This window comes from Leptidea sinapis, chromosome 16 (genome assembly GCF_905404315.1).
Source record: "Leptidea sinapis chromosome 16, ilLepSina1.1, whole genome shotgun sequence".
In the NCBI taxonomy this organism is placed as follows: Eukaryota; Metazoa; Arthropoda; class Insecta; order Lepidoptera; family Pieridae; genus Leptidea; species Leptidea sinapis.
This window is the reverse complement of record NC_066280.1, coordinates 5,802,198-6,090,555: the sequence shown is the minus strand read 5'-3', so window position 1 is coordinate 6,090,555 and position 288,358 is coordinate 5,802,198. Positions and strand designations below refer to the sequence as shown.

The window sequence follows — 288,358 nt, the reverse complement described above, 5'->3', positions numbered from 1 at the left end:
CGAGTGCTCTCTCAACTGCGCTAACCGTTCGAGTGACGTATCGTCATAAAATCCTGTGTGCTTTGTTCAACTCTCAGGTTGTGGCTTCATCTACAGGATCTACTTTACAGTTGATAACCTGCTCAACCCCAATCTTTGCTCATTTATTATATTTTATTATTTTATATATAGTGTAGGACGCGACCTGTGCTGATACACTAGCCCCGTACCACCTACAAGCGACCTCTGCCAAGGCTGGTTTGGCTGCGGAGAGAGCGTAAATCGGCGCAATTACGCAGCCCTAGGCAAAGGATACATATTTGCGCCGTTCGGTGTCGAAACCAAGCAGCTAAGGAAGTATTTTTGGAAGTTTTACCTTTACGAGGGGGTAATGGGAAGTGCTCAACTCATAACATATACAATACATACTATAAAAATTCTTTTTTTAAGATTGGAACATGAAAATTAGGAAAAAGGGTGGATTTATTTATTAATTTTACAGTATAGGGATAAAGAGGTTTTATGTCTACGGAGCCGAAGCTGCGAAGGCAGAAAGCTAGTATAATATAAAAACCTACTTACCTCAGTGTAATGGCGATTCTTTGCTCAGCTAAAACGCTTTTCTGCATCTTGGGGACATACAGAGTCTTTCACAATAGCCGTTAGCTCATCAAAAGATGGAATTGACATTCAAATATAATTGAATAATTTTTGTTTGTTCAAAGACGACCGTTGACGGCCGCCGCAGATATTCGTCGCTGACAATTTGGCGACCGCAGATATTCGTCGCTGACAATTTGTAGCCTGTCTGGCGTCGACGCGTCGGCGGCTGCAATTGGCACTGTCGTTGGCAACGTGCCGCCCGTGTGTTAGCACACTAAGATGAGTGTGTTAGCTCATCAAAAGATGGAATTGACATTCAAATATAATTGAATAATTTTTGTTTGTTCAAAGACGACCGTTGACGGCCGCCGCAGATATTCGTCGCTGACAATTTGGCGACCGCAGATATTCGTCGCTGACAATTTGTAGCCTGTCTGGCGCCGACGCGTCGGCGGCTGCAATTGGCACTGTCGTTGGCAACGTGCCGCCCGTGTGTTAGCACACTAAGATGAGTGTGTGTGGCTTAATGAACGATACGACAAGGGTGCCTTACCCGCATCCTATTTACGGTGTGTGCGAGTTACTGCATCTATGTACTCTTGAAGTTTTTCATGGTTTACTTATTTTTTACATTTATTTTAAGTTATTAGGTACCTGAGTTTGAAAGTTTTAATATTTTGTTGCATCACTGCTAAATAATACATAATAGTACAAAACACAGATTGTATCTATTAAATATTGAATATTAGTGATAAAACTGATTTGAAGAAATTGTTTTGAGTGCATTTATAGATTTGAGGTTAATTATCGGTATGTATAATATATTTACATCGTTAATTAAAAATTATTACATTATTAACTAAAAAATACTTTTTTTTCGTTTTGCTTTATTTCTGGTATGCTAATAAATTTTATGTATAAATAAATAAAATCTTTACTTGTTTAAATAAATCTAAGTGTTTATACTATCTTTGATCTTAACTATTACTTAAAATTTGATTTATTTTTCCATACGCCAAAGAAGTATAAGTTCTAACGCGTGTACACACTCTTTTTTTTTCATTATATGTTTTTTATTGTTTAGTATATTAAAATGATAACGATTACTAAACTAACTCGCAGGTACTACACTGATAAATGAATTACTTAGAAGTAGAAGAAAGTACCTCACTTTATAAATAAATTTAGTATCAAATGAATGTAAACTGGTATTTATAATATATGTTTACTGAAAATGCTCGACTATCCAATATCACATAAAATGAGTAATACAATAATATAAAACTCAGTTTCTAGATATTAATTCTACCTTAAGTTATTCTTCATAAAACCTTGTTTCTTTAATTCCAAGAGTGATATGTCAAGACTGGGGTCCTTACTAATTGGTATAATATACAAAACACGCGTAAAGGCTCGAGTATTTTAATAAATCCACTCGCCTCATAGAGTAGTCAACGCGCAGAGCTTTTTGTATCAATAACTGAGTAAATTGTATGGTGTTGTTTTAATTCAACTAAAAATTCCTAAGTGGCGTCCATTTTGCATACAGGTTTATCTGGCTACTCCAACCAGCCCAGCTCCTTCTAGGAGTTACGAACGTTCCTAGGATATTCACAGTGGATTAAGCTGATATTTTCGGATACAATCTTGTATATTCCGGGATTACATGAGTAAACAGTTTATCTTCGACTTGATATCTGCATTTGAATTATGAATTACGCCGATTGTGGATATTTGTTTATTTAGTGGTATGTGCTCAATGTTACTCAATGTTACACATTTTACTTGATGTTGGTATTTATTATGATGAATAATTATCCTACTAATATTATAAATGCGAAAGTTTGTGAGTGTGTGTGTGTATGTTTGTTACGTCTTCACGCCGGTTATACTGAAACTTTACAATAATATAGCTTACACATCAGAATAATACATAGGCTATAATTTATAAAGATTTAGTGTAAATTATCCAAAATGTAATGATAACTGACAAGAAGTAGGAAAAAATCTGCAATCTGCACGCTATTCATGTTTGCTCTCCAAAGCCCGCAGGAGTTACAAAAATACATAAAATGTACATCGGCACAAATACAGGCACTCATGGTCGGGCTGTCGTACGGTACAGACCTATCTGGGATGTCTTACGCTGCCTGTGGAATATACGAAGGTAATCAAAATACTCGTGCAGTTTTCTTACGTTGATCCAATTATGAGTGATCGCCAGCAACTCTACAACTGTGATGCTTGACATCACAGTGGTGACGTCACATCTTTTAAAAACAATAGGGAGACTCTTTCTTCGTCATCTGAATTCAATTTCTCTAAATTTGGTAAAACTTAAATTTACCAGTTATATGATGATATTTTTGAAGTTAGCTTTAAAACCAAAAAGAGTTTCATAGCTACAGTTTGCAAAGCCGTGTGATAGCGAAAAACCATTTCCCGCCACACTTATTACGTAAAAATCGATTAAAGTGTTTGAATTTATAAGTAATTCATCTTTGTGAAAATAAGTTCACACTACCGTCAAAATTTAATACTTAACTTTTCTGTTAGTTATAAAAAAGAAACGTGTCCAATGATGACCAAGCTATGAGAATTAAATTGTGCAATAATTGCTATTTTGTGGTAGTATTTTCTGTAAGTCGTATAGTAGTAAATTTACTGATGCGTAAAGTTATGACGTCTGAGATGTTATCATTGCCTTTAACATGTCATAACTTGTGAGTTTTCCGAAAAGTGCCGAAATTAATAAGTAATAAGTCTCATTATGCAGAGCATGTGGAAAACTTAAATTTGTATTTGGTAATGAATTATGTTTACATACTGGAAAGAGTGTGCTGTAATGCGTAGTGCAGAATAGTGCGTGATGTCACGTGACGCCTTCCGCAGTTTTCGCATGATACAGCGAGAATCAAGCGATGAAAGACTACTAGTTATTGTTTTTTTAATCGTTTTTATATGTTCTTTCTTGAGATTGATTTTGCATGTTTTAAAATGTAACTACTATATTTGGACAAGATAACTACTGTTTTGTTTTTCAAATAAAGTTAAAATATTTCAACATATTCCAAAATAAATAAATAATAAAATCCAAACAAAGGAAATGACGCTTCAAAGTCCTTATTGAATTTGAATGGACCCTATTTGAAGTCGAATTTATATGAACAAAAAGTATATATCATCCCATTATAATTATTGTTATGTCTTGTAAATATAGTCTAGATGTATAATAAAATATCAACTTACCTAATATTGGGAAAAATTTCGAAAAAAAAATCAAATTTAATGTGCTTTTAATACCAGTTTATGACGCGATTTGCGTTCTTTTGCTATACGTAAAATATTAGGCATAGAAACACTTTAACACGCGTAAAATTCTCGCTCGAAAATCGCTCGGTAATCAACCGATATGAAGCTCGGAAGAGGGATCGATTCGCGAAGGGTTAAAGGATCTAACAGTGTACCATTGGCTCGGAGTGCTACAAAGTGGAAACTGCATTAGCTGCTTAGCCTGGTGTGATGGGTAGCGTCTAGGGAAGAGGTGTGGTGATTTTTTCATCGCAGCATCTGCTCTTGACGCTGCGGTGTGGTGCTGCAGCGTGACATCTGTACATGCTTATTTACGTGGTGTGCTGATAGACGCGCATACTTTGGTATGCTCGGGTTGGTCTCTTTGGAACGGCAAAGTGCACAGTGAGAGAGTTGATTTTGTTACGATAGAGGAGCAAAGTGCTCATATAAAATTTTATTACTTATAGGCGTGCCCGTGCACCGTGTTGTTTTCATTCCATCAAACCTATTCCAGTAACCTTACGGAAGGGTTTTCACGACAGACACACTATGCCTCACTGTGTGAGGATAATCAATCAGAATAAAGGGCAAGTACCTCTATTCAATAATTCAAAACTACCAGACGAAAATCTTTTATAAATCTACGAGAATAAGTGTCTGGAGCGTGGTACTTCTAAGATTACCACGTCAAAAATTTGTGATGATATGAATTCTAGCTAAAATTACATCGTATACCTACATAAATTGAGAAATGAGGTTACAGGCATTTGCTTCATATTTTTTTAATCTACGACCAGTCTTGAAGTTTGAGTGTGAGCTGCTTTCCATGCTCTTATACATCCGCAAATAACTTCTATTTGCACATTCCTCGCAATTTGACTTATCTACATATATAAAAGAGATTTCCACCGGTAATTGACTCATCACGAAATATCAGAAACTACAAAGCCTACAAACTTGGAATTTGGAAGGTAGGTTATTTCTAGGACGTAGGTGTCAACTAAGAAAATATTTTATGAAAACTCTCCTAAGGGAGTCAAATTGGGTTTGATTTGTTGGATGAAAGTCTTATGAGGTCCGGCTGTAGTTGTTATTTTTGTATAGGTACAAAGTTACTAAAGTACCTTTGACATTAACGCCTTTCGATAATAAAATTATTAAATAAAAAAATCTTATACTTTGTCATTTAGAAGAGAGATTGCTTCATGGAGTCAAGACGGCTCATTCTGCTTTCAAATTACACACCTTCGCACAAGTGCTTTGAGAAGCCAAAATTATTGTATGGGATGAGTGTACGAATGGCATTGAAGCTCTAAATAGGACTCTCCAAGATATAAGGAATTGTTACTGACTTATGGACGGAGTCACGGTACTATAGGCTGGTGACTTCAGACAGACGTTGCCTGTGGTCTCACGAGCGACACGTGCAGATGAAGCGAAGGCTTGCCTTAAGACATCAGTTCTATGGCCCAAAGTTAACATTTTGTCCTTAAAAGTAAATATGGGTGTCTTTCTTCAACATGATTCAAAGGCGGAGGAGTACACCAATTTGTTGCTAGACATTGGTGATGGAAACATTTTGAAGGAGGGATGTAAAATAAACATTCCCAGTTATCTTGGTCATGTTGTAAGAGATCTGACTGGCTTAGCAGACAGAATCTACCCCAATATTGGTATATCTGGAGTAAATTGCGCTGCATGGCTGTGAGAAAGAGCTATTCTTTCTCCAAGAAACCACTCCGCAAATAGTATTAAAAATTTTTTAGTTACTTCTAATAAAATATGAATCTTTTGACACTGTATTGGAGGTGGATGATGCTGTGCGTTCTCTTGTAGAATTTCTTCACAATCTTGAGCCACCAATACCTCCCATTCTATACGTCAAAGTTGGCGCTCCAATTATTTTAATGCCCAATCTAAACCTTCCAAAACTTTGCAATGGAACCAAATTTCAGGCCAAGAATTTGCATAAACATGTGATCGAAGCCACCATTTTTACTGACGTCAACAAAGGGGAAACAGTATTTATCCTTAATGTCTTCCTTGAAACGTCTGCAATTAAAACTATGCTACGCGAAGACAATTAATCAAGCACAGGGCCATACTTTGAAACTAACCTGTAAAGATCTCAGAAATGATTGCTTCTTGCATGGCCAGTTATATGTGGCGTGCTCTAGAGTTAGTTCACCTGATTTTTCTTCAACCCGAAAGAAGAACAAGAAATGTTGTTTACAGGGAAGTTTTAAATTCTTTTTTTCCATACCATCGGATTACCAATTGCAATTTAAACATAGCAACAATTTCTGGTAAAGAAATTATGCTACTCGATAATCTTATTATAATAATAAAGCCAGAATCAAACTTTGAAAACAGCCGTTGTACATCTCAGAAATTGTTTCTTTTACGACCAGTTGTACCTACGTGGAGGCTTATAAAAATATGTAAATTGAAATTTTGTTTACGGGGAAGTTCGGAAAAAATATAACTGTCAGGTGTTTATTCCAAAAAAATGTAAATTGCGACCTCTTTAGGTATAAACTATGAAGTGCGATTTTTTTGTAGTGGCTTCTGCGCAGGTTTGAAGGTCGGAGTAAACTCCACCTTCTCTGCTCTGCCTTGCGGCTGGCGGCGCCCTGGGTGACGCTTGTGTTTGGGTACCTTGGGACACCCGCGATAGCTCGCGGGGTGCCCCTTCTCCCCGCACAAGACGCAGGCCGGGGGCTCCGCGCATTGCGCTGGTCGAGGGCACTCCGGCGTGCCGTGTTTTCCGAGGCACTTCACACACCTCGGGGTGTGTTCGCAGTTGCGTGCCGAGTGCCCGTATAACTGGCATCTGTGACACTGACCGGGTCCCCCGTGGTTGCGAGGAGCTTCGGCCCGGATGCCCTGAAGGGAGCAAACCGATTTTATATTAAAAATTTCCTTTCCCTCTTGCGTGAGGTCGAGGACGACGAGAACCATGTTAAATGGTTGTTTGTTGGTGATTCCGCGCATACGGTGCACCTCGTGTGCAGGGTAACCCTGCTCTTTGAGGTTCGACTGAATGTCGGCCTCGTCTAACTCTCTGGGGACGTTCCTAATAACGACCCTCAGACGCTTCTCTTCAGGCAGGGCGTACGTGTGGAAACCCACACTCAGCTCTCTAAGAAGAGATGTCAGGGTGCGATGGTCCTCTACCTCTCTGGTCTCTAATTTGATGAGAGATTGGTACGCCCTCGCCTGGAAGGAGAGCGTCTTCGGGATCCTATTTTTGATAACTAACCAGCGGCCTCGGTCTCCTATAAAAGAAGAAGGTGGGCGCTTGGTCGGAGGCGGTACGCGGGCTTTAGCGGGCGCGGGCGCGGACGCGGGAGTGGAGCCAGTCGTGGCCGCGGCTTTCTTGGCGGGTGTGCCATCAAGAGAAGGCAATTCGTGACCGCGCTTCTTCTTGCGACTGACGGTGATGAAGCCGTCAGCATCCGACGCGACACTCTCCGCTCTCGACGGTAGAGCGGTTTCCGGCTGGGCCGGTGAAGGCTTCCGTGCGGTCAGGACTGACCGCGGGGACCTTAGGGGTAGCCTGCGCGTCAAAGTACGCCTGAAGGACAGGCGGGCGGGCTGATCGGGTGATCACCTTTCTCGGTTTGACCGAGGCCACGGAGCTTGCGTCGGAGTCATTTCCTAATTCCATTTCGGATTCCCCGTCGGTACCCGAAACGTCGGATGACAAGTTATATTTGTTAGATTTCGCTTTAATAGCGGCATCCACTGTCTCGTTGATTGATTCTTTCATTAGCGGAGCGATCTTCTCCGTGAATAACCTATCTAAGAGAGCGCTGAAGAAGCCCTCGTCGGGAACCATTGGTGAAGCCATGGTTGTTATTGATTAGGTTAAGCGGCTGACAACCCCCGCTGCCCGAGTCAGGCAGAGGGGGAACATAATAATAAAGTGGACAACTATAGTTTAGTTGTACACTTGCACATTAATAAAATACTATTAATAATATTTAAATATGCAAAATTAAAAGAAATTAATAATATTTTTTAAGCCTAAGACTTAGCTTTGCTGGATGTAGACTGGCTGGGCCGGAACCCCGATGCACGCTGTGCAGGCCCCCGCGGAGAAGACACGCACGGCACGAACTGCAACTCACAAACACACACGATTAGCGTGCAGAATCGAGAAACACAGCACAGGTGCTAACTAACACGATCGTAAAACCGGGTAATTAACACTGATAATAACTAAGCTACGTTCCGCGAAGGAACGTAACAGGTGCGAGACTCAAAGAGTCCCGAACAATAGCGCGCGATAACAATAGCTAGCCCAGGTGGCCTGAGCAGATAGTGCGATAACGCAGGTAATAAAAATATTCGAAGGAGGACAGATAACGCGGCACGTGTGCTCGCGTTGCCTGCCTGAATCGAACTGAATAATATTTAATGAATGTATAGATGAGGGTGTGTTCCCTGACCTCATGAAATACAGCAAAGTTATACCTTTGTTTAGATCGGGCAGTTCTTTTGACCCTGATAATTTCAGACCTATTTTTGTGCTGCCTGTTTTTAGTAAAATTTTTGAAAAACTTTTGCTTCAACAGCTAGAAATGCATTTTTGTACATAAATCAATTTGGTTTCACTAGGGGCTTAACAACAATTAATGCGGGTACTAGACTCATTGAGCACATCTTTGACGCCTGGGAACAGTCCCAGGATGCATTGGGCATTTTTTGTGAATTGTCCAAAGCATTTGACTGCATTTACCTTAAAACTTTACTCCTAAAACTAAAGCATTATGGAGTGAAAAATAGAGCCCTAAATCTGTTAAAATGATATTTAAGCGAAAGAGTTCAGATAGTCGATGTAAATGGCAAACGGTCTTCGGGTAAACCTGTGGGACAGGGGTTCTATTCTCGGTCCTTTCTTGTTTCTTATATATATTAACGATTTACCGTTTGTGGTAGATGATAGCCATGCGATTGTATTATTTGCTGATGATACTTCGCTTATTTTTAAAGTGAAGCAACGTGCAGATATTGATGACAAGGTAAACAATGCACTCTCAAAGATAGTGCGTTGGTTTGAGACGAATAATCTACACTTAAACAGTAAAAACCAAAGTGTTTACGGTTCGTTACACCAAACACAGCGGAGGTACAAACCAACGTACTTATAAATGACCAGAGATTGGAACTTGTGGACAATACGGTCTTCTTGGGTATCACGTTGGATAAAAAGCTTCAATGGGGTCCACATATTGCCCATCTAGCAGATAGACTCAGTTCTGCGGCATATGCAGTTAGAAAGATGAAAGAAGAAGAGAGTACACGAATGTTGCGACCGCTAGATTAGTGTACTTCATTTATTTTCACAGCATCATGACGTACGGTATTTTACTATGGGGTCATGCTGCTGACATTGATATAGTGTTTGCTCTGCAAAAGAGAGCTGTTCGTGCTATATGTCAGCTTGGTTATAGACAGTCTCTCAAAGAAAAATTTAAAATTCAAATTCAAATATTTTTATTCAAAATAGGATTTAAAATCACTTATTGAACGTCAAAATCTACCACCCATTCAAAAGAGACTGCCTCAGACCTGAGAAGAATGGGCGCAAGAAACTCAGCGGGTTTGTTTTTTAATATAAAATATGGATTACAATGTAATATCGTACAATAAACATTTATAATTAAAGAGCCTGAGGGTGTTCGCTTTATGCCCAGTCCGTGGTGACATTAAGAAAATTGTGAATTTTGAAAATTGTGGTGACGTTTATGCTATAATAATATTTCCCACACAAACGTTTTTTAACAATTCTTTTAAATTTCGTAACACATTTGTTTTATACATTTTCTGGGATCATATTGAAGAAGCATATACATCGCCCAACAAAAGACTTACTAACTCGACCCAACCGAGTAGTAGGCAAGAAATAAATATTATGACTGTTCCTTGTCAGTACATTTATGAAAATTTAATATACGTTCACAAAAATCGTCACCATTTTGCTCTTAATAGTGATTTTCATTATCATAACACTAGAAATAAGGGATTGCTTGTAACTAATTCTAGTAGGCTTCATAAGATACATTATAGCTTTAAGGGTAAATGTATATACTTCTATAATAAAGTCCCAGCCACTGTTCAGGCATTATCTATAAATAAATTTAAATGTTTTATAAAAAAATGGCTCTGTCGTAAATCCTATTACTCCACTGCTGAATATCTAAATGATCGGAGAGCCTGGGACTAGATTGTGATTATTTTATAGCGATAGAAATGACTGTACAATATTGTATATTTTTATTGAAAAGAGCGCAAAAAAAGAATGCTGGGAGAGTTTCTTGCGTCGCTTCTTCTCTCTCAGAGCGCTATTTGTTTCCGAAGCGGTAGTAGTATCTAGTAGTTATTAGAAATGACATGAAAAAGAATTCTAAAGGAATCAATTTTGAGAAAATAAATGCCTTTTATATAATATAAGTCAGCTATAATATATAAGGAGACATGTATAGCTCACATAATGTGTCACTTCTAGTACTTATTGAATTAGAATTCTACGCCACATACCAATCAATCTTCACTGAAATCCTTGAGGGTTTTGGGGAAGCGTGTTACATGTTACTTTATGTAATATTTTTTTTAGCTTGATTTAATTATATTTACAAATATTTTTTTTAATAATTATGACTACTTTATGCTAGTAGTAGCATACATTTTACTAGCAACTTATAAATGCTTTTTACTGTATTTATAATACTATGAAGAAGCTTACTTATAGATAGATACCTACATACATGCAATAGATAAGGACAAATGAATTTGTTGACTTCAATACTGCCAATAAATACTCTAGAAATAATAAATTATTTTTTACATTTGTCGTACCTTTTAGTTGATCGATAAAATTACATTTTTTTTTATTTTAATGTCGGGCATTTTGGCATTCAATTTGATAATTAGTTGTTTAGGTGTACTCGTACGTAAGCAGCCAAGCTTTAATAAAGAAATAAATAATAAATACAATGTTTCGAACTGGTTAATTGTGAAATATAGTAAAGGTTAACGTATGAAGTTACCGTTTTATTGTAAAAGGTACTTCGAATTGACATAGAACCTTCATGGTTTGAGATTTTTGAGTGAAACTTTTTTCACATGGTACCTATGTAGTACTTTTCAGTTCTGTTGTTATCTATGTTAAAATCATAAAAGTCTTAAATTTGCATTAAGTATGTAATAATTATTAGTACTTGAAGCATAGTTTGGGAACAAATAAATGATACTTAGCCGAATCTTTTATATGCTCTCCGGATATTTGAGTCACCTACCGTCACGTCGTTATGGTCAAGTAATTGTCGTAGTCGAATATGATGATCAATGGAACTCCTTACACTAAGGGTGCGATCTGTGGCAGGAACTATCTGGAATCAAATTGCAATGTGCTTACGATCATTGCTGCATTGCAAAAATTTGGAGGTGTATACATATTTAGACTTATTAGTTAGTGTACTTCAGATTGACTAACAAAAAGAAAATAACAACAAAATAACCGACACAAAAAAAAACTATACCAAAACAATAGCTATAATATGCACTAACAATGTTATTGAATCGAATTAACTATACTGAACTGCTGATCAGTAAAGTTAATGATAGTTCTGCTGACAGTTCGATTCAGGCAGGCAACGCGAGCACACGTGCCGCGCTATCTGTCCTCCTTCGAATATTTTTATTACCTGCGTTATCGCACTATCTGCTCAGGCCACCTGGGCTAGCTATTGTTATCGCGCGCTATTGTTCGGGACTCTTTGAGTCTCGCACCTGTTACGTTCCTTCGCGGAACGTAACTTAGTTATTATCAGTGTTAATTACCCGGTTTTACGATCGTGTTAGTTAGCACCTGTGCTGTAATTCGCGATTCTGCACGCTAATCGTGTGTGTTTGTGAGTTGCAGTTCGTGCCGTGTGTGTCTTCTCCGCGGGGGCCTGCACAGCGTGCATCGGGGTTCCGGCCCAGCCAGTCTACATCCAGCAAAGCTAAGTCTTAGGCTTAATTATTATTATTAATTTCTTTTAATTTTTGCATATTTTATTATTATTAATATTATTTATTAATGTGCAAGTGTACAACTTAACTATAGTTGTCCACTTAATTATTATATTCCCCCTCTGTCTGACTCGGGCAGCGGGGGTTGTTGCCCGCTCAACCTAGTTAATAAATATGACAACCATGGCTTCACCAATGGTTGCCCACGAGGGCCTTCTAAGCGCCCTACTAAATAGGTTATTCACGGAGAAGATCGCTCCGCTAATGAAAGAAACAATCAACGAGACAGTGGATGCCGCTATTAAAGCGAAATCCAAAAACTATAACTCGTCGTCTAACGTTTCTGGTTCCGACGGGGAATCCAAAATGGAATTAGGCAACATCTCCGATGTTAGTTCCGTGGCCTCGGTCAAACCGAGAAAAGTGATCACCCGATCAGCCCGCCCGCCTGTCCTTCAGGCTTACTTTGACGCGCAGGCGACCCCTAAGGTCCCCGCGGTCAGTCCTGACCGCACGGAAGCCCCTCAGGCTTCCAGCGCTTCACCGGCCCGGCCGTAAACCACTCTACCGTCGAGAGCGGAGAGTGTCGCGTCGGACACGGACGGCTTCACCATCGTGAGCCGTAAAAAAAAGCGCGGTCGCGAATCGCCTTCTGGCGATGGCACGTCCGCCAAGAAAGCCGCTGCCACGAATATCTCCACTCCCGCGCCCGCGCCCGCTAAAGCCCGCGTACCGCCTCCAACCAAGCGCCCGCCCCCTATTTTTATAAGAGACCGAGGCCGCTGGTTGGGATCCTATCCCAAAGACGTTCTCCTTCCAGGCGAGGGCGTACCAATCTCTTATCAAATTAGAGACCAAAGAGGTAGCGGACCACCGCGCCTTGACATCTCTTCTTAGAGAGCTGAGTGTGGGTTTCCACACGTACGCCCTGCCTGAGGAGAAGCGTCTGAGGGTCGTTATTAGGAACGTCCCGAGAGAGATAGACGAGGCCGAAATCATAGGTTTGCTCCCTTCAGGGCATCCGGGCCGAAGCTCCTCGCAACCACGGGGGGCCCGGTCAGTGTCACAGATGCCAGTTATACGGGCACTCGGCACGCAACTGTGAACACACCCCGAGGTGTGAGAAGTGCCTCGGTAAACATGGCACGCCGGAGTGCCCTCGACCAGCGCAATGCGCGGAGCCCCCGGCCTGCATCTTGTGCGGGGAGAAGGGGCACCCCGCGAGCTATCGCAGGTGTCCCAAGGCACCCAAACACAAGCGTCACCCAGGGCGCCGCCAGCCGCAAGGCAGAGCAGAGAAGGTGGAGTTCACTCCGACCTTCAAACCTGCGCCGCCTCCTAAGATAAACGCCTGGGCGAGGTCTCCTCCGGCTGCCAAAGCTGCTACAGAGGCCACTCTCGCGGCCCCCGCGCCCCTCCGGCCACCGCTAGCGTCCCGCCCGGCGGCGTCGGTCCCGCGACCGAGGCCACCGGCGCCCGCGTCCGCGTCAACAAGCAACCAAGGCGGCAGCGCCTTTGCCTTCATGTTTGAGCTTTCAGAGCTGTTCGACATTGACAAAATCACAGCCCTGGCCAGCAGACTCGAGGCTGTCCGGGACGACCCGCCGTCGCTCCTGCAAGTTATGGCAGACAACGCCAAAATATTCAGTGCCCTCACCGATATAGGGCGAAAGTATAAAAACATTCTCGATGCCTAATTACGCAAGCGGACGGGTTAAACCACATACGCTCCGTATAGCGTATTTTAACGCCCAAGGCCTTAAGCCACAACTAGACTTGGTGAAGGAGTTCGCTCACGAACATCAATAAGACCTATTCTTAGTGCAAGAGACATTTCTAAATCCACGTATACGCGATCCGCGTATCGCTAATTATAACTTAGTCAGGAATGATCGCACCACCCGTATGGGCGGCACCCTCATTTATTTTAAGAGGTCTCTACACTGCATACCTATAGATCCTCCGGTCCTCACTAACATCGAGGCCTCTGCCATCCGAGTCAGTATGGCGAATCACCAGCCGATCACTGTTATTTCAGCTTATCTTCCGCCTAACAAACAAGTATTAGACACAGATATAGAAGCATTACTCGGCCACGGGGTCGCAGTCATAGTGGGCGGCGATCTTAACGCCAAACACTCCAGCTGGAACAGTAGAGCCACAAATAGAAACAGAATCTTATTAGATTCGCTGACAAACACGCTGAACTTTTCAGTAATAGCACCCGACGAACCAACACGTTATCCGGATAACGTCGCGCACCGACCCGACATTCTAGACGTTGCGTTACTTAAAAACGTAACGTTCAATGTAAATTCAATCGAGGTTTTTCACGAATTAGAGTCAGACCACCGGCCCGTCGTCCTAAATCTAGGCCCACCGGTTAACTTTCAACCACCGACGAAAACAGTGATCGACTGGCAACGGCTGGAAAAGGATCTCGAGTCTATCAAGTCCGACGACCTTGACCTTATACCGGACGTCATCGACTCGGTCGACACGGCTCACAGTGCTATCGCTCATGTGACGTCACATATACAGAATAGGATCAAGGCCTGCTACAGGCAGGTTCCGACGATGCAACCGCATCGCCTAAACCTGCCTCCAGAGGTCAGGAAGCTACTCACACAGAAGCACAGAGCCACTAGACTTTACACCTCCGCTACCTACAGCGGGTGGTACGGGAACGTATCGCGGAACTCCGCGGCGAACGTTGGGACCGCTTGCTCGGCAACCTTAAGCCATCACATGTGGCTTTCTGGAAGCTGCCTCGCGCGTTCAAACAGGAGCCGCCCACTGTCATGCCTCCTTTGGACAGACCGGGACTGCAGCCGGCGCTCGATGACGATGAGAAGGCTGAATGCCTCGCCGATAGCCTCGAGAGTCAGTGCTCTCCAAATGCAGCAGCCGACCCGACCCACGTTGACGAAGTTGATCGTGAAGTTGAACGTCGCTCCGCTCTGAGCCCTTCAGGCGATGTAATAAAACCTACCTCTTACGAAGAGGTGAAGCTAATCATTAAGGAGCTTCACTCCAAGAAGGCCCCGGGGCCCGACACTATAAACAATTGCGTTCTTAAAATCCTACCCTCGACTCTTATTACTTTATTGGTTACCATTTTTAATATTCTATTGTCTAATAGCGCGTTCCCCGAACAATGGAAGGATTCCATTGTTATCGGTATCCCAAAACCCAATAAACCTAAAGCTAATCCGAGTAGCTATAGGCCTATTAGCTTAATTAACTCGATAGGGAAACTTTACGAAAGATTAATCCTCGCGCGTCTTAATCATTACATCGCGGAGCTTAACCTGATACCCGACATACAGTTCGGATTCAGAACCGCTCACTCGTGTCCCCAGCAGGCTCACCGACTCACCGAGTACATTCTCGTACGGCGTTAACGCTACCATGGCAGCCGTGTTTTTCGATGTCGCGAAGGCATTCGACAAGGTATGGCACAACGGCTTAGTATTCAAGCTGTATCAACTGGGAGTGCCAGACAGGCTCATCATACGAGCCTACCTTACTGATCGCTCCTTCCGATATCGAGTAGAGGGCACCCTATCCTCACCCAGACCCATCAGGTCTGGCGTGCCACAGGATTCAGTCCTCTCTCCCACTCTTTTCTCGCTCTTCACGAGCGACATTCCGAAGTTTCCGAGTGTCCAGCTCGCTCAGTACGCTGACGATACGGCACTCTACTTTGGCTCCGCTCTATTGAACCGCTCAACCTTGAGCAGGAACATTAAAGTGCTTCAAGCCGCCGTCAATGAACTAGGCAACTGGTTCAGAAAATGGCGGATTGAAGTGAACCCCACGAAGAGTGTAGCGGTACTCTTCGGTAACGCGAATAGCATCCGCGCTAAAAAACGACCGACCGACGTCATTAAATTGTATGAAACACCCATACCGTGGGTGAAGGATTACAAATACTTAGGAGTCACGTTCAACAGCAATATGAACTTCAAGAAACATATTGATACGGTATGCAATAGAGCCCGATTTGTCCTCAGTCGCCTTTATCCACTTGTGTGTGGGCGAAGCAAACTTCCGCTCAAACACAAAGTGACGCTGTACAAAACCATCGTACGGCCCATACTGTCATACGCAAGCGTCGTTTTCGCGCACACCCGACCGAGCTACTTACGTCGTTTGCAAGTAGTTCAAAATAAATTCACGCGCATGGCAACCGGAGCCCCGTGGTTCATCCGAAACGTTGACCTTCACCGCGACCTAGAGCTTCCAACGATAGCTCAACACTTTAAAGAGATCTCACGACGCTTCTTTGACAAGGCGCCTAACCATCCCAACATCTTGGTTAGGAAGGCATGCGGGTACACCCCCCTTCACCATAGTCTCAACCCAATAAGACGTCCCAGACACGTAACGGTAGACCCGGATGACGAGATCACCATCGCGAACGCGACACCCACACAAACACCGACACAGACACGCACACACCGCCTTCACAGGCGTAGGCGCGGTCAACCACCGCAAACCACTGGCACTCGTCGCTCTGACGATGGCCAGCGGCCCGCAACCTAGATACACCACACATTGTTTTGATACCCGACGAGACGTAAGTCCTCGTCCTGTAATCGCTTCACTACACTCGCTCACACACGGACTGACTGACGGACTGACATACACCACTTACACAATCACAAACGCACTCCACAAACAGACACAAACACAAACATACATGCAAACAAACATTTACACTACGAACATATATACAAACCCACATACATACAATCATAAACACATACATACACATTTACATACATTACACAAAACATCACCACACTCGCCGGCGAGTGTGTTCTTATCACCTTTTCATCTTTCATCTTCATTTTCATTCTCTCTCCTTCCCACAAGCACACAGCCGGTCTGAGGTTCGAGTCTCCTTAGGAGACGCCGCGCGAATGTTGTTGCGTAGTCTTTGCGGCCTCCACGGCCCACGTCCTACTTCGCTGTGAAAGCCAGGGCTACTAACAGCACAGAGGAGGTTTTAGCCGGTATGGGGTGTCCGCTTACGAGGAATTTCGATTCCGACATATTACGCCCCGTTCCGGGGCGTAAATACGTAACCGTATTTCCTCCTCTCAAAAAAAAAAAAAAATAGTTATGCTGAACACCCATCGTAATCATAAAAAATAAATATAAAATTGATTTAAATAATTGAATTGTTCATACAAACCAATTATTTATTTAAAAAAAAAATAACAAAAAAACAACCGACTTCAAAAACACTATTCCTAAACAATAGATATATATGCACTAAAAAGTATAAAAATAATTGCGTATTTTTATACAATCTTATGGAATAAGAAGTTACAATTATTGTTATTTTTGGAATCGGTGTCCTTCCGCCGCGACCCGCTCTCGACTCAAGCACATCTCACCTTTATCTATGTATGTAGTTACAAACCTATCTTGGATGACACCGGCTATATATATATATATATATATATATATATCTGTTGTTTTGGAATAGTGTTTTTGAAGTCTGTTGCTTTATGATATTTTTTTTTATTTTTTGATTTTTTGTGAATTTGAAGTACACTAACTAACAATTTGTCTAAATATGTGTAGATATACTAAATTTTTCAATGCAGCAATGGACGTAAGCGCTTTGCAATTTTATTACAGACAGTTCGAAATTTTGCCACAGATCGCACCCTTATTGTAAGTCGTTAAGGAGATCCCATTGATCATCATATTCGACTACGACAATTACTTGACCATAACTATGTTATGATAGATGACTTCAACATCCGGATAGCATAAAAAAGATTCGGCCAAGATCGTTAATTTGCTCCTAAGAATAGAAGAGTTCCATTACTTTGTCTTGGATTCCGTAATCAGACCATAACCAAACTCCCACCAATGTATCTTTGAAGATATACTTCCTTTCCAATTAAAAAGAAGCATCGAAATCGGTTGGCGCGATATTGAATTATTTGTAAATTTATCATCCACTTTGCTATACATACGTGTAGCAAATTTAAGACTTTTATGGTCTTAAATTTGCTACACGTATGTTTAAGTTTAGATCTGGACCAAATTACAATGGGACCACAAGGGAAGCGCCAGCTTTAAAAAACAAAATTTTATTTATCCTCACCCTACTCACCCTCAAGTTCTGACCGGCTACGTTAGCTAAGTTAGCTACGGTGGCTTCGGTAGCTACGGTAGCGCGTGTTAGATTATTAAGATTTTATTTTATTATTTAATAATCATAAAGTACTAAATAACACTGAATAAAGCCTAGTATGGGTGATTCAGGGTTAAAAGAGTTATGTTTTGATATCTTAAAACTTAATAGTAGCTCATTTGTATTTTAAAGTCAATACAGCCAGTAGGAGCCTGTTGAACAAAAAATCAGGATCAAGCAGCTAGAATTACCAACCTAAGTCTACTAAGTACGTAACTTGGTGTAGCGCAGTGGTGCTAACTCACATTTGGCTTGTGGCTGCTGCACCGAACGGACACATCAGAGTTAAGTATATATATTATTCATTATTTCCTGTTCTGATATTATTACCCTTTTAATACCTATAAATAATCTAATAATAAGCGTCACCCATTCGGAATAATAAATGAGGCTAGTAAGTGCTATTTTAGTATTTTAACTTGTTGGATGTATATTGTACAAAAATTATACTGTATATTTTGTAATATTTAAAAGATGAGCTGGGAGTTTCTTATCGGTTCTTCTTTGAATTATGTATTTTTTTAAATCAATGTTTTTACGACTGTTACCGCCTGTGATTCATATTTTATAGTTCACTCTACGAAATGATACGATCCATGTGTCGCGGAACCAGTTCTTCGGCTCTCGAAGTCCGAGCATTCGTTCATTCCGTATCAAACCTTCAAGCACGCCGCGCTTGTTATTACACCTAATATTGTATTTGATAATACATTTAAGTTCACAAATCTTTTATTTATGTTCAAGTACTGAACATAAAAGTGGCGACCGTGATATTTAATTACAACAAATAACTTGATTCTGTCAATTCATCGCGTCGGTCCAAAGGTCAACGGAACCTACTACGCAAGATTACCACGTGCACAGTAATTAAGTAATCCAGAAGTTTGGGAGTGTGTGGCAAATCAAAGCACTACTTGTCCGGCAGCGGAGCAGATCAAGCCATATTTATATTTTACAATCAAGAGAAATATTCAAGATTTTGGAAGCCTCGTTTTTGCAGCCACGTGCAAGCCAGCTGACGTCTAGATTCCTACCATCGCGTCACAGCATCGGTTATGCCAGCCAAAAAGTGAGCCCGTTCCTTTTCTTTATTCCTTTAATCAACTTTTACCAATTCTAATTATATTTGAGTACACTTAGATGTAAAACATTAAGTATAAACTATAACCCAATACAATAATCACTTTGCTAAAAAGCCTAATTTCTAAATTATATTATTAATCTACCAGCTCTGCAACTATTATTACTTATTGCTCGCATTAGACATAGCTATTCTAACTTCATTGATTCTATTTCATTCTACTTATAACAATTAAGCACTTTTAATTATCTAGTTGTTCATGATATCAATTGATCGTTTCAAATTCATTCTCATAATAAACTATAACTGCTCGTCGCTTTGCTTGCTTATTTCCTATTTATACAAGAATTTACAACAATCCTTTCCAGCTGTGAAATTGCATACGGGCTTGCAGCAGTCCAGCCATCCCTTCCGCGCCCGTGAGCGCTTTGCTACTGAGGTCGCGGCCAACTGGCGATTGCAGACCAGCTGGCAGCGAGTGCCGCGCAGCTGACTACCCCCGCCATTCTCAGCTGACGATCTCGGCTTATCAGCTAACAGTGCATCATACAACGAAGCGAGAAGCGTATCGTATTAACTTTATTTACGTTATAGTTTATCAGCTGTTTTGAAGTGTCGTACGTTAACCACATAGTATGGAGGCTAATTATAAACATTTAAATTTAAAACGTGCTTCAATTAAAGGACGATTAAAGAAATTTACCAATTATTTAGATGAATTTAAGGGGAAAAGGCCCACTCCATCCGAGGTTAGCATACTTACTCAAAAACTAGCAAAGATCGAAGCCTTATTTGTCGAGTTCGATGGCGTGCAGAATCAAGTAGAAGCGATAGATGAAAAGAATTTAAGTTACGAATTAGATACGAGAGAGGCCATCGAACAAGCCTTTCACACTTCGATTGCCGCGGCTCAGGAATTCATAGCCAGCTGCAGTGGCCCTAAAAAGTCACACGATCACGGAAGCAGTTTTACTACTACAGACGATGATGATCACGAAGTTATTGGGTTTCGTTTGCCGATAATAAAAATAACAAGTTTCGATGGTACTTATTACAAATGGTTGGAATTTCGTAACACTTTCAGTTCATTAATTCATAACAATGCAAAAATTAAAAATATTTACAAGTTTCACTATTTGAACTCTTATTTGGAAGGTGAGGCTGCCCGCGTTATAAGTAACCTCGAGGTAACTGATAATAATTACCCTGACGCGTGAAACTTACTTTGCGATCGTTATGTTATAACGATCGCAAAGTAAGTTACATAAGACAATTAATCAATAGTCATTTAAGATCACTTTTTAATATTGAAGCGTCACGCGAATTGGACAAATCCCTAAGATTTATTGTGGATCACGTTACAAAAAATTTACGTGCTCTTAAAACATTAAAACAGCCCACAGAGCATTGGGATACGTTGATCATATTTATGGTTTCAGCAAAATTAGACAGCAATACGCGAACAAAGTGGGAGGAATTCATATACACTAATGTGAGCGCTTTGGAGGTGCCAACGCTAGAAGATTTTGTCCTTTTTAAGATCTCGCGCGGATGTGCTTGAATCCGTTTTTCGTAAACAAGACACAAACAAGAGCGCCAGGCCATCACAAAATCAGACAAATAGCTCAAAACATCACCAAAATACGTATACGAAGTCATTTATTGTTGCAAAGCAATATCACAATAATAAGCAAAACAGGTGCATTGTTTGCAGTAACGAACACCGTATTTATGATTGTTCTCAATTTAAATCAAAATCAGTAGATGATAGGATTACTCTCGTAAATAAATTAAATTTATGTACTAATTGTTTACGTGAAGGACATAGTTCTCGTGTTTGTAGGTTGTCAGGCGCATGCAAGATTTGCACAAGGCGTCACAATACTCTGTTACACAAATCAAACGAACCTGACACCAATAATTTCAATTCAGATCCAATTTCGATGTCAGCCACTTCTTCTTCTGAGGTATTATTATGTACAGCTCTAGTAGACATCATCAATCCTACTACAAATAATAAAATCACTACTAGGGCACTGTTACACAGTGGAAGCCAGACATCTTTTATAACGGAATCTTTAAAAGAGCAATTAAATTTAATTCCAATACACTCTGACACACAAAACGTCATAGGTATAGGTAATGTGCCATTAAAACTTGTTGCTGAACGCTGTGCGATACGCATACAGTCAAAGATCAGTACATTCAATGTTTTGATATCTTGTTTAGTTATACCCCAAATTTCCGGAGGGTACCGAAATCGTTCATACACACTACACATTTAAATTTAAGTTCATTTGAATTAGCAGACCCCAGCTTTTATATACCTTCTGAAATAGGACTGCTTATAGGTGCTGACATACTTTGGGACCTGATTGGTGCCAAACAGCACTCCATGGGAGAAGGCAATCCTATTCTTCGCGAATCAAAATTAGGATGGTTAATTGCGGGTCCTATATACAATAATACTCCTACCAATTCTAGGTCAAAAAATCACATACAATGCAACTTCTCTAGCTTTGATCAAGAGGTTCCTACTAACAATCTCATAGATCTTCATAATGATTTAAAGAAGTTTTGGGAGCTTGAAAGCTTGCCACAAAAACCTTTACTCACAGACGAAGAAAGGGCTTGTGAACAACATTTTTTACAACACACAAAACGTACCAAAGAAGGGCGTTTTTGCCTAAAACTCCCATTTAAGCGATCACCGGAATGCTTAAATGATACTATATGGCAAAGAAACGATTTCATAATTTAGAACATCGATTTCGTAAACAGCCATTATTAAAGGCTGCATACGTAAACTTTATTAATGAATATGCTTATTTGGGTCACTTGTCAATTTCAGAAGTAGACCGCCCTGAAAATGGCCATTTTATCCCGCATCATCCTGTCATACGTGAAAACAGTGAGTCAACACGTCTTCGTGTCGTTTTTGACGCTTCAGCTCGCACAACGTCTGGTATATCTATCAACGACATACAAATGATAGGCCCTAAGATCCAAGACTCTCTTTTCAATATCCTTATCCGTTTTCGTCTGTATCGCTATGTGTTATCAGCCGATATTGAGAAAATGTATCGACAATTGTTAATTGACGAGTCCGATCAAAACTTCCAATTAATTTTATGGTGTGATGTGGTAGGCAAACCTATACAAACTCTCAGGCTAAACACGGTCACTTATGGATTTTCCAGTGCAAGTTTCCTTGCCACTCGATCTCTCTGGCAAATTGGAGAGGAGTGTGAGAACACTATCATTAAAAATATCATTCAATCTGATTTTTTTGTTGATGATATGTTGACAGGTGATGATGATGAGCACCAGCTCCATTCAATTCAAAATTCCATAAAAGAAAACCTCGCAAAGGGAGGACTCCACTTACGCAAGTACCGATCAAATTTACCATCTTTGTTGAAGTTAGACGAAAGGCAGGTTCCAGGTGATTTATTAATAAGTGAATCAACCCATACTTAAGGTCTATGCTGGAACCCTTCCTCAGACACATTACATTTTCCTAGTGATATAGTCGGCTATCTCAACCCCACAGTGACTAAGCGAAGCATACTTTCTTCGACTTTCAAACTTTTCGATCCTTTGGGGCTCCTATCTTTGTGTACCATTGTACCCAAAATATTAATACAGTGTTAATGGTCAAATAATTTAGATTGGGATGACCCAGCACCTAAAGAGATTGTAAAGGCTTGGAAAACCTTCAGTGAAGGCCTTGAATTAATGTCTTCCTTGAAAATACCTAGATTGGTTCTTATAAAAAATGTAGATTTAATTGAAATGCATTGTTTTTGCGATGCATCTCAACGAGCTTATGGTAGTTGCATATATCTTCGTATTATCAACAAGCAGGGGCATGTACGTGTTAGTCTACTTTGTGCTAAAGCTCGCGTTGCTCCCGCGTTGAAGCCATCTACAATACCTCGTTTAGAGCTTTGTGCTGCCGTACTAGCTGCGGAAATGGGTTCAAAGGTTTTGGAAGCTTCACGGCATAATATTTTGCGGTGTTTTTATTGGACTGATTCCAGCGTAGTTCTTGGTTGGATAAGAGTAGGCTCAAAAAATCTTAAGACTGAAGAACACATCATCAAGGCGACACGTTCCTACCAAGTTGAACCCAGCTGATCTCTTATCTCGGGGATTAGATCCAAGAGAAGTTATAAACTGTAATCTATGGTGGTTCGGTCCCGAATTTCTATCGTCAACAGAGAAGCAGTGGCCTTCCACGCGAATAAAGTCAAATCTTTAAGTTTTACCAGAGTTAAAATCATTTGCAACTGTAACGATCAAACTAAATACAGATCCTTTCATTAATTGGGAAAAATATTCTAAATTCAAAAGGTTGGTGCGTATATTCGCATACATAAATAGATTTTGTCAGAACTGTGAAGGCATTAATAAAGCAACCGGTTCATTAACGGTTTTTGAACTAGAAAGCGCTCAAACATCACTAATGTACGTCTCACAATTGGAATCTTTTCCGCATAAATATTATTTTTTACAAAAACAAATGGCCCTCAATCCAAAATCTAATATTACTGCACTTAATCCGTTTCTACACAATAAATTAATAAGAGTAGGCGGACGCATACAAGCATCCGAATACAGTTTTGACATGAAACATCCTATTTTATTAAAATCAAACCATCACGTCACTAAGCTTTTGTTCGAACAAGAACACATTAAACATTGTGGTCCACAGGCTCTACTAGCTTCTATTCGTACCAGATTTTGGCCTATAGGTGGTAGAAACCTGGCACGGCGTACTGTCCGAAGCTGTAGTACTTGTAGGCGTTTCCAAGGTAAATCTATGTCAAATATAATGGGTGACATCCCTGATGAAAGACTTATGCCGGATTTTCCATTTAATGTAATCGGTACGGATTTTGCTGGACCATTTATGATCACGGATCGCAAAGGCCGTGGTTGCAAAATTAGTAAGTGCTACTTATGTTTATTTATTTGTTTTAAATATAAATGTCTTCACTTGGAGGCTGTAAGCGAACTCTCAAAAGATGCTTTTATTCTAGCTCTAAGGCGATTTAATTCTCATACCGAAAAAACATTAAAATAAAGAAAATTGATTAAAATGTAATCGAATGAATATTTAATCGATTAAAATAACATTAAGATCCAGTTGTTTTATTTAAATAGTATTAGTTAGATGCATAGTTTATGTTCGAATGACCATATTATTATGAATACAATATATTATTTTCTTAGGAAAAAATGTGAGCCGTCACGGGACGCCTGGCAGATGTGAAACATCGACATTGTTTTGTAAAAGTAATATGCAGAAAATAACATATTGTGATAGGAACTAAATATGTCATAATGATAAAATAAAATATTACGATTTTATTCCAGATAACGATTACTATTTATATTATATTATAAACATTTATTTTCATTAACTATAAAAATTTACGAATTTATTTCAAATCGTGACTACTTAATTCGTTTAATCAGTGACTTCGGTACTAGTTATATTCCATGTTTCCTCTGAGGACGGTATTACTGTGACAAGGCGACGCGTCGCCACGGCATGCGTCGTCACGCCAGAAATCGGTTTTACGTGCGGCTATAGATGTTTCACATCAAAAACAGAACTGAGCGATTATTTTATTATCAATAAAACGATTGACATAAAAAATAGATACTTGTGAAATCCTTGTTCCTCAACGCTAACTACACTTTGACAATGACAGTCTGACAGATCATTTCGTTTCTTCGTCATTGTCACTTCGTTTCTAGTTGTATTCGTTGAGTTACCGACTTGTTACGAGTAACTACACTAGCGGCACGCTATGATGTCCATTTTGACATATTATAATTATAGTGATGTGAAATGTCAATTAATTGTACAATATTACTTTGTAAACATATTTTTTCGATGAAAAAAAAAGCCTGCTGAGTTTGTTGCGCCCGTTCTTATCAGGTCTGAGCCATTCATTTTGGAATGGGTGGTAGTTTTTGACTTTCAATAAGTGATGTCACATCCTATTTTGAATAAAAATATTTGAATTTGAATTTGAATTCATGCTCGGGCTGTCGCAAGCTACGAACCTCTCTGGGACGTCGTTACGCTGCCTGTGGAATATACGAAAGTAATCAAAAGACTCGTACAGTTGTCTTTTGTTGATCCAATTATGAGTGATCATCAGCAACTCTACAACTGTGACGTCACATCTTTTAAAAACAATACGGAGGCTCTTTCTTCGTAATCTGAATTCAATTTCACTTAATTTGGCAAGACTTAAATTTAGTGATTATTTGATGATATTTTTGAAGTTAGTTTTACAACCAAAAAGAGTTTCATAGCTACTAAACAGTAGTTTACAAAGCCTTGTGATAGCGAAAACCCATTTTCCGCCACCTTCATTACGTACAAATTGAATTAAGTGTTTGAATTTATAAGAAATAAATTTTTGTGAAAATAAGTTCATACTACCGTCAATATTTACTTAACTTTTGTGTTAGTAATAAAAAATTATGTAATACTGGCTATTTTGTGTTAGTATTTTCTGTGTGTTAGTATTTCTGATATTATTATTGCCTTAAAACATGTATATAGCTTGTGAGTTTTCCGAAAGGTGCCGAAAGTGACGAGTACTTAGTCTCACTATGCAGAGCATGATTGCAAACTTTAATTATGATGTTAAAATTTGTACTTTGTAATGAAATATGTTTACCCACTGGAACGAGTGTGCTGTAATGCTTAGTGCAGAATAGCGTGTGATGTCACGTGATGCCTTGCGCAGTATTCGTATGATACAGCAAGAATCAAGCGATGGAAGACTACTAGGGAATGTCGCTTGGCTATCAGTCTGTATGTCGGTGACATAGTTGGTGAGATCTTTACATTAGGGATGGGATATTTGGTCAGGTTCGACTGAACGAGAAGATAACTGAACATGACATGATGTTTACATTTTTATTGCATGTAGGCATCATGGGCTGCGTTCAAGTGGCATTTGATGACGTGCTTGCTCAGATCCCCTCCGCTGAAATCGTAGTCTTGGGTGATTTCAACGGGCACAATGCCGAATGGCTTGGCTCACGTACCACAGACTAAGCAGGGCGATCTGTGCATAATTTTGCATTGGCGTATGGTCGTCTATGCTGCCGTTGCACATGAGGAATGACACCCTGGCCCATACGGCAAAAGTGAAAGCCGATCTCCTGTGCACTCTTTTTGCGTCCAACTCGACTCTTGACGACAACGGAAAAACACCGCCGACCATCCCGCGGTGTCAGAGCTCCATGCCTGAAGTACAGTTCCGACAGAAAACTGTTAGGCGAGCTCTGTTTTCGTTGGACGTCAGGAAGTCGAGCGGGCCGGATGGCATTTCTCCAATCGTGCTTAGAACGTGTGCCCCTGAGTTGACGCCGGTGCTAACGCGTTTATTCCGGCACTCTTATTCAAAAGGCGTAGTCCCTGATTCATGAAAGTCAGCCCTTGTCCATCCGATCCCAAAAAAAGGAGACAGTTCGGATCCGGCAAACTACAGGCCTATTGCTATTACCTCCCTACTCTCCAAAATTATGGAGAGCATAATTAACCGCCAGCTCTTGGTATACCTTGAGGGTCACCAGTTGATCAACGACCGGCATTACGGCTTTCGCCATGGTCGGTCGACTGGCGATCTTCTTGTATACCTAACACATAGATGGGCTGCGGCTATTGAAAGCAAGGGGGAAGGCCTGGCAGTTGGTCTGGATATAGCGATGGCCTTTGATCGTGTATGGCACAAGGCGCTCCTCGCAAAACTTCCATCATTTGGGCTTCCCGAGAGCTTATGCAAGTGGACCTCCAGCTTCCTCACTGGGCGCAGCATACAGGTCGTTGTCGACGGTTATTGCTCGAATCCCAAGCCCGTGAACGCTGGAGTGCCCCAAGGCTGTGTGCTATCTCCCACGCTGTTTCTTCTGCATATCAATGATATGTTGGACACCGCCAACATGCATTGCTATGCAGACGACAGCACTGGTGATGCCGTATACACGAGCCATGCACGTCTCTCTCGGGAAAACGTCGACCAGTGCCGGGAGAAACTTGTGTCTTCTATCGAGTCCTCTCTCGAGAAGGTCACGGAATGGGGTAAGTTGAACCTTGTCCAATTTAACCCCCAGAAGACTCAAGTTTGCGCGTTTACCACTAAAAAAACCCCATTTGCCGTATCACCGCTCTTCGAGAACACTTCCCTTAAAGCGTCGCCTAGTATCGGAATACTGGGTCTCGAAATCTCGAGCAATTGCCAATTCCGTGGCCATCTGGAGGGCAAAGCCAAACTGGCGTCAAAGAAACTGGGCGTCATAAATAGAGCACGGCAATACTTCAAGCCGGCCCACATTCTAGCGCTCTTCAAAGCGCAGGTCCGGCCTCACATGGAGTATTGCTGTCACCTCTGGTCTGGCGCACCCTAGTATCAGCTTGATCCATTTGACCGCGTGCAACGCAGAGCAGCTCGGATTGTCGGGGACCCAGTACTCTGTGAACGGCTGGATTACTTGGCGTTGCGTAGAGACGTCGCTTCATTGTGTGTCTTCTACCGCATTTATCACGGGGTGTGTTCCGAAGAGCTGTTCAACCTGATTCCTGCCGCCGAATTTCACCTTCGCACGACACGCCACAAGTTACGATATCATCCCCACCATCTGGATGTGTGGCGGTCCTCCACAGTGCGGTTTTCAAGGAGCTTTCTTCCTCGTACCACGAAGCTGTGGAATGAGCTTCTACAACTATTCCATAAAAAAAATGTTATAAAATTATTTTTAATGTTTTTTTTATTTTTTCATGTACTTACCGCGGGGCCATATGGCGCAATCGTGAATAACGAAATCCACACGACCTCATTCGATTTCTCGCCTTATTTTGTTACTGGAAATTGCTTTTGTACTTTTAACTTATAATCACACCACCACCACAAATCCTTGATGTATCCACAAGAGATTCTGTTGGGATGCATTATGAAATCGTGAGTAAATACTTACACACCACAGATCCGTATGAGTGGTATTATAAGCAGATAAAATTTGTCTCTTACACTACATCATATGGTAATATATTTGTACAGTTATGACGATGACTATAAAGAACCGAGTGCGCGAAATCGTGGTGCGGTCCAGTCGTACAACTGCATGCGGGAGAGTTATTGATTTCAAACGTCTGCAGTTCCCTATAAAAATTGAATTTTCAATGACTATCAATAAAAATTCGGGAGGTACCAGGCATACTTGGCTTCCTCAAGCAATTATAAATCGCAAATACTGCATGTTAACGCTGACTAAAATAAATCGTTTGACATAGTTTATAGGTGTATATTGCAATAGCTGCTATAACTTTTGCATCATATACATTCGTACCTATCCTTACACACTATATAGTTAATAATACCTATTGGTGAAATTCAATTACATTATAGATCTTAAATTTATTGTAGTGTCTTCTATTCGGCTAATTTAAATTGTCATGCAAAAAAATTACTTAAAATTTAAAAAAACCTTAACACTATAAAAAAATTGTCGAGTAACCACTTAAACAGGAATCCAATAAATTGTTTCTGTGGTAAGTTTTTTTATTTCTAGAGGTAGACGATTGAATAATGTTATACACATTGCGTTGTTACTATTTATCTCTTTTATTTATTATACTATTCCTTAGTAAATTACCAGTTAGTTGGCCTTAAAAAGTAAGTCACAGAAAAAACGGTCGATTACTAAAAATAATTTATATGACAAAACAACGTTTGCCGGGCCAGTTAGCTATATTATAAATGTTTGCACCTACCAGGATTCGAACCAGTAGGCAAGATCACTAACCACTGGGTATCATAGACCGTCAATTATTACTTATCGAGTACTAAGCCCCAAAGCTGTAATGTAGTTTTAAAATAGAAAACTAGATCTTCCTGATAAGATAACGTGGTTTAAATAAAATGCATGTCTTGTTTCGGTCCACGTCCTCTCATGTTATCAATATGCGATTTACATAAAGCTCGCATCAGCAAAATCGTTTTCTAATATCATGGGATAGAGTTTATAAGGAGGAGCCACAGTATAGACACATCTAGTTATTAGCTACATCAATAATATGATGTCCTTTAAATTACATGAATATTTGACTGAAATTCTTTTCGCTGAAAAACTTTCCGGCGAATTTAAGAATTCAGACTTTGTATCGAAATCAGCTTCAACTAATTCTGAAATAATAATTTTTAATAATGACATTTTGTTGTCCTAGAATTAATTACCTTAGATTATTTAGTTCCTGTTATTTCTCCTCCTAGCATTAAAATGAAAAAAAACTGCAATCTGCAAGCAAACATCAAAAAAGTCTAAGCAACATGATATTACAAATTTACCATTTATATTAATTAATTTCTAAGTCTTTATTCTCTCAAAGTGCACAGGTATGTAAACTTTTTTGTTATTGATGACATACTGGCTGGTTGTAAAAAAAAATCGAGTATGTTTTTTTTTTCATGAAATTAAATGAAAGGGAATTCGTTTGAATTTAAGTGCGTTTTTATTGCTACGTTTAGTCTTGATTTTATTATTTTACCAACCATTTTCATAAAGTTAGCGACAAAATAAAAGGCTCAGGTAAATTCAGGAAGTTCATCCATACAGCGGCTCAACAGTTATGGTATGGGCGGGTATTATGAAGAACAGGCGAACTGAGCTCATTTTTGGAAATGGAAGAGTACTTAAGAGTTACATACAATAATTTCACGACATCTTAAGTGTTTGTGGTTGTTACTTATAAGGAGTTAGGATTTAAATTTTAATAACTTAGGTTGGTATTCGATTTTTATGGATATAACTACTTATAATAAGACCACGAAAGCGAAATTTGTTTGGGCTGAATAGTTAATTATAAGGGATTACTTTGTTTTTATTTTAATTACATAGGTGAGTACATAGTTTTTTTTTTTATATTTATATAATAAATTACGTAGATTATTATTTGGTTTTCTTTTTGATATTAATGTCATAAATTTCTTTGTGGTTTAATAGTTAAATAAGATTGCGAAAGTTTGTGAGGGTATGTGTATGTTTGTTACGTCTTCACGCACAAACAACTGAATGGGTTTTAATGAAAGTTTACAATAACATAGCTTAATAATTTTACTTTAAAATCCTACTAATATGATAAATAGGAATATTTTTCAGTGTGTGTGTGTGTGCTTATTACTTCTTCACGCAAAAACTATTGCAATCTGCGAGCAATTCATGTTTGCCATGTAAAGCCCGTAGGAGTTACAAAAATACTTATTGTAATGTATATCAGCGCAAATACTCTAACACACCTATTATAAAATCGAGAATAAGATATACTAATTAATTTAGTGTAAAATTAAATCATAAGTCATCATTTGATTAAATTGTGATGTAAAATTATTTTTAAAAATAATTAATCATTCAAATGGGTGGTCAAATACTCTTGCAGTTTTCTTTCGATGATTCAATTATGAGTGATCACCAGCAAGTTGACAATTGTGACGTCACACCTTTAGAAAACAATACGGAGGCTCTTTCTTAGTCATCGAAGGTGGAATAAAGGATTCAAGTTAACTTCATTTGGTAAGACTTGAATTTAGCGATTATTCGTTGTAGTATAGTTGTTCGTTGTTATTTTTGAAGGTAGTTTTAAAACAAAAAACGAGTTTCATAGCTATATGGCTTAAAGGTCTCGCTACCAGGCCATAAAATCCAAAAAAAAAAGTTTCATAGCTACTGTTTACAAAGCCGTGTGATAGCAGAAGAATATTTATCACCGCCCTCAATACGTACAAATAGAATTAAGTGTTTGAATTTATATGAAATTCATTTTTGTGAAAATAAGTTCACGTTACCGTCAATATTTAGGACTTAGCTTTTGCGTTAGTAATTAAAGGGAGTTGCTATTTTTCGATTTTATTTTCTGTAAATCATAGTAGTAAATTTACTAATGCGTTAAGCTAATGCTATTGTCTTAAGACATGTCATAACTTGTGAGTTTGACGAGTAATAAGTACCATGATGCTGAGTATGAGAGAAACTTTAATTATGATGCTTACAGTTGTACTTTGTTATGAATTTTGGTAATATCCAGTATATTATATATAACGAGTGTGCTGCAATGCGTAGTGCAGAACAGCGTGTGATGTCATGTGATGCATTGCATAGTATTTGCATGATACAGGCAGGCTCACGCGATGGAAGACCACTGGCGAACGTCCCTTGGCTATGAATCTGTGTATCGGTGACATAGTTGGTGAGATCTTATCACTAACGCGACAGGGATGGGACATTTGGTCAGTTTCGACCGTAAGCGAACATAACACAGCATGACAAGATGTTAAACTACATAGTGTTTACGTTTTAATTGCATTTTATGAAATAAATTTCAATGATTTTTTTTTTATTTTCATGTTTGATAGATCCAACGGTGGCTCGGAGCGCTACAAAGTGTAAACTGCATTTGCTGCTTAGCCTGGCATGATGCGTAACGTCTACGGAAGAGTGTGGAGTTCCAATTTACATACATTACACAGTTGTTCGAACACTTATATCTGGAGAACGGCTGGACTGATTTTCATGATTTTAGTTTGTTGGATTTGTCTCCGTTCTGAATAGCACACTAATATAAAAACATTGAAATGTTGACGAATGAATAAAATAGTTTCTAATAATGATAGTCTCTTGATCTACTGAAACAATTTTAAAAATTTTCTTACCAATAGAAAACCACATTTTTTGTGAGTGTTTTATGCTATATTTAATTAATCTGAAAAATGAAAAGACCTTTTCGTGGTCGTGGTTTTCGGCTTTAAAAAGTAAGTCTGAGAAAAAACGGTCAAACACTAAAATTAATTTATATGGCAAAACAACGTTTGTCAGGTCAGCTAGTATAAATTTTTTTAATAGACAAAAGACACTATAATAATAGAAAATAGACAAATCATTCAGAGGACAATGTGTCCGTTTTTATAATAAAATCCCTGAAGAAATTTGCAAACTACAATTAAAAAAGTTTAAAATATTTGTTAAACAGGAACTTTTAAAAAAAGCTTATTATACAATTAAAGATTATATAACAGATAAAAGTGCATGGGATTAAAGCAATGTAAATAATATTATAATAATTTAGCAGTAGGACTGTATTATTCTATTATTTGTATATTATCTTGACTTCAAAAAGTGATGCGGTTATCATATTTTGAGAAATAAACTATTTGAATTTGAATTTAAAATTTATCTATTTCGTGTGCCAACTGGTATTTTTTATCTCTACGCCTTATTTCAATCATATATAACACATACATGTGTGACTGCTTTTATTATCGTCCACTTTCTGCAACGGTCAGATATTGAGTACGGAATTTAGCAGTCCATCAAACTGCATACTGTATACTGTGGTATACTTTTATGCATGCACTCAATATAGTATTGGCTTTTGTTGTTTAAATTGTTACATCCGATGGTTTCAGAATACATTACAAATAATTACGTACTCAAAAACCTGTTTTGTAGATACAGCATCGTTGGAATCACTTGTTGGCCGCAAATGTTTCTTTGGTCGTTTATTATGATTTATATGAGTCCTCGTTTGTAACAGACTTTTGAACGGGATTTTCACTTGAGAATCATTTCTTTAGAGTTCTAACATCGCAATACAATCTAAAGCGAAAAAAAGTTAGCATAGAATAGTTATTGGTGGTAACATAAAATATAAAACTATTTGGTGGTCACTTCATGGTGAATTACACACTATAGGACGTATCTAATACAGCTTCCTCAAATCCGGGAAACAATATTGGAGTTCCATAAAAAACAGTATTGTATAAATTTATAAATAATGTACACTCGCACTGATTCTTAAGATAAGTAAACAATAAACACTCTTTTAGCTTAATTAATAGATATTAAAAGATACAATAAAAGACACTTTACAAGATCGACCGACGATCTTGGTCAAGATAGCCGGAACACGTTGGATGAGGAGAGCCCAGGACCGATCGTCTTTGTGTTACAATTAAAACTTATTGTGATTTGATCAATCGACTCAATTTTGAAATAAATATAAATAGCGCGTGCTAATATAGAATAATTTGTAAATCATGTTTGATTTTAATTATAATAATTGAATCAAGAGGAAATTCAAAATTCTGTCTCGACAATAACATAGAAAATTTTGAAAGCTTTCTATGAGATCAATTTTTTTTTAAATCGATCCAAAAATGCCCGAGAAACAATTTAACTCAGAAATCAATTGGAGTCACCCGGTGGGAGCTCCGCTCAGTTTCGCTTCGCTTCGCTCAATAAAAAAGTAAATTTATAACTAGTTGGTGGTTTTTGGTAGACTAAGTAACGGACATACTTCCATTTATTATACAATTAGTGTGGGGTAAGGGGCAGCCGTTACAGCTAATGAACTACGAGCCCTTATCTTAACTCAAGCTCTCGTAATTAGAAGGTGAAAATGTTTCGCCAAATTAAATATAAAGGTCGTTCCCGGGGTCTCAGGTCGAGCTTGACGTAAATCACTTTCTTTATTACACTTGTTTGTAGTTTTTCGTAAAAGTTTATATAATACATAACAATATTCAAATAAATTATGAGCTAAAAGATTATAAAAGTAACGTCAGATGTACCGGTTTGCGATATTTGTAATAGTAATGAAACTTTTACAACAATGACAAATAAAAAATTGTTCAGACACGAGACAATTGCAGTCTGGTCTTTATGCACATATCATTTGTATGTACATAATACATAATGTATGGTTTTATGTAAATGTCATACGAGTAGAAACGTATAAAGTAAGTAGGTATCCGCGAAGATAACGTAAACATTACTTTTGTGAACTCAGACTCTCAATAGTGAAACGTATTTTTTCACTGTCTTCGTAATTGTGTATTAGACAAAATATCTTTGAGTATTGATTGTGTATTAAGACGCTTCAATTTTTGCAAGTCGAGTGATGGCAAATGTATACAAATTTTACTGTTGGAGTATACTGAGAATGTCATCTAACGGCTTTCGAGAACGACTACAATCTTAGATTACACGTCCCAATAATAGCAACAACTTCGGATTGTCAGGACCCAATTGACTGTTCAGCCACGTTAATTGGCAAGGATAGTATTGGTCACGGCTGACCTTGAGACCTCCTCATCGTCACACATTGAGACACACTCGAGCTGTTACCGTACGTGTAATAGATTAATATAACAAGGCTCTATTAATCACATTATATTAATAGGTACAACGTGACGTATGGTGGTACTAAATAAACGCACGGGTAGAGATACTTCGGTAGATAGAATATAGATAAAAAAATAAATCAAATTTCAATAATATCATTTCGGAACAATCTGTATGTACGAGTAATGTTGTAGCGTCCGGTAGGTTCTGACACCTTCTTCGTAGTCGTAAGGGTGATTAAACTTTTGTTTCCTGAATATATAATTTGTTTGTTTGAAAATGTCAAATATTTTCTTAAATTTTTTGATTTTGTGTTATAACACATAATTCCTCTGATGCAACAAGATAGTTTAAACGGCGGTGATAATTCACATCATACTAATGAAAGTAAATACAAATCTGGGTAAAAATTCTCCAATCGAGCGTGGCAAGAGAATATAATGAGTACCTAAATAAAATACCAGACTTGGACATTGGTGCAGCTGGGTTTACAACATTTATAAATAAATGTACTAAAATTTATAAGAAGTAAATGCTGTCGTTTTCTGTTGGACTTAATTTTAACAAAATATTTAGATACACTGTAATTTTACTAAAATAATATCTAACTATTGTAATCCAAGTTGTATAGTATGGTGGGGAAGGTAACAGATAATGAAAGATGTAACCCTGTAAGTTATCTGTACACTTAGATATATATATTTAATTTTGTATTTAATTTATGTATTAGTGTGGGACTGTTGGGTTTCCGAATAAATAAGGGGACCCAGTGCTCTGTAAACGGCTGGATCACTTGGCGTTGCGTAGAGACATCGCTTCATTGTGTGTCTTCTACCGCATTTATCACGGGGAGTGTTCCGAAGAGCTGTTCAACCTGATTCCTGCCGCCGAATTCCACCTTCGCACGACACGCCACAAATTAGGATATCATCCCCACCATCTGGATGTGTGGCGGTCCTCCACAGCGCGGTTTTCAAGGAGCTTTCTTCCACGTACTACAAAGCAGTGGAACGAGCTGCCTTGTGCGGCGTTTCCGGGACGATACGACATGAAGGTACCCTTCAAAAAAAGCGCGTACACCTTCCTTAAAGGCCGGCAACGCTCTTGTGATTCCTCTAGTGTTGCAAGAGAATGTGGGCGACGGTGATCACTTAACACCAGGTGACCCGTACGCTCGTTTGTCCTCCTATTCCATAAAAAAAAAAGTAAATAAATCATCAGGTCTCCTGAGAGCTTATTTAGAGTTTACTTTACTTTGAGAGATTATTTATAAAAAGTCGTTAAATATTGTCCCTTCACGGACTTATCATCCTCTTTAGCCTCTATGTCAATGATCTGATTGTGAAACTTAGAAATGCCGGAGTTGGCTGTCACATGCGTGAATAACTTCAGCTACGCTGACGATATGGTGCTTCTAAGTCCCTTAATCAGAGGCCTCAGGAAACTGTTGGCTATCTCTGAAAAATATGCAGGGCAGCATGGCCTCAAATTTAATGTAAAAAATCAAAAATTATGGTGTTTCCGGCTAAGAAAGGTCCGGAGAGAATTCCAATGGTCTACTTAGATGGTGTATCCATAGATAGAGTGGACGAAGATATAGAACGCGAGCGTAGGACTCTGGCTGTTCATTGCAATATGCTCGCACGCCGGTTTGCACTGTGCAGTCCTGAGACGAAGCTGACACTGTTTAGAGCATATTGTCAATGCTTCTGCACGTGTCAGTTTTGGGTCAATTGCACGAAGCAGCATCAGAGTGCAGTATAATAATGCATACCGCATTCTGATGAGACTGCCCAAATATTGCAGTGCGTCTGGCATGTTTGCCGACGCCAGAGTCGCTGATTATTTCGCAGTGATAAGATGACGAGATGCTGCTTTTTGGTCTCGCATTCGCGAATCCAAAAACGAAATTCTTAGTGTATGCTCTGAGCACCCAGAAAATCCATTACTGGGTTTCGGTGCATCGTGACATTAAGCGGAAATAGTATTATCAGTACACTACCTTTTGTACGAACCCCCCTTTCGGGCAATTTTAGTTTTAAGTTAATTTATTAAGTACTATCAAGTATAAAAATTTTATTGTTAAGTACATCTTATTCTATTTTATTCAATTTACTATAATGGGTTTAAAATGCCAGAAATAAATGACATCTTATTATTATTATCAAATAGCACCCTGTTAGACTATTACTTGTGTTCAATGTAGTAGGTGATGTAATTATAATCTTAAAATACTCCGCGTCACTTAGAAGGTTGAAAGGCTTATATACTACATCGCTGTAATCAAAATTTCAAGATTTCTCGTTAAGTTTATATGTGCAGATAAGTGCTGCGTCTTGAAACTGCCGCTTTTTAATCCCACAAAGAGCTTTTGTGTGTGTATGATGTGTAGAGATGTAGGGACAGCAACGAGTTATCGATAAAATTATATTCTTATTCTCAAATTCATTATTATTATTTCCATACTAGTAGCGTTTGTTTATTTCCTTAATGCATTATTAATTATTCATAGCTAATAATATTACCTACTTACCTGCCTTAGAACACCTTTTTCTGCCGCCAAAGAGAAGATAATGTTTATACACTAATCTGAATGTTTTGAGTTTTCTTTAGTGTTAGTTAGTTCCGTCAATATTTGTCTTTAAACAATTCGGCCCGTGTTTCGCCTTTATACGAGGCATCCTCAGAAGATGTTGACTAGCCAAACTTTGGCACGAGACTGATAAATATAGTGCTTATGCACTCATCATCCATCATACCGAAACAAAAAGATATAATGACAACTTATATGAAATAAAAAATTTAACACTACAAAACTATTACAATTATCTTACATTTAAAAGTATATCTCACAGAAAAATCAACTTTCATCCATAACTTCAGTGATTTTCTTAAGAATTTTGGATCTGGTCACGTGTCCTGACGCGAGTTTAACAATTTATACCCATCCCAAAATAAGTGCTCAACGTCGCTAAAGAAGTTTTCACTTCAAAAATACCACCAAATAGCCATTATATTTTTTATGTGCTTTATTTTTATCTATCCTTAAATATGGTTTATGAAGACAGAAGATAAAATAAGAGGTATTTTTATGGAAGAGGACGACGAACGAGATACAGGAGCGTTGCCGGTATCTTACGAATGTCCACTGAGACTAAGGTCCGTATTACAGAAAGTTTCTCAATACGTAATCCGTGATGTGTTTTTTGTCACTGTCTTCATACCTGTGCACAAAAGAGACAAAATACACTTAATTACAGACAGACCACCACAAATATAAGGTGGATAAATTATATCTCAATTATCAGATTATCGATACGAGGTCAAACCACACTATTTAACGGAATTGAATCAGCTACTTTCAAATTTATAATAATAAATATAGGATTGTATACTAAAAAGTTAAATATATTCTTATCGATTAAAATAATGTTTTTATCGACAGCAAAACTACATCACTGGGTTTCGTTTTAGGCAGCAATACTTAGAGTTCGCGAATGGAGCAAGCACAAAGGGGGTCGGAAGCGTGATTTAGTTGCATCTCTTGATACTTTGCCATCTAACAATTACTATGAGAAAGAGATGAGGTATTCGAGGAAGGTACATTTTAGAAATTATAGTTGGTTTTTACTTTTGGCTTTTGTTAAAGAAAGTATTTTCTTTAATAAGTTACGTTTACAAAAATGGTAGAATATGTAATTTCTTCTAGGACCTACCACGTCTTCACATTCATATTTAGGCTTACTATAGTAAAGTATAAAGCCAGGCTCCTGGGGAAAAGAAAATGTGGAAGATCTAAAAGCAGATGGGCTGACGACATTAAAGAAACGACTGGCAAAATGTGGAACGAAAATGCCAGAAATAGAGGCAACTGGTTATCTTTGTAGGAGGCCTGTTAATCAATTCAAAGTAATTAATAAAAAATAGTAATAATAATGTATAAATAATATACCAAGTCTTGCCATAAAAACTGAAACAAAGAAAAAAAAAATTTCTATTGCAAATAACATTTATTACTCTTACAGTGTGTGAGTTTAATACATATATATAAAACAATTTAAAATATAAAAGCTTATTCTAAGTAGTCTTGCAATACAGTTGCAGCCAATGAAGACCACTATATAAGGACTGTTCCTTTAAACGTTGAGGCCAGTTATCAATAGCACGCACTCTATCCACGGCATAATTCTTCACTGCCTATCGTACACATTGTCATAGGGACTCCAAATTATCATGGCGTTTAGAACAAGCCGCTCTCTAAAACTGATCATAAATCATTATCTAGCGGATCAAGATCGGGACAAGACGACAGCCAGTCTTCAGCTGTGATGAAGTCTGAAACTTTCATTTCCAACCAATACTGCATAGACCGAGCTTTATGACCCGGCGCCCAGTCTTGCTGGAAGGACTATTATTGGTTATTCAACATGGTGTTGTTAAGCGGCTTCACTACCTCCTCAAGAACGGTATCTTTATACACTTGTGCCGATGTTTTGATACCTTTTTCACAAAAGTATGGCTCAGTCCTTCATAGATAATATCCCACCAAACCAAGACGGAAGTCGGATAGTGCCAACGTTGCACTTTGTTGACTGATTGGGAAGCTTCCCTAGAGCTTTGAGCATAAGTACGGTCATTTTGTTTGGTAAATTTTTTTGTAAATGTTCAATTGTAAAAAACGTAAACAAAATTTTTCTGTGACCTCCCTTTGCGTACCGCTTCAGTAGTTGTTTCGATTTTACGGTTCTCGGTGCTATCTTCATCTCCCGAGATAAAATCTTTTGCTTTTGGAAAGGATTTCTTCGAATTATTTTCCTTACTGCTTTGACCACCTTTTTTGTACGAACACTACGTGGACGGCCAAATCTTTTTCTGTCACAAACAGAGGAGATCTCATTGTAACTATTAATAGCCCGGTACACAAACATTTTACTAATACCAAGCGTATGGAGAGTTTTAAAAATTGCATTTGGCTCCATACCTACTATGTGTAATGCAATCACAGCGATTCGGTTCTCTCTATCACCCCACTCCATTTTAATATCGCAAAATATTGTACAAGGTATTGGCGCCAAAATGAGAAAACTCAATGAACAATCATATTAAAATGACAGATTCCAAATTCAATTGTAATATTTTGTTTATTTTTAATTGTAACAGTATTTATGGCCAGACTAAATAATGCATAATGTTTTTTCATTACCACATTTAAATATTTGTATGCTTTTATACAACTAACTACATTAAAAAACTGAATTATAATGTATAAACTGCATTACTTCATTATTAGGTGTGAAACAAAAGGCTTTTTATTTATTTATTTTATTTACGTTTGTTGTCTGGCATAGTTCTTGTCTGGTTCTGTACAGGCCTTCTAAAATTGTATAAAATAATATAATAATAAGTTATATGATTAATTATACGCTTTTTATTAGCTTCACCTGTATGTTTGTATGTTTGTAACCGACTTCTTTGGGCGCGATTTTGACCCACTTTAAACGGCTAGATTTCGTTCAAACTTTGTAGATTTATCGACGACCGATGACATTACACTAATTTGATAAAAAAATAATAGTTAAAAAAAACTAAAAAACACGCTTTTTATAGAAAACCGGACTAAAAAATAGAAAATAAATAATAGTTAAAAAAAACTAAAAAACACGCTTTTTATAGAAAACCGAACTAAAAATTGAAAATAAACTTTAATAAATTTAAATTAAGAGTATTGTATAAAATTTCAAAAAATTATTTAAAGAAAAGCGTGGGGTGCTTTTTGAGATATTATCAAGATGATAATCTGTCCTACAACAGTTCTTCCTCCTTGACATCTGACACTTTACCGGTTGTAGAAGGAGTACTGCAAGGTTCTATTTTGTGCCCCATATTATTTATTTTATACACAGCAGACATCAAAAGCCATATCAGACATTGCAAATACCACTTTTATGCTGATGACACCCAAATATATATATCTTGTAAGCCAAGTGAAATAGATAATGCGGTCCAGTTGCTTAGTGATGACCTTAATAGTATTATGTTGTGGGCCCAGAAAAACAGTCTATGTCTTAATCCGGTGAAATCAAAATACATAATTTGTGGCACCAACAAACAGCTGATCCGCTTAAAGTCTTCACATGACATTATCTTAATGGGTGAACCCATTGAACGTACATATGTAGCACGTAATCTTGGTCTTCTTCTCGACAGCAAACTGAGATTCCATGATCACATCACTAGCCTAGTCAGTAACTCTTTTTACAGGCTGAAAGTATTATACAGGATGAGACCTTATCTGTCAAAGGAGATGCGTATCCGTCTTGTTGAAAGTCTAGTTCTCTCAAAGCTGAATTATACAGATGTTGTCTTTGGCCCACGTTTAGTTTCTGTAACTAAAAAACTGATTCAGAGAGTCCAGAATGCATGTGCCCGTTTTTGTTTCAATATAAAACATAGAGACCATGTCACCCCTTTCTTGAATGAGCATTCAGTGTTAAAAATGAAACATCGGCGAAAACTTCATTTAGCTTGTCTCCTTTTTGGTGTATTGAAGTTCGAGAAGCCAAAATACCTTTATGACAAACTATCAAGAACGGCTAGTCTTAGGTCGTGTGGGTCACGGCAGTGTTCTGTTCAGATGGTTATTGAGAAGCATTGATCGGCGTCATTTTGAGGGAGCTTTTGTTCGGCATCCAAATGTTGGATTTATATCCCACCGCCTATTAGAAATTCAAAAAGTCTATCCTTATTTAAAACGAAATTAAGACAATTTCTTTTACAGGAGCAAAGAGCACAAGAGAACTTGGCTCAAGATATGAGTGTAATATAGGTTAGATTCAGATTGCTCTTGTCTCTTTAGTACTATACTATCTTCCCTCTTAAATTAATAAGTGAATCGATTGGCAACCGAACTAATTATCTATTTTCGTCTATCTCTAATCATAGCTCATTTTAATAATATATTATATATAAATGAAATGTAATCCGGACGATCCGTTTCCATTAACACCAGGTCATTTTTTGGTCGGAGAACCCTTAGTGCTACTCCCTGACGGTAACTATGAAAATTCTAATATTGGTAGTTTAAAAAGATGGCATCTTTCTCAGCGGTTAGCACAAGAATTTTGGCGTAGATGGTCACATGAGTATTTGACGCTGTTTCACCATAGATATAAATGGTCTTCAACAACACCAGAGCCAAACGTGGGTGATATAGTCTTAGTCAAGGAAAATGATCCCACCAGCCAGATGGCTGTACGGTATTATCACCGGGAAACATCCTGGCTCGGACAGTTTCACAAGAGTAGTTTCGTTACGATGTAAAAATTCTGTTTTAAAACGACCAGTATCTAAACTTATAGTGCTGCCTGTAGAAAAATCTTAAAGATTTAAAATATTTTTGTTAAGTATGTTGTGTTACATCAAAGTAAGGTTACAGTGTATAATTTTTAACTCATGTATTATTATAATATTTGTTCTAAGTTGTGTTTGCAACTTAGAACAAATATTAATTAATATTAACGCAACAACAGTCGCGGGGCGTCTCCTAAGGAGACTCGAACCTCAGGCCGGCTGTGTGCTTGTGGGAAGGAGAGAGAATGAAAATGAAGATGAAAAGGTGATAAGAACACACTCGCCGGCGAGTGTGGTGATGTTTTGTGTAATGTATGTAAGTGTGTATGTATGTGTTTATGATTGTGTGTATGTGTGTTTGTATGTATGTACGTAGTGTAAATGTTTGTGGAGTGTGTTTGTGATTGTGTAAGTGGTGTATGTCAGTCAAACAGTCAGTCCGTGTGTGAGCGAGTGTAGTGAAGCGATTACAGGACGAGGACTAACGTCTCGTCGGGTATCAAAACAATGTGTGGTGTATCTAGGGTGCGGGCCGCTGGCTATCGTCAGAGTGACGAGTGCCAGTGGTTTGCGGTGGTTGACCGCGCCTACGCCTGCGAAGGCGGTGTGTGCGTGTCTGTGTCGGTGTTTGTGTGGGTGTCGCGTTCGCGATGGTGATGTCGTCATCCGGGTCTACCGTTTCGTGTCTGGGACGTCTTATTGGGTTGAGACTATGGTGAAGGGGGGTGTACCCGCATGCCTTCCTAACCAAGATGTTGGGATGGTTAGGCGCCTTGTCAAAGAAGCGTCGCGAGATCTCTTTAAAGTGTTGAGCTATCGTCGGAAGCTCTAGGTCGCGGTGAAGGTCAACGTTTCGGATGAACCACGGGGCTCCGGTTGCCATGCGCGTGAATTTATTTTGAACTACTTGCAAACGACTTAAGTAGCTCGGTCGGGTGTGCGCGAAAACGACGCTTGCGTATGATAGTATGGGCCGTACGATGGTTTTGTACAGCGTCACTTTGTGTTTGAGCGGAAGTTTGCTTCGCCCACACACAAGTGGATAAAGGCGACTGAGGACAAATCGGGCTCTATTGCATACCGTATCAATATGTTTCTTGAAGTTCATATTGCTGTTGAACGTGACTCCTAAGTATTTGTAATCCTTCACCCACGGTATGGGTGTTTCATACAATTTAATGACGTCGGTCGGTCGTTTTTTAGCGCGGATGCTATTCGCGTTACCGAAGAGTACCGCTGCACTCTTGCTGGGGTTCACTTCAATCCGCCATTTTCTGAACCAGTTGCCTAGTTCATCGACGGCGGCTTGAAGCACTTTAATGTTCCTGCTCAAGGTTGAGCGGTTCAATAGAGTGGAGCCAAAGTAGAGTGCCGTATCGTCAGCGTACTGAGCGAGCTGGACACTCGGAAACTTGGGAATGTCGCTCGTGAAGAGCGAGAAAAGAGTGGGAGAGAGGACTGAACCCTGTGGCACGCCAGACCTGATGGGTCTGGGTGAGGATAGGGTGCCCTCTACTCGATATCGGAAGGGGCGATCAGTAAGGTAGGCTCGTATGATGCGCACGAGCCAGTCTGGCACTCCCAGTTGATACAGCTTGAATACTAAGCCGTTGTGCATACCTTGTCGAATGCCTTCGCGACATCGAAAAACACGGCTGCCGTGGTAGCGTGAAGTTGACGCCGTACGAGAATGTACTCGGTGAGTCGGTGAGCCTGCTGGGGACACGAGTGAGCGGTTCTGAATCCGAACTGTATGTCGGGTATCAGGTTGAGCTCCGCGATGTAATGATTAAGACGCGCGAGGATTAATCTCTCGTAAAGTTTCCCGAGTTAATTAAGCTAATAAGCCTATAGCTACTCGGATTAGCTTTAGGTTTATTGGGTTTTGAGATACCGATTACAATGGAATCCTTCCATTGTTCGGGGAACGCGATATTAGACAATAGAATATTAAAAATGGTAACCAATAAAGTAATAAGAGTCGAGGGTAGGATTTTAAGAACCCTATTGTTTATAGTGTCGGGCCCCGGGGCCTTCTTGGAGTGAAGCTCCTTAATGATTAGCTTCACCTCTTCGTAAGAGGTGGGTTTTATTACATCGCCTGAAGGGAGCGACGTTCAACTTCACGATCAACTTCGTCAACGTGTGTTGGGTCGGCTGCTGCATTTGGAGAGCACTGACTCTCGAGGCTATCGGCGAGGCATTCAGCCTTCTCATCGTCATCGAGCGCCGGCTGCAGTCCCGGTCTGTCCAAAGGAGGCATGACAGTGGGCGGCTCCTGTTTGAACGCGCGAGACAGCTTCCAGAAAGCCACATGTGATGGCTTAAGGTTGCCGAGCAAGCGGTCCCAACGTTCGCCGCGGAGTTCCGCGATACGTTCCCGTACCACCCGCTGTAGGTAGCGGAGGTGGCGCCTATTCTCGACCGACGGATACCTATCGTAAAGTCTAGTGGCTCTGTGCTTCTGTGTGAGTAGGTTCCTGACCTCTGAAGGCAGGCTTAGGCGATGCGGTTGCATCGTCGGAACCTGCCTGTAGCAGGCCTTGATCCTATTCTGTATATGTGACGTCACATGAGAGATAGCACTGTGAGCCGTGTCGACCGAGTCGATGACGTCCGGTATAAGGTCAAGGTCGTCGGACTTGATAGACTCGAGATCCTTTTCCAGCCGTTGCCAGTCGATCACTGTTTTCGTCGGTGGTTGAAAGTTAACCGGTGGGCCTAGATTTAGGACGACGGGCCGGTGGTCTGACTCTAAATCATGAAAAACCTCGATTGAATTTACATTGAGCGTTACGTTCTTAAGTAACGCAACGTCTAGAATGTCGGGTCGGTGCGCGACGTTATCCGGATAACGTGTTGGTTCGTCGGGTGCTATTACTGAAAAGTTCAGCGTGTCTGTCAGCGAATCTAATAAGATTCCGTTTGTATTTGTGGCTCTACTGTTCCAGCTGGAGTGTTTGGCGTTAAGATCGCCACCCACTATGACTGCGGCCCCGTGGCCGAGTAATGCTTCTATATCTGCGTATAATACTTGTTTGTTAGGCGGAAGATAAGCTGAAATAACAGTGATCGGCTGGTGATTCGCCATACTGACTCGGACGGCAGAGGCCTCGATGTTAGTGAGGACCGGAGGATCTATAGGTATGCAGACCTTTTAATATAAATAAGGGTACCGCCCATACGGGTGGCGCGATCATTCCTGACTAAGTTATAATTAGCGATACGCGGATCGCGTATACGTGGTTTTAGAAATGTCTCTTGCACTAAGAATAGGTCTAATTGATGTTCGTGAGCGAACTCCTTCACCAAGTCTAGTTGTGGCTTAAGCAGTGATACTTATGTATTATGGACATAGTTAGATGTCCATGGTGGGTAGAATGTTAAGTATTATGTAAACTTCACTGCGTGAACTACACAGTGAGTTACCATGAGTGTGAAACTAGATGGCGCTGTATTATTAAGATGGTATTTTCTAAACACGCTTTAAATATTGTTAGCCGTTACATAGGTTAGTTGTATGTTTTGGAATAAATGTCTTCGCTTAGTGAACAGTTGGTTTTTATATGTGAGTGCATTAGTTGGGAATTGTACACTTTATTTATTCCGAATAGTGAACAAGTGTGTTACATTTTACTTTTGTATACTTAAATAAGATTTTAAACTTAAATTAAAACAGTAAATTCAAAAGTAAACTAAGTTAGTAAAATTAATTAAATTTATGCTACCAATAAGGTTGAATTCGGACCCCTTTCGGGTAAAAGCCTCTTCCAAGTTTTTCCATTGTTCTCTATTCTGTCCTGTTTTCATCCATTCCTTTCCCACTATCTCTTTTATCTCGTCGACCCACCGTCTCTTGGGTCTTCCGACTTGTCTTCTTCCTATCGGCCCTTGCCATTTTGTTATCTTCAGTGTCCATCTTTTGGCTTTTACTCTACAGATATGTCCAGCCCACTGCCATTTTTGCTTTAAAGCATATTCAAGAGCATCTGAAAGCTTGGTTTTCTTTCTTATATTTGACTTCCGTATGTTAGGCTTGGCAGAAGGCATCCATCACAATCTTTTTTTGTGCCAAGCTGTAATCTCCTTTGAGAATTTCTTTTTGTGCCCAAAATTTTTTCCAAGTTATGTTCACTCTTCGCTCTACCTCTTCTTCATTGCTATTTTTGCTGAAACGACCTGTTAACCGAGATACACATATTCGTTTACGTAGTCTATTTGTTTTCCATCTACATATATTGGTATCCTGTATATATTAGTCATAATTTTAGTTTTGGACGAGTTCATATCCAGGCCGACTTTTTTGCTCTCTCTATTTAATGTTTGTATCATGCACTCCAATAAATCGGTTGCTGTTTTCGCGAAAAGCACGATATCAACCGCAAACCTCAAGTGTGTCAAGTATTGATTCATGATCTCGAGACCTCTATTTTTCCAATCAATTTTTTGGAAAACATTTTCTAGCACGGCTATGAACAGTTTAGGAGATATCGGGTCACCCTTCCTTACGCCTCTACCGATTCTAATTTCTTCTCCTCTTGTTTCTAGTTTTACATAGCTCGTACTGTTGTTGTATATGTATTTCAAAATCTTTATGTATGTGTTGTTTGTATTGCATGTCTTAAGTGCCTTCCAAATAGAATTGTGAGTTATTGTATCGAACGCTTTTGAGTAGTCTACAAAAGCAACATACAATGCGCAATTATTTTCTTTGTATTTGTCTAAAAGTTGTTCCACTACATGTATATGGTCATGTGTTGAAAAGCCAGCACGGAATCCAGCCTGTTCGACCGTTCGCCTCTTATCTATATGTTCATTTATGCGCTTCTGCAGAATAGACGCAAACAGCTTGTATATATTTGATAATAGGCTGATCGGTCTATAATTTCCGATGTCCAGTGGGCTACCCCTTTTGTAAAGCAATATTATGTCGGATTTGCACCATTGCGTAGGTACTGTTTCAGTTTCAAGCACCATATTAAAAAGTCGTGTTAAGTGTGACACAAGATGAAGTGCTCCTATCTTCAACGCTTCATTGCCAATACTATCTGGCCCGGGGCATTTGTCGTATTTTAGTTTCTTTAAGTATAATAGTATGTCTTTTTCAGTTATATATTCAATTATTTGGTTTGATTCTCTTGAAATAATATCTTCGTCACTAATATATTCGTATGCAAATTCTGATGGTCTGCTGTATAATTCTCTATAGAATTGTGTGGCATATCTCAGCACTTCTTGTCTGTTCGTAGTCTCATCATTACTTTTGAATTTTTGTATCCAATTTTTGTGTATATTTAGTTCTTTGTAAGCTCGTTTTGAGTTTCCGTATGTATTTAGATTTTTTCTATAATTCGTTTTCTGTGATTATTGTAGTCATTCTTTACAGCTTTACCTGTCTTTTTAAACAAGTTTTTGAGCTCCTCTTTTATATCTTTTGTCTTATTTTTTGTTGCTATCAGATTTGTTCTTTCATTGATTAGATCTATAGTTCTTTTAGATAGTATTTTGTTGTGTTTGTTTTTACTATTTTCTTCCGTTAGTTTTGTTTTTAAACTATCTCTTATAATATTCTCGATTTTGTTGTAGTAATTTTGTAGATCTTCTGTTTGATAAGAGGTGCCGAGTTGTTCGATATTATGTTTCAAATTTTCTATATATCTTTTTGATTCATATTCGTTTTTAAGTGACTTAAAGGATGAATGGAATGTCCTTCTGCTTCTTTTTGGTGAATTTAATTTGAAAGTTGCTCTCAGTAGTCTGTGATCTGAGGGAAATTTTATTTGATTTAGTATTTCTACATTTGATATTCTGCTTGGTGCGTTCCTCATTATGAAATCGATTCCATTTTAGGTTTGTGGTCTGGTGAGAGCCAAGTCCACTTGCGATGTTCTTTCTTTCTAAAGTATGTGTTCATTATAGATAGTTTGTTTTCGTAAGCATATTTTATCATTCTCTTTCCTCTTTCATTTCTATTGCCATATCCATATATTCCCATTATTAATGACTCTGACCTTTCACATTTTCCAATCTTTGCATTAAAATCTCCAATAACGAGGACTATTTTGTCGGCTAAATCATGAGCCTTACTAATGTCTTTATAAAATGTACACAATTGCTCTTCACTTGAACTCTCTGTAGGTGCATAGGCTTGGATAATAGATACATTAACTTCATCGAATTTTAATCGTAGTAAGGCTACTCGTTCTGATATGCCATCAAAACTTGTTATATATTTTGTTTTTAAATATTTCTTGATTATAAATTCTACTCCATATCCAAATGTTTCCCCTTTATAGCATAATATGTGGTCTTCGTGTTCTTGTATTTCGTATTAAAGACTTGACTATCGTGTTGTAATCATTGAATGGCTCTCCTTATTTAATGGTGACTGCTGAACTTAATAAACGAATAATAATTTCCACCCACACAAAACAAACATCAATTTGCATTCAATACGGTCTACAACAATAGTAAAAACTATAAACATAATTAGCGCCATTTAGCGACGGTACGCTAAGAGCGTAAAAATTACGCAGCGCCATCTCTTGGCCTGGGTACACTGATTTTACAAAATAAAAACATGAGTTGCACATCTCTCTAGTATATAGTGTATTATCTATGCGCGTCACGCAGTCACAAAATAATATAAAGAAATATACGTGCACATCGTTACCTACTGTTTTACGCTATACTTGCACAAAAATAATGACAAGAATGTAAGTAACAATGAAAAGTATCGTACAAATTATAATATCTTCTATCGTGATTTCGAAACAGAAACAAAATGTTTCTCTCTCCCTCAGCCTTATATTTTTCAAAAAATATTTTTTTTAATACGCATTGTACAAATATAAACGAGGCAAAAAAAATTTGTGCACTGACAAACGGGTTAACCGATATAAATGCGATTTTGACCCATGAAAATGAAAACGCGGAGAATTCCAAGCGAAGTCATGGCGTTTATTAGGAGTACTAACAAACTAGAAAGTAATGAAATAACAATATAACCCATAACATAAATAAATGCATGTTCTTAGCGGGGATCGAACCCGCAACGCAACCCGTTGCCGCTCGACCAACCCGACCTTATAGAGCTCCTTATCAAGCTCCTTATCCTGAATTTATATAAACAATCGGGCACAGCTTAAGTTCAGAATAGAATAGATTCTTGTAGAAGTTAATTTTTGTATGGAGAATGTAAAGTTTTCAATTTGAGGTCTAATCTAAGTCATAATATTAGTAAAAGAACGAAAGAAATTTTATATGCGAGCGAAATACGTTGTCTCCTGCTAAATTCCAGATATGTACTAACCTAACGGGGCGGGCCTGATTGCCCGCATAGTTTTATGGCCACAAATTACACAAATATAAGTGTGAATTTCGCGTGGCATCGCATAAATGTCTTTCGATATTTTTGCTCCGAACTAAACAGCGAAGTCCCACAATTTATTCAATTAATTATGGCAATACCAAAGAACCTACGTAAAATTTGCCTTTAATACAAGATTACTAACCGTTTTTTCTATGTACTAGTATTTTTTTCGCTTTTATGGAAGATGTAATTCTCAAGCAAATGACCAAATTCTTAAAAATAAGCATCGTTTTCGATTTAAAAAAGTATCGAACAAACATCTTCCAATCGTGTTTTCAGTTAAGGCGACGGAAAGAAAAAGGTTTGAAAATACATATATTAAAATTTATGTAGCCTATTTATGAGCCAACCCTTAAACTAAGCGCCTTTGAATCGTTACAATCAATTTTTCCTTTTGAATTACTGAATCTAGCAAATGTTCCGAAAAAGTAGAGCTCGTAAGAAGAACACACGATAAAGTCAACGGCCAGTATTTTCAATCAATAGAGTATTTTACAATGGCTGTAATACACAAAAAATTTAGTTTGTAAGGTGCTGCATATATGAATCCTTTTCAAAGTTGAAAGCGTTTTAAATATCAAATAGTTCATAAACAGTAATAAAGAATAAACGGTGTAAATACAAATTATCCTAAATCCTATATCCAGGACGATACGACCCATGTACCCACCTTCACAAAAGCGTATACCTACACTTTACATAAAAACCGGCGACGCTCCTGTGCTTCCTCTGGTGGTCTTCTCTAATTTGTTTGGCGGTGATCACTTAACATCAGATGACCAGTACACTCGTTAGTCCTCTTCCTCCATGAAAAAATATAGATTGTTCTCGTTCTTTGGCACTTTAACAATTTACATTGTTAATGTTTCGTGAAGCAATATACTTAAAATAAACCACGAGTAAAGTGGAGAGTTTTGTAGAACCGTTCCTAGCTTTACTAAATACTGACTTAATTCTTTTAAGAACCGGACTTAACTCGTGGCTCTGGGTTTTACTGCTCTATAATATAATGATACTAATGCTTTTATACGTTCTCTCGTTATTGGTTCAAAGCTTTTGCACAAATATCAAACATTGGTTTCTTAAAATTGGCTTTCAACTTCGGTATTTCTTTCTGTAATAAGTCAAAGACTACCTAACTACTAGTTGTAACTAAGTAACTAGTAACTAAGCTACGAACAAAAAAGAATAATCGTAGATGCAATGTCGACAACCCTAGAAGCGTGTGTCGCCTCTTTTTGTTGTCACTTCTCAGGGCCGCACGCACCATATACTTTGGTACTCGTATGTATATGGTGCGTTCAGCTACGGGTCATAGTCCGGTAAATTTAGCGAAGGTGCATAAAATCCCAACAAGCTGAAAATCAGTAAAATTGTTTAAAACATAATCATAAGCAATATTTAAAAGTTCCCCATCATTCCCGTGTATGGAAAAATAATTATTCAAGGTCAAAGGTCACGAAAATGAGTTTTCGCGATTTTCAGCAAAACGGTAAGTTTTATCATAAAAGTATCTCTGACAAAAATTGTAGATCATAAAATTATCTATAAAAATATCGCAATACTTTTTTTACTATGAGTCACCGTTTCTGAGATATAACGATTCAAAAGTTATAAAGTTGTTATCGTCTTAATATGCACGCGTTTCCACGACACCTATGAGGTAGTGTACTAAGCGCGCTGAACGACGTCGTTATAACTTTTTGAATCGCTATATCTTAGAAACGGTGGCTAGTAGGAAAAAAGTATTGATACATTTTTATAGATAATTTTATGATCTACATCTATTTTTGTCTGAGATACTTTTATGATAAAACTTACCTTTTTGTTGGAAATCACGAAAAACTTATTTTTTTACCTTTGACCTGGAATTTTTGTTTCCATACACGGGAATATTTTTTTTAAATATTATTTATACTTATTTCTTAAACAATTTAACTGATTTTCAATTCTTTGGGATTTTATGTACCTTCTCACTCTCATTTGTTGGTCTAGATTGACCGGACTATCATGTTATTTACTAGATATTATGTTAACACACACACACACACATATAAAACATATACGTGTTGTTTTGTTTTATTTGTTCTGCTACTCGGGTATTTACGATTCAGAAATACTGTAAGGTTTCAAGATCTACTATTTCAAAGTGATAAGTATCTTGGTATTTTTTATAACGCCTACCGAACCGTAAGCGCGCGATACGACTGGCTCTTCGCGTTCGGCAAATGTGACGAGCGTACTAGGGTTAGCTCGATAGTGATTCAAATTCAAATCCAAATATTTTTATTTGAAATAGGATTCAAATCACTTACTGAACGTCAAAAACTACCACCCATTCACAAAAGACTGCCTCAGACCTGAGAAGAATGGGCGCAAGAAACTCAGCGGGCTTTTTTTATATAAAAATATGGATTACAATGTGATATCGTACAATAAACATTAATAATTAAAGAGCCTGACGGTGTTTGCTCCATTCCCAGTCTGTGGTGTCATTAAGAAAATCGTTTATGCTATAATAACCTTTCCCACACAAACGTTTTTTAACAATTCTATTAAATTTCGTAACACATTTGTTTTGTACATTTTCTGGGATAATATTATAGAAGCATATACATCGCCCAACAAAAGACTTACTAACTCGACCCAACCGAGTAGTCGGCATAACAAGTTTATGTTTGTTCCTCGTGTTAACATTATGAATGTCACAGTTTCTAGAAAATTCCTTAATGTGCTTATGAACATACAGAACATTATCATAGATATATTGAGAAGCAACAGTAAATTTTTGTCTTAATGATTCTTTAGGACCTAGGTTATAATCGCGCGAATATCCCTATTCTGCAGCACAAAGATGGTATTAATATCGGTCGCACTGCCCCATAACAATATACCATAGGACATAATATAAATATGAAAATAACTAAAGTATACTAGTCGCGCCGTATCTATGTCAGTTAACCGTCTAATTTTTTTAACAGCATATGCTGCAGAACTAAGCCTATTCGCCAATCCTTCAATATGTGGGCCCCATTGCAATTTGGAATCAAGAGTAATGCCAAGAAATACAGCAGATTCCACTGTTTTAACCACCTCTCCGTGTAATAAAACATTCGCATCTACATTTATGACATTTGGCGCGGTAAATTTAATATATTTGGTTTAAATGAATATTTTACAATAACCTATAGGTGCTAAGCCAGTACACGATGTCAGATAGCATTGTTTACTTCGTCATATAAAACTTGGCTTCGTTTTACCTTGTGTTTTTTTCTACAAGGTTAAGTAGATCATTTATATAAATCAGGAAGAGGAAGGGTCCAAGAATAGACCCTTGTGGTACCCCCATACCAAGAGGAGTCCCAGGATATCTCCTGCCATTCACATCGACCCTCTGAATCTTTTTATTTAAATATGAGATCAAAGGATCGAGCGCAGATCCTCTTATACCATAGTGACATAGCTTCCTGACCAGCGTTGAATGTTGAACACAACAAAAGCCTTAGATAAATTACAGAAGATACCAAGTGCATTCTGCGATTTCTCCCAGGCCTCAAAAATATTCCTGATGAGTTCAACACCTGCATCCGAAGTCGAGCGCCCCATAGTAAAGCCTAATTGTTTTATGTGAAGTAACTTATAAGTGTTATAGTGAGTAAGCATTTGGCTTAAAAAAATTTTTTCAAAAATTTTACAAAGGTTAAGGTTTTACTAAGATTACATAATATTATAAAGCTAGAAAAATCATTTATTTTATTATTGTGAATTGAGTAGTTTATAAACAAAGTGGACATTCTAGAAATATTGAACACTGTAAAATTTGCAGGAACAAATTTAGCAACATTGATTTAACGTCAAACTTATTTCATTGATGTTAGAATATCGGTGTTAGTCAGAAGAAGAGTAACAAGAGAAGAAAGATATTATAAGATGCGCTTAAATTATCGCTTAAATCCCTTCAAAGTGTTTTTCGCTGGGAGATCCAGATGCCGCTGCTGACGCTGTGGCTGATGTGGTACTGCAAGGTATGGAACTCTTCTTTCCATTCTCCTCTGTGTCTATCGGTGGCAGGTCCCAACCACGGTTTGACCGCTCCTGCAAAATGGCCTGTCGCCGAAAGCAGGAGTGCTATCAGGCTTGGGTCAATGCGGTGGTATCTAAGTATGTGAATTCCAGCGAACTTAAAAAACACTTCAATCATGCCTCCAGGTCCTTCAAAAGAGTTATTGCTGACGCGAAGTCGAAGCACATTGGCAGAATTGGCGAGAGACTTACACGCCTTCCCTTAGGAACTCGTGCGTTCTGGTCGCTCGCCAAGGCTGTCCAAGGAAACTTTTCCAAACAAAAACAGCCATTCCGCCACTGCACAGCGATGATGACTCGCTGGCCCATGACGCGAAAGAGATAGCTGATCTCCTGGGCTCCCTCTTCGCGTCCAACTCGACTCTGGATGACCAAGGTGCACCACCACCACATATTCCGCGGTGCGAGTCATACATGCCGGAGGTAAAATCCGGCATGGCGCCGTGCTTAAGGCGCTTCTCACCTTGGACATTCACAAATCGAGCGGGCCCGATGGCATTCCCCCGATAGTGCTGCGGACATGTGCTCCGGAACTGGCGCCGGTCCTTACCCGTCTTTTCCGGCTCTCCTACTCATCAGGCGTAGTCCCGAAATTATGGAAGGCGGCTTTAGTGCACCCGATCCCTAAGAAAGGTGTACGCTCAGATCCGTCCAACCACCGCCCCATTGCCATTACCTCCATTTTCTCTAAAGTAATGGAGTCGATCATCAACCGCCAGCTCTTGGGATATCTAGAGGGGTACCAGCTGATCAGCGATTGCCAGTACGGTTTCCATCAAGGTCGCCCAGCTGGTGATCTTCTTGCATACCTCACCCATATATGGGCGAAAGCGGTTGAGTCGAAGGGAGAGGCGTTGGCGGTAACTTTGGACATAGCGAAGGTCTTCGATCGGGTGTGGCATAAAGCGCTTATAGCAAAACTGCCATCCTATGGGCTTCCCGAGAAGTTGTGCAAATGGGTCATTAGCTTTTTGGCTGATCGGAGCATCAAGGTTGTTTTCAACGGTGCATGCTCCGACTTAAAACTCATAAACGCTGGTGTCCCGCAAGGCTGCGTGCTTTCCCCTACATTGTTTCTTCTGCATATCAATGATATGCTGCAAATCAGCAATATTCATTGCTATGCAGACGACAGCACAGGGTATGCTTCCTACACCGGCCGTGCCAACATGTCCCGGGATAGCGCCGACGACAACCGGAACAAACTTGTGTCTCAAATAGAGACTATGCTTTGCAAAGTCTCGGAATGGGGCCGACAAAAATTTAGTCCAATTCAACCCCAAGAAGACATAAGTTTGTGCTTTCACCACTAAAAAGTCTCCCTTTGTCGTATCCCCTCGATTAGAGAAATTACCAACTTATACTAATTTATAAACCGCACTTTTTGGGGTTTTTCAAGAATCCTGAGCGGCACTGCATTGTAATGGGCAGGGCGTATCAATTACCATCAGCTGAACGTCATGCTCGTTTCGTCCCTTATTTTCATTAAAAAGAAGTTAAAAAAAAAGGACCGATAGCAAAAAACCGAAAATTATCATTATAATAACCAAGTAAATTGAAGTTATTCGATCTATATTATTGCTGCATCGAGATAACATGTATGAATTCTCTATGAAACGCCTTTTGATGGGCTTAAATTTTCCGAACATTTACCATTGTAATTTATATTTTTTTAAGCTATCGGAAAGTAGATATTTTGACGAACAGAAAACAGTCAAATTTTTTGAAAAAAGCTAATATTTTGATTGGTGAATTTTCGATTGAAAATAAGGATTCTTTTCCGAAATTTGAGTCAAATTAAGGTGAAAAAATAAATATTTCAATTCTAATAAATTACGGTGTATTTGGGGTAAAAAGGTAAATTTTCACCGAATTTCGTGACAAATAAATTGATTTTGGAAAAGATAAAAATAAAAAACCAAATACGTGGTTTTTGAACTTTTTAAATAATATAATTTGTTTCTAATATTTTGTTAACAATTTAATTATTAAAAAATAATATTATATTAATAATAATATGACTTAATAATAAATAAGGCTTACGATTAATAACGAGTTACGTTACTAACGCTGTAATGAGTAGACGTGTACAACTAATTACTTATTAATAAAAAAAAAATTAAAAATTATAAATTTTAAAAATCAAGTGCTTCCTTAAAAATCAATCCTAAGTGATAGTGCAAAACGTTAATATTGGACTGTGCTATGCGTTCCACATCCGATTAATCAGAACAACTCGGCCATGGCTGTTCGCTCTCTTCACCCTCTCGGGTAAAAGAGACAACCTCTTATTTTTGATCTCACTCTGAGTCGTTTCGCCCGACACTATCTAATAATGGGTTCTCATTCCATGAGCGGCAGCGATTCTGGTCTTGAGACTGTCAGAGACCAAGATAACATAACCCAAAAAAGAAAAAAAGAACATCAAACGATTCTGTTGCGTTTTTTGTAGAAGAATTAAATAAATTACGAAATGAAATACAATCATTTTTCCAAGACTTAAGTGCGCAACATAATCAAAATAATAACAAAATCTGTCAAGAAATGCCGGAAATTAAACAAGAAATTCAAGAAATGAAAAACGCGACGGAAAGTTTAATTACTGAACATCATACAATAAGAAATGAATTGGAAAATATAAGACTACAAAACTAAACAATGAAGGTTAAAAATTACTCAACTCGAGAGTGATATTAATTCATACAAAAATGCATCTTCGTCAGTAAACCCGCTGCCGCTTAGTCTTGAAAACATCACCGTAGAACTACATGATCGCTGCATTCGACAAAAAAATATTATACTTGCGGGTATACGTGAATTAAATGATAAAAATTCGCAAAACAGACGCAATCATGATATGCAGGAGGTTACCAAAATAATTACGAGTATCTGCGACAACTGCCCGAAACCGAAAATAATTTTCCGTTTAGGTAAACATATTCCAGGTAAAAATCGAAACCTTAAGTTAATATTGGACTTGTTTACAGGCCGCCCTCAACTAACATTGAAAACTTTTTTGAAATTTACTCAATGCAGCTGGAACAAAAGAAATGATCAATAGTTTTTGGGGACTTCAACATAAATATTTGAAATAAATACCGATGCAGTAAGAAATATAAATATATATTACAAGAGTCAGGATATAAAATACTTAATAAAATACATAGCCAATATTGTACTAGAGAAACAACAACATTAAATCAATCCTGGACCATGTCTGTACAAATACTAACAATGATTTTCATATAGCCATAATAGATTCACCTTTATCTGATCATAAACAAATTTATTGTGAATTTAAAAATTTCAAAAAGGAACCCAAAAAGAAAATAAAATATGAAGCAATAAATTATGATAGCCTCTACAAGGATATGGCTGAAAATAATCTTCAGATGATAGATCACGACTACAATCAATTAGACTGTTTCATTAAAAGAAATATAGAGAATCATAAAACTATTAAGTTCAAAGTACAAAATTTACCTCAAGACGACTGGATAAATAAGCAAATATTGGATGAAATTAAATATTTTGTGGAAAAATTTAAAACAAGATACTAATAATATGGAACTAAGGAATGAATTTAATAATCTCTGGTACTACTGGTCCGATTTGAATGATTCTTTCAGTGTTGGGTAGTCCATTTATCGAGGAAGGCTATAGGCTTTTTTTTTCAAAATTAGGGATCCGTAATAAAATTGCTATTTTGTAACACAAGATGTAAAATCGAAAACCTATTTTTGCGTGCGCTGCAAAAACTATTGACAATAGAACAAAATGATGTACAGGCAATATTTATGTAGGCAATATTTTATTACTTATAAAACTATTACATGAATTATACTTTATATGGCAAAACAACGTTTGCCGGGTCAGCTATATAAGAAATAAAATTGGAAGTACTATTAGGGACACTAAAGATAAATATTATTACACAACTTTTGTTAAGTGCTTTAACGAACCGAAAAGAATGTGGGACCTAATTCACACTTTTGCAGGCAATAAAACTAATACTGGTAGTGCTCCCCTAAACTTATAGTAAAAGATAAAACCATTAACGATGGTACGGAAATATGTGACAACTTTAATTACTAATTTTCTTCAGTAGGTAAAATTTTAGCGGTTGACATACCACAAAAATATCATAATAATACTACATATAATGCTCACACATACTTAAACTCACCCACGCAGGTTAAAGCCCTCACAGAATTCGAAATATGTACAAAAGATGAAATACAAACAATCATTAAAAACTTAAACATAAATGCAAGTTCAGGGATCGATGGTATTACGGTCAAAGCAATTAAGTGTATTAATGATACAATAAGTGAAAATCTAAGTTTATGTATCAACAAATGTATGAAAGATGGTAAATTTCCAAATAGCCTTAAAATAGCTCAAGTTAGCCCTATTCACAAAGCTGGCTCTAAATCTGACCCCGGGTACTATCGTCCCATATCGGTTTTGCCCGTAGTATCAAAAATATTTGAGAGAATTTTATATATACGCCAAAATCTTACAGAAACAAATTTTCTTTTTAAAGGCCAGTATGGCTTTCGTGCCAAATCAAATACTCTTTCGGCAGCAATTGATCTTATTACCAAAATAAAAACTACTATTGACCAGAAAAAGATAGCTGTAAGTATATTTATTGATTTAAAAAAGGCTTTTGACACTGTTTCACACAGTATCTTGCTAAATAAGTTAAAAAGTATCGGTATATCTGGATTAGCTTTTAAAATTCTTGAGTGTTACCTAACAAATAGACAACAAATAGTATAAAATTGAAAATTTTAAAAGCAAACCATGTGACATTGTTTGTGGTATACCACATCTGAGGTATACCTCAAGGGTCCATCCTAGGCCCTTTATTATGTTTGATCTACATAAATGATATTGGAAACCTGGGATTGACCGGAGAGGTATCCTTATATGCTGATGACACATGCTTATTTTATTTTGGAGATTCAATCCATGAAATCATGTCGAACGCACAAGCGGATTTAGATACACTAAATGAATGGCTACAGTACAATTTACTGACTATAAATGTTGCTAAAACCTCTTATATGCTTTTTACTGCAAATAACAAAAAAGCTCCAAAATTTTTTCCCTTAATTATGAATAACCAAGAATTGAAACAGTCAGAAGCAGAAAAATATCTCGGTCTTGTACTGGATTCTAAATTAACATGGCGAGCTCATTTAGATTATCTGCACTCAAAAATTACATCATAAACTGGAGCTTTGCGTAAATCTGCACGATGTATACCACATAAAGTCCGTAATATAATTTATAACTCATTAGCCAAACCTTTGCTGGAATACTTAATAGAGATTTGGGGATGTGCATATAGGCTAATTTAAAAGAACTTCAAATATCTCAAAACAAACTGTTAAAAGTTTTGTTCCAACTCGATTATCACTTCCAGACAAGAGAACTATATAAGAAAACTGATCAACTAACAATAAGTCAGTTATACAAGTACAAAGTATGCATACTAGTTAGGAAAATACTCTTAAATTCTGTACATACCCAAATCACTTTTAAGACAAAATCACATAAATATGGTACCCGAAACAAACATAAACTACAACTAACTAAAGCTAGGACAAAATATGGTATGAAAACTATACAGTTTGAGGGAGCCTTACTATATAATGTCTTGCCGAAAGATATATTTGAGGAAAAATCTTTTCCTAAATTTAAAGATAAATTAAAAAAGCACTGTCAATCACAATAGATAGATTGTTACGTTAGAACATAGCGTGTTTTTAATTTATTATTGTTTAACTTTAAAGTCACCGTAACTATAAAACTATAAAATTTATGTTTTCTTTTATATTTATATAGAATCATTGTTCTCATGTAAGTGAACTTTTATTCTTTTTGAGAAAATAAACTCTTTAAACCTAACGCTATTTATATAAAAAATAATAAAATAAAACTTAAATAATCTAATAAAATTAATTAAATACAAATAGAAAATATCATTACGATCGCTATCGGCAGGTAAGGTGCCCATGAAGCTGGCATCGTTACCTCTTTGTATAGCCAAACTTATGCTTTGACAGAGGTAGGTACCAGGTCTTGGGTAACCTGTTAAATCGGTTAGACACCTGGATAGCTCTTTTATGTGTTTTTGTGCCGATGTACCCCAAGGACCCATCGTCTCCACCCCAAAGGGAACAAATATGTATCCATCACCGAGTGATGCATATTTCCTTCGCTTTAGGTTTTCGGAAGTTTCCGCCGCTGCACCTCCCGCTCTAGATGAATGTTCAATATGAGAGGGGGCTAGCGTGTCCACACAAGTCGCATCCCACACCAATGGCTTTCCACAACTCCAAGGAATTAACGTCATGCCATAAGGCCTCTTACCATCATCACGTGAAATTCCATTCGGCTCTAGGATAGCCGGCACGTTGACGGTAGTAAAGGCCCGACGCAAGACGTCGTTTAAGGCGGCATGGCGTGAGAGACGGTCCGCACTGCGGCGGCAAGATAAGCCATGGTGATCAAGGCTGTCTACATTGCCTCCGCAGCGGCACATATGGGGAACTGTACTAGGGATACCCAGGCGTAAACCAACTGCGATTGAGAAGCTGGAATTATCGAGAAGTATTCCTATGTTACTCGAAGGAGTGGCCTGAAGCCAGTACCCTGAATCTCGTTCGCTAACAGCAATAAAACGAGCTTGATCCAAAATATTGTGACTTGATAATAATACCCTTTTGTGAATGATTTTACACTGTGGCTCATCCCAAAGCTTTTGTGATCGCATGTTTAAAGGGTAATTTTCATTTGGACAGGCAACTTTCCAAGCATTTTTAGCAGTTTCCGCATACACCAGTGGCAGGGACCCTAATGATGGGGAGATAATTTTATCATATAAAGTGCTGACACTGTGAACAGAAGATAAGAATGCTGGTAAGGATATAATAGATATTTTTCTGATGCCAATTCCACCAAAACGAATGGGTGCCACCAAGAAATATCAGACAATGAACAATTTAATATTTTTGATAGTAAATTTCGTAGAGAATCGTCCAAACTTGACAAAAGTATCTCATGATTCCAAAGAGGGCAACATTGGAGAACATAGGTTAGCTTGGGGACAAAAAGACAAAACCGAATTATATGATAGGCCATGTGGAAATGTATGCATAGTAAGCGGTCTGAATATTGTTCAAATTTTGAATTTTTCGCATAAATTTTGAGGTCATGTGAAAATACTGTAAAAACAAAAGTTGTAGATCTTTTTATTACCTACAACTTTGTCATTTGACTTATTTCCATAGGACTTGCAGTTTTGCCGGAAATCGAGATAAACCGTGTTTTACCCTTAATCACCTCCCCCCCCCCACCTTTTCCACTTCCCGACCTTAGGTCGCCCGAATTTATTTTTCCTTTTATTTTTGTTATATTCTCTTCTATTTCCAATGGGTTTCATGCTACTATTATTTTTTTCACATTATATCATTTTCCAAAGCTTCGGCTCTGGTCTATTAAACGTTCACAGAGCACTGAATCTTCGACAATTCGAGCAGCTCTTCGATGCATGCGTCAAACTGTTCGAGCTGATACTGGTCGTCCCAGGGCGACCAAAGTATTTCGTAATTTTTCAAATCCTTTATTTGTAGTCCCACGGGTCATGGGGATTTCTCAACACAGACAAAGGACAATCCTTTGTACGTGTTGAGAAATATAAAAACAATATATTAAATAACATCTATGTGGTAAACGTCAATTAGTAAAATTATTTTAGTTAGAATTGTTTGACGAGTATCTACCACTTCATAGCGTGTCTTTAAATGAGCTTTAGTTGGTGTTAAACAAAGGCATTGTGAATATGTGTACCAAAATATCTAAATAAATAGACATACATACTGTTTATTCAATAGTCACAAATACATTACTAATCTTCATAAATATTCTTGTCACAGCCAAGTGCAGTGCGTTGAAACGTTCCTACTGCATACCTATGAAATAGTCCAAGAGCTGCTTGCCTGTATATTATTATAATAAGTTTATATTATAGTCCGTCATCATCCGTTTGGATTATGATTACATAATTCTGAAACATTAGGTTATTAGGAAATTGGATGTTTCAATGTTGGCAAGAAGCTAACTGTTTCAGAATCTTTAAAAGAGGATTTAAAGCATGGGTGTAGATAAATAAATGTTAAGTATCGTTTTTCCAGTTCGTAATACATAAAATTATGTAAATACTAACGTAACGTATCATTAAAATAAGTAAACGTTAATATATAATAATCTTTACAGTAAACTTTGTAGTGGTTTAGTTAAATAGCATAACTCATAAAATTTGCTTTTCAACCATAAATATCGTTAACATGAATGTGATATATTATTTTTTTTGTGTAAATTATTTATAAATGGATAGAAATAAAGGAGCTGGGCCAGATGGAATTCCTTAAATTTTTGTGGTTGAATGGGCTAAGCAGTTTGCAGTACCCCTGTCATTTATCTATAATAAATATCTCAGTATCTTTCCTCAGGATCCTTTCCGTTGTATTGGAAAACAGCCAAGGTGGTCCCCATATATGTATTGACTGATATATTGTCCACATTTGCCAAAATTTTAGAATCCTTAATTTGTCATTTCCTACAAAATCACTTCAAATTGTTCTTACATGAAGTCCAACATGGCTTTGTGCCTTCAAGATCAACAACAACCAATCTCGTAGATTTTTGTGAAACTATAATCGAATTACTGGATGCACAGAAACAGGTTGACGTTGTATATACAGACTTCAGAAAGGCTATTGACCGAGTGTGTCATAGTGTCTTGATCGCCAAATTATCAGCTTATGGTATATCCAACATATTTTTGGAATGGTTATGATGATATTTGTCTAGTCGTTACTTTATTGTGGTGGTGAATGACATCAATTCCTCTCCTCAATTTATAACATCTAGTGTACCGGAGGGCTCTCATTTAGGGCCCCTTCTTTACGATTTTTTTAATAACGATATCGTCACTTCCGTAAAATCATCGAAACCTTATCTCTATGCCGATGATTTGAAAATATTAAAAGAAATTAATTCAATCAAAGACTGTACCTGACTTCAATCAGATCTCGAAAGCATTACTTAAATTTAATTTTTTATAAAGGTGACTATGTTTCTATTATCAATGATCTGAAAACTATTGATTGGAATCGAAGGCTATGCGTCCATGATAACGTAAATAATATGGTATCTGAGTTCTATAAAATAATTAACAATACCATTAAAAAATTTGTTCATAAAACAACCAACACGAGATCTAAATATCCGGTATGTTTCAGCTCTTCCTTAATAAAATTGCTTGCTGAAAAAGAAAAATTACGTAAGAGGTTCCGAATATATAAGAATCCTAGAGATGAATTAGATTATCACATGATTAGAAAGCGTTGTCATAAACTTTACGATGATTGCTATACAAAATACAAGCGAAACATTGAAGCAAACATTCCAAATAATCCAAAATGTTTTTGGAGTTTTGTTAAAAATAAAAAAGGCGGCCATTAAACACTTCCCTCTTGTATGAAAATGGATAATGTTACAGCACATACAGCAGCGGATATTGGTAATGTTCATTCTCTGATGTCCCCGAGCTTCAGTGAAGCTGAATTATCTCAGGGCAAATAAAAGGGCTTGAAATTAATAAAGGAGCTGGGCCAGATTCGATTCCTCCTCTCTTTGTTAAACGATGTAGGTTTGTAATATCATTACCCTTAATTACTATTATCTTCAATAGATCACTTAAAGAAGGTGTATTTCCTGAATAATGGAAAAAGTCTCGTGTTGTACCTGTATCTCAAAAGGGAGATGTTACCGAGGTAAAAAATTACCGTCCTATATGCAGTTTGTCTTGTTTTTCCAAGCTTTTTGAATTCGTGCTCCATCCTGTTATCTCCAATATTGACAGTTTGATCTCCGATGAGCAACATGGTTTCAGAAAGGGCCGTTCAATTCAAACGAACCTCATCTCTTTTGTCACCGAAGTATGTCAAGAATTGAACAATGGGCATATCGATGCCAGATTGATGCGATATATACAGACTTTAGTAATGCCTTCGATAATGTCAGTCACCCTTTATTGATTTAAAAGCTAAGTAATTATGGAATTGGAGGAAACTTATTGAAATGGTTCGAGTCATATCTTCATAATAGACTTCAGTCAGTAGTTGTTGGAGGCACTGAATCTACTTCATACATTGCGCGATCTGGTGTTCCCCAGGGATCCCACCTAGGACCATTGCTGTTTTTGATATTTGTGAATAACGTTAGGAATCATATCAAATATTTTAAAGCATCTCTCTTCGCCGATGATTTAAAAATTTACAAAGTTATCAACTCTGCCTCTGAGGCTGCTTTTCTTCAAAGTGATCTCAATGGTATAAAAGATTGGTGCCTATTAAATGGTATGATCCTAAATGCAAATGTTTTCATACTAAGTACACTAGAAAAAAAACGCTTGTTACAGTGTATGAGCTCGATGGCGCACCATTAAAAGAAGAACAGGAGGTTCGTGACTTGAGGGTAACTATTGATTGCTATCAATAGTTACCCTAGCTAACGTTTATTGCACAAGTTAATAAAGTAGTTACCACATCCGCACGAATGTTAGGATTTCTAAAGCGAAACTCGAATTGTTTCGGCTTCAAAACGAACACAATTCTGTATAACGCTCTGGTGCGCAGTCATATCGAATATGGTAGCATTATATGGAATCCCCTATATACGATCCATTCGCAACGCATCGAGAGTATCCAAAGAGCATTCACACGACACCTTGCATACATTAGTACTGGATTCTCTCATAGACACCCGTACCATCAGCGCCTCAGTAAATTTAATATGATTTCATTGCTCGATCGGAGATCTCTTGCCGGAGTAATATTTTTGTACAAACTCTTAAACGGTCAAATACAATGTAGTAACCTCTTATAGAATATTAACCTTGCTGTCCCATATTCATTCCCAAGGTTCAAAATCAAAAGAATCTTCCAAGTTCCTTCTGTAAAAACCAACCTGGGAGTTCAGGCACCTCTCGCTCGAATTCTTCGCGAGTACAATAAGTTAAACGATACCAATTCGGAACTTGATATATTCGGTAGTGGGCTAGTCAGGTTTAAAGAAAGTGTTGTTAAACACTTAGCTGGTACTCAATCTGCATTTGTCAAATAAGTAGTTTTTCTTTTTTTTTCGTCTTCATTATTTTAATAAGTTAAAGCTATAATTTGTACTTTTATTTTTTATTTTGTTGGAACGAAGTTCTTTATCGCGCGTTGTGAAAGGGGGCTAGACGGAAAAAAATCTTACGAAAAGTTGTCACGACACTTTTTGCTATAGTAGTATTGTAAGCTGTGCGGCGTGCGCATGTTCCTCTGTCTGTCTGTTATAAATGGATATTAAATAATAATAATATTTTTTATTATTATATTAATAATAATATTATTAATTTATTTAATATTAAATTAATAATTTAATTATATAATATATATATTAATTATTATAAGAACTGTTATAAAATAATATTATAAATATTATATAATATAATATTAATAATATTATTAATTTTCTTATAATAATTAATATATATATTATAAATAATTATAATTTAATAGTTTAAAATTATAATTTCATTTAATTTATTAATAATTAATTATATTATTAAAAAATACAATTTAAAATTAATATATATAAAATTTTATTACAATTCCTTCACTAATTAATCGAAAGGAACTTCGTTCCATCCGGGTGTCCCTTGACACCTTTCAACTTTTTTTTTATTATAGCTTAGATAGTATTAGTTCTTTTTTTCGAAAGTAGTTAGGGAGTATTTTTTTTTTGTAATTTTTATGTTCACCATAATTGTCGTATACTTTAGAACTACTAATTGTAACATTAGATTAAGAAAATTGTATTGTATATGATGTGGTGTGCTTTAATAAATAAATAAAAATTACTTTATAGTGCCATTATAATGGTATGGTATTAAATTCAGATAAGTGCCACTTTATTATTAAGATATATATACGTAAAAGCAGTAACGTAGCGTACAATTATAGCATTAATGGCACTTCTATTCATAAGTTAAAGATCTGGGCATTGTTTTTGATGCTAAGTTTACTTTCGTTCCCCAGTAGAGTAAGAAACATAAAAGTATTCGTAACAACTATTTAAAAATTTCACTTAACAACTCATTGGTACGGAGCATATTGGAATATGGATCGGTAGTTTGGAGACCTCAGTATCGACACATGTTAAGAATAGAGCGAATTCAAAAAAGATTTATTTGGCATTCAATTAATTCGAACGTATTGTCAAGAAAATGTCTGTCTTCTTATGCTAATAGACTCGTATTTTTCAAAATGACTTCCTTAAAAGGCTGGCGAACTCTGTTCGATCTTATCTTTGTATTAAAACTTTTAAATTACAAGGTTAACTGTCCTCAACCGCTGAATAAAATTAATTTTCGTGTCCCTAGTGTCCCTGGTATCCCCGGAAGCATATTGTTCCGCTAGTTCCACCGGTTCGAAGATGTATTTTTGGAGCGAACTCTCCTATTCCTAGGCTGTGCAAGATTGTAAACACATATAGTGATTACATCGATATTAATTTCACGTCTTCTGTCCATACAGTTCGTAAATTATTTGTATGTAAGTTTAGTGAATAAAATGTAGTCATAATAATTACTTATATTTCTTAGTTATATAAATATTAATAATTTAATACCAAATCATTTAACCATTATTACTTGTTAGCATAATATATGTTTTTTTTCTCTTAACTGATATTTACTTTGTGAAAATTATTAAAGCATGTGGTAGATGGTAGACCTATAACTGTTTTTTTACATTAAGTACATTATATTTAGTCTGTATTATAAATATTTAATGCATCAATATAAACAAATGTTGGTATTTCTTAATAGTTAAATAAATATATGGAGGTATATGGTAATAAAGGCACAATTTTAATCGATAAATATCATATAGACGTTTATTAATTGGTATATTGGTAAAATGAAAATACCAATTATTATTTTTAATTAGAAATTTAATATAAATTTTGTCTTTTCTATCTCAAAAGGCTTTTCCGTTCCGAATATGGAATTCGCTTGATACAAAATATGTTACTGGAACTCAGACCGGTATACAATGTTGTCATAGTCGAGATAACAAAAGATTTCCCAGAACACAATCGTATAGTATACAATACTGACAAAGTATGACAATGGAGTAATTTTAAGATTTCATTGTGGCTTTTTATGAAACACGATAAAGTTGGATATAAAATACGTTTCAAACTTTAATACAATGTATTTATGACATTTTACATTGTTAATAATACTTACTGTTAAGTATGAATACGTCGAATGTAAAATTATAAACTAAAATGGTAAAATTAATAAATTGTGGTTAATTGTATTGTGGGTGGCAATAATTTATTACGTAGACCTACACCTAACATAACACAACATAACACAACATGTTAAATTAAAAATACAATAATGGATCTACATCCTACATGATTTAAATGATACTGTGCGAAATAGGCGTGATGACATATTTTGATTTCCTCTTAAAAACTTCATTTTTATAATAACATGTTCCAGTTAACATGAACTATTGACATAAGCCATATTTTATTTTATTGAATATCTTTTTAATCTCAATATTTATATCAAAACTCAACATAAGATATTTTTTTTAAACCCTTTCATTATACAATTGTACTTAAGGCCAATAACTGTTCTTTGGTTTTTGAAGTCAAACTTCCTTAGAATCGTTGTGATTTAAAACTCGATGAAACGAAAAAGCGAGAAGATAGAGATACAGAAACTGGAAAATGTATAGGATTTTTACAGAGTTTTTCTACCAGGCGATCCTAGTTGAAGAAGAGATTGCGTTATGTATGACGCGATTAAGGTATACTTATATTCTGACGTCATGCGCTCGACGTATTACTACATAGACACCGGGAGAACATAAATATGGTAGCGGTTATAGTAATGTCTTTTATTTTCAGTTATTGGACTCCAAATTAAATTTGAAAATATGCAGCAGTTGCACTGTATCAACAGCAAGATCAATAACAGTAATTGACGCAGTAATCCAAAGATAAATGGACCATATTACAACCAAAGTATTTATTTCATACTTTAGTTACCATAACCTCTTGCATCATTTATCGCAAATGTCCTCCGAGTCTGAATAAGTCTATGTAATCTAAATGAATAAAATGTAAAATAATTATAAAACTTTGTATCACTATGACAATTACTAAAATCTACAATTATCCTCTTCCCGAAATATTATAATCGTCTTATTACCTTGAAGCCAATATTTTTGAGGGTTTCACTTCTACCACGTTTGTTTTTTCTACCATGATTTTAATATTTGTACATATGATTTTTTAATATTGCCATCATGCCGATTATCAAGGAAACTTATGCTATTATACTTACTTGACAATTAAATATCATAATTTACAAAATATAAATGCAAGTATTACAGACACATATTTGTCAACAGTATTTTTTGTAAAGTCCTGAATGAAATATGAATGCTTCAAATACATTATTGTTTTGTGTTATAATACTGTAACCTATTGATGCAATGTAAGAAAACATATTGCATTTTAAGATTATTACAATATATTATCTAATAATGAATAAAAATATTATGTTGAAGGTTTATAATTTCATTGAGGACAGTATTAAATTAAATTAAAGTATTAAATAAATCAAGATAGACGGGTTATACTTACACTTTTGCCTATATTTCTCGCGTGTCTCTCATCCAAAATAATACGCCCTTGGCGGCGGGTTATTGCTTCACACAAACGATTTTAAACTATATTAAAAAAAATAGTGTGGTATTCAGTGCGTGATTCTTTACGATAAACTCTTATTAAAGTTAAATGAAAGTTAAGTAATTCATGAGGTGAGCCAATGCTACCGCTTGGACGTGGGTTCTGCCCTATCCACACTTGTTATTTACATTAACTTATTATGATAGAGCTAATATTTACCTAGGACTAGACGGGTTAGCAGGCTACTTTTGACGAAGAAGTATAATCCGTTACGACTTCATACTTTGATCCGAGATTAGCTTCGTCCGTAAATAATATGTTTGTGTCGGTGTTTTGAAAAAAGACACGGACAAAAATTGATCGCTGTCACCTAAAGATGATACTGGTCCCTACTTCTGTGATGATGTGGTTGATGAAACACATTTCATTAAGATTAATTAAATCTTCATGCAGCATTTCAAATATTTTGTGATTCTACTCGAGGTACTTGAGAATGTCATTGTGCAAAGTATATTTTTGTTGCATCACTTCACATACATTGTAATTTTTTGTAAAACGAGAAACTGCAAATGTTGATTTAAAAGAGTAATGGCAATGAGTTTTTTGTCACTTCTATTCATTAATGATGAACCTTTTTCAAAGTGGTGGTAAATTTAAAAATAATAAGAAAATTTTTGTCATTCATAATTGCAATTTCTTTGACATACATGAATAAAGTGGTTTTGATTTGATTTGTACTCTTCGTACTTGAGCATGTGATGGGACAGTCATTTATTCGATGCCTCGTAATCTTTGATTGACATTTAAGAATGTGTTTGGAGTAGGTTATTCGCGGTTGGGAATCATTAGTGTGGGAAACATAGTTAGTGCTAATGGTAGTAAACTATCATTAGCACTAACATCCGCATGAAATATATTTTATCTACATCCATTCTTTAAATCCTCTATTAAAGATTCTGAAACAGTTAGCTTATTGCCAACATTAAAATTGTATGAATTTCAAAAAAAGAACATTTTGGTTTACGCACGTTCCATACTACCAGAACGTCGCGCGCCGTAAAAAAAAAGTAGGTTATTCGAATCCCCGCCATTTTTCTTCGATATTTTTATTGTTTTGTTTACAAAAAATGAGCGATTAATTTCCAAAAGAACATAATATTCAAGTGAATTTTAATTATTGCACTATAGTTGTAGTTATAGATGTAGTTTTTTTTTGACTTTCAATAAGTGATTTCACATCCTATTTTGAATAAAAATATTTGAATTTGAATTTAAATACAAAATGTAACTTACTACTAAAATAAATAATTCTTTCATTAATACTTACTTTATTTGTATATAATCTTGGATAATATTAGGTTACTACTAGGACTAGCTGTTTTAATGTTAGCAGTAAGCTAACTGTTTCAGAATCTTTTAGAGCATTTATATTTTGGGTGTAGATAAAGTGTTGTATGCAACTGTTGATAATTAGGTATTAAAACACTCATGTGATACTATTATCAACCCACATTCGTGTTTTAATACCCCTTATAACACAACGGTTGCATAAATAACTATAAGTACTCTGTGTTTGTGTATTGGTAAGACATAATTACTTAACACGCACTTGTCGGCGCTTTAGAAATCAATATTCATAATCCACGCAACCTAATGACCGCTGATACCACTGTCAGCAGGTTTAAGCCAGAGGTCACGGCAGTGTTGTTTTTATGTCGCGCGGGTAGACACAATATGCCTGAATCAACTTTATCGGTGTCACATTAATTATATTAGGATTTTTGTTCAAAAATTAAGTACCTAATTTAATAACATATTAAGAACGAGAATGGAGTACCAAGTACCCTTATCATTAATTTGTTCACAAAATATGTTGTATGTAGTTTATAATGTGGCCTTAACGTAAAGTTCAATTGACAAGCAGCAAGCAAGCAGGGAAGGTGTTCATTAAATGAAACATAAAAAGTTTCACTGAATTCGCATTCTTAATTACAAAATAATACAATATAGTGATAAAAATTATCATTTTATACCAAAGAGAATATTACTACGAACTTTTTGTATTCTTGAAATGTGATTTTTTCCATATTTAAAACAGCGCCAACGCATGACAAAATGCGGTGTCTGTGAGCTGTGAAACCACAGTAAGCACCAACATGTCCATACATTTACTTGTAACCATAGTTCTCTTGTTGTTTTTAAAAGCTGTTACTCTGTGATTTATTTTTGTGTAATGAAACTTATAAACGTATAATAGTTGCCATGTGCAGCTTCTTAAGTAATTTTAAGTGTACAACGCTGTGTAAGTGATTTATTAAAAACAAATATTATTATTTCGTTAAAATCAATCATAAACTTTATTTTTATACATAATGTCAGCAGCTCTGGGGCTATACGAAAAACGAAGACGGAGGTAAACAAGAAATATTATTAGTAGATTAAAAAAGTTATAGCGTTACATAAGGCTGAACATAGTTGATCTAAATGATCACTAGTATTTAAGTAATTATACCAGAATTATAACTTTTAATAGAATACTAATTAAATTTCAATATAATTGTGTTAAAGGAATGTTCAAACTTGTCCAATTGTTTATATTTTAACGTTTTAGAAATTTTTAGGCATCTCCAAAGGTCTTTAAATGTGATACTTTGTTAAATTATTGAAACTTTCGTGAGACCCTATCAACTTATTGGTATCGTAGTGCTAGACGGGGCGCGACCGCGAACTCTAAACACCCGATTGGTCCACAACTAGTGGGTTCCAACACCGATTAATTGTGAGTAAAGCCGATAAAAATAAATAATCTTTAGCTTTTTTTATATAAAAGGCAACTTTTAAAACAATTTATTAGGATATAATATTATGTTATTTAAGTAAATTAATTACCCTGTCAAATGTAATGCAACACAATGGAATAAAGAAAAAAATTGTGGGTTAGATCCTCTAAATAAACTTAATGAAGTTAGTTATTGCCAAGGTATAAATATTAAATACTATAAAGGATTATTTTTTACCTCGGCTTAAGTCTAAAGTATCTAATAAACAGCTAAATAACTACGTTTCTTTCAAGTCTATATCAGTTTTGTGCTTTTTGCGAGATAGTTCTTCTGCCTCTTCAATAGTGTCTGGTAGTCTGATGTTCCTGGTCTCCGGTAGAAGGAACACGAGAAGACTGCAGATGAAGCACATTCCACCGAATATCACAGTAGGCATTGATTTGTGATAATAGGACTGAAACAAAACATTTTAGTTTAGCTTGGCTCAATAATAATATTGACACACTATTACACAAATTATCTTGGCGTACGCTAGCGCTATAATGTGTCTAATATCCTATGCATATTGGACACATTATATTATATACTTACACAAACAAAAAAAAATTTTAACAAAAAAACAACCGACTTAACAATTTAAGACTTTTATGGTTTTCCCATGGATGCCATTGTCAGATCTGACCAAATTACAATGGAAGCACACGGGAAGCACCAGATTTCAAATAAAAAAAGAATTATCAAAATCGGTTCACCCAGTTAAAAGTTTTGAGGTAACAAACATAAAAAAAAACATACCGACGAATTGAGAACCTCCTCCTTTTTTGAAGTCGTTTAAAAAATACATTAAATACCATACCTCGGAATAAATGTTTGCATCTACCGGGATTGGAACCCGGGAACTCTAGCTCAGTCACTAGCCTATGGGTGGTCGTAATGTAATAATTACTATGTATGTCTTACAAGAAATGGCTATATATAGTTAGCTTATATTATACCCTTGAAGTTAGTTCTATGTACATGCTAGATGAGTGTTACAATGGTAGCAGTAGTGGTGCAAGCAATTACTGGGAATCTGAGACTTAACATCTTATATCTGAAAGAGACGAGCGTAAGCCCGCTAGCAGTGATGTGTTATTTTAAATTAATAATTGTTGATTATACCAACAGATCAAAATCCACACTTTTTTTTAATTACATATACTTTTTGTGGCATAAAAGTAAGATTTCAAATGCTGACGATGACTATGGTGTAGCCCCTTATAAGAGGAACAATTCCACGACACATTATCTTTTATATCTCAATGGTACAGGCAGCATGTTCCAAGAAAGCTCCAGAAAGCTTGTTTTTTTTTTCAGAAATATTGAACAATATTATCGTCATAATATTTCAAGTATTTTACTAAAAACCTTAAAAATATTAAAAAACTTATAAACCTTCTCATCAATCTCTTTGCTAGTGAAAAACGTTTTGAAATCAATCAAGTTATTTTGAATTTATTGCGATCGAGATAAAAGGGGAGTCCTTTTATAATATGTATTATGTAAGTACCTGGTGACCGAATTCTGCTCGGTGTGTATATTATGAAGGTGATGCCACAAAACAGGTGAACATAAATAAGACAGACAGACAAACAAAAAGAGAAGAGATGAAATTATTTGAGAAAATTAATTAAAAATTTTGTGTGCGCCTTTTCTTTCAAATATATAGACATTCCGATTTGAATGACCAACCTTCATGATTATTTTACTGAGACTGCTGAGGACAATTACTAACTTACGTAGTTAACAAATATTTTTGGCCAATTTTCATGTTTGTCATTTCGGCTCAAACGATAGATCGGTCATCATATTTGTACTACAAAACATTCGAAGATTGTATTTTTCTCAAAATAAGTTAAACTACTTGAGATAAAGTATACAAAAGAGCGTATTTATTTTATTTATTTTTAACTTTGAAATTCCATTCCACCTAATATACCACAAGTTAGGACATATTGTTTATAACCTTTTTTGTTTGGTAATAAAAAGTATTCTTAATTGAAATACAGACACAGACAGGTGGACACCGTAACACGATCAGATCAGAGTTCAAATATTAATGTTATCTCTCCAACCGGATATCAATGTTCAAAACAAACTTTAACACTGCGATACTTTGTACCCATTGAAGAGCCATGCCTCGTTTTATATTTAAATTGCTAATACAATAGATATGCGGGACGCCTAATTACTTAGTCAAGTTAATAAGTATTTTGTTAGGTTTTAAGATATTTGTTTTTCTCTGTCCTGTCTGACGTGACAGTTAGTGTTGGTGGTGAAATATTAATACACCAGTGGTCGCCCTGACCTCAAAATTTGACCATAATACATGTCGGGTCGCGGTCACTACATATTATCATAAAACAAAGTCCTTCGTCGGACAGACAGACAGACAGACATGTCTGTCTGTCTGTTCGCGATAAACTCAAAAACTACTTGACCGATTTTCTTGCTGCTTTCACCAATGGATAGCATGGTTCTCGAGGAAGGTTTTAGAATATAATTTGTTAAGTTTTTTATACAAATTTGTATACATTAACGATGTTTGTTGGAGCTGTCGGAAAAAATATGCTTTCAACGAAAACCCTTTGAAATATAACAAAATAGATGTATGATGGAATTGTGTATCTTATATACGTCTAGAGAAAAGTCCACAATGGTAGACATACCTTATCCATTTAAGTACTTTAAAAATAGGCAATTATAAAGCGGTAATGTAAAAGCTGCTTACACAAAAACGATATTAATCCTTAGCATTTCATTACTATATAATATTAAGCAGTCATTTAGAAATACGTTTTCGTTTCATTTTTAACTCATTTCCGATGGCTTTAGAACACATTATTACCGAATCGTCGTGTGAGTCTTACCAGTAAGGGAGTGAGAGGCGCTATAAGAGATCCAATTCTTCCGGATGTGGAGCACACGCTGAGCAGCATCTGGCGCATGTTGGTGGGGAACACCTCGGAGACGTAGATATAGACGGAGCTGTAGGTCAATGTCACGCTCCATTTGCCGATCAGGTACAGCACGAGAGACCACCAGTCAGCTGAAACATACACGTTGTCTGAGGGAGTCATAACTCTATCTGTCACTACACAGATTTTAAAAGAGGCCGTTACTCTTTTAAAATCTGATCACTGAGGTTATTTTGAAGCCAGATGTTATTTCATCCGTCAATCGAACCTGAATCTTGTTGGTAAAGAAAACGCTGTCACATTCCTGTTATAATTACAAAAATATTAAATATACCAACATATCATCTTCAAACGATAAACATGGGACCCCTAAAACATTCTCTGGAATTGCCAATAGTAGGCAATGATTCCTGATCCATCCCAAATTTCTGAGCGGCATCACAATTGCCCTCACCACTTTGGGACGCAAGATGTTAAGTCTCACTAGTCCTGGAATTTCACGAATGAATCACGAAACACAATAACCCTCGGACGGTTCTCCTTCACGGCAGAACAGCCTCCGCCGGCCGGCATCCTGTGCTTCTTGAGAACCCTTCCAGTATTTGTTCGTTTTAAAAAATAATAGAAAGCAAGGTATTTGCAGCGTATTCCACACGTGAGAGAATGCCGCATTTGCAAATTGCCACACATCCAGATAGCAGCAATGATTTTTAGGCTTTTTTATGGAGGACAAAAGGGCGTACGGTTCACATGATGTTAGGTGATCACCGCCGCCGACATTCTTTTTCCATTTTCTAGGAATAACAGGAGCGTTGCCGACCTTTTAGAAAGGCAACCTGGGAACAGCGCACAAGGAAGATCACTCCACACACATGTTTTATGTTTAATACCGTTCAGAGTATAATATATGTTACCGAACACTTGGTAATGGTATGTTGTAATTTACATTTAAAATGAACTGTAAATAACAATTTAGATAACATAGATGCCTTTTAGTCGTTACGTAAGTTTTTATTACTATGCGTTACTTCAAAGATATTTTCAGTATTGTGGGCAATTGATGCCGATGACAGCCCGATGACGCGTGATATATTTTAATTTGTTAATGTGTGTGTTAGTTAGTGGTTTAATATTCAAAATATAAAACGCCTGTTCTATATATATATATAGCTGTATCTCCGTTAGAGGTGTTCTTCTCTCTCGTACGCTAGTTTATTGTAAGTAAAAGATACCTACGAGTGAGTCTGTTACGTATTAACTACACACACACGTAACACTCTGTGTTTCAGTAGACGATGACCGAAATACAACGAGACTCAGTTCACACGTGTACTTTAATTGATTACGAAGTGAAGCCGTGATGAATTCTGCTGTATTCACTGTTCATGACATTCTTGTGTAAATAATATTGGTTTTATGTGGTTCAAGGACGTTTATATAAAAGTGGTAACTCTATGTATTCACATGTCCATAAGGAAATGTCTTTTTTCATTTATGGTTTTTATGTTTTTGTTCTTTTTTTATTTAAAAAATACATCTACTAATATTTAATACGTCCTCCTGCACCTCATCCTACGCCTGCAGCCTGTGGACGGACTATAATCAAAGATCGTCCAGCGCTCTTAATGTCCAGTACAACAATACTTTCAGTATGTAATTGTTGACTGTTTCTATGTAATAATGTGAAAGAGAGGCACGTCACTGGTGCAGCGAGTGCGATTGAGGGACAACAGTATTGTGGTTGAACTGGCGGAGAGTCGACCGCTGTTGTGAACTGCACGACGCATGTTGAACACAGGGACTGAGGAATATGGGGCTCATAATAATAATTTTATGAAAAAAAAGCCCGCTGGATTTCTTGCGTCAGTGGGAGTTATTGACATGCAATAAGTCACAAGTCACAAGACATGTAATAAGAATCTCAGGATTCAAATAGCAATATTTTTTTTTGTTTTTTGGCTTTTTAAGTGTGCATAATAATAATTATATTATACTTACGGTACGCTTCGCCCTACTTTTGAGTCCAAGCGATTAAAGAACACCAGTAAAAACAACACAACCACAGTAACAAAATTTTATACTTAGTAATATAATATAATAAGTGAGATGAATATTTCCATGGAAAAATCCTCCTCTGAACCTGAACTGTCCGTGACTCCGACAAATTATGTTATTACGCGTACAAAAAGGAGAAAGGAAAATGATTTTATTGCTATGGGTGATTTTACTTCTTTCAAAGACGAAATGATGAAATCGATGGCATCGCTATTTGCTAAATCTGATAAAAAAATTAGCCAAATGGTATCGAGTCTAAAAGAGCTACAAGAGTCTCATCGTGACGTCATTGATTCCATCTGTCTTCTCACTGAGCAAAATAAGCAGTTGAAGGAGAAAATTGATTCTTTGGAATTAAAGCATGTCGAGGATAGGGAGTATATAACCCTGCTCGAAAATAAACTTGAAGACTTGCAAATATCAAATCGCAAACAAAACTTTGAGCTGAAAAACGTGCCAAAATATAACAATGAATCAAAAGAGAATTTAATTGAAATGATTGTGCGCCTTTCCGATACTGTGGGATACGAAATAAATAAAAAAGATATAAAAGACATATATAGAGTACGCGGAAAGCCAACTGGCCCAAAAAATTCTCCAATTATTGTTGAAATGACATCCACTGTAGTAAAAAGTGATCTGATGAAAATGTGTAAAGCATTCAATATTAGACATAAATCCAAACTCACAGGTAAACATTTAGGCTTCTGAAAGGATGAAGATGTACCTATTTTTATCTCTGAAAACTTAACCGCTAAAGGAGCTCGCTTGTATTTCTTGGCCCGAGATCTTGTGAAGAATGAACAGTTCAAGTTTTGCTGGACTGCTTATGGAAAAATTTATGTCAGGAGAGATGAAACCTCTCCAGTCATTACTATAAAGTCAGAAGCTCAATGCAATAAACTTATGAACGCCCAATGACTAGATATTTTTGTCAAATGTTTCTTACTCTATTCTTTCCAATTGTTAATTTTTGTAACTGTAATATTCCTAAAATTTGTATTTTTTGATTTAACTATAAGATATTTAAATGTAAGAAATTTACACATTTACTTACGAATACACAAACATACTCACAATACACTTAATCAGTATACACTCGCACTTCCGGTATTACACACTTATTCTTCCCATGCAATCATGCTACACTTATTCTCGATTATCTACTATTTACAACAGCATAACTTCGTTAAAAGCAAAATTCAAAAGTTGTCTTTGTTTTCAACTGCAGTATATCAAGCATATTATAATGATTGATCTCACCACCATAACTGAATTGGATAAGATGGAAATTGCATCTGTGGTTAAATGTGACATAGAAAAACTAACGAATCACTTTCAGATCGAATACAATAATATAATGATTGTTGTCCAAAACATCGTCAGTATCTACAGTAAAATTGATGACTTGAAATTGAATCTAGTCTCAGGTAACGTTAAACCAGACTTGATTATTCTAACAGAATGTAAAATTCAAATCAATAAGCCAATCCCATACATTGACGACTACTCCTCGTTTCACACCAATCATCTTCTTAACCAGAATGATGGGGTGGTAGCTTACATTAAAAATTCACTCAAGGCAAAGGCTAAAGAAATCAAGCTACGTGATGCATCATGTATTCAGATTGAAATAGGAGAACTTGTTGTCCTCGGTATTTACAGGTCACCGTCAAACAACGACGCTACTTCATTTATAAATTCATTATGTACACATTTAGAAACCTTAGAAAACTACAAAACGATAACTGTAACTGGATAAAAGGAGATATAAACATTAACCTTATAGTCAAAGATAATGAACCAGCTTTTAACGAAATAATAGACACTTTTATCTTAATATGTTGGCAACTTTTGGTATCATGCCTGGACATAATTTACCAACTAGGATTGATAGCTGTTTGGACCACATTATGATGAAATTAAATAAAAATACCTGTCGTGCTCAAATAGCCATTTTAAATACCACAATAACGGACCATACCATGATTGCTTTACTCTTATCAAATATAAAAAGTACTAATAACGCTCCTAAGCAAGTAATTAAAATTGATTTTAATAAAGCTCTCTCAAGTCTTAATGAAAAGAATCTGCCACAATTGTTATTATGTGATGATCCAAACCTGTTGATTGATCTCCTCACCAAAGTGGTTACAGAAGCTTTGCATGAAAACTCCAAATCTTTACCGATCCCTAAAACAAAACGAACCATCAAACCATGGATGACACCGGGCTTATTACGCTGTATCCGAAATAGAAACAAACTGCAAATAAGATTACGGTCTGATCCTGATGATGTGTTAAAAATCACATACAGACGGTACCGTAACTATTGTAATAACCTAATAAAAAGAATTAAAAGAATACATGAGAGATACTTATTACAAACATCTGCTAAGAACTCAAAAAAATTATGGAATTCTATTAACAACATTACCTATTCGAAAAACCTGAGATCTGACAATTCGCAACTACTTAACGTTAAAAAAACACCTATTGAATCAATAAATTATTTAAACGATTATTTTGCTACTATTGGAAGTGACTTAGCCAATCGAATTACTATACCATGTGCCCCCATGTCGTTAAGGAAACAATATACAAACATTGATGCTAGTCCAACAAACTCTTTTGTCTTAATTGACACAGATGTCGTGGAGGTTGAGTCCACCCTCATCAACTTAAAGGTTTCTAGTGCTTATGGCTGTGACGGAATTCCCACCAGCTTTATCAAACTGGCGAAAAACGAACTAGTGCCTATAATTACTCATTTTATAAACCTCTGCTTCAGCAAAGGTGTTTTTCCCAATGCCTTGAAAGAAGCTATTGTTACTCCGGTGCACAAAAGTGGGGATAGATATGATATTGCTAATTATGACTAATATCAGTTCTAACGCCATTTACAAAAATCTTAGAGAAGATAATTAATAAAAGACTTATCCTTTATCTTAATAAATACAATATTTTATCAGATTATCAATTCGGTTTTAGACAAAATAAATCTACTGAAGATGCAATAACAGCCTTGAGTACATTATTAGTTGAGCAGCTAGATAAAGGGAATAAATGCCTCACCGTATTCCTTGATCTAAAAAAGGCTTTTGACACAGTCTCTGTCGCTATCCTTGAACATATAGGTATAAGAGGTTCACCTCTTGCACTTTTTAAAGACTACCTATCAAACAGAAAACAGCGTACTAAAGTGGGTCAGTATACAAGTAAGTACTCTAACATTAGTTTTGGAGTTCCCCAAGGAAGTGTTCTGGGCCCAACACTTTTCCTTATTTATATTAACGACTTACTTAAAATAAAAATCGGAAATGCTAAATTATTTGCGTATGCTGATGATACCGCCATTGTGTTTTCGGGGAAAACATGGGAATCAATTCGTAGTGCCACTCACAAGGGACTTACACTGGTTGATCTCTGGTTAACCCACAACTTACTCACCTTAAATACACAAAAAACGAACCTACAGACTCTAAAATATACATACATAAGTACTATTGTACCCTTGACGAATTTTGCTCCTGCCCCACTATTGATAAAACTTTTTCCATAAAATATCTTGGCATATATGTAGACCAACATCTATCTTGGCACCTTCATTTAGAATCAATTAGTCATCCATTACTCATACATTACTAGAATTAGGAATCTTACCTGGATATTTAAAAAACTAAGGCATGTTGCTTCTAAGCCTTTGCTTAGTTTAAAATATACTTCTCTGGCACAGTCAATTTTAATTTACTGCATTCCTGTCTGGGGTGGTGCCACAAAAACTAAATTCTTAACTGTGGAAAGATCTCAGAGAGCCCTTTTAAAAGTGACATTTCTTAAGCCAAGACTCTATTGGACTGAACAATTATATAAAGACTGCGACGTACTATCCGTTAGAAAACTTTATGTCCTTCATTTTACTCTTAAAAGACACAAAAATTTAATCCCTGATCCTTCTTACCTTTTGAAAAGAACAAAACATGTTATTATTAAGCCAACTAGTGTAAAGACCACTTTTGCAATGCGACAGTTTATGAAACAATCAGAACATGTTTATAACCTTATTAATGAAAAACTCAAGATCTATACGCGTAACAAAATGGAATGTAGACGAAGTTTAACTACTTGGTTGAAATCCATGAATTATGAGGAAATGGAAGAGCTATTTAACTACACGGAGTAAATTTTAGTTATACCTTCTTGATAGTATAATAAGTCGTGTTTTACGAAAAGTAACAATGAAATACACCACACACATGCACACATGCTCATACACACACATACTCACATACATACACATATACACACACACACACACACACACACACACACACACTCAGACATCCTGTTTGTATAACATTTTTTTTATATTTTTAGACCTAATTTGTGATCCCTAGTTTTTGGTACTGTTAATTTTAATTGATATGGAAGAGCGTGGCCTTCTGGTACAGGTATTTCTCACTAAATAGAAGGTCACATCCACTATTATGTTTGTACCATTTTTGTTACAGAAATAAATATTTATTCATTTTTCATTTTCATTTTTCAATAAGTGATATCATATCCTATTTTGAATATAAATATTTGAATTTGAATCAACTACATCCGAAAGCAAATTGGTGTTGCTAGGGGAAAGTCAACCATGAATGCTGGAATGGCACTTGTTAAACATGTTTGACTCTTGGGAGGATTCCCTTATAAAAGCAATTTTTTTGTGTTCTATTCGAAGCCTTTTCATTGCCGGAATTTTAGTAAAGTTATTGTTTATAAAGCGGCTTTAGAACAGTTCAGTACAGCTCTGTTTAACTGCGACCAATGTGATCTATTGTGATAGCTACTGTTAACTAAAACCACAGAACAGGGATGGATACTTACGTATTAACTATAGTTCACTGCTAACATTGATTCTTTTAATGAATCTTATTATAGCTCTTGCTGTGAGCTGACGTATCACAAGTGGTTGAAGAATTGGACTTCCCAAAGATATGCTACGTTTACGCATTAAACGACCACATTGAGAGAAGATGTGTAAGTGGGTTTCATCTGTCCTATTACAGAAATTACACGCTCTGCAATTTCTAGGGCTAGGCCTTTGGATTGAGTGAGGTTTGTTTAATCTAATCAGTGGGAGGCACAGGATGTCGGCTAGATAATGGGTACCACAACGGCGCCTATTTCTGCTGTGAAGCAGTAATGTGTAAACATTACTGTGTTTCGGTCTGTAAGGAGCCGTTAACATCTTACGTCTCAAGGCGACGAGCGCAATTGTACCTAGTGCCACTCAGAATTTTTGGGTTTTTCAAGAATCCTGAGCGGCACTGCATTGTAATTGGCAGGGCGTATTAATTACCAGCTGAACGTGCTGCTCGTTTCGTCCCTTATTTTCATAAAAAAATTGCATTGCTCCATTTCGTCTACTTATTCCTAGTGCCGCATGCACAGCGTGTTTGTTTAAAATCCAATACGGATTAGAGTTTTGGAATGGGTTTTAGTATCCTGAGTGTTACGTTGTGTTTGTGACAGTTGTTTAAAATGAATGACTTCTTATATTTAATAGACATTTGCGTAATCCATATAAATACAATCTCTCTTGAGGATCAATCACAAGAGAGAGCATTGCGCCCTTTAAAGTGTGAGCAAATTTTTAGATAGATTTTAAAGGAAAACTTTTGAGCCGCGTTAAGCACTTACTATCTTGTTATTGATTGACACTGACCTGTCACGCTCGGATGCATAATGCTCATGCGCGTTCTGTCAGAGCAAAAATAACCAGAGTTAATATCAATGTATATATACATTATTATATAATACATTGTAAATTTATGAATCAATAACAAAAACCTGTATTTTTTATAAGACATGCAATGTTCTCATGGTTATCTTTTTTAAAGTGAAACTTTTATTACATCATCTCAAACTTTTTGTCTGTGTGTTGCATGTCGCGTGACGGTCGAGCGGCGCCTATAGCTCGCAGCAGCTGACCGTACAGTGTATAGAATGTTACTCATTTGTGCCAGTGTTCCACGCTATTTTTAGTTAAATGTCTATAATATGAAAAAAGTTTCACTATTACCGTGGTTTCATAAAACCACACAATCCTTTTATTTGTTTTGTTTGTTCTTAGGAAGTATGTTATCTACATCACATGGGTATTTTAATACCTTACATATTATTAAATCGAGTGTGTAGTCCAACAAAGCCAATTAATAACAATTATGTGGCTAATAAATCCTTCCATACATCCATTATTTATACTTTGTTTACAAGCAGGCATACTCATTATATTATGCTAAACATGATTAGTTAGTTTAACCCGTTATAATAGAATATTGTGTTATGAATAAATATTAGTTTATTATGTTACATGTCCACAGGGAGGGAAGTGAGATGGAATGGCACTTAGGTATTAATATCATACATCTTACATACGTACATATGATACATAGGTATAGGTGATACTGAGTTAAATAAAACTATTTAACTGTGCGAGGAGAGAAGTTTATCTTGAAACATGCGATTGTGGATACCAATATACACCTCAAGAAGTAGTACAAGTTTTTTTTAACATCCTGTATTATGTTACAGGTGGGTCAGAAAGACGTAAGATCTTAGAAACATTGAAACCAAATGAGGAATCGATGCGCGGGAAGCGGGGCTACGAAGGAGTTTAGAGGTCATAAAGAGATTCACGTGAGCGCAACTTACACTCCTTGCAAACAATTATTAGAAAAATGGCGATTTGTGCACTGTTGGTCGTTTATTACATTGTGAGTTCAGATTGTGTAACTCAAATCCAATGAAAGTGTGATTAGGTCGTGGGTAAGACAATTAGAGTCTACTGGTTCGATTCGCGACCAGAACCGCCCAAGTCCAGCAATATCAGAGAGAACAATTGACGAAGTTACAACTTCCATACAAGGTGACCCTGGTCTACCAACTGGCAAGCTATCAGTCGAGCTCCTGTATCAAGAACATCTTTGCGTCGAATTTTGACTAAATAACTAAAATTGCACATCTATTACATTCAACTAGTGCAGGAACTTAAGCCAAATGCTCTCATCGGCATCAAACTGTATATCGTGAGTATACCCGTCATAATAATTACTATTACAAATGCTTTCAATTCACGCCATGTTTTTGTCGGAATAATAGTAGTGCAAAAAACAGGCGTATCGAACTTGGTTTGCGGCGCTGGGCTCAAAGGATCCAAACTGCAAAGTTCGAAAGAGGAAATACAACCGTGCGTCCAGATTTTTAAGCGGCAAATCGCCCGTGCAAAATCGAAGCACGTCATCAAAATCGACGAGCAGCTTTCCAGTTACCCGACCGGAACACGCAAGATCTGGTCGTTGTCGAAAGCTGCTTTTGGTAAATTCAACTAGCCGTCCCACCGTTGCACATGAGGAATGACACCCTGGCCCGTACGGCAGAAGAGAAAGCCGATCTCCTGTGCACTCTTTTTGCCTCCAACTCGACTCTTGACGACAACGGAAAAGCACCGCTGACCATCTCGTGTCAGAGCTCTATGCCTGAAGTACAGTTCAGACAGAAAATTGTTAGGTGAGGTCTGTTTTCGTTAGACGTCAGGAAGACGAGCGGGCCGGATGGCATTTCTCCAATCTTAGAACGTGTGCCCCTGACTTGTGGTCAAGTCTTCAACTTCAACTCAGGGACTAACGTGTTTATGCACTCATATACAAAAGGCGTAGTCCCTGACTCATTAAATACGCTTGTCTATCCGATCCAAAAAAAGGAGACAGTTCGGATCCGGCACACTACAGGCCTATAGCTATTACCTCCCTGCTCCCCAAAATAATGGAGAGCATATTTAACCGATAGCCAGCTCTTGGTATACCTTGAGGGTCACCAGTTGATCATCGGCTTTCGCCATGGTCGATCGGCAGGTGATCCTCTGGTATATTCAAATTCAAATATTTTTATTCAAAATAGGATTTAAAATCACTTATTAAACGTCAAAAACTACCACCCATTCAAAAGAGACTGCCTCAGACCTGAGAAGAATGGGCGCAAGAAACTCAGCGGGCTTTTATTTTTTTATATAAAATATGGATTACAATATGATATCGTACAATAAACATTTATAATTAAAGATCCTGAGGGTGTTCGCTTCATTCCCAGTCCGTGGTGTCATTAAGAAAATCGTTTATGTATTTATAATAACCTTTCCCACACAAACGTTTTCTAACAATTCTTTTAAATTTCGTAACACATTTGTTTTGTACATTTTCTGGGATCATATTGTAGAAGCATATACATCGCCCAACAAAAGACTAACTAACTCGACCCAACCGAGTAGTAGGCATATACCTAACACATAGATGGGCGGCGGCTATCGAAAGCAAGGGGGAAGGCCTGGCAGTTAGCCTGGATATAGCGAAGGCCTTTGATCGTGTATGGCACAAGGTGCTTCTCTCAAAACTTCCATCATTTGGGTTTCCCGAGAGCTTATGCAAGTGGACCTCCAGCTTCCTCACTGGGTGCAGCATAAAGGTCGTTATCGACGGTTATTGAGCAATCTCAAGCCCGTGAACGCATTCAATGATTCTGCATATCAATGATATGTTGGACACCTACAACATACATTGCCATGCAGACGACAGCACGGGCGATGCCGTATAAAAAACACAGGTCCGGCCACATATGGAGTATTGCTGTCATCTCTGGTCTGGCGCACCCCAGTATCAGCTCGATCCATTTGACCGCGAGCAACGTAGAGCAGCTCGAATTGTCGGGGACCAAGTGCTCTGTGAACGGCTGAATTACTTGGCGTTGCGTTGAGACATAGCTTCATTGTGTGTCTTCTACCGCATTTATCACGTATTTATGTATTCCGAAGAGCAGTTTCACCTGATTCCTGCCGCCGAATTCCACCTTCGCACGACACGCCACAAGTTAGGATATCATCCCCACCATGTGGATATGTGGCGTTCCTCCACAGGGCGGCTTTTAAGGAGCTTTCTTCCACGTACTACAAAGCTGTGGAATGAACATCCTTGTGCGGTGTTTCCGGGACGATACGACACAGGTACTTCAAAAAAAGAGCGTAAACCTTCCCTTAAAGCTGGAAGCGCTCCTATGATTTATTTGGTGTTGCAAGAGAATGTGGGCGGCGGTGTACACTTAACACCAAGTGACCGGTACTCTCGTTTGTTCTCCTTTTCCATTAAAAATAAACATCTTTGAGATGACGATTTAATATTTTTACCCGGGTTTTTGTAAACATAATGTGATATTAAATAATAAATCTATGGATTTGAAAATTAATATTGACATTTTAAATTAAGATTCAGGATCGATTGATTGATGACATTAAATCTAGATGGTCAGCTTAAATTATCATGATAAATATTCCGTGAGACACTATCAACTACATATTTTATATTTGAAATGACTAAGCTCACGTTAGATCGTTTTACGTACCGACTATCTGCTCAGGACATCTTGATGAAAGACCTATCACGAGGTCTTTCATCAAGATGTCCTGATATGAGTGAGATGAGACCTCAAATTGGACTCAAGGTATCTATCGGTACCTATACCGATAGAAAAATTAACAGGTGTGTGATAGAAGTTAATAGGAATATCAAAAAACCAGACGAAAACTTACCCTTTGGTAGAAATGCGAAGAGCAGACTAGTTATTGCGCACGTTATATAAGTAGTAATCATAGTTCTTTTTCTTCCAAACTTATCTAACACTATCACTACCACTATGTACGCGGGAATCTCCACCAAAGTCACTAACATAAAACTTACATACTTGTTCCCACTCAACGACACTGAGTTAATCGACATCCCATAGTACACCAGGGAGCAAGTCAACCACAGAAACGAACATATCACCAAACGTCTCCAGATAATGCTCGAACGAATTGCCTTCGAGAACTGCGACTTCTTATCCGTAGTTTGATTATCGTTCCTTAGTAAGGGATCGGATATCGCATCTAAATCTAACTTCGATGGATCTAGTTTGTTGAGTTTAGCTGCACGTTTTAGAGTCTTGATTGCATCTTCCTTCCTGCCTTTGCTCAGCAGCCACCTGGCGCTCTCGTTCATGAGCCAGACGTACATACCGACGATGATAGCCGGGCTGTATAAGATGAGGATGTACGTGCGCCAGTTGTTGACGAACCAGGCGAGGAGTGCCAACAGGAACACACCGACCACGAAGGTCATGTTGCACATGGCTGAGACGATCACTCGCTGCTTCAGTCCAACGAGCTCGACAGCTGCGGAGCACAGTCTTATTACAATCATAAATTTCTAACTGTACATGTCATCGTCGACCTTAATGTGTTCTCATAATGTTCACTAATAGTATTATCATCAAAAGTAGTATTTGTTTTATAAACGCGAGTGTCACACTTTTAAATAAAATATTTTTTAAAGGATTACTAATAAAATAGTTTTAATCTTTTACAATGTATTTTATTTAAATTATGAAACTAGTGAGTGATATAGTTATTGTCTTTACACACGTGGTGGCATCAAGCGAACGAGCCACAAGCACGCACAAGGGAGCCGAGAGTGTCATGATCGATGCAAGACGCGTTATCCAAGAACATATTACCCCCTGTCGGATTTATTACGTTTATGTTAAGATTAATTCCAATGGGCGGCTTCTTTGCTCAGGAAGCCGGCTATATTATGGGTATCACAACGGCGCCGATTTCTGCCGTGATGCAATAATGCGGAAGCATTATTGTGTTTCGGTCTGAAGGGCTCCGTAACTAGTGAAAATACTAGGCAAATGTCTTAAGTGTGTACTTATGTCTCAAGGTGACGAGCGCAATTGTAGTGAAGAATTTTTGGGTTCTTCATGAAACCTGAGCGGCACTGCATTGTAATGGAGGATGCATTGTAAGGACGTATCAATTACCATCAGCGGAGCAGAACGCTCGCCTCGTCCCTTATTCTCAAACGAAAAAGCTAAATAGCCGTATTAAGTACTGAAGTAATCAACAAGAATATTAAAAACATACAAACAAATATACAGATGAAACTAATAAAAGTTGTGTAAAAAAACAGAAAAATAAAGCAACACAAAAAATGGTATAATTCAATTTATTTGAAAATACTTGATCCAAGAAAAAATCTTTGGTGAAAATCCAAGGACAAAACCAAAACAGTTGAGAATATTTGTATGGAAGTATTTAAGTCGATAATAATAGTTAGATTAAATACATAATATTATTTAAACCCAGTGTGACACTGTTAACGACACGCATCTTAGAAAATTAAATTAGGAAATTTCTTTATTAGTTATAAATGTTATGTGTCATACAATAATTGCAATAAAATTAATTTATTAAGGCACACCACTACTTTAAAATTTATTGAAAATTACATTATTTGCTTTAGTCATAATGTCTGTAAATTATTTAAATACTGACTTATTACAGAACAGCGGGCCTAGCATGTACTCTTATTGCGATTCAATTGACAACCTAAAATGGACTGCTTTGCTATTTCGTATCACGGCGTCATTAGATTTGACAGTACATCCTGTCAAACCAGACATGAACTGAGGTGCATTCATAAATCGTTTTAATCAGTTTATTTTTACGAAAACACGCAATTGAAAGAACTTTATATAAATATATATTACTATTACGTAATAAGTACTAAAAAGGGCTAAATGGCTTATAATTTGAGCCTATAAAGCGCAAATTTTAAATGTATTTGAAGTAATTTCTATGAAAAAAATCCGCTAAAATCATATCATTATAGGTTTCGAAACGCAACGCATATGGTTCGAGTAAGAGAGAAATACCTATGCAACGACTGTATAGCGTCATAAGCTATCCAGTTAAGGTTGATTCAATTTCCTACTTGAATTGACGTCAACCTAAATTCTATCGCTTAAATGATGTCGTGGCAAAGTAGTTCTTTTTAGGTTTTTTTTTATGAAAATAAGGGACGAGACGAGCCGGACGTTCAGCTGCTGGTAATTGATACGTCCTGTCTATCACAATTCACTGTCGCTCAGGATTCTTGAAATACCCAAAAATTATGTGCCGCACTACAACTCGTCACCTTGAGACATAAGATGTTAAGTCATTTACAGAATACTGCTTCACAGCAGAAATCGGCGCCGTTGTGGTACCCACAATCTACCCGGCATCCTGTGCAAAGGAGCCTCCCACTGGTTCCCACCTTTTAGGTCGTCAAATGAATCGCAATAAGAGTTCGTGGTAGGCCCGCAGGAGAGAGATGATGGGGAGCGAACAAAGATGTCTTATATCGGGTCCACATATAACGAATTCGGCGAAAGAAAGCTTTGGAACGAAACTATGTGTCGCGAGGCGAGTCAATGAGATGAAATACCTTTCACTGGTCGATGTTCTATGTACAGAATTATGGAAATGTCTTAAAGTTTATATTCGTTTAACACTTCCTCAGAAACGTCATATTAAGCGTTGCAAAGAAAGATAAACCTTAGTATTATCAATTGTCATCAAAGGCGGTACGCGAATCATATTCCTTGCCTATATGTAGACAAGGTCTTAAACGAAATCTCCAAAATGTATCAGAAATACTTCAAAGAAATATATACATAATTATAAACGCCGTGTTTAAAAAAATAATAATATATTTATCAGGTTACACCAAACTAAAACTATATTACATTCTTAGTGTAAGTAGGTGAGTGTATGTAGTTAAGCTAGGTAACCTACAGGTTGATCAAAGACATCTACTCCGAGAGTAGTGTCGGATTAGCGAAGTGAATAATTCTTTACTTCTTGTTTATTTGAATTTTATTATCAATGACATAATACATGAAGTAAACTTACATATTTTGTTCAAGTTAAATTTTATATTTATAATGAAAGTGGACGAAGCGAAACAAGTATATAAGGATCGTAGCAAGTGGAAAGAAATGGTCTCTGCCTACCCCTACGGGAAAGAGGTGTGATTATATGTATGTATGTAGGTATGTAAGTTTATATTTATGGGTGCATAATATGTATGACGCTTTTTATATTATTTTTGAGTGAATAATTTGTTTTGTAATAATTTAATATTCCATACATTTAAGAGTAGATGCTAGTACCATAAACTTCTCGTCATAGGATATCTGTATACTGATGGTTAACATTGACAGACATGAAGAATGGACAAAAAATACATTACATACCTTATCGAATAAATATTTAAAATATCGTGAGGAAACCTACCCATGACAACTACCTACTACCACTAACAGCATTGTCGACTAAGTAACTAAATGTGTTCCATAAAAACGCGAAGTAATGTTATGTCAAGTTTCATTTTTTTGTCCTTATCTTACCTTTGTCACTACAGAATTACATGACAGTGAGAAGTTATTTTAATACTTGGAATTACTTTACACTGCGTTTATAAGTGAGGCTTTAAATGGTAAGAAAGCCATAAACCAATGATAAGGACTATTTTCAAGATAGTAACTATCTTTTAGTCTATAGTCAAACAACGATTACTTATATAAATAAAGAAATAAAACAATTACCCAAAACATAAGCCGAAGGATACAATCCTCCTCCAAACGCTGCTTCGAGGAAATGCATCACCATATATGTGGTAAAATTTGGGGCGAACGCCCGGATAAGTCCGAAGACGCAGCTACTGGTGGCTGCCAGGCCCACGGCGGCCTTCCTCCCGTACCGGTCAGACAGGACGCCTGTGAAGAGCATGGCCACGAACATACCGCTGTTGTGAACGGTCCCCACCAGCGCGCGGCGCCATTCCTGACAGCCGAGGTTGAACTGGAACGAGGGAACTTGTACATGTTGTGGCATATTATAGTGGGAGGCATTAACATGTCGGAAGGGCGCCGTAGCTAGTGACATTACTGGGCAAATGAGACTTAACATGCGGCACTGCATTGTAATGGACAGGGCGTATCAATCAACTTCAGCTGAATGTCCTGCTCGCCTCGTCCCTTATTGTCATTAAAAAAAAAACACAGTATATACTTGTAATATTCTGGAGGTGCAGTATGCCATGCAGATCTCTCCCAGAGATCCCCGGAAATCGTCGACCAGTACCGGAAGGTCGCGGAATAGATTAAATGAAGGTATTTTATCTAACATCAGATGTACGTTATATACTTATATAATACCGTTTCAAATACATATATTTTTATTGTCCTCATATAAAAAATACAAAATTTCATCTTTTGTTTGACCATGCTCTGTCGTATATCAATACCGTTGAAAGAGAATTCACCGTATTGGAATAGCGAGTGTAGATAGAACAAAACAAACATGTTTATATCACTTGTTAATTTCAATCAAAGAGGTGGCTTTTTATATAATAGAAGGGCTAACGAACGTAACGTAAGTGATCACCGCCGCTCTCATTCATGCAACACCAGAGGAATCACCGAAGCGTTGTCAGCCTTTTAGAAAAGTACACCTTTTACACGATACGAGTAGAGTCCCTATATGTCACTCTTCGAACAGATGGCCGGTGGCGCAGTAATAAAAGTAATGGCGACCCAGTGTTATCCCCATACAAGGTGGACCGACGATCTATAGATGATAATGAGTAGTGTCAAGTGCACTTACTTCTTCCACTAATGATCCCTCTAATTCGTACACAAATTCCTCACAAGGAATCGTTTTGTTCGTTGAGAACTCCTCGGGCACGCACTGCTCCACAGGCTTGAGGGGGGCGAACCGTTCACATGATTCCGAATTATTTTTCTCCAAGTTTGTGGGAATGGCGTACTGGATCCAGGAGGTATCATTGACTCGCAGCTCACAACCGTCTACCTTGCATCTGAAATATTGTTAGACGTTAAAGAAAAAGTTCACATTAAATAATTATATTTTTAGACGGAGTGCCATGCCTCTCAAGATTCTTGAAAACCCACAAGTCTAAGGAACCAGACTTGATCTTGTAGACTAATGATATAAGATATTGCCTTGTGCTTCGGCGGGCATAAAAATAATAAGGAAGTCCCGTGTCCGTGCCGTGCGGGTGCCGTAAGAGGCCATTTAGGGCATTTACCAGTCTTTGCACAGATGCCGGATAGATTATGGGTACCACAACGGCGCCTTTTTTGCCGTGAAGCAGTAATGTGTAAGCACGATTGTGTTTCAATCTGTAGGCCACCTAGCTAGTGAAATTACTAGGCAAATTAGACTTATGTCTTAAGATGACGAGCGCAATTGTAGTGCCACTTTGAAATTTTTAAGTTTTTCAATAATCCTGAGAGGCACTGAATTGTAATGGGCAGGGCGTATCAATTATTATCAGCTGAACGTCATGCTCGTCTCGTCCCTTATTGTCATAAAAAAAGATGTTAAATGTGAGTAGGCCAGTAATTTTACTAGCTATTATAGTTAACAGTGCTTTTAGTAGACACTACTACATAATATGTACATCTTAAACAATGTAAACTACGGTCATATGTTTAATAAACACATTTAGTATTTAAACTCGTTTGTTCTGCCGCGGCCGCTAATAACGTAAAACGTTGTCTCGACGTCTAGTCGCTATATCACGCTAGGGACGACCAACGACGATAAGATATTAACAAACAGGCATGTACAGCACAGAAGGTAAGAATATTTTACCTCATAAAGTATACATTGTGTGTGAGCTGTACTCTTTTTTAAGCAATTTAGATATTTTATTATTTGTAACGTTTATAATATCATTGATAAAAAAAAAATAGAATAAGCCCCAGGACCACACCCTTGAGGTACACCACACTGGTTAAATACATATTCAGATTTAAAATATGTTTCTTTGTCATTAATAATTATTAGTCCGAGTGTATTCCTTTCAAATTCAATACGAGTATTATCGTAAAGTTACAACAATAGAACTAAAATCAAAACTTTAAGTTCTAACTTAACTACATACTCGAACGACTGTATGTAAACTTCTGTTATAATGGTGAGGCTACCTAAGTTAACCTAAAACCCTTTTTACGGTAGTACAAAGTAGTACAAACTGTACATTGAATATTTTTTTTTATCTACACCCATGCTGAGGATATACTTCTATTAAAGATTCTGAAACAGTTAGCTTATTACCAACATTAAAACACCCAATGTCGTAAAAAGCATTACATCAGTGTTGTAATGTTGTACTGAATTTCATAACAACACTCCATTGTTTTTTTCGAACCCTTCATGCGCTAAGAGTTTCAACAGACAGCCACATTCTTAATGCTCGATGCGTGGTAGGTATCTCTATGAATTTCAAAAAAAGAACAAATGTTCTGTACGCGAAAATTTCGTTTACGCGCGTTCCACACTACCAGAACGTCGCACGCCGTAAAAAAAGTAGATTATTCGAATCCCGGCCATTTTTCTTCGATATTTTTATTGTTTTGTTTACAAAAAATGAGCGATTCAAGTTTTGACAGCACACCGCCCAGAGGGCCTACCATCAACTTTTAATAAGCGATGCGATGCAGTTTAGTTTAGGTACCTAAACTGAATCACTAAAATTCGTACCATGAAGTGCCTTTTCCTGAATGGCGCTTGGATTGCTTATGAAGAATTAACGAAATAAATTTGTCTGTGGTCCGCGGTGTGAGAAAGAGATGACGCTCTACAGTCCTTGCATAAGTTTCTCTCTCTTACTCGAACCATATGCGTTGCGATTCGAAACCTAAAATGATATGATTTTAGCGTGGATTTGAGCGGTTTCTTGCGTAGAAAATACTAAAAATATATTTTAAAATTGCGCTTTATAGCGTCAAATTATAAAACATTAAGCCCTTTTTTGTACTTATTAAATAATAGTAATATAAATAAATATAGTTCTTTGAATTACAAATTAAATGTTTGCTTAGGTGTATTCGTAACAATAACGAGTTATGAACGCACCTCCATTGATGTTTGATTTGACAGCACCACAGAGTACATTTTTATTAATTCGTTCTTGCGAACAGGCTATAGTCCGGGCCCTTACTGCCATCGTCTTTAGTATTTTCATTTTTGATATTTATTTTCAGTATTTTGTTTTACAAAAAAGTCCGATAAAATATTCTCATCTCATTTTTCATCAATAAAAATTTCCTTTTCTGTATGTTTTCACTATTTTTTAAAAGTTATTAACAACACGATTTTTTGCGTAGGGACGTCGCTTCATTGTGTGTCTTCTACCGCATTTATCACGGGGAGTGTTCCGAAGAGCTGTTTAACCTAATTCCTGTCGCCGAATTCCACCTTCGCACGACTCGCCACAAGGTAAAATATCATCCCCACCATCTGGATGTGTGGAGGTCCTCCACAGTGCGGTTTTCAAGGAGCTTTCTTCCGCGTACTACAACGCTGTGGAATGAGCTTCCTTGTGCGGTGTTTCCGGGACGATACGACATGAAGGTACCCTTCAAAAAAAGCGCGTACACCTTCCTTAAAGGCCGGCAACGCTCTTGTGATTCCTCTGGTGTTGCAAGAGAATGTGGGCGACGGTGATCACCTAACACCAGGTGACCCGTACGCTCGTTTGTCCTCCTATTCCATAAAAAAAAAGTTGCATAAATAACTAGAAAATAATACTTGCTGCTTGTGCTGCAAACAATACCGAATCAAAAAAAGTGATACGAGATACGACGCTGTTAGGGCTTATTAATTAAATTACTTATGAATATAATTTATAATGTATCTGTCATTCGGTAGTTGGAGCAATAGTTCGCAGCGGAGCAAATAGCAGGACTTTGACTGTATCTGTTTCTGCCTCTAGATCGTCGGCACTTGCATTTTGATTTAGGGCACTTATTACACACCTCCATAATTTGCTTTTTATCAACACAGCCTCGGCCTGAATTGCCCAACTATCATAACTGTCCTTATCTAGGAGACCAATGTGAAATATCTTCATGGCAAGAGAGAGCAGTAGGTACCTATTTGCTTTTACCTACACAGATATTCACTACGCTCATCTATCATGTTAACTTTTATAATGTGTTATCGCTTTTACATAGCCAAGGCAATAAATAAGAACCTGATAAAAGCAATAAATATAAAAGTTAACAATAAAATAAATTATGAAGTATACATAAAACATCCGATAATCAATTATTATGGGATTATTAAATCACAGATCAACATTAAAACATTACTATGTAATTAAGTACTAATCAATACATCTTTGATAATACCATGAACATAATAAGATGATATGTGATAAACATAATATTACGGTCTACAATTTATTATTGTAAGCTTATCTCTTTGCCACTCATTCGAAAATAAATAATGAATACTACTTTAAGGACGCGTTTACGAATCTGACAAAAATACGATATTTTTCGGTGGAGTTTGTGATGAAATGAAACTAAATCTAACAAAACTAAAAATTGCCACAAATAGATTACTTCTTTATCTCCAATTAGCGGAAAATATTTGCTTTAAAATTTTGATATTTTATGTCGTCAAAACGATTATCCGTTACCTCTTCACACAAAATTGACGAAATGGGGCTTCATTCAGGATCAGTTTTCTGCTACTACTTACATAATTTTGTCTCTTAAAAATTACGTAACGAAAGCAGATTTAATATTTTCAAAAAAAACGGGAAATAAATTAATGAATATTTTATAAATAATCTCAGAAAAAAATAAAAATTAATCGTCTAAAATTCATAAATTTTGCTGATAAGCATGAGCTTTAAAGGGTATTAAGGGTTATTTTATTTTGTCCCTCCGTACGCATTACACAGAGAGATCTATCGAAACAACGTCAGTCCGCGCTTGGCCGCCGTCGTAAGTAGACACGGTGTCGGTTGTAAGTAGCAGCTCGTACTCGGAAAGATCGCTGTACGAACATGAATATTTTTATAAGCTCTACAATACTGTCTTTGATACTTTACATATTTTGTACGCAGTCTTATTTTCAAAAAAATATGTTTCTTTATTTTTTTGAAGAATTAGTGATTTATTTTCATCTCTAAATATAAGGTCTATATTAAATCGAAATCCAAGATGGCGTCTATGAAATTTACCAAGTTCTCTTCATGGGTATCATTTTCATGGTTTGCGGGGTCAACAATAACGAATTTCGGGTCAAAATCGATATCCAAGATGGCGTCTATGAATTTTACCAACTTCTCTTCATGGGTGTTATTTTCAAGGTTTTCGGGGTCAACAATAACGAATAGCGGGTCAAAATCGAAATGCAAGATGGCGCCTATGAAATTTACCAACTTCTCTTCATGGGTGTCATTTTCATAGATTTCGGGGTCAACAATAACGAATATCGGGTCAAAATCGATATCCAAGATGGCGTCTATGAATTTTACCAACTTCTCTTCATGGGTGTTATTTTCAAGGTTTTCGGGGTCAACAATAACGAATAGCGGGTCAAAATCGAAATGCAAGATGGCGCCTATGAAATTTACCAACTTCTCTTCATGGGTGTCATTTTCATAGTTTTCGGGGTCAACAATAACGAATATCGGGTCAAAATCGAAATCCAAGATGGCGCCTATGAAATTCACCAACTTCTCATCATGGGTGTCATTTTCATGGTTTTCGGGGTCCACGATAACGAATAGCGGGTCAAAATCGAATTTCAAGATGGCGCCTATGAAATTCACCAACTTCTCATCAAGGGTGTCATTTTCATGGTTTTTGGGGTCAACAATAACGAAATCGGGTCAAAATCGAAATCCATGATGGCGCCTGTGAAATCTACTAAATTTTTTTCATGGGTGTCATTTACATCGCCAAAGTTTGAATTCATTCATAAACTTAAATTATATTATAAAAGGCCTGTCTAACAATATCCCACATGCTAAATTAATTCTTTATTCCCTAAAAATATAGAAATATTTACGTTTCGTATTTCACCCACAATATTTACAAAACACATTCCGTTACCAATCTAATTAAAAATCTCAAAATTTGATTTTAAAAGACCTATCTAATGATATATATTACATAAATGTAACGAATACCTTCCTTAATCCCGCATTATTTTCCAAAGACCAAAGGAAATGTCATGTATCAAACCTGAATCTTACTTTCAAAGACCTATCCAACGATACCCCACAAGGTATGTCTCCAGTATTTTTTTCAACTCCACTTTTAGGGGAGGTGTCCTCAGGGGGGAAGCTACGTCCAAAGCACCAGACAATACAAAAAATGGCGTGCGTACAAAGTACACATGTGAGAAGTGAAACGTATTTGTGAAAACCAATTTTTAAATCTCGTTTATATTAATAATTATCCTAATCTGTTCTCTAAACCAATTGATTTTTATCAATATTAGAACCTCTCCCTCCCCTCTTCTTGGTTAAAAACGTCCTTCATTTTCATGACACTTTATTCCGTTTCATCCGTAAAAATTTTACCCTCATGCGGGCAAAGAAGTTTCACTTCATAAATGATCCCAAATTCGTTCTCTGCGCCCTCGAGAACCTCGGATACGATACCCATATTGTTGAAATCATCAATTTGTGCGGCGGCCATCTTGGATTTCAAAAATGATCCCAAAATAGTTCTCTGCACCCTCGATGACCTCGGATACGATACCATATTCCTGAAATCATAATTTTTCGCGGCGGCCATCTTGGATTTAAAAAAAACTGCGGTTACTGCACACGACGTTATGCGACAGAATTGCCATCTAAAGTTTTAATGTTTAACTACTAAACGAATACATCAAACAATTATCAAAAGTACATAGGTATTAAAAAAACAAAATTCAAACTTGCTAAAGTATCATATTCATTTAATTCCCGCAATTGATTTTAAGTTTGTGTATGGGTTTGAGCGGTGTCAGTGTAGTGGTGCGATTCGATACCTCTCCGTTTTGAGAACGCGTCCTTAATTAAAGAAATAAAAGATACAAAAGGGATTTAACCATTAATAACCAACCATTAATTTAAAAACCGGTTCCAGGCCTTGGATGAAACACGAAAGGTACTATTTATCAGAACAACAACCGGACGTCGGGTGATATTGTCATCAACATTGAAGTTAGATTATTTTAAGAGAGAGATTAAAACGCAATAATACTAATACAGTTGTGTTCAACTGTATTACGTTAAGTAACACACTAGAGCTATATAATTGACATAATGTCTATTGTTTGTATGTTAATAGTAGCTGTCACACAATCAGCGGAAAAACTACTGCCTTCACACGGATTTACAATATCTTATAAAACATCATACAAAATATTTGTTTGAGGTCAATTTGAGATAATAATTATATAGACTACTAGACTCGTATTGTATTAGCTCAGGCAGTAAGCAGTCAGAAAATATTAGTTCCAGTCAATAAAGTGTTAAAATAAACTTTATAATACACTTGATAGTTTTCATAATTTATTTACTTTTATTAATTGATATTACCTACGACACAACGTCAGCTAAATTGTGAACAAAGATCTGTCAACAGTGAAGCTTCTGTTGCTTTTGTATTTTTAACTTTCCGCTAAGAAAATATAAAATTTTCAAAAATTCGGGAAGTTCTTGGTTTTACCCCGTTTTTCGAAAATCGAGTTTTCATAAGATATTGACGTTTTAAAGTCCTAGGAAGCTAGGTCCGAAGAAGGTGCCTCGTAACTTTGTTGACTCTCCACTCTTACTTAGTCATATTTGCTTCAAATGTCCTATAATGGGTCATCGCTCCACCGATCAAATATTGTTAGTGTCATTCTTTAGGACTAATTATTGTAAGAATAGATTTCTTGCAGAACACACAATGACTGTTATAACTTATTACCACATAGACATATTTCGATGTAATAAGTACGATTTTGCATCTTTTGTTAAAAAAATTGGTACCTAAAGGTTATATTTGTATCAGTGAATTTATTGGCTCTTTAAACTTTTGTATTTTTTTTTTAAATTATTTTTAATAAGTCTTAAAACTTCACTATGTAATAAGCATTGTTAGGAACTATTTTGGCTAGTGTAATATTTATCGATTATCATACCTTTATGTAATATAAATAGGTGTAAGTTTCTTTATACAAATAAATAAATAAATAATATATGTTTTTTTTTAATTTTTAAATGGCTTTACCTTATTTCGAGTCAAAAAATTTGCATCGAATGCCACCAACCGCGTGAATATCGGTTCATTCATTCAAAAGTTGTTGTAATTTAAAAATTCAAAAAATAGTTTATTAAACTTTTATCAAATTTGATTTGAAGTTGCAAGGATGGCCTTTAGAGTCAACTGTTTTCCTAAGTTTCATTTTAATATTCACGTAAATTAATGATTAAATTTGTTTATTCATTTAGGATATATGTACACTTATGAAAGTAAATTTTGAAGCCGTCAGTTCAAGACACTACAGACAAGTATTATCATACCTTCACAGATTTTTTTTTCACAGTCTATATTATATCGTCTATATACAATGTAGAGATTCCGAGTGGCACTGTAATTGCGTTCGTCACTTTGAGACGTGAGATGTTAGGTCAAGCTCAGAAATTAGTTAATGTACCTACCACAATAATGCTTGCAAACTACTACTTCACGGCAGAAGTAGCTGTCTTACCCATACCTTTGTAGTCCCTAATTGGTATACCTTGGCATCACTTCACAGAAATAGAAATCGTACGATCCTAATTGAGTAATAGCAAATAAATGCGAAATTCCACCAGCATCACATTCGAATGCCAGACATTCGACAACCGCGACGAAATTTCTTGCTCACACAGCCATTTGGTGAAATTAATTACCGCCTGCAGATTTCCCGAAGCGATACAACTTATGGCCCTCCAAGCATAGAGCATACTCTCAACTTATAGGCAGCACAACGCATATCTTGACCCCTGGTGCTGTGGACATCCATGGGCTTGCCTCAAAGCATTGCCACACCACTTACCAAACATATATAATATATTGTAGTCAAGAACGTCGCGCCACGAGCGAGTACGAAGATGTTTCGGTACTCGTCTTGGCTCGGGTGTAATCGACGTACAGTGCGAGTGCGGTCGAGATCGGGCGCCGGGCGAGCGCCGAACAGGTAGTCAGGGACGCACTATCGAGCGAGGCGACTGTGTCGCACGCGCGTGCCGGCTACACCACGTCCATTTACTAATTATCAAGCTAAGCGTATGCTGAGGGGCAGGTAACGGAGCACAGCAAGGTACAGTTTTGCAGGGCAGGCCAGGAAAGGCAGACATAGACCACGAGCGTATGCTGCGATTAGAACATACATATATTACTAAATCTGCCATAAGCTGCGCTGCGTGGACTTCCGTCGCGTCGTCTGTGTCTCAACTGTCAGCATACGCTTAGCATAAGGCTTTGTGAAGTGTACCTACCATTACACTTGTTACGTTTGTTGTTAATAATGAATAATGATACCGAGTGTTTATAAGACAAGAAAAGTTAGAGCACGTGAGAAAAACATACATGAAACCCAACGGCCACTCTTTTCAATATCAACGAGTATTTTACAAGGGCTATATATAATATAATAGTTTGTAAGGTGCTGCATACAATTTATGAAGTACGTTCAAAGTAAAAAATCGTTTCGTTCAAATATTATATAAATAGTAATAAAAAACATTATAAATATAAATTATATAATATCGGATATATCGATTTTTATAGCTTGTATTCATTGTTTGTTTAAGGATGTTTCCTGAACATGATGGTCGAGATTTATTTACATCATGGTCCAATGTAAACCATCAAATAATATGTTATGCTAGATATGGAGACCACAAAATGTAATAAAGAGTTGTAATACAAGTTGTATCTTATGTTACTTACCGATACATTTGTGCCTGCGCTTCGAAAATGAAACCGCATTCGTAGAAACTGCTCAGCAGAACGGGAAACAGCAACAGAACGAAGTTCAATAGATTATAACGTCCATACGGTCCGAGACTCTCGAGTACGGAGTCTAAATTGATTTCTTTCTTCTCAACCATTCTTTGTGATACTAGATACCTCGACTCTGCAAATGGATTGAATACTTTACTTGATGCACTAACTTTAAGTGTTTTGAATCGTTTTTGAAATTAAATATATCTAGTACTTTTTTTTAGATAATTAACACGTCTGAGATCTTAGAGCTTAGAACTTAGACTTAGCTCCTTTACTCTCGTAAAAGTTAACTGGTTGTGTTAACACGCTTACTTGACTTTTGTATTCGGCTGTTCTTAACTTTAGCTCAGTATGATTTCAGCTATCAAATGTGTATATCACAGTTATATTGTCACAACCGTGATATCTAATTTCACTAGTGATATCAATGACGTTCTATACATATGGACATATCATTTGGAGTCTGATAACGGAACGGCAAAAGTGTACTTAAAGCCAATGTAAGCACACTTTTCTCCTTAGTCGTGTGTCAACTGTGTGTCAATCAACAAGTATAAGTGTGCTATAAAAAGTGCTTAAATAATACATTAACGACTCAAAAACTACTTGTTGTGACTTATCATCGGTAAGGTTATTTTATTTATATAAGATTGATACACAAAAATCGTTAGTAATTTAATAAAAATAAATATTTTTGGGACTTGTCAATAATTGTACCATACAATTATTGACAAGTCCCCAGGCATGACCCGCTTGTCAGAATGGGACAGATGAAAGGACACAATCTGAAATGAAAACAATAGAGTCGCTCTTTTTAACCGACTTCAAAAAAGGAGGAGGCTCTCAATTCGTCGGTATGTTTTATTTATTTTTGTTACATCAAAATTTTCAACTGGGTGTACCGATTTTGATAATTCTTTTTTTGGCAGCCATGAGAAAACCATAAAAGTCTTAAATTTGCTATAAGTATGTTAATGATTAACTTTACAAATAACTCAATATCGCTTTTTTTATGTTTGTTACCTCAGAATTTACAACTGGGTAAACCAATTTCGATAATCCTATTTTTAATTGGAAAGGAAAGTAGTTAAACTTCAAAGGTAGTTTGGTGATAGTTTGGTTAGTTTCTGCTTATGGAATTCATAACAAAGTAACGGCACTTTTCAATTCTTAGGATCAACGATACTAGGCCGAATCTATTTTATGCTATGCGGATATTTGAGTCACCTACCGTAACGTCGTTATGGTCAAGTAATTGTCGTAGTAAAATATGATGATCACTGGAACACCTTAACGGCTTACAGTAAGGGAAGAATTTCTAACAGTCTGTAATAATATTGTAATGCTCTCTCGTTCATATCTGCATTGCAAAATTAAGTAGATCTACACAAATTTATACAAATTATTAGTTAGTGTAGTTCAAATTCATTCAAATACTAAAAATAAAAAATAAATTAACAAAAAAACACTATTCCAAAACAATAGATATTATTTGCACTAAAAAGCATAAAAATAATTGCGTATTTTTATTCCATCGAATTAATAAATATAATTCTAGTAACGATTTTTGTTATTTTTTAATCGGTGTTCTACCGCCACAGCCCCGCTGTCGCCTCTCGCCTCCACACGTCGCGTGTGTGAAATAAGCACATCTCACTTATAACTATGTATGTAACTTTGGTTTAGGAATAGAGTTTTTGAAGTCGGTTGTTTTTTTGTTAATTTTTTTCAAAGGCCTAGTTAACAATGATTAGCAATTTTGTATTTTGTGTAATGTGAACGGCTAACAAGAACGTAAGTATCGTCACCTAGTGATAATCGATACGTATTTACATCGCAAATATGTAAAAGATAATATTTTGCAGCTTTCTCGTACACGAGATAATGAAAGAGAATTGGCGCCAGTTGCTAGCAAGTGTGATATGTGAAGAAATTTACAAACCAAATAAGCATATTTATATTTCACCACTAAAGTGTTTTGTTTTTTTGGATTTAACCACACTTAAAATTTGACCAAACCTGCCATAAAAGTATATTATATTACACTAACATATACCAAAAGGATACCCTGGAAAAGATATCTAAGTCTAAGAGACAAATTTCATTTAATTCAATGAACTTAACATTTAACTAATTATTTTATGTGAAAAAAAAATATATGTGAATATTAGTTTTTCTCATTAAAGGTTACCTTAACATATTAAATCAAAATCCCTTTAGAACGTAAAGAAGTAACAAATATAAACACAAGCCAATAAATAAACATACAAATTTTCCCCTTTATAATATGAAAATGATTTTTGATTAAAAACGTGAAAAACCTCCGACTGAACAGATCTAAATCGGTAAATAGGGACAGACTGGCGAACGTAAAACTTAAAGCAACACTCGTTTTCGTCTGGGTTTAAGAAAATACCTAACTGCTACTCCACTGATGTCACTGTCCAAATCGGTTTCTAAATTCAATATATGCGGCTGAAACTGAAATGGTTACATGAAATAGTTTGTCATTTGTGGCATATGCCATATTTCGGCTTTGATTTTCTATGAGGTGCATTGTCTATATATATAGAACGTCATTGAGTGATATTATAATAAAAAAGAAGATTATCAATCGACTTCATTTCTTACAATTTAACGGCCTAGTGCTAGTGTTTTAATCTACGACAACTATAAAAAGGAATATATCGCAGCGTTAGCCTCTTGCTGATTAAGGCAACAGATGAAAACAGGCCAGGTTCATTACTTCAGTGTGCGTGACAAGCTACGTCTTACACTCGCAAACCGTATGTCTTTATTTTTGTGTACGTGCGTTGCAAAGGAGGTTAACAATTCACCGCTATTTTTTAAACGTGTTCACATCTGTAATAATCAGTACTTATTTACACCTATTATTACATACCTATTATATACCACCGCATTATATTACGCAAATCTTTAAAAGCTAATGTTTTTCAGCTTTCCCGTACACGAGACAATGAAAGAGAATTTGCACCAGTTGGTAACAAGAGATAGATGTGAAGAATTTTACAAACCAAATAAGTCTAGCATCATTTAATAGAATCATTTCCTTCAAGCTAATTTATATTTAACAACTAACGGATTATGGTGTTTAAAATTCATGCTCTAAAAGTATTTTAAAACTATCTTAAGTTTAACTTAGTGAAACCTCTTTCGAATATTTAGTCAAATTGTATTACACACAAAAGTCCAATGTAGCCACATTTATAATTTACAAAAGCTGTCATACAAAGATATGTTGATGTCCGCTTACTCTACATATTATATCATAATATTAAAACGTAGTGAGTGTATTCTCTTTGCATGAAAGATGTCTAACAAATTTTACCAAATGTTATTTAATTCAGGGATTTTCATTTTAATTTCATTCTAATATCTAGTTTACCAATTTAAAAATATTATATTTGAGTATTTGTATCACTCATAGGTTACTTTAACTTATTAGATCCAAATCCATTTGAGCGTTAAGGAGTTGTTACTAATAAAGTTAATATTATACACACAAACCAATAAATAAACATATAAACTTTCACCTTTATAATATGAGTGTGATTTTTTATTTAAAACGTAAAAAACCTCTGACTGAACAGATCTTGGTCAGAAAATAGGGACAAACTGACAAACGTAAAACCCTCTTATTCGTCACTGTTAAAAAATACCTAACTACTACTCCACTGAATTCAACAATGTTCTAAATTAAACATACGCAGATTAAACTGAAAATGTTTACATTCCTGCCTGATGACCAATAATATTTATAACAACTGGACTCTGGAGTAAACGCAGAAATATTATATTATAGCAGTATAAATATAAGATAAATGTGCTTAAGCTTATAACGGTGTCATTTGTGGCATGTGCCATATTTCGGCTTTGATTTTGTATGACGTGAATTGTCTATACGTACAGAACGTCATTGAAAACAGGGCCGGTTTATTAGTTAAGTGTGCATGACAACCTACGTCTTACACTCCTGATCTGTATGTCACTTTGTGTTCGTGTGGGTGCTTCGCTCAAAATAGAGGTTAAGTGTCAATTCAATTCTTTTGGACGTTTTCACAGATGTCATAGTCTATCTAGAAATATAGGTAGATGATCTAAGGTATAGCAATTATTTCGATTTTCAAAAATTAAGATACCAAAATAATTCTGAATTACTTTATCTAATAGGCGAGGGAAAAAGTTATTTAATATTATTAATATTTAATATCTTCAAAACTTCTTCAAACTTCAAATGGTTTTATCACAATTTCTTACCTAATATTTGAAAATAAGGATCGAGACGAGCAGGACGTTCAGCTGATGGTAATTGATACGTCCTGCCCATAACAATACAGTGCCGCTCAGGATTCTAATAACCCAAAAATTCTGAGCAGCACTACAACTGCACTGCACAGTAATTTCACTAGCTACGGCACCCCTCACACCGAAACACGATAAAACTTACACATTACTGCTTCACGACAGAAAAAGTCGCCGTTGTGGTATCCATAATCTAGCCGGCATCCTGTGCAAAGGAGCCTCCCATTGGCAAGTATTATATGCGAAAAGACTTTGCCCCGTAATAAGTCACTTTATTGTGTGTCTTCTACCGCATTTATGACGGGGAGTGTTCCGAAGAGCTGTTTCACTTGATTTCTTCCACTCAATTCCACCTTCGCACGACACGCCATAAATTGAGATATCATCCCCACCATCCGGATGTGTGGCGTTCCTCTACAGTGCGGTTTTCAAGGAACTTTCATTCATATACCACATAGCAGTGAAATGAGCTTCAAGCTTCACGACATGGCCACCTTTGAAAAAAGCGCGTACAAAAGCCTTCCTCAAAGGCCGGCAACGCTCCTGTGATTCCTCTGGTGTTGCAAGACAATTTGGGCGGCGGTGATCACTTAACACCAGGTTTCCATATTTTTTTTATATATACTACACCTTATATTAATAAAGGCATATCATTAAATAAAAAAAAAATTAAACAGACTTACAGATAGACAGTCATGTAAGTGAAAAGAATAGGTCTCAAATACATTTCTAGAGGTAAGCATATTATCAAGTTCCAGTTTTTTTTTGTATAATATCTAATGATATAATTATAAAGACATAATATTCAAAAATTTGTCAAAATCTGGCACGAGACAGATGTCGACATGTCCTGAGGATGCCTCGTGTAGAGTCGAAATAGTGTCGAAATGTTTAAAGACAAATATTGGCGGAATTAACACTAATAAAAACTCAAATCATTTGGATGATAATTATCCAAAGGGTTTCAAGTGTAGTCAGGTCAGCTGATGGACATTGATACGCCTTGCCCATTAAAATGCAGTGCCACTCAGGATTCTTGAAAAACCCAAAAATTCTGAGCGGCACTACAATTGCGCTCGTCACCTTGAGACATAAGATGTTAAGTCTCATTTGCCCAGTAATTTCACTAGCTACGGCGCCCTTCACACTGAAACACTAATGTTTTCACATTACTGCTTCAAGGTAGAAATAGGCGCCGTTGTGGTACCCATAAACTAGCCGGCATTCTGTGGTAATATAAGAAATACACTGACACTGAGGGCAAACGAGCAGACATACGGGTCTTCTGATGGTATGTCATCACCGCCGCCTATTCCATGTAACACCAGAGGAATACCAAGAGCTTTGTCACAATACATGTAATAGAACAGTAGCGTTACTCAGCGGTCTCCTTGTAAATTGACCTAAGTCTGATCGGAGCGTTAGGGTTGGTACATACAAAAAGATTAAATGAACAAGGCAGCTAATTTAACTCGGTCAGCGACCAGTCTCGGTGACGTAGGCGTGGCACACAACAATTACATTTTCACCTCTCCAGCACGAACAGGGCGCTGTTGCTACGTACTCCATACATCCGGGAATTACTCCGCGTTAAAAAATAAATAAACAATGCGAACCGGTGCGTTCCGAAACTCATTTTAGCCTAGCGTATTATCTCATTGTCACAAAAATTACATGTTACTTATCGAAATTTAGATTTATAAAGTTTACTATTGCCTTTTTAAAGACTTAATATTTAAAATAATTACTATTAATTATATTTATAATAAACATTGTTAAATATTATCTTAATTGTTTCTGTTACAACTATAACCTATAGCACTTTTCTCGCTAGTCGAGATGAAAAGTTGTGTGTTTCATACGAGAGATTTTTTTTTGTCTCGTGCCTTTAAATCAATCGCTATCTCAGTAGTCTATATTAGAATCACCTGTCCGTCAGGTATCAAGTAACGCCTACTGCAATAAATTTTCTTAAATTATCTATATCTATCTATCTATATATATCTGTGTCAACCATGTCACCGGTCTACCTCGTATTTGATTTGGTCATCATTATTGCATGTGATTTTCAGAAAAATAAAACTATCGTTAAGCTTAAAGCTTGAATAAATCTTTTTTAAGGAGATATCCTCATATTTATATTTAAATAATTCATTTGGTGAAAGTCCCAGCGGTCGAGATAAGGTTGCGTTCGAAGCGATTGCAAACCAGAATATTAACGCACATAAACATACCTTTGTGGAAAGCACAGAATTACTATATAGCAATAAGACCGGTACCTACACTTATGTAAACCCTCAGGTGTTGCAAGTCAATGAGCTGAGGTGAACACTTACCATCGGGTAATCCGTACGTTCATTGCTCCTTACTCCGTTAAATTTTTTTTAGTGGATCTGTTTAATGTAACGTGTGAGCCCTTCCTTCCCACGTGGGATGGTTGTACAATAAAATGTCTTCTTCTCTTTAAGCTTTATATTTTGCTTTTAATTTAATTAAGGCTGAACACCGGCCGCTCTCCCTTTATGATCTAATCTGTCTCTCTAGCTCGATTGTTTTCTCACTCGCGTCATTTAAGGTTTGTTAAATTCTTATTCCCCTGACATGGTCAACCGCATAACAATCAGTTCTTATGGGCGAATAATAACTCCTTGTAACAGTACTGTGCAATATGTCAGTGGTGAGAAATAAATGACGTGATAAACAGCAAGCTCAACTATCATTTACATCAGCACCAAGAGTCCGCTGCTAACAAGTATATATAAATATTACGGTATATTTTAAAAGTTCCCAAGGGAGCGCAATTCTAATTTAATGGGAATGAAAATGCAGGCAAGAACTAGGAGATCATAACATGTATACAGTATTTAGTTGTTTTAATAAAATGAAACATAAACTATCAACTTTTAACAAGTTTAGGTTTCTAGAACAATCCAAACTGTCATTCTAGCAATTTGTTTGCTTCTTAAGGCGTTAATTCAAGCTATAGTGGAATAGTTACTTTCCGTTCTGTATTTTTGGAAATAAAAACGTTAATTGGAGTAATATTCACCGACCGTTTAGGATTAAACACAATATTCCAGGGTTAATTTCTGAATTTTTAGTTAAAACATATGATTTGAAAGAATAAAAAGTACATCAACCATCCGACGTATTTACATATGATACACTATATTTTTTATAACTGCTAGTTATATATATTTAGAGAACAACTGTTATAACTATAGTGTATTTCGTCATTCAAAGTTAATTCAGGCCTTAAAAGTTTCCAGCCGTGCGATGTGGTCATCAACAAAATTGATCTATAAATTTAATATCAAAGTGAACGATATTAATAAATTGAATCTATTTTAGTTCGAGAAAACACCTTAGTCCGCCTTAAAGCTAATAATTATTGAACGCAGATTTGTTTTTCCACTGAAAATCGATTTCTCCCGCCCACATGAAGCTTAATATATTACTAACAATAACAATTAGGGAAAACATTAATATTATTCCGAAGGGAATATAAGCGATCAAAGGAATTGAAAACATTGTTATTTGCTTATCTTATTATCAACGGCGATGGTACTAATGGAAGAAACAAGGCCTGCGGCACATAGTCCCGGGAGGCCGGACGTAACATATATAAAGAAAATTAAAGTTTCTGTTAGTACTATTAAATTGAGTCTCGTGCCAGAGTTTGGCAAGTCAACTTGTCCTGAAGATGCCCCGTGTAGAGGTGAAACACGTGTCGAATTCTTTAAAGACTGTTGTGTTAAATCCGCCAATATATATATAAATATTGGCGGATTTAACACTTAAGAAAAAAGCTTAAAACATTTGGAGTACTATTAAAATAAAAGTTTTTTACTAAATGGATTTGCATCCGGGACTAATAGCAGAGTGACAATGTGTATTTTCTTTAATTAACGCGAATGATACATATTTAAATAAAACACTTTTTAAAATATTAAAACGCGTGTAATTATAACTGTGTTTTTATATTACATTTGAATAAAAGTTTAATATTTTATATTACTTTAGTTTCCCTACTTTTCATGGCCTTTCCAGAGCACGTTTTCAGGGGGACTGCGGTTGAAATTAGTCAAGATAGTATTTGTCATAGGTGGTATTTTCTGTAGACGGTTTTTGGCAAAATTTACTGAGTGTCCCTTTCTTTTCTAGTATGTGTTTGGTTAACACTTTGGGTTTTAACAAAGGCAATTTTTTAAATGTCTGCCTGTCTTACTGGATGGCTAGTGCTGGGCAAATTAGGATAGGATTTTCACTGGTACATGTTCTAAGGAGTAACTTTTTTTTTTATATGAGAGGGGGGCAAACGGGCAAGAGGCTCACGGGATGGGGAGAGGTGAGGCAACCGCCCATGGACATCCGCAACAACAGGTGTGTCAAGAAATGCGTTGCCGGCCTTTAAGGTGGGAGTATGCTTCTTTCTTGAAGGTCCCTAAGTCGTATCTGTTCGGGAAGACCGCTGCCGGTAGTTGATTCCACAAAGTGGCTGTGCAAGGCAAGAAATTTCGAAGAAAACGCGCGGTTGTGGAATACCAGACGTCTACGTGATGCGGATGGTACTTTGCACGTAATGTCCGATGGTGGAATTCGGCCGCTGGAATCAACCCGAACAGCTCCTCTGAGCACTCCCCGTGATAAATGCGGTAGAAGATGCAGAGAAAACCCACATATCTACGCAATGCTTGAGAATCAAGCCGATCGGAGATGACTTGATAGTCGATGATTCGAGCCGCTCTTCGTTGTATGCGGTCAAATGGAAGAAGCTGGTACTGGGGAGCACCCGCCCAGAGGTGAGAACAGTACTCCATGTGAGGCCGAATTTGCGCCTTATAAAGTTGCAGGCGGTGGCTTTTAGTGAAGTACTGTCTCGCCTTACTGAGTACACCAACTTAGACTTAGTAGCGGGAAGTCTCTGTTGGTCGGGAGTTTATAATATTTCTCGTTGGGTTAATATATTGAGGGTGAGTATATTACGTAGGTAATATAAAGCAGATGTTTGAGATGCATACACAAATCTAGTCGTATCTCTCTGTTGGAGCTTATCCAGATTTACTGGGAGACTCCACCTCCCGTATGGTTTAGCCTATCACTTTGTCCTAAAGAACAATGATTCTCTCAATGGATTCTTTCAAAGCCAGCGAGTATGGAAAACTACGTTAGCTTAAGTATTCTGCAAATTCTATCACAATATCAACTTGAACCAGTTGACACTCAGTAAATCCTTTAATGTGTCACGCTCTTCAACCATACCTTAGTGTCTTATCAAGTATCGGAATTTTATTTATTAATTATTTTATTTAGATTTTTATTTCCTTACATGTACACATTTAGGGTATTTCATTATAAATTGTACTACTACTAAATACTTTTAATAAGTATTAAAAGTATTTTGTAAGTATTGTTAGTCATTATTTTCGCGGTAAGCCTCCTCCATTAATTTCCACTCGTTTCTATCTCTTGCAATTTTTGTCCACAACTTTCCTGCTATTTCAATTGTCATCGCTCCACCTCTTCTTAAGCCTGTATCGATTTCGTTTCCTGTTTATAGGGTACCAGTTAATAACTACTCTTTCACCATCTTTGGTCCTTCGTTCCTTGTATATATGTCCAGCCCATTTCCAGCTACATTTCTCGCTTTAGTTTTCATTCTAATTGTATCGGAATACAGGCTCTAAAACTTTAAACTGATTGCCCTTAATGAAGTAAACTTGGATGCAACTGTATCGTCGATATAAGGATATTATAGAACAGTTCATTAAATTTGGGCAACATAGTGCTCTATAAAGCACAGGTCCGGTAGAAATTGCAGAGACCTGCTCAAATAGAAAATCTGGAACATTCTGAACCGATTAAACCCTTGGCATTACGTAGAGACGTTGCACCTTTGTGCGTCAACTACCAGTATTATCACGCGAAGTGACCTGAAAACTTCCGAAAGAACTGTTGGCACTTAGCGTGTAACGTACAACGTATTACACGAGTTAGGAATACCGAGCAAGGGCCTTTAGAAACATGATAAAAAAAAACTGTACCAACAGAAATATAAAGATCCAAATCGCAAGGGAAATCAACATAAATTACATTTAGCCTGTACGCCGTACACATTACTGCTCATTTATAAACAAACATAACGTAACATTGCTACCGTTGGTTATTAAATAACATTCTTCCAAACAATTGAACATGTCTCACAAGTATTTAAAACGTACGTGAATAAACTTTCCTTTCGGATGCGAGATGTTTGCCGCAGCCCTTGTGAGCTCCTGTGATTTATATTGCATGAATCATTATTCCGTAGCCTGAGGCATCGCGAATATTAGGCTGTTGATACATGTAGCGTACTGACGTAACAAGCAAATTGAAGTAGGTAGCGTCGTATCAACATATAAAACCAGCGAGAGAGTAGTGAATATCATCAATAAGTCTTTTTAAACTACTGTTTTAAAAAAAAATATACATATAGCGATAATTTTTCACTCTGATATTTCTTCATTTATTCGTATTGGCGTCATTTTGTATTCCATTTCTATCGTCGTATTTATAATAAATAGTGTTTAAAAAACCTGTTTGAAACATTCCTGCATTGATTTCCAGAACGATTGCGTATTGTAAGGTTTCTATCACGCCTTCATACTGCATTTAAGCCAGTATCTAACAGCTAACATTATCCCCTTGGTTAATAGTGCACTATTACATTAACAGACAGGTATACAGTTTTAATCTTTTCGGCTATAAAGTAGTGGCAACAAGTACTCTTTAGCGAATATTATAAACACACGTGAAACCTCCCATACTACGAATGAAACTACCGTGAAGCGCAAGAGAAAAGGGCAGTGGTGAGCTGCAGGACCTAACGCAAGCAACTTTTACTTAGGTCCTGCTCCTACTTAGTGAAACACAAATAGCAATACATACATTCATAATAACATAATAAGTATTTTAGTTCAAATTAACATTCGTTTATATTTTTTGACAAGTACAAGTGTATGTAAATATCAAAGTGCTAAAGAAATATTATTGTTTCGTTGATTTTGCTGTAGTTGTCTCATGTTACTGACACCAGACATTCACCAATACCGAATATGTTTATTACGGACCTTACTCATAAATATGTCTGATAGTCGCAAGTGTGCGCGACACTCAAACTGCAAAAATGAACTAACCTAAGGGCCTTGGACTACGAACGTCTAGAAAAACTTTTATAAGTCCAAGAACACCTTGTTTATAATTCACTTAGAATTCAGTGACTGGGGCTTCAATTAGTGCCTAATTGCGAAACTCGAGTTAGTGGGTTAAATCGTTAGTTGACCCTTTAATCCTGTGTCATTAGCAGTCACGTGATGTCCTCGTGTTCGTCGGTAATAACGGGACGACTGACCAACGGCCACGTTGTTTTATCTATACCGATTGGCTGCCAATTGAGCACGCATAGTCGGTAGGTAGGTAAACGTCATTTCAGCCAAGTCAATGCTTTGTTTATTTCCGATTTGTGATAATATGATTTCAGAGAGGGAAATAAGGTATTAGTTTTTTTTCGGATTTCATTTTGCAAACTAACGGTGTGCATTAGATGTCAATTATAATGTAATAAAGTTTTAATCTTTTTAAGCACAATAATATCTAATCTAAAAAGGGTAGATTTTAAATAAGAAATATATATTGAACAGTAGTAGTAACTACAGGTCGTCGTGAGTATATAATGATGTAGATACTTTCAGTTTTGTTGACAGAGGTCATAAGGGCATGCATTCGTTTTTACTTGGGTTTACCCTAGAATTTAATAGATTGTTCCTCCTTCTACAGTACGTAAAAGTAAAAGTTTCCGTGTAAATCTGAAAATCTAGCGAACTAAAGTAAAAGCTTTACAAAAAATGTTTTTATTTGTTTTTTTTTCTGACAAGAAATTTATTTTCATCGTGTCTCAGCCCTTACGTTTTCAAACTTAAGTTTTTGTAGCAGTTGTTATTTAATCTCTTTTTTCATTTAATACGAAACACACCTAGCTAATCGTTACTTATAAAACTTGGTTTAGTTAAAATTCAATGTTGAAATGTTTGCCTAGATCACAATTAATCAACATATTTTTTTATATCTTACCTTATTATATTTGTATTTTTGTTTCGAAGTGAAAACTTTTTAACGCGCTCCTAGTGTGGGTACTGAATAAGCCGTATAATATACACCTTATTCAGTTATTTATATATTAACAATTATATTATAACCTACGAATTGAACCTTGAGCAAAGAATATATAATAGTGCAAGTACAGAAGGCGCACTCCGCAAAATCAATTAAAGTAATTGAGACTCTTTAGGCCATACAATAAGGTACAATTCTACATTTTTAATACCCAGAAGTTGCCTCTCTTTCCATCGCGTGACTCTTACCTCTTCTGACGACCATACGGCTGTTTTCTGTAACTACATACCTAGTATAAGGACATCTTGTAGAAATAGGTCAGCTTTTTCTATAGGTAATATAAATAGGTATGTGATCGTTATTTTAAATAATATTCTTTCGATATCAAACCTACATTAGTTACGGATAGTAATGTATGCGTTAGAAGACCACGACATAGTCAACATTGTTCATTTTTCCCCCAAAAAGAGGAACTATTTAAATAGGTACATATACTTCGAAATATAGTAGACATACGTGCTTCAACAGAACCATGTATAATATTTAAATTAACAAACAACTTTTTTTGGTCTAAGTATGAAAAATGCAAAAATAATTATTGAACCTATATGGTATAGACGATAAATAGCTATCATGAATAATAATTACTATTATAATCACTTTAGATTGTTTCAGCGTCTGCATCTGGAAGCTTAAAATTTTTAAGTTACATCGCAATTACCTTTAATATGATTTGCTTTTTTTATGCTTCTCTATTTTTAAACGATCGGTCGGATCGTTGATTTCGGTGGCAAACAAAGCTCGTGCGTGCGTCATTGCTCGCTCGTGAGTCCCTACTGGATAGCCCCGTTGATTTGGCCACCGAGCGATCTTACGGTTACGATACCTACACGGGGAGTGAGACAGGTCTGCCTTAAGTGATTAATTGTTCACAATGAAGGCAGTTTTTTCACTACATAATAAGTAATAACTGTTTAGACATCCTTACTGTTTATAATCCCATAAGTGAAGAAAATTACTAAAAGAAAATATTATGAAAAATTGTTTAAAAAAGTTACTTATCTAATAAAATGAGGTCAGTGACTGTATTCAAATGAGGAGATCACGAGAGACGTTTGTGTTCGTCGAGTCACTAATATATTACACGCAGTGTATTGTTACAAGGATATTAATATCTATATTGTGCAACGTAGGTATGTTACGACACCTATTATGATGGTGTACATTTGGTATTTATTATAATTACTTATTGCTCAATGATTTCACCAAATATAATAATTAAATTATTTCTTACCTAATTTTATTAATTATTAATCATATATTAATCGGAAACTTAAATATACTGTCTATATAGGTATTTGATATGATTTATGAAATCGAAATCTATGTTACATACAAGAGCAAGTCAGAATTTTTGTCTGGACTTTTCAAATTACTAAATGGTAACACAGGTGAATATAGGCCACCAGCAAGTTATTAATGATTTTGTATTCAAAGAAACGACAGACTTGTAATAACGCGTAATTACTAGGTAATTATAATGTATGTAATATATCTACTGCGGAAACAATCCACAACCGTCAACTAAACATTTCAAAACATTACATTTCATTCGTTAACATTTTTTTAAACTGTTGTTTTATTAAAAAAATATGCGGAGACCGTTTGTCAATATGATGATTCTTAATCTCACATTTCCGTCATTTCGCACAACAATCTCTGTACAAGTATCTCTATGACCCGGAGTGTTTCAATCGTATATAATTATTACGAGAATGATTTAAGTCCACGCCGATGATGTAGCGGACAGCTAGGTAATAATTTTCTTCATCAAATAATACCCAAGAAAATAGTCACACCTGCATATATACGCCTCAGTTGATGAACTACAGCTAGGGTTACCATCAGTCCGGATTAATCAGGACATGTCCTCTAGTCCAGACTTTGTCCGGCTCTTGTAACTTGTCCGAATTTTATTTTTAATTAGATGGAACATAGACATAACCCTACACGTTAATAAATATGAAATAAGTCTTTAATATTTGCGAGAAACGAAATCTTAACGAGACCAACTATAAAGTCCCGACTTTTATCGAAATGTTAGTCTTTTTGTGAGGCCTTTTCAAATGACTAATTGGTAACCCTAATGTAGCTAACATCAAATTACTGTTACAAGGAAGATAATGGTTATTATCTTCAGGAGAGCTGCTCAAATGGTTACTTGTATAATTATACAAAGTGGCTTATGTAGATCGGTCAGTATCGGTAAGGCTGAAACTATATATGTATAACACATACAAAGATACTAGTGGGAGGCTCCTTCTCACAGGAAGCCGGCTAGATTATGTGTATCACAACGGCGCCTATTTCTGTCGGAACTTACTGCGCAAATGAGACTTAACATCGTATGTCTCAAGGTGACGAGCGCAGTTGTAGTGCCGCTCAGAATTTGGGTTTCTCAAGAAGCCTGAGCAGCACTGCATTGTAATGGACAGGTCGTATTAATTACCATCAGCTGAACGTCTTGCTCGTCTCGTCCCTTACTGTCATAAAAAAAACATACAAAGATTTATTGTTAGGAACCATGTCATCGATTTTAGTTACAGCAAAACCTGCATTCATAGATTTAAAAAAAACAAGTAGTCAATTCGGTAATCAAAATTTTTAAAAAATAAACATTATTTCTACTTATATATGGATTGCGTAGGTCTAAAGGTCTAAGCAGAAAATGTTACTATGAAACTAGATATTTGAAGTGAATTAAATATACTGTTTTTATTGTTCTTTATCTTAATTTAGCATGTGTCCGAGATAACAATATTTTTTTCAATACAACATTGAATTCATTAAGGTACGTAAAATTGTGAATTGTAACGCTGTTTTCATATTTTGAATGCCATTCCAGAAGTTTCGTTATCTGCAATAATATTATCTGTCAATGATTGTTACAACTACATATCTATTAACCCCTGAGGGGGCATATCAAAACTACCGGGTTCTATTCCCAGCTGTTTTCCTCTCGCAAAAATCGATGACACGGTTCCTAAGAACAGATACTTGTATGTCTTATAGTGTCAGACTTGTTTAATATATTGTAATAATTGTTCAACTGAGTTGTAAATTATCCTTGCAGTACAGTAAATGAATCATTCATAACTTAAATAGATTATACCTACTGTGTTACGTTACCAGTAATCACTCATTACAAAATATGTCGCGGCATGTAGAAATAAAACTTTAGGAGAACTATTTCTCCACTATTCATCGACGAAAATACCTCATATAGGGGGTCAATTCTAAATACCTACCAGACTGCAGATACTTTTATTTTTATTTTAGCAAAATTCACCTTAATTTGTAAAACAACGGCGGTTTAAGTTTTACGTCCTATAGGGGCTCAATGTTGGTTTTCTTTTAAAGGCCAAGGTGTAGTAAATAATATTATAAAAATAACTGGAAAATAATTGGTTTTATTTTGTGATTTCCGAAGGGAGAAAGTTTATTTTTTACAGTATTAGAGCACATCTGGGGGCTTTATTTTAAAATTGTTCGAAGCACGAATTGTACGAATAGTACACGTTAGTGTTAAGTCGTGCTCTTCAAATAAGTGTAGACTGAGTGAGTGAGTGTTAACTCAAATCTCCGTCAGCAATGAAAAAGTTTGTCCTTGTGCCTTTCATGGTTAATGCGTAACATAAGTTCATGGAAAACTGTACACGTTTTAAATTAAATGGGGAATTATTAGGAATTATACGTCATATATACGCGGTACTCTCATTCCAGCGATTTGCGAGTCAACAGCTTCTGAAGATGCCTCGTGCAAGGCAAAACACGAATAGGTGTAATATAGGTGACCATTAAATATAGGGTAACCATGTGTCCGGATTAATCCGGACTTTTAGACTCTAGTCCGGATGTTGTCCGGATTTTATTTTTAATTAGATGGAATAAAGTTATAAAATATCTATATTTTAACTAATATCAAATAAATCTACGAGAAACGAAATCTAAACGAGATCAACTAAAAAGTCCGGACTTTTAGTAGTATACAGTGTCAGGTATTTTGTCAGGACTTTTCAAATTACTAAATGGTAACCCTAATGACTAAATAGCGTCATTTATAAATTATAACCACTTTTTTACATTTTGGAGAATGGGACTTTTGGGCCTGATGGTTAACAAGTTAAAATATACTTTTCTTTAAAAAGGGAATATTTTTCTGATGTAAATTACAAAAAACTAGCTCATTTTGCAATCTACAAACCGAAAAAACATTAAAATAAAGAAAATCGATTAAAATGTAATCGAATGAATATTTAATCGATTAAAAAAAACAAAGATCCAGTTGTTTTATTTTAATAATATTAGTAAGGTGCATAGTTTATGTTCCAATGACCATATTATTGTGAATAAAATATATTATTTTCTCAGGAAAAAACAGAACTGAGTAATTATTTTATTATCAATAAATCGATTTACATAAAAAATCGATACTAGAGAAATCCTTGTTCCTCAACGCTAAGTTCACTTTGACAATGACAGTCTGACAGATCATTTCGTTTCTTCGTCATTGTCATTTCGTTTCTTGTTGTATTCGTTGAGTTACCGACTTGATAACTACCTACCCAATTGAATTCCAAGGAAAGTTGTTTCTAGCAGTCTGTTTTACAGTTCATGTATGAGCTAATGAGTATATTATATTATTCTTATCTGAGCAAATAAAACTATCTTTTAAATTAGGTATACTAAATTATATCTAATTACTAATTGTCTTATATTATAATGCAAAAAAAACTGTCGTTACAGTAGTAGATAGGTATACGCACATAGGTAGGTATTTTTTATCTAAAACAAAAAACAAGGTACCCATCTAATATAAGTATGTGAGCCTAGCAGCTACACATTTAATAAACCTACTATTAAGATAAGCTGCCAACATATAGTTTAAAACATAACCTCATTTTTATATCTTCGATTACTCAGCTTCTAGCTTCACAATTAATCTTGCAAAATTTTCAATTATGGATTATTTAAATGTTATCTTTTAAATGGTGCTACTTTCATCTTGTTATCACCTGGGCCCAGGAATGTATGGACGCGTTTCAATCTCCTTTACGGGGCCCGCTTCGTAGCGCATAATTCTATTTCTTTTTTAAACCAGCATCAGCTGTGCCAAAGTAACAAATGGCAACCCTATTCGGTCCTGTGTTCTAATATTTCTTGCGCACAAGATGCACATATTGAATCAAAATTACGTTAGGAATGACAAAAACGACAATATTCTTTTGACGAGCCGCGCTGCTCCTATCCGGTTATTGAACCCGCGCTAAAAATAACTTTTGTGAGAATATCGTTTATGCAGTCGACAATGGCTTCTGGACAATCGGTCCCAACCATTGTAACCAATTTTACAATAACGGTTTTGGTATGCATTGTAAATTATTAACTGGTGGGGCTGTACACCCGAAAATATGTAATAGATACATTCTTTTTGTCACATTATAAAGATACTAATAGGGTCTAGTCTAATTGGCAAAAATGGTACAAATAAATAAAAATTAAATTAACCATTTCTCCACACTTCCTACACAAAATGTGTTCATTATCTTTTAGACTAAAACGCGTGGTATTTAAAGCTGGTTTTTAACATTGAATATTTAGTAACATTGAAATTTATGTTTATGCCGACATTTTATTAATATTTATATAAACGTGTAGATAAAAATTTAAATAAGTACACAGAAACCTTTGGACGAAACAATGTCTGGCAATGTGGAATAGTAAAATTAATTGTAAAGACAAATGTATTAGATAGTAACAGAATTATTATAATTAATTCTGAAATTTTTAATTGAAATAAATTTGAGATGAATTAATATAATATGTATAATATATAACAATTTATTATGTTTACTTCAAACAACGAGTAAATGAACAAACCAAAAACATGTGTTTCGTAATTCAAAGGAATTGTTAACCGTTTGTATGGTAACGGTTACTAGGTATAACATAAATTATTTTCTTAATGATACCACAGACTCAGGCTAAATTGTACGAAATTTTATAGTGACGATTTTTTTTAAAGAATCCCGCACACATTTTCGTGGTGGTTTTGACGTTCAATAAGTTATTTTGAATTTGAATCAAATATTAAATTTGAATGTTTCATTGTGGTCAGTGGCCGAGACAGTGAATGACCCAACTGTTTCGATTCGATTTCAATTTGACATTTGACACGAAAAAACTCGCCTACTTCTGTTATGAGTGAATGATCTCAAAGACAGTGAGTCACACATCATTCACAATCACTGCTTCATTGATTTATAGTCATTACAATAATGTAGTACAAAACCTTGAAATTATTATAATAAATAAATAATCTGTTTTAATTAATTTAAATTAGAAACAGTATTGTGGTATTCTGTCGCTCTGCTCATGTCGGGTCCACATGTAACGAACGGCGACTGGACAAAACTAACAAACGAACATTCACGTATACGTACGCCAGTGACAAGTAAAAGAGAGCGGAGATCGTTCGCTGACTTTCATTCGGCGTTGTTCTTTGAACATTCGAATGGACAATGGCTTCATACCGAACAATTAACTCAATTTCTTTAAAATAAATAACGATTTAATTTATCGTTCATTAAAATATAAAATAGACACCCACTTGTTAAGTACATTTATACCCTTGCAAATAGTCATTCATTTTTAATAACGTAAGTAACGTACTTAATTCCGATAAAACTTTAACGGTATTATTACAAAAATTAAATAATTTAATAATAAATCATTTATTTTCAGGCATTACCCATATATATACAAACAATCTTAACTTAAATTAAATTACATAATACTGTTGAGTTTAATTTGATATTAATTAAATTACAGATAAAATAACAGTTTAAAATTTAAGATATGCCGCATAAATGCCTTTATAATTGGCGCATCATAATGACTAGCAATGGTTTGCAGAATGATGTTAGGGCTACCCCTCTTCAGCAATGACGCGGTTCTTTTGCGTTGGATGGCATGGAAGCCGTCCACCCTCGCCTCCGCGAACATTGCCGAAGCACTACTGCAAACTAAAACATGTCTTGGAAATAATAATAATAAAACGTGTTTTATTAACCAATGTCTTAATATTTAAGCAACGTATAAAGATTCACGTTATACAACAGAAACACGCGGATTTGTAATAGAACTTTTTTAAATCAAGTGTTCAACACGTGTTTAACTTTTTTGTAATAACACTCTATAATACGTTAATTTTTAAATGTAATTCAGCAATAATAGTTTCATCAATACAAAGCATATTTCTGTACTTTTCACCTTCCATGTATCGAGACATCGGGCATTTTTATTGAGCCATCCTCCTTAATTGTAGGGATTGATTTAGAGCATATCCTGTACATCGACAAGCACCAAGCTTCAAGTCTACTTTTTTTATGGTGTTAAGTTGAATGTTGTTAAGTGATCACCGCCGCCCACAATCTCTTACAACACCAGAGGAATCACAGGAGCGTTGCCGGCCTTTAAGGAAGGTGTACGCGCTTTTTTTGAAGGTACCCATGTCGTATCGTCCCTGAAACACCGCACAAGGAAGCTCATTCCACAGCTTTGTAGTACGTGGAAGAAAGCTCCTTGAAAACCGCACTGTGGAGGACCGCCACACATCCAGATGGTGAGGATGATATCCTAACTTGTGGCGTGTCGTGCGAAGGTGGAATTCGGCGGCAGGAATCAGATTAAACAGCTCTTCGGAACACTCCCCGTGATAAATGCGGTAGAATACACACAATGAAGCGACGTCTCTACGCAACGCCAAGTGATCCAGCCGTTCACAGAGCACTGGGTCCCCGACAATTCGAGCTGCTCTGCGTTGCACGCGGTCAAATGGATCGAGCTGATACTGGGGTGCGCCAGACCAGAGATGACAGCAATACTCCATGTGTGGCCGGACCTGCGCTTTGTAGCGCTTTGTTTTATATCGCAAAGTAGTCCTAGAGGCAATCCTCATTTCTTTTTATAAAAATTAATCCTATGACTAGGATTTTGGTGAATTTTGACTTTAACAATTTTAGCACTAAACTACTATTACTTCTAACAGCACACGATGTTTTTATGGTTTTCGACATTTCTTAGAATTTGTGTGTTTTTCAAGAATACTGAGGAGCAGTGCATTATACATACATTACTATCAGCTGAACAGGGCTGCTCGTCTAAAATTAAGGGATGAAGAAATGTAGCTTGCTATTATTGTATGAAAGTGACCGATAAGCGTATTCTATATGTAATTGAATTAGTAATTTAGATTTCAGACAAATTAAAATTCAGATTCAGCACGACGCGGCCGCGTATATCAGAATCTTTCAACATAATTTTCACCACTTTAGGACAAAGGATTATATGTTTAGAAAATTTGCACACGTTTCAACCGAATATTTATTATCGTTACCAAGATGACAAGGATGGTAAAATAATATCGTCTGTTACCTAACAAGTAGATATTTTTTTTAATATGTAGAGTTCGCTCTACGAAGATTTAAAGTGATAGAGTCCACAATCCTCTGGTTATTATTATTTAAAAGAATTAACGTTTGTGACTCTCAAGACAATGCTAATCTAACTTGTTATTGTTAAGTTGAGTACAGTGAGAGTGTTATTACGAGTATATTTAAAACAAAAATCTCCGCGACAACATAATCCTGACCTTCCGCAACACATATCAAAATGGCAATAACAGATAATATTATCATTAGCCGCAATATTACAACTATGTTTACTATACAATGTATAATAGTTATAACTTATGGAGGACAAACGAGCATGGGTCACTTTCAGTGGTAAACGCGCTAAATTGACTATTAAGGGGGATAAATTGGACACGGTTCATTTTACCACATTCCGCGAACTTCTCAAGAGAGGACTCTTTCTAATCTTTCTCTTAGAAAGTAAACGAAACAGTGGTTATTTCTTAGAAACTTTTAACTTAAATAATCATTTTTGAATTAACCAACCTTAACTACATGCATAACTACTAGGTACTACTACGGGAACTAAGGGCAAAACTATGTACCAATCATTCTACCTAAAGTAATCTTACTTATTTAACCAAAATAAAAATAGCTTTATCCATTTTGGTCTAAAAACTACTCTCATGAAGGTTAAATTACAAAAGTTAAAATAACATTTTTATCATTTACCATCGTTTCGGAAAAGGTTGAGCTATGAGAAGAAGTGGTAAGAAACTCATATAAATCAATAATGATGGCTTCGTCATTTTACAAATTATTGTATTTATAATCTACCTAGATGTAGTTATACCTATTACATAATAATTATGTTCTTTTTTAAAAACATAATGAAAATATCTATCGCTTTCTAGGTAAATTGCATTTCAGCCATTCTTTTTGAAGGAATTAATACGGAATAATTTATATTCAGACTTCGGTGAATTTTCACGACAGAAAATGTGACGTTATATAATAATACTTATTTTATTTTCAAAATTCTTGTCTTGTATGAATGAAAGTGTTCGTGAAAGACTATTTCATAAAAAATAATCTCAATTTATGCAGTACTTATGTTTTTAACAATTAAATACAATTTTAAACATGTTATTTGCTTAAAATTGTATTGTTCTGTATTATTGTATTGTACTGTACAACTCTAAAATATATCATAACATACCTCAAGAGTCAACACTCGATAGAAAAATATATTTTGTAATATAAGTATATTATTTTTTCAAATATAGAAAGGCAATAAACAAAATAAATTCCCGTAATAAAAGATATAAGAATCAATTTAGAAAGCGGTCATCGTAAAATCAAGTTAAACATGAGTGTAGTTTAATCAGATTGTAGGGTGCAAAAATCGATAGCCACTTCATACTTACCATGAAAAGTTCTAGAATCACAGACTATTTTAAAAGAACACCATACTTAATAACCTCAAAACAACACGTGCACTAGAGTACAGGTAACAAGTGAATGTAAGTTGATAATATTGTTATAGAGTTATTTTATATTTAAAGACCGGCGCGCGTATTTATTAACGATGTTCACTCATTGGTTGACAGAGTGCTCACTGGCGACTGATCGGCGATCGTTCGACGTTCTATATTTTCATCGTACGAGCGCGTACGCCGATGTTTCAACGAAGCGAGGTTAACGTTTTCGTGTCCTACATTGCTGATTACTCAAGCGTCAAATACGATAATCTCTCTAGGTACACTGCATTGGTTGACGTTTTATAGATTGAGTCGTTTTTATAACAGCGAATGCAGTCAGCGATAGTGGAATGCACCATATGGTTGACGGATGCGTTTCGTGGGTTCTGCAGCGGTTTATTCAAATTATTGTAGTGTAGGTAGTCAACTTGTGCGTATGAACAATAATTATTGTAACTAATTTATAACGACATTAAATTTGGATTAAATGTTCGGAAATATTACACACAATATGATTAATAGACGTAATAACAGATATAAGTAATTATTTTATTTAAAGGGTGTAAAATATATCGTATAAAATGAAATAGGTATAAGTAGGTATGCCATAATTGCCATTAATTTGCAAGGGGTTTTACAATACTAGTAGGCTAACTCCTGTAGGTAGTATTGCACTTATCATTGGTGTGAAGCATCCAAGGTTCAGTAGATATCAGCTCGAGCTATTTGATCGCGAGGACGGCTGAGTTGCTAGAAGAGACGGTGGTGAATTAGGTACAATCGTTGAGTCAACCACCACCACCCCATAAATTCTGCACATTATCACATACCTTCCGATTACGTATATTTTTTGAGACATTTTCTGAATTCGGCCACGTACAAAAAAACTGTGGAATTAGCTTAACTGCGAGGTAGTTCCATGACGATACGACATTGGTACCTTCACAAAAAGTAAATTTTCTAACGCGCCTATAAGGCTGGTAACGCTGTTGTGAATCCTCTGGTATAGGATGACCACTTATCAACAGGTTACCCGAACGCTTGTTTGTCCTCCTATTTCATAAAAAGAAAATCTCGTTCCGACTAGGTACGCAAGGCTAGCAGAGGATGTTCGGATTAGGATAACGTATTTAATATTAATCAAAAAAATTATTTATTTAAAAAATATTTCAAATTGCATTAATGAATGTATATCAACATTGTGTGCAATGCAATGAATACTAAATGTGTAAGATTTGTTATGCCTAATGTGAAAGAAGCAAAAAACATTTGTAAGAATTAAAGATGAGAATAAAGAGGTGGCGCGAAATCCTGTCTTTCAGGGCATAACAACAGATTATAAGAAAAGTAGTCGTCATCTAACAGACGTGAAAACCGCACGTCTCATTTACTTTAGTTACTTTCACAGCATCAAGTTATATGGCTTGGTAGGATAATGAGCAGATATGTGCTGCAGAAGAGGCCTCTGCACCATATTATATGAAATGGGCCTACGTGAGTCGCTCAGATATAATTTCGAGGAGATAAAAATAATGACTGTTTACTATCATATATATTATGAAAATATTTTGTATAGCACCTATACTCCTTCCTTAAAGGCCGGCAACGCTCCTGTGATTCCTCTGGCATTGCAAGAGAATGTGGGCGGCGGTGATCACTTAACACCAGGTGACCCGTACGCTCGTTTGTCCTCCTTTTCCATAACAAAATGTACATAAAACAATGAGTATCAAAGTATAGGGACCGCCACAAATTAAATTTAAGAAATATGGATAATCTCGTGGTGCCGAAAACTAGGCTTCATAATATAAGTCAATCTTTTGTAGGTTGTAAGTATACGTTTTTTGATTACTCTACCGAATAGAATGATAAAAAAGTTTGTCAATTAATAGATTTACACCATAAGTTAAGATTAAATTGAGGTGAAGGCCTATTATAGTTTAAAAGAGTTCATTAATGATAAGACTGCTTGGCATAGAAATAGATTGCTCATAATTTAAAATAAGTCTGTGTTATTATTTCTTACAGTTTTTTTATTTTTTATTTTGATTAAAATATATATTATAATAGGTATATTTGATATTATTTTATGTTTTGTTCAACTTTTATTGTGAGAGGTTCTCTCTCAACTCATGAACTCACGTTCACTTTCAAATATATCACAGATCTGTTACATTATTGTAGATTAGTTCCTGGGGAAGGGCATGTCATGCGTGCTCAAATGGCACTGCTTGTGGCGGCATCGTGGGGTACCTTACCTAAGATATATGTGAGGGTAGCGATGGCTGGTCCATGCTTCATGCTCGTGAACGGGGGCTGCTTGTGTTGCCTAGTCAGCGGTGTCTACGGGAATTTTTATATTTATAATTATAACATACCATACCAAGCTATTGCCTTAAATAAATAATTAAGCGTAATAACTTTAATTTTTAACATAATATAATATTATATATTATAATTACTGGGGCGAATCAACATCAGACCCGGCTCGAATGTCGTTTGTGCAATGTACAGTGTGCACAAAAGTTTTTGTTTCCATTTCACTGTCTACGTACGAAAATGAATAATATTTTTTAATTTTTAAGTCTTTTGCAATTATATTATTATATTAATTAGTATATAAATAAATAAATTACATATGTACATGTACATGTATCGGTTTTAAACAGTAAGTAGTAGTTGTCATTCGATCTATATGGAAATAAAACAAAAATAAGTAAATAGTTATTCGTATTTTTATAATAGATTTATTTATTTAGTATAGTTAAAAGGTTATATTTTTACTATCACGCTGAACCGTCACTTTCAATTATTATATATATTATAATTTATACTAATCCAGATATTATATTCTTATGACTGTCATCTATTAAAGAGAGCTGTTTCAACAAAAAACGTCCAAACGTAACAATAAAAATTTTAAAAGTACAATTACACGCATTGTAATACTTTATAAAATATTTTATTTAAACATTATTAATAATTATTATATTATTACAATAAGACACAACAGCAAGAAAATAACTCGTATATTTTAAAGTGCAAAGACACGTGCAACGTTAACTGCCATTCTATAGCTTAGTGTGTTAAAAGTTATAACAGTTAATAATTAATAAACAGAACAGAACCATGTAAATATTAAATGCTCTAAAGGAATAAATTTAACTTCAAAGTTAATTATAATTTTTAAGTGGGATCTGCGATCAGTGACATCTTTTAAAAACCGATAAACAAGAAAATCATTTTAAGATAGTTTCTCTATACAACAGACGAAAGTTTCTGGACCTTTGCGGCCTTTTTAAAACTAAACACAGATCCGTAGAACCTAACTTAATATCTTACTTAAATTTTTCCATTCCGAGATGTTTACCATGACAACCGATTTGATAAAATATTTTCAAATAGTTATTCTAGAACAAATGTGAAATAATACGGTCCTTTTATGTACAACATTGGTCCTTTCATCTCCAACATGACTTTGCAATTTTTCACGACACGCTTAGGACATATATAAAAAAAGTTTAAGAAAAAATTACGACTACGATAGACAATAGATTGTTAACTAGGTAACTACATATTAATTCTTACTTTTATTTTTGTAATTAAATACTTATAATATACTCACATTTTATAATTTCAGACAAGAATTAAGATTAAAGTTATTTATTTTTCTTTTTTAAATGTTGAATATAATAATACCTAATTAGAATAACCAACCTCGAACTAATATGTAGATGCAAATTAATTGTTAATGTTAATATCTAATTACATAAATAAATAAATAAAAAACCTTTGTAGATTGTAGTTTGTACTTGCATAAATAAAATGTTGTGCTAAAATGTAACGCTGTAGTTACTTTTAATTGTTAACAGTGTTATAATAATTAACGTTTAGTTTAACAATTATAACGACTAATCCAAATCTGCTGTCGCTACTCTGCCCTCGCAAGACGACTGAGCCAGGTGTCATGTTGATTCGCCCGAGTAGTACTCATTACTCTTTTCAGTTTTTTGTTAAGATTAATCGTTTCTCTTTTTTTTCATGAGTATGAGAGTTCATGAGTAATTTTTATGCATCACTTTATTTACATTGTTTAAAATATAATGAATAAACCTGAAACTGCAAATATAGACTAAAGGAGTGGCAATGAGTTTCTTGCCAATTCTTCTAAATAAAGCTCATCTTTTCCGTATTGGTGTTAAAATCTTTGACATTTATAAGTATCACTTTGACCTGAGTGAATAAGTTATTTTTCTTTCCTTCTCTCTCTTTCCTCTATCATTTATGTTCTTACTACACCCCAATTTCTAATTTTATGACTTTTCAACATGTTGGAATTTATTAGTAGTCACAAGTAGGTACATCTTACCGAATACTTTCAGATTTCCAATTTTTAAATATAATCCATAAGGTAGTCGGTGCTAATGACACAAAAAATTTACATCAAGATCGAGCACGCTGTTCTTAAGTTGTAAAATAACAGATAGAAAAATCAAAAGTTAAAAAATCGTAGGATTGATGTAAGTGAGTCTTAAAAATGTATACAGACAGAGGATTTAGATAAACGATAATAGATAAGATAAATAGAAAATAATTTTCAAAAAAAAAACATTTATTACTGCAAAAATAAAAAAAAAACATTAAAAATTAAGGAATATATATATACCAGATCTGCAACATTTTGAAGTTGGTCTAAGTTAAAATTGGACTTATTATTGATATTTAATAATTAAATAAAAGGTGGCAGCTACCTCGGACAAAGATAAGTCTAGCTAATCAAAGGGGCACCGCTTCCAGTGTCTTCGAACCTTGCCTAAAGGGACTCATTTTAATCCTATATTTTTGTTATATTATATTTTGTAACGTTTGTAGTTTTAGGTTAATTGTTCTAGTGTATATTTTTTCTGTATAAATAAATAAATATTTACTTTATTATAAAATTAAACTAGGTCAACTTAGCATCAAAAAACTACATAGATTACAATTAATGCTAAAAATTTGTTAATTATACATGACAACTTTTTTGCTACGTAAAATAATACTATACATAATATTATGATGTTTTGCGATTATTGCATATGCGAAACAACCTGTATTAATTTTAATGTACAGTTACCGCGCGATTTGAATGCAGTCGGGGCCTCGGGTAAATAGCGGGTAAAGAGGGGTTTTAGAAGTATGTGTAGAAGTAAGGCACAACAAAAAATTTAGATTAAATAATTAGCTTAAAATGATCATTAAATTAATAAATTAATTTTTCATCATTTTAACCTAATGTTAAATGGTAAACTTGAAGTATTGTTAAAATTTATCGACACACTCCTGATTATGGTCATCAATTATAATAAGGTCACAACACTATTGCATTCCTGAACTCTGCATTCAACTCGCGCGTTATCTGTATATTCACTTAGTAGGGTAACTCAAACAAATATTGTATTATCTTTTTGTGTGTGTTATAGTGTTCGAGTTTATTAAAATTGTAATTTACGGCTAGGGTTGCCAAACCTACTGTATTATATTTAATATAGTATACTACTACTTAGGGTACTCCCTACTTTTATTTAAAAATATTAAATAGTAGGCAAAACTAATAGTTACGAAATCTAAAAAAATATCAAATTCAAATAAACTTTATTCAATTAGGCTTATACTAAGCGCTTTTCAATCGTTACTACAAATATTTCTTTTATCTTATGGCGGCTGTACACACTCGACGAGAGCCTCTCGCCGAGAGTCTCGGGCCAGTAGGCTCTCGTCGAAAGCATTCCTGTACACACTCGTTCTGTTAATTGCACTGAAGTCTCCCGAGACAATGAACCTAAAATTAGCTGCTGCTGCTTGTCTTTGAGCTGTTATAATTTTTTACATGTTTACCATAAAAAGAAAATTCGTAAGCCATGGCGAAGAAGGAGATGGTGGATGGTTACCATTCACCGCAATAGAAACAGGTAAACTTAAATAGACCATAGTCTTTTAATAGTCGTATACGTGTTAGTTAAATAGTTTTGGAACCTACCTAATTCTTTATTCTTATTTTAGGACCACCATGGGAAATCAATTGGCTGAGCTATTGGCAGAACCCTCTGGCCAATTTTATGGCGATAACTTTACAAGAATGTCTGTTACAGACTTTGAATATTTACTGCATAAAGTTGCACCGATGATAACCAAGATGGATACACCGAAAAGAGAAGCAATACCTGCGAAAATTCGACTAGCTTTTTGGCCAGCGGAGATAGCTTTGAAAGTCTACATTTTCTGTTCAAAGTTTCAAGTTCCATAATTTCAAGAATTGTGCCTGAAGTATGCATTGCTCTTAACCGAGTATTGAAGGATCAAATTAGGGTAAGGGAAACAAAAAAAATACATAATTACTCTTAAGCATTGTTTATTATAGAAAATAGAATTTGCTGGTGTGTACTTAGTAATACAAAATTAGGCTTTACGAAAAGCCTGACCTAACACATCATTGGCTGTTTTGTACTATGGGTATGGTGACCTCAAGATCTCATCAGATATAATTTGTTTTGTATTAGTATCAGAAAAAGCCACGGAAGAAGTTTGAACTCCTGGATCCGAATAGGAAGTAGATGACGATTCAGGCCGTACGTAGTATGTGGGTGATGCGGCTGGATGTTGTATTTGTTGGCGTTGGGTTGGCTCTGAATATACAGTATACGTTGGTGAAGGACGTGTGAAGTGTGGAGGTGTGTTATTCATTCGCTTGATGAATAATCCATCTATTTCGTACATCATTTTTACACTGTCTGATTCAGATAGTTTACGCAACTTATTAGCCAGAATCTTGCCGTAACGATCAAAATCATCTTCCACCGCTTGTGGTTTATTCAAAACTTTATTCAGTGAAGTCATTGCATCTTTCATCGTCTTCCCAGATTCTTGCAGTTCTATTGGATTCTTACGGCGTCGCGGTATTGATGGCAACTGAGAAGAAGTCGTAGGATCTGAGTGATTGCTATCCACATCTTCATTGGAAATAACACTTTCTGGTGTAGCTGGAGACTGTAATAAAAAAAAATTATAATGTATTTTTTTTTTACAGATGCCAGAGTCTCCACAGACATGGTTACAACTGGAAAAGGGGTTCAAAAACTTTCCAAGGTGTTTAGGTGCCATGGATGGAAAACACATTGTAATGCAATTGCCTATAAATAGTGGTTCCGAATACTACAATTACAAAAGGAGTTTTAGTATTGTACTTCTTGCTTTAGACAACAGCAATTACAATTTTATTTTTGTTGAAATTGGAAGTCAGGGAAGAATAAGTGACGGCGGTGTGTTTCGTAATAGTCAGCTTTGGAGAAGAATTTGCTCAAATAATCTAAATTTTCCTACGCCACGACCTCTACCGGGGAGTACAAGAGAAGTTCCATATGTTTTTCTGGGAGATGGAGCATTTGCATTGTCATCACATGTGATGAAACCGTACCCAGGAAGTCATAATGAAGGATCGCCGAAACGTATATTTAATAAGAAAATTTCATCCTCACGCGTAGTCGTTGAAAATGTATTTGGGATATTAGCTTCAAAATTTAGAATATTTCGGAAACCAATACTACTGAACCCAGAAAAAAACCACAGTTATTACAATGACATGTGTACTGCTGCATAATTTCTTAAGAAAAAGTAGTACATCATCGGCAATATATACACCTCCAGGAACAACAGATATTTACAACAGTAACGATGAACTGGTAGTGCCAGGTTCATGGAGGAATGACATTGAAGACACGTGTGCCATTAGACCTTTGCAACCAATACCACGAAGACCAACACTAGACGCAAGTCAGATTCGAGAAGAATTTACAACATATTTCTTTAACAATTACAATATGTAAAATTTAGCTATTTAACTATAATTTCTACGTAGGTTATAGTTACAATACTTGCCACACTATTGTTACTATTTTCTACGCTAATTAATAAATTCATAAATGAAAAATAATTAATGTTTTACTTACTGGTGCATCCGTGTTCATAGTTTTTCTACACTGAACAATATCATTTAAGAACGAATCCATTAAATCAAAAGCAAACCATATTGTTTTATAGACTGTTTCAGCTCCAGCTCCAGATAGTGTAAATGCAACAATCTTTCTTTTGTGGCTACGGTACGTGGCCATAAGTGAATCTCGCTTTCTTTTTAACTCTACCACTGGTATTCCCATATGCTCGCTTACGCGCATCCAAGCATCGTGCACATATTGCTTGTCCTTGTGTTAGGTATCTTTTGAGTTCCATAGTACCGGCTCCCTTTGAAAACACTCCAAAAATTCCAATTCACGTTCGTTACCACCAGACCACATTTTAACGCGTCTTCACCTAAACACAGTCAGCCGGCAACTGCGTGAAACGAGTGTGTACACGTTCGCTCTCGTTTTTCTCGCGAGGGCCAACGAGACCCTTTGACTCGAGCGCAAAAACCGACAAGCGACCGAGACCGAACGAGGCGAGGCGAGGGAGACCGAGACGAGAGAAGAGCTCCATGTACACACTCGCTCTCGGCCTGCCTCGTGGTGTCTCCCCGAGTGTGTACAACCGGCATTACTAAATCTACAAAATGTTCGGAAAAAGTAGAAATCGTGACAAGAACAAAAAAGAAACTGAACGGTTACTCTATTTAAGTAAAAACAATGGATGAACAAAGAACACTTCGTCAGCCATTAAACGTAAAGACCAATCAGTGATTCCTCAAAACAGTAAAAAATATTCTTAGAAATGATTTAAGAATATATATTACATATTACGTCGTAGTCAAGAACGTCGAGTCACGAGCGAGGACGAAGATGTTTCGGTACTCGTCTTGGCTCGGGTGTATGTAATAGGTGTGCAGTGCGAGTGCAGTCAAGCTCGGGCACAGAGCGAATTACGTTGGTTGCAGCCAGGAGATGCAAAAAAATGCAAATTTACTTCCACTTATTTATTAAAAGAAATTTATAACTAATTACAATTAATTATCCTAATGTCTACTCATCGATGCTAGATCAAGTAATGAGTACAATTATATTTTCCATGATCGGGTAAACGCCGTCAATGATGTCACCTAAGTCACGTTTCTGCTGCCTCGAGTGCCGTGTGCAGCGTTTATGGGACTATGCTTATGCAGCGGTTAGCTATGCGTAACACCTCCCCGCGTAGAACAGTGACTATTGCAGGACTTCTCCGAGATGGTCGCTGGTAGGGATCCATGGTCAACTTTTATTTGGTTAGGGTTGATTTTCCTAGGTGCTGAAACAGCATATGTTGCATCAGGGGTGCAGCTGCAGGTCTTCGTGATTCCGTTGGTTTCGTTTCTTCTATGTAATTGGAGATATATTAAAGTTCCAATGAGTGCACATGTACCCAATAGTATAAGGTACATGGGTATTGTCGTGTGATAGATTACTGGATCGGTGAAGCTTTCTTGATGTATCAATGATTGAGTTGCTATATCATTTTTAAAAGTATGGAGCTTGTGCAGACTTGGTGAATTGAGAATAAATTTTGGTGAAGGTTTGGGCTCTGGTTCGATGTACTAAGGCATTTAAATTATTCTTACGACATGTCCTTTGATATGATCGTTTGAATTGGAGATCGTGAAGGTAGGTGCTTTCAAGTTGCAATTCAGTGGGATAATTTCTAAGTAGCTGCCATGTAAAGTTCGATACTGTTCTTGACCGCAGGATATCTTTACTTTTGTTGGAATAGGAAATCTCATGGTGTAATGTTTGTCGTCAAGGGCTTCGTTGTTCAGAGTAACTGACGTTAATTCACAGGATGGCGGGAGTTCTTGATTAGTAATGAGCTGTTGGACACAATCGGGCTTTTCCTGTATCTGTAGGTTGGATTTCGATTCGCAGAGAAATAGTGAGTTTAACTTTGGACATTCTGTTTCTATGTACCGAGAATCTTTGCTAGAGATTGCTAAGAATGGTAAAGGTGGGATCAAGGTCTTATGGTTTCTGTTAGGAACAAGGGAAAGCTTATAGAAGTCGTATAGTGAAGGATCCACAATCGGTACCTTAATAACTATTACTATTTTTTTATCCAGATAAAAATAACCTAACTTAATAACTTCATAAAAATTTCTAATTTCAAAGTCAAGGACTTCCTTATTAGAGTATAAAATCCTTAGCTTACTTAACATATCCTTAACGTCACTAACACTAAATATAGAGTATGGAGTGCTCGATGCACGAATAAATGTTAACGTATTTTCTAAGTTCTGTAACTCTTCACACAGATCTTCTACATTATCTCCTAAGATCAGTGCAGTCACTGTTGTGCCATATATTCGTACTTTATTAAGTCAGTGTCCTTTCTGGCGTCGCTTTGTAATATTAAATTTAATGCTTTATTCATTTTATCTTGATTTGATACAATATTACTTATTATTTGAGTGCTCTCGGAAACAAATTTCTTATTTAAGCTGACATGATTATTTAATTCTACTTCTAATTTCTGTTTATTATTGTGCAAGATCTTAATAGCGCGATCGTACTTTAACGCGTCTGTGTAATCCAAATTACCAGAAATGCTTTTTATGACGGAACCGAGACCGTCGTTGAGACCTCTTTTATTTCGTGATGATTGAAATATATTGAGTTTGTTTGTAATTGATGCAATTTTACTATTGAGATGTTCTATCTGTGGATCAAAAAAGAATACAGTTTTATTATTTAATAAGGGTTTTAATTCGGATATCTGGCTTTTCGCTAATTCTATCTGTCTATGAATATTTTCTAAGTCTATATGGCTAAGGAAGGCGTGGTAATGTGAGACAATTCTTGCTACTCCTAGTTTGAAAGGAAGTAATCATGGTCTATTGTCAAGTGAGTCAATCGTTACTTCTTGTCCTAGGGTCATGCGTAGTACTATCAGCCATAGAAATATCCTGCAACAAGGTGAGGTTTTTAGGGCTTCGCTTAAGGCGAGATTTGGCAACTGGACCGCTTTTTTCTTTGTGTAAATGTGGATTGGAAGGTCTGCAAGTACAGTATCCTGCGTAAAGCGAGGGGCAAATTTTTGTCGGGATGCCAAAGGATTTTTTATAAAGACTTGCTGGTCAGGGGTATAGTCTATCTCCGGTTCCCTATCCTTGTTACGATTTTCAGTCAGTTGGGTGCGTTTGTGTAAGGAAGTCTCATTGATCATATCATAAACTTGACGCATTCGTTTCCTATGGTCTTGCGAATACTGCTGAAGTAGATATTCAGTTAAGTCAATGTCAATTGGGTCACGCGGGTCAAAATGTCCTGTTATCAAGTCCAAAGGCCTACACCTCGTGAAACTATGGATGGAGCTATTGTATGCTAAGATAGCATAAGGCATGAGATTAACAGCTGGTTCATTCTGTTTCTCAAGTTTCAGTATCTTGAGATGTTCAAGGATAGTGGAATGAAATCTTTCTACTATACCATTGTCGTTTGGTGAATGTGCTAGTATTTTATGATGTTGCATCTTATGGATTCGGATGAATTCTGCAAATAACTGATTTGTAAACTTAGGTCCTCCACCTGTCACTACTGTTAATTACCGTGATGTGTGCAAAATATTAATAATGCTTGTACGACACTCAGAGCAGTACTATCTCTTAAGTGGTAGGCTTGCGCGTATTTAGAAAATGCATCTACAATTTTAAAAAAAAATTCGTTTTGAGCTGTAAAAAGATCAAGATGAATTATCCGAAACGGTTTTGAAGGAGGGGGAACTATTAAAAATCTCTGTTTAATTGGATTTCGGTCATATTTAGCCTGTCCACAAATGCTACATTTATTTATATATTTACTTATACATTCTTTCATCCTAGGCAAATAGTATTTGGATGATAAGTCCAAGTAACATTCAGTGATACCACGATGGTTTGTTTTACCCTCGTGATATTTTTTATGATGTCCTGTTGTCGCAAATATTCCTTAACGTTTTCTAATTCGTTTTTTGTCAAAATGACATTCATCGAAGAGCTTTTAAAGTTATCTTGTGTAATGGGAATAATCTTATACATAGCAAGAGGAGGATGGATTATTATACCTGTTCTTACTTTTGGATTAATATATTCTTTAACTGCGTTAACAACGTCATTAGTCAAGTTAGATTCGGAAAGTTGTATAGTTGTCCGGGTGTGAGTTTCAAAAGGTCTAGTCACTACTGGTCTTTTCGTAATATCGCCTACTAAAATGAAACAAATCTGTCTACTGAATTTTCGTAACTAGTGTGAACAGTCACTGTGTTAATCGGTAATCTAAAGGGAGCCGATAGAATTTCAGAACCCGCAACTGATTGAGGCTTTTCATATACATTAACTACTATAGATCTAGTGTCTTCATTATTTAATTCAACACGAGACAAAGCGTCTGCATTGGTGTTATGTTTGCCTTACTTATAAATTGCGGTGAAATTATATTCTCAACTTAAGTCTCCAACGGGTGAGTCAGGGTCTTTAAGGCTCATAACCCATTGTAAAGGTCTATGGTCTGTGACTATTTTGAATTTTCTACCGAATAAATATGGGCGGAAGTATTTTGTTGCCCAAACGATGGCTAGCAGTACCTTTTCGATTGTACTCTAGTTAGTCTCACTCAAGTTTAAAGTCCTGGATGCGTAAGCTATTGGTTTGTCGTTACCTATTGGTCCTTGAGAAAGAACAGCACCTATCGCGAAGTTAGAAGCGTCAGTTGTTAGTACAAAGTCTTTAGTGAAGTCCGGATATTGTAGTATAGGGTCGTTAGTCAATAGTATCTTACATTTCTCAAAACAGTCAATGTATTTGGTACCGTTGTAGGTGATTTTTAAACCTTTTTTAGACATTGCGTCATGGGTTTAGTTATACGAGCAAAGTCTGGAATAAACTTCCTATAATAACCAAGAAAGCCGAGGAAACGCTTAATCTCGGAAGCAGTTTTTGGAATGGGGAATCTCTGGATGGCAGTGATTTTATCGGGATTAGGCTTTATACCATCTTTACTTATTACGTGTCCTAAATATGAGGTTTCTAACTTTAAGAATTCTGACTTATCCATCTGAATTTTGAAGTTAGATTCCCTTAATCTTTTAAAAACTTTTTCTAAATTAACTATGTGTTCCTGTAATGAGACGCTAAACACTATTATATCATCCAAATATACTAAACAGATAACATTCTAGAGGTCCCTTAGGACATTATCCATCACACGTTGAAATGTGGATGGTGAATTTTTCAGACCCATTGGCATTCGTAAAAATTCGAAATGCCCATGTTTTATGTTGAATGCCGTCTTGTGGATGTCGGAGGGGTCCATTTCTACTTGATAGAATCCACTGGCAAGGTCTAAAGTGGTTAAACAATGACAGTTACTAAGCTTATCCAAAAATCGTTAATGTTAGGGATGGGGTATTTGTCATCTATAGTTTTTTCATTAATTTTTCGAAAATCAACAACAATACGCCATTTAATTTTTCCAGAGGCATCACTTTTCTTTGGAACTTCCCATATGGGAGAGCTACATGCTGATTGTGAAGGACGGATTATCGCTTGATCAAGCATTTTTGAAATTTGTTCCCGTACTTCCTGCCTGTGAACGTAAGGGTATCTATAGGTTTTAGTATAAACGGGTAATTCATCTGTGGTACGGATTTTATGTTTAATTTTATTGGTAAATGTCAAGGGTTCACCATCAAGATAAAAAACGTCAGCATATTGTGCACAGAGAGATTCTAAGTTAGCACGTTCTTCTGGATTCAAATGATTAGTTCGTAATCGCGAAAGAACTTCCGAAGCACGATCACTAGGTTGTTGAGTGTGCGTGCATTGCTCATTAATTAGCTCTGCACTAAACGGTTTATCCATTGAGAACATTATATCATGCTTAGTGGGGTTTACGATCTCTATTATACCGCGATTATTCTTGACTGTGGTAATACAATCGCGAATAGTACAGTTGGATATTATTTGTTCTGTCACTTAAACGTCACCATCATGAAAATTAATATGTATGCGGATCAATTTGGATATGTTAGCCGGTATTATATCTTTGTAAAGATTACAATTTCGAATCATACATGCATAACTGGTTGGTCGACTTACGTGTAACTAAGACTTTATTTTTTAAATCTATGATAGACTCTAATTTTTCTATTATATCTAAGCCAATTAAACCATCAAAATAGTTATGAAATTTATATATAAAAAGAGTAATTTCACTATCTTCGTTAAACTCAGAAAAACACGGTATGGTAATATTATGAATATGAATAATTATTCCTAGTGGTCGCATGAATATTAGTTACCTCAAAGGGTTCATAATTACACGGAACATTTGAAAAAAAATTTTTGACAGCTTCAGGGCTAATAAAGGACTGATTCGCGCCTGTATCAATTAATAGTTTTAAGGGTGGATCTGCTATTTGAATAAATGGAAGTTGTCTCTGAATTTGTAGATTAATTTCTATTTTGGTTTTTCTGATTTTTGAGTTTCCTAGAAATCCTGACTATCAGAAGGATGTTCGTCATGGTGCTCTTCAACGTAAGCGGGAGTATGAGCACTATACGCTTGCTAACGCATTGGCTCATAATATAAAGGTTCTGAGTACGTCTGTTCGTAATAGTCATAGTCATATTCAGGGTATTCGTAATAATTGTAGTAGTCAACGTCGTTTAAGTTTATTTCACGTGTCTTGAAATAATTAAATGGGGGTGGATTCCCATGTTGTCTCCAGTCAAGTCCTGTCAAGGGTCTAGGCAACGGCTTAGTAACGTAGTGGCTTACGCCACTCATGGAGTGGATGTGGGTCCGTTATTATAAGGTGTGTGTCCTAACCTTTGCTGAGGAACTCTAAACACGTTGCTCTGCGGTCTGTAATTAAGTGGAGGTGCACTGAAAATTTGTTGTGTGCGTACACACGCGTGTAGGGCCCCTGTTAGGCGGTGCTTGGGGTTGCCAGACTTGCAATGGCCCCGGTGGCTGAAAATTATGCTTTGGAGTTCCTGGTGCGACATTGAATGAATTAAAAGTAAAAGGCCGCGAGGGTGGTAAATTGAAAAGCTTTATATTATACTTATTTGTTGGGTCATATGAAGATGTAGACTGCACTCTGCGTTCACCTGGTAATTGGTCATTGCGCTGCTGTAAATATAAGATGTTGATTTCTTCTTGAACGAACTCTAATGCCTTCTCTATTGTATCCGGTCGCATGCACCGAATACGTGAACCTAATGGGTCTTTCAGACCTCGTACAAACGCTTGTAGGGTTAACTTTTTATATTATGTACGCTTTGCTTCTACGGTAGTGGTTATCGTTTCATGAAGTGTAACATAGGTCATTATTGTACTAAACAGACTCTGACATTTTTCATAAATTCTTGAGGTGATGAATTTTTCTGGGTTAAAAGAGCTAAATCATTATACAAAGCGGTCTCATCTCGCTGGTCAGCAAAATTATTAATTAAGGCATTTATAATACCCTGACAATTTTCGGGGATGCCATTTGAATTTATTGTGCGCGCGGCATGTCCGGTAATTTTATTAAGGATACCATTTAATAACGAAAGGTTACTGAGTTCATATCCTGGCTCCGCTCTAATAAATTGGGCTACTAGTTAATCACACAAATGCACGAACCGCGTAAGTACGTTCGGATTTCCATCGAACTCGGGTAACAACGTAAGGCCTTGTAAACTTGGTCTACTAAATCTACACTCATTTTTGAATTAATATAATGCAATCAAAAACTAGAAAATTTAATGCTATCGCTACTTTCTAATATATTCTCTCAATTCCTACTTGCATCAATTTGCGAGATTCTACTAATAGTAATTGACCTAGTGGTCCTCGATTTCCGTGGATGGATTTTTTTTTTAATTAAATAGGTACACGGAGGAAATTACACTGGAAAACAAAAGGAAAGAAAAAAAAATCACAGGAAAATTACAATTAAAAAGTGTGAGCAACTCTAGTAAGATCTAGGTTCTTACCAAATCATCTGCATTTCTCTGCTGTATCGATTTTCGGATACACTGCCTCGCCGCAACTCAAGTAGGTTCTAATAGGCCGTATCGGTGATCGATTCACTGACTCTATTATTTTAGACTATCCTACCGACTGCGCCAATTACGTTGGTTGCAGCCAGGAGATGCAAAAAAATGCAAATTTACTTCAACTTATTTATTAAAATAAAGCTATAACTAATTACAATTTATTATCCCAATGTCTACTGATCGATGCTAGATCAAGTAATGAGTACAATTATATTTTCCACGATCGGGTAAACGCTGATGATCATCAATGATGTCACCTAAGTCACGTTTCTGCTGCCTCGAGTGCCGTGTGCAACGTTTATGGGACTATGCTTATGCGGCGGTTAGCTAGGGTTAGCTATGCGTAACAAGCGGCGAGTGGCAGTCGAGGAAGAACTGTCGAGCGAGGTGGTTGTGTCGCACGCGCCTGCCGGAAACGCCACGTTCTTATTGTGTAATCTATAGCTGTTAACTGGTCATCCTGTGCCTAGAAGCCTCCCATTTGCATCAACTTGAAAATTACTTTTGAGTTTATATAATTTTAATAACTAGTTAGTTACCTTTCTTTGAAATATATGTTTGAAGTTCGTTTGTTGTGCTGGCACTTATGTTGACAAATGTTATTTGAATTACAAGATCCACCGCTTGATTCTGCAGGTACGTGTTTTTTTGATAAAACTTATTTTAAATCAATTTTTAGGAAGTATGCAATGTATTAGTGTTAGGTTGCCTGTAAAAATTTACCGCAATTACCTGTAATTTATTTTAATATAATATATAAATTATAATTGCTCACACTTGCCTGGAGTAAGAATCGTTTATTGAAATCATAGCAACCTCTGCTTGCGGCCATTCTTTAACTGGCAACCATGGTTTATCGTAACAAGTAAATACAAAATTTCAATTTTATATTAAAATTAAAAAAAGAAAGATGACTTTAAATTATAAATAAAAATATACCTGTATGTTTACACCTGGCTACACAAATGTTGAGGCTGACTGAGAGCTGGCAATCATATTTTTTCAAATCTTTACATAATTTTGTATAAAAGAACGTATCGTTTCAATTTACGTCATAAAAGTTACAGGTAATTGCGGCCATTTTTTATAGGAAGCCTATGACTAATACATTCTATACATTGTATATAAGATCCCAATATGGGTGAAGTGAAAATGAATATAATTGTTATAGATATACGGTAATAATAACTATGTGGGATGGACAATCCGATACCAGACCGCGTCCGATGGTTCGACCGTACCAAGACCGAAAGTCGGAGAACGCAGCCAAGCGAGAACGGTAAGCAGTGAAACGGCACATACTTATAGTTTCGCGGGCTGGCACGCTTCGAGCCGCCACAACCCGGCTCTAGATACATTGGGAGACAGCTTGCGGATCACGTCGCTCACTAACTATGTGGGATGAAAATATCTGCGGGCCCAGTCAGGGTGTATAGATATGTGGCCCAAGGAGGGTATTGCAATTAGTTTAACGCACTTAACTATTTGAGATTGTAACACGAAAGAAAAAGTGTTCGTTGAGGAATTACCATGAGGAGTTAACTGGGTCATTTGTCTTCTTCTTTCATACCTTTTTGATTTATTTTAGTACGAAGTTGTAGTTGATGCTCAGTTCAATAATATTGACACACTTTTATAGAAATTATCTTGCCCCGAACTAGCCTGTATTAGGGGCACAAGACAACATCAACAAGTCATTTTTGAATCAGTCAGTTTGGCTTCAGCTTAGCAAATTTTGTAATCATATACATTGCCTCACGTCATTTGTAGGCTCTCGTTTTTTTTTCAAATTCAAATCTATTTTAATTCAGCATTTTAATTAATACAATTTGAAGTACTTTTTAAGGGAACTGCTCTTTCCAACGGATAAGTGTACTAACAAAATATATTTATCAAAACATACTTACATCAGCAATAGAAATTGATATTATAAGTATAACTTATTTCAATTTCTTATCTATTTATACAAAGCACAAAGTCGGCGTTGTAAATTTTATTCCTCAGCAACTACAAAAGGTACAACAGACCACGATAATATATTATTGGAAAGGTCTCGATGAGTCAAGTTTAAAATAGTTTGGGATTTTAGCCTCCTTAGAGGCTAATAAGGTGGTCAAGGTCAAAAGCTGTTCAGTTTCAAACATTTCCCATAGAGTTAGTTTTAACAACCATTACATAATATACTTTACCAGTAGTGCATACCTGGGCATAAGATTTGATGAGAGGTTTCACTTTTACCAATTCCGAAGAGGCGGTGATATCGTTCAATCAGCTAGTAGAAAACATGCCTTCTGATCTGTGGTCCTCCTGTTTTAAAAATAGTTCAATCGCATGAAAAAATGCTTAAAATATAAAGGAGAGTATTTTGAAAAGCAATAAACCTAATATTTTGGTTATAACATGTTGATTTTTTAAGATACGCCTAACTTTTAGTGTTAACGTACGTCATACGTAATGATGAGCAGATCACGAACTAGCGGTTCATTGTTAAGAGAATTAATTAATAAGCTCCAGGCTCAATACAATGTCGTGACTCTCAGGGGTTTTGAAAATGTAAAATCAAAGTGGTAGTGTGGTGACCTGGGCCTAGTCCTTGCTGGCACTGAACTGTTCTATATAATAATAAAATATAACTATCCAATTGTTGTGACTTGTCTTGAGTGTAAGTTCCGCTAAGAGCTGTCTTTAATCATTCAGAAGATGTTGACTCGCCTACCACAGGCACGTGACCACAGACTAATATGATGCTTACGCATCAGACAGGGCACTCTCATAGAGCAATATTAGCCTTCATAAAACCTCACATATCATAAGTGACAGCTTAGTTTTTTTTTTAATTTAAACACGGGGTTATTGACTAAGGCGTGGTAGTTATACAGCCTGCAATATTTCTTCCTGCTTGGGTACTTAGGTACTCCTAGCCATTTTAGAATAATTTAATTCTTTTGCAAATTTGAAATGACCTCAAAAGTAATTCTAAAGAAATCAATTTTGAGGATTTTAATTCCAATTAATAATACTAAATAGAAGGGAAAGGTTTAGAAAAAAACATATCATGTTATCTTATTTTTTTTTTCATTTTCGTTTTAAACTTATTGTAAGCCTATTTAATCTGCATCCACAAAAATGTCTTTGCAATAGGGTTCATTTTCTCTGTAAGCTTTATAAATGATTTTCTGTGAAAATGCACTTTTAGCTCTTAAATCAAAGTTAAGCTGCTTTCGTGATTTGGTAAATTCACAATAAAGACTTGCACAATGAGGTGAAAGTTTCATTTTCTTTAAAATGACATGTGGTCTTCTCTTCCTTGATGGAGTGTGATGCACAGCGTCATCTGAAGAATAAAATATGTTTTTAATTTCATATTCATGTAGATCATCAACACTTACTTATGAGGTGCCTCTAAGAGATGAGAACAATTCAGGTCTTAATTTCAAAAGACAAAATTTTAAGTTTCATAATTAAAGATATGTTCTGTAAATAAATGTTAATACGAACAATAGATATTCATTCAATACACATTTACCAACCTATAGGCATTTCTCTAGCATCATTTCTATAATCTGATGTAGATGGTATGTTTTCTGGTTGCAATGTTGATATTACATATGTAATGAAAGCATATTGCAGTACTAACAAGGAAACATTAAATCTAAATTAACTTTACAGACTGTACAGTGACTCTCTAACTCTTTCTCACACCGTGGACCACAGATGAATTTCTTTTGTTCATTCTTTCATAAGCTATTCAAACACCATTCAGTTATAGACACTTCATGGTACAAATCTTAGCAATTCAGTTTTGGTACCTAAATTAAAATACATTAGAAATGAATCACTAATTAAAAATTGAAGGTAGACTTCATGTCACAATACACACATATCTGACAGATTGCTGTCAGGCAAATTAAAATGACAGACAATGGCTTCATATGTTGTACTTTATAGAAAATGTCATATGAAACTATCACGTTGTTTATTACAAGAAATATTAAATACATGAATAAAAAATATTTTGAATTTCTAAAGTGATTGCCTAACTTTCAACTTCTTACCATGTCAGGTCAACTCAGTTGCAAATTTCCACCTTTTTACTATTATAACATTTTTCTTATATAATTTTTATTATAATTCTTTTGACAATTACTATTATAATATTCAAAGTGGAAACATACCAATGTCACCATGATATTTTGTGTAGTTCTGCAGCGATGGCAGGAACTGAAAACAAAGCGTTATTTACTTAAAAAATTGTAATAGTAAAAATCACACATATATATATATTTATTTATTTATTAAATTGCTTTTAGTAAGACTTGCTTTGTAATAAATTTTCCAAAATTCATATGAGTAAGTATTCAAATCTGACTAAGTACATATTTTATTTAAAAACAACATTCGTGAAACATACTAAGTGAGTACAGTACAACAGTGAAAACATTATTTTATAAATATTTAATACATACCAGTTGTATTGAGGGTTGTAACCGTGGTTTGAGGAATACCACTGGTTATCTTGCGATCGCTTAGGCCGCGTTGACACAATCAAAGTATCTTCGGACCGAGCACACTTGGATACCCACTCGGACGTTACTCGTATTGTGGCAGCCCATAATCCGAGCGCACTCGGACTACGCCGTCCGATCTGGGTTGACTCGGACCGCGTTCTATTGTTCCGAGCTAGCTCTGGCCGCAATTGTAAAACAAAATGGCGGCGAATAACAATTCACAAGCGTCTCGTGCAATAAAAAAATGGTCTGAGTGTGATACTACTAGATTTATTGAACTTTACGAAGCAGAAGAAGTTCTCTGGAACCTAAAATTACGCGAATATAAAAATAAAGACGCGAGGAATGCGGCAATCCAGCGATTGTGGAAACTTTTATTTTCGACAGCACTCTCGAGGATGTAAACAAAAAAATCAACAACATCAGAAGTACCTACAGCCAAGAGAAGGCGAAAATCAAGAAGTCTTTGAGTACGGGATCACGCTCAGATGATGTTTATGTACGTAGGTACATGAGATGATGTTTATACATACATACATAAAATCACGCCTCTTTCCCGTAGGGGTAGGCGGAGACCACTTCTTTCCACTTGCTACGATCTTTACATACTTCTTTCGCTTCGTCCACTTTCATTATTCCTTTCATACATGCTCTCCGGTTTAGGGTACTCTTGACCTGGCCTTTTTTCAAGACGTCCCTGATTTGATCTTGAAACGTCCGCCTAGGTCTACCCCTTCCAACACTTTCATTCACACTGGCCTTATACACTTTCTTCGTCAATCGTTCTTCATTCATTCTCTCGACATGTCCAAACCATCTCAGCATACCTTTCTCAATTTTTGTCACAGCATCTTCTTTCAGACCGCAACGTTTTCTTATCTCACTATTTCTTATCCTGTCACTCGGTGTAACTCCTATCATACTTCTCAACACTCTCATCTCAACTGCATTTATTCTGCTTTCATGTTTCTTCTGCCATACTCAACTTTCACTTCCGTACATGAGTGTTGGAACCAACACCCCCTCATGCACAGCCAAGCGAGCCTTATTAGACACCTTCTGACTGTTCATAAAGGAGTGCAAAGCTCCATTCACCATGTTTCCTGCATTTACTCTTCTTTCAATATCACTCTCATACTTTCCATCTCTTGTAAATTTAGAACCCAGATACACAAACTCATTCACCTGTTAAATTTTTTCATCTCCAATCACGATATTGCAGTCTGCCACTACCTCATCTCTTTCAAGCACTTTCGTCTTCTTTACATTCATCTTCATTCCCTTTCTACCAAAAGCTCCATTCATAGCAGTTACCATCTCTTGTAACTCCTCGGCTGAAGATGCAAGTAATATGATGAAGATGATGTTTATGTAAGTAGGTAATAATAACTACCATGGTTTGAAATAGCTGACCGATTTTTGACTAATGTAGTGAAATGCAGAAAAACATTTACAAATGTAGTAAGTACCCTTAATTTTATAACATTATGTTGTAGCCAAAGGTAATAAAATGTGTTTTATTTAATTAAAACGCTAGATGTACACAATTAAGTATTTTTATTACGAATTTTTAAATAGGTAATATTAACAAAGTTATGTACTTATTCCTTATTCTAAAATATGCGACTGTTTTGCCAAGGGACTGCGCCTTCTCTAACAAAATAATTTTTATATTTTTGCCTTCGTTGCTCTGCCATCTGAGAGTAATGATTGCTGCCATGATTTCCAAGATCAGTAACATAACTGGATCTGGGTTCTAATCTCCATGAACCATCTATATCATCGGAATCCATTACTCCCGTAGGAGCGTAATAACGTGTTGATGTCTTTACTAACCAGTTGTGTAGAGCACAGGTTGCTTTTACAATCTTGTCAACTTTAACGGGACAAACATATATTGGTGTACGATAAATACGAAACTTCATTACCATTATTCCAAAGGCATTCTCAACAGTTCTCCTGGCATGGGACAGACGATAGTTAAAAATCTTTTCTTCTGTAGTTAGTGGCAACCGACGGGAATAAGGTTTCATGAGATATTTTTTTAAAGGAAAAGCTTCATCACCTAATATAACTCCCCAAGTAGGAAAGTTTAGTGTTTCGCTCTCTAGTTTTCTTTTCAATATTGAGTTATTAAATATTGAGTTATCATTAACTCTTCCTTGGCTGCCTACTTCAATGAACGTAAAGCAGTAGTTACTGTCAACGAGGGCTAGAAGAACAGTACTAAAGTAACCTTTATAATTATAGAAATCACTTCCAGTGTGTTCTGGTTGCTGTATATTAATGTGTTTTCCTTCCAACGCACCGCAACAACCAGGAAAATTCCAGCGATTGTTATATCCCCTTTCAATTGAAATCCACTCTTCAGTTGTTTTTGGGATCTGATAATGAAAAATAAATTATTATTTTTTTTACAGTCGGACTCAGATGCTGTTTCGCCTAATCCTTCACCAGACATACCATCATGTTCGTCTCCAGACACACCATTGCAGCCTTCATTAGATATACCATTACATCCTTCTCCAGATATAACAAGAGAGCTATCACCAGAATCAGATATTCAAGCAGTGTCGAATCCGAATAATGAAACATTTGCTAAACCTCAACCTCAACGTAAAAGATTTAAACGAACATCGCTACCTCCACACATTGAAAAATCTATCGAGACACTGCAGTTCATAAAAAACCAAACACTAAATAGCAGAGAGATTAAAGACGAGTTTTCACACTTTGCTAAAAATGTGGCCAGTCAGCTAAGACAACTGCCTCTCTCAGATGCTCTTGATGTTCAAGCAGATATATTACAGGTAATAAAACAAAAAAGAATTCATCGTATGTACATGGAAAATAATTTCTCTTCATCAAGCAGTGCAGCAGAATATACTATTGAAATACCAGAACATATATTCAACAATCTTGGTTCTCAGGTTCAGGTACATGATTCAGAAACCCAAGACATTTCAACGTCATTCAATGAGGCACAACATTCTGCATTAGAAGCAGCAATTAGAAGCATCGGAGGGATCAATAATAACGAGACAGCCGAAGAATGATTTTTTAAATGTTTTAAGTTTGAGAATTGTAATTTTAGATTGCCTTTCAATAAAAAATCGATTAGTACTAGTTATTGTTACTAACCTGTATGTACTCCTCCAACCCTTCATAGATTGCATCTAATACTTCTGGCAGAAACTTGGACATGGAGCTCTTTGGAACCCGATAACTGCTTTCTAAAGAACTAAAAGAATCACCAGTTGCTAAATATCGCAAACTTATTTGTAGCTTGGTTCGTGCAGGTATAGCAGGTCTCATAAGAGTGTCCTCTTTCTGTATCTTTGGTGTTACTTTTTGCAATAGATAGTCAAATTGTTCACTACTGAGCCTTAAATGGTTTTTATATGTATCCTTATCTTCTTTTTCAACTTCACGTAGAAAATTATCAGATGTACCTTTCTCTTTGCGCCTTAAAATCCATTTGCGTGTCCAAATTTTTCTCTTGCGTGACTTTTGCTGTTTCTTGTAATGATTTGCCAACTCTTAGATTAATATGTCTGCAACAGCTCCGATACCCTGTAGCAACAAATCCGTCTGTGCCATATTGAATTGTGATCTTGAGTACTAATTGAAAACGAGTGAACTCTGTGTGTGTAAACCAGTATCCGTGTACAATCGTATGAAGCAGACTCGTACGAGGGCACTCGGTCCGAGGATACTTTGATCGTGTCAACGCGGCTTTAACAAAGTAGGATAGGCGTCGGGGCAAAGGCGGGTTCTATCGCATGTAGAGGCAAGAAATATTTTTTCAAAATGATTTTGGCACACAAACTGCCTACAAACTTCTTGGAAGCTCAAGCTGCACTGTAACCATTTCTTGAGTCCTATCTCACTTTTTGGAAACATATGAAAACAGACGTCTTTTCGTCTACTAGCAGGTTACAACACAGCACTTATTGAACATGTTGCAGGGCTATTAAAGCTTAGAAAATTGAGAGGATAAAGTTACGGAAGTAATTAATAAAAACTTCACTCGATCAAGTTTGAAACTAATAATAACGTCGAAAACTTGAAACGACGATTGAAGGTTGTCAGATTAGTTTTTGACGTTTGATAGATAAATCAAAATGTCGTCACAACAACTGTCATATGAGATATGTGAACCATAGACTTAAGGTCGAAATAATTTGTATGAAGATTACCTGCCGTGCTGAGACTGAATAAATCATTCAATCTAAAGACATTTCTAAGCGGAATTTACACTCAATATTGTGATTATTATTAATTATGGAGTCCCGTAAAGTACCGCCTGATTCAATAAATATAAGACATCATTATTATTGTGCTTACAAAACGTACCCCACTAGATATTTACATATTGATGTTGAGCGGTGTTTTATAAGAAGTACCTTCTAGCACAAACACAAAGTTGGCCGTTTTCACAACGTCCGCTATATGTTGCATAAAAAAATCTGTATTGGCAGTACATATAAATGTCAATAATAGAAATACCGTTTGTGTATAAGCTACTAAAGAGAGATTTTTATTTGCCATGTTTGTTTTTAAGAGGACACACAAGCGTACGGGTCGTCTGATATTAAGTAATCACCGCCGCATTCTCTTGCAACACCATCATCCAGATGGTGAGGATGATATCTTATTTGTGGCGTGTCGTGCGGAGGTGGAATTGGAAGGTGTAATAGCTCTTTGGAACACTCCCCGTGATCAATGCGTTAAAATATTCACAATGAGTGCCATTTCACATGTACACGGTTGCGGTCGGCCGGCGGTGAGTGGTGGTCGCAGTATTATTATCAACGTATTAGACTGAAGACGTCACCGTGTTGAGCCCGGATTCATATGAACGAGGCTATACAACTGAATACATTATTACAAAGAAGCATGCCGCTACGACACAGTCACGGCACGGTCACCGTGCCGTGTGATATATTCTTGTAGCTCATACATTTCTACTTCACGGCACGGCCACTATACCGTGACTGTATGTATGTGAAAAGGCACTATAGCTTCAATATCCATGCCGTGGCTACTAATAATGAATTATAAATAACAATACGTTAAAATGTGAAAAGTATATTTCGCAATAATGTTATGAAAATTAAAAATATTTGATCCATAGTAAATATCTAAATAATTTCTACATACAACCTTCATTGTGATATAAATTGTATATTTTGAACACTGTTAGTATTTTTTATTTATTTTAAAATTCGTTCTTGAAGGGACAAAAATGATATATATTAAAGGTATATGTGTAGTAAACAGTACAATAGGTATTAGTTGAAGCAGTACAATGTCATGCCGGGGTTGACAGTAGTAGCATGGCGGGGCAAGAAAGACCCCACGCCATGACATTAATATCAATACTTTCGTCACAACTCCCACAAGTGTCACCGGCAGCAAGCCTGTGTGTGATGCGAGCTCCACAGGGTAATAATTGAGTACCCCCGGCCGAAAGAAGAAGCTGCCAGGGTGATCCACCAGTCTATCCCTACCACCGAATACAGTACTCGTTCCAGGCATTGGGTGTAGTAATTAGGGTAGCGCGAAGAGAAATGCTCACTTACACAATATATATATCCCTCGGAACAAGCTAAGAAAATTGCAAATAAGATCCCTATTTGGCGGACGACATGCATGAGGAAAGCGGTGTCATGAAAGCCCTTATTTAAAGGACTTGGCGCCTCAGTTCCAGAATTGAGTGTATTGCATGATGGCGATTATAACCACAAGCCGGTACTACTTACTCTGGAAACTCCTTCCCAGTAGGGTTTCTTTTTAACTTGTACGGCAGGAGAGTGTTCCGAAATGAAATGGAGAAAAGAAGCGCAACAGAGCTGACAGCGGCAATTGACAAAGAAACAGGAATTCTTCCAAACGCCATACAGCTCTCTCTCAAGACAGCAAAACGCACCTCTAAGCCGGAGTAAGAGAAAAACAGCTCCCGGCGAAGACACGGTTGCTAATTAGCGAAAGTTACAATTAATAAATTTCAGTTTTAAAAGTAAAGATAGTGCATACATTTTCTATATGATGAGGCTGTATGGTAGATACGTCCTCAACTAAAGTGAGAAGAAGGCTTCCATCGCTATCGAAAGGATTTTTCACTTCGCAAATTATAATATTATGTGCAGCCTGAATATAGTTATAAACAAATAGGTAAAGCTTTCTTTTTAAAACGCAAAGGAGTTTTATCATACCTACATGTTCAACAAAACTAGCTCCCTGTGGTCTGTGGAGGTACCTACAGAAGAAGGTCCACCTCCTGTTGTAAATAGGCTGCCACGTTCATTTGCTCGAGCTTTACAAGTATTTATCTTTTGTAATGAATTTCATGCAAATTATTATCATATAACTATTAACTATTCCGAAAACACAAAATCACAACATGACTGAATGAACTTCGGGTGCTTCGGATATCACAGTAAAAAATAACAGGTCAGTTTATTTTATTCGTTGTTTTCAGACGATTAGGGAGTTTCCTACTATTCAATATAACTGGAAATCAAAATAAAAAATAACAATTAAAAATAAGTGTTTATGAATAAATTTATGTGCTAAGAAATAAATTTGTTTTATTATTTCTTTTACTGGTATCACAAATAATTTATCGATAATGAAAGTTCAGCTATATGCTTACTTAAATGTTTTCTTAGCTAAGGAAACCAATAGTGACGTCTCTGGGATAGAACTCTCCTTAGTAGAAGTATTCCTTAGCATTAAGATAAGGAACGACTGTGAGGAGCGGCGGTAAGTTAACAATGTAACTCAAATTAATAATTAAATAAATAAATGTGTATCAAAGAGATTAAAGTTATAGAGCGCACAGTACGAACAGAATCGATATACATTATACAATTTGTAAACATCTTTTATATGACTCGAGTGTCATTCAACTGGAGGTCTTTGAATCTGAAATACTTTCTGTTTTAATACGTGCTCTATACTAGCTACTGGAATATAGGTTGTGCTGTAATTAGTTTCCATGTAAGTACTTAAATCTCTTTCATTTAAAAATAATATAATATTACGCGAAACACTGCCCAAGAAAACAAGCCCAGCTATATCCCATTTATTTATCAGCGAAAAAAGCTTTTCAACATTAATCGTAATATCATTAATAATCGACGATAATAATGAAAATCTAAATGCAATGGATCTTCCAATATTTAAAATTTTTTTGTTGCGCGATGCAACGAAGGTCAAACGGCTAAGCGCTATCCTTATTCACTTTTCTCTGCGACAGTCTCTCAGCGTCCTCGATGGTGTCGGGCAAACGCACGTTAATAGTTTCCGGCAACGAGAACACCAGAACACTAGCTGCCAGCGCCATACTTCCGAAGAATATTGATGGCAAGTTGTCGTAATATTGCGCCTGAAAGAAAATTTTAATGTTTGACATAGTTTTTGCAGTGAGTAAGCTTAAGGGTTGTATTTCTTGCGCCTGTTCTTTATATTTATTTCATAAATATCACAAGTAGTATTTTTTTCCAGTGGTAAGGCTGTCATTTTGAAATAACAAGCAGACACTTCAATTTTATACTAAGGCCTGATGCAGAATTGGTTGTTATAAGTGTAAAAAGTGTATCTGTCTGTGTTTTGTTATGGAAAAGGAAGACAAACGAGGTGTACAGTGATCACCGCCACCACCAGAGGAATCACAGGAGCGTTGCCGGCCTTTAAGGAAGTGTCTGTCTAAGGCATCGTAAATCAATTTTGATTCGGTTGTTTCCGTTTGCAAGCTGATATGATTGGAATGGTTTCTTGTAATAACTATTGAAGATTTATAGTTAAGATACCAATGCAATAATGTACCAGCTTTGGGTTGGGTATAGATTAAAAAATTCAAACGATAGTCATATAATATGTCTATGTATGCCGGTAGACTTGTAGACTTAGGCTTAATATATGAATTAAAAAACAATTTCAGTTTTTTAAATTTGGTCTTTTCTATGATTAACGCGAGTGTTACACACCCGACGTTTCGTTAGCTTTCCAGAGCACGTTATGAGGTGGACGTTAACGGGTTAACTAATAATAAAAATTTAACTTTTACGCAAAAATCTAATGTAAAATAACGGATACACACGCGTTTTTATCCTTTAAAAAGTGTTTTATGTAAATTTTTTAATTTGGTATCTCTTGCAGTGGACAAACTTACCAGCAGTGGCGTAAGTGGCGCTAGTGTACTGCCCACCCTGCCCAGAGAGGAACAGACAGCCAGCAAGGATTGGCGCACACTGGTCGGGAATACTTCGGACACGTAGATGTATACCGAGCTGTAGGCCACCGTTATGGAGAACTTGCCGGACAGGTACAAAGTTAACGACCACCACTTTTGACCTAATGGAAATACAAATTAGAATTTAGTACAATCATAAACGATAGTAAGGCACACTTTTCTCAATTTTTGTTCCTTTAAAATTATTATTGATGTTGATTAAAAAACTGTCACCCAAAGAGTTTTATCTCTCTAGAAGACATAACATAGAGTGGATAGCACAAACAACATCAAACTGTAAATTCAGTATTTAAAAGATTTAAAAACTTTGAGTCACTCGTGTGACATACAACTGTGGCAAAGCTGCACCTCGCTTTAGTGGCTCTGTTACGTTTAAAATGGACTCCATTTTTGGGAAAGTAGAACAAGATCGGCGTATCAGTAGATGTGACGTAGCTGATGAACTGGGAGTTCACCATAAAACTAAATTTTGTGTGTGGTGTATTTAAAATTTACTGTAATTCTGTCAGCGGGACAATATTATTACAGAAGATATATTTCGAAGGCTGCTCAAAATCTGCGAAGAGTACGGAGGTGCATGGACTCAGCTACAACTCTAACAAGAGAGAATTTATGGTTTTTGGAAGAAATAATCGATCAGTGAATGTTAAACCATATATTGAAATGTGTGGAATCTCCTTGAAACAGGTTCAAGTACCTCGGACATATTATTATAGTTAATGAACACCAGGGCGATAATAGTGATATTGAACGTGAGCGTCGGGCCCTGTCGGTTAGAGGCAACATGTTGGTCCGCAGGTTTACACGTTGTACGACGCAAGTAAAGTTAACCTTGTTTTTTTTTATGGAATAGGAGGACAAACGAGCGTACGGGTCACCTGTTGTTAAGTGATCACCGCCGCCCACACTCTCTTGCAACCCTAGAGGAATCACAGGAGCGTTGCCGGCCTTTAAGGAAGGTGTACGCGCTTTTTTTGAAGGTACCCATGTCGTATCGTCCCGGAAACACCGCAAAAGGAAGTTCATTCCACAGCTTTGTAGTACGTGGAAGAAAGCTCCTTGTAAACCGCACTGTGGAGGACCGCCACACATCCAGATGGTGAGGATGATATCCTAACTTGTGGCATGTCATGCGAAGGTGGAATTCGGCGGCAGGAATTAGGTTAAACAGGAACTTCTTCGGAACACTCCCCGTGATAAATGCGGTAGAAGACACACAATGAAGCGACGTCTCTACGCAACGCCAAGTGATCCAGCCGTTCACAGAGCACTGGGTCCCCGACAATTCGAGCTGCTCTGCGTTGCACGCGGTCAAATGGATTGAGCTGATACTGGGGTGCGCCAGACCAGAGATGACAGCAATACTCCATGTGTGGCCGGACCTGCGCTTTGTAGAGCGCTAGTATGTGGGCCGGCTTGAAGTATTGCCGTGCTCTATTAATTATTAATGACGACACCCTTATTATTTTAAATGACGCCCAGTTTATTTGAAGCCAAGTTGGCTTTGCCCTCCAGATGGCCACGGAATTGGCAATCCCTCGAGATTTCGAGACCCAGTATTCCGATACTAGGCGAGGCATTTAGGGAAGTGTTGTCAAAGAGCGGTGATACGACAAATGGGGTTTTTTTAGTGGTAAAACTTGAGTCTTCTGGGGGTTAAATTGGACAAGGTTCAATTTACCCCATTCCGCAACCTTCTCAAGAGAGGACTCGATAGAAGACACAAGTTTCTCCCGGCACTGGTCGACGATTTCCCGAGAGAGACCTGCATGGCCTGTGTATACGGCTTCACCAGTGCTGTCGTCCGCATAGCAATGAATGTTGGAGGTGTCCAACATATCATTGATATGCAGAAGAAACAGCGTAGGAGATAGCACACAGCCTTGGGGCACTCCAGCATTCACGGGCTTCGGGTTCGAGCAATGTCCGTCGACAACGACCTGTATGCTGCGCCCAGTGAGGAAGCTGGAGATCCACTTGCACAAGCTCTCGGGAAGCCCAAATGATGGAAGTTTAGAGAGGAGCGCCTTGTGCCATACACGATCAAAGGCCTTCGCTATATCCAGGCTAACTGCCAGGCCTTCCCCCTTGCTTTCAATAGCCGCAACCCATCTATGTGTTAGGTATACCAGAAGATCACCTGCCGACCGACCATGGCGAAAGCCGTATTGTCGGTCGTTGATCAACTGGTGACCCTCTAGGTATACCAAGAGCTGACGGCTAATTATGCTCTACATGATTTTGGAGAGCAGGGAGGTAATAGCAATAGGTCTGTAGTTTGCCGGATCCGAACTGTCTCCTTTTTTTTTGGATCGGATGGACAAGGGCTGACTTCCATGAGTCAGGGACTACGCCTTTGGAATAAGAGTGCCGGAATAAACGCGTTAGCACCGGCGTCAACTCAGGGGCACACGTTCTAAGCACGATAAGAGCTTACTGCCGATCTTCGTATGCGTGTCTGTGAACGGACTGTACACAGCGGGCCTATGAGCCTCCACGTGTATGAGGCCTGTGCTGAGAAAACCTCAATACTGCAGTTCGTCAGCAAAGTGTGCGGATGCTAGTGTGGATGATTTGTACGCGATCACACGCAAACGTGCGCATCTATGATGTGCAGGTTGGTGGCAGCACGTGGACCAACAAGCTAGATAGCCCTCTCTAGGGGTACTGGAATTGGCTAAAGAAGAGTCACGTCAAGGCCCCCCTTTTGTAGGCCGTAGTATAAGGTTTAGTCACAGTACTTACTAATTTATTATTTGTAACCTATTTTAGTTTTGATTTTAATTTTAATGTTAATGTTAATTTAACTGTTGATGATAATTTAAATTATACGTATGATTTTAATTTTAATGTTAAATTAATTGTAGATTTTAATTTAAATTATACATTTTGATTTTAATTTTGAAATTGATTTAAGTTTAAGTTTATATTTATTGTTGATTTTAATTTTGCATTTCGATTTAAATTTAAAGTAAGAATTTGATTTTAGTTTTAAATTAATGTTCAATGTTAATTTTAAGTTTACATTTTGATTTTAATGTAATTTAAATTGGGATGTTGCTTTTAATTAGGTATTGTGATTGGTGATTTATATGGGCTAATGCCTGAAATAAAATTTTATTATTATTATATTTCACAAATATAAGTTAAGCATTCAAAAACTTCAAGAGTGAACTCTTGAATTAAATGACTGACATTGACAACAGTTTTCATAGTTTTGCTGCAGAATTTCAATAACTAGGTTAGTGCAAAGGTCACATAGTTGGATGATGTTATAGATCCAGTATGTTTCATAAAAAAGCTTTCCATAGACATAACTTCAGACTTCTAAGTTTAAATTTTAAAGATTAAATACAACCGAATCACTTTGCAATGAATTTCAAGAGGCCACATGCCAAATATTTTGGATTTTGTTAAGGAGCACGGTAACCACCTTTAGAAAATGATAAACAAAATAATAGACTGTGGTCTTACATTCGTCGTTGACATTACGAATTGTGCATTTTTTGGAATTTAAATTATGGAATGGTTAGGGAATAATTTCGCACGGATTGCTTTTGGATTTATTTGGCTACATACAACATTCACACAGTACACAAATATGACAATTTATAATAAATAAAAATTTGATTTTTCAAAACTTACAATTATTTTACATTAAAAAGTTTATCTCTCAGAAAAATCAACTTTTATCCATAATTTCAACGACTGTCACGTGTCCTGACGCGAGTTGAACATTTTATACCCATCCCAAGAAAAGTGCTCAACGCTGCTAAAGAAGTTTTCACTTCAAATATCTATGATATCATCCCGACGTGTGTTACCTCTTTGAGAAACGTAATTAGGTGCTTAAAACGATATTTCATCATCATTCCATACAGTATTTATAGCAGATTCTGAGATAGATTTATTTAACGGCGAAGTCATAACTCTTATTAATAATAATATAATAGACAACGAGAACAAAGAAATACAAGTATAACTATCGCCTTAGGTAGAGTCTTCTCTAATGACAAGGCTTAAAAACCAAGTAATTAAGCTGTGAAAATATTTCACGGCTGAGATTAGATCCCTCGACCTCGCGGTGTTTCGGCTTCGCAATAACAATGATTCAAATTCAAATTAAAATATTATTATTCAAAATAGGATGTGACATCACTTATCGAAAGTCAAAAACAACCACCCATTCCAAATCGAATGCCTTAGACCTGGAAGAATGAGCGCAATGAACTAAGCGCCCTTTTTTATCAAAAAAATATGTTTACAAAGTAATATTATACTATTAAACTTATTATTTAATAGCCTGAGGGCGGTCGCTCCATTCCCAATCTGTGGTATCATTAAAAAAGTCATTTATGTTATAGTAACCTTTAACATACCTTTTACAATTCTTTTGAATAACGAAATTCTTTTTTTTTTGAACATTTTCTGGGATCTTGTTGTAAAAGCATATAGTTACATCGCCCCACAAAAGACTTAGTAACTCGACTTAGCAAAGTAGTAGGCATTATAAGTTTATGTCTGTTCCTGGTGTTAATATTATGGTTATGACAGTTTCTAGAAAATTCACTTATGTGCCTATGAACATACATTATCATGAATATATTGAGAAGCAACAGTTAAGATGTGAATTTCTTTAAATTTTGCTCTCATTGATTGACAAATGACCGTATGATCATCAAGTTCAAATATCTGAACTGTAATTAGGTACTTAAAAGTATAAATCTTTCATACATAATTCCAACGACTGTCTTATGAATTTTCGATCAGGTCACGTGTCTTGACGTGAGTTTAACATTTTATACCCATCCCAAGAAAAGTGCTCAACGCCGTGAAAGAAGTTTTCACTTTAAAAGCCAAAGATTCACAGAATTTCAAAATCGCCGATACACTAATTTAAAATAATGCTCCTTTTTAACAAAAAATATTTGAAGAGTTATAGTAGATAGTGTTATATCTTTGGCTGTTAAAGTAACAGTCCCAATTATTATTGGTCCAAAATATAATTTCCTTAAAAATATACAAACCTTGAGGCAGGAACGAGAGACCGATACACAGACACGCACTTAACACATACGCAATTATCAACACTCGTTTTCGTCCAAATTTTTCCAAAACAATCAAACACACAAAGTTCGCTGGAATCTCTACAAATGCAACTAAGATGAAGTTGACATATTTACTCCCAGCTAAAGATACCGAGTTTATCGACAACCCATAATACACAAACGTACACGTCATCCACAAAAACGAACACACAGCCACTCTTTTTCTAATAATACTGGACTTCATAACTTTTAGGAATACAGATTCTTCTTTAACTGGAATCTCATTATTAGCATCTTCTTTAAATTTATCTGTATCTGGATCGGAAACAGCTAATTTATCTAATTCATGTAATGGCATAAGAAGTTCTTCGGGTAAGTTAACTTTATTCATTTTGGCTGCTTTTTTCAATACAGCTACTGCCTCATTGTGCCGTCCTTTACTCAGTAGCCACCTGGCACTATCATTAAGAATCCAGAGGTATGACAGAACCAAGATAGCTGGTGAGTAAATGACACGAAGAAGATTTCTCCAGCTTTGTAGTCTCCAAGAAAGAGCTGCTAGTGACATGAGACCCATGACGAAAACTGCATTTATAAGGGTATTCCCGAAAACCCTTCCTTTAGGCCCAACTAACTCCATCGCTGTAACAAAATAAAACCGTTTAATTTGAATATTTAGATGGAATACTTTCTAAATGTTTTTGTATCGAAATAACATGTAAACTTAACCATATACCTTGATATGTGGAACATAATTAAAAGTTTTAAGTTAAAGTTGACAAATGAATAAAGACAAAAAGATGATAAATAAGAAGTGTTTTGCAAAGGATTTTCACGACCGATGATTACATCATAATGCGATTCCACTCGCATCACGTTAGTGTCATTCTGCCTCGGAAAGTTCAATGTGAATCTACCGGCTTCTGTATGCCTGATCAGAAACGACAAAGGGACCTTCAAGACTACATCATATTCTCCTATCTCAAAGGTTGGCAACATATTATTGTCTCGTGTCCTCTGGTATTGCTGATATCCATAGGCAGCTGTTTTTAATTTCCGTTATCTCAGCCTGCTGCCGGTTTGTCTCCCTTCATATAAAAATAATCTAGTTATCTTCTCTATAATCTCTTATCTAGCGTAAAATATCTAGTAAAATCAAAAGACGGATGGAACATTGTAAGTATTATATCCTATATAAATACTGGCTACGCCTTGAATAGTTTTTACAGGAACGTTTACTTCTTTTTTATATATTTATTAATAAAAAAACAAATTTTACATTGCGGTTTCAAAGCAATAAAAACCACTGAGGTTTGTACAATTTCTAAATTAAGTTTACACCAACAGAGTTAAATTAATAAAAGAAAAAATAGTTCACAATCGTTTGAAACTTAGCTATACATTATAATTATACAAATAAAAGTAAAACTACTTGAATGAATTAAAAGTTAAGCACGATAAGTTGATCGGTGGTCATTCAAGTCTTAAAAAGTATTTTTTAAAATTCTGTTTTAAATTAGTCTCAGTCAATATTAACTCTAGAATTATTGGCAATATATGTATCTGCTTTCTAAAAGTATTTTTTTTAAGAAAAGATAGTTTCATTAACAAAAAGGTTCTTATTATAATAGATAATGAAGTTGATATTAATACCAATAACAAAAGCAGTACTGTACGCCCCTGCTCCCAACCCAGCTTCCAAGAACTCAAACACTAGCAACATCGTGTAACTTGTGGAGAAAGACCTGATGAATCCGAATATTCCGTTCATTGTAGATGCAATTGAGAGAGCAAGCCTCCTCCCATACTTGTCCGATATAATTCCAGTGAGGGGCAGAGATACGAATAGACCTGCATTGTGAACAGTGCCTATTAATGTCCTTTTCCAATTTATGCATCCAAGATTGAACTGAAATTAAAGTAAAATGCTTTTAATCACTTTATTGATTAATGCAACAAACAAACTTGCATACAAGGTTTTTCATGAAATAATATTTGATATATAACATATAAGCGTCGATTCTTCCATTTTGATACTGACTCTCTTTGTGAACTGAATTGGGGACGTCTTACAGGTTGAGAAAACTAATAAGGTTCCATACCATTATTTGTTTGACCAATTTTTTTGAAATTTTTTTGTAGTTACGCAAATGATGCAACTTGGTAATGCGCCTTGCTTTTTATAAACCCAAAACCTGAGCGGCACTGCGGTGTCGATTTTTTGAGACAAGATGTTAACCGTTGTAGCCCAGTATTTCCACTCGTTACGGCGCCCTACAAACCGAAACACATTGTGGCATCCATCTAGCCCGCATCTCCACTGGCATCATAATGTATATTTTAAATATATTTAAGGTTGTAGTCATTATTCCCTAGATTAATTTGTCCCTATCGATGTAATTGAACAAACGTCCTTTGATTTCCTCTCATTTGGAGGGATAATATCATAGCTAATATAAGGATTAAGATCAGATTAGAATTTCAATGAGTGAAATAAAAACACATATGAATTTTATTGTTGATTGCGATTGTTGGTCAAAAAATAGCATGATAAATACTTCATAATACGTTGACATCGTTTGAAACATCGATTCATAAGATTTATTTAACCATTCAATTGAGGACGCGGCGAAAAACCGCAGTGAAATTATAAATGAGTGCAACAAATACAGTCTGTATCGGTTAACCCACGGGCCACGGCTAACCAAACGTTCATTACCGTAGTACATACTGCTATTAAATGAACTGCCATTTGTTATAAATCATGAACAATGAACAATAATCAACATAAACATTGTGGTAACAGACTAATGGTCCGTTGCAGATCATAGCAATTATTAGTTCAGTCTTTAACTGACTTCAAAAAGGCGGAAGTTCTCAATTCAATTGGTATATTTTTTATGTATGTACACCGATTACATTGAAATTTATGATCCGATTTACGTGATTCTTCTTTAGTTTGATACGGAATAGTTGCCATTTAGTCTCGTAAAAATTTGATATAGTTTAGGCCAGTAGTTTTCATTTTATGAACATTTTTAACCGACTTCAAAAAAGGAGGAGGTTCTCAATTCGTCGGTATTTTTTTATATTTGTTACCTCAAAACTTTCGACTAGGTGAACCGATTTTGATAATTCTTTATTTGAAAGCTGGTGCTTTCCGTGTGGTCCCATTGTAATTTGGTCTATTTGATCTGACACTGACATCCATGAGAAAACCATAAAAGTCTTAAAATACATACGTATAGCAAAGTGGATGATAAATTTACGAGTAACTCAATATCGCGCCAATCGATTTCGATTATTCTTTTTTTATAGGAAAGAATACTTCAAAGATAGTTTGGTAAGAGTTTTGGTTAAGTTCTGATTACGGTATCCATGGATGAAACAAAGTCATGGAACTCTTCAACTCTTTGGAGCAAATTAACGATACTCTGCCAAATCTTTTTTATGCTATCCGGATATTGAAGTCATCTACCATAACATAGTTATGGTCAAGAATTGTCGTAGTCGAATATGATGATCAATGGGACTCCTTAACGACTTACAAGTGCGATCTGTGGCAGAATTTCTAACTGTCTGTAATCAAATTGCAAAGCGCTTACGTTCATTGCTGCATTGAAAAATTTCAAATTCAAATTTACTAAAAATCATAATATAATTTATTTTAACAAAAAAACAAACGCCTTCAAAAATACTATTCCAAAACAATAGATGTAATATGCACTAAAAAGTATAAAAATAATAGCGTATTTTTATACAATCTAATTAATTAATCTAATTCTAGTTACGATTATTGTAATTTTTGGATTACTATTGTTTTGGAATAGTGTTTTTGAAGTCGGTTGTTTTTTTGTTAAATTGTTTTTTTTTGGGTGAACGATGTAATTTTAGTACGGCTTTAGGAGTTTCATTTAGGTTGATTATATATTATTATAAGCCCGTGTTCCGATATAGTCTTGTATATATATATAGTCTTGTATATTACTTAATTAGTCACTTACTTAATATAAAATAGTCTCATCGATACAAGCTGACATTAATACATATGGAAAGGTGAGAAGAAGCGGATAGATGCTCTCGAGATGTGGCGTTGGAAAAGAATGCTTGGAATATGGTAGAATACGGGTCAGTACAAATCTGACATGCTCACTCCAATAACTCATATAAGGCACCGTCTATCGTCCACTGTACAATGTACTTGAAGCTTTCGATTGTTTTATATTTCATCAAATCATTACTACAAAGACCTCCCGCAAAGATCTCCACGACGATCGGTCCTCGCCCTCATTCAACCTATTCCAGATCATCGGTTTGTGTTTATGAAACTTAAATTGTGTTGTTTGTGTCTGCGCGGTGGACACAAACATCTGAATATTGATGTTTGTTTCCGAGTCATCGATGTATATATGTATATATATTTATGTATGTTTAAGTAAGTATATTGTATTAAATATTTACATGTCACGCACCCTATAGCACAGGCTTTGCCTAGTTTGGGGCGAGATAATTTGTGTATAAGTGTGTCAAAAAAATTATAGAAAAATAAAAAAAGCAAACAAATGATAACATGTTTAAATCCACGAAATACGATGAACTTGTAACATGATTGTCAATATTAGATGGATTTCAATTGTGTAACGTAGTTAAGAATGTGGGTCGCCGCATGGTGCGATACGTTTCAAACTGGTTTATTTTAGACGTCGACTCATTTTATCTATCGTGTGAATACTAAGACCACTACATAGATATCATATCAGCACGCGTCTTCCACGACTCTACCGGCTATCATCTAATCATTGTTCAATTAAATTACGAGTCACTACAGAGTGTTATGGGCACGTTGTTTGTGGTGGATCTTAATTCTCACGTACTGTCATTATAGGAGATCATAATCATTTTAGGATAATATCTTCTCTGTTTGAGTTTATTTGTTTTCAATTAGCTTATCAATTTTACATTATAATTCGAATTTTTTTATAAGGGACGAGACGAACAGGACGTTCAGGTGATGGTAATATCAATTATGGCAGGGCGTATCATCGCCCTGTCCATTATAATGCAGTGCCGTCCAGTATTCTTGAAAAACCCAAAAATTCTTAGCAGCACTACAACTGTACTCATCACCTTGAAACATAAGACGTTAAGTATCATTTGCCCAGTAATTTCACTAGCTACGGCGCCCGTCATACAGAAACACAATCCTGCTTCACGGCAGTCTTCTAATCTTATTAACTCTTTCGACTGTTTTATATTTCATCAAATCATTACTTCATCAGTAATACGTCCAATGCTGGACAAAGACCTCCCCCAAAAGATCTCCACGACGATCGGTCGTCGCCCTCATTCAACCTATTCCAGATCATCGGTTTGTGTTTATGAAACTTAGATGGTATTGTTTCAGTCTGCGCCGTGGACACAAACATTTATATGATGAATATTGATGTTTGTGTCCGAGTCATGGATGTTTATATGTATTTAAATGTATGTTTAAGTAAATATATTGTATTAAATATTTCGTTGTCTCGCAACCCATAGCACAGTCTTTGCCTAGTTTGGGGCGAAATAATTTTAATTAATTGTGTAAGTGTGTCAATATGATATTATATCTACTGCGTGAACCAGAAAGGGTATAACAATAGTATGGTGATGCTTAAGTTTTAATAAATAAGTAAAAAAAAAAAGAAAGCTTCCCTACGAAATAAAAATATTATTTTTCAATTTCTTTTCTTAGACAACCCTAACTTTTAAAGAGACCGCCATTTTTAGGTGGGGCCGTTGTTTGTAAACTGAATGAGGTTACCTACCTACGGACTTAAACATAAACAAAGCGTAGTTAAGTACCATTCTTTTTATTTGTATCTTGAGCAGCTTTTAAATACACCTGGAGTTACACAATAAATACACAGAAAATACTACATCACGTCATGTTGATTATGTTTTACCCGGTTATTTTATCACTAGTATCTTCAAAACAGCCCAGGTACTTCATGCATACACATGACCAAGCGAAGGATTACTCCTCTGTCTTCCACCACGGTCAGAACTACAAAACGATCCAGTTGAGTGGAGCCTATGCACCAACCTCATCGCACGCACCCATACATACGCCATAATACCATGTCGTAATATTCATTGTTCCCATAATCTGCCATAATTATCACACGAAATCACTGCAATCAAACGTCCACGCTACGAACTGACAAACACGACTGCAGGAAGATAACTAAAATCCAAATTATAAAATTATTTCTTTTGGTAAATATCCATTGAATTTGGATCTATGATAAAGGAGTACAGCACATACTTAGCACACTACATGAAACGTGGCTTGTGTCTATGTATTTATTCATTCATTTTTTACTTCCTGTTATTGGGAAACAAATAAACAAAATAAGAAATCACATAACATTACACAGTTTCACGTCTGTATTCGGGTAGGGTTAGAATTGTATTTTTTTTCCACCCACGTTTCACTATGTTTAATTCCCATGTAATAGGGGGCGACCCTCTACATTTCTGAACTATAGGCTGCTAGTGAGAAATTTCTTAAGAAAAACTCAATAACTGCACCATTTCATCGCGGGTTTTTTACCCGGCCTGGGAATGGAATACCTACGTACCTATTATTAATACGAGGATGGTCAAAGTTATCCATATTTGATAAAAAAATCCGTGAAGAACAATTTCTTAATAGGAGCCTATTAGAATTATTTTTATTGGATAAAACATTTTTGAATTAAGATGTTAAATCTCATTTGCCCAGTAATAACACCAGCTACAGTGCCAGTCAGACCAAACCACAATAATGCTTACACATTTTTGCTTCAGGGCAGAAAAAGGTGCCGTTGTGGTACCCATAATCTACAATTTCATAATTGGAATTATTATCAATGTCACTTGAAGAAAACTTCAAATAATCCTACATTGAAGTACTTACGTTATAAGTTATCAAAAATGTGAACTCATTTAATTTCGAACATAATAAAATAAATTTGAATTAAAAATTGTGTAGTGTGTAGGGTGCCTTTAGAAGCGGTTTCCTTTAGTGCATGCCGACAGAATTTGCGTGATTGTGATTGGATAATGTCTTTCTCACATTTACATACACACAAAGCAGTAAATATCGTGATTCAAAGCAAATTTCAAAGAGTATTAACGCAGACAGGCCGATCTTTTTAACCTATGTTAGGTTGAAAAGATCGGTTAGGTTTAAAAGATAAATAAATACAAAATGTAAAATCACAGTTACAATTACACGCCTTTTTATCTTTTAAACGTGTTTTATTTAAATGTGTAACACTGGCGGAAATCAAAGAAAATACTAACATAACATAGTTATAATTAGATTAGAATTAACTATCTTCATTGGGTAATACAGTAAACACAAATTTAGAAGTATTTTCAATGTCAGCTAAAGCAAATGCACACACAAAATAACTTTGTCTTCATGGCAAAATGAGAACAGAAATTGCTTCACAGCTGCAATGAATAGTAGGCATTTTACTATTATCTGATATTATGTCACATCTACGTTTTTCATCTGTTTTAGGTCAAAGAGAGTTCAAAAAAGCAGCTGATAAGGGTTGCGGGAATCATAGTTTTTGCGAAAACTTAGCACTTTAAATATTGTAATAAAAATAATGCTAATTCATTTCTGACTTCACATAGTCATTAGAGATGACCTAAGGAATGTCTGGTTAAAAGAATAGTAAACCCATTAAGTTTCACCGTGTATATAAATATATGTATCTATATATATCTGTTCGTTAGTCTCGCTAAAACTCGGGAACGGCTGGACCGATTTGGCTAATTTTGGTCTTAAATTAATTGTGGAAGTTCAGGGAAGGTTTAAAAGGTGAATAAATAGGAAAATGCTGCTAAATTAAATAAAAGCAAGAAATTTGTTTTTCCTTTGATGTGTCCATACATAATTTCTATAAGAGAATTTATTGACGCACGGTTTGACAGTTCTGCTATGAAACAATTTCATTACGACAACAGGGTGCATATTTTACGAAGTAATTTTTGATGTTATGATATATTATTGACAAATTCATATAAAAACATTATTTTATTTATTATAAACAGAACAACGTCTGACGGGTCAGCTAGTTATATATATAAATGAATTGCTGTTCGTTAGTCTCGCTAAAACTTGAGAACGGCTGGACAGATTTGATTCATTTAGGTCTTGAATTATTTGTGGAAGTCCAGAGAAGGCTTAAAAGATTTATATTAAATTATTTAAGTTTATTTTAATTTATTTAAGTTTATTTTATTAATATTTATATAAATAGCGTTATTAATTATTAAGTCCTATGTAAATAATTTGAAATAAAAATATTTATATGATACTGTAAAAAAAAGAAATGCTAAAGATGATTAAAATATATGAAAATGCTCGGAATTAAATAAAATCAACAATTTTACTTTTCCTTTGATGTGTCCCCCGTCGTTCAGAAATAAAATTGAAAGAATAGTTTAATATCTTTATATAGATTTAACCGACTTAAAAAAAGGAGAAGGTTCTCAATTCGTCGGTATGTTTTTTATGGAGTTGGTGTCATCCATGATAGGTTTGTTACACATACATAGTTATAGGTGAGATGTGCTTGAGTCGTGAGGAGGCGAGAGGCGAGAGCGGGTCGCGGCGGAAGGACACCGATTCCAAAAATAACAATAATCGTAACTAGAATTAGATTTATTAATTAGATTGTATAAAAATACGCAATTATTTTAATACTTTTTTGTGCATATTATATCTATTGTTTTGGAATAGTGTTTTTGAAGTCGGTTGTTTTTTTGTTAATTTTTTTTTATATCTTTTTAACTTTCTCAGGAGGTAAAAATAAACATAATTCTAGCTAACTATTGTTGGTAGATTAGCTACAGTTGTTAACTATATATCATATTATTTTTATATAGATTGATAAATCTTAAGTTTTGTCACAAATTAAATTTCCGAACCTAACCATTATATGTCGATCCATCCTCTATCACGATCGATAACTTAGACAAAGAGTACATCCTTCTATCTTTGTGAGTGAGAGTGCTTTCGCACTACGTTCGATCCGAATCCGATCCGTAATTCCGTACCCGTAAAAGCACGGTCCGAAAGCAATCTGACGAATACCGCTACGTACGTTAAGGGTATTTTATTATGACCCACCCCTAAATATATATAGTTTTTTATTTTTTTTGACATTTTATTTTTATTTTATTATGATTCAGCATTGAAAGATACATACCCCTTCAAATTTTCACCCACCTACGATCAACACCTAGTTTTGTATCGCGATTATTGTATTATTCGTCACATTTCGTTAAATTATGTCATGTTGAACTTTCTGCACCCCTTTCTATTATTTTTAATAAATCCCTAGCATCTGGAGCTTTTCCTAAAAAGTGGAAAATTGCTCATGTAATTCCTGTTCACAAATCTGGTGAAAAGACAGATGCTCGTAACTACAGACCTATTTTTATACTTAATTGCTTTGCGAAAATATTTGAACGCGTTATATATAGACATATTTACAACTTTATTAAACCTATGCTGATTCCTGAACAACACGGATTTGTATCATGTAAATCAACAACATCTAACATAACTGAATATATTGACTATCTATTTGAGACCATCGATGACAAGGGACAAGTAGATGTCATATATACAGACTTTCAAAAAGCGTTTGATAAGGTCAACCACGAGCTCTTACTTATAAAGCTAATGGAATGTGGTATACATGGTGATTTAATGCGTTGGATCACGTCATATATTAAAAATCGCACACAAATTGTAGCTATCAACGGATTTTTTTCTGACGCCATTTTGGTTCCATCTGGAGTACCTCAAGGGTCTCATCTCGGTCCTTTATTGTTTGCTTTGTTCATTAATGATGTCTCATCATGTTTTACTTGCAATAGTAGATATCTGTTTTATGCAGATGATCTTAAACTATACAGAAAAATTGAAAACATTGATGACTGTTTCAATCTACAGCGTGACCTTTCTGCTCTCAGTACTTGGTGCCATAATAATTTAATGAAACTAAATGTTGACAAATGTCATGTTGCCACATTCACTAATAAGATAAATAGCGTAAATTTTTCCTATCACATTTCGAATTCACTTTTAAGTCATAAAGAATTTACTAGAGATTTAGGTGTCATTGTTGATAAAAAACTATCATTCATTGAACACATTGATAGTACTGCTGAAAGAGCAAATCGGATGCTAGGTTTTATCTTACGCATTTCAAAACCTTTCAAATGCCAACATAGTGTTGTAATATTATATAAATCTCTGGTTCGTAGTATTTTAGAATATGGTTCAGTAGCATGGTCACCTTTTTATAAAAACCACATTGATACCGTGGAAAATGTTCAGAAACGTTTTTTGAGAATTTTGTGTAACCGTTTCAAACTTAGAAAATCACTGCATAGTTATGAAGCTAGATTAAAATATTTTAATCTAGACTCACTTGAAATGCGCCGTAAATTAATTGATCTAATATACATGTATAAAGTTGTAAATCATCATATTCATACTAAACTGTTGTCCAGGTTTTCACTATACTGTAATCCTTGTAGGACTAGAAATGTAAGGACTTTCTTTGTTCCAACTTCTCGCTTGTGGACATCACATAATGCACCAGTTAATAGATTATCTCGTTCATATAATGACTTAGCAAATATCAATAACTGTATTGATATTTTTTCTAATAGTCTCTGCAGTTTTCGACGCCTAGTTTTAGACACTCTGCGCCTGTTAGAGCCTTAGCTTATCTTTATGTGCTTCATATTTATGTTTTTTGAAATATGTATCAGTTTCGCTTTATTGTATGTTATACTTATAGTATGTAGGATATAATTTTAGTTTGTGTGTTTTAAATTTATGTTTATTTTATCTCAGTTAACAAGTTACATGCATTTTCCTAAGTCATGATAGTAACATAAAATTATTTATTGTTTTATATAACTCTTCATTTATTTAAGTTAAATATCACGTGTTACTATCATAAGTGTTTCCATTTAATTGACGTATATGTTAATAATGATTTACTTATACTAGCGTTATTTTGTAATTATTAATACATGTATGTTGTATGGGAACCAATAAATAAATAAATAAATAAATTATTCTTTTCAATTTCAATTCATAATAATATAATATGCAATATGTCAATGGAATATTATAATTATTGTAGTAAGATACATTTTATGTACGATATGAGAATCGGTCGTCATCTATCTTATATACCCCAGTAATTTTAATTATTGAATTTTTCTTATTACTTTATATGGCTATACGTTAGCTGGGTCAGCTAGTATAGTTATTATAAATTGTAACCCTAAGGCATAGTTCGAAATTGAACTTCTCCCAATTAATTTTAATAAATTTAATTGTTAAAGTATTTAATCTATCATAAATTTTTGTTCAATTTAAATAAAATAAATTATTAAAACTCAGTGTATATATAAACAAGTGTTATTGTGTGTTACTTTAAATAACTTTAGTTTTTGTGCGTCTCCCGTGATCCGTCAGCTGTTATAAAAATGATGACCCGTGGAATCAAAGCCCGCCAAACTGAGGAACAGCTCCAACTAACCCTCTTGGAGCTAAGAAAGTACAAGGGACAATACGAACAGCTGCTTAAAGAAAGGGACGACAGTGAAATTGAGATTATAGACATTATAAATAAAAATAAAAATTTAAAATCAGATTTATGTCAATTGCACATTGAAAACTCAAAGTTATGAGAAGAAAATAAACACCTGCGTGCAATGGTCAATGGGTTTGAGCAGTATAGAGTAGAATACGAGGAAACCTTAGATCTGGTAGTAAAATTAAAATCCCAGCTATATGAAGCTGAGGAAGTTATAAACTCTCTTAAAACATCAGATGAAGGTTCCAAGGCTTCTCAAACCCAGTGCCTATTTAATGAGTTGGTTGGAAGAGCCTCAGATTTGGTCTCCCAAGACCAAATATCCAATTATAAATCAACTAATGTTAGTGTAGGCACTGTGGCTTTCCACCCAGCTCATTTAAGTAAAATTAAATTTAAGAAGTATGTTAGATTACAAAAATTCATTGGAAAAAACAATAACATTGTAAACAAAAACAAAGTCTCATGTGCAAAATTTTCTAAACTATACTGGGAAAGAAATCAGCTGAAATAACAAACTGAAGAACTCTGTATAGAATTGGAAAATATTAGAAGAGATTATAAGGAAAGTGTGAGCTCTCTTCAGTCTGAGCTATTAACATTACAAAAAATCTAGATCATGTGTCTCAACAATATGAGATTTCTCAAATGAATTGATTGAGTTAAGCACCTATAACACAGAGTGTTTTAATTCAATAACTAAAATGTATAATTGCAACTGTCAGTTTTCTCCGGGCCCTTCGGGCAAAAAAAAGTGACATAAATTCAATTTCTCAGTCTGTCGGGGCTCCCACTTCTCCTGGTATTGAAAATCAACATGCACAAATACTTTCTTCCCATAAGAAACATATAAAGATCTACAGCGATGATCTGGGAAGAAATATGGGGTTGATTTTTCATAAAATAAGTAACGGGCAGTCAGTAACAAATATTTGCATGCCAGGGGCAACTTGTTATCAAATTATTAAACGAATTATTAGTAATACTCACTGCTCTAATACTTCTGTTATTGTAATGATTGGGAGAAGAGGTAATTTAGATAAAAAAAAATTACAAAAACTGTACAGTGACTTAAATACCTTAAAAATAGAAAATCTTATATTATTCACATTTCCATACATGCCTGATTTGCCTCAGGAAAACAAAATTAGATATAATTTGAACAATATGTTAACCCTACTGTCTCATTCTAATTATTTGACATGTAATGATAATAAATTATCTAGTAAAATACAGATAATAGACATAAATAATATAATTAATTATAAAAAATGTAATATTAGACATACACCTTCCTTAAAGGCCGGCAACGCTCCTGTGATTCCTCTGGTGTTGCAAGAGATTGTGGGCGGCGGTGATCACTAAACAACAGGTACGGTCGTTTGTCCTCCTATTCCATAAAAAAAAATATTGACATCTGATAGGTTACACCTATCTAATTATTATAAAAGACAGATAGAAAAATCACTATCATATTATTTATTTTATAACACAGCCAACTATTTGGCAATCCCGTCTCCTGCTTCTTTTGAGCAGGTTAGTTGTAAGTTGATAAGCACTGCTTCTATTGAGCAGTGTGATAACTTTTTGGACTCCGCTTCTATTGAGCGGAGTAATAATTTAATAACCACTGCTTTTATTGAGCAGAGTATTAATTTAATAACCACTGCTTCTATTGAGCAGTGTACTAATTTAAGTAAAGATTTGGAATATTTTCCAAAAATTTAACAATAAGACAATAGGGGACTCCTCTAGCAGTGTAAAAACAAGTAATTTATCATGTACTAGAATAAGTAATAATTGTAAAATTGCAAACCTGATGCACCAAAACATGCAAAGATTATTTGGTAAAGAACTTGCACTGGAGTTATTTATGGATCATAAAGATATACATATTTTATGTTTAACAGAGCACTGGCTCAGAAAATATGAGCTCATCTTTAACTTCAGTGGTTATCAGGTGGCAAGTGAGTTTTGCAGAGAAAAGGCTACACATGGCGGTTCTCTTATACTTGTAAGTAAATTATTTAAATTCAAAGAACGTGAAGATATTGTAGGCCTCTCTGTTGAACGTACCATTGAAATAGCCTGTGCAGAGCTTGATCACGCCATTGTTGTCAGTATATACAGACCCCCAGATGCAGTATATGAATTATTTGAAAGTGTATTGGAGGAGGTTTTACTAAAATTATGTAAGTCGAAGAAGTATATCATGATATGTGGTGATTTTAATATTAATTTATTAGAAAAATCCACCACCAGTATTAGATTCAGATCTTTGTTCAAATCATATGATTTAACCAATATTTTCTTAGAACCTAGAGTAACCGGCACCTCCAAAAGCTGTATTGATAACATATTCTCAAATTATAAACCCATTTCTCAGGCAATAATAAACAAACTGAGTTCAGACCACTTTGGCCAGTTAGCCTCTTTTAATGTTGAGGTCAATAAATGTAATAAAATTAAAAAGTTTACGTTTGTTCCTGTGAATAATAGGCGAATGGAGAAATATACAGGTAATGTGTCAGTTAAACTCTCAAATTTGGATTCATTGAAATATAATATAAATCCTAATGAAATGTATGATATGCAATTTAAAAATAATTAAAACAGAGTTTACTTCTATATTTACTTCAAAGACAGTCAATCAGGTGGTCTCTTGTCATTTAATGATTGGGCAACAGCTGGCATTCATAGGAGCAGACAAAGGCTATATGAACTATATAGTGAGAGATTTTTATATAATTATGGTACATTTTTTATCGAGTATGTTAAAAAATACTCTAAATTATTTAAAAGTGTTTGTTCTATTGCAAAGTCTATGCATATCAGACAGATAATTAAAAATGCACCGAATAAAATAAAGATGACTCGGAATGTGATTAACTGGGAGTCTGGAAGAGTGAAAGACCGCAACATTGAATAGAATTTATCAATAAACAATACTATAATTCAATCTCAGCAGGAAGTTGCTTCTACTGTTGAGAATTTTTTTTCTGACATTCCAGTTTCTATCACAAACACTCTTGTCTCCTCCACCAGTGTTGCTGAGTCACTTCTTCTGGAAAATGTTAAAGAATGCCAACAAACTTTCAATTTTAGTTTTGTTAGCCCTGGAGAAATAATTAAAACTTTTAAGTCTCTCGACATGAAAAAAACTGCTGATATATGGGGCATTTCTGTTAAAATAATAAGTTCAATAATTGATGTCATAGCACCATATCTTGCAATAGTCTTTAATAATTGTATTAGTCGTGGCGTCCTGACCTTCTGAAACATAGTAAAATTACACCAATATTTAAGTCGGGTTGCTCTTCTGACCCGAATAACTATCGTCCTGTGTCGGTTTTGCCGACCCTTAGTAAAATTTTTGAAAAAATAATTTTAAGCCAAATGCTTACTTTAACTCTCATAAGTTACTTCATTTGAAACAATTTGGCTTTACTAGGGGACGTTCAACAACGGATGCAGGTGTTGAGCTAATCAAGAATATTTTCGATGCCTGGGAGGAATCGCAGAATGCACTTGGCATCTTCTGTGATTTATCTAAGGCTTTTGATTGTGTTCAGCATTCAACGCTGGTCAGGAAGCTATACCACTATGGCATAAAAGGAACTGCGCTCGATCTTCTGACTTCATATCTAAACAATAGACTTCAGAGGGTCGACGTGAATGGCAAGAGATCTCCTGGGACTCTTCTCATTATGGGGGTACCACAAGGCTCTATTCTTGGACCATTGCTCTTCCTTATCTATATAAATGGTCTTCCTAATCTTATAGAGAAAAAACATAAGGTAGTATTGTTTGCGGACGACACTTCACTGATTTTCAAAGTGAAAAGAAACCAAGCTATGTATGACGAAGTGAACGATATTTTATCTGACATCGTGTACTGGTTTAGCGCTAATAACCTATTGTTAAATAGCAAGAAAACTAAATGCATTAAATTTACCGTACCAAATGTCAAAAATGCAAATGCAAATGTTTTGTTAAACGGAGAGGTGATAGAACCGGTGGAATCTGCTATATTTCTTGGCATAACTCTAGATTCCAAATTACAATGGGGCCCCCATATTGAAAGATTGGCGAATAGACTTACTTCTGCAGCATACGCGGTTAAAAAGATTAGACAATTAACTGACATAGATACGGCGCGACTAGTGTACTTTAGTTATTTCCATAGTATTATGTCCTATGGTATATTGCTATGGGGCAACGCTGCCGATATTAATACAATATTTGTGCTGCAGAAGAGGGCTATTCGCGCTATTTATAACCTAGGTCCTAAAGAATCATTGAGAGCAAAATTTAAAGAAATTAACATCTTTACTGTTGCTTCTCAATATATTCTTGATAATTTAATGTATGTTCATAGGCGCATAAGTGAATTTGCCAGAAACTGTCATAACCATAATGTTAACACCAGGAACAGACATAAACTTATGATGCCTACTACTCGGCTAAGTCGAGTTAGTAAGTCTTTTGTGGGGCGATGTATATGCTTTTACAACAAGATCCCAGAAAATGTTCAAAACAAAAGTATAACGTTATTCAAAAGAATTGTTAAAAAACGTTTGTGTGGTAACGGTTACTATAACATAAATGACTTTCTTAATGATACCACAGATTGGGAATAGAGTGACCGCGGAGGCTATTAAATAATAAGTTTAATTGTACAATATTACTTTGTAAACATATTTATTCGATGAAAAAAAAGCCCGCTGAGTTTGTTGCGCCCATTCTTCTCAGGTCTGAGGCATTAATTTTGGAATGGGTGGTAGTTTTTGACTTTCAATAAGTGATGTCACATCCGATTTTGAAAGCGAGGAAAGGAGTATCTCGTGAGCGACGCTATTTATGATGCCTTCACTAGTCTGTCGTCGTGAACTATTCTTTCCTATTAATTTACTTTAATAAAATCAAATACCTTAATAAACCTTCCGCATTATTAGATACTTTATTTATTGAGCAAAGCTGAGCGGAGCTCCCACCGGGTGACTCCAATTGATTTCTGTGTTAAATTGTTTCTCAGCTATTTCTGAACCGATTTCAAAATTTTCTAGGTTATTGTCGAGACAGAATTTTGAATTTCGCCTTGATTCAATTATTAAATTTTTGACAGATTTCTCATGTGCAATGTTAGATACAAAACGTCTCGCGTTTGCCTGATTTGCTTAAAATGTTGATCAAACTGCCAGGTTCTTAGTTATTAAATTTGCAAATCAGCACAAGTTTCTCATGTGACCAAATAAGGCGCTAATTCCTTATGTTTAAATATGGCGCCAAATACCAAAAGATTCTTTTTATTGTTTTTGTTTGGATTAACTTTGCTTTGTCTTTGTACACAGACTTAGTTTACCTCGCTTCGCTCAAATATACGTCGCAGCGAAACGGTACGACGAGCGACTGCGGCATGCTAGTTTAAAGTGTTTTACAATGTTACTTTTCTAACATACTCAATTCCAAACGTCTATTATGAAATATAACTTTGTGTAAATTATTTAACTATTTTGGTAAAATCGTCGAGCTATAGGTAAATATAGAGTTTCTGTATTTATTTCCACAACATCTAAGGGACTTACAAGAGAAAGCAAGAAACGTGGGCGGACCGCACATAATGAAATAATAGAGATTGACGAAAAATAGGAAGCTATGGAAACGAATGGAGAAGGCTTTTACCAGCTACGGCCCATTTGAAAATTATTAATATGACTACCATAATAAGTACGTACTAACTAACATAAACTAATAAACCATATTATGATTGTACACTAATCTTACTAACATTTTTACACAACATTGTAAAAACAAATAGAAAATAATTAAAGGCTTTATTATTGTTATAGAAGATGATGCAAGCAGTAATTATCAGTCACACCAGAAGGGTTAATCAAATAACTTAGTATAGATAATAACTCAACTAATAACAACATGTCTACGATGAGTTGCCCATAATAATATAAATTATCTTTAAATAGTATGAAACGAAGTCGCTTCAGCTATCTGTTCGTTTAGAATTTAGATCTTGTAAGTTCTAGTGAATGTTTAAAGAAAATTACATGAGTGCTACCATACTGAACATGTATGATGTTTGTCTTTGCTTTAGTATTAATGACTTTTAAAAGTAATTTATAGATATTATAGATTTAATTGTAGTTGCTGTTTTTGCAAGCTTTATAATGTGGTTGGTTCTACGAGGGAATGTTTCTATAAGCTAGTTATTTTAATATTTATTATAAGTGCTTTTATTTATAGCTATACAATGTTGTGGTGTATGTTTTTAAACGTGTTTTGTAGGAAACTGCTTTTACAAATTTTGGATCGAATTATTACTCATGATTACTATTTCTTAATGCTTCTTCTAACTTAGTATGGCTCTAAATATATTTTACCAAAACGTTAGGGGATTACGCACCATAACAAAACAATTTTATTTGAATCTTTTGAATATGAATTATGATATAGTTTGTTTGAGCGAAACATGGTTGTCAGAAGGATTTTTCAATGAAGAATTTTTTGACTCGCGATATAGTGTATACCGAAATGATCGTGATTACAAGCGTCTAGGAGTAACTATGGGTGGGGGTACACTGATTGCTGTACGTCGTGTCATTATGACAAAACATACAGATATAGACAAAACCTGTCATCATGACATTTCAACCAGTGTTTTTTTGTGATTTTGGTTTACCTTAGTTTCAACAGTGGCATCGGGTAACCTAATAGAATCGTGTCAATAATTATTAGTGTTATGAGTCCACGGTTTAATTGAAATTATAGTATTATAATAATGTTAAATGAAAAGCTTTTAAGCACTTAGGATTTTTTTAACGACCTAGATGGTATGTTTTATATTTTCTTCAAAATCATCTACGCGTGAAAAGATCAAACTTCACAATACATGTATAGTCTGTTGTGTATGTAGTGGTAGTGAAAATACTCTGTTGTTCGGCGAAGCATACTTTGCTTTTACGCAGCTACGAAAATAAGTTGAAGAAACACGTAGTGTAGATCTAATTGACATACCAAACCTACCAGTAAAAATGATATCGCTACCTATCCATATTATATTATGTTTCTATGATTACTGATGTTATTTTTAATTATAGTGCAGTTTTTTAATATTCGGCAAATGGAAAATATTAATATGATTTGATAAAATCATATTAATATTATACTATATATATAATATAATATTTAACCAGTGGTGTGGAAAAAGTTAGGGTTGTTTCGGTTTTATTTCCTATAATATGTAGTTATCCTTGCTTTTCCCTTTTAAAAGGGAGTTCATAATATACTGGTTAGTGTTTAAGTGACAGTGACGTTTCCGTCCTAATATGGCAGTTCCGCTTGTTTCGAAACGATAAATTACATTCTATTCATATAGCTTTTAAACACCTGTTCGCATCTGACTTAAATTAATATATGAATATTATAATTTAAAAGAAAATTTTGTTTGCATACTTGGTTCAGACATATGATAGTGAGCAATATAGCCCATTTTCCGGCATTCTCCTTTCAATTCGTTTAGATATACTCTTTAGGAAATCTTTACAATCAGGTTGTTTACCATCAATATGGTTAATATCTTTAATTGTCCCCATTTTTAAAAGTGGTGACAGACATAATATTAAAAGCTATAGTGGGATTTCAAAGATATCGGTCATCCCAAAATTATTCGAAAACTAATCTATCACACTTTATTTCATCTATTATGACCACTAATTATTCCACAGAAACATGGATTTGTAAATAAACGCTAGACGGATGATGAAGATGAAGTATTGTATGCCTTAAACAATGAAATCCAGGTAGACACAATTTATACTATTCAAAGGCGTTCCATAAAATTTAAGATACATTAACATCAGGCTGTATCTTAAAAGAAGCGCCAAATATAACATCACCCTAATTCTTTAAAGTTATAATATTTACTACATTATTTTTCCGCCATTGTGGAAGCTTTTTGAACTTTTATTTACAGCATAAGCTGGACACTTTTTCAACTTATCTCCCATATGAGATGATTCTCCTTGACTCTACCCTCCATAGTATCTAGACACCTTCTGGAATACGGACTGTCAAAAATACTGTTAAGACAAGTTTCCCTTATGAATCAATAGATGGCGCTACACTATGGCACCAATTATGTCGGAGTGATTTATATGAAACAGATAAATATTTTATAACATATAGAAATAGAATAATAATTAACAAGTAGTTATATATAAATATAAATTGTCTTGTAAAACGTGTTGAAATACGAGATACGTATTAGTGCAAGTATGGTACATAAGTAGTGAGAGTACGATACATTTGCTGATGGGTCCAAAAGCCGTGAAGTAAAGTTCAAAAATAGTGTTCAGTCTTTTAGTGTTGTGTCGAGGCAAATTAGACCTAAGTAAAACATATTACATAGACTTACAAAATTAGAAATGAGAATCATGGAGATTTATAAAATAGTTTTAGATAAACAAAACAAATGTTCCAACACCTAATTATATAAAAGAATTAGGTAATTGTTTGTTCTGACACCGCACTAGTTGCCACATTATTTTGTCCTAGTCAGATTGTCTTCAGCATTTATAGAGCCACCAGTAAATAGCTAAGCGGGGTGTAGATGGCGCCGCTGTCTTATTCGCGCTCTCGGCCCTGAGTAGATGCCCAATAAGTAAGTACGAGTAGATCGTAGTGTGCGTACACTGATCGATCAATGTGTTATTAATCCGACGCAGTTACTTCCTATGTCCGTCCGTTTGTTTTCCCCGTACACTGCAGACAGGCTACTTGCAAACATAGCGATTCCTCCTTATTTTTATTCTATTCGGAAAAATTATAGGTTGGTTATTAACAAGTAGGTAAGTATATAATTAAGTACAGAAGGCTATTCAAGGAGACCTTCTAAGATGGTTGGAGTCGTATCTCCGTAACAGAACACAAGCGGTAGCTGTAAAGTATTTATTTCTAGTTTTGTCCCTGTTAGATCTGGCTTTCCTCAGGGCTCTCACCTTGGACCATTGTTATTTAACATATTTATTAATGATGTTTTGCAATCTTTTCAAAATTCTAATATTTAACTTTATGCGGATGACACACAAAGTATTTAAAAAAATAAAAGAAAAACAGGACTGTTTTGAACTACAAAGCGATTTAATTGAGTTAGGAAACTATTGTTCCGTTAATGACTTGATTTGACCTCAATGTTGACAATTGTTGTACGATAACATTTTCGAGGAAAAAAATGCCAATTTTATTCAAATATAAAATAAACAATAAACCCCTTAAAAGGGTGTCAGAAATAAAAGACCTTGGGATAACGCTAGATTCGGCTCTCTTATTTAAAAAACATATAGACAATTTGACAGCAAAAGCTTATAAAATGCTTGTTTTATATTCAGACAGGGAAATGACTTCAAAAATATTCATACTTTTAATCTATTATATAATGCTTATGTCAGACCATATTTAGAATATGTTTCGACTGCTTGGAACCCACGTTATACAAAATATATAGATGCTATAGAAAGTGTTCAAGAAAATTTATTAAAGTAGGCGTTACTTTGCGGAAATCCATAATTATACAAATGATTCGAGTTTTCTTTAGTGTTAATACCGCCAATATTTGTCTTTAAACAATTTGACACGTGTTTCGACTCTACACGAGGCATCCTCAGGACGTGTTGTCTCGCCAAAATCTGCCACGAGACAGAACCGCGTGTTTAAAGATAAATTATTGGCGGAATTAACACTAAAGAAAACTCAAATCATTTGTATGAAAGTGTTCAATATAAATTTATTAAAAGATTAAATTGTAAGTTTCAAAGCTGTAATACTCCTCAATTAAACTACCTATTTACAACAGCGTAGAGAATACAGAGATCAAGTTTTCCTTTTCAAAGTATTACATGAATTAATTGATTCCAATCGTATTTTAAGTAACATTAAACTTAACTGTCCAAAACATTATACACGTTCTATAGATACATTCTTTATCCCTGTTCGTAGAACTAATTTTACTAGCAATTGTTTTATTATAAGAGCATGCAACACTTATAATAATAATTATAGTCACTTAGACATTTTTCATAGCAGCTATCGAACTAATATTATCGAGCTAATAAAATTAAAGAATATCTTAAACATCCTTAAAATATGTCCAACCGATCAATTTTGTTTCATTTGTATTTTTGTGTACTTTTTTCGCCTTATGTTTAATTGTATATCAAATCATTATGTTTTGTATTATATTCACTCCTACTTTGTTTATATTTAAGTGGAAACTTTATTGGCTTGTGTAATATAAATTATGTGTTTCAATGTGTAACATAACTTAAGCTGTTTGTTTTCCAATAAATAAATAAAATAAACTATTCAACGTATTTTAATGCAATTTTCAGCAACAGATAGAGTCATTCAAGAGGAAGGTTCATATGTATAAATTATTCGAATCGTGGTTTTTGGTTTTCGTTTAAAGTAATGGTGGGTATAAAAATTCTCTAATTAAGACAAATGTCACGTTTTGAACAAACTGTCCTTTTTTTCATGGAAAAGGAGGACAAAGGTGTTAAGTGATCACCGCCGCCCACATTCTCTTGCAACACCAGAGGAATCACAACAGCGTTGCCGGCCTTTAAGGAAGGTGTACGCGCTTTTTATGAAGGTACTCATGTCGTATCATCCCAGAAACACCGCACAAGAAAGTTCATTCCATAGCTTTGTAGTACGTGGAAGAAAGCTCCTTGGAAACCGTACAGTGGAGGACCGCCACACATCCATATGGTGGGGGAAGTGGAGGTAGGAATCAGGTGAAACAGCTCTTCGGAACACTCCCCGTGATAAATGAAGACATACAATGAAGCGATGTCTCTACGCAACGCCAAGTGTTCCAGCCGTTCACAGAGCACTGGGTCCCCGACAATTCGAGATGCTCTGCGTTGTACGCGGTCAAATGGATCGAGCTGATACTGGGGTGCGCCAGACCAGAGATGACAGCAATACTCCATGTGTGGCCGGACCTGCGCTTTGTAGAGTCCTCCGTTTAGTCTATTAACAAATACTAATTTTCGGATTTACGTTACATAATACTTTAAAATTTGACACTTTAAATATTAAGAATATTTTCTTATATCTTAGAACTATTTTTGCTGCTATGTAGCGTCCACGCGGACGACGTCGCGGGCAACAGCTAGTAAGGTATAGTTGTTCACTTGGCTCATATCCGTTTTCAACTTGTAATCTTATGCTAATGTTATCTATAAATAGTTCACGGCTAACCCTAGATTAGATGTGTTTATATTATGTATGTAGTATGTTTTGAGTTGAATATATTATTCTGTTATAATTTACTTATCGTGACGAGCTCCAAGTAGGCTCATCGTCTGTCCTAACATCGGTTACGGCTATCTTTGTTATACATTATACGAGTAATTCATCGCCCTGATAAGTTCTAAAATAAGATTTAAACTTCGATTCAATATCCGTGAGCTTTTTACTTTTTTAGCATCGTTATTCAGTCTTCCGCTTTTCCTTGATTTGCCGGGTTTTTACATTTTCCAGTGCCATACCGAAACTTTATTAATAAGACATTACTGTCCGTCTGTCAGCGTCTGTCTGAGATACATCTTATAAACTGAAACAGTAATTCACCTGAAATTTTGATAGAAAGTGTAGCGCTGTTTGCCTTGAAAAAAGGAATAAAAAAAACCATGTTGCTGAATTATAAAATGGCTGCTGTGCGTATAAGAAATTGTGTATTATTCCCAAAGTATTATGCTGTAGTATGTTAATAATAAAAGTTATCTTAATTTTGACAAGATGTGTATTACCAAATATTACCACTGAAGGTATAATAAAACCATGGGGCAATTTCCAAAATTACCGTTATACAAGTACATAATGTTGGACGTACTGTTCTGTAGGTGTGGTAGCGGATCATATTCGATGGTAGTCGCAAATCGGTGTTAGACAAGGTAGGTTTGTAACTACACAGATAGTTACAGGTGAGATGTGCTTATGTCGCACGCGCGACGTCACAAAGCGAGAGGCGAGAGCGGGGCCGCAGCGGGAGGAAACCAATTCCAAAAATAACAATAAATGTTGTAACTACATTATATTGTCGTAGTAATTCGATTGACTTTTAGGTAGCCTTATAATTTTCATTTCAGTATATTCAGGAGAACTGTTTTGCTCACTGTTTGTTATTCGTATGTGATACGCAATACTTACTTTTACCTTTTAGTACATAAAAAAAATTTTGGAATAGTTTTTTTTTCAGAGAATGGGGATGCCAAAGGCCTCAATATTAGAGCCATATCTGTTTCTTATCTAAACTAACGATCTACCTTACCTAAAAATGATGAAATAGTACTATTTGCAGATGACTCTTCTTTGATCTTTAAAGTTAAACGTAAACAAGTATTTGTTCACAATGTAAACTGTGGTCTTTTTACCATTGGTTTAATAATAAAACAAAAAAAAAAATGAAAGGTTTGTTATATCTTATCTAAAGATGAGGTGAAGTGAGATGAGATGAGATAGAGGTGGCCCGAGATATTGTTATTCTGGGTATAGCACTAGATTATAAACTTCAATGGGGACCTCATATAAGCAAGTTATCGGACAGTTAGTTTTCAAGTCAGCCAATAACCGGGGTGTTGCAACAGTCGTCCCACAATTAATTAGCACTTACATCATTTGTATTCCCTTCTTATTTAGTTTATATGATCCCTGCTATATTACTTACGTCTTTAACAACTGAGTCCTCATCAGAATAAACAATCGAATCACACTCTCTGATGATCTCTCTATTGAACGAGTCTTTGCTACAAATATCACTATGATTGTGTTCCTTGTATTCAAACTTCTTACATCTCGATAGTTCAGTCTTCTCTTTTGGTAAGGCATACTGGAGCCATGACGTATCGTTTAATCCTTCACACTGCGATACGTTACATCTGTAAAAATGAAAAGTATTAATATAGAAATATTGCCAGTCAACATATTAAAATATACTATAAAGGAGATTTTATCCAAATGTTATGAGTTTACGAGACTCAAAGTAAAACAAAGCTCGTTCAGGAATTGGGCGAGACAACATCTCATAAGGATTCCTCGTGTACTGGCAAAACAGTGTCGAATTGGTTAAAGACAAATTTTAGTGACAATTAACACACAAGAAAACTCATAAAATTTAGATTTCTGCAAAATAACGCCTAACTTAGTAACTTTTTTTAGGAGATTTTATTCACTAGTTTGTAAAGTACCAACGAGAACTTGCTGCATAGAAAGCGAAGGTCTTTTATAAGCCAACTACTTTCTGGACAATGGATGGAATAAATGGACAGATACGGGAATGAAGAAAAGCGAGATTTTTTTGAGGGCATCGTTCTTTCCTATAATATGCCATAGAAGATCGGTATAATGTCGAATTACCCGTCCGATATGTTAAATTGGATTATGATTCCTACATACTGAAAGCATTTGGGCTTCTAATTCAAAGGATCTGTGTATGAGTATTATGAATCTGGAAACTAACTTGTGCCTTAAAATTTAACAGTATTTATCAGAAATATATAGGGGCAGTATATAAGGTAGTTGCACCAACCTGCACAAAATATAAATAAGAAAGGGATTATGGGATATAAATTTTAAGGAATACGTCATGTTAAGTTCTATTTCCTACCAACAAAGACAGAGTTCGTGATTACATCATCGACAACTACAAACAACGGCCGTTCACGATCATGACGAATGGACTACATCCAATGTATGTTTGTTCAAATTTGCAAATCTGCTAAAGTCCTTTACCAATCTACAAATTTGTATTGTACCAAAATATTATATGTACGATGCAGGACTCGAATCCGCCCCTCTCAGGTTCCGTCCGAAAGAAGAGCGATCTTACCAACTGAGCCGAGCATCCGAGTTACACATCGAAATTTTAGTATGTCCTGTTCAAAAAGCGAGTTTTGCTATGTACCTATAGCACTTTAAAGCTACGAGTATGGCTAGGTTTTTATTATTGTTTTATTATTAACTATGCTCAGGAATTCTACATGATTGTACCATTTTCAATAAAACCCTTCATATTTGGTTTGCATTGTCTTGCTTGTCCTGAAATATTTATCAGTTTGATGTTCCGGAGGCCATTTGTTGTGTTCTTCATTACCTCTTCACCAAATGACACATTTTTTTATACATATTATGCTTACTTTGTTGATGAAATACCAAAATATATAATATAATATATATACTATGTATCTACTTATAAAAAACTGTTATTGATTCATATCAAGGGACTAATAATAGTAGTAGTAATTCGATTCTACTAAAAATATAATTCTCAATTTGTTTATTAGTAAGTCGTTTTATGGTTTTAGACAAACTTAGAAACTTGTAAACCTTGTGCAATTATATGTGTACAGGATGACTTTAGAGAGGGTTGGTCCAGACCAGAGACATCTAATATATTATTAGCGTATAGTAAGACAAAGTGTGAAAGACAGAAGAACATCTCTAACTTAGATACAGAAAGATATAAAAGTAAAGTGAATCTATCGAAACTGTAACTGATTTTGATTGATAAGTTGTTAGTCAGTTACTAGTCACGTCAGCCACGTTTGACTAGATTTAAGCTCAACCTATATGTTAGTATATTTTAAGTCTACCAAGTGAATTTAACCACTACGTTCAAGTCTATGCTTACAACTGCCTTCTAACGTCTCGTAAAAGTTAATAAGACAAGGTTCTATCCCGGTAGCAACGCGTGACAGTTATACGAAAACCTATAAAATATAACAATAAAACGTGATGATCTCGACATGATGTAGGATGTCATTCGTATTGTACTACGTCAGTTGTTTTCGTATCAAGCACATTGGTTACAATAGAATAGATATCGATTGTAGCTCCACTCCACGAGACATTTGAAATTGAAAATCGTATTGCACGGAACTCAGACCAAATGTAATACGGGACAATACGATAGTGTACGATATTCGTGACAAATATTCAAATAAAACCTTATCCTCGTGACCTATTTGTATGTGTACACTTTACTTTTAGCCCGTTTCTTTAAGCAAATAAATATGAATCTTCAAGTGTCCAATTCTTATACAAAGTTATTTTTGTGTATTTTGCCTATATCAGAATTTGTATAACATACATAAATTGGATGAAATCTACTGCACGAATTTTGGGGCGACTATTTGTATTCAAATTTAAGAAAAAGCGCTTTTACAAGTTTTTAGGCACTTTTACATTATATTTAAATGAGCGATTCTTTACATTTTTTAATAGAAAAGAACCCAAAGACGATTTTGGGCCTTGAGTCTTTCTACAAGTAAAAATACAAAAATCGAGCCTTTTATGTAACTTTAGAATTAGATTAACAATAATCAACAAACTTGCGTAGAAATTCTATTGACAATCTGAAAGTTGTCAATTGAATTTCCAATCTTACCCTACATTAGGCTTGCTAACTTTTTATGGAAGAAATAGAGTATGTCTCATTTCAGGGAGGGTGAATCAAGAGTACAGATTAATAATAAAACAGTACCTATATCTAAATCCTAATTTGTTTTTCCTCCAAACTTGTCACATTAACATTATATTTAATACCTGACTGACTGTAATGCGATCAATAACTACTGACTTTCATGCCAAGGGAATCAGCACGTATATATGTTTCTCTGAGAAAGTAATATTGCGCTGGCATGTGCCAAAAAGGTAGTTTATATAAAAAGAGTATTTTGCCTCTTTTTCCTTGCCATTTCTCACTTATTTCGTTACGCAGTTTTTTTATATTTTATTTGCATAATATAAAGAACAAGTAACAGTACCTCTGTGGTCAAGATATTCATCAACTTTACTATCGCAGTAAAGAGAAATTATGATCTTCCCGGTCGAACGACTCGCCTTTAGTTTCTTAGATTGAGATGGAGGTCTTCTCCAAATTTTATCTATATTTTGTTGTATTAGTTACAAAGAAGCTCGATAGATCAGGTTCAGTCTCGTTTGTTTCTGTGCATCGGTAAGCAATCTGGGAACACAGTACACTTTTTTCATCCCTAAGCGTGCATGTAAATTGATATGCTCAGTATCAGTCGAAATCTATGATGTAAAAGTATTTATTGTACTAATAATACCATAACATGACGATATTCTACTAAAACAATAATTATTTCAACTTTTTTTGGGCACTACCATTGTTGGGCGATGAGAGTTATGGTTATCGATGGAGGATGTTCTTTGACGTTTAAATTCAACGTGCAACTGTTTAGTACGGTGTAGCATTTGCCCCTTAAATATAATCTTGTAAATTCAGATTAACTTGTTCTGTACTTAAATTTTTCAAGCGGAGATACTTATTATGCAACTTTGTCCACTTTAAACAACACGATCCAATAAACTTTATCTCTGCAACAACAAAAGATACTCCAATTATCTTCACTATAAATTATATCCATATTCAGCATTTCCAGCTAATTTTATTAGGTACCAAAGAATTTGCAGGTCGTTCTCCATATTTATTAAAAGCCTCTCGTATTAGTAGAATAGATTATACATAGTAAACATATAAAAAAGGAGCAGAATACAGTACTCTACTTTAGAGTACGGTTGGCAGCCCTGTCCTATATAAGTAGTCACATAGCTGCGGTTGCGGTGATGACGTCATCAATACGAGCCGAACTCTTGATGTTGAGTGATAGTGCGGTGAGCGGTCCAACAGCAGCTGTAAGTGATAGCCGTCTCTACAGTAGGCTTGTTCAATAACATTTATCACAATAAATACATCGCATTTAGTTTGTTAACATTATCTGTACGTATCCATTTATGTAACGTGATTTTCAACCACTGCAGGACGTACTATTTACTTGAATATTTGCAAACTATATAAAGGACCGGTGACACTATCGCCTTGTAGCACCAGGATCACTAGGATAGTTAAAAAAAGTTGACACTCGTTCATACGTGTGTCAATAATTAATTTGATATAAAGATGTCGGAGCCATTTAAAAATAATTTTGATGTTATAATTTATTCTAGTTTTAGCACAACAAAATGCAAAGTATTTTGATACAAAATATACCTTATAATAGAGCTATTCTTTTAAACTGAGAACGTTTGAGTAAAATGACTATGATTGGTTCAGTGCCTAACTCCGGCGTAAAAGCTGCACTTAAATAGAAATTGTTATCTTGATTTTAAAAACTTAATAAGTTAGAAGTTGATACCGAATATTTGCCTTGCAGCCGCTTGAATATTTTAAAGCAACTAGGTTTGACCACGGCTATATTGGGCGTACCGTTAATACCAGGAGTTCAGATATAATCCCTCAACAGGCTGCACTTGACACAGGCGGACGTGATGAAACTGATTGAATTAATAATTCCTCATCACTTATTGATCAAGCACAACACGGAACCATCACAGAATATGATATGAGGCAGGTAATCAAATGTCCTACTGAATTAGTGAACAAGCTGTTAGTTATTAAAGAGACAAATTAATGTAGAATTGTTAGCTTGTAGGTTCTGATGTGTTGGCACTGTTGCGTAGGCATACATGTCTGCGTAGTACTGTCATTTATAATTACTTAATATTATTATTAACTGTGTAATAATTAACTAAGCGGCTTTCACTGCAACATATAGCGATTAGGTGTATAATAAATTAAGGTTTTGTGTATAATAATTGGAGTGTAAAACAAAAGAAAAAGTCTTTTTTGCATAATATTTATAGAATACATAAACTTCTTATAAACCTTCTTTGGTTGTACTTCTTATATCTGTCTGGTTTTGATTACATTAAAAATGCTAAATTACTAAAAAGTAACAAATTAGTAATATTATGTTGTTAGGTACCAGTTGTTAATATTTCTTTGTATTTTTCTGTGAGATTGAGTAATGCATAAATAAATTTTAATTAAACAAATTTTTTAAGAAGACAGACTTTTTTAAAACATAGTTTTGTTTTAGTAAAAATATGCTAAACTAAAGTTCAACAAAGCTCTTATCATTCAAATTTAAATATTTTTATTCATAATAGTATTTTAAATCAATTATTGAACGTCATATACCACTAATTAAAGATTTATTTTTTTAATAAAATTGCATTTCAATATTGATATTGTACAATCAAATTTATCAATAGCCCGAGGGCGGTCGCTCCATTCTCAATCCGTAGATAATATCATAAAAAAAATAATTTTCTCAGATTCCTGTGATTTTACAAATGAGCTTCAAAGCGGTGGTTTCTACCATCAGGTCTCTCGTATAAGTTGCACAATTCATCTCATTTTTGGTTTGCATTGGTCGTAAGTGAATGTCTTAGTAATAACCAATATCACATATTTTTTTAATGTTTTATGAGTTTTCCCTATTTTTAATCACCCCGGTATTAAAGGTAACTGAATAAACAAGGTATTCAAACTATATAGCCGTTTTTGAGTTTTAGCGAGACTAACGAACAGCAAATGATTTTTTTATAATAATAGAGATTAGTTACTAGATGGTGAACTTCACAAGTGCACACAATATCCAAATTTAAAATCTTTTTTATTAATTACGAAATTTGTGGAAATTCATTGATAACAATATATATTTCGTTTTTCCCTGTTTTTAATGAAATAATGTCAATCTGTAAGTTAAAAATCGCGAATTGAAATCAAAAGTCTCCTATCTTTCAAGTTGGTTCAAACTGGACAATGTGTGTAAAATTTGATTAAAATCGATTCAGTAGCTGAGGAGCTCATCGCGGACAAACAACGTGACACGCTATTTTAATATATGAAGACGTAGATACATTCCATCCACGCCAGTTGGAATGAAATATAATCACATATTTCCGGTCGTACGAGTCACGAGTGAACTAATCTCATGAGCATCGTACGATAAGGAGACAGCTTGAGGCGCCCGGCCCATTCAATACTATTTACATTCATCTGCATACCGGCCCGCCCCCGGCCCCGGCCCTCCAGCTCGCCATCGCCATTGTGAATATAAACTGATTGTGTACATTGTACATATTGTTTGACGTGTTCCGAACTAGGCGTCTTGTATTGTACTTCTGGTCAAATCAAACATTACAAATACCTGTCGACCGACTTCAAAAAAGTAGGAGATTCTTAATTAATGCGATATTTTTTTATAGAAAAGGAGGTGGAGGACAAACGAGCGTACAAGTTACCTGGTGTTAAGTGATCACTGCCGCCCACATTCTCTTGACACACCAGAGGAATCATAGAAGTGTTGCCGGCCTTTAAGGAAGGTGTACGCCCTTTTTGGAAGGTACGCATATCGTATCGTCAAGCCATCACCGCACAAGGTAGCTACATCTTGGTTGTACGTCGAAGAAAGTTCCTTGAAAACCACACTGTGGAGGAACGCCACAAACCGCGAAAAGCGACATCTCTACGCAACGCCCAATGATCGAGCAGTTCACAGAGCGATGGATCCCCGACAATTCGAGCAGCTCTTCTTATGTTTACTGTGTTTTTATGAACGTCCTTTTGTAACAAATATGTCAATTGCGAGTTGCAGTCGGACGCTAAGTTTTCCGTACAAGTAATACATAGTTTATATATTTTTTTTTCTCATCGGTGAAGATTTGTTCATTATTCATTTGAGAATATAATGAAAAAGATTTTGGCATTTGGAAGGAGAGCAACTTAAATGAGTAATAACATTTTGTCTTTAAGACGATCTTAAAAATTATAAAACATGAATGTAACCTTGTAATGACTGGATATACTTCAACGTATCTCTGTCTCTATCCGGTATTATTTTAATCGAAGAAAAAGGGAAAATATCGTTGACTACCTACGTCACTTCTACTTCTTCTTACCTAATTATTTCTTTTTTTAACTTTAGGTTCAATCCTCGCAACGACATACTAATATGTATTCGGTTTTTGAATTCAATGTACGTTTATTCAACCGGTTATTAGGTCAGCAACGCTCCTGTGATTCCTCTGGTGTTACTAGGCAGTATGTAGCTGCAGTGATCATATACCACCAGGTAACCCCTTTATAAGTTGCCCGGTGCTCCTCTTCAATATAAAATCAGTTTGTTTATCGTTTCTGATTAAGGAAACCGTTTGCCGAAAATGTTTGAAATATGTGCATTTGGTTGCCTGAAGCTAAATTACATTTGTTCTTACTACCTACTTATTTAGCTTTCAATGTTCGTGTCTTACGATTGGCTACCTAGTCCGATTTAAATTCAAATTCAAATATTTTTATTCAAAAAGGCATATAATAAGCACGCGCCCAACAAACTCAGTGGGCTTCTTTACAATAAATATCGTACAATAAAATTTATTGAAGTTACTTCTTTAGGCGCGTTATGAAAAAATGAAGAGAGTGAAATTTTAAGATGCGCGCGCATCACTGTAACACAAAGTAACAGGGTGAAGTTGGTTCCTAAAACTTTCTGAAGTTTGCAACATTCGTTATTTTTTTTTTGGTTTCTTCTTTCCATTATTAGGATAGGCAAAGGATTCAAGTCCATACAGCCGTATTCGTTATTTAATAATTATTTGTCAAAGTAAGGATTTTTGCTTTGTTAGGCCAAAGAAGTATCGCTTCTTGCGGGGATACATAAGTACGCACACACTTTTTTTATAGGCCTGAGGGCGGTCGCTCCATTCCTAATCCGCGGAATCATTAAGAAAGTCATTGATGTTATAGTAAGGGCTTTACCACACAATCGTTTTGATCTTTTGAATTTCGCTATACATTTGTTTTGAACATTATCCGGTTTTTTGTTGTAAAAGCATATACATCGCTCCATAAAAGACTTACTAAGTTGACTTAGCCGAGTAGTAGGCATTATAAGTTTATGTCTGTTCCTGGTGTTAACATTATGGTTATGACAGTTTCTAGCAAATTCACTTATGTGCCTATATACATTACATTATTAAGAATATTTATATATTAGATTATAAGTCTAATATATACTCGTAAGTACACAGAAACTAGTTAAATATGTATATTATTAAAGACCCGTCTAGACAATGTAAGACGTAAAGTAGACTTAAAAGTAAACAATCAGTTTTTCCAGTGGAAGACTTCATTGCCGAGGATGCCAGCAGATGGATAACACGGCAGCGCTTTTCCTACCGTCAAGCAGAAATGTGCAAGCATTATTGTGTTACCGTTAGAAGGGAACCTACTGGAATAAATGACATGTTATGTCTTATAGTGACGAGCGCAATTGGGATGCAACTCAGAATTGTACGGAGCGGCGCTGGCTTGTTACGGGCGGGGCGTGTCACTATAACCAACATTAATGTTTGGCTCATTTTTTCAGAAAGTAAGTATTACAATGAATTATAATCTTATCAATAAATTACTTCAGTGTATATTTTAATATAGATGAGTATTTAACACATTTGATTAAAATTTAAATAAATTGTCGCTCTTTAAATTTACGTCAGAATGTAATTTCCTTTTAATCTATTTTATCAATTGTTTATAAAAATGTGAATAAAACAGTGTAATCAAAGACCGCATAAATAATTTGACGTCGCTTGTCTGAGTGGAAATTTTTAGTTTGGTTAGTTACTAATACTCGACATTGTCGAATGAAATAAAATAATTTCTTTACTCATGTCAAAAACAAATCGTTCCATTCTGAAAGTTATATTTACTTATAACTACAACCAAAAAAAGGTTTAGCTTTAATGAGAAGAAAATTAACAGCTTTTACACAAATAAAATGCGGAATCGAACCCACGACCTCTGGCGCTCCGTGCCAGTGCTCTGCCAACTGATCTAACAATTGATAACCAGCATACAAAATTTTATGACGATACGTCACTAGAACGGTTAGCTCAGTTGGCAGAGCACTGACTTCTTAACAAAAACTGTACAAAATTCTTGTAGGATCTGTGGAAATAATGCTTAACCCTTAGATAATTATTTATTTATTAGGGCAACTTACAAATTACACTCTTGTCATGTTCACAGCTCACAATTAAAGTATTAAGGAACCCTTATAATAAGTGTAAATTGGTTTCGTTTTCTATCTAAAAATTGGTTTAATTGCGTTTGCTCTTATACTATCCTAAACTCACTACGTCCGTCCTCTATGTAGGATTTGCTCTTTAGATATATTAGTAAGTAATTAAGTACGTAACTTAATTTCTTTTTACTATAAATTTATGTGAAGTGTCATTCGCATACAATAATCCTTCATATTTTTGTTCCAAAAGATCTATCTAAGATTATGAATGTAAATATGAAAGAGAACTAAACTGGATCCTTGTGGCACATCTAAATTGAGAGGAGTCCCAGATTATCTCTTGTCATTCACATCGACTTTTTGAATTCTATTGTTTTAATATTACCGGATTCCTTTTTTGTTCATTCTGGCATAGCTTCCCAACCAGCGTTGAATGTTGAACACAATGAAAAGCCTTAGATAAGTTACAGACGATACCAATCCAAAGATATTTTGGAATAGCTAACACACCGTGGTTGACTATTCCTTAGTAAATCCATATTGTTTCATATGAAACAGTACTCGATCAGGTCAGAGATTCGTTGAAAAGGGGCCCGATCAATAGTAGTAGTAGTATCAGGATTGAGAGAATATGTGTGAGAGATAGAGCTTATCACTCTGGACGACAACCGTGATAGTATACCTATTAGTTGTAAAATGTAAATTGTCAAACCCATACAAAACTTTGAATGTTTTACTGATTTTGGGATGGAGGTACGGGCCTAATACAGCCATTATGAGGAATATTTAAAAAGCACCAAGTGTTGTTTACATTTTTTGTTGACTGCGTAAATTGCATTCAACAGAAAGGTTGGGTTTTAAGAGGGAACCCGGGTCGAACGGAATTTGAAAAATAGGTATTTGAAGAAACTCGTGCTGTCGCGCTGCTCCCGAAAAACATCTGTCTGTTTTGTGTGGGTAATGTGGATATATACATACCAAGCGTAAAATTTTGGAAAAGTCTGTAAGCTACGAAAAAAAAAAACCTCAATTATTGCGGAATTATTAAAGTCCTTGTTAAACTCCCAAATCTGTACTACTGTACTATGTACGGTACTACTGCATGTTCGAAGTAAACTGGACAGGACAATGTCAAAAGCGGGTTATTCGAGGATAACCACGAATGTTTTTATTTTCGGTTTTACTCCTGAATGCATTTTAAATGATGATTCCATTGTGGAAGTAATAAGCAATATAAAATTTATGAAATTAATACGAAAGATGGAATAGATAATTAAAATACCGATTTTTGTACACTTCACAAAAACTTGTTAAAATTGAAAAGGAATCACAATGTTTCTTTATCATGTTTCATCATCATCATCAGCTGGAAGACGTCCACTGCTGGACAAAGGCCTAATTTTTTATCATTTCATTTATCATGTTTACACAGTCAACTTCTATTATATTATTTTATGGAGCCTAGAGGATATAACTTTATGAAACAATTGTTGTTTGTTGAGTTGACGGATCTATGCGAAACGTGGAAGCAAATCTAGAAAAAAATTCTACAAATGCCTGCTACTCGAATTGATTGACAGTCGTATTCCAAGCAATTTACCTGTACGGGGAAGAGTAGATGTAACGATATAATAAATTACTTAATTATTTGGAAAATAACTATATTATATATTGTGTGTAATAATAAGCACCCCCTTTTACATATTTTATTTTAGTATGTTTACAGTACCGAAATAAATATATACACTATCGGTTCATGAGCTGAACAATCAAAGTCTACCTACTCAAAATCTCTACTCCATGTCGCTGATGGAAGCAGCTGTGATTGATCAATTAAAGTTCAGTTTCGCCCAGCTCCGTGCCAGTGGAAACGCGCCCTTATACTTGTGATTGCGTGTATAATTTATACATGCTTGTCTATCCGTAGGTAACTTATATCGATTTATTCTACATAAATTAATATAATCATCAGTCACGCACTACATTCAATACATCTCACATTCACGAAAATTATCCATAAATAAATTCTACTAAATCGACAAGCAAACCCATAGTATCTGGGCGATGCACCATATATCACCGCTCTTCGAGAACACTTCCCTTAAAGCCTCGCCTAGTATCGGAATACTGGGTCTCGAAATCTCGAGCAATTGCCAATTCCGTGGCCATCTGGAGGGCAAAGCCAAACTGGCTTGAAAGAAACTGGGCGTCATAAATAGAGCACGGCAATACTTCAAGCCGGCCCACATTCTAGCGCTCTACAAAGCGCAGGTCCGGCCTCACATGGAGCATTGCTGTCATCTCTGGTCTGGCGCACCCCAGTATCAGCTCGATCCATTTGACCGCGTGCAACGCAGAGCAGCTCGAATTGTCGGGGACCCAGTACTCTGTGAACGACTGGATCACTTGGCGTTGCGTAGAGACGTCGCTTCATTGTGTGTCTTCTACCGCATTTATCACGGGGAGTGTTCCGAAGAGGTGTTCAACCTGATTCCTGCCGCCGAATTCCACCTTCGCACGACACGCCACAAGTTACGATATCATCCCCACCATCTGGATTTGTGGTGGTCCTCCACAGTGCGGTTTTCAAGGAGCTTTCTTCCTCGTACCACGAAGCTGTGGAATGAGCTTCCTTGTGCGGTGTTTCCGGGACGATACGACATGGGTACCTTCAAGAAAAGCGCGTACACCTTCCTTAAAGGCCGGCAACGCTCTTGTGATTCCTCTGGTGTTGCAGGAGAGTGTGGGCGGCGGTGATCACTTAACACCAGGTGACCCGTACGCTCGTTTGTCCTCCTATTCCATAAAAAAAAAATATTATGTGCATAACTTTTAAATTATACTTCGGACTGGCCAACCGCCCCTCACCTCCAGCCTTCCCCGTAGAGACAATATTTGACCAATTAGAGGTTTCGTATTCCCCTGTTTAACCTACCAAAAAATTTTTGGAACAATATTTTCAGGAAGAATGAGTCTATGTCGGTACGTTTTCTTTTTTTATTGAAAACCTTTCAAAATTCTGTTTCTTCAAAAGTCTGTAGAGGGCGGTAAAAGATTGGCATTTTCTACGATGTTTGAAGAGTCATATTTTCTTATGTCGATAGTTGATTGAAAAAAACAAAACGTAGCTATATATATATATAGCTTTAGCCTATCTAGATTTTTTGACAAAAAATCTCCTCTCTAGAAGCATTATCCAGGGAGAAAAAAGGGGAATACGTTTGTATGGAATAACGCTGCTAGCGTCCCCTCTTAAGGTCTCATATCGCGGCGACATAGGACCTCTTCCAGACCATAGACGTAACATATACTAGCGAATAGACAACCGGACGGCCCGATAATGTGTGACCAGTAATGATTTATTAATGCATGCGTTAGGCTTACTATTCAATATACTAAGGAGCTAATGCCAAACGCGGCTGACTTTTTACGACTTGTCAATTAAAATTGGCTACAGTAACAATAGATTCGTTTTCCTTTTCTATCTTTATGTATCTCCGTTAGAGGTGTTTTTCTCGCTCTAACACTTTGTTCGTCTATTCTATTTAACGCTACTATTTTCCAAATCTATGACCGGACCAACCGTGCAATAAGCGCTCGTTTTAATATCGATGTACGCGACTGTTCGGCGAATATACTAACTTCATTACAAGATTAACGGACACAACCGTATATTATAAACACATTGTTAGCTGTTTCAGTAAAGTCACTAGAATTGTTTTAAAATTCTAAAATGCTATTTCTCGTGGGAACAAGGCACTTTACCGACGAACCCTTCTTTAAGCTTTAAGTTCTCACATTCTGGGAGCGCATGCGTGATGTAACTTATACAGCCATAACAATGAAAATATGTATCATATAACCTAAAACGAAAAAAGCTTTTATCAACCTAGCTTTTATTTGTAAACATAAAAATAATATATTAATAAAATAATATAGTACCTACGACAGTTGTTATGTACATTGTCGCGGAACAAAAAAATACGTGACCATTAGCAGAACTCTTTGGAATTTACACTTAAAACCTTAGTAGGAGATAAGTTACTGAATTATTAATTTAAGTTTTATTTAATTGGCATTATTATCTCAGTCAACATACCTGTAATATATATCTGAAGCTTCAAACACAAAAACAGATCCAAACATTCCCGCCAAATATATAGGAAACAGGAGTAGCGCATAATTAATCACGTTATATTTCCCAAAGGGCCCTATCTCCTCTAAGATGCCGTCCAAACCGATGTCCCTAGCCATTTAGAAAGTCTATAAAAATATTTTAAACTCTAAACAATAATAATTTGAGCTCTGAACACGATCAACTTGACCTCCGGGGGCACCTCACACTACGCATGCGCGGGACTATGTCACTAATTCACTAATATTTTTAATTTTGGCAGTCGCGACGAGCTCTCAGCCAATCACGTTCGGAGCACGACGTCTCTAAACCACAGATAAAGAACGAATGATTGTTGACATTTGATGCATTATCATTTATTGTAGACGAAAATAAACATAGGAAGCTATAAGAGCGCGTGCATAGTGACGAGCTCGTGAACCGGTTCCTAATCCGTATGGGCTATGAGTGAAAAGGATGGAATGTTGGAATGAAAGAAGGTGTGACCGCGACATTAACAAAATGGGGTAACTTTACATTTTAAAAGAATAAGCATGAAGTTTTATTGGCGACACCAAAGACTTAGGCCAAAATCTATAGAGCGGTCTTTCCTCAGGCTTTACTTAGGTACTTAAAACATAACTGAGTGTTAGCTTAGAATAATCTTTGATTTCGTTTGTATAGTCCTTTGACAGCTGAAATTATTCTGAGCTTAAACTTTGACAGCCCAATGCAAAAGTCAAGTTCGCGTTGTATCACACTCAACTAAGTTTTACGTAAGCAAAGTCTGAGCAAATTCGAAGTACGCTCTATAGATCTCACCCTTCGAATATACTAACGTATAAATGAATTGACAGCGCGGTAATGCGTGATCAATTTTGATTTGTTAATGTGTGCGACAGTTAGTGGTTTAATAACTATTCAATATGTTATAAAGGAGCTAATTTCCAGCGTGGCTGACTGTTAACGACTTGTCAATCAGAGCAGGTTACAGTAACAATGGATTCGCTTTCCTTTTCTATCTTGCTCTATCTCCATTAGATATATTATTCTCTCTCACACGCAATGGTAAGTAAATATTTGTAAGATAAAACATCAAATAAAGGTTTTGTTTTTCTTTTCAGATCTCGTTACTCAACAAATCTTATGATTTTTAGTTAATATAATATTATGTCTCCTTTCCTATAAGGAAACTCTTATTTTATAATTACCTGAAAAACTTGTTTATTACTGAATATTACCATCACCATACCATTACTGAACAAATTAAAAAGAAAAAAAAAACTGTGACATAAAATTATCGCAAGGAAATATCAAACCAAAGGCAAAATAATTTGCTTGTTTTTTTTTGCACAGCCTGTCCGAGGGTCGAGTCTCCTGGTCGAGAGTCCCGCGACTGTTGTTGCGTAGTACTTGCGGCCTCCACTCCACAGCTACCACCATAAGGGAGGTTTTAATTCGGTAGGGGCTGACCATGTACGTAGACACCCGAACAAGTGTATTTTCCTACTCTCAATAAAAAAAAATCGCCCCTCACTACTTACGAACTCCCCGCCGCCAGTAGGATTCTAACGTTGATACACTTTCATTAATAAGTATTATGACCATAACATTAGGCAAGATTTTCGAAAAATTTTGTGTGTATTAATTATTTTCAAGTACAAAAGGAAAAATTAATGAAATGTTCGCGATATCTTTAGTATTGTGCGACGACTGACATCTTTTGAAAACTAAAAACTAGTATAATGTGTTTAAATGTTTTGATTTAATTGTGTCTATTTAGAAGATAAATGTTAAGGATGTTGGCAGTATTTAAAAAAGAACTTAGTACAACAATTTAATTTTTTATGAAATTATCAAGAATAGTACTTAAATAATTTTATAATCACACAAGACGGCAAAATTAGACTTCCGAAACACCTGCGCAGAAACCTAAGAAGTCCTAGAAAAAAGGACAGAAAAAGCAAATAGGTACTCTTGAATAAATGTAAGACAATTATTAAGTATGGATCACGCTAATTTTTTTCAAGACTGCAATAATTTTTATACGAAAGATCTCAATCACAATTAATGTTTACTACGTTTGTTTCTAAGTTGCTTCTTAGAAGGTTCATTGATGATTCCTAAATTTAAGAAATTATTATTTTTTACGTGTGCTATTTTAAATTTGTATTTAAGAAAAACAAGATCTATTCTTAAAATTAAAAAAAAGTTAATATTATGTTTCTATTCTCTTATTGATAGAATAATTAAAAATATAATAAATATCTTCGTATACATATTAATTACAATGTACACATATTATTCCATAAACAAAACACCCAAATAATTAGTATTAACGAGTAGTATATTAGTGTATTAGTAAGACTTTTTAGTGACCTGGTACACGAACGAATATTTATATTTAGAAAATAACACTTTCTTAGCACGTGCAATATTAAGACCAATTGAACATATTTGTTGTGAAACAATTGTGTTCGCATATTTAATATTTACATCAATAAATTAATATCGTATATGCTGCGAGTGAGTAAGGTCTTTTAGGTCAATGACCGATAACAATGTTTCAATTGTTTTTTTAATACAACTATTTCGATGTCCTACTTTACGAATTCAATTCATACGTAGAATTGAAAGCAGAACCAACCAACCAATATTTTTTTTTATTAATTATTAATAATCGTTTGTGTGTCAAAAAACAGACAGACCTTAATATAGAGTGTTTTGTTAATCCGTTCAGTTCAGTTATGTTAACACTAAATGTTCAGGTTAGGTCTACATTGTGTGTGTATTGTGTGTAAGGGTGTGACGAACATCTTTGAAACGGTCGTTTGGGTGATAATTGAGTCGTGTCGGGTAAGAATGACCGAACATAACTAGAGTAATAATTGCACAAGTGTAATAATTATATAAACATATCAAATCACTATAAATCACTTCATTTTTAATTATTCAATAAAATTAAATAAAAAAAACACTAATTGTGAATTTTAAAGTATCGAAGTTCTATTCAAATTTCACCGAAGCTGAAGGTACAGCCAGACTATCAAATCAATAGTTCCAGGTAACAATTACGTCCATAGTTTTATTATGTTATGTTGTAATCTATGTGAAGCAATGCAACAAATAGGTAAAAAAAATAAGAAAAATGTTTGTCCTCCTCTCTAATAACAAACCGGCCAAGTGTGTATCGGACTCGCCAAACAAGAGTTGCGTATCGTATAAGCTATACTTATAAAAAGAGAAAAGGTTTTTATGATTTTATTACAGACTTTTACTTATACTATAAGACGGTATTACTTGCTAACTTTCATAGTTCCAGGTCAACGAGCAAAACACTATAAATATTGATTTCCTTGAAAATGTCGGAATATTAGTTTTTTATATTGTCCACGACTCTATGCGCTAGTTCATTGTAAGTGTTCAGGCAGACAGCTATCAAACAATTGTACTCGGAATGTGTTGGTTACATCACACAGCGCCTGATTTAAATAGCTCTCTTTATTACGACCTCCTGCCTATATTTTTAGTCGTGGTGGTCATTGGTCGTCGTAAATTGCTGCCAGTAGTTCATGTTGATAGTGATAGTTGTACCACATGAGTAAATAATACCGCAGTAGCACCTTGTTCTGTCGTCAGTAATGTGTGAACGTTATTGTTTTGAAGTAAAGACTTCTTTTGGCGTGCGCCAACATACATATGTTTCCGGTAGGTAGTAGATAAGGCGGATCCGTCACGCTCTGAGGTGAAAGGCTCCGGCACGCTCTGATCGTAGTCGTGGGCAAATTTTCTAAAAACCTAGACATCACTATTACATAGAATAAGACAATCATATTTGTCTCAAATATCAATAATCAGAATATTCCAGTGGTCGTCATTGTACTTGGCAGAAAACGTGAGCCTGGTGTATATATTGAATGTGTGCGTATTGTGGTACGAGTATCAGACGTGGACTCACACTTCTCCACTTCAAAATCAATGCTGTTTACACGAGCTGAAAAAGACCCACCTCACGCAGTTCTTACTAACTTCTTAACAGAACCATATATATAAATTAATTGCGATCGCCAATTAAGTTTTCTGCCATGCAGTCATAAACACACAGTAGTTTTTTTTCGGTTTGACACCGCTGCTAGTGAATTACTGCACTAATGAGACTTAACATCTCATGATGTTTCAAAGTGACGTGCGCAGTTACAATGATTCTGACGAGTTTTGTTTTGTTCAAGAGCGGCACTCCACTGTCACGGAACGTGTTGCTCCTCTTGTTAAGATCATGTCACTAGATATCGTTGTAATAAAATAAATATGCAATAGTCGGACTTATCGCTTAACTCGTTCTCTTTCTTCTATGCACGTTAAAAAATCAGGACAAAATTTTAGGGCCAATGTTGATCAGCACAACTTTGCTGTTAAGATAGTGTAAGGCGTTACATTATATTTTATTCCTTATATTTAGGGTTTTGTTTTTCTAAAATAAAACGATACCTTCTTTCTTTCTTTTCAGTCTTTTTTAGGAATTTGTTAAAACATCAAGATGTATTTAATAATTATAATGTACATGAATGACTGATGATAATTAAGCATTTTAATCAAGCCTCATACTTTAGCATGTCGCAGGAACTCAAGGATAGTCTATCGTCTCTATTTTGTGTTTAAATTGGAAAAAAAGTAATTGGAATTAGATTAATAAGTTAGATTGTATAAAAACACACAATTATTTTTATACTTTTTAGTGCATATTATATCTATTGTTTTGGAATAGTATTTTTTAAGTCGGTTGCTTTTTTTCAATTTTTTCATTTTTTGTGAATCTGAAGTACACTTACTAGTAATTTGTCTAAATATTTGTAGATCTAATAAATTTTGCAATGCAGCAATGAATGCAATTTGATTACTGACAGTCGTTAAGGAGTTCCATTAATCATAACTACGACAATTACTTGACCATAACGACATTACGGTAGGTGACTCAAATATCCGGATAGCATTGCATAAAAGATTCGGCCAAGTATCGTTAATTTGCACCTAAGAATTCCGTTACTTTGTCATGGATCTCATAATCAGAATAGGTTCTGATCCAACTCTCACCAAACTACCTTTAAAGTAGAAACCAATAAAAAAAGAATCATTGAAATCGGTTGGCGTAATATTGAGTTTTTCGCATTTTCAAGCGTACATACTTAAAGAAAATTAAAGACATTTATGGTTTTCTCATGGATGACACTGTCATTGATCTAGACCAAATTACAATGGGACTACACGGGAAACACCAGCCTTAAGATAAACATAATAAAAAAATAATTATCAAAATCAATTCAACCACTCGAAAGTTGTGAGGTAACAAGCTTGAATAAAAACATACCGACCCCATTTTTTGAAGTAGGTTAAGAAAATACAAATATTTAAATCTCTACGATAGAATATTTCATTTAGTTGTAAATACTCAATACAATGTCATATATTAAAGGAATTTAATAAGCCACTACCAAAGATTTAATAAGCCACTTTATCTTGTTGACTTCTACAAATTGTGTGAATTCACTTTTTTCGTTATATAACGCAAGTTTTTTAATACAATACTTTTAGTACTATTTAAAACCTAGGTCATATTTGCTTTAGATGGAGATATTTAAGCAATATTAAGTGAAATTAATGCCGCTCAATAACCTGCACACAACTGTGAAAATTACTTTCTCAACATCAATTCAGGTGTGTATACCCAGATTAAAATAGTATGTCTATTTATACCCTCGATACTGAATGTATGTACCCCCCCCCCCAACAAAATATGAGAGCGGTATTTAAAGAGAAATTACCCCAGGAGGGTACCGGCTCTTGTAGAGCCGGAGAATCCCTCCCCGAGCATTCGCGCTCGGGCTACCCCTCGTATTCTGGGGAGGGCACAGTACCGCGTATGTCACAGGACAAACAGGGCAGCAACACCACGGCACCCCGCTCCACGCTTAATGTGGACTTTTGTAACATCCGGGGAATTCACTCCAACTTAAACGCCGTCCACCACCACCTTGAGACGGCGCAGCCGGCCTTGTGTTTCCTTACGGAGACGCAGATATCTCAACCTAGCGATACGTCATTTTTAACGTACCCCGGGCACAAAATTGAGCATAATTTCATGCCTCATGCCGGGGTATGTGTGTACGTTAGGGAGGATATGCTGCTGTCGCCGTCTCGGCAATTTTGAAGGTAGGGGCCTGTCTACTCTCTGGCTCCGCGTAGATTTAGAGGACCGCGTCCGCATCTATGCGTGTGTCTACAGGTCCCATAGTGGTAACGCAGAAACGGATCACCTCATGGGCTGCATTCAAGCGGCATTTGATGACGTGCTTGCTCAGATCCCCTCCGCTGAAATCGTAGTCTTGGGTGATTTCAACGGGCACAATGCCGAACGGCTTGGATCACGTACCACAGACTACGCAGGGCGATCTATGCATAATTTTGCATTGGCGTACGGTCTGTCCCAATTGGTTGAGTCGCCGACGCGGCTCCCGGATGTGGATAGCCACATGCCGTCCTTATTAGATTTTCTGCTGACTACACATCCCGATGGTTAACAGGTCTCTGTCGACGCCCCTCTTGGAACGTCCGACCATTGCCTGGTCAGGAGTGTAGTGCCTATCCGACGCCAACGTCGCAGACCACCAGCGAACCGCCGCGTTTGGCACTACAAGTCAGCAGATTGGGATAGGATGCGTTCCTTTTTTGCATCCTACCCTTGGGGCAGGGTTTGTTTCCCTTCGGATGATCCTAGTGCCTGCGCCGTTGCAGTAGCCGATGTGATACTGCAGGGCATGGATATTTTTATACCAAGCTCTGTAGTACCGATCGGTGGCAGATCACAGCCCTGGTTCGATGCGTCAGTTAAAGGCATCTGACTGCAAAAAACAGGCGTATCGAACTTGGGTTGCGGCGCTGGCTCAAAGGATCCGAACTGCAAAGTTCTGAAGAGGAAATATAACCGTGCCTCCAGATTTTTTAAGCGGCAAATCGCCCGTGCGAAATCGAAGCACGTCGTCAAAATTGGTGAGCAGCTTTCCAGTTACCCGACCGGAACACGCAAGTTCTGGTCGTTGTCGAAAGCTGCTCTTGGTAACTTCAACCAGCCGTCCATGCCGCCGTTGCACGTGAGGAATGACACCCTGGCCCATACGGCAAAAGAGAAAGCCGATCTCCTGTGCACTCTTTTTGCCTCCAACTCGACTCTTGACGACAACGGAAAAACACCGCCGACCATCCCGCGGTGTCAGAGCTCCATGTCTGAAGTACAGTTCCGACAGAAAACTGTTAGGCGAGCTCTGTTTTCGTTGGACGTCAGGAAGTCGAGCGGGCCGGATGGCATTTCTCCAATCGTGCTTAGAACGTGTGCCCCTGAGTTGACGCCGGTGCTAACGCGTTTATTCTGGCACTCTTATTCAAAAGGCGTAGTTCCTGATTCATGGAAGTCAGCCCTTGTCCATCCGATCCCAAAAAAAGGAGGCCTGGCAGTTGGTCTGGATATAGCGAAGGCCTTTGATCGTGTATGGCACAAGGCGCTCCTCGCAAAACTTCCATCATTTGGGCTTCCCGAGAGCTTATGCAAGTGGACCTCCAGCTTCCTCACTGGGCGCAGCATACAGGTCGTTGTCGACGGTTATTACTCGAATCCCAAGCCCGTGAACGCTGGAGTGCCCCAAGGCTGTGTGCTATCTCCTACGCTGTTTCTTCTGCATATCAATGATATGTTGGACACCGCCAACATGCATTGCTATGCAGACGACAGCACTGGTGATGCCGTATACACGGGCCATGCAGGTCTCTCTCGGGAAAACGTCGACCAGTGCCGGGAGAAACTTGTGTCTTCTATCGAGTCCTCTCTCGAGAAGGTCGCGGAATGGGGTAAGTTGAACCTTGTCCAATTTAATCCCCAGAAGACTCAAGTTTGCGAGTTTACCACAAAAAAAACCCCATTTGCCGTATCACCGCTCTTTGAGAACACTTCCCTTAAAGCCTCGCCTAGTATCGGAATACTGGGTCTCGAAATCTCGAGCATTTGCCAATTCCGTGGCCATCTGGAGGGCAAAGCCAAACTGGCTTCAAAGAAACTGGGCGTCATAAATAGAGCACGGCAATACTTCAAGCCGGCCCACATTCTAGCGCTCTACAAAGCGCAGGTCCGGCCTCACATGGAGTATTGCTGTTATCTCTGGTCTGGCGCACCCCAGTATCAGCTCGATCCATTTGACCGCGTGCAACGCAGAGCAGCTCGAATTGTCGGGGACCCAGTACTCTGTGAACAGCTGGATCACTTGGCGTTGCGTAGAGACGTCGCTTCATTGTGTGTCTTCTACCGCATTTATCACGGGGAGTGTTCCGAAGAGCTGTTCAACCTGATTCCTGCCGCTGAATTTCACCTTCGCACGACACGCCACAAGTTACGATATCATCCCCACCATCTGGATGTGTGGCGGTCCTCCACAGTGTGGTTTTCAAGCAGCTTTCTTCCTCGTACCACGAAGCTGTGGAATGAGCTTCCTTGTGCGGTGTTTCCGGGACGATACGACATGGGTACCTTCAAGAAAAGCGCGTAAACCTTCCTTAAAGGCCGGCAACGCAATTGTGATTCCTCTGGTGTTGCAGGTGACCCGTACGCTCGTTTGTCCTCCTATTCCATAAAAAAAAAAATCTACTCGCAGCCAGAGAGCACACCCTGCCCTTGAAATTGCCGAAACAATGACAGCAGATATCCTCCCTAACAAATACACCTACCCATATTATTATTCTTTCATTATTCTGTGCTAGTGAGGAACTTAATCCGAACGAGTCTGGTCCAATCGTACTGTAGTCATAGGACGACAGCATGACTCTGTCACATCAAAAAACCCTTTTAGTCACCCACAACTCACCAAACAGTAGTTTCGTAAGTTAAATCGTAAAAATATTCTTGCTACAAGTTCATTAAATTTATAATTTGTTAAAATTATAATAACATTCGTATAACACAAAAATAGTTGTATCCTATTGTATCCTATCCTTGGGTAGGTATTTCGTAATGGATGCTAAATAATCTGGTAAAAAAGTATAGATAAACTATAATTGTGAAGCATGACATTTTTTTTTCTTTGACGTGAACGTTTGCGAATACGGGTGAGTTTTTTTAAAATATAAAACAAGATGCCCAATATTGAAATTACAGTTCAGTTCAGTTATACCGAAATAAAAAAGTGTTCGTAAGAATGAACATAGAGAATTTTTATTTCGTCGCAAATAATCAACGAAGGCCAGTCTTGAGCTCTGATGAAGTCCCAAACGTTCGTTTCCGACCGTAAGACTACGTAGACCGAGCTTTATAAATCAGATAAGAAATGACCAGTTCGTCTCTTATAGGCTGCAAGTAATAAATCATCTTTTAAAATACGCAACATGGTACTAGGTGCAGTCTTCATCTACCGTGATAAAATATTTTGCTTTCGGACAAGATTTCTTAAAATTCTTTCCCTTACTGCTTTGACCACCTTTTTCGTACGAACACTACGTGTACGGCCGGATCTTTATCTGTCACAAACAGAGCAGGTCAGATTGTACTTATTAATAGCCCGCTACACAAACATTTTACTAATACCAAGCGTATGGAGATTTTTTAAAAATGCATTTGGCTCCATATCTACTTTGTGTAATGCAATCACAGCGCTTCGGTTCTGTTTATCACCCCACTCCATTTTAATATCGTAAAATATTGTACAATGTATTGGCACCAAAATGAGAAAACTCAATGAACAATCCACGGACTAGTAAAAAAAGAAGGACTCCGCGCCGTGATATCAGCGAGTGTGTTGCGGTTACGGGGTATACCAGTTATACAATTTTTTCTCCCTTAAATAATCATATATACACAAATACTTTTATATTATTGTTTTTACACTTTTTCACGACGCACGACGGCATTTTTAGAATATTTTATTGCGATGCAAACTAATCTGTCACAGACGATGGCAAATGTCATAGTGGCGGTCGATCGGCTTGTATTAGTGTAAGTGTATGCGTGGGGCTATATATTTACATGTTTACCGACTTGTTTTGGTGCCTCACTGTTATGTAAGGTGACACGGAGTCCTTAGTTTTTTACTCGTCTATGTGAACAATCATATAAAAATGACAGAATCCAAATTCAAATGTAATATTTTGTTTATTTTTAATTGAAACCGTATTTATGGCCAGACTAAGTATATATATATATATATACATAATAGTCATTTCTAATCTTTATAAATTTAGAATTACTTATGTTTAAGACAAACTTCTAGGTGCCCAACGTAAAATTTGCCATGATAAAAATTGTAGGCGTTATTTTTCGTTTGTGATAGAGGTCGTTTATCTTTTACGGAGGTGCATCACCAATAACGAAAAATTAGAATGAATTTCCACAGGATGAAATAAACTTAACTGGACGCGATGTTTAGTTATACACTCGCCGGCGAGGGTGTTCTTATCACCTTTTCATCTTCATTTTCATTCTCTCTCCTTCCCACAAGCACACAGCCGGTCTGAGGTTCGAGTCTCCTTAGGAGACGCCCCGCGACTGTTGTTGCGTAGTCTTTGCGGCCTCCACGGCCCACGTCCTACTTCGCTGTGAAAGCCAGGGCTGCGACACTCGAGTCCGACATATTACGCCCCGTTCCGGGGCGTAAATACGTAACCGTATTTCCTCCTCTCAAAAAAAAAGGCACTGCTCGTCTCGTCCCTTATTGTCACAAAAAAAAACTATTTATGATATAATAAAATTGTGAAAATAATTATTTGTCGAAAATTAAGTCTTTTATTATGCATGTAACCAACATTAGTTTAAATATCTTTTAATTCCTTTGTGTTACAAAGTTATCACTTACCAACAGGTTACACGAATATATGTTCATTGTCCATCTCTTCTATAAAAAAAAGTTATGTTCTGTTATACTGCAAAGTAATTCCAATCCTAAGCCCGTATCATATAATACAATCGTTAATTCCAAGACTCATTTAAACAACTAAATAAGTAAACAGTTGAACATAGTGTCGTGTTTAGTAGAGCCCGTATGCCAGACACCCGCCTACCGCAGAGAACTCCTGTTTGAGTTAAGTACTACCAAATACTTGTCTTAGTGCACTAATCGCTAAGAACTCTGTATAATCTAAAATGTAATATTATAACTCTGTTAATAAAATACAGCCCAAGTTAATGATAATATACCATTCTACTGGTTAACGATTTTAACAATCAATAAGTAAATAGTAGTTTAAGCACAAAAGCGTAACAATCCATCAAAAAATCTTCTCACATTTGCATTTATAAAATTATTTTGAATGTTGTGTGAAAATTTTAAAACGATCGGTGAAGAACTTTAGGAGGTTTGCAATTTTGAGCAAAGGAATACTTAATTTTATAAGTATATAATTTGTAACGGTTCATTCCATGTTTCAGTAATCTTTGCTATTTTTAATCGATTTTTCTTTGATTTCCCTTTGTCAATATGCGTTGTGGTGTTGTTATAAACGAAATAGTTTTGTCAAGGAAATAAAATATAAACAGCTAAACATCTGTGTTTCTATAATAAACAACAGCAATTTTTAATAAAACATTTTAATCGGTAATGAACTTCAGATAATCGATTTATAATAAGTACCTTTTTTGTACAAATAAAAAATATATTATATACAAAAAAAGTATGTAATTGTCTTGCATACCAGTCAATATTTTTTTCTAATATATAGAGTATATTTTGTATGTTAAGCTGTTGGTGGGTCAATAAATAAAAAAAAAAATTTAAATAACATTAGATTGTTATATTTCCAGATCATAATTAAATGTTTCTCATAATATCATACACTTACACTGTTTGCTGAAGTTAAAATATTGATGTGAAATCACATATTGAAAGTCAAATACTACCACCCATTCGTAAAACTATGCCGCAGACCTGAGAAGAACGGGCGCAACAAACTCAGCGGCCTTCTTTTTTTTCATAAAAATATGGTTACAAAGTAATATCGTACAATTAAACTTATTATTTAATAGTTAATTATTAGTAATATTGTTACAATTATAAACTTACAAAATATTACATTTGAATTTGGAATCTGTCATTTTTATATTCATTCATTGTCATTTTTATGTTCATTGGGTTGCCTCATTTTAGCGCCAATACATTATACAATATTTTGCGATATTCCGAATCGCTGTGATTGCATTACACAAAGTAGGTATTTAGCCAAATGCAACTTTTAAAACTCTCCATACGCATGGTATTAGTAAAATGTTTGTAACAGAAAAAGATCTGGCCGTCCACGTACCTACGAGTACCTAGTGTTCGTACGAAAAAGGTGGTCAAAACAATAAGGGAAAGAATTCGAAGAAGTTTCATTTCTTAACTGATAATTTAAAAAAGAATAAGGTGGTAAAATCGAACCAACTACTGAAGCGGTACGCAGAGGAAGGTCACAGAAAATTTTTGATTATGGATGAGATTTTTTTTACAATTGAGCAACATTTTAACAAACAAGATTTTTAACCGTATAATTATGCTCAAAGCTCTCTGGAAGCTTCCCAATTAGTCGACAGAGTGCAACGTGGACACTATCCGTCTTCAGTGATGGTTTGGTGGAGTATTAGCTATGAAGGAGTGACTGAGCCATACTTTTGTGATAAAGGTATCAAAACATCGGCACAAGTATATCAAGATACCATTCTTGAGAAGGTAGTGAAGCCCCTTAACAACACCATGTTCAACAACCAAGAATGGTCGTTGCAGCAAGACTCGGCGCCGGGTTATAAAGCTCGGTCTACGTAGTCTTGGTAGGAAACGAATGTTTCGGACCAAGTCTTCATCAGAGATGAAGGCTGACCGTCGCCTAGTCCTGATCTTAATCCGATGGATTATGATTTATGATCAGTTTTACAGAGCACGGCTTGCTCTAAACGACATGATAATTTGGAGTCCCTAAATCAATCCGTACGATTGGCAGTGAAGAATTTTCCCCAGAGAAAGAGTGCGTGCTTCTATTGATAACTGGCCTCATCGTTTAAAGGACTATATTGCAGCCAATGGAGACCACTTCTAATTAGCTTTTTATATTTATGTATTAATAATTAAACTAACACACTGTAAAAGTAATAAATGTTATTTGGAAAAGAATTTTTATCCTTTGTTTCAGTATTTATATATAAAAATCACAATCCATATAAGAACTAAATGATTTCATTAAAACTGAAGATCCTATCTCATCAATAAACTCAGCCATCTGTAGTAACAAGAGTCTTAACAAGCCCCGCAGCAGATCTCATAAAATCAACACCATTTATTTGTAAGCGGTCAGGATCCAGACTTCAAGACGGCGGATAAAAAATAATGACGACGCGAACTCTCTAATTGGCTCGGTCTGCAATATCCTGAAGAATAAAACTTATTTACAACTACATATTCTAGATTCATTCGTGCTGGTATTTGATTTTATTTATTTCCGTTTTGGAATAGTTGACACTGTTGGAAAAGAAAAGCAATTCGGGTCACATAGTAGTTTCAAGTACTTTTTATTTAATTTTATTAATTACTTTTGGGGGAGATGAGGATTTTATTTCAATACGACCGAGCTGTAACGCTATAGTTGACTAAGGGAGTGCGATTACTCAGAGCAAAATATACCAGAGTCATTAAGAGACAGTTAATTATTAATTATATCACTGTCACTACATATTATTATAAAACAAAGTCCTCTGCCGCGTCTGTATGTCTGCCTGTTCGCAATAAACTAAAAAACTACTTCACCCATTTTCATGCTGTTTTCACCAATGGATAGCTTTTTTTTTCGAGAGGAGGAAAATACATTTACGTATTGAAGACCCCGGGGCCCATATGTCGGGCTCGGGTGTAAACACCCCTACCGACTAAAAACCTCCTCTGTGCTGATAGCCCTAAAGGCTTTTACAGCGAAGCCGGGCAGGGGCCTTGGAGGCCGAAAATGTAGCTAACAGGCGCGGGGCCTCTCGGAAGGAGGCTCAAACCTCGGACCGCCTGCTCACTAGGCTGGCTGGAGAGAAGATCACTAACGATCTAATATATCTGTTAGTCCAATGGACTCTAGGTTTGAAGAGACTTCGCACTCGCCGGTGAGTGCGGTGATATATGTATGTGTGTTTGTAAAGATGTGTGGATGTATGTAACTGTGTGACTATTTGTGAGTAGTATTGTATTGTAGGTGTGTGATTTGTGATGTGAGTGATGTTAAACGATTACAGGACGAGGACTATCTCGTCGGGCTTCTAACAAAGTAAGCAATGGATAGCGTGGTTTTCGAGAAAGGTTTTAGTATATACTTTTTTAAGTTTTAGTGTACTTTTTTGTATTACATTAATGATATTGTTGGAGGTGTCGGAAAAGGGGTGCTTTCAAAGAAAACGCTGTATAAATTATTTCGGATTTGAGACCACCAGTGGGAGGCTCCTTTGCACAGGATACCGGCTAGATTATGGGTACCACAACCGCGCTTATTTCTGCTGTGAAGCAGTAATATGTAAGCATTCCTGAGTTTCGGTCTGAAGGGCGCCGTAGCTTGTGAAATTACTGGGCAAATGAGACTTAAGGACGCGTTCTCAAAACAGAGAGGTATCGAATCGCACCACTACACTGACATCGCTCAAACACATACACGTCCTTAAAGTTAGTTGCGGGAATGAAATGAAGTTGATACTTTAGCAAGTTTGAATTTTGTTTTTTTTTAATACCTATGTATTTTTGATAATTGTTTGATGTATTCGTTTAGTAGTTAAATATTAGAACTTTAAATGGCAATTCTACGCATAACGTCGTGTGTAGTAAACGCAGTTTTTTTTTAAATCCAAGATGGCCGCCGCACAAAATTATGATTTCAACAATATGGGTATCGTATCCGAGGTGCTCGAGGGTGCAGAGCACGATTTTGGGATCATTTTTGAAATCCAAGATGGCCGCCGCGCAAAAATATGATTTCCACAATATGGGTATCGTATCCGAGGTTCTCGAGGGTGCAGAGAACGATTTTGGGATTTTTGAAACTTTGAAATACAAGATGGCCGCCGCGCAAAAAAATAAATAAATGACACCCATGAGGAAAATTTTGTAGATTTCATAGGCGCCATCATGGATTTCGAATTTGACCCGATATTCGTTATTGTTGACCCCAAAAACCATGAAAATGTCACCCATGAAGAGAAGTTGGTGAATTTCATAGGCGCCATCTTGGATATCGATTTTGGCCGGATTTCCGTTATTGTTGACCCCGAAAACCATGAATATGACACCCATGAAGAGAAGTTGGTACATTTCATAAGCACCACCTTGGATTTAGATTTTCGTTATTGTTGACCCCGAAAACCATGAAAATGACATCCATGAAGAGAAGTTGGTAAAAATCATCGGCACCATCTTGGATTTCGATTTTGACCCGATATTCGTTATTGTTGACCCCGAGAACCATGAAGATGACACCCATGAAGAGAAGTTGGTAAATTCATAGGCGCCATCTTGCATTTCGATTTTGACCCGATTTCGTTATTGTTGACCCCGCAAACCATGAAAATGACACCCATGAAGAGAAGTTGGTAAATTCATAGGCGCCATCTTGCATTTCGATTTTGACCCGATTTCGTTATTGTTGACCCCGCAAACCATGAAAATGACACCCATGAAGAGAAGTTGGTAATTTTCATAGGCGCCATCTTGGATTTCGATTTTGACCCGATATTCGTTATTGTTGACCCCGAAAACCATAAAAATGACACCCATGAAGAGAAGTTGGTAAAAATCATAGGCGCCATCTTGGATTTCGATTTTGACCCGATATTCGTTATTGTTGACCCCGAAAAAGATGAAAATGACACCCATGAAGAGAAGTTGGTAAAATTCATGGGCGCCATCTTGGATTTCGATTTAATATAGACCTTATATTTAGAGATGAAAATAAATCACTTTTTCTTCAAAAAAATACAGACGTTGTTTCGATAGATCTCTCTGTGCAATGCGTACGGAGGGACAAAATAAAATAACCCTTAATACCACACTTTAAAGCTCATGCTTATCAGAAAAATATATGAATTTTAGACGATTCATTTTTATTTTTTCCTGAGATTATTTATAACATATTCATTAATTTATTTCCCGTGTTTTTGAAATTATTATATCTGTTACCCTTTCGTAATTTTTAAGAGAAAAAATTATGTAAATAGTAGCAGAAAACTGATCCTGAATGAAGCCCCATTTCGTCAATTTTGTGTGAAGAGGTAACGGATAATCGTTTTTACGACATAAAATATCAACATTTTAAAGCAAATATTTACCGCTAATTGGAGATAAAGAAGTAATCTATTTGTGGCTATTTTTAGTTGTGTTAGATTTAGTTTCATTTCATCACAAACTCTACCGAAAAATATCTTATTTTTGTCGGATTCGTAAACGCGTCCTTAACATCATATGTCTCAAGGTGACGAGCGCAGTTGTAGTGCCGATCAGAATTTAGGTTTGTTCTATGATAATCTGCTAATGCTCTGTCACGCAGTCTCATCATTAATTTAATGGAGTCTGTAAAAATAATAATAATAATAACTTTATTTTCTCACTAACAACCAAAATTACAATACAACGAAAGCTTAAAAAAATATAGGATGTCTGTGATCCAAAGATGGGAATATTTTTATTCGAGTTGTTGTAATTGGTGAAAAAAAGTGCAAGGATTGTCGAAGTATTTTTGCACATATGCTAGTGCATAGAATTTTCTAGTGAAAATTCTTGTAAGCAAGTTTTTGCTTTGATCAATTATTGTTGATTGTTTTGCTTAATGTCTGTCGGGTCAGCTAGTTATAGAATATAATTTCAAAACAGTAGTTCAATAACACAAGAAACTTTAGTTGTACGTCGGAGTTAAACCGCACATATAATAAATTTCATGTATTCATTAAGTACAAGCAATATTTGTTTTGTTTGAAAGACGCAAAAACTAGCAACATTAATGAGATAACTGACGTTTTTTCTGTAATCCTAACCGGTACTGCATCACCACCAGACGCAAGTCATGCTAAGATTGTCACATTTTCTCTTCAATAAAAATATTCATCCTTAGAAATAACTTTACAAAACAATAATATGTTATTCTTAATTGTTACTTATATATCTCACTGAAATTTTTTGCTGGAAACGGTATTAGCGTAGCAAAAAAATACAAACAAAAATATTAAAGTACCAAAAACTATTTAAATAAATAACTCATTTACTCAAGTTAATTCTGCTGAATGATCACACTCCTTGACTCAAGCAGACAACCAAATTATATTAATGAGTACCAAAACATAATATTTTCTCAGTTTGAGTCGTTTGCAGGTGAGATGGCAACCCACAGTCAATCGATTGTGGGCCGCGTCAAATAGTTCGAACAGTTAGGAACGAATCACTAACGAACCTCTTTGTTGCACCTGCTAGCGCCACTCAGACCTGAGTCAAACGTTATTTTAGGCTCTGCTGACCTCACCTTGTTTCCGGCATGATTTAAAAAGCAAAGTTTCGAAATGGCGCCGGTGAATTTATAAATAGGTTTGTCGCAAATTGTCCAAATATTGTGAGCCTTCTTGAATGTAGAGTCCGCTAAGTTCCATCTTCAATCTATTCGACACGTGTTTCGCCTCTACACGAGGCATCCTCAGGAGATGTTGACTCGTCAAATTCTCATCTCGCCAATGTCTCGTGCCAGACTTAATTTTTTGATAAGTACCAGTTTCAATTAGATACAAAACGCAGCCATGTTTGGTCTATCCCAATTATCTTATTATTAGGTTATCTTTATACCTACAGTATAAGTACTAATAAGTTAATTTGGTTGTAGAAAGAATTTCTGATTCTCATTTATTGTTTTCTACGAAAATAATCCTTACCTTCTACAAGCTACATATTAAGTAGCTAATAATTATTTTGTATTATTCAAGTTTAAGCAAGGTAATGGTTTCAAAAATGATAATATATCTACTGAATTCGGTATTCACCAACAATTACATTATTATAAATATTACTTACTTTTAAATATCATTGCTCACCAAACGAAGTTTCAACGTTTCTTTTTTTATTCAAGTAACTCTGTGTACTTCTTATATCTCGGTGAATATTTTTTTTTAAACGAGTATTTGGGTTACCTGTTGTTAAGTGATCACCGCGAGAATGTGGGCGCACATATTCTTGCAACACCAGAGGAATCACAGGAGCGTTGCTGACAGTTTAGAAAGGTGTACGCGCTTTTTTTGAATGTACCCATGTCGTATCAAATGATAAGAACATTAACGAATGAAATAATAAACAAATTATATGACATTTAAAAATTACATTCATTAAATACTTGATACAGTGAACGTATTAAATAAAACAAGAGTCCATCTCGGTAATATTTTATTTTATTTTTATTATATTGTTATATTACGTTATAATTTCCCACCATGATACCAAAGTATATTGATAAAATTGGAACAGCATTTCTTACAGCTTATCTTATTGTTGAAATAAAGAAATTTTTTCACATTTTGTTCAAATAGTACACACACACACACACACACACCTACATTATAGAAAACGAATACAAAACTTGTTATTATGCCATACATGAATATTGTTAGGCAGAAGTGGATTTTGTATTTGCCAGTTTCCAATTATTATTCCAATTTATGAATGAATTTATTTTTTAATTTTTTCCGGTTTAAAATTATAATTTTACTTTACTTGCAAATTCTAAATATTATATCAAAGTTATCTTAATTTAATCAAATACAGAAGTTCATTTTTTGATTTAGTACCTTGTTAATAAGTTTTTTTTTTCTGATAATAAGGGACGAGACGAGCAGGACGTTCAGCTGATGGTAATTGATACGCCCTGCCCATTACAATGCAGTGCCGCTCAGGATTCTTGAAAAACTCAAAAATTCTGAGCGGCACCACAATTGCGCTCGTCACCTTGAGACTAAGATGTTAAGTCTCATTTGCCCAGTAATTTCACTAGCTACGGCGCCCTTCAGACCAAAACACAGTAATGCTTACACATTACTGCTTCACGGCAGAAATAGGCGCCGTTGTGGTACCCATAATCTAGCCGCCATCCGGTGCAAAGAAGCCTCCCACTGGTAGTAGCTTCTGTGAAATTGATACACTTTGAACTTATATTTATTTTAAGATTTCTTTGATCGTATAATATATGTTTACATGATAAATAATATCTATAAAGCGTCAAAATGTCAATGTTATTAGAGACAGACACATTCAAAGCTGTCTACGAAAGCTATTTACCACGTAAAGCTGAATATAATGATGAACTTAAACCTCGGTGGCACCGATAATAATAAATTTCTGAAATTATATGAAATGTATTCATTTTGATTTTACTTCACTAATATATAATCCTTATACATTTATTATATCCTATACCTATGTGTAAATTAATTCAACTACTGTACTCAGTAGCTGTGTTTTATTGTTTTACATTTTTTGTAAATTACTCGAGTATGTGCATGTGACGTTTGAGTACTTTTATTGCATCACTTTACATACATTGTAATTAATATTCTATGTGAAATGATGAGGTTGTGAATATTTAAGTAAAAGCGTGGTAATGAGTTTCTTGCCATTTCTACCCATTAAAGCTCACCCTTTTTCGAAATGGTGGTAAACGGTAAAATATGTACTATATATTGTACTGTACTATAAATTGTGACCTAAATGAATAAACCAATTTTTAATTGATTACTCATTTTATTACATTGCCATATGGCAACCGCATGAGACCACCGTTTAGTACTCTGTTATTCGTTTGTCATACAAGATTCTTTTTTTATTTGAAAGCTAGTGCTTCCCGTGTGGTCCCATTGTAATTTGGTCCAGATCTGATAATGGCATCCATGAGAAAACCATAAAAGTCTTAAATTTGCTATTAATATGTATAGCAAAGTGGATGACAAATTTACGAATAACTCAATATCGCGCCAACCGATTTCGATGATTCTTTTTTTATTGGAAAGTTTGGTGAGAGTTTGGTTAGGTTCTGATTACGGAATCCATGACAAAGTAACGGAACACTGTCTGTAATCAAATTGTAGAGCACTTACGTTCATTGCTGCATTGAAAAATTTAGTATATCTACACATATTCAGACAAATTGTTTCTTAGTGTACTTCAAATTCACTAAAAATCATAAAATAAAAAATTTCTAAACAAAAAAACAACCGCCTTCAAAAAAACTATTCCAAAACAATAGATATAATGTACACTAGAAAGTATAAAAATAATTGCGTATTTTTATACAATCTAATTAATTAATCTTATTCTAGTTACGATTATTGTAACTTTTGGAGTCGGTGTTGTTTTTCTTTGTTCATAAGATGGTTTATGTTGCATGGTATTATAGCTTGTTTCAATATATTTCTTATACACTTACTCATATCATTATAATTATAAGCAAACTATTAATACACGTAAAATAATACACATGGACAGGCCGCTGCGGTTGCAGGCATACCGCGGCACGGGGGCACTTGTCAATATTATTTTATGACTGGGAATGAAGCGAACACCCTCAGGCTCTAAATAATATTATATTAATATTTAATCATAAATGTTTATTGTACGATATTACATTGTAATCCATATTTTTATTTAAAAAAAGCCCGATGAGATTCTTGCTCCCGTTCTTTTCAGGTCTGAGACAGTCTATTGTGAATGGTAGTTTTTGACGTTCAATAAGTGATTTTGAACAAATTTTTTTGAATTTGAATCGAATACGATCCAGCTTAATTAATATAGCGGATTTGTGAAAAAGGTTATTAATATCAAGAATCGAATTTGAAATTATCATGATAGTCATGTTGTAAAAATCCGTTCAATTTTCGCAGTGTGCGCCCTCCTGGGTTACTCCTGAATCCGGTTATAGACTGGCTGTTACGAAAATTACCATTTTTTGGAATCAACTATGTAGGAAATCTTGTTTGGTTCATAAAACTGTTTGTTTATGTTGTTATGTATTTTAAAACTTATGACTAAGTCAATTTTGTTGTAATGCTGCTTTGAGAAATATTTCATTTAAGGTAAATAAACAGTATAAAATATTATTCATACATATACATAATGTTTAGTAAATTAATTTGATCATCAGAAGACAATATAGAAGTGTAATAATGTGTGCTGCTAATAAGCCTACATTTTATAATATTCAAGCACATCGTACACTAAGATATTTATTTTAGTTTTATCTTACGGCATAAATTATGGAACAATTAAATTTGGTATGTTAAATATAAAGTGACCAACAGAGATTATACTAAAGAAATGAATAATTTTAAAAATATTCAACATTTCAAATTGTTATTTTAAAATGGATAATTTTTCAAGCGTCACTTCAGCGCTACACTTTTCTGCCTTATCATGTTGAAACAATTTTTCTCTTCACCTTCCTATAATAATAAAGAATCTCACCAACGGGTATCAACAAATATTATTTGAATTTTATCCTAAGGTTAGATTAAAATAAATAATTTAATATTGATGGTTCAAAGTTATTTTTATTCTGCGAACAATAATTGTATTGTTATCAAGTTTCATAAATATTCGTATATTAGGACAAACGAGCGCACGGTTCTGCTGATGTTAAGTGATCACCACCACCCAAATTCTTCTGCAACACCAGAGGAACCACAGGAGCGTTGCCGGCCGTTTAGAAAATTGTATGCGGTTTTTTGAAGGTAGCGTCCTGGAAACACCGCACAAGTTAGCTTATTCCACAGCTTTGGTGTATGTGGAAGAAAGTTCCTTTAAAACCGCACTGTGAAGGAACGACACACATCCAGATGGTGGGGATGATATCCTAATTTGTATCTTCTGTATCACACATAGACTTAATAATACTAGCGTATAGACGAACTAAACGTTCAAGAGAGACGAACATCTCTAACGAATTTAGAGCAAGCACAGCAAATCTGTTGTTACTTTAACCGATATTGAGTGACAAATCGTAAACAGTCAGCCACGCTTGGCATTGGCTTCTCAGTATCTTGAATGTTAAACAATAGCTGCAGCACACATTGCATTTTAAGTGGGTTATGAAGAAGCTTTACTGAGTAATAATAATAAATGTAACAAGCGGTTACTAATTCATTTACTTCATCATTATTTCAGCCGAAAGATGTTATGGTGCGTCCACTCCTGGACAAAGGACTCCCCATAATATCACCTCGACGATCGGTTCTGCGCTGCCCTGATCGAACCAATTCCGGCGATCTTGACCATATCGGCGGTCTAATGGGGGGCAACCTACCAACACTACGTCTTCCGGTACGTGGTCGCTATTCGAGGACTTTGCTGCTATGTGCCCTATCTCTGTCCGTCAAGCTATGTGCCCTGTCTCTGTCAATTCAGTTTCGATATCATCTAGATTCGGCTATATGGGTGACTTTGGTTCTCCTACGGATTTCTTATTATTTATCTCATAAAGTATCATTGAAACTAACTTAAAATAAATTAAATAATAGCTAACTTTAAATAGCTGCGTTATCCGAATCATGGAACATAAAACACTTTGTTAAATGTGCACTCAGTTTTACAATTGAGTTAAACAGACTTAATATATTCACAAGCATTAAATTGCACGAGAAAATGAGAAGTTTTTAAATAATTCTCTCAAAGCACATTGGATTACCACAGTTCAAATAAAAAACAGACATCGATGGAAATACAGATTCAAACAAGATTTTCCTTTTTAATATAAAAATTATAGAATCACAATTTTTTTTATGGAAGATGAAAACTAACAATCGTACGGGTCACCTGAATATTATGTTAAGTGATTGCACACACCAAAGGAATCACAGGAGTGGTCAAAAGACCACACGTCAAGAAAAGTACACGCACTATTTTTGAGGGTAATTAAGGAGGTCTTATCATCCTGGAAACACCGTAATTAAAGGAAACTCTTTGTATACTTTGCTTGTAAGTGGAAGGAAGTTCCTTGAAGATAGCATGGTAGAGGAACGCCATATATCCAAGGGACGATATCTCAGACTACAGGAGTGCAGCAGACTGGAGATGAGAGAAATACTCCATATGAGGCTAGAAGTGTGCTAGAATGTGGGCCGGCTTGAAGTACTGCCGTTCTCTATTTATAACCCTCAGATTCTTCAAAGCCAATTTGGCTTATTCTAATGAAAACTATAAACACGTTGGTACGTGGCGGGCGAGGATCGAACTTAGTGCATCGTAGTCAATAAAAGGCATAAAGGCATAAAAGGCATTTATTTTCTCAAAATTGATTCCTTATGAATTCTTTTTGATGTCATTTCTTATACTACTAGATACTACTACCGCTTCGGAAACAAATGGCGCTCTGAGAGAGAAGAAGCGGCGCAAGAAACTCTCCCAGCATTTTTTTTTCTGCGCTCTTTTCAATAAAAATATACAATATTGTACAGTCGCTATAAAATAATCACAATCTAGTCCCAGGCTGTCCGATCATTTAGATATTCAGCAGTGGAGTAATAGGATTTACGACAGAGCCATTTCTTTATAAAACATTTAAATTTATTTATAGATAATGCCTGAACAGTGGCTGGGACTTTATTGTAGAAGTGTATACATTTACCCTTAAAGCTATTATGTATCTTATGAAGCCTACTAGAATTAGTTACAAGCAATCCCTTATTTCTAGTGTTATAATAATGAAAATCACTATTAAGAGCAAAAAGGTGACGATTTTTGTGAACATATATTAAATTTTCATAAATGTACTGACAATAAACAGTCATAATATTTATTTCTTTAAATTTTTCTTTGAGAGACTGTCTATAACCAAGCTGATATATAGCACGAACAGCTCTTTTTTGCAGTGCAAACACTATATCAATGTCAGCAGCATGACCCCATAGTAATATACCGTACGTCATGATGCTGTGAAAATAACTAAAGTACACTAATCTAGCGGTCGCAACATTCGTGTACTCTCTAATCTTTCTAACTGCATATGCCGCAGAGCTGAGTCTATCTGCTAGATGGGTAATATGTGGACCCCACTGAAGCTTTTTATCTAACGTGATACCCAAGAAGACCGTAGTGTCCACAAGTTCCAATCTCTGGTCATTTATAAGTACGTTGGTTTGTACCTCCGCTGTGTTTGGTGTAATGAACCGTAAACACTTTGTTTTTTTACTGTTTAAGTGCAGATTATTCGTCTCAAACCAACGTACTATCTTTGAGAGTGCATTGCTTACCTCGTCATCAATATCCGCACGTCGCTTCACTTTAAAAATAAGTGAAGTATCATCAGCAATGGTTATACGTATAGGGCCATCGACTCTTAAATATTCTTACGAAGTTAAAATTTTATAAAGGTTGTAGCTCATTAGAGCAACCTTATTCGTACTGCATCGCCTCGGATGGTTGCTAAGCTTTATTTGATGTTGTATGGATAACGCGCGTCATCGGAACGGCTCGCTATCAAGATAAAAGTTGTCGACAAGTGCACCACTCGATCACAACCCGCTGCTCCTATTGCAATATTATGTTCACCCTTGACCGCGCATTACTCCGTTCGGGTCTGAGTGGACTGCAAGTGGTGCACTCTTCAAAACAACAAACCCACAATTCACAGAATTTCTTTCCAACATGATGGTCATTTTCTTTGTTCCATCTTTTTTTTCATCGTGCGTAATAGGAACGAAAGACCTAGAAGTTAGAATAAACGACTAATGAATTGAATATTGATGGAGTGTGTTAGTCGTCAATCCATTGATCACATACCTACCGTGAACTATAAGTGAACGTCGAACAACAATGCGGTGCGAGTCAGATGCCCATCATCAGGTTGATCTAATGAACTCCGACCTTAATAATTCCAAACGAGATAAACGAGAATAGATCTGAAAAAGCTCAATCATACTTCAGACGACATTTTAATTATCATGTTGGAGATTATTCAATATCAAGTACAGATATCATTCGTTTATTTGTCTGGGAAATGAGACTTTAGAAGTAATTGGTTCCGTACAGAAGAGATATTAATCTGAGACTGTCTTATTATTGGATTACGAATTGTTTAGTATTACACTGTTATGACGTAGTATTTATTGTGTCCCTGTTACAATATTATACACTTATAACGGTATAAGAGCTTCACCACAAAGATAATGCTTAACTCAAGGTGCTTATGACTTCTTTCTGACTGTTATATATAGAATATATACATTATTTTTCGTCTTTACTTTACGACGGGTACTAAAAAAACATTTTCGTTCAACAAAACCAAATCGATGAATAGAAGCAGTACTGAGAGAATGATTTTTTTTTCTTTATAAAGGTATTATAATATATACTTAAGGTAACAAGCATACTACATAATTTACATATCGCACAGCGCCCAGACTACAAACAACTTTGATTATGCTTATGCTTACAATAATAAATGGAATACAAAACAAGAATACTAAAACTAAGTGTGTGTGTATGTGAGTGTGTGTATGTATGTGGGTTTACTCGCAGTGTATGAACTAGATCAATTCTTCAACTTCGTCGAATGTAAGATCAAGAAGCCATTTACAAAGTTTGTTTTTACAGTCATTGTATGCCAAACGATATAAATTAAGGATTTTATTTATTTTATTATATATCATCGGACTAAGATAGTCAAAATGACTGCGTACTATATCAATCTTGATTGTTCCGTCTTGCAGACTTTGTCAGTTCTTCTTTTTCCTATGTGAAGAGCAGGATCATAAGAGATTTGACTGTGCTTACGTAAAATAGTACCAAGAACAAAAAGTTTTCTAATTGAATATACTTTCAAAAGAGCGTAGAAGTCAACCGAAGGGAATCTACTAGTCTTATTGGCTATGATGACCTTAAGCACTGCTCTTTGCGTTCTTTCAAGGCGCAGCATCAAGGTCTTACCAGTTTTCTTACCAAATTTAATTTCATTTAAGTTAAATTTGGTCTATTTTTTAAAATACTAAATTTAATTATACAAAATTTAATTTAATTCTAAAGACAAAGACACATACTCAGCTAGAGCTTGGAGAATGACTTCAGGGGTGGACGGGTCAGGTCGCAGCGGTGGTGACAAGACATGCGCAGCAGCGTGCCGGAAGCAAGCGCTCTTGTAGTGAGTTCCTGTAAAGTCAAAGCAAATAAACTTTATTCAATTAGGCTTAAACTAAGGATTTTAGGATTTTGAATCTTCACTATAAATATTTCTTTTAAAATAGTGAATCTACTTTGGCGGCGTACAGCGTGACACTCTATAGTAATTAGCATCTATTATACTTGACCTCAATTTTTTAAAAACAAAGAAAAGTTTCCTTTTACGAGACATCACTGCTTCAACGTGGTGCTTCCATAATATAATTGAATGAACAATTCTTGAAATTAGCAACAAGCAAAGCTATAAGGATAAAATACCTAACGTTACGTTAACGTAAATAATGACATCAAAAAGAATTACGATAAAAAAATTAAGGTTAAACAATCTCTTCTTACATCAGACGGAAAAGACAAAACACCGTTATGAGACTGTGTGTCTAATGGCCCTGTATATTATTTTGTTAAGAAGAACGCAGTAAATGACCGTGAAGATACATCAAGATGTCTGATAAAAGTTTCAGTTACTGACTCGTCTGAGATAGTACTCCAATAACTTATTTATAGTGTTTTCCCAGATCCATACAAAATACAACATAATATGTTAGAAAAATAACTTACATTTATGTTTGTATACACTTATATAACAATAATTAAAACTAAAGGCGCTTATCCCTACCATAAGGGCCAAATACCACTACGCACATGTCCACCCACCCAGTATCGCAAAAAGGGTCCATCATGTTTATGAGCAGCTCTTTCAATTACCAAAGATTTGCAATAGTTTTAACCATATTGTCTCTAGAACAGTTATACTCATATTTTATATACGCAATCGATAGATTATGAGCTACCGATTGATACATATAGGATTTATTTAGGATTATTGTTAAAATTATTTTTTACAACTACTTTCATAAAGAGATGCCAAGATCTAATAATTCCTTATTAGTTGCAAGTCGTAAAATTATTTGAAGCTTGCTAAGTATTAATATCTGTTTAATTAAAACACAGATAAAACGCCGCTAATGGAGCTGGATAGGTCACACACTCCGGAGGGATCCCAACCATATACCGAGGCAAGCCCTAGACTGGAACCCTCAAGGAAAACGGAAACGTGGCCGTCCAATGGAAACCTGGCGGCGGACTGTCTTGGGTTGCCGAGGCCCACCTTGCAAATTCATCTACAGCTTGAGACATTTATCCATCTTTTTTTTTTTTTATGGAATAGGAGGACAAACGAGCGCACGGGTCACCCGGCGTTAAGTGATCACCGCCGCCCACACTCTCCTGCAACACCAGAGGAATCACAAGAGCGTTGCCGGCCGTTCACAGAGTACTGGGTCCCCGACAATTCGAGCTGCTCTGCGTTGCACGCGGTCAAATGGATCGAGCTGATACTGGGGTGCGCCAGACCACAGATGACAGCAATACTCCATGTGAGGCCGGACCTGCGCTTTGTAGAGCGCTAGAATGTGGGCCGGCTTGAAGTATTGCCGTGCTCTATTTATGACGCCCAGTTTCTTTGAAGCCAGTTTGGCTTTGCCCTCCAGATGGCCACGGAATTGGCAATTGCTCGAGATTTCGAGACCCAGTATTCCGATACTAGGCGAGGCTTTAAGGGAAGTGTTCTCGAAGAGCGGTGATACGGCAAATGGGGTTTTTTTAGTGGTAAACGCGCAAACTTGAGTCTTCTAGGGGTTAAATTGGACAAGGTTCAACTTACCCCATTCCGCGACCTTCTCGAGAGAGGACTCGATAGAAGACACAAGTTTCACCCGGCACTGGTCGACGTTTTCCCGAGAGAGACCTGCATGGCCCGTGTATACGGCATCACCAGTGCTGTCGTCTGCATAGCAATGCATGTTGGCGGTGTCCAACATATCATTGATATGCAGAAGAAACAGCGTGGGAGATAGCACACAGCCTTGGGGCACTCCAGCGTTCACGGGCTTGGGATTCGAGCAATAACCGTCGATAACGACCTGTATGCTGCGCCCAGTGAGGAAGCTGGAGGTCCACTTGCATAAGCTCTCGGGAAGCCCAAATGATGGAAGTTTTGCGAGGAGCGCCTTGTGCCATACACGATCAAAGGCCTTCGCTATATCCAGACCAACTGCCAGGCCTTCTCCCTTGCTTTCAATAGCCGCCGCCCATCTGTGTGTTAGGTATACCAGAAGATCGCCAGTCGACCGACCATGGCGAAAGCCGTACTGCCGGTCGTTGATCAACTGGTGACCCTCAAGGTATACCAAGAGCTGGCGGTTAATTATGCTCTCCATAATTTTGGAGAGTAGGGAGGTAATAGCAATAGGCCTTTAGTTTGCCGGATCCGAACTGTCTCCTTTTTTTGGGATCGGATGGACAAGGGCTAACTTCCATGAATCAGGGACTACGCCTTTTGAATAAGAGTGCCGGAATAAACGCGTTAGCACCGGCGTCAACTCAGGGGCACACGTTCTAAGCACGATTGGAGAAATGCCATCCGGCCCGCTCGACTTCCTGACGTCCAACGAAAACAGAGCTCGCCTAACAGTTTTCTGTCGGAACTGTACTTCAGGCATAGAGCTCTGACACCGCGGGATGGTCGGCGGTGTTTTTCGACGAAGAGTCGAGTTGGAGGAAAAAAGAGTGCACAGGAGATCGGCTTTCTCTTTTGCCGTATGGGCCAGGGTGTCATTCCTCATGTGCAACGGCGGCATGGACTGCTGGTTGAAGTTACCACTGCCCCAAGGGTAGGATGCAAAAAAGGAACGCATCCTATCCCAATCTGCTGACTTGTAGTGCCAAACGCGGCGGGTCGCTGGTGGTCTGCGACGTTGGCGTCGGATAGGCACTACACTCCTGACCAGGCAATGGTCGGACGTTTCGAGAGGGGCGTCGACAGAGACCTGGTAACCATCGGGATGTGTAGTCAGCAGAAGATCTAATAAGGACGGCATGTGGCTATCCACATCCGGGAGCCGCGTCGGCGACTCAACCAATTGGGACAGACCATACGCCAATGCATAATTATGCACAGATCGCCCTGCGTAGTCTGTGGTACGTGATCCAAGCCATTCGGCATTGTGCCCGTTGAAATCACCCAAGACTACGATTTCAGCGGAGGGGATCTGAGCAAGCACGTCATCAAATGCCGCTTGAACGCAGCCCATGAGGTGATCCGTTTCTGCGTTACCACTATGGGACCTGTAGACACACGCATAGATGCGGACGCGGTCCTCTAAATCTACGCGGAGCCAGAGAGTAGACAGGCCCCTACCCTCAAAATTGCCGAGACGGCGACAGCAGATATCCTCCCTAACGTACACACATACCCCGGCATGAAGCATGAAATATATGATAATAATATGAAAAAGGTACGTTAAATATGACGTATCGCTAGGTCGAGATATCTGCGTCTCCGTTAGGAAACACAAGGCCGGCTGCGCCGTCTCAAGGTGGTGGTGGACGGCGTTTAAGTTGGAGTGAATTCCCCGGATGTTACAAAAGTCCACATTAAGCGTGGAGCGGGGTGCCGTGGTGTTGCTGCCCTGTTTGTCCTGTGACATACGCGGTACTGTGCCCTCCCCAGAATACGAGGGGCAGCCCGAGCGCGAATGCTCGGGGAGGGATTCTCCGGCTCTACAAGAGCCGGTACCCTCCTGGGGTAATTTATTTTTTAGGACCGCTCTCATATTATGTTGGGGGGGGGGGGGGGAAAGGACGGGGGGGAATGGCCTCCGGTCCTCGACACTAACCTATGCGAAACATAGCGGCACTAGGCCGCTACTTCACGCCGGTATTCTGTGCGAGTGTGGTAAGTAACCCGGACGAGTCTGGCCCGATTGTGCTGACGTCATAAGGCAGCAGCGTGACTCTCCCACTTTCAAAAAGCCCGTAGTCGCCTCTTACGACACCCTTGGACCTGGGACTACCCTATTCTTTTTACGCCCCGAGGCAGCACAGGGCATCATCATCATCATCACATCGGGTGTTGTGTAAGTTGTTGGTAAGAGAACGTATCCATGAGCGCACTTGGCTGAAGCGTAGTGGCAGGAGTGACAATGGACCAGCCGCTGGGTTGCCGAGGCCCGCCTACCGCCATCCGCTGCATCACAACTTAACGAACCGCTGTGTCCCTTGATCCATTGCAGAGTTACCCGGTTATAATAGGCAACTTGTTCGAGGAGTTTAGTTTTCCTGCTACTGTAATAAAGTAATTTCTATACAATTTCTATAAAGTGATCTTAAATGAAATTTATAAAATAATACGCCCTTTCACTACTTAGTTGGTATAATTTAGAAAAAAAAAGTTGAAGAATTTGAAGTTTTTTGTACACTTTTTTATTAGCTTGGTGAGTATCTATTAAAAGTAATTACGATATATTTATTTACCATAAAAAACATAGTATACAATGATGTTAAAATTTTACAATAATGAGCTTATATGTTTTGCTAGCACTATTCCTAGCATGCAAATATTTAACTAAGTTCAATTAATATCAGAATTTAGTATCCATGAATTCCTTTACACTATAAAAATTATAAGCATTTAGCCAACTATATAGCTTATTGTTAAATAATCTAGAATTATATTTATAATGCTACTCGGTAACTTTTTATAAACAGGACCATAATTACATAAATAACTTTATTATACACGCTATCACAGACTTTAACCATACTAACACACATTATTAACACTTCTTTCAAAACTAATACTTTTCCCGACCTTTGGCGACATGCCTTGATTTCGTCCTCTGCCAAAAAATGACCTACCACGCAATTTTTCCGACCTAAGACCAATTAGTATACTTCCCTGTCCTTCAAAAATTATAGAAAAAATTGTGCATAAGCAATTGATGAGTTACTTAGAATCTCAAAATATACTACCGGATCACCAATCCGGTTTCAGAAAACAGCGAAGCACAACTACGGCCCTCATTGACGTAGTAGATAATATTTTGGCAGCGCAAGAGGAGAAAAAAGTAACAATTTTAATACTTCTTGATTCTTCACGTGCTTTTGAAACTTTAAATATAAATCTCCTACTTTCCAAGCTAGCGTACTATGGTTTTAGTGAAAATAGTATTAAGTGGTTTGAAAGCTATCTCACTAATAGAACACAGACGGTTTCAGTGATAGATGAGCAGGGTAACACAAAATTTTCAGAACGTGACACTATAACGAGGGGAGTTCCTCAGGGCTCTATTTTAGGGCCCTTTATTTTTATTATATATATTGCAGACATAATTAAAAAAATTAAACACTGCAATTATCAAATCTACGCTGATGATATACAGCTATATTTTTCTTTTTCGCCACACGAAGCCCAACAGGCAATAGATATTATAAATGCTGATCTTCATGAAATATTCATATGGTCTGAAAAAAACTCACTGATTTTAAACCCGAATAAAACAAAATTTATGATCTTCGGCAATTGTAACGGCTTAGAGTTAATTAATGAATTCAATGTAAGACTACTCATTAATGATAGGGATATCGAACGCGTACAAGAAGTTCGCAATCTTGGGTTGATAATGGATGAATCCTTAAGATTTGAGAAGCATATAAATAAAGTCATTTCCAACAGTTTTTATAGATTAAAAGTTTTGTACCAAATTAGACCATTTATAACCACAGAATTGCGCATACGTCTTTATGAGGCTTTTGTTCTATCCAAGTTTAACTATACCGATACAGTGTATGGTCCGAGGCTGCTTGGCAGAACAAGAAAGTCAATACAAAGAGTACAAAATGCATGTGCTCGTTTTTGCTGGGACATACCGGCCCGACAACACATTTCTCCATACTTCAAAGAAGCAAATATTTTAAATATGGATGCTCGTAGACGACTTCATTTAGCCACGCTTCTTTTTGGTATTATTAAGACAAAAACGCCAAAATATTTATATAGTAAATTGGAATGGCTAGGTCAGCGCAGCCAGTTAAATTTGAAACATGGTTCGCATTCAATGTTCTGTCAGTCCCACTCCATAATTCCGCCTCTTTTAGAGGAAGTTTTAGGTACAGTGCCACCAAGTGCTGGAATGATATACCACCACCGTTTCGCAATCTGAAGACTGTTGGAACTTTCCAGAAAAAAGTTAAAAATCTCATCCTTACGTCTATTTAAATTATTAAGTATCTGCTTACAAATTATGTGCATAAGTCCTACATTATAAGATTTATCTTATTAATAATACATAATGGGATCGAAATTTTAGTTTGTTTCTGCAAATGTTTCTAAAATTGCTGTTATTTTAATATTTATGTATGTATGTATATTTATGTAATATTCTGAACAAGTAGAAGCTAATTTCAAATTATCATCTTTAAAAATAATATGATGGAACCTTTAATAAAACTAAATTTATTTTTTAACATTAATAGTTACTCAATGGGTCACCTGGGGGCTGCTGAAAATCAGCGCTGTGTTGGTATTATTCCAATGCAGCATGACGCTGAGTCAGTTCCTTTTGATAACAATGACTGCTACACAGTACTTTTAAATTAAGATAATCACTATAATATTATGCATACATTTGTTTCATTTTTTTTTATCATTTGTATATTTTTATGCTAAGTATAAGTTTTTAATTATTATTATTTTTACCTCTAAGTCTTTCTTAGTTGTATTATTCTGTGTGGTTTGTGTTTGTTATTAATAAAGTTTTCATTCATTCATTCATTCATTCATTCATATTATTTTTAGTAATTTTGGGAACATCATGTAGAACGAGTCTTTGTGGATCACGCCAGTTCCGCGGATTTAGATAATTAGTTGATTAAAACGATGCTTTATTTTTTTTACAAACATACATATCTCGAAACTATAAAGCGACGCAAAGGTAACAAGCCTAGTTTCTTAAATATGGGTTGACATGATTGCTCAGGATGTATTCCGTACATTGTCCTAAAACATTTTTTTGAGCAATAAATGCTCCGTTTATATCTGTGCTGTGTCCCCACAATATAAGCTCGTAGCGCAGTAGCGATTCTTCTAATACCTAGTAGTATGTGCGTGTTAAGTCATGATAGCAGTTTTTAAGCTTGTTACGTTTTTGACTTGCTTAAGCGCATATACGAACTTAGTACAACTAGTTACTTTATATTTATAATTTTAGATATATTATTTGCACTTTACAATTGATATTCTCATCTATTATTACTCCTAGAAACTTTGTATGTGCTACTTCTTTAAGTGTTGTTGTTATTCTTAGTTGTATATTGTATTTAGGATTATAACATTTATTGAATTTGATATACACGGATTTATTAAGATTAAATTTTTAAATTATTTATGTCAAGCCATTGTAATAATTTCAAATTCAAGGAACGATGACAATTCAATAAATTATAAGAACTTTATAGGCTGTTTAATTTTCTGACCAGCATCGACAGGCTTAACAATTTTATAATAATTCAATATTTTAATAAATTGACAGATATTGGTAAAAGTAGAGTTATTATTAAAATATTAATATCTTAAGATGTACCCTACGCTTCTTTATAGTAAAATTCAATATTTTTGTTAATCACTCAATTCTTAATAATTCTGATTATTGTAAATTATTTTAGTACATACTATATTACATACACAATACTTCCACGTTTGAATCAAAAAAGCTTATAAACAATTTATTGAAACTGAATAACAAAACTTCTTAATATAATTTGCCACGATGCTGGTACCTATATTCTGTTATTTTTACATTTTCCGTGCTGGCCGTTGACCCGAAAAACCATGAAAATGACACCCATGATGAGAAGTTGGTGAATTTCATAGGCGCCATCTTGAAATTCGATTTTGACCTGAAATTCGGTATTGTTGACCCCGAAAACCATGAAAATGATACCCATGAAGAGAAGTTGGTAAATTTCATAGTCGCACTCTTCAATTTCGATTTTGACCCGATATTCGTTATTGTTGTCCCCGAAAACCATGAAAATGACACCCATGAAGAGAAGTTGGTAAATTTCATAGGCGCCATCTTGGATTTCGATTTTGACCCGAAATTCGTTATTGTTGACCCCGAAAACTAATAAAATGACACCCATTAAGAGAAGTTGGTAAATTTCATGGGCACCATCTTGGATTTGGATTTTGACCCGATATTCGTTATTGTTGACCCTGAAAACCATGAAAATGACACCCATGAAGAGAAATTGATGAATTTCATAGGCGCCATCTTGAAATTCGATTTTGACCTGAAATTCGGTATTGTTGACCCCGAAAACCATGAAAATGATACCCATGAAGAGAAGTTGGTAAATTTCATAGTTGCACTCTTCAATTTCGATTTTGACCCGATATTCGATATTGTTGACCCTGAAAACCATGAAAATGACACCCATGAAGAGAAGTTGGTAAATTTCATAGGCGCCATCTTGGATTTCGATTTTGACCCGATATTCGTTATTCTTGACCCCGAAAACCATGAGAATGACACCCATGAAGAGAAGTTAGTAAATTTCATAGGCGCCATCTTGGATTTCGATTTTGACCCGATATTCGTTATTGTTGACCCTGAAAACCATGAAAATGACACCCATGAAGAGAAGTTGGTGAATTTCATAGGCGCCATCATGAAATTCGATTTTGACCCGAAATTCGTTATTGTTGTCCTCGAAAACCATGAAAATGACACCCATGAAGAGAAGTTGGTAAATTTCATAGGCGCCATCTTGGATTTCGTTTTTGACCCGATATTCGTTATTGTTGACCCCGAAAGCCAATAAAATGACACCCATTAAGAGAAGTTGGTAAATTTCATGGGCACCATCTTGGATTTGGATTTTGACCCGATATTTGTTATTGTTGACCCCGAAAACCATGAAAATGACACCCATGCAGAGAAGTTGGTAAATTTCATAGGCGCCATCTTGGATGTTGATAGACCTTTCACCTTATATTTAGAGATGAACTTATAAATCACTAATTCTTCAAAAAAATACAGAAACATAATTTTTTTAAAATCTGACTGCGTACAAAATATGTAAAGTTTCAAAGACAGTATTGTAGAGCGTATAAAAAATATTCATGTTCGTACAGCGATCGAGCACGAGCTGCTGCTTACAACCGACACAGTGTCTACACACGACGGCAGCTGAGCGCGGACTGACGTTGTTTCGATAGATCTTGCTGTGCAATGCGTACGGAGTGACAAAATAAAATAACCCTTAATAGTATTAATAGACGATCGAACTTGGTACGGGCCGGATAGCGGATTGGTATGGCGTACCAAATCCGCTACTCACAAAACACGGCCGGATCTCGCAGTAACCGCGTGGCGTGTACACAGTTCAGACGTCATGCCTCCGACGTTATCCAAGCGCGCTAAAATTGCGATTGTTGTTGCGGCAACAGTAATGCCGCCACAAATATCACGAAAAAAAAGAAAGGAGTGGGAAAAAACATATTTAAAAAACCGTGATGAATTTAGTCACATGAAGTTAATCCAATCGCTCGATTGCGAAGACTTCCGTATATACTTGCGACTAGATCACGAAACCTTTGAGGAACTCTTAAATTTGGTTAAACCTCTAATCACGAAAACTCATACTGTGATGAGGAAAGCTGTTACTGCTGAAGAGCGAATTATTGCAACGTTAAAATATCTTGCATCAGGAAGAGAATTTAGAGAGCTGAAATTCAGTACTGGTATATCGTCACCAAGATCTAAATACCCTCTAAAAGACTGACGTGGAAGGATGTGGGAGCCCACCGCGCTTATTTTCCCATGAAAACCCCCCTTATGGAATCAGAAACAGAAAAAGTGAGTATGTTTGGCGACCCGACTAACCATCGGCGCCACCCAGTACCCGGGCTGGATGGTGTGAAATTGACGACCGAAGCTTCCCCTGGGGTGAGTCGACAGGCTTCAGAGGAGGGAAATGCTACTGTCGGTGTCAAAACATATAATATCGAGAAGACCTCAATTCGAACCCATCGTCGCATTGGCACTTGGAACGTCCGAGGTCTGCTAATGGCGGGCAAACTGGCCATCGTGGAAAAGGAAATGGAATCACTTAACATCTCCATACTGGGTATTGCTGAAACTCAAATGCGTGGTAATGGCCACTACAACACTACGGCGGGGAACACTATGTACTTCTCGGGCTGTGAAGATTCAAGTAGCAACGGGGTCGGAATCATATTGCCGCCACACATGAATAAGTATGTCCTCGGTTATAACCCGGTGTCGGATAGAATCCTGACAATGAAGCTGAACACCAAACCGTGTGTGCTGAATATTATACAAATATACGGGCCGACGGCTCAAGCTCAAGATGAGGTAATTGACGACTTTTATGGGAAACTGGAGGAAACGCTGAATTCAATTCCTGGTCGGGAAATTAAAATATTATGAACACGTATTTTCAACATCATCCAAGACGTTTATACACATGGAAATCACCAGGCGATAGGCACAGAAATCAAATCGACTATATCATTCTAGATACCCGCTGGAGATCCTCAGTTTCGAATGTGAAAACCTATCCCGGCGCAGAGTGCGGCTCTGACCATAACCTACTCGTGACCAATTTCTCGCTCCGCTTAAAGGCGCCTAGACGCCAATCGCCAAAACCCAGAAGCCTGCATCCTTTTGAGCGACCTTTCTTCCGGGTGGCGTTAGAGGCCAAACTAAGGGATGACCCAGCGCATGAACACGCTAACGCCGATACTCAGTGGAAACATTTGAAAGGTCATATCAACGATGCATTGGACCAGATCTCAAAGCGCAAAATGCCGGAGCGGAAGAGAGGATGCTGGATCTCCGATTGTTCATGGGAGCTCATTCAACGCAGGAAACATTTAAAAACCAGGGGTCTGCAAGATCATGAAGTAATGACCGAATACTCCGGGCTTAGCAGAGCTATCCAGGCCAGTTGTCGCCGCGACAAGAACAACTTCATTGAGGGCATCTGCAGCGACATTGAGAAACATTCGAACAAGCTACAAACTGCAGACCTTTTCAGGAAGGTTAGAGTCCTTTCCAAGCAGTTCAAAGCTAAATCGTGGATTATCGAAGATGCCGACGGCATTGTACTACACGAGCTCGACTACATTGCTGAAAGATGGCATACCTACTGTGAGCAGTTATACACAGATCCCCACTCAACGCCCGAAGTTACCCCGGTTTGGAGGGACCTGGCACTGGAGCCCATGATTCTTGGTTCCGAGATATCTAATGCTCTACAGTCTCTCAAGACTATTCTTGAGAGACTGTCCTTGTCCTTGACCTTCCTATGAAGGCACCAGGAAGCGACCAAATAACAGCAGAAGTGCTTAAAGCTATGGGTGACCTGGGTGAAGAGACACTTTACAATATTTGTTCACACGTCTAGCAAAACGGTGATTGGCCGCGGGATTGGTCGGAATCCGTAATTCTTCCGCTGCATAAGAAAGGGTCAACCAAGAGCTGCAGCAATTATCGAACCTTATCCCTCATCTCGCATGCCAGCAAAATTTTGCTTCATATTCTCAATAATCGCATCCACTACTATCTGGATTGGCAAATTCCGCAGGAGCAAGCTGGTTTTGTGAAGGGCAAGGGCACTCGGGAGCAGATTCTCAATGTCAGGCAGCTCATTGAGAAGGCATACGAGTTCGATACGCCAGTGCTAATGTGCTTCGTCGACTACAGTAAGGCTTTCGACTGTGTCAATTGGAGTTGCTTATGGAGGGTTCTGCAAGAGCTTGGTGTAACGAATCATCTCATCGCTTTGCTTCGCACCCTGTATGGCTCAAGCCAAGGAGTTGTAAGAGTTGATAAAACAACCTCGAAACCCTTTAAGTTTCATCAAGGAGTGCGCCAGGGATGCATTTTGTCGCCCATTCTCTTCAACGCCTATGGAGAGCACATTATGAGACGTACCTGCGAGAACTGGGAGGGAGGCGTGAAAATCACCAACTTGCGCTACGCCGATGACAATACTCTTCTTGCAGCAAATGAGTCAGAAATGGCTGCACTTCTTGAACGTATGGAGCGGACTAGTGGAGAGATGGGACTTCCCATAAACAGGTCCAAGACCAAAGTCATGGTGGTGGATACATCTGGGAAGTTGGAACTAACTGGTGCGCTGGGCCTAGAAATGGTGAACAACTTTATCTACCTGGGTTCCAACATAAGTAACGATGGTTCGTGCGAGAGGGAAGTACGCAGGAGAATTGGCATGGCTAAGAGCGCTATGTCTCAGCTTGGAAGAATCTGGACAGATCGCAACATTTCCGTAAAAACTAAGACCAAACTGGTACGGACCCTAGTCTTCTCAATATTTTCGTACGGCGCTGAGACTTGGACACTGCAGACCGCAAACGCATTGACGCCTTTGAGATATGGTGCTGTAGAATGATGCTCCGCATCCCCTCTCCATACTGCGTGAACTCAGGATCTCCTCGCGATTGTCTTCCGAATGTCTGCGCAGAGTTTTAGAATACTTCGGTCACATCGTAAGGAAGGACGATGGAAACCTTGAGAGGCTCATTGTGGTCAGCAAAATAGATGGGAAGAGGCCTCGTGGACGCAGTCCAACACGATGGTCCGATCAGATCCGCTCCGCCCTCGACTCTACGGTTCACAATGCCTTTCACACCGCCAGAGACAGGAATAGATGGAGAGCGATCATACGTGAGAAAGTGATACAGAGGGGTGGTCACGACCCTCAGTACTGAGGATTACGACGCAGGGATATCGTCACAATTACTCTCCGAAATAATACCAGAAACTTGCGATGCAATCTACAACGTACATAAAGATTACATTAAGGTATGTACCTACACATCAACTTACAATTTTCGTTAAAGAGGTTGAATAAAAAAAAATAATAAAATATTTATCTTTATTAAAAACATATTAGTTATAACTAAAGCGGTTTCTTAAAAATCAAAATATCTTTGAGTTCTTTACTTTCGCCTCTTACAACATAATTATCAGTAGTATCAATTGACGCATTAGTCAAATCTAAATTAAAATCAAGGGACTGATTCTGAGATGACCGCGAGTGTGAGAGCGCGTGTGTAGTTTGAGCTTGGTGAAGAGGTGACTGCGAGTGTGAGTTTGGAGACTGAACTTGGTGAAGAGGTGACTGCGAGTGTGAGTTTGGAGACTGAACTTGGTGAAGAGGTGACTGCGAATGTGAGTTTGGAGACTAAACTTGGTGAAGAGGTGACTGCGAGTGTGAGTTTGGAGACTGAACTTGGTGAAGAGGTGACTGTGAGTGTGAGTGTGGAGCTTGAACTTGGTAGAGAGGTGACGGCGAGTTTGAGTTTGAGTGTGGAGATTGGATTTGGGATTGGCGAGGTGGCTGCCAATGTGAGTTTGGAGACTGATCTTGTTGTAGAGGTGACAGCGAGTGTGAGAATGAATGTGTATATTGGACTACGTCCCGACGTGATTGTGAGTATGGCTGAATCATCGAATGTGAAGATGGGTACAGAGATGATGAACGTAGAAAACCTGTTTGAGACTGACCTGGACGTAAATCTAAATTAATTACAGTATTTATATTTAGCTCACTTAATTTGGCATAAAATAAAATTTCCCCTATTAATTTCTCTGCTAAACAGCGCTGCAATGTATTTGGGATCTCTTTTAGTTGAGAGCTAACAGAACTTCCAAAAGTATCAGCTGATCTTTCTTCACCAGAATCATTTAGTAAAGTTTTTGCCGCATCAAGCACTTGTACTTGTTTTTGAAGGATTTCATTTGCTTGTCGTTTGTTTGAGTTTCTTGTTTTTTTTTCAGTTTCCTGCAACAGAAGATGAATGGTTGGATACAGTGAGATTATTTGAACAAAAATGGCAATTTGATCATTGTTTGGGTGCTATTGATGGTAAACACATTATTATTGAGAAACCGGCCCATAGTGGATCTTTGTATTATAATTACAAGGGATCTTTCAGTATAGTTTTGCTTGCAATTGTCAATACAAATTATGAATTCTTGTACGTACATGCAGGCATAAATGGTAGTATTTCCGACGGTGGAGCACTTAAACATACACAATTTTATGATAATCTACTATCCAATGAGCTGCATATACCACCATCATCAAATTTTTCAAGATCGAATACCATGGCTCCGTATTGTTTTGTTGGAGACAGTGCTTTTGCGATGAGTGAACATCTTTTAAAGCCATACCCACAGAGAAATTTGACACATGACAGGAGAATTTTCAATTACAGGCTTTCTCGGGCCAGACGAATTGTCGAAAATGCATTTGGTATTTTAGCTGAACGATTTAGAGTATTCAAAAAGCCAATTACGATTAGCGTAAACAATGTGCAAAAAATCGTAGTGGCTTCGTGTGCCCTGCACAACTTTCTAAGAAAAAAGAGTCGCCCCTATATGACTAGAAATTGTGTTGATTTTGAAGATGTCGAACAACACACCTTCCGACCAGGAGATTGGCGACAAAACGATATCTCCATCGGTCTTCGTAGTGAAAGGGAGGGCACAGAAGTTGGGAGACAAGTTCGGCAAATATTTACTGATCACTTTAATGGCGAAGGTCGTGTTGATTTTCAAGAAAGGATGATAAATGTGTTGAATATTTAAAAACTTACAATTCTCTCGCTGCCGCTGTCACAGTCGTCATAATTGTCTACTCCTTGTACCGCTGGATTCTGTTTTTCGTGTAAAAACGTAAAATATTGATAATACCACAAGGATGGTGTGTAAATGTCTTCTGTCCCGGCACCACTAGATTTACTCTTCTCTACCTGCAATTAAAAAAACACAAATCTTAATTTTTGTACCTACTGTCATAATATAAATAATAAATGAAAAATACTAAAATGTAAGACTGATTTTAACTAACCTTTTTCCTCTCTCGTCTGTACGCGGCTCTCATATTCTCTATTTTCTTTTTCACATCATTTACAGTGATACTTCTATCAAATCTTGAATGACAACCCGAAGAATATGTAGAGTTTGATTACGAGCATCTCTGTTGCAATACAATTCATGTGATGTATCCCACAAGCACGGAAAGTCTTTATGCAGTGCCAAAACATCGACAAGGACTTCGCGTTCTGTTAAAATCTCCGCCATAGTGCGAACATGCGCTGACGCACGTGCTACCTCCAGAATGTTTCAAACGTGACTACCGTGCGTTTGTCCGGTCCGAGCGTACAGACTCGCGGATTTGGTACGGAGCGGACCAATTTCGATGTGCAAACCATCGGACCGAGCGAACACGAAATAATAATAATAATGTTCGGCAGACAACTCTCCAGTCGAACGGATATGGTATGGAGCGTACGGAATCCGCTGTCGGGCCCGTACCAAGTTCAATCGTCTGTTAATACTGTAATACCACACTTTAAAGCTCATGCTTATCAGAAAAATATATGAATTTTAGACGATTCATTAAATTTTTTTTCTGAGATTATTTATAACATATTTATTTATTTATTTCCCGTGTTTTTTAACATATTATATCTGCTTTCCTTACGTAATTTTTAAGAGACAAAATTATGTAAGTAGTAGCAGAAAACTGGTTCTGAAAATATCAAAATTTCAAAGCAAAAATTTCCCGCTAATTGGAGATAAAGAAGTAGTCTATTTGTGGCAATTTTAGTTTTCTTAGATTTAGTTTAATTTCATCACAATATCTACCGAAAAATATCTTATTTTTGTCGGATTCGTAAACGCGTCCTTAAAGCTCAACCTTTTGCGAAGTGGCGGTAAATTTAAAAATTAAACTTGACATTTCCTTGTGCCATTTCCTTGACCTGAATAAAGTGATTCTGTAGATTCAATAAATAAATATTTTTTTTGCAAATCCTACAAAATATTCAAGACAAAATGTATTACGAAATTCAATAAAATCGTTAAAAGACTTTTATGTGGTTAAGGTTCCTATTAAGTTATTCATGACTTTCTTAATGATACCACAGACTGGGGCTGGAGCGATAGCCGTCAGGCTATTTTATTTATAAATTTAATTGTATCAAAATTTAAAAATAAAAGTAATATTCCGCTGAGTATGTTGCGTTCGTTCTTCTCAGGTCTGAAGCATTAATTTTCGAATGGGTAGAAGTTTTTGACTTACAATAAATGATTTTTGTTGCATCGCTTATTATAAATTGTAATAATTAACATAATTTGTAAAAACATGAAGCTGTAGATGTTGATGTTAAAGAGTAATAATGAGTTTCTTGACACTTCTTCTCAATAAAGCTTAATCTTTCCGAATTAAAAAGTGTCATTTCTTTGATCTATACGAATAAGGGGATTTTGATTTGATTTGATTGAAATATTAAGTACAGGCTACGTTTTGCTTTAAGAAAATGTAAATTACTACTTAAATTACTATTGTTTTATCATTATTCTATATTAAAATGTTTGTATGCTCAATTATTGTTTTTATATAATTCTGACGGTGAACATTAAACAAATAAATAAATAAATTATACTTGAAACTGTAAGTCCCGTATTTTGTACATTTTTGTTCGATATCGAAAACCTAAGATAATTGTAAAACAAAGCTGCAAATACGACATTGTAACAACGAAATGTTAAACCATTCAAACATTTACAATAAGAGAGCTTCAATGAGATCTCAATGTCTATTCGTTGCTGAACCAATTATTTCTTGAATCCTATCTCCCATTTACCAGGCAAATAAATGAATGGCATCAGTATCAGATACAAGCGATTTCTAGTTTTAAAATATCAGCTGGTAATATTGCTTTAGTAGAATTGAATTTCGTATGCAAAAATGTGAAATTTCCGTTTTGGCGTACTTGCTGTGAGATTTAAGAATGAATATTATTGATTTTTTTGTGAAAAAAGACTGGTGTTCTGGGATTTAAAAATTAACATCATTGAATTTTTTTTAACTTTCAGTTAGAATAGGCTTTAAAAGTAAAGATTAATTAAAAAACAGTGCCATCTTTGGAACGGATCGGAACTCGCAGTTCTAGCATGCGACTTACGCAGCAGAAACAATGTCAAATATCAATGCTACGGCGCCCTTCAGACCGAAACACAGAAATGCTTACACATTACTTCACGGCAGGAATAGGCACCGTTGTGGTACCCATAATCTAGCCGGCATCCTGTCCAAAGAAGCCTCCCATTGGTATGACCTCGCAAGACCAGAATCTGTTTTAACTCTACAGAAACTACATATAGTTACCCTGGGGTCTCATAAGAGGTCACTAAGGGTTTTTCAATGTGGGAGAGTCATGCTGTCGTAACGGGCTAGACTCGTCCGGATTATATACCACACTTGGACATAAAATTGGTGAGAAGTAGCGGCCTAGAGATGTTATGTCTATCATAGGTTAGTGCCGAGAAACAGCGCCCATATCCCTCTTCTTTCCACCGTCATATGTCAGCAGTCCTTAAAAAGGTTCGAGCATTCTCACGCGGGCCACCCATCTATCTGTGTTTCCGAGTACAAATGAGGCAAAAGCACATTGGCAACCCGCTGCTCGCTTGATGTGTACTTCTCCAACAAAAGGGAAATTCACCACCACCTTGAGACAGCTAAGTAGACAGCTAAGATATGTTATTACTTACAGCGACGCAGATGTCTCGACCGACCAATAAAGCGTAGTAAACATACCCCGGGGACAAAATTGAGCATAATTTAGAGCTTCATGCCAGGGGTATGCATGTTCATTAAGTTCTATCTGCTGTCGTCGTCTCGACAATTTTGTGAGTAGGAACCTTTCTATTCTCTGTCTGAACCTGATTTTGGGGACAGTACTTTATGAAAGTATTTTTTCAAGAAAATGGTGGAAAACTAAAGATGCAATACAGATATGTTTTAGGAAAGCTAATTCAGACCGGCTATACTCACATGACCTTGACAGGATATTAAATATGTTTTAACTTACTCATAAAATGAATTATGCAGGAAATACTTTCTCTGAGGCGCTTTTGTAGTTTTTACAATTTATATCTTAGTGAAATTGGTATATTTTCATTAAATATACAAAAATGTAAGGAAATAGTGGGCGATGCTATATATACTCAATATGATAATTATTAACTCTTAATAATAAAATAATTGTTGTTGTGTGTCGCTCTTAACTTTACTCTTATAGCTGATAAAAATTTCATTTTGTATTTTCACTTTTGGTTTTGAAATATCCTTATTTTTTTTTTATTATTGTTCATTCTAAGCTGAAAAATAATTTATTTGTACATATTTTATGGATCTGTTCTTAACTTCTCATTTTTGTATCCTTACTATTTATTGTATTCAAATATACACGACTCTTACTTCACATATGCTTACTGTAATCGATTTACATAATAGAATCTTAAAACATATCATTATTTTGTTTACTTTGTAAAATATAATATCGTCATAGTTGCTGACAAATGCTCGTAAACCATTCCAAAAGGGTATTGCGACTTCTTGAAAGATATTTCATACTTCAAGTGAACCACAGAGCTAGTTTAACAGCGTAAGATATTATTGTTCATTCAATACATACTTAATGACCATTTTTTACAAGTCACATTTTGGAATTAGATATAGATAATAATTATAATATTAAAATAAGTAGGTATAATAATAATATTATCTTTAGCTGCAATAATCGAGAACGTATATTGACAATGTTTATAGACTTCCCAGACTAAATCATGAACGACGTTATGTACGTTATTGATATATCTATTAATTATAAAAAACATTTTTCAATAAAGTTAAGAATTTTACAAATTTATTATTATACTATAGCAGATGTTAAAAAAATCTTATTAAAAATTATTTTTCTTATTTCCAGATTGAGTGCAAATGCTGCCATAATAATATTAACAAAGAACAGAACAATGGAAACGAAATAAAGTCACACGGAACCTAAAATGTAAAATATTCACAACTTACCACACCTCATATTATATTTAATACGTCATTAATCTAGAAATCTCATCAACGAATCGAACTTACATAAAATACAATAATCTAAACTTGAGTCTTCTGGGGGTTAAATTGGACAAGATTAAATTTAGCCATCCCGCGAACTTCTCAAGAGAGGACTCGTTAGAAGACACAAGTGTCCTCCGATTGTAGTATCACATCGGCTACTGCAACGGCGCAGGCACTGGTAGGATGCAAAAAAGGAACGCATCATATCCCAATCTGCTGATATGTAGTTCCAAATGCGGCGAGTCACTGGTGGTCTGAGACGTGGGCGTCGGATAGGCACTACACTCCTGACCAGGCAATGGTCAGGAGTGCAGTCTTCCTCAACACCAACCTATGCTAGACATAGCGGCACTCGGCCGTTATTTCACGCCAGTATTCTGTGCGAGTGTGTTAGTTAACCCGGACGAATCTTGCCCGATTGTGCTGACGTCATAAGACGGAAGCGTGACTCTCCCACTTCTAAAAAGGCCTTTGTCGCCACTTACGACACCCTTGGGCCTGGGACTCCGCTATTCTTATTATTATTTTTAGAAGTGGGAGAGTCACGCCGCCGTCTTTTGACGTCAGCACAATCGGGCCAGACTCGTCCGGGTTAATTACCACACTCGCACAGAATACCGGCGTGAAGTAGCGGCCTAGTGCCGCTATGTTTCACATAGGTTAGTGTCGAGGACCAGAGGCCATTCCCCCCCCCCATATCCCCAACAAAGATTATGAATGAGGTCCCTAAAGAGATAGTACCCCAGGAGGGTACCGGCTCTACCAGAGTCGGAGAATCCCTCCCCGAGTATTCTGGGGAGGGCACAGTACCGCGCATGACCAAGGACAAACGAGGCAGTAACACCACGGCACCCCGCTCCACACTCAACGTGGACTTTTGCAATATCAGGGGAATTCACGCCAACTTAAACGCTGTCCACCACCACCTTGAGACGGCGAAGCCGGCCTTGTGTTTCCTTACGGAGACGCAGATATCTCGACCTAGCGATACGTCATATTTAACGTACCCCGGGTACAAAATTGAGCACAATTTTTTGCCTCATGCCGGGGTATGTGTGTTCGTTAGGGAGGGTATCTGCTGTCGCCGTCTCTGCAATTTTGAGGGTAGGGACCTGTCCACTCTCTGGCTCCGCGTAGATTTAGAGGACCGCGTCCGCATCTATGCGTGTGTCTACAGGTCCCATAGTGGTAACGCAGAAACCGATCATCTCATGGGCTGCGTTCAAGCAGCAATTGATGACGTGCTTGCACAGATCCCCTCCGCTGAAATCGTAGTCTTGGGTGATTTCAACGGGCACAATGCCGAATGGCTTGGATCACGTACCACAGACTACGCAGGGCGATCTGTGCATAATTTTGCATTGGCATACGATCTGTCCCAATTGGTTGAGTCGCCAACGCGGCTCCCGGATGAGGATAGCCACATGCCGTCCTTATTAGATCTTCTGCTGACTACACATCCCGATGGTTACCAGGTCATTGTCGACGCCCCTCTCGGAACGTCCGACCATTGCCTGGTCAGGAGTGTAGTGCCTATACGACGCCCACGTCGCGAACCACCAGCGACCCGCCGCGTTTGCCACTACAAGTCAGCAGATTGGGATAGGATGCGTTCCTTTTTTGCATCCTACCCTTAGAGCAGGGTTTGTTTCCCTTCAGATGGTCCTAGTGCCTGCGCCGTTGCAGTAGCCGATGTGTTACTGGGCATGGATATTTTTATACCAAGTACCGATCGGTGGCAGATCACAGCCCTGGTTCGATGCGTCAGTTAAAGCAGCATCTGACTGCAAAAAACAGGCGTATCGAACTTGGGTTGCGGCGCTGGGCACAAAATATCTGAACTGCATAGTTCTAAAGAGGAAATACAACCGTGCCTCCAGATTTTTTAAGCGGCAAATCGCCTGTGCAAAGTCAAAACACGTCGTCAAAATCGGCGAGCAGCTTTCCAGTTACCCGACCGGAACACGCAAGTTCTAGTCGTTGTCGAAAGCTGCTCTTGGTAACTTCAGCCAGCCGTCCATGCCGCCGTTGCACATGAGGAATGACACCCTGGCCCATACGGCAAAAGAGAAAGCCGATCTCCTGTGCGCTCTTTTCGCCTCCAACTCGACTCTTGACGACAACGGAAAAACACCGCCGACCATCCCGCGGTGTCAGAGCTCTATGCCTGAAGTACAGTTCAGACAGAAAACTGTTAGGCGAGCTCTGTTTTCGTTGGACGTCAGGAAGTCGAGCGGGCCGGATGGCATTTCTCCAATCGTGCTTAGAACGTGTACCCCTGAGTTGACGCCGGTGCTAACGCGTTTATTCCGGCACTCTTATTCCAAAGGAGTAGTCCCTGACTCATGGAAGTCAGCCCTTGTCCATCCGATCCAAAAAAAAGGAGACAGTTCGGATCCGGCAAACTACAGGCCTATTGGTATTACCTCCCTGCTCTCCAAAATCATGGAGAGCATAATTAGCCGTCAGCTCTTGGTATACCTAGAGGGTCACCAGTTGATCAACGACCGACAATACGGGTTTCGCCATGGTCGGTCGGCAGGTGATCTTCTGGTACACCTGACACATAGATGGGCTGCGGCTATTGAAAGCAAGGGGGAAGGCCTGGCAGTTAGCCTGGATATAGCGAAGGCCTTTGATCGTGTATGGCATAAGGCGCTCCTCTCTAAACTTCCATCATTTGGGCTTCCCGAGAGCTTGTGCAAGTGGACCTCCAGCTTCCTCACTGGGCGCAGCATACAGGTCGCTGTCGACGGACATTGCTCGAACCCGAAGCCCGTGAATGCTGGAGTGCCCCAAGGCTGTGTGCTATCTCCTACGCTGTTTCTTCTGCATATCAATGATATGTTGGACACCTCCAACAATCATTGCTATGCAGATGACAGCACTGGTGATGCCGTATACAAAGCCATGCACGTTTCTCTCGGGAAATCGTCGACCATTGCCGGGAGAAACTTGTGTCTTCTATCGAGTCCTCTCTTGAGAAGGTCGCGGAATGGGGTAAATTGAACCTTGTCCAATTTAACCCCCAGAAGACTTAAGTTTGCGCGTTTACCACTAAAAAAACCCATTTGTCGCATCACCGCTCTTCGACAACACTTCCCTAAAAGCCTCGCCTAGTATCGGAATACTGGGTCTCGAAATCTCGAGCGATTGCCAATTCCGTGGCCATCTGGAGGGCAAAGCCAAATTGGCTTCAAAGAAACTGGGCGTCATTAATAGAGCACGGCAATACTTCAAGCCGGCCCATATTCTAGCGCTGTACAAAGCGCAGGTCCGGCCACACATGGAGTATTGCTGTCATCTCCGGTCTGGCGCACCCCAGTATCAGCTCGATCCATTTGACCACGTTTAACGCAGAGCAGCGCGAATTGTCGGGGACCCAGTACTCTGTGAACGGCTGGATCACTTCGCGTAACGTAGATACATCATTTGTGTCTTCTACCGCATTTATCACGGGGAGTGTTCCGAAGAGCTGTTTTACCTAATTCCTGCCGCCGAATTCCACCTTCGCACGACACGCCACAAGTTAGGATATCATCCTCACCATCTGGATGTGTGGCGGTCCTCCACAGTGCGGTTTACAAGGAGCTTTCTTCCACGTACTACAAAGCTGTGGAATGAGCTTCCTTGTGCGGTGTTTCCGGGACGATACGACATGGGTACCTTCAAAAAAAGCGCGTACACCTTCCTTAAAGGCCAGCAACGCTCCTGTGATTCCTCTGGTGTTGCAAGAGAGTATGGGCGGCGGTGATCACTTAACAACAGGTGACCCGTACGCTCGTTTATCCTACTATTCCATAAAAAAAAATTCTTTTCACAGAGCAAAAAGGATACGAAGCAATAATTAAGCCTTGTTTACTACACAGGATAATAAAAAATCTTGTTTAGTTACTTAATAAAAGTTACGCACATTTGCAAAACTTCCAACTTATACATGTCAACTGTGTGCGGTAAGCCCGATGTGTTTTGAGAGGGTAATTTTAAAACTGCACATTTTCACATGCAATTTAATGCTTGTGAATATATGATGTTCGCTTAAGTCAATTGTAACGCGTACACTTTGAACAAAGTGTTTTATGTGCCATGATTCGCATAATGTACGAGGGGAGGTCAAAAAGTTCGCGGAATGACTGGGAAAAAAGATGAAATGATACATTATGTTATTTTTCCTTTTCAATATATTCCCCCTTAACACGAATACATTTTTGGGATCTGGCATATAACTTATTAATACCGTCGAAAAAATAGGTTTTGTCTTGGGCGTCAAAATACGCCGAAATCGCCGACTTGACTTCATCATCGTCTCTAAATTTTTTTCCACGCAGCTCTTTCTTCATCTTTGGGAATAAATAAAAATCGCTAGGGGCCAGGTCTGGACTGTAGGGTGGATGGCGTAGTTGTTCAAAACCGCATCGATGAATGGCAGCCGTCGCAACATGACTCGTGTGAACGGGCGCGTTGTCGTGCAAAAGCCACTGCATCGACTCCTGCTTTGACTCAGGCTCATAGTGGTGAACCCAAGTTTCATCACCGGTTACAATTCGGGCCATAATTTCTTCCCTAACTTCTCCACAGCGGTCCAAATACTCGCGGGAACAGTTGACGCGCTCACGTTTTTGCAGCGGCGTGAGCATTCTCGGGACCCACCTTGAACACACTTTACTCATGCCAAGATGTTGATGAAGAATATTTAAAATTGTGGTTTCTGATACTCCAACTGATGCTGCAAGTTGTTTCTTCTTCAACCTTCCGTCTTCCAATACAAGTTTTTCAACTTTTTCAATGATTTCCGGCGTAGTGGCCTCAATGGGCCGTCCAGGTCGAGGATCATCTTCAATTGACTCCCTTCCTTGCTTGAAAAGGCCGTGCCATTTGTAAATCATGGTTTTACCAGGAGCAGAGTCTCCGTAAACAGCTAACATCTCTTGCAAAATAGTTTGAGGCGTTTTTCCTTGTTTGGTGAGGAACTTTACGACGGCGCGATGTTCAATTTTCTCCATAGTGGCTAGTTTGTTCCCGATTTACTTGTTCACTCGTTTGTAACTCGAAAGCTAATGACCCAATTAGGCTAGAAATTGGCATATATAGTAATTATGAGTTACTCAAGTAGCGGCTACCTGGAGGAGCGACCTCACCCCCGCCAACCCCGCCATTCCGCGAACTTTTTGACCGCCCCTCGTAGCTATTTCTTGGCTGTGTGCATTTTGAATTCATTTGTATTGTTCAGTTACTTTGGTTTGTTTTTAATAGGATGTGTGTTATTATTTTACTCTCTAGGAGGAAAATATTATATAACCAAATACTAATATGTCAATAAAGTATACAATTATTGAAATATTATTAGATAAGGTAATATATATTCTAAAATGTTAGTATCAGTAAATAAAGAACTAAATTTAATTTTGTAATTAATTTCACTTTTCACTTTTCATGTGTTTTTAGTAAGTGAAACAGTATAGCTGCAAAGAACTAAGAAACACAAAAACGTTTTATAAGTTAATGTTTCCTAGTTAAATTATTTTAACACTCTCTATATAATAATTTCTAGGCCTTAATAATAACTAAATAAGAAAAATACATTTGAAGTATAATGATAAGAGAATAAATAATCTAGGAAAAATATTTGAAACAAATTTAAACTTTCTGCAAATTTTATTGAGTTTATTTAAAGCTAGAAGCAATTTCATTAAATTAAGAATCAAATTAAATTAAATTAGTTTACATGTAAGTTTTTATATAACGTAACTAGTTTGCTTCCTAAAAATTAGTTTTGCTTTCAATAATAATATATTTAGCGTGACGTCACCAATAAAGGCCTAACTGAAGACCATCGTTTGTTTTCAAACGAACAAACATGCTGAGTTGGGACCATTTTGCAATGTACGAGTATTATTAGTAGTATTAATGTTTCAGTTTTTGTTTGTTTATTGTTTGTCTCAATAGTTTTACATTATATTTTACATCTTTTATATTTTATGTGTACCCTGCTACATATACGTTTCAAAATAAACATTTTTCTTCCTTCTTTTCTTCTTTCTCTAATTTTAAATCATAAAATGTGCAGATATTAAATGGTATTAATATCGGGCTTTGACAAATGAAGCGTTCAAAACAAACTTGTTACATTTAAACGAGTGACGGGTTTGAACCCTGGCCTCGTGATAACATCTCCTCTGTTTTTTAATATTTTCTGTAGGTCCAACTATTGTAACTTTCCTTTATTCAAGTATTTGAGAAACATGTTTTTATTTGACGAATTAGAATAAAAATTATATAATATTGACTTTTATAATATATGTGCAGATAGACTGCGGTGAACTGTTATACTCTATTTTCAGCAAATGCACGCTCACTAAAATAAAACGACTGACGTCATGCACAATGAAGTTATAAGCCTGGCCTGTTGTCATGACTGATAGCAAGAAGCTCTATCTAGACGTATAAATTATCTAGGAATATTGATTATGTTTTCAGCTTCATAGATTTTGTTACAATACACAGGAGCAGGGAGGGTTCGTTACTGGATCCCACAGGTGGATAGTCAACTAGTGTGCAGGAATTATTTGCGTTTCGATTTACAGGGCTCTGTAGCTTGTGAATCTACTTTGCAACACCTCATGTCTCAAAGTGACGTGTAGTGAGGGCCATCGCAGTACCCCTCATATGTTGGCACCGTATTGTAATCGGCAGGACTTGCCACTTACTATAAGGTGAACATCTCGCCTATTTCGTCACTTTTTGTCATAAAAACCTTCTTAATAAGGCTACTTAATTACTATACTGTATTACGCTTCACGAAGTAATAATTACAGGTATAAAATTATCATGTTAATAACGATAACAGAATCCATTTAATATTCGCACATGATAATTTCGCGTGAGCTCACTCGCGCGTGTAATTTAAAAGCTTATTACCTGCTATCAACTAGAATTTATTTACCATTTAATAAGTTACGGGCAATAATGTAAAAGTCAGGTATTGCTTACAGTATACGGAGTCACTGAGCTGGGGTATCCAGGCAATGTATGGAACATTGTTAATGTGAAACTTTTATTACTTTGCCTTGAGAAATTTGAATTTCGTTTATGTATCTCTTGTCGCTTTACAGCCGGTCGCGAAGTAGGGGTGAAGTTAAATCATAATTTTAACTACTGCTTTCAAAGTAGGGTGGCCGAGTGGTCTAATGCACCAGAATGAAGCTCTGTTTGACGAGAGGGAGCGTGGGTTCGAACCTCACACTTTACGGGCGTTTTTATTGCATTATATTTTTATTTCATTAATAGCTAAACGATAATATGAATATATTAGATGAGGGCAGTGAAGGACCTTTCGTCGTGGAGATCTTTGGGGGAGACTTTTGTTCAGCACTGGACGTCAACCGGCTGATGATGGTGAAACCATAATATTTTATATACATTAGTTTTTTTTTTCTCTGGATTATTATGCTGATTATTAATTGAAAAAAAGGTGCATTTCGTTGTGGTTTCATAAAAGCACACAATTTGTAATTGTATTATCCTTTTTATAGGTTGCTCACATAGAGGTTTTAATTAAATGATTCCTAGAGATTGTATAGAACACGTTGGTACTGTCCCACAGGCAATGTGTACAGTGTTAATAATAATTTAATCAAAAGTTTGTTGTTTTTTAGAAAACTTCTTTTAATATGTATATGTTATAAACTGAAGTTCAACTTATTATTGCAAAATAATAAAGTATCCTCTATTTTAATAATTATTTATCATCAAATTATATTAAGTGTGTTAGTTAGGTAGTTTAGAAGAATTAATAACGACCCAAAGTCCTTCCTTGCGCGACTCTCGATCCGAATTGTGCCATTTAACTCTTTTAAAAAAACTAAAATAAATTAAAAAACTATTATGTAACTATAATTTGGACAGAGTGTTTAACTCTTTTAAGAAAATTAAAAAAAGTTTCTGAATTCATTCTAATATTAATAAATGAATCAAAAAGCTTTTATTTGGACAATGCTTAACTAATCACCTTTTATTTTCATATTAACTCATAATCTATAATAATTCTTCATCCGTTTCCATTTCTGTTTGTCTTTCGGTAATGGCCACCTCCAACTATTTCTACCTTTCCGGTCTTTCGCTGTCCTTATCCAAATATTTGTATTGCCTACTGCCTTCTTAAAGCTCGGTGTCCACCAAAGTGGAGAGGAGGGGAGATGCGTTTTGATAACCAATCAGATTTCGTTATTTCCACATCTCCTCTCCGCTTAGCTTCTGTGGAAATGGATCAAGCGGAGAAGAGAGGAGATGTCTCATTTTTCTATAGAGTGTTCACAACTTTGTGCCGCGAGCGAGCAAGCGGCGCGGCAGAGCGGAGATGTAAGATGTCTGAAGCCCCTTTCCCCGCACCTTCTCCCCGCGCCCAGCACACACGAAAGCGTTATTTATTCGATTGACTAATCTTGAATACAAAAGGCGTTCCTTCGGTATTTTTAACCGACTAGTATAAACTACTTACTTAAGCGACGTATTTTAACTCAAAAAAGGAGGAGGCTCCAAAAAATTTTCACTTTTAGTGTTTGTTGTTATTGAGGGCGGTTTTTATTTAATTGTTTCAGTTAAGTTTGCAAAATGAATGACGTACATGTTTCCGCCGATAGTTTAAATATTAAAGAAATAATTGTGTTTCTTCAACCTCTAATTCTTCTTCCTCAAGGAAATTAAAATATAACTTTTGAAACGACATGACGTCTTCCTTTCGTAGACATCGGTTGATCCATTTCGAGCTCTCACAACTCACATCTCCTCTCCACTTTGATGGGAATAACCTGACCGCTTCGCGGCTAATATCCTGTCATCTCCTCTCCTCTCCGCTTTGGTGGAAACCGGGCATTTATCTCGTCTGCCCATCTTTGAAACAGTCTTTACATTATTACTGATAACTCAACTTATAACAATATTAACGCATATTATATATAATTCTTATATTGTGCGATATGCAACTATCAAACATAATTTCTACATCTCAAATACTTTATATTTTATACTCCTAACAGATGTATCGGTAAAAGAAGATCAATAATAATTAAGATGACGGATTACATTAAAAATGACGCACTAAATTATCTAAATGAATATAATATGTATTACTTATGAGATACTTTGTATTTTTATTAAAAAAAGATATATTGTGTTGTCACTCGATGGCCAAGTCAATCAGGGTTTGTTTCCCTTCGGATGATCCTAGTGCCTGCGCCGTTGGAGTAGCCGATGTGATACTTCAGGGCATGGATATTTTTATACCAAGCTCTGTAGTACCGATCGGTGGGAGATCACAGCCCTGGTTCGATGCGTCAGTTAAAGCAGCATCTGACTGCAAAAAACAAGCGTATCGAACTTGGGATGCGGCGCTGGGCACAAAGGATCAAACTGCACAGTTCTTAAGAGGAAATACAACCGTGCCTCCAGATTTTTAAGCGGCAAATCGCCCGTGCAAAGTCAAAACACGTCGTCAAAATTGGCGAGCAGCTTTCCAGTTACCCGACCGGAACACGCAAGTTCTGATCGTTGTCGAAAGCTGCTCTTGGTAACTTCAGCCAGCCGTCCATGCCGCCGTTGCACATGAGGAATGACACCCTGGCCCATACGGCAAAAGAGAAAACCGATCTCTTGTGCACTCTTTTCGCCTCCAACTCGACTCTTGACGACAACGGAAACACACCGCCGACCATCCCGCGGCGTCAGAGCTCTATGCCTGAAGTACAGTTCAGACAGAAAACTGTTAGGCGAGCTCTGTTTTCGTTGAACGTCAGGAAGTTGAGCGGGCCGGATGGCATTTTTCCAATCGTGCTTAGAACGTGTGCCCCTGAGTTGACGCCGGTGCTAACGCGTATATTCCGGCACTCTTATTCTAAGGACGTAGTCCCTGACTCATGGAAGTCTGCCCTTGTCCATCCGATCCAAAAAAAAGGAGACAGTTCGGATCCGGCAAACTACAGGCCTGCTATTACCTCCCTGCTCTCCAAAATCATGGAGAGCATAATTAGCCGTCAGCTCTTGGTATACCTAGAGGGTCACCAGTTGATTAACGACCGTCAATACGGGTTTCGCCATGGTCGGTCGGCAGGTGATCTTCTGGTATACCTGACACATAGATGGGCTGCGGCTATTGAAAGCAAGGGGGAAGGCCTGGCAGTTAGCCTGGATATAGCGAAGGCCTTTGATCGTGTATGGCACAAGGCGCTCCTCTCCAAACTTCCATCATTTGCCCTTCCCGAGAGCTTGTGCAAGTGGACCTCCAGCTTCCTCACTGGGCGCAGCATACAGGTCGCTGTCGACGGATATTGCTCGAACCCGAAGCCCGTGAATGCTGGAGTGCCCCAAGGCTGTGTGCTGTCTCCCACGCTGTTTCTTCTGCATATCAATGATATGTTGGACACCTCCAACATTCATTGCTATGCAGACGACAGCACTGGTGATGCCATATACACGGGCCATGCAGGTCTCTCTCGGGAAATCGTCGACCAGTGCCGGGAGAAACTTGTGTCTTCTATCGAATCCTCTCTTGAGAAGGTCGCGGAATGGGGAAAATTGAACCTTGTCCAATTTAAGCCCCAGAAGACCCCGGCCCACATACTAGCGTTCCACAAAGCGCAGGTCCGGCCACACATGGAGTATTGCTGTCATCTCTGGTCTGGCGCACCCCAGTATCAGCTCGATCCATTTGACCGCGTGCAACGCAGAGCAGCTCGAATTGTCGGGGACCCAGTGCTCTGTGAACGGTTGGATCACTTGGCGTTGCGTAGAGACGTCGCTTCATTGTGTGTCTTCTACCACATTTATCACGGGAGTGTTCCGAAGAGCTGTTTAACCTGATTCCTGCCGCCGAATTCCACCTTCGCACGACACGCCACAAGTTAGGATATCATCCTCACCATCTGGATGTGTGGCGGTCCTCTACAGTGCGGTTTTCAAGGAGCTTTCTTCCACGTACTACAAAGCTGTGAAGTGAGCTTCCTTGTGCGGTGTTTCAGGGACGATTCGACATGGGTACCTTCAAAAAAAGCGCGTACACCTTCCTTAAAGGCCGGCAACGCTCCTGTGATTCCTCTGGTGTTGCAAGAGATTGTGGGCGGCGGTGATCACTTAACAACAGGTGACCCGTACGCTCGTTTGTTCTCCTATTCCATAAAAAAAAACACCCTTATTATATTTTTGCTGCAATCGTTTCGAAACGCTGCTCGATTCAAATCAGCACTTGATAAGTCTCTTGTTCTGCGTCGAAAATTATCTTTTTGTTGCCCTCTGCTGTTCGCTCGACGATTTTGCATTGATGACCGAGCCGTTTCACGGGCTGCCTCACTTTGCTCTTGTGATTGAGAAGCACGAAGTCGAGCCATACTAACGTGGCGCTGGTCACGTGCAATTTCTTGTTCTTCTTCAGTCCTTTTATTTGCAGTGTTTCGTATCCTTCTTGCATTACGGCTTTGTCGGGAAAGATTTGATCATCTTGGTCGCGGCATTAGTAATTAAACTTCACTTCACTTCAATTCAATTCAAATTCACCTAAATATTTATTTCAAAACTCAAATTTTCAACCATTCATTCATAGACAAAATTACTTAGCTTTTTGACATAGGCAATGGCTCCATTATTACATTATGATTGTTATTTATTTAATAGAAATAGTTTTAATATTGATTTCTTACAAAATAAAATTGTCATCCATACGTCCATTACATAGCTGTCATTTGTGTTTTGTTATTCCAAGTCTGATTCTTTTTTGTTATACCACGTTTTATAGTGACTGATGTTTTATGTCAAGTCACACGGGAACGCTGTCGAACGGAATAAATAGTATCCTATGTCCGTCTCCTGGCTCTAAGCTACCTCCTCACCAATTTTCAGCCATATCGGTAAAGCCGTTCTTGAGTTATGAATAGTGTAACTAACACGACTTTCTTTTATATATATAGATTAAGTTTTTGATGTCATCTACTTTGCCGGTAACGTACAGATAATATTAACAGTTTTGGAACGAAGTTCCTTATGGGATGCGGAGGCGTACCCAAACCGGGAAAAAACATTTCTGACAAATTACATTGATTGATTATTTTATTTATTTAGAGTATTGGTAACAAGGCCAAATTAAACCAAAATAGAATAAACGAAGAATTTAAATCATAATTAAATCGGTTTATAACTGCAAAATTACATTGATATAAAAGTAAAACATGTATATTATGTAAATCTTTTCGATGTTATTTAAGATAAATTTCTTTGACTATTACGTTGCACGCGCACAACGACATCTAAAAATAAAAGTGTTCAGAAATTTTCTGACGTTATTTTTTTTGGTTTCTTCGTGCATTATTACGACAGGCAAAGGGTTCAGGCCAATACAGCCGTATTCGTTAATATTCAATAATTTATTTCACGATTTTTACAATTTTTTTCTTTCTACAAACGTAGAATAGCACGACGAATAAATAATTTTAAGGATTTGTTTTGTTACGCCATAGAAGTATAAATTCTTGCGTGGATACATAAGTATACACACACTTTTTTATTTTAGACAGTAAAATTCAGTGGAAACTGCTAATGTTTTTGAAGTAAATCAGTAAAATTTATATTTTTATAATAAGGAACTTCGTTCCTATCCGGAGTCCCACGACGCCAAAAGGGCTTTTTTATATTTCTTATTATCACAATTACTTATTGAACTGATCCTTTATATCTTAAGAACAGCTCTTGTCATGAATCAGTTAAATTAAAATAACGAAATAATACATAAAAATCAGTTGTAATTAATTTAATACTTATAAATGGTACCTAATACTTACATAATATGTTTGTATAACGGACTATAGGTAATTATAATATGGGCATGGAAACATGAAAATTAGTTAATTTCTATAATATTAAATTTAAGTTTTCAATCGTCCTCTTAAACCTTGGCTACAGTTATCAGATTAACCCAATCATAAAATAATCTAAAACAAACTTCACCATTTCAAATACTCATTTCAAAAGTTATTCAAAATCAAATATTTTTATTCAAAATAGGATGTGACATCACTTATTGAAATTCAAAAAAACAACCACCCATTTCAAAATGAATGCCTCAGGCCTGAGGAGAACGGCGCAACAAACTCAGCGGACTTATTTTTTTCATCAAAAAATATTTTAACAAAGTTACATTGTACAATTAAACTTATTATTTAATAGCCTGAGGGTGGTCGCTCCATTCCCAAATTGTGGTATCATTAAGAAAGTCATTTATATTATAGTAACCTTTACTATACAAACGTTTTTTAACAAATCTTTTGAATAACTTAATACTTTTACCCTCAATGCTTTTTGAAATTACCTTTGACCCTAAATGCTGTACCACACGCCGCTCAAATAGGGTATGTAATATTGATTCACGTAGAACCATAGCTGCAAGTCGCCATTACAATCACATAAGCTCTAAAATTTATAACAAAATCAACAAAAGCTTAAACATCTACCCACTGACCAAGAGGAAATGTAAAGCGAAACTTGACTCCTGGTTAAAAACATTAGATTATGAAGATACAGAGAAACTTGTGGATGTGTAAAATATTCATCACTCCCTCACACACCTAAGAAAACCACACACAGCACAAATGTAACAAACTTCACTTACTATATGCGTATCTCTAACACTCACCCACACACTTCACCCAAAACTGAACACATTATATAATAATAATGATGTATATATTTCAAATCACATGTCTTGTTCTATTTTTTAATGTCTTTTATTAATAACCGTACTCTGTTTACTATTTAGATCTTTGTGCATGGAACATCATTCGTTATTGTATTCGCAGAAGGGCGTTGTTAGCTGCGCTGCAGTTTATACTTTTGCAGATATCATCGTTTTTACTTGTTTGTATTATCTTTGTTAAATTGTTCCAAATAAAAGTTTTATTATTAATATTTTATTATTTATTTTTGGTTTGAACATTTTCTGGGATCTTGTTGTAAAAGCATATACATCGCCCCATAAAAGACTTACTAACTCGACTTAGGCGAGTAGTAGGCATTATAAGCTTATGTCTATTCCTGGTGTTAACATTATGGTTATGACAGTTTCTAGCAAATTCACTTATGTGCCTATGAACATACATTACAATAACATAAATATATGGAGAAGCAACAGTCAAGATGTTAATTTCTTTGAATTTTGCTCTCAATGATTCTTTATGACCTAGGTTATAAAAAGCGCGAATAGCCCTCTTCTGCAGCACAAATATTGTTTTAAATATAGGCAGCGCTGCCCTACAGCAATATACCATAGGACATAATACTATGGAAATAACTAAAGTATACTAGTCGCGCCGTATCTATGTCAAATCAATGTTATTTTTAAAATGGATAATTTTTCAAGCGTCTCTTTAATTTGCGCGGGCGATACAGTTTTGTGCCCCATCATCTTGAAACAATTTATCTCCTCACCTACCTATAATAATAAAGGAACCTATGGTAATATATACATACTATTTATATTTGATTCACTTAAGCTGATTTAATCATCTAAGTATTATTATAATTTATGAAGAATATTATTATTATAAAACTACCCACCAGTTTATTTTATTTATTTCAGATCAGAAGTTAAATTTAGTATTATTGGTAAGTTATTTTTTATGTAAGAGGGTCACACTCTCATGAGAGTTCATGAAACATCAGGTAAAACAGCTGTTCGGGCAATTTGTTGGTGATGAATACGACGGAAGAAGGTCAACGGATGACAACCTTTGATGATGAAGATACTTAAGTGTCATCCCTTACTTCTAGGATTAAGTATATAAATTTAATGTGTACCAAAATAAACGAACGATGCGGGATTCGAAACCGAGCTGCTCGGGTTCCCTCCGAGCGCTCTTTCCAACTGAGCCAACGTCCGAGTGACGCATTGACCGTAAAACTCGGTATATGTTTTTTTTAGTCCTAGAATAAAAACAATAGCACGACACGTCAGGATTAAATTCAATAATTTTTTATTTTTATAAAAGCAGAATGGAAATAAGTACTCATGGGAATTAACATAACATAAAAGTTGACAGGAAACTCTTGATCTGAAGGAGAATTTATGCTTTTCAGCAATATCGCAAAGAAAACTCAATTATTTTGTATTTATTGGAGTATTTTGTAATAAAATGAATATCTCTGTTTAAACCTTTCCTTTTCATGGCACGCTTGAGACACTACGCGTAATAATTTATGAATTAACTTTGATAGTCTTTTATCAGGCTGTTTTATTTATTTCAACCTCTTCGCTTCAATGTGTGAAATTCTCTTTGAAATAAGTGTGAACTAAACAAAAGAGTTTAAGTCAAGTTTCGTATTCTAGGGAGAGCACAGAACCACATATCGGCTTCTCACTGACGACAAACGAGACAACAACACCGCGTCATTCCACTCTGCACCCTCTAAAGTTTAAACGGTCTCCACCACCACATTGTGACGGCTCAGTCTGCCTTGTGCAGTTATTCCTCTTGCTTCGGCCGTATCTGCGCCCTAAAGTAATGTGCGTGTCAAAGCTTCGTGCGTTTTCATAATAAAAAGTTATCGAGACAGAGCCTGTCCTCATGTTAGCGGCTTCTATATTTTCTATAAATTTATCATTATCGTGCAATAGTCGTAAGTGGTTAAAATTATTTTCAGACGTTCAACTATAGACGACGACTCTCTTAACGTCTACATGACGTGTGCTAAGATTTACTTAAGAAATTATTATAATTATAGAGGAATGGCAACAATATTTCATCGCTCCACTCCTTTTTAACTATTTAAAGTTTAAATAGTATAAAAGTAATTGTAGTCAAATTTTAAACGATATAGGATACCCCACGCACGCACGCACGATACGCATGGGTTCGACCACGTAGCGGAATATGTTAGCACATGTTAGCGTGCTAAATTATTTATTTCAACAAATGCTCGCCTTTAGGGTACGTACAAACTATTCGTATCACCCGCGCGAGCCCATGTTCAAAGGTTTGCCACGCGTAATGTGTACGCACCTTTATTTGTTTTGTTTGTACGAATTATTAGCAGTTCGTCAATTAAATCTTATAATCTGTTTTAACTTTCCTTTTATAAATATTTTTCAATATAATTAAAGTATGGTTACATCGACTACTGAGTTTATCACTTTCAAAAGTTTGATAGGTCTTTGTAAATCACGTAATAATTAGAAGTCCTACATCCTAATTGACTTGGAACTTCATTCGATAAATTAATATTAAACACAATGAGCTCTAAATAATATAATAATTTGTTCATTATAAGTTCAATGTAAATTCTGTTCCAAAAGACTGTTAGTACCTGCCCTTTTGTATTTCCTGTGCGATCAAATTTGGGTACGACAGGAATTCTTTTCGCCTCGGAACTCGGAGAAAACCCTTATTTATATCAAAGAAATAACCGACAAGAAATATTTAATATAAGCATTTTATTCAGACTTTTCCTGTTTATGAACAGTCGTATGAATAGTTGTTATTATATCTTATTTATCGTTTAAACGTATAGAATGATCTAATTTTTATATATTTAAAATTTCATAAACAACTTTAAGCGCACTGGTCCTGTTACTTGTGGGTATTGAATGAGAAACAGCTGTCTCGTCGCTAATGTAACGCTTGTAACAGCAAATTCAGCTTGGATCGACTGGTAAGTGGTAGACTCACTCGGACAACCCCCTTCGGATTCCCCTCTGCTCTTTATTTTATGGGGAATGAAGGACATTAAGCCGTCACGCTAGACTATGGGATGCGCTATACGCTCAGGCTAACTCGGCTCGAGTCGACTAGACCAGCATGACGTTCAGTTGATGGTAATTGTTACGCCCTGCCCATTACAATGCAGTGCAGCTCAGGATTTTTGAAAAAAAACAAAAATTGTGAGTGGCACTACAACTGCGCTCGTCACCTTGAGACATACGATGTTAAGTCTCATTTGCCCAGGAATTTCATATATTGCGAATTATTACAAGAAGATCTTAGATTGAACACATATTGTCAAAGTTATCTTCTTAATATTAATGTTAAAAAGTGCAAAGTTATCACTTTCACCAGAAAGAGAACTCCTATAATCAGGGATTAATATGTGAGCAATAACCTGCTCGATGTGGTGGACGAGCTGAGCGACCTTGGAGTCCAGCTGGATATACAAGCTTTTGTTTGATTCACATATAAGTATAAAGAATGCTTGGTTTAATCATGCGAGTTACTAATCATTTTAAAACGACTTCAACTCTGGTTCTATTATTAAATGCCTCAATACAATCTATTCTAGAGTACCGTCCAACATGCTGGAATCCGCAATATAACGTGTATAATAACGCAATCGAAAGGATTAATAGTAAATTAAAAAACGTTACATAGCCCATCGCAATTTAATTTCTGATCATAATATCCCCGCTGTTAAAATTAGCTTGGAAAAAAGACGTGGTGTCTGATATCAAATGTTGCTTTATAAAATAATACATAACCATGTTGACTCCCCCTTATTTTAATTAGTAGACGAAACATACATTTCAGCAGCTCAAATGGAAACAGCCATTAAAGATACTTTTGAAAATATAACACCAGAACATTGAAGGACAATGACACAGCATATTTTTCATGTTGAAGTTCAGAACAAAATGAGGGATGGAGTAATAGAAGAGCTAGAACCATTGATCATAAGTGGTGTGCAGGATGATAGTTCCATTAGTATTTCAGACGAATCTATGGAAATATAAATTTTAGAATTAAATAACAAGGCTCCTGATTCAGGTGAATGTAGCGGTCGCTGATCACTTAAGGCGAGGTTTTGCCAACACTTTAGGCAAAAATCGCTCGAACGGATGTATATCTATAAGATGCGATAGGTACGCATGGACATGGGCATGGCTGAGAACGAACCGAGCGATGCGGGTCAACGACTAACGTATCGTATTTTTTTTTAAATTTTCAGTACGAATAACTGTGACACTTTTTATGGATTTTTGAAGTAAAACCTTTTATCGACGCATGAGAGAAAGGTTATATTACGCGCAAAATTATGATTTCAACATTATAGATATCGTATCAGAGGTTCTCGAGGCTGCAGAGAACGAATTTGGGATCATTTTTGGAATCCAAGATGGCCGCCGCGCAAAATTATTTTTTCAACAATATGGGTATCGTATACGAGGTTCTCGAAGGTGCAGAGAACGAATTTGGGATCATTTTTGAAATCCAAGATAGCCGCCGCGCAAAATTATGATTTCAACAGTATGGGTATCGTATCCGAGGTTCTCGAGGGTGCAGAGAACGAATTTGGGATCATTTTTGAAATTCAAGATGGCCGCCGCGCAATACTATTTTTGGATTCATACGTATGCGTGGAGGTTATTTTATTTATTTAATATTTTATTTAATATTTTTAATAGAGCCAACAGCTGGTTTTACATACATTAAAATAATTAACAAACATAATTCGTTCGAGCTAATAATAGGCTTCCACATGTACATAGGAACAAGTATAATATTATTAAATGTATCATATTAATTACAAACAAACAACACAAGTATAATTAAAAATTATTAAATAAAACTTCATAAAATTATTAAATAAAATCTTCTCGCACTCCTATCGCCAGTTGAGAGCATGATCAAAAAAGAGTAATTTCATTCCTAATGTTAATTTGTTAATCACTGCTAAATTGTTTTACCAAATGGGCTCTAATTGAATTAATACTGGAGTTAAAGAGATCAATATTATCCGTGTCACAAAAATGATTGAATGACTGCATAGCTCTTAAAATAAATGTGTTCCTTCTATAATTTGTGCGACACAATGGTACAGCAAAGATATGCTGTTGTCTTAAAATTCTACTAGGGGCTGCCAGACAGACTTTGGTCAGTAATATAGAACAGTCAATCATACTTCTTAGTGGTAGAAGGTGGAAGCGCTTGCAGCGTTCTTCATAGCTTACATTAGGTATTTTAAACTTAAAGCCTAGATATCGTGTAAACTTCCGCTGAACCCTTTCAATTCGATTAATGTGTTCAGCATACATTGGGTTCCAAATTTGTGAACCATATTCAAGATGGCTGCGAACGAAAGAACAGTAGAGAATTTTTAATGTTTTCATACTTTTGAAAGGTTTGGCTGTACGTATTATGAAACCTAGTGCTTAAGACGCTTTAATGATAGCCTGATCAATATGTGGTACGAAAGTTATTTTGCTATCATGGAAAACACCTAGATCATTTGTTTCGTTTACCACAGATAGAGGTTCCTGTTTTAAAATATACGTATGAGGGAAAGGGGTAGGCTTAGTAGTGTAATGCATGTAGAAACATTTGGATACATTTAGGTCTAATTTGTACACGGTACAATAGTCATCCAGTCTATACAAATCTTCTTGAATGCGTAATGCATCTGTCTTATTATTTGCTATACCAAAAATTTTCAAATCATCTGCAAACAAAAGGTAATTCGAATTTTTAATGAATCAGTTGTAATAATTCAATGCCTCTCCTTATTGAAAGGTGACTGCTGAACTGTATAAACGAATAATAATTTCCACCCACACAAAACTAGAGGTGTTCGCAACGGCTATATATTAAAATCACGTTATAGCGATACGCTACTTTTAAAACGCCTATTATTTTTTACGCTATAATATATTAGTTGATAGTTCGCTTCGTAGAACGACGCGTCTTGATTATCGCTGCAAAATGAAGTTGTGTCGTGCGCTGTTAAAATAAATATTATTCTACACATTATTGCTTTGTAATCGTAATTATAATTACTCAAGTAGGAAAATTGAACTTTCTTTCATACCTACATTTTACACGTTTAGGATTGACTAAAATTATTATGTCTTTTAATATATATTTTACCTATAGATTTTATTTATGCAATATAATTAATAAATTGTTCCAGTTTATGATCTTTTTTAAAACTTAAATTCATTTCACTAAACTATTATAAAAATAACTTTTATTTACAAAAAATCAATCACCAATTCAAAATCACTCATAAACGCACGATAAAATACCAAATACATACTACTAATACCTAATAATCAAAATACGTCATACGAAGTCAAGCGAGCCGTAAGCGGCAACCAAATATAAATATATTCTTTGGTTATAACCGCACTGATATATATTTCTTATTAAAACTGGACTTTCATTTGAATTTAGTTCTTATGCAGTCCTTTTAGAGCAGAATTTGGCATGTGACAAAAATCGCGTTTAAATAAATATTAAATGAATTTCATTTGAATTTAGTTCTTATGCAGTCCTTTTAGAGCAGAATTTGGCATGTGACAAAAAACGCGTATCGAATAAATATTAAATAACGCTTGCCAGTTTCAATAAATAATAGATAAAATAAATAATTATAATTACATAAAATACGTTATTTTATCAGCTATCTCATATAACGAACACCTGTACACAAAACAAACATCAATATTCAATACGGTCTACAACAATAGTAAAAACTATAAACATAATTAGCGCCATCTAGTGACGGTACACTAAGAATGTAAAAATAACGCAGCGCCATCTCTTGGCCTGGGTACACTGATTTTACAAGATAAAAACATTAGTTGCACATCTATCACTAGTATATAGTGTATTATCTATGGGCGTACTATTGGCATGAGCTAGCATGCAACCAAGGCGTCGCGTTTGGTTTATTACGAAAAAAATTAATATAAAATAATTCACAAAGCGAATTTATAAAACCCACGAGGAATATTTATAAATACTAATAAACTATCGAATAAAATAAGTTTTGTGTTTATAGCCGTTATAGTTTTATGATAATATAAAACAATTCCTATAAATAAGCCTATTTTTCAAAAAATAAATCTATCGAGATATTTTTTCGTAATCGTGTTTTTGAAACTGCAATAATTTTGATAAAGAAATGAAGATAAACATGTCAAAAAATTTGAACCGTAGAAGTATTTTAAGTAGATTTTCAAAAATGTTACTTTTTAGGACTATAGCGCCTGCGAGTTCAATAGCTAGGCTGATCTGTTGACCTACAGCACAGTACAGCTAAAAGTAAGTAGATTTGATATTTTTAAGTGATAAATAGTGGTTAAAACCTTGTAAATTTGTATTAATTAAATTCAGTCGTTTTTGTATCTTTCCGGAACATATTATATACAGACAAACGGACAAAATATCTATAAATTATTTTTGTCTCAGGTATTGTAGAATAAACAGAATTTTTCATTTAAAAAATATTAAATATACAATTTTAAGTTAATTACGATTTTATTATAAGTAGTAACACTGAAAAAGTTTAGAACTGGCCAACTATTTTTGAATTTAAGTTTTAGAACTGTATGTATCTGTAAAATGTAGTATATTGCATTCATTTATCATTTGTTTTTTTGAATTGGCGGCAATTTTAAAACTCTTGTTACACGTGAAAATGAATCTAACGCGAGAAAATTTTCGGTCAATGATTTATTATGACTTTCGTTGTGGGCTTACTCAACAACAAAGCTATGATAGGCTGCGATTAGCATTTCTTAATGAAGCGCCATCTCGTGTCACTATTTACAATTGGTTAAACGAGTTTAAGCGTGGATGTAGCAATCTTAATGATGATCCGCGTGAGGGACGTCCTTTAACAGCGACTACTGAAGATAACATCAGTGCTGTGCGACCTATCAGCAGATACGGGCAAGCCTAGGCATTGGTATGAGTCAAGTTCAAAAAATATTACACATTTAGGCGCCAGGAAGCTTTGTACCAGATGGAAATTGCTACGAACCCGAAACCAAAAGACAATCAGATCGGTGCGTGTTTCTTCCTTCCTTTCGAGGATCGGTCAACTAAGGTAAAGAAAGGAAGAAGTCAAGGAAAAAAGATGTTCGCTCATTCTTTTGGTCGGAAAGGTCTTTTCGCGACAGTTGTGCTAGAAGTTACTGCAGACTGGTATGTCAATATCGCTGTTTGCCTGTTGTCTTGGAAAAAATTGGACAGCAGTGCCCTCGAAGCAGGATCCTCCTTCACCACGACAATGCTTCAGCGCATTCCGCAAAACGGACTTTTGAATATTTGACAGTGGCAGGTGTAATGAGTCATCCGCCATACAGTCCTGACCTGGCGCCCTGCGACTTTTATTTATTCCCAAGAACTAAAGATAAAATTCAAGGTATTCGCTTTACAACGCGTGAAAGCGTACGAAAATGCCATAGAAGAGATCCCTAAGGAAGAATGGGCCCACTGCTTTTCTCAGTGCTTCCATCGAATGTAGCATTGAACGATGTATAGAGAGGAACGGAGATTACTTCGAAAAACAATAAAAGTTACAAACGTAATTTAAAAAAACAACAAAAAAAAACGTAATGTAAAAGTTATAAACGTAATTAATGTAAATTGTTTAAAACGAATGTTTTTCATTTTCTAAACATTTTCAGTGTTACCTGGGTATAATTCTCAGTAAAAAACTAGCTACAATATATTTACAATTTTTACTAAATAATTTCTTTATATTCTTAAATTTATTGAGTCCCTTTTTTGGTACTTAAAAAGTGTTCGTGTATTGTAGGTGTATAGTTGTACAAAATTCCAAAAATTACATTGTAAATACCGTAAATTTATCATTTAAATATTACCGTTTAATCTAAATCTTTGTTATGACAGAGAAGACAGTAATAATAAACGTGATTGATTATACAAATTTCTTAATATCACAGGGCCTTCCTTACAATCGTAATTCGAAGAGTTTGAACTCTCGATTAGCAGGGAAATGAATTTCATTCTGCTAGAATATATTTTTTTGAATTATTTACACTGAATCGTTATTTGCAATACTGAAAGATATCTATAAATTAAATTAATGTCTGTTTGTAATATTAAGATTTTTGTGTGCTGTCCAGATAATTTTAGAAAAAGTTGACTTTATTTGACCGAAGATAATGCAGTGTTTGTTTATATTATTACATTAATAAAGCCTTAGGAGACTGTTAGCGTTGTCATAGTTCTGAAGTTCTTCTGCAATGTATGTTGATACATCTGTGTACGACTTCCATGCCAGCATGCGCCAAAAGCGGTAACGGTAACAGCATCCAGAAGATGATTTCCGACAGGCCTGACTGATCGTTCCAGAAAACGTTCCAGATACGGGTACAGTCCAGGTTTATCAATATATTTTGTGATGTAAATTAAATTAAAAAAAAGGATAGTCTGGTGACAGTAATGCTTTATTTCCTCTGTATTAAAGTGGTCTCCTATATTTACAGTACGGCGTACTTCCCCGTGGTCCCCTTTAAAGTGGTCTTGTTTCAGGACGACAAGTGCAGTAAGCGTTATCAGAATAATTGTACACCACTACACTACGTCTAAGGTCTTTTTTATGAGAAGAACTAATGACAGCAGCCGAAAGACTTTACTCTTATGAATTAATGATGAAAAGGCCAAATTTTGAGCGGCTTTATGATTGTGCTTACGCAAATCTCGATGAGAGCAGAGTCCGTGTCGACCGATAGTTGTTCAAAGGAGGTGTGAGGAGGATAAACAAGAAAGATTGATGAAAATTATAATACTGTTCATATAGTAGTAATAGTTATTTTATAATTATCTCTGTTTATTACGTCCCTAGTTGTGAATTAATAAATCATAAGCAAGCAGAAGTTATTCAGTAACGCAGAAAAATGCACAATGAACAGCCAACCTTAAATAGCTGCATTATCCGAATCATGGCACATAAAACACTTTGCTTAATGTGCACTCGTTTTACAATTGAGTTAAGCGAGCATCATATATTCACAAGCATTAAATTGCATGTGAAAATTTGCAGTTTTAAAATTACCCTCTCAAAACACATCGGGCTTACCGCACATAGTTGACATTTATAAGTTGGACAATTAAAGGCCAACCTGAAATAAATTTGCTTAAGATTTTCGTTAGCTAATTGTGTTATGACAGTCTTATAGTATGGTTATGGTTGGCTTATAAAGCGGCTTTAGTACAATTCAGTACAGCTCTGTTTAACTGCGACCAATGTGATCTATTGTGATAGCTACTGTTAACTGTAACCACAGAGCAGGGATGGATACTTACGTATTAACTATAGTTCACTGCTAACATTGATTCTTTTCATTAATCTTATTATATCTCTTGCAGTGAGCTGACGTATAACAAGTGGTTGATGAATTGGACTTCCGAAAGAGATGCTACGTTTACGCATTAAAGGACCACATTGAGAGAAGATGTGTAAGAGGGTTTCATCTGCACTACTACAGAATCTACACGCTCTGCAATATCTGAGATAGGATTGATGACTTAGGATTGAGATGGGAGTCTTATTGTAACGACCAAGCATGTTGTTTACTTAATTTTGGGTAGCTCCAAGCTTTACTTTCAGTTAACCTTCTAGGATAGATACCTCATTAAAAATTACAAACTTACCAAATAACAAACTTAAAACTAATTTACTTCTAATATGTTCATAAAAATTATAGCAGCTAAATACGGTATGTGTTAGATTTATATATAATCAAAATGTATTCTAGATTAAATTTTAACTCGACAGATTAATACCTACTAGAGTAGGTAGATAGGCAGATGATAATAATATGTATCTATCTATTTGAACATTATAGTTAAACAAATTCAAATCAAAGGAAATGACACTAATTAAGTTATTAATACCACCATGTTATAAACTTTATAGCTAAACATGATACCTATAAATAATTATTATATGCTGAGCATGTTTAATATCATAATATTGATATAAATAACTGGTTTGTAAGCTGTTATGCGTGTGCTGTGGTTTTGTTGAAGTTTTAATATATTTCAAGGAGTCGCAATACCCTTTATGCGTGGTTTACGGGCCTTTTGTCAGCAGTTTATGATAATGGTGAATTCTGTCAAATAAATAAAATAATGAGACCTCTTAAATTTCCATTTTTAGATGATAGTAAACAGATGTGGAATACAGCTGTATGCATTGGTACCTAACATAAACCTGTGTATAGCTTGGAAAAAAGTGTTTTCGTATTATATATACACCATTGACGTACAATAAACAATGCATATACCTAGTATATACTGATATAAAGCTCGTCTACTGTATCCTCAACCAGATTTTTGTATAATTAACCACCACTAATTCATAGCAATTACCACTTGTTTACACCGGATTATTAATTAATATAACTTTTTTTTGTTTTTGAGAGTATAACTCTCATGTAAGTGACTTTTTTGTCTAACAAAAGCAAAGTTTGTAATGGGATATAAAGAACAGTATTAGCCAGAATAAAAAATATATTACTTTGTTGACTAAATGACATCAATATTTATAACAAAAGCAATACAAAAAAGCACAGCGTGTGTTAAGGAAAAAGTATTAACCTAGGACATTTTATTCAAAAAGTCTTCTATAACCTCTGGATCAATGTAATAGTCGGTTTTTTCGTTAGGGTTAGCCCAATCTTTTTCACTTCTATCGAACCAAATATATTTTCCTTTCAGCGACTGATCAGCATCTAAAGCCAAATATACTGGAGTATGACTCGCCTCCTCAACCGTCATAACTCCACTTTCTTTAGTCATCGATGTCTTAACGAATCCAGGGTGTAGCAAATTTATAGATATGTTTCTTCCAATTTCTCTCTGTTGAACTCTTGTATATGCAGACAATGCAATTTTCGAAACTTTGTAAGATAGAAAATAGTTATCGTTAAAGTCGTTTTCGAGCAATGCATCATTCTTGATTGATTCTATAAACCAATCAACGAATTCATTCACATCATTGAGCTTGCAGTCTTGATTCGTAAGTTTTTTAATCCAATTTTGATTACTTAAATGCGATATGTGACCACAATCACTAGACATGTTGATGACTCTTGCATTATCTCTCAAAAGCGGATACAAGTATTTTTCAACAATAAGTATGCTCTTGAAGTTAACATCTATAACATGTTTTGCGTCATCGTATGACGTTGCTCTAAACTCCTTACAAATCACACCAGCGTTATTAAAAAGAATATCAATACCTCCTCTAGATTTTCCAATGTGCGCTGCAAATGCTTGTACACTTATAGGATCAGTTACATCGAGTTGATGAAACAAAGGGTTGAATCCTTCGCTTTTCAATTTATCGAGAGCGTCCGTGCCTCGTTTTACATCTCTCGAGGTCAGGTAGACAGTCTTTATTGAGCGTTTGCACAGTTCTTTAACAATACCGAAGCCAATACCTTTGTTTGCACCAGTAACGATTGCTATTTTATCAGTCATGTTTTAGTGGTAGGTAGGTACTTACTTATGGTTTACACTAGAACTAGAAGTTAACGACTGCTCACTAATCGATTTCACAACTTGATCACTCTTATGATATTAATGTAGAAACATTAGATCGTAATTTTGTTGACGCTTGTTATCTAAATCACATATTATTATCACTGAACAGCAATTATTAACACTGGTATCATAAATATACAAATGTACTTGGTATATACTAGCAGTTTTGTTTTATAATAATTCGTTAAATACGTCTCTCTCAACCATTATTATTTGTGTACTAAGGAGAAAGGGTACACTCGTTCGAACTTCGAGGGTGGGGAACATTTGAGGTGGGGAGGGGCTCATGTTAAGACAGAATAATATTTAAAAGTTAAAACTACATTTATGGACCTACCACCTACTACCTACCCACGTAAGTCGTTACTGCCTCTTGCGATATTTACCTGATGACGCGGCGGCGCCACACGCAAATGAACATTGAGTAGGTACCTAATTAATTTCTACAATAAAACCTGTAGGTAGTAAAATAGGCATATTTTGGCAATTGCTTGGAACAAAGTATTGTATAAGCATACTAGCTGACCCGGCAAACGTTGTATTTCCATTTAAAATAATATATAAAAATTTGAAAATAATTTTTTTGGGGTATATAAAATAGCTGATGTTGGCTGGTTCTCAGACCTATCCAATATGCACACAAAATTTCATACAAATCGATTCCGCCGTTTCAAAACAACTGCCGATTTTTTTCAAATTAAAAAAGAACCCTTTACAAGAGTTGAGAGAGAAATAACGGTACAATAATCTTTCACAGTATTTACAATGTAACTTTATTGTAATGTGTCATTGCAATAACTATAAAATAATAAAATTATAATCTAGTCCAAAGCTGCCCGATCGCTTAGAGATTCTAAAGAATAGCTCTGATGTAAATCTTAGTACGCTTAGTAACGCTTGAATATCGTCTGGGATTCTATTATAAAAGTGTATAAAATATTTCCCCTTAAAGCTACATTATTATTGTATCTGAAAGTCCTATTAGAACTAAATTTAGTTAAGTACCATTATATGTCACTACCGCTGAAGACAACCGAATTTATCTGGCTAGCCCAGTGAAGGACCACTATCCCATTATAACTGACGTGGAGTAGCGGCTTAGCCACTGCGTTTCGTTTATCGGATGCCTAGAGTTCGAAGACGGTTTCTGATCTGATGATCTTCTTCAGTTCAAAATCACCATTATGTATGTCTCTCTGTTTTGCTTTTCTTGATATTTCCGTTTTTGATAGTGCTAGATTGATTACCTACCTTAATCAGTGTTAACGGGTTAACCATACAATCATTAAATGGTAACTAGTATGTATACGAGTCCAACTGTCTGACACCGATTATTTTCCTACAATATCCAAAATTCGTTTCAATTTGTTAGGTTTTCGAGGAGGAAATACTCTAGAACTAAACCCTGTTTTTACGAATTTTACCAATGAATTTTAGAAGGAGCTGCAGTTGTTCATACTGCACCATTTGTCTTTCCCGCGTAAGCGCGAAAAATATATTGATTTAGAATTCTTTTATAAACTTGAGAAAGTGTTAAAAAAGAACAGCCAGTGTTACTTCTCGAACATTGTTGTTTTATAATTATGGAACTGTTAGACAGGCTGCGACATTGCGATTAAAGGCCGTTCCCAATATACTATCTACAGATAGAGATAAATTACTACCTTCTACTGTCAGTAATTAGCTGTCAATAATCTGAACCTGTCCCAATATATCCGATAAGTCATTCTTACCGCCTTATATTGGGCGCGTGAATTGAAATTTTCATACAAACTTCTATCGCTGGTAAGCTATACGTCGTCCCATTAACAGACAGCGTGTACGGATAAGGTGAGTTACCGTCGATAAATTTATTGGGACAGAAAAGTCAACGATAGTTACGATTTTTATCTCAAGTAAGAGATAGACTGAATATTGGGAACGGCCGTAAATAGGCTATAACTATTAAATGTAAAACTTTACATAACCGCTCTCTATCAACCATTGGAATCGCAAGGAAATCTTTGTAACTTAATTTTGCCAAATTAATATTGTTATTTTAAATAAGTAGTATCAATAATTGTATTTTATCCATTTAACACCTAACAGCTAATTAAACAATTGAGTCCTTACAAATTACTCATTGTATATGTTTATTGTAAGACAGCAAAAATACGCTTCATTTAATAAAACAATTAAACAGGACACATTCCTGACCACCCGAGTTTACGACCTACTTTGCTAGTGTTATAGAAAATACAGGTCGTTTTAGACTGGTTTATGAAGGCCGTATTTTACTGTGATGTGTGATTTATTCGCAGACTGTCGCGGGCTAGAATTGGACAAGCAAATTTATTCAATAATTATGTCTTCCTGTCTGAGCGACAATTACTTCGACTACAAATTAACTTAGAGAAAGAAAAGGCATAATTTCTATTGTTTATTGAAATCTCTTGCAATTCAAGAGAAAAAAACCATCTTAAAGAGAATGTAACGTCATATAAATCATACGTTGACGCTGAACATTCATCGGCTGCTGGTAATAAAAACATTGTCAATTGTCTATAAAATAATATAATAAATATAAATCAAGTTGATAAATAGAAATAGTTTCAAAGTTAATCCATAAATTATTACGTAAAATCACTCAGCGTAACGTTACTAGGGAAAGTTAAAACTGATAGCTATCTGTTTCACAACAAATACTCCTTTGAGGTTTCGTGAGCTTTGTGATGTTAGTGATAAGAGGTAATACGCTTTTAGTAACGGCTAAAGGCTTTCCCTTGAGTTTTGATGTCGTCATATCGATTTTGTTGATGTTTGCTTTCAATATAATTTGAACTTATTTATGTTTGTTTAAAATTTAAATTTACTTTCTCCGTAAATGCTACAATATTGGTAGAATATAAAATTTTCTTTATGGATATGATCACCATCTCCGGGTGCTACAACACACAACGCTCACATTCTCTTGGTCATTGGTGCACGCGCTTATTTGAAGGTGATTAATTGTTGACAGAACAGAAGTTTGTAGATAGAATTATCGTCAATTTAGGACGACGCACAATAAGTCAATCGATAATAAACAACAAGGGTCTGTGGAAGAGGAGGACAACCGAGTGTAGGGTGATAAATAATGACATAGGAATCACAGGAGCGTTACCGGCGTTTTTATGTGGTTTTGCGCTTTTGGTGAAGGTACGCACGTCATATGAAAACTATGTTTTGTGTGATTGGAAATGTAAGTAATAACAATATTTGTTCAAACTTCAGTATAAACCAAGTATAAACAGTATAAGCCAGGTAAACGCACACATAACGTTGTCATCTTGAAATGTTCTTATTAATAAGTGTTTATAAATCGGCCTTAGTACAGTTCAGTACAGGTCTGTTTCACTGAGACCAATGTGATCTATTGTACTAGCCACTGTTAAATATAGCTCACTGCTAAGATTGATTCTTTTAATGAATCTCTTTACATCTTTTGCAGAGATAGAATTATTCTACCCAAAGAGATGCTACGTTTACGTATTAAAGGACCACATTGAGAGAAGATGTGTAACGTGGTCGAGGGCTTCACCTATATTATTACAGAATGTAAACGCTTTACAAATTCAAATTCAATTATTTTTATTCAAAATTGGATATGATATCATTTATTGAATTTCAAAAACTACCACCCATTCCAAAAAGTATGCCTCAGACCTGTAGAGAACTGGCGGAAAACAGTCAGCGGGATTTTTTATAATAAAATATATAAAGTAGGTTTCAGACGATTGCTAAAAATACTGAAATTAAATTTAGCAAATTAATAAATAATATAATATGAATCAATCAGAAATACATTTTTATCTTTACTTCTTTCATTGGTTCGCTGTTCAAGATGGCTTTTGACAAGTCAATAAAACAGCTGTTTTTATTGTGAACAGATATAAATTATAACACAGTAAATACAAACAATAATTTATCTATCTATAATTATGATTTTCGATCATGAGATATAATTCTGCATTTGTGGGTACCGAGATAAATTGTTTAATCGTGATAGGGCAGAATTTGGAGTGCGATAGCAATCCTTCAACAATTATAATGTAATTCAAAAAACATTTTGAAAATAATAATATTTTGTTTATTCATACCAAATAGATACATGAAAATTTTATTTAAAATTAATGTTGTTATAACTGTATTTAATTTTATTAAAATAAATCAAGCTATGCTTAAGTTAGGTATCTGATTACCTGATACCTTACAAATAGCTAGAGTAATATTAACATAAATCACAAATAAACTTGTGACAAAATTAATTCTTTGCGGCCTTAACAATAAACTTGGGATAAGGTTATAACTGAGAATAAACCTATAATATGCAAAATATTGACTATATCGTTGAAAACACTGTTAAGTCAATACATTGATAAATCTGAAGTTCTCCGAATGTCAAGCAGCCTTGCAAATATAATACGTAGGTCACACTAAAAGTTTTGCGTAACTTAAAAAAACATGTAATAACCATAATATTATATTTATTGGTTTTCAAAATAATCTCCCTTACATTTTAAATATTTTTTCATCACCGCCTCTTCGGAGTTGGAAAAAGTGAAACCACTCATCAAATCTTTGATTTTGGGGAAAATACAGAAATCACAGGTCGGGGCTATGTGCAGGATGTGTGACGAGTTTGTTGGCCGTGTGTGAAGAAGCGTTATCATGATGTAGGAGAACGCAGCTTTTTGGTCGTCTTCCGCGGACTTTTTTTAACACCCTGGGTAAGCAAATGGTAGAATACCACTCGGCATTAACACTCTTTTGATCTTCAAGTGGAATTGTGCAGATTGCATCCGTAGCTGAGAAAATAAATGCGATCATTTTTTACCAACATTTCTCGCCTGCCTCACTCCAACTCACGCCAACACCTATTCACAAGATTACTGTTTTTTTTTTCGGGTTCAAAACAATAAATCCACGTTTCGTCTACTGTGACAATGTCATAAACAGCATTAGAATGTCCGTGGTCGTGCTTCATGAGCATAAGTGAATACCATTGATCCAACGTCAACTAAGTTTCCGAACTTTCAATTCTTCGAGTAAAATTTTATAGGTTATTTTATAGATGATCTGCGGGTTTTCTTCAATTAGCCGCTTAACAGTAGCCACATTATTTTCGTTGACGGCAGTTGAAGGCCAACCTCTCTCAAATTCAACAAATCATCGCCTCACTGTGCTCAAGCAAGGTGCTTCTCTCCCAAAAGCATTTTGAAGGCGAGCGGCATAGTCTTGCGGAGAGAGAGAACTTTTAAAATCATAAAAAATCATCGCTCTAAAATCTTTTCGACTTAATTCCATTTTCGTTGCGTAAAAAAGCAATTGACAAATGATTTCCCGGCAATTTTTATTACTAAGAAGGTTGCAACGTTTCAAAAAATATAACAATCGAAATTCAAATAGTTCCGATTAGCTTGAGGTGCAAAAGTTTTAGTGTGCCCCATATAATATAAGCAAAATGTATGATGGTAAAATTATAAATTTCATTCTTAGTTTTATACCAAGTTTATTTGTAAGTCCGTAGTATTCAGTATGGACGAACCACAGAGCACAGACGGTGAGTCGCCAACGGTAGCGGGCCTTTTATAGTATTCTATGTTAGAGTTGTATAAATAATAAAAATGTCTCAGATTAATTAATTTATCTGCACCAAACAAATTTTTTCTTAAGTCTCATTTCCCAGGCAACTAAACAAATGATATCTGTACTTGATATTGAATGATCTCCAACATTATTAAAATATTGAGATATTTAACGCCTTTTGGCGAAATAAATTTCTATATATGCCTTTAACTGATATTTACTTAGGTAAACCTATAACCAGAAAGCATCAAAAGCGATGTAATCAGTCAAGTTAAAATTGTGTCGTTTAGGGTAGTTGTTTTATTTTTGGAAGAAGCGAATAAACGAGCTTTCGGGTCACCTGACGGCAAGTGATCACCGCCGCCCGCAGTCTCTTGCAACACCAGCGGAACCATAGGAGCGTTGCCGGCCTCTAGAGGAAAGTGTACGCGCTTTTTGAAGGTCAAACCCATGTCGTATAGTCTGGGAAACACCGCACACGGAAGCTCATTCCACAGCTTTGTTGAACGTGGAAGAAAGTTCCTTGAAAACCGCACTGTGAAGGAACGCCACAAATTCAGATGGTGAGGATGATATCCTAATTTGTGGCCTGTCGTGCGAAGGTGGAATTTGGTGGCAGCTCTTCGGAACCCTCCCTGTAATATATGTGGTAAAAGACACTCCAAGTCATCTAGCCGTTCACAGAGGACTGAATCCGACAGTTGGAGCAGCTCTGCGTTGCACGCGGTCAATTGATTCGAGTGGATACTGGGGTGCGCTAGAACAGAGATGTCTATCATTGAGCTATTGTTATCATTGAATGGTTATTTCTGTGGTATCAACTACCATGTATGTCATGCAGTAACCCAGCAGTAGTGAAACGTAAATATGTAATGCGCTAGGAATCTGTTTCCAAGCGACGAGGAATTCTGACAGACGCAAGTAAACTACTGGTCTGAAGTGACGATCACAATTATTGTGATGCCGATCAGTGTCTCGGGTGTTCCAAGAATCTTAAGCAACACTTACTCGCTTAGCATCAGGTGAACACTGTACAGGCGAAAAACCAAAAAACCTTCCACCCGATCTCTGTAAGGTCTGGCTGGTCATACCTCGACTTTATGTTTCGGAGTTTGTTATTCATAAACGGTCTCATAGTACCTACTTGACATAAAACCGTTGTTAAGGACCTGGAACACGCTATTGGCTTTGTTTTGACTAAGACTTATTGTCAGCTATGAAGTTTGACTACAACATAATAAATACATACTTATATCAATAAAAGTTAAAAGGTTACTGAAGTTGTTTTTTTTTATTGCTTATTTAAGGATAACGTATTAGCAGTTTTCAGTTTCCCAAAGCTTAACATTACACTATAAATTAATAATATTCTACATATTAATATTATATTTAGCAACATCAGTACTTTAATCCACAGTATCTTTGCATAAAACATGTTAAAATTGAATTTTATAAATGTTGGACGTCGAGAAATCAAGCATTCAAAGAAAATCGTTACATTTTTCGAGAAACGGGCTCAAACCCTCGTGATAAGATCTCCTCTGTTTTCTTATACTTTTTGTATCTCCGAGTTTCATGGCTTTTGTTTTACTAAATATTCAATACGCATTTCAATTTGTGGTGTTTGAATAATATAAATATCTTTTCAATTGTATTACTTGTTTGGTTACTCGAATCTCTGTCTGTTATAAGTGCTTTTTGTTTTAATTACACTACAGTCATAACTGTAGTGTTATTACGGATAAAGAAGAAAACATTTTCTAATCAGTCTTTATTTTCGTAAGTAAATCTTTAACATTCAAGTGTAGTCATCTGTTAAATTGCGTGGTATCTATCGATTGCTCATTCTTCCAATCAGTTGCAGAATGTCATCAATATTTTCGTGTCATGAAAGTCGGTCACTACACTCGTCACTGAGATGATTAACTCCAGCTTTATCACCATTGCTAATATCAAGTAAAATTTAAATTAAATCCATTCAGAAGTTCTTGCATTTGGTTCGATTATATGTATATACGTACAGACAAAAATTCTGTACATTATATATTGTTATGATATTCATTTCAAATTTGAATTATCTCTATCCAATAGTTTTTGCTTTTGTTCGAAAATACTTAAGGTCTACTGGATACTGTTGTAAAAGCATATGCTTCACCATAGTTTTCTTGGAAAGACTTACTCGACTTAGATGAGGTCCTAGGCATAATACTGTAAATTATTGTATTCAGACCACCAAACTTGGAATCATATTTTATGTTAGTGTGATAGAAAGGAAGGGTCATTCTAGACTGGTTTATGAAGGCCATATTTCACTGTGATGTGTGATTTATTCGCAGACTGTCCCGGGTTAGAATTGGACAAACAAATTGATTCAATATGTCTTCCTGTCTGAGCGACAATTATCCGACTACCAACTCGTGAAGGGACAGGCTGGCCGTAATGACTTTTGTTTGCTTTCAATTTTGAAAAATTGGTTTAAACTTCAAATACTAGTTACTCGTATACTTAGTGGTTTAATATCTATTTAGATATTGTTTACTAATATTTTTGTCTATAATATAATTAGTAAATATTAAAATTTAAAAGATAATTGTAAGTAAAGCTTGTACAGTAGCCGTTCCTTTCATTCAATTGATCAAATTTAAACCGTTTCATATATTTTTTATTATATTTCAAACGAATTAATACTAAAAATTTGATAATTGAATTTTTCTTCAATTAATTCTATTTATTTATTGGATAATTATAATAATACAAATTTTTTAAATTATAGATAAAGTTATGTTATGTTATATATATAAAAACACTGGTTAATATAGCTGGCTACATAAATATACCCACCTATCAATTTGCTTATAATATTAACCGCCATTCGAGGTGTTTTAAGGTTCCCAATATAACGATGGTCCTACATTTAGTGTGATGATCACAGATTGACTGAAGACAATTGATTCGAGTTGATACTGAGGTGCGCCAGAACAGAGATGTCTATCATTGAGCTATTGTTATCATTGAATGGTTATTTCTGTGGTATCAACTACCATGTATGTCATGCAGTAACCCAGCAGTAGTCAAACGTAAATATGTAATGCGCTAGGAATCTGTTTCTAAGCGACGAGGAATTCTGACAGACGCAAGTAAACTACTGGTCTGAAGTGACGATCACAATTATTGTGATGCCGATCAGTGTTTCGGGTGTTCCAAGAATCTGAAGCGACACTTACTCCCTTCGCATCAGGTGAACACTGTACAGGCAAAAAATCAAAAAAACCTTCCACCCGATCTCTGTAAGGTCTGGCTGGTCATACCTCGACTTTATGTTTCGGAGTTTCTTATTCATAAACGGTCTCATAGTACCTGCTTGATATAAAACCGTTGTTAAGGACCCGTAACCTGCTAATGGCTTTGCTTAGACTGAGACTTTTTGTCAATTAATTCTATTATCTTCAATTAATTCTATTTATTTATTGGATAATAATAATAATACAAAATTTTTAAATTATAGATAAAGTTATGTTATACATATAAAAACATTGGTTAATATAGCTGGCTACATACCTATCAATTTGCTTATAATATTAACCGCCATTCGAGGTGTTTTAAGGTTCTCAATATAACGATGGTCTTACATTTAGTGTGATGATCACAGAGTGACTGAAGGCATAATGACTATCTACATAGAATGTGTTGGCATATAATAATATATGGTTGTAATACTTTCTCAATATCTTACTGAGTTCTTATACATTATAATTACTCTAAAAAACTGTACAAATTATGAAGCTATTGAAAAGCTATACAAAAGACTATAATATAATAACTCAAACACCTTTGTAATTTAAATAACAATTAACAACAAGCACACAACACTAAATATAAACAAAACATACAGTAATGTCGTAGATACGTTATATATGGACGGACTCAGCTGCTATATTAGAATCATACACAAATTAAATTGCAATAAGAATTCAAAATGTTTCTCACAGAAATACTGTAGTATCATGAGCAAATACTTCAAGCTCTTAGTTTCTACAATCAGTATGAAACGACCCGTTTAGTTGCATGCCATTATGCATTTGCAACTATAAACTTGACCATTACGTTGTTCGATATGCGAAATTAGCACTTTCCACTTTGGAATAAGTATCAAAAAGCTTTGTAGGCAAATTGCAAGTGGCCCAATCTATTTCACTCACAAGACAGCCAATTTTGTTCGCCTGAACATTTATTGTACTGAAGAATCGTTTATTCAGCGAAAAGATGTGATTTAAGTTTTATTTGTTTTATTGTGTTTTAGTTAAAATATATAATGAATTATGGCTGCATACCGTAATAATATGTAAGCATATATTGTGTTATCCCGACCTCTTGTTAATATTCAAAAAAAAAAATTTAAATGTTTCTCCAAATGATGTACATAAAAAAGTTTATCTAATTTAAATGCGAAAAACTATTTATATGTGAATTTGCTACTATCAAATGTGCGATTGAAACAAATTATCAAGTTTACTATTTAAGCGATTTTTTGTAGGACTAATTAAGATAAACATTTCCATTATACCTTATATACGTGTAACTCCAACGGTTTTTACGGCGCACGCAGCTCGCAGACGGTAGAGTTTTTTCCTACTTGCTTGACACTTATCATTATATTTTGAATGATTCACACTATACCCATATAAGTTATAGCCTATGTATTATTTTTTTTTTTATGGAATAGGAGGACAAACGAGCGTACGGGTCACCTGGTGTTAAGTGATCACCGCCGCCCACATTCTCTTGCAACACCAGAGAAATCACAAGAGCGTTGCCGGCCTTTAAGGAAGGTGTACGCACTTTTTTTGAAGGTACCCATGTCGTATTGTCCCGGAAACACCGCACAAGAAAGCTCATTCCATAGCTTTGTAGTACGAGGGAGAAAGCTCCTTGAAAACCGCACTCTGGAGGAGCGCCACACATCCAGATGGTGGGGATGAAATCCTAACTTGTGTCGTGTCGTATATGTAAGCTATATTATTGTAAAGTGTCATCAGAATCCATTCAGTAGTTTTTGCGTGAAAGCGTACCAACTTTCGTGTTTATAATATTAGTAGGATAGGGTTTGATACCTGTAGTAATTACTAATTAATAATAATCGATGACGTAATAGGTAAGCGTAGTAAATTTGACTCTGGCCTCGATGCCGCGGTTCGATCCCGGCGCGCCTGATACTAATGTGTTTTGACTTTTAGCAGTCCTTTCTATGTTATTATGTATCTATGTAATATGTATATTAGACGCTATAGAAGCTTGGCCCCGCTCCTGCTAATCCTTTGGTGTTACAAGAGTGTAGGTGGCGTGGTGATCACTTCCCATTAGGTATACCAACACATTATTATGTTTGCGCGTTTGTCGTAAATGTTAGTATGTATTTTACTTAATCACGCCACAAAGGCTGAAGACATCTCAACGAAATTTGATATTATGTACCTGTATACTTTGACTATCTCATATTTTATTGTTTTTATGTCAACGTAAATGGTATTGCGGTTTACATCTTATATAGAAATTTTGAAATAATAAGTTAGGAGGTTCACAATTCGTCGGTATGGTTTTTTTATTTTTTATAATATCTTTCTATGTTTAGATTTTATCTTAAACCCAAGTAGAATATTATTATTGAGCATTACTTGTATTTTAACTTAATATAATATGTGATTTCTACGTTATTGCAATGAAAGAGCGAGCCGTTATACAATTTACATCTCATACTAATAAATTCACAGTGATTCAAGTAGGGGTGAGCGACAAGGCGTTTAAAGGTAAGTTTAAACTTTACCAAAATATACTTTCGTTGTAATTCTTTTGAATTTTCCAGCACATTTATTATATACTGTTATTGCTCGGATTTTCAAGAATATACAAAACTTGAACAAAAAAAATCTAATAGGATATCTGGATTCGAACCAGGGTCTTCTGCTTTCCGGATCACCCAATCTCCCATCTGAGCTATTATAGTTATATATGTATGACTTTATCAGTTATTTTTAACTTACTAGGTTAACATAAGTTACCACTACCGCAGCGACACCTTTTTCTGTCGTAACGTATTAATTTGCAAGCATTTGGTATTGTGTTTCGATTTCAACATCACCGTAGATAATTTTATTAATTATTTATTTAATATCTTTCAAAATCATAATAAAATCAAATGTTATACAAATCTTCTTAAAATATTAAACTAATTAAAAGTACTTAGTCCATATTTAACTGTTCTCTAAAACATTTTTCGACCTCAGCAAAAGCACAGTATAAGTTCAGTTTGGGGTCCCTCCAGTCCTTTTCTGTTTTATCAAACCAAAAAAACTTTCCTTTTACAGATTGGTCTATGTCCAGGGCCAAAAATACTGGAGCTATCGCAGCATCGTCTGCTGTCATGTAGCCTGTACGTTTTGTCAAGTCTGTTTTAACATAGCCAGGGTGAATGCAATTTACTGATATACCTCTTCCCACTTCTTTTTGCTGCAGTACTGTTAATGCTGTAATAGCTATTTTAGAAACCCTGTACGCGACAGCTGTAGTTTCAATAAAATGATCTTCTTCTTGTATGCTTTCGTTCTGTACAGATTCCAGATACCACTTTATAAAATCATTAATATCGTCCAATTTCATATCATCTTTAGTGAGTTGTTCAATCCAATAGCAATCCGTTAAATTTGATATAATACCACAACTACTGGATACATTTATAACTCGAGCGTTGCTATTGAGTATCGGAAATATAAATTCTTGCACGTTTATAAGTCCGTAATAATTTACATCAATAACACTCTTCGCATCTTCAAAGGTTGTCTTGTAAAAATCTGAAGTAGTGATTGCTGCATTGTTGATAATAATATCGATACCACCATGGGCTTCTTTCATAAAATCAGCAAATATTTTACAACTGTTCTTGTCTGTAATATCCAGTTGATGGAATTTAGGATGAAACCCAATGTTTCTTAAGCTTTCAATAGCTTCATTACCTCGTTGATTATTTCTTGCTGTTAAATACACTACATTTACACTACGCCTGCAGAGTTCTTTAACTATAGCCAATCCTATGCCTTTATTAGCACCAGTTACTACTGCCACTATGTCTGCCATGTTTGGAGTATCTGATCGAAATGGAAACTTTAAATGTACGTCTCGTTTAAATGTTTCTAAGCGGATGCCAGTTAAACATTCCCAAATAGTTCATTAGATAACTGATGATATTTGAATAGAAATTATTGCTTAATTAAAATACTATTTACTTAATCTGATCTAAATAGTTAGTCGAACATCGTTAACATTCTCTACAAATATTTGTTTATTGTTTAGACCTCATTATGCATTATAAAGGGCCTGTAATTTGGCGGTGATTTATCTTTGAGTAAATACATGAAGGAAATAATAATATTTTCACGAAGTTAAAGTCAATGGGTAAAGCAACGAAAGTACGGGGAATAAAGTAAGACCAGTGCAAAGTAATATGTGTATTTTGCATAATTTTTGCTCTATTGCAAAACACAAAATCATAGTAGTACTGACGCAACAGGACGAGCGCGACAGGTGAAAGAGGAACAGGAGGGGGTTTGAAGTTCCAGCGAAGTCCAGAGATAATGTGGCCGTGCAGTTGGTTTATATTTGCACGAAAAAGATTGTATGACAATTGGTGGACTGTCAGTGTCTAATAAAATAATAACAGTTACTAAGGTAATATATGTTCAAGCTAATTTCGATCCACATATAACATAATAAATTAAAATCGTGCCGTCTCTGTATATTATAGTTATTTAACAATTTATAACCATTTTATTTTCGTAATCGGGGCCAAAAATTGTTAAAATACTTTTTATAAGTTTTTCTGTACTTTTAGTCTACCTAGATATATATATAATATAATACTATATGTAGTGGACCCGACAGACGTTGTCTTGTACACACGTCTTAAAAAAAACGGTCCAGCCGTTAGGAGGAGTTCACTAACATACACATGAGCAGGAGAATTATATTATATCGACGGAATTGAGAATCTAAACCAATCTCAAATTCACTGGAACACACAAAAAATCATCAAAATCGGTCGAGTCGCTTAGGAGGTAGTTCAATTGGGAATCTACACCATTCTCGAATCCACCTGAAGATACACACCAATATCAAATTCACTGGAAGACACAAAAAAATCATCAAAATCAGTCCAGCCGTTTAGGAGGTAGTTTAATTGTGAATCTAAACCATTCTGAACAATTCAACACCTGAAAACACACAGAAAGTTTCATTAAAATCGGTCCAGCCGTTTAGGAGGAGTTCAGTTACGACAGACGCACAAAAGGTATGTATTAAGATATACCTAGGTCCTAAAGAACCATTGAGAGCAAAATTTAAAAAAAATAACATCTTGACAGATTCTTTTTTAGCCGACTTCAAAAAAGTTGAAGGTTCTCAATTCGTCAATATTTTTTTTTATGTTTGTTACCTCAAAACTTTCGACTGGGTTAACTGATTTTAATAATTTTTATTTGAAAGCTGGTGCTTCCCGTGTGGTCCCATCGTAATTTGGTCCAGATCTGACAATGCCATCCATAAGAAAACCATAAAAGTCTTAAATTTGCTATACATATAGCAAAGTAATAAGATAAATTTACGAATATCTCAATATCGCGCCAAATGATTTCGATGATTCTTTTTTTATTGGAAAGTATATACTTCAAAGATAGTTTTGTGAGAGTTTGGTTAGATTCTGATTATTCAATCCATGAGAAAGTAACGGAACTCTTCAATTAAGCACTTACGTTCATTGCTGCTAATTTAGTATATCTACACATATTTAGACAAATTCTTAGTTAGTGTACTTCAAATTCACTAAAAATCAAAAAATAAAAATAAAATTAACAAAAAAAAAACCACCGACTTTAAAAACACTATGCCAAAACAATAGATATAATTTGCACTAAAAAGTATTAAAATAATTGTGTATTTTTATATAATCTAATTAATAAATCTAATTCTAGTTACGTCTTCTGTCTAAGTAAAATCTTAAATACCGGACATCGTCTGACTGGGAATTTTAATCTGATTTAGGTCGACTTCTGGACATGTATCCCATTTTAAGGTAAAAGTGACCTGGACTGACTTGGTTTCATTAACTTTTATGCACTAATGTCTTAATCATTCTGAAATTCGACAAAGATTTTTTTGCAGTTTTGTAGAAGCACCATTAGCTGTTTAGTCAACTGCAAGCACGGCGGTATCGTCTGCAAAAGTACCAGTAATTACATCTTGCGTATTTGGTAGATCATTTGTGCATATTACGTGCAGCATTGGACCCATCAAACTGCCTTGTGGGATTTAAATCGTACAAAGATGTGAGGAGCTGTCACCGTACCTGACGTAAAAATATCTTTCAGTTAGGTAAGACTTAATGAAAATATAATAATTCAGTGGCAAGTTTTTCCCAATTTTTAATTACAGTCCATCATGCCAAACTCGATCCAAACATGCGTTAAAAAATTGAGTAAGGATCATACCCAGGATCCTTGCGAATACTCAGTTTATTTATTGCATTTTATACTTCTTTTTTGGTGAATTTCTTAATAGGTAACTGTTGTCATAAGGACTGTTGCATCTCTATAATATATTCTTAATAATGTAATGTATGTTCACATCAGGAATTAAACTTGTAACGTTTACTACTCGGCTAAGTCGAGTTAGTAAGACTTTTGTGGGGCAATGTATATGCTTTTACAACAAGATCCCATAAAATGTTCAAAACAAAAGTATTACAATATTCAAAAGAATTGTTAAAAAACGTTTGTGTGGTAAAGGTTACTATAACATAAATGACTTTTTAATAATACCACAGATTGGGAATGCAGCGACCGCCCTCAGGCTATTAAATAATAAATTTTATTGCAGGTACGATATTACATTTGTAACCATATTTTTTATGAAAGCAAGGCCAGCTGAGTTTGTTGCGCCCGATCTTCTCAGGTGTGATGCATTATTTTTGGAAATCCTATTTAAAAAAAAATATTTGAATTTGAAAAATATGTTTGTGCACACTAATCTCTAAAACGGCCGTATCGATTTGAAAGCAAAGTTCTCACTGATATATTATGACAGGCTCCCCGAAGACATTGATATAACTTTAATTAAATAATAATATATGAGCTAATTTATTATGAGAGAGAGGTGATATATCCAATAATGACCACACATTCAGTATATTATAATTTCGAACTGAGATTAAGCCCAATTCCAACACAGATTGTCAGTGGCAGCTTATAGTAGTCCTACAACACATTCACTTGATACATAACTAAAAGTGACCATACTTATTTTTTTTTTTGAAATTTGAGTTTCCAATTTCTATTTAAAAGAATTCGTTTCACTTTTTTTATGTCCACTACAGCCCTATAACTTTGTATACAATGTACGAACTATTTTGTCAAGGGTGCCCAAAACCAGCTTATAAAATAGCATAAGAGCTATCGAAGTCTTACATGGAAGTGACTTATATTATATCCTTGTGAATCTATCATGCACACAGCTAAATTAAAAATCCAAAGAGATAAATACAATTATATGAAAACACATTATGTTATAATATACTTATATAACTTGGTTCATTTATATGTCTAGGTATTCTGTGACAGCTGTGAAAACGTTGAGGAAAATAGAGGTTGACGTTCAACTTCTAATTTGAGCAATGCACGCACACTAACACAAAGTGCCATCTCGCGACAAATCGCGAGTGTAACACGTAGCTTGTCACGCACACCAAAGTGATAAACCTTGCCTGTTGTCATCGGATATCTAGGAGCAAGAGGTTATCCAGACGAATAAATTATCTAAGATGTATAATATGCTAGAATAAGCCGTAACCTATTACTATCATTGAATAATCAGCATTAACTTTATATGACCTTAAACATTATCCTACTAATATTATAAATGCGAAAGTTTGTGAGTGTGTGTATATGTTTGTAACTTTTTATAAATCGTCTTGTTAATTTAATTTTAAAGACAAAATATTAACTTTAGGCCATAGAACTCATGTCTTAGGGCAAGCCTTCACTTCATCTGCGTGTGTCCCTCGTGAGACAACAGGCAACGTGTGTCTGAAGTCACGAGTCAATAGTACCGTGACTGCGCCCGTAAGTCTATTACAATTCCTTATATCTTAGAGAGTCCGATTTAGAGCTTCAATTACTTTCTTATGGGCCATAGTACACTCATTCCATTCAATAGTTTTGGCTTCTGGAAGTATTTGTGCCTTGTTCAGGTTCAAAGGTAATTTTCAAGCAGAATGAGCCGTCTTCCCTCCAAATTCAAATTCAAATATTTTTATTCAAAATAGGATTCATAATCACTTATTGAACGTCAAAAACTACCACCCATTCAAAAGAGACTGCCTCAGACCTGAGAAGAATGGGCGCAAGAAACTCAGTGGGCTTTTTTTTTTAAATATAAGATATGGATTACAATGTGATATCGTACAATAAACATTTATTATTAAAGAGCCTGAAGGTGTTTGCTTTATTCCCAGTCCGTGGTGTCATTAAGAAAATCGTTTATGCTATAATAACCTTTCCCACACAAACGTTTTTTAACAATTCTTTTAGGTTTCGTAACACATTTGTTTTGTACATTTTCTGGGATCAAATTGTAGAAGCCTATACATCGCCCAACAAAAGACTTACTTACTCGACCCAACCGAGTAGTAGGCATAACAAGTTTATGTTTGTTCCTCGTGTTAACATTATGAATGTCACAGTTTCTAGAAAATTCCTCAATGTGCTTATGAACATACAGAACATTATTTTGTTGTATTGAGAAGCAACAGTCAAAATGTTTATTTCTTTAAATTTTTCTCTTAATGATTCTTTAGGACCTAGATTATAAATCGCGCGAATAGCCCTCTTCTGCAGCACAAAGATAGTATTAATATCGGCCGCACTGCCCCATAACAATATACCATAGGACATAATACTATGAAAATAACTAAAGTATACCAATCTCGCCGTATCTATGTCAGTTAACCGTCTAATTTTCTTAACCGCATATGCTGCAGATCTAAGCCTATTCGCCAATCCTTCAATATGGGGGCCCCACTGCAATTCATCACTCCATCAAGCAATCCCTCTTCTAAATAACTGAGTATAACAATTTTATTATTTAATAATTTTTAATAGTTTTATGCTTCTACAATATGATCCCAGAAAATGTACCTGACAAATGCGTTACGAAATTTAATAGAATTTGATAAAAATAACCTTTGTGTGGGAGAGGTTATTAAAACATAAAAGATTTTCTTAAAGATACCACAGACTGGCAATGAAGCGGACATCCTCAGGCTCTTTAATTAAAATGTTTATTGTACGATATTACACTGTAATCCATATTATTATATATAGAAAATATATGCCCGTTCTTCTCAGGTCTAAGGTAGTCTATTTTGAATGGGTGGTAGTTTTTGACGTTCAATAATTATTTTGAATCTTATTTGAATAACAGTATTTGAATTTGAATTCTGTTATTATAATTAATAATGAATGAATAATGACCTATCGACTTAAGCTGCAACTGAATACTCATAACGGAAAAAGTGATTGTGTAAATATTACTCTAAAATAATATTGAACATTGTGACTGTAAGTGACAAATAAAGCACTCAAGGAGCTTATGTTTCGAAGTCATAAATGTGACTTTTACATTACTGTCACTATATTAAATCTTATAAATGTTATTTCGTATTTTCTAGTGCGAATTATTAGTACAACTAAGCCTAATACTGGATTAAATCTTTCTTTGTAATGATTATAGAAAATATAGTAACTAAAATATTAAATTGAAACTTTTTAATCCACGTAGGAGAGAATGTTTATATCAATGTCCATGTTGTTTTTTTATCAAAGTATTCAGTGGCGTAAAGAATAATATATTAGTTTGAATGTGATAAAATAAAAAGATTTATCCAAATTAAAATTTATAATGAATTTATAATATAAGTGAGAGTCATTATATATTATTTCGTTTGAAATCCAACACGTGAGCGTGTATTTAATATTTTTACATGCATTTCTATAATATTTAAATAACTTTGATTTAATACTTAACAGCTTACAATAGGCTTTATCTACCAAATTTCTGTGAAGTTGTTAATAGTAGAAAAATGATTTATCATATAGAAGTTTAACTTCACACTCTGGGATACACAAATTTTTTTTCAAATCAACATTTCAGGTAGGGATATACAACCACAGCTATAACTTAATATATGCAATTTCTAGAAACACTCAATTTATTTTACGAAGACATTTTTAGATTTACAAACGGGTATCTACACTGCAAAACTAAGTACTACACTTTTTAAATATTATTTTTTTCTAAATACTACTACTACTACTAGTCGAAATTTTTTTTAAATCTTAATCACTTACTTTTATTAAGAGACACAAGGTGAAGTCTTTCTCACATTTAAGAATTATAAAAAACATACGGTCGTGATAACGCGGGCGAGATAATCGTGATTTCTCCGCCTAAAAATTGTGAGCAAAAAACTGAAAAATCAGAGTTCTATTCTCGGCAATTTCCTCCTACAAATATTAACCAAATGATAACAATCATAATGAAATATTGGAAAGTGAATGTGAAGGAAATGTTCTGTGTTCAACTGTTTGATTGATGTTGAGCTTCTTTTTGTTGGATTTGTTATCATATTATATACTTATCTACTAGTCCTAGGCGTCTGCAACCTGTATGATTAAGCACTTTTCGAAGTACTCCAGAAAATGTTCAAACCAAAAGTATTACGATATTCAAAAGAATTGTTAAAAAACGTTTGTGTGGTAAAGAAATAATGACTTTCTTAATGATAACACAGATTGGGAATGGAGCGGTCGCCCTCAGGTTATTAAATACATAATAAGTTTAATTGTACGATATTTTACTTTTACTTTGTAACCATGTAACAATTTCTATGAAAAAAAAAGCCCGCTGAGTTTGTTGCACCTGTTCTTCTCAGGTCTGAGGCATTCTTTTGGAAGGCGTGGTAGTTTTTAACTTTCATCAAGTGATTTTATATCCTATTTTGAATAAAAATAGTTGAATTTTAATTAGATTATTTTAGTTTGATAATGGTAAGTACTGAAAAGCCAGTGTTGTAAAAATTGTATTTTAGTATATTATAAATTCTAAAAAGGGTTATACAATTCTTCTTTTTAAGGTGCCATCTCCTACCGGAGGTTCGCTATTTTTATTTTTGACGCAGTAACTCTGAACAGGAATCCTGTACTAAGGTTGAACCATGTCCGGAGATTCTTAAGCCCCGAAGTACGCCTTCTTCCGGGTGGATGCTTTCCCTGGATTTTTCCTTGCATGATGAGTTGGAGCAGGTCGTATTTAACATTACGCATTATGTGACCAAAGTACTGCAGCTTGCGTTTCTTGACAGTTTTCAAGATCTCTACCTTTTTTGTTCATCATCTGCAAAACGCTTTCATTCGATATTGTATCCGCCCACGATATGTTCAGAATTTTTCTGTACACCCACATTTCAAAGGCCTCTAAGCGGTTGCTCATATTTTGGGTTAAGGTCCATGATTCCACACCGTACAAAAGAACCGAAAACACATAGCAACTTGCTAACCGCATTCTGGTAGATATCTTCAACGATCGTTTGCAGAGAATATGGCTAAGCTTCAGAAAAGCATTACGCGCTTACTCTATCCGGCTCTTGATTTCAACGCTGTGGTCACACTAGTCGTTTACGATGCATCCTGTATGAGTGGACACTTTGGACTACCTTGTTCCTTACAATCAGATCAGTCGTTGTAACGTGTTGATATTTGCCAACAATCATGATTTTTTGTGTTTTTCAAATTTATATTAAGACCGTTAATTACACTAATGCTGTCTACGCGTTGGAGCAAACTTTGTAAATCGTTGAAATTGGACGCCAATAATATCGTATCGTCAGCATATAGTATGTTATTCAACGCATGACCATTTACTATGATGCCCCTCCTCAGCGTTCTCTAAAGATTCGGCAGATATAGTCTCAGCATATATATTGAATAACTGTGGGGACAGAATGTATCCTTGTCTGACTCCCCGCAATTGATTCCAATTTCCTCTGTCAGTTATTGGTCCACTCGTACTCGTGCCCTCTGTTGCCAATGTAGATTCTTAATGATTGCCAAATCTTTGGGATGAAGTCCTATGTCATTGAGAACTTTAATAAGCTTATCATGATGAATCCTATCGAAAGCTTTCTCATAGTCAATGAAACAGATCTATGCGCATCGATTCATATCCCAATAGCGTTACTACAAGTAACACCTGGTAACCAAAAAGTACATCTCGATTTCCAAACCCATTTTTGAAACCAAATTGTATATTTGAAATGTTTTCTTCCACGTTTTGTAAATACGGTTGTGGATTATTTTCAGGAAAATTTAAAAAATATGACTCATCAGAGATATGCTCCTATACTAGTTGTACTTCTTAGCGTTGCTGGTTTTCGGAAGAGTTACGAAGGGCGTCTGTAGGTGGGAGCCAGTCTTTAGGTATGATGCCACTTCTAAAAATTCCATTGAATAAGCGAGGTAATATCGGCATATTTTCTTCCATCAACAGCTGTAAGATCTCACTAGGAATTTCATCAGTTCCAACGGTTTTTCCTATTTTAGCAGATTTTATTCCATGCATGACTTCTTCCTTCGTTATGTCCGGTCCATTGTCGTCTGAGCTATTCAACTGCTGTTGTCTGCGAGTATCATCAAATAAGATCCTTACGTATTTTTCCCAAAGTTCTTAACTTTTAATCAATAGTCATAGCGACTTAACCATCCTCATCAATGAGAGGTAGAGACACATCTACCTCCACACACGCTCTTTTCATGCCCACTACTTCTTTTATTTTCTTAAACATACTAATGTTTATCTTGCATGATCTCTATTTCCTGGCATTCATAATTTATCCTTGGCCTCAGCACATCTTTGCCCAATCTCCTTATTTAATGCTTTGTAGTTCTCAATGTCAACACTCTTCATTTCACGTCTTTTAATCATAAATTCAAGTATGATGACTTGACTAGCAGCTAGCATTTCACTTGAAGTATCAACTAATACTGCTTTGAGATTTTCACAAGTTCTTATTGTTTCATCAGAAACCTACTCCTGTTGTTGTAACTCATTCACTCGGCAGTTAAGTTGAGCGTGTAGTTTCAGTCTTGTATCCTGTTTCTTTAATTTAGAAACATCTTTTCTCGGCTTCCTCACAGGGGGCAACAACTTCTTCATTTTGGTATGAATGTTACCACCGGATTGTGATCGAAATTAACATCAGCACCTGGATGATATTATGTTTTATTAGAATATGTTTTAGGAGAATTCAAACTATTCTTAAAATCGAAACGAACGACCACCACGTTCATTTCTTTCCCCCTACCCAAAACTACCAACCGTGTCATCGACAGCACCCGCGCCAATGTTAGAGTTAAAGTCACCCATAACTATGTTACATTCGTGAGCTTTCCATTTTTCGAGAACTTGCTTGACGTCTTCTTAAAAGGGTTCAATCATCCTGTATTATATTGATGTTTGGCTCTTAGTTGTAGCAGCATAGCTCGATCCGATACTGGCTGAAAATTCAGAACAAAGGTCTTAAGATGTTTCTTAATCATAACAGTGACTCCATTTCTGTGTTCGTTGTCATCATTTCCGCTTTAATAAGCAAGGGATCCTATGTTTGTAATCCAGTGCTTCTAAGTCTGATCTAATCACTGATTCCTAGGACATCAATGTCTAATCTCCGCATCTCCTGTATAACATTTTTATTCTTTTCACATTTGTACAAACTCCTCACGTTCCATATTGCAATCTGTACCGTACACCCGGGGCTTCTTAGCCATTTAAGAGACCATTTAAGGCCTGCCGGGGACTGAGGGCCGTATTGTACTAGCCATAATGAAAAATGAATTCTGTGGTTTTCCCTTTGCCTTCCACATCGCTGTTTGTCCTAGGGATAACAATGACGACCTACAACTGTACCAATCCACTTGATCCCCACTAATGCACCTGCAGCTGCCCAGGCACTTGGATATACTATTGTAAAGTACAATTATTACATGAAATAGGGTACAATTGAAATAGAACACACTTGTTTGGTTTGTTTTTTTTGAAGTACCAAAGTCACACCGATCAATAGACAAAAGAGAGTAAGTTAGGATAGGGCTAATTTTGACGCTTGCGGGTCATGTGAGTGACCGCAGAGCACCCAGGGCTAGCACCTCGAGTTGAAGACAAACTCAAAATATAAACTTTCAATGAGGCTTAAACTAAACGCTTATGAATCGTCACTATAAATATTTATTTTAAATTACTGAATCTACCAATTGTTCGAAATTATAGTTTAAAAAAAAACTAAAGAACACGCTTTAAATAAAATTCAACTAAAAAATAGAAAATAAATTTAAATTGAAAATAGTGTAAAAAATATTATATATTTCATTATAAAAAAAGCGTGGGATGTAGAAGAATTATTATTTTAATAATATCTTAAAAAGCACCCCACGCTTTTTTTATAATGAAATATATAATATTTTCAATTTAAATTTATTTTCTATTTTTTAGTTAATTTTTTTAGATTGAATGAAGGGATTTTAATATTTGCGAATAAAAATATTTTAGTTATATTGAATGATCACTTAATTCAGCTAGCCCGAGATCCCCGAACTAGCTCTTATAATAATAGCTCAGTTAAATCACGCATTAATAAT

General features: G+C 36.1%; 6 protein-coding genes and 2 long non-coding RNA genes across 9 annotated transcripts; 1 reads left to right on the top strand and 7 right to left on the bottom strand.

Moving 5' to 3' along the window:
• Positions 1-66,267: 66,267 nt before the first annotated feature.
• Positions 66,268-122,163, bottom strand: LOC126968805 (organic cation transporter protein-like). The gene is made up of 7 exons (XM_050813919.1): positions 121,977-122,163; positions 99,545-99,731; positions 90,408-90,621; positions 89,348-89,603; positions 85,467-86,087; positions 73,736-73,914; positions 66,268-71,280 (listed from the first exon to the last, which is right to left on the bottom strand). Exons 2-7 carry the CDS (start codon positions 99,703-99,705, stop codon positions 71,104-71,106), a joined length of 1,608 nt encoding a protein of 535 aa, XP_050669876.1. The 5' UTR covers positions 99,706-99,731; positions 121,977-122,163; the 3' UTR covers positions 66,268-71,103.
• Positions 122,164-128,516: 6,353 nt separating this feature from the next.
• LOC126968632 (uncharacterized) lies at positions 128,517-130,067 on the bottom strand. Its single transcript, XM_050813650.1, has 2 exons — positions 130,016-130,067; positions 128,517-129,056 (listed from the first exon to the last, which is right to left on the bottom strand). The coding sequence occupies exons 1-2, from the start codon at positions 130,031-130,033 to the stop codon at positions 128,517-128,519; spliced, it is 558 nt and encodes a 185-aa protein (XP_050669607.1). The 5' UTR covers positions 130,034-130,067.
• Positions 130,068-141,098: 11,031 nt separating this feature from the next.
• LOC126968855 (uncharacterized) lies at positions 141,099-143,406 on the bottom strand. Its single transcript, XR_007730308.1, has 2 exons — positions 142,512-143,406; positions 141,099-141,379 (listed from the first exon to the last, which is right to left on the bottom strand). It is a non-coding gene; the product is annotated as an uncharacterized LOC126968855 (long non-coding RNA).
• A 511-nt stretch (positions 143,407-143,917) lies between these two features.
• On the bottom strand, positions 143,918-146,755 carry LOC126968827 (uncharacterized). The gene is made up of 2 exons (XM_050813976.1): positions 145,695-146,755; positions 143,918-144,937 (listed from the first exon to the last, which is right to left on the bottom strand). Exons 1-2 carry the CDS (start codon positions 145,866-145,868, stop codon positions 144,167-144,169), a joined length of 945 nt encoding a protein of 314 aa, XP_050669933.1. The 5' UTR covers positions 145,869-146,755; the 3' UTR covers positions 143,918-144,166.
• An 873-nt stretch (positions 146,756-147,628) lies between these two features.
• On the bottom strand, positions 147,629-193,941 carry LOC126968803 (organic cation transporter protein-like). 2 transcript variants are annotated; one of them, XM_050813916.1, is made up of 6 exons: positions 193,598-193,941; positions 180,276-180,486; positions 157,515-157,770; positions 155,841-156,503; positions 150,733-150,914; positions 147,629-149,946 (listed from the first exon to the last, which is right to left on the bottom strand). In XM_050813916.1, exons 1-6 carry the CDS (start codon positions 193,750-193,752, stop codon positions 149,782-149,784), a joined length of 1,632 nt encoding a protein of 543 aa, XP_050669873.1. In that variant the 5' UTR covers positions 193,753-193,941; the 3' UTR covers positions 147,629-149,781. The 2 variants fall into 2 exon arrangements, with proteins under 2 accessions (XP_050669873.1, XP_050669874.1); XM_050813917.1 differs by lacking the exons at positions 157,515-157,770; positions 193,598-193,941 and having other exon boundaries at positions 180,276-180,415.
• On the top strand, positions 191,801-249,767 carry LOC126968853 (uncharacterized). The gene is made up of 3 exons (XR_007730306.1): positions 191,801-191,976; positions 242,114-242,376; positions 249,742-249,767. It is a non-coding gene; the product is annotated as an uncharacterized LOC126968853 (long non-coding RNA).
• A 14,142-nt stretch (positions 249,768-263,909) lies between these two features.
• LOC126968831 (carbonyl reductase [NADPH] 3-like) lies at positions 263,910-265,162 on the bottom strand. Its single transcript, XM_050813980.1, has one exon. It carries the CDS (start codon positions 264,897-264,899, stop codon positions 264,015-264,017), a length of 885 nt encoding a protein of 294 aa, XP_050669937.1. The 5' UTR covers positions 264,900-265,162; the 3' UTR covers positions 263,910-264,014.
• Positions 265,163-276,806: 11,644 nt separating this feature from the next.
• Positions 276,807-277,697, bottom strand: LOC126968631 (carbonyl reductase [NADPH] 3-like). Its single transcript, XM_050813649.1, has one exon. It carries the CDS (start codon positions 277,695-277,697, stop codon positions 276,807-276,809), a length of 891 nt encoding a protein of 296 aa, XP_050669606.1.
• Between the last annotated feature and the right edge of the window lie 10,661 nt (positions 277,698-288,358).

Bases quoted from the DNA above. Each gene is read 5' to 3' on its own strand.
- LOC126968805 (XM_050813919.1), bottom strand. From the start codon at position 99,705: ATGGTTGAGAAGAAAGAAATCAATTTAGACTCCGTACTCGAGAGTCTC. The intron at 89,604-90,407 runs GTAAGTGCACTT...CCCTCGTTCCAG, and splicing joins AGGGATCATTAGTGGAAGAA to TTCAACCTCGGCTGTCAGGA. The intron at 86,088-89,347 runs GTAATTGTTTTA...TGTGCTCCGCAG, and splicing joins TCCTTCGGCTTATGTTTTGG to CTGTCGAGCTCGTTGGACTG.
- LOC126968827 (XM_050813976.1), bottom strand. From the start codon at position 145,868: ATGAGACCTGCTATACCTGCACGAACCAAGCTACAAATAAGTTTGCGA. The intron at 144,938-145,694 runs GTTAGTAACAAT...TTTCATTATCAG, and splicing joins GGTTGGAGGAGTACATACAG to ATCCCAAAAACAACTGAAGA.
- LOC126968803 (XM_050813916.1), bottom strand. From the start codon at position 193,752: ATGGCTAGGGACATCGGTTTGGACGGCATCTTAGAGGAGATAGGGCCC. The intron at 157,771-180,275 runs GTAAGTAATATA...CTTTAATTTCAG, and splicing joins AGGACTCAGTTGTTAAAGAC to TTCAATCTTGGATGCATAAA. The intron at 156,504-157,514 runs GTATTAATATCA...ATTTTGTTACAG, and splicing joins CAGTACTGCTTTTGTTATTG to CGATGGAGTTAGTTGGGCCT.
- LOC126968831 (XM_050813980.1), bottom strand. From the start codon at position 264,899: ATGACTGATAAAATAGCAATCGTTACTGGTGCAAACAAAGGTATTGGC.
- LOC126968631 (XM_050813649.1), bottom strand. From the start codon at position 277,697: ATGGCAGACATAGTGGCAGTAGTAACTGGTGCTAATAAAGGCATAGGA.